This window comes from Rhodamnia argentea, chromosome 1 (genome assembly GCF_020921035.1).
Source record: "Rhodamnia argentea isolate NSW1041297 chromosome 1, ASM2092103v1, whole genome shotgun sequence".
NCBI lineage: Eukaryota > Viridiplantae > Streptophyta > Magnoliopsida > Myrtales > Myrtaceae > Rhodamnia > Rhodamnia argentea.
The window spans coordinates 27851301-28135758 of NC_063150.1; the positions used below are offsets into that span (position 1 = coordinate 27851301).

Sequence of the window (284458 nt, forward strand, 5' to 3'; positions counted from 1 at the left end):
GTCAATGGAAACATTTTCTTTTGCATTTGATTTGGATTTGTTAATAAGCTTTTATAACTGGTCCCAAGGTCGGTCTCAGCAATAGCAAGCAAGGAAAAGCTCAAACCACCACGAATCCAAAAACATAAAGAATTAGAAGAAGAAAACATCAAACAATCGTCATATCTCCGCTTCACCCCTAACCAATGACAAAGAGCATGGATCATCAAGGAGTCTAGAGCACAAATAGCACGTCACTTGGATTTCATGAATATTTTATGTTTGTCGCTCTCGAATGTGATTAGAGAGACGTAAAAAGAACCAATAGTAATGTCACTGACCAAGGATTATCGGACATTAAAAGGGTGAGCGGTTGCAAGATTAGTCTAGATTTCACCTGGAAATTAGAACCTAACTGTCAGATCCGATTCTCCAATTTTTCGAACCGGAAACCTATATTGTCACTGATTTTAATGTCTACCCAAGTTCCCCCTGTATTTTTAATTAGACGATGTAGTGAATCATCTCCTCTAATGACCACCATTTGCTGTTACAACCCATTGGCCACAACTCATATTTAGACACACGAATTATACGAAACATTAACAAAATAAAAGTCTTAATTATGATTATTTCCAGAAATGAAAGCTCGGACTAATAGTTATATATTTAGCACTCATCACCGGATGCAATAAAATACTTCAAAATCGCGCAAAGACATAGAATAAGAAAAATACAAAAAATAGTTCGAAATTCGAGGTTCCACCTATAACCTAAAACCTATTCTTCGAAACCGATCTTGGAACCGACCTTGCATGTCCTAAAACCTGGAATCGGATGAGTTCCCATTGATACGGCTCACCGATTTTCAATTTTATTATGGAACCATGCTCACCCCCTTGGACACACATCTCCCCTACATAATGTACCTTGGTCTCGCTTCAATATACCTAGCATTTTCTTGTTAGAGAGGCAAATGTTTCATCAACAGAGACTACTAGCCTATGGATATAGTCTTAAGTAACTCATCAACCACGAGCTTGGTCAAGAACATAAGATGATTACGAAGATAATACTGAATGAAATTAGGGTTTCTGGTGGGTCCATGAGTTTGACATTTCTTACTAGATATAGCACTAGTGTCTCCTTGTACGCTGCATAGTCAACTTACTTTTGTTTTATTTGGATACAAAGGGTGATGGTCTCCTCCCAACAGTCGGAAAACGTTAGTGGGGGAGCACCTCTGCCAATGCTCAAGATATTGTCCACATCGTCTGGTCTCATCACTTGCTATGCTAACATTGTATACGTCTACCTATTTGCTCATCCCAAATCAGTTAAAAAGAAAAACATGCCAAGTGATCATTTTTAAGAAAATATTTTTTAAATTATTAATTTTTTATGAAACAAACGGATCCTAATTAAGATTATAAATGATCCCAATTCCTCGTATTTGGCTTTTGCTAAAGAACTTGGAAATTTACTAAATAACCATATTAAGCTAACCATCAATTTGACTAAATTTTGGGAAAGCATGCAAACCGTCCTATTCACATGCATTGAGCAAGGGTACTCCACCACGGAATAGTGGGCATGCCTCGAGGTTACTCTGAATGGGAAGCGTCACGATTCCAACATGGATCAACCGTATTCAAATCAAGTACTGAATAACTCGACTAACATCTCAAGGTTGAACAGAAATTGGCCCCGAAGAATGGAAAAAAGAAGAGAAAAGGAAATGATAGGTAATATACAGGTAAATGCATCATTTCATAGACATGTTGAACACAAAGATTTTGTTCATGTTACTTTGTATTTTTGAGATTCAAAACACTTATTAGCGCAAGGCTGTTTAGCCATATCCATCAATTTTTTTTCCAGTTTAGACGCATAGAAAGCAACCCTCCAAGCCGATGGCATATTCTCAACTACGAATAGCTTAGCTAGAGATGATGCTTCCCAGATATGTCAAGTGTCAAAGGAAGGGCTATGTACCAAATCACATGCGAGGGCACGTGAGATTACCATGCCTTTAACCTAATCTAGTAACATACTCACTCCCCCTTTTCGATCCATTATTATATTTTAACGGCAGAAACGTATGAGCATCCAAAGTGTTTTCAGGAAGGATGTGAAGATGAAATGAATGTACAAATCGACGATTCGCACGTTTACAACGAGGAACGTGATGTCCGTATGTGATGTTGATGTGCTTTTCAATCAAGTTTGTCTTTGCATGAAGGTAGAACCACGTTCAGGGAAGCCCACTTCACCATAGATGGACGGCAAGATGGTGAAGAAAGATCACTATTAAGGTGATTAGGCGGATGACAGTCCGATGAAAATCGAATCATAGGTCTCGACTCATGGAATGATTGGCCGATCCGTAACGATCGTTGATTGTGTTTAAATATAGGGTATCTTGTTGCCACCCTTCTAGCATTTGGATCCAAACATCTCTCGTTCGCGGTAATCTTGAGGGCCAAGGCAATCATCTTGTGAGCAGAGCCTTACTCGATACGAACCGATATGGCGATTTTCCATGCATGCTCTTTCGGGGAATTCGGTGACTAAAAAGTCGGGATAAACTCGTGTTATCCAAAAATAAAACGATGCGGTGTTTCCTCCGGTCCGCTTCGCGGCAGGCTAATCAAGAAGTGCTCCATAGGAATGAGCATATTTCCCTCATGGGAGGCTCCTCCTTTATCTTTGGTTGGTAAACTACGTGAATCTCCATTGATTAATATGTTCGGTGTTCATGTACGTCTTCTGGGCCGGTTGACTTAACTCCGATTTGTTAGTGGGCTTCGTTGTGGCTCTGGAGGAGGTATGGCCCATGCCTTTGGGCATCGCTTTATGGGCCTCTATGGCCCTTAGTTGGGGTCACTACCGATCGTCGATAAGGGCTAGCCAGTGCTTAAAGCAATGAAATTTTTTTTTATCCTTCTCACGATCTTCGGAATATTTCATTATAGTTTTATGATTCAAAGTATCATTTTCTATTGGTCCTTGGTTCCTTCTATTGGAACTATGTTCCTATTTATTTTTGAGTTTGAGTAAGTGCTTAGGGATTCGACTAAGCCGATTTACTTGGGACCCTGTAGATCCACTCTTTTTCCCATTCAAATATTAGCCATTTATCTATGGGTTTTCTCATCGAGAATTCCCCACCATGCATCTTGTGGTTTCAAAGTGCCAAGTTAAGCACTGATGTAGCATGCTTTTTTTTTTTTTCCATATATAATTAAGACTTGACGCATAGATACCGATTTGGAATTACAGAAAAACAAAATAAATGCAAACATAAGATTTTCTCTCTCTTCCCCTCCTCTCCCAGATCTCAACCCTAGCAACTAAGGGAGACTCTCCATATCGATATTAAGGTGATTCGAGGGGAAGATTCCTTCCCATTAAAATGGCGGTCCTTGAGTTGTCATTTCCTCGCGACGGGATTTCCAGATCTGCAACCATGGCTCCAGCGACAATCGCTGGTTGAGCGACGATGGTCAACTTTTCAGATTTGCCACTCCGTCACTGCACTATGACTCCTAATCTGATATGTGGCAACAAAGTTAAAGGAAGGAACACTAACTTCAAAAGATGACAGAGAGGGTTGGACACTTGGCAGTGGTCGCCTGGGACGCGCAGCTCGTAACTCCGCCGGTGGCAACAGTGGAGGGAGACAGAAAGGTTGGGGCTCAACATCGGTATACACGTGTCAATTTCTAATTCGTTCAAGATGAAAAAAAATGCAAACCAACGTGGCATTTGCAAACCAGTGAATATTCTCTTCTATTTAAGGCAACCACCCTTATGGCGTTTCCCCGAGAGAGAGAGAGAGAGAGAGAGAGAGAGGCGACGATGACGAAGAAATCTTATGCCACCGCCACCATCGCACGGGTCACTTGAAAACGAGACCACTAGGTTTGTTAGCTGCCTTACTAAGCAACAACACAAGATCATTGAAAAAAAAAGTTGGCCCAAACACCACTTGACTATCAAAACAAAAAATAAAACGGGACATATTATGCGCCTATTCGAAGATTTGTCCTATCTAATCCAACTTGACACTTGGGTTATCGTAGTAGCCCTCCTAAGTAATGCTAAATTGATATGCACAAAAGAAGTGTTTTTTTCCTCTTCCAATTGTCCGATGCACACACATTAAGAGACGACCTTATTCAAGGGAATCTTGTAAGTATCAAAAAAGTTCTACACTTATTGTACGAATGCTAATTCGGTTCTTGACATTTTAATTTGATCAATTTAGCTGTAAATCTTTTAATAACTTGCTAATATAGTGGCCTGTTTTGACTAACAATCGTTCATGTGGATGTTGGCTGTCCGACATTGTATTGGAGGCATTGACGTGGATAAAATTAAAAAAAAAATTGAGTTTTTTCTTTCTTTTTCTTGTTCTTTTCTTTTTCTCTTTTCTCTTTCTTTTTTTCTTTTTGTCTCTTCTTTTTTCGTCGATCACTAACCTTCGCATGTGGCCGGTTGTTGAAGACCGGTGACTGTTGAAGGAAGAAGAAAAATAAAATGCAACATATTGTGCACGTTATGGTTGGCGACATCTGCGTCAATGATCGTAGACCAAAAATTGATAGGAAACCGTCAAAATAATTTGGACTAAATTGATCAATTGAAAGGTTTAAGAATAAATTGATATTCATACAATGGATCTAAATTTTTTTGGGGTAATTTTTTATTCTTAGTAAACTATGGAAAATTCTCGGATAAAAAAAAAACTATGGAAAATTTCAATTAAGGGCCTAAAGTGGGCATTTTCTCAAATAACAGTATAAAATGCCATCATTTTCTCAAATAAGAGCTTAGAGTGGCCATAATGAGTCTTAAAAAAGGTGTGACCTTATGTCCGGTTAAGGACATTTTCGTCATATACATATTTTAATTTTTTGAATTTTTTATTATTTCCTATTTTTCTTTTCTTTTTCTTTTTCTGTTTTTTCTTTCCTCTTCCCGGTCGGCTGGTGGCGACCGACGATCTTGAACAGGGCTGGGCAAGGGGCCACCCTCGCCGCTCACAGGTGAGGGTTGTGTCCCTCGCCTGCTGCAGTAGTGAAAAAAATAGAAATATGAAAAAAGAAAAGAAAATATGAAAAACTAAAATATAATTGATTTGTATTCGAACGAAAATGCCCATGATTGGTTGGAATATTTATGGTGCGTATGGTAACGTTTCCGTTTCCGGAACAACTTTTGGAACAGAAACACTTTTTTCTATTTCTGTTCCCGACTACGATTTTTGGGAACGTAAACGTGTTTGGTAACTACAAAAAAAAAAGTGTTTAAAAGCTTTGATAAAAAGTCGTCGTCTTTGAGAGTGTGAAGGAGTAGTCTAGGAACATGGGGTTGCAAAAAGTGTTCCTCTTACGTTATAAAATGTGTTCAAAAGTTTTGATAAAAAGTGTTCCGAGAACAAAGAAACAAATATTTTTTATTTCTCGTTTCTGCTCCAAAAGTGTTCCCGTTTCTGAAAAGTGTTCCCGGAACACTTTATGAACACTTTTTTACCAAACACGTTTCTGGAGCGTTACCATACGCACCCTTAGCGAACCGACGAGGTTAGGCCGTTATTTGAAATTGTTATGGCCATTTCAAACCCTTATTTGAAACCGACATAATCACTTCAAACTTTTATTTTGTAATACAATTCATTTTAGATTCTTATTAAAAAAATGATGGCACTTCGCATCCTTATCTGGATTTCTCACTAAAGCATCGAGATGAGCAAAATCCGCACGTTGTTATAATGTCGTAAGATTATCCAATGAATATGTAAGCGCTGATGACGTGGCAGATATAAACAGCCAGGTCATGCAAACGGCACACGCTTATCGAGCAACCATCCCATGTTCTGGTCTTCACTCTTCGCTGTCGTCGCTGTCTGCCAAATGTGCCATGTGCCATAAACTAATCTCTCATCTACCGCGAGGCCGAAACTGGGGTCTCCCGAGTCCAACCAAAGTCAGGAAAATCTGAAAATACATCATCACCCACTCGGTCCCCGATAAATCGGATTTCGGCCGGAATATCCCCATCGGCGACAGGGACGATGATCGGCCGGAGAGCTTGGCGCGAACTGCGGCGGAGTTACGGCCGGCGGTGGCCGATCCCGGCGGCCTGTCAAGTCCCGTGTCCTTCGCCGGGCTTCGCGGCGCCGGAGCTCGGAAGACCTCCCGCTCGGAGCGGCTGCGCGAAGTCGAGCCGCGCTCCCCTCGCGACTGCGGCGTTTCTCTCGAGCGATCTTCGATTCCGAGTGAGTATCTGTGGCGCGTCGCATGCGGTTTGCTCGAGTTTGTTAGTTTCTGTGAGTTCGATCGATGCGACATGAAAGGAATTTTTGTGTAGGCGACGGAAGAGTGTCGGTTAATCTGGTTTGAGTTGTGGGGATTACCGAAATTGATTGTTCGATGGTTTCGTGTTGTTTGTTTCTCCTTCGGTTGTGTAGTTCGAAGATTTGTGCAGAATGAAGGCGTGTGGCTTTTCGAGCGATGCGTTGAGGGATGCTCCTGTTGCTGGAATGGTCGATGTGCCATTGGCACAGACAGGTGAAGGCATCGCTGAGTGCGAGCTTCTCAAATGGTTTGTTCAAGAGGTGAGTCTGTTAAGCAAGCTTTGAATCTGTATTCTGAGAGATGAATACAAGCATAGCTGAAGCGTGGCCGTGGAATCATTAGTCTTGAAATGTTGTTGCTACATGCTGATAAAGTGAAGAATGTCTGTCTTATTGCTAGGTAGATGGATATAGACGAGTGATTTCTGCAATAAGGATGTTTAACTGAATTATGGAAGTACGCTGTATTAAAAAGCGTCTTACCTTTGTTCACCCACAGGCATACATGCATATGTAGATATAAAATGCGAAAAATGAGTTGCGATATTTAGGAATTGACATTTTATTCTGACAGGGGGATCTGATCGAGGAATTCCAACCACTTTGTGAAGTTCAGAGTGATAAAGCGACCATAGAAATAACAAGTCGGTACAAAGGAAAAGTTGCCCACATTAATTGCATTCCTGGTGATATAGTGAAGGTAAGAATTAGCCAATATGTTGTTTTCTTCTGATCTCATGATTTTCAGTCTGGAGTTGTTATCTGGTAAGCAATAAAAACACTCAGAGCAAATGGATAGCGAAATTGTTGCTACAGAACTTGGAAAGAATCGCATTTCGACTTTCATAATAACATTACATATTGCAAAGAATCACATGTCAAACCTACATGATCCGCGTCACACTTGTAGGGTGTTATTGAGGCCATACATCCTTGACAAGGATGTAGGCATCAGGAATATGAGTAATAGGCAAAGTGTAGATCTTAGCATTTAGTGGAGTTCTTTTAGATTATATTATTATTATAGGAATGCTTTTGTTATTAAAGATTTGTTCCTTCCTTTTTTGAGTTAGCTTTTATTTGTAAACTACGGAGAGACACTCTAGCTAGTTTTTATGCTTTCAAGTTTGCTTACTGTAGGTTGGAGAGACTCTTCTAAAGATGGCTGTTGAGGATCCACATCTTCTGATGGAGGATTGTGGTGGTTTAGAAAATGTCAATTCTCCAACTTCTGAGATGATAAAAAGCAAAAAATGTGGAGTCCTGTCAACACCAGCAGTTCGAGGTCTTGCCAAAGAATATGGCATAGACATAACTGATGTGCATGGTACTGGAAGGGATGGCAGAGTGCTAAAGGAAGATGTTCTTAGATATGCTGCTGACAAAAGAATTATGGAAGGTAGTTCTACCTCTCCGGGTACTGATCACGAGGAGCAGTTACCGGAAGGAGCACAGACTCACCATAATGTATCAGCTAAATCTGGATGGCATTATAATGATGAAACGATCCCCTTGAGGTGAGCTTTGATTTAGCATAACAATTATCTTTCGGGGCCTGCAAATGCGAGCAGTGAGCAGAGTAGATAGTATGGCTTATCCGTGATGGAAAACGTGGTAGTGATGATGTTTTCATTGTTTCAGTCTCTTTGAGGGGTATTGCCATGCCCTGGATTTTCTGAAAGTAAATTTGGGATCAATCGGGGTTTCTTTTTGTCTGGTTAGATTGTTATGCGTAAAGAGTACACATAAGCTTACAGAATTCTGATAAGATCTCATAGATAAGCCTCCATAACTTGGTCGTGGGATTTAATCATTGTCTTTCAGGTGCATGATATGGTTATTTCCATTGTCCAGGCGCCGCTTTCTTCATGACAATATTTTCATTGTAAAACAAGGATAAAGGATTCAACAATATTAATCGCTTGGCTGCCTAAGATACTAGACATCGATTTGTTAGATTCATCTGCTACTGCTTTTGTCTTCCCCTTTTTTGTTCAGCAGTCTCCAGGGAAAATTTCTGTGGCATGAGGTCTTTTTAGTAGCTCACTAAAATTTATTTAAACAGAGTAGCTCTCACGTGTTCTTTCAGGGGATTCCAGCGAGCAATGGTCAAATCAATGTCTCTGGCTGCAAAAGTACCACATTTTCATTATGTAGAGGAGATAAACTGTGATGCTCTGGTGGAGCTTAAAGCATCTTTCCAGGACAATAACACAGATCCAGATGTCAAGCACACTTTTCTACCGCTGTTGATAAAGTCACTTTCAATGGCTTTAAGCAAATATCCCATAATGAACAGTTGCTTCAATGAGGAATCACTTGAAGTCATCCTTAAAGGTTAGCTGCTTTGGCTTGGGGATTGCTAGTTTGACTTTACCCTGTGGATGCTAGAAATTAGTCATGATTGATACTATTTGATTTTTCTTTGGATTACTAGAAAAACTGGATGTTCTTTCCTGCAGGTTCGCACAATATAGGAATTGCGATGGCCACTCCAAACGGTCTTGTTGTACCGAATATTAAAAATGTTCAGTCTCTGTCTATCTTGGAGGTCAGTTTTACTATTTTCACATAAGCGACATTGAATGTCACCTCTCTTCATTCAATTATTAAATTATTTACTTTCAATTATCTGGAAGTCTGTCACTTCTTTACTGTGAGAGAATAATAGCAAGAAAATTTAGGAGACAACATGAGGAGTGAGTGACCTTTCTTTTTGAAATCCAGATTCCAATCTGTTTGATGTTGTTCATGCATAACACATAAAAGATGTCCTTGACAAATGCTTCTTGCCAGCATTTATGTCTTCCGTTATTCAAGCCCACATCCAGTTGCTAGAATTACTCATGCACTATAATTTTTAGGCGAAGTACTGCTGCTCAATTGAACTGCACCTCTCTCCCAGTAATGGATGAATCTTAATATGGTTTGCATGGGGGAGTTTTCTTTCTTATTACTAATACGAATCATACCAACAAGAAGCCACTGCTTTAAGGCTAACACCTGCTTATGATGTGATAAGATAACAAAGGAGCTGTCACGGTTGCAACAATTTGCTTTGAATAACAAGCTCAATCCAGAAGATGTATCTGGCGGAACGATAACGTTGAGCAACATTGGAGCAATCGGTGGGAAGTTTGGTTCCCCTCTTCTGAACTTGCCTGAAGTTGCCATCATTGCAGTCGGGCGGATCCAGAATGCTCCACAGTTTGCAGATGATGGAGACGTGTATCCAGTGTCTATCATGACTGTAAGTAGGAACAATTTACGGAAGGAAATAGAAAGAACATTTTGCATTGCCTGCAAAGAATAGCATCTCGATCTGGTTAGCTGCATTCAATAAGCCACGTTACATAAGTAACGGGACGGGATGAAATCTTATCATTCGATGAGTAAATCATTGCGTCTCACACAAGTCTTTGTTGCTTAAATTAGGTAAACGTGGGTGCGGATCACAGAGTCTTGGACGGAGCTACGGTGGCCAGATTTTGCAACGAGTGGAAGCAATATGTGGAAAAACCGGAGTTGCTGATGTTGCAAATGAGGTGATCCAGCAACAAATACAGGTCACCGTATCTCCTTTGTGTCTGTGTACATGGCAATAAAAAGAGCTGTTTTAGTTGTTTTGGCGACCAACAGAATGTACATGTCTGAAAAGACGAAACTTAGATTACCATGCAGTGCTGGGGTTGAAGTGATTCTAACCGAGAAAAAGCCATTTAGACTTTGCACATGACACGACAGGGTGAAGTATCTTAGGACCCTGTCGTGTCCCACATAGATTGCTGCTGAAGAGAGAGGAGGTAGAGAGAGAATAAGACTCAACCTCGCCTGGCGTTGCAACATACTTACCTGGACGGGGTCGATGGGCGATCAAGGAGGCCCATGGCCTAGGTTAGTGACCTCCATTGCACTTTACGGAGGGGTGCTAATCTAAGGTCAGCCCAAAGCGGCTGAGCCTACGTCATAATTTGTGGCAGTGGGGGCCTGCGTTCGCGCGGCCCCTGTCCAATTCCTAGTCCAATTATGTTGTTCGTGCTGGTATTACATTTGCTCAGTTGGCCATGGGCCTTGCATTTTGGAGGCCCAGTTGGTTTTGGGCCTGGGTCTTCGACAGGTCTAGAACGTAATACAGGAAGCTTAATCGCTGCTTGTCTGACGTTATGTCGATTGTCCTTATTCATAAGATAAGACTCTGATCTGAGTAAGATCTGCTGCATTTGTTGGCACAAATTAAGAATGATGAACTATTCAATTGACAATTTTCCATCTACACGGCAAATTCCGTTTAGTTGAAAATGGAATGGAGGACCGTTTAGTTGAAATTGAAATGGAGGGCCCGGACAAGAACAAGCACACGATCTGCATGTGCCGTCATGGCCGTCCTGTTCGTGCCATTTTGTAGCACACTAGTGGTGTCTATGTCTAAGATCTATAGTTTAGAATAATTGCTCCTTCCGAAATAGGATAATAGAAAACGACGTATCATGGAGAAAGATGACATAGGAACAACTTCCACCTATGATAAGAGAAGACACTGAAGGGGCTCTCCCTCCTTTTTGGTCACAATTTAGTAATGCATCAAATGGCTAAACTGCAAGATAAGAAAGAGATTGAAGGTGCTTTACCATCTTCAAGCCTCATATGTAATTGATGTCTTCATTTGAAAATGGATACTTTGGAAAGGCAAAAAGTGAGACCGACCACTCAAATTTTTTATCTTATATATATATAGATTGATATATACGTATATATAGATAAACACGATTCATGACTCACGCCACGTGTGCATGTTTGGTGGACCTAGTAAATCATATTAGTAATTGTGATATTAACTAAAAAAAAATAAAAGTTGAGAATCGGATGGATTTTAGAAAATGTTGCAGTGAAGGGAAAAATGGTGTCCATGTGTAGTATAGACCAATAAATTGACGCGTTAGCAGGAAATGAATTTCCAAGCATGTGGGCGATCGATGTACAAGACTTTTGCTATGATTTTAAGATCTTTTTACCTTAAAAGTAAGTTTTGAAAGCAATCGTTTGATGTTTATAATTACATCTATAAAGCGGAGTAGTTAGGAGATTTTAGAGTTAGCTTTAGAGGGTAGGTTATGCGCTGGGATCGAGCTTGGACCAATGTGTCACTTCGGGTTTTCTAGATGTTGATTCGTGACAAATTAGTTACTTCGGAAGAAAATTGGGGCTCTTCCCCTCCAACCCCGTGAATAAATTGTCATTCTCATATCTTCCATCCCAAGCTCAAAAAACCTCCTCAACTTCACTTTCTTGGATCGCACTGTCTGTATTTCTCTTGCAACAACCTAACAAAAAACATCATGGGCGTGTTCGCTTTCAAAGATGAATACATTTCCACTATCCCTCCGGCAAGATTATTCAAGGCCATAGCTGTGGACTCTCATAACCTGTTCCCCAAACTCATGCCTCAAGCTATCAAGAGTGTTGACATTATCGAAGGCGATGGAGGGGTTGGAACCATTAAGCAGATCAACGTCATTGAAGGTAATCATGCATTGTTGCTATATCCATGTGCCTTTTTTTTTTTTTGTTGCCTACCTGAAAGATATATTACGGCTTATACAACTATGCCATGATACGATCTCCTATTGGATATAGGCAGTCGGATTATCAGCATCAAGAGTCGCGTGGATGATCTGAACCAAGAGACACTCACTTACAGGTATACCATGATCGATCTGAAGGAGAAGTTTGAATCCATTGTTCATGAAGTCAAATTTGAGCCGACGCCGGAAGGTGGGAGCAAGAGCAAGATTACGGGCACATGCTCCGCCAAAAGTGATGTTGAGCTCAAAGAAGAGGACGTTAAGGTGGACAAAGAGAAAATCTTGGGAACGTTCAAGGCCGTCGAAGCATACCTCCTCCAAAACCCCAACGTCTATGCTTGAAGCTTCAAAGGCTCTCTTAAATACTCGAAGTATTCGAGTTCCTTCATTTCTATATGCTGGTACACGTCTCTTCCAAAAGAGTTATGTCATTTTATTTATCTTGCTAAATCGCAATAAGTATTTTTAGAATCGTTGTGTGAGATTGAACCGGATTATCAAATGCTAACGGGTTAAACCGGCTTGAACTGGAAAAAATATGATTGAACCGGCAAACACCGAATACGAGAAGCCGGGTTGCTATGCGGCACATGGTATCGACATTCACAAACAAATAGCTCCTTAAATTATATATATATATATATATAAACTCACTAGAGTAAAAAGTAATTCTTTTGAGAAGATGACACTAAAATCCCATGAATTTAGGACTCATTAAACAATGGATAATCATTCACTTATGGAAAAGCCCCGCCGAATTGGAAGAATTGCGTGCTATCATATCGTTAGTAGTTGGCCCCGAACTTTCAGTTGTTACACAATAGTTGTCTAATGTGAAATGCACATGACTTTTAATGAGCATAAGTATATTTTCATCTATTTTTTCTGAAAGAAATCTCTCTTTTACCTTTAATTTCCTTTAAAAATGAAAAAAATATAGAAAATGCGACAAAATTAAATTAACTGAATTATTAATAGAAGAAAGGTAAATATTAGTAGTAATGTTAAAAATAAAATTTTGATAAATATAGATCCAATTTAATAGAACTATATAAGATATTTAAAGAAAACTAATAAGCAAACTAATAATAAGTCCAAATTAAATATAAAGGGAAAATGCCTCAAGAACAATTTCAAATGAAAAAAAAAAAATCTGTTCTTGATTATATACATTTAAAGGTTTAAATAGCGAAAAAATGACTGATTAACTATAAAAGATCCTCAACTCACCGAAAGAAATGACTAATCGAAATTCAAAAACAAAGCACATAGAAAGATTAGTTCATAGCTTGCTTGGCTTATTTGGAGTTGTTTGTCACCAACTTGTACGTGATCAGTCTTCATAATCATTGTGCTAAGATACACGTGTGGATTGTGTTAAAGAAATCTCACATAAAAAAATTGACGTGGTATTGAGCGGTTAATATATACTAATTGGTCCATAACTAGTTGACTTAAGCTGTTGAGTGAAGGTGTGTCCAACTGAATATGTTCACAATCTCAGACTTCGGCTCTCTCTTGGCGGTCTCCCGAATGAAAAAATTGAACTTCTTGGATATGTTAAAGGGTTCGGACTTGGGCTCTCGGGCTCTTGGTGTTTGGTGAATATTTCGAGGAAAGAATTTGGTGTCCGAGTTTCGGGTAGATGGGCATTGTGGCGTAGCAGCGCGGGCTTATGTTTAGTCCAATTGTTGTGGATACTATTGATGGTCCGGTGAGACTGATCCTCTTCTCGGGCATATGTTTGTTCACGCATCTGTCTCGTGGCTTGGGCTTGTGCATGAGTCTGTGACGGTAACAAAAAGCCAGCCCTGTTGGTCCGTCCAAAGGACGCATTTGGGAATACCATATCATCGCTGGTCGGGTCGTGCCACTAGACTCGTACTATTTCACGACATCTTTACTCTATGCAAATAATTTGGTCGCAAACACATCAAACATCGGCTCCTTGAGTTGGAATGAATTCGGGTAATGTCATCATCATCGAGTTCACAGCTTCAATGGCAGGAAACTTCTCGTTACAGGTTCTAGGGTGAGGACAGAACCTCAACGATCCTCCACTTCCCTTCCAAGTGAATCCAGGCGAGTGCATTTTTCTGCATCTCTCAAAAGCAACAGCGGGGTTGCCAAAAACTTTGGCATTTGCAATGTCGAAAACGAATGTTAAAGTAGAGAAAGATTGCCTGACCGGTGTACGGACAGCTGAGATCCGGGAAACATGCTTGATTTATTTTGCCGCGATGTGAAAATTGTGTTGGATATGGGACCGCAGATCAGTCGTTTCACTGTTTCGCTTCCTTTTCTTCTTTATGATTATACGGTTCGCACTGAAACTTGTGACACTATCCATTCAGTGCTGAACTCGTGGCACAGGGATGGATTCCCTCCTAGTGGGTAGCTGAAATGTTTTCGACGTGAATTCAGAATAGAGTAAATTCAAAACAGCAAAGTAGCACAAGAAAGCATCAAGTTGATGTGATGAGCACACTCTTATCTCACGAGGACGTCCTTACGTCAAAACAGGATGACCAACGGCCGATCAACGAATCTTTACATTATTAGCAGTGATGAGCACACATCGTAATCTCCTACAATACTTACAACTAGTCCAATGGGCGGTGTATGCTTAGGTTCAGCGTCCTAAAACACTATCACCTAATGAAGACACCAAAAACAGGTTGAACACGCTCACAAATCTAGATCTAGATGGAGAGAGATTGAAGGAGCACAAAAACGCCTTGGAGGAACTCTCAAATCTATATTTGGATCGGAAGAGAAGAGCTCCTAGAGCTAAATCTAGATCGGAAGATGCGAGCTTTCTAAACTAAGAGAATTTGAATAACTGCTTTTAGTGCAATATGAACTTATCGTATTCCTCCTCAAACCTATCGACCTTCTTGGTTGGAGGATCTGAAGCAGCGGGTTGATTCCTAACAATGAAAACGGAAAATACACCCAACAAGCAGAAAAAGAGTATCGGCAATGAGGAAAGGAAAAAAAATAACTAGATAAAAACAATAAAATACTCTCAGATCATATCGCGAAAGAAAAAATCTCAATTTGAGTTGGGAAGATGAAGCCTCCCTCGAGTGAGAGGTATTTCCACTCAGTCTAGGGAGCTTGGAGTGGAAGAGGAAAAAAGGAACCGAAGAGGTGGGTGAAAAGAGAAAGCGAGTCCTTGGTTTATGTAGAAATAATCTTCGCAAGATGAAAGAAATTGATTGAGGATCGACTAAGGTCACTTGTTTGTTACGCTTCAAAATTAAACTTCCCCCTTTTGAGTCTTCTTCCTTAAAATCGAGGGCAATTCCAATGTCAAGAATCAAACGCCACCAAAAGAAAGAAAAAATGGTTCTTACCATTAAAAGAAAGAAATATGTTAGTATTTAAAAAGAAGGGTTAATGTCACGAAAAATTACAAACTGATACACATGTGACAAATGTACTTCAAACTATTTTTTTATCACGAAAAATCTCAAATTGGCACACGAGTGACAAATTTACTCTAAATTATTTTTTTTACCATCAAAAACCCCTAAAATTGATATATCTGTGACAAATTTACCCTTAACTAATTTTTTTTACCATGAAGAATCTCAAAGCGATACACATGTGATAAATTTACCCTCCATTAAATTGGGTTAATACCACGAAAAACTCCAAACCGATACATCTGTGACAAACGGAGGGTAAAAATGTCAAATTGGTACATCCGTCAACCGCCACGTGTCATCCAACTCATCAATTTGACAATTAAATTTAACAAAAACTAATGGAGGGTTATTTTATCATAGGCGTACCGGTTTGGACTAAATTTATCACGGATGTACCAGTTTGAGATTTTTTTTTTTTTTTATAGCTTAAACACATCGTATGAGTATCAAGTACAGGCCGTCCGCTTAAGAGTATCAAGAATGTACAAGCATAGCATAATCGATATCAAGATGAAGTTTGAATCTATTGTTCACGAAGTAAAATTTGAGCCAGCACCGAAAGGCGGGAGGCAAGATCGAGGTTACGGACACGTACAACACCAAGGGCGATGTTGAGCTCAAAGAAGAGGACGTTAAGGTAGGCAAGGAAAAAGTCTTGGGGACGTGGTCGAAGCATACCTCCTCCAAAACTCCGATGCTTATGCTTGAAGCTTCAGAGGCTCTCTTAAATAAATTTAAGAAGTCCGCTCAATAGTTACTCGTGATATTCTCTGTGTCCTGTTAAAAGTATCCGAGTTCCCTTCACTTGATTGCGACACTCGGGGCCTCATGATATGAATGCCATATGCTTTCACAATCCTTATCGAATGAGCATCTTTCTATTTGAAAGTTCACTTGGTTTGCTTTTGTGATTGTGTAAAGTCAATTCGTTGCTGAAATCTGCTGATATAAGTGAAGTGCCTAATGAACAAAGTTCGCCTGATCAAAACGACAAGCGCCTGTTGTACAATAGAGCCTTGGAAATGCATAAAGTTGCTGAAGACCTCCTCCGAAATCCCCATGCTTATGCCTAATACTTAACAAACTATCTTAATCAAATTTAAAGAAGTCCTCTCAATAAGTGATTAGGTTAAATATTGACAAAAATTGTTTACGTGTTATGTTGTTTCAATGTTTGATTGATGCGAAGAAAATGATTGATTAACTTTAAAAGGAAATGATATCCTCAATCCATAAAATGAAATGACTAATCAAAATCCAATGTGATATTTGTAGACATTTTTAATAATTCATCACTTTTTTTACATTAGTTAACCATCTAAAAAATACATAATGAGCATACGATCTTTTATAATTTGACCCTTTTTTTTTGTTGTTGCTGTTGCCTTTTCCATTTTACTTAAATTTCTAAGAATTAGTTTATCCGTATATTCATTCAAAGTTTAACGATTTTTCTTACTAAGTTCTATCATTGACACTATCCTTATTCTATCTCCACTTATAAAAAGGCAATTCGATCTTAAAACCGGCATTCTTAAGATCAAAGAATCGGGTGAAAAAGGGATTTCCTTGAAAAAAAAAAAAAACAAGATAATGTTGTAGTTTGAAACATTTTTAATTTTTCAAACTCGAGTGGAATGCACATGTTGGTCGAAAATATTACGGAAAGGTTGACGAAGGTGATAAATTGAGAGTTCTGGGTAAAGCGCAGTAAATGTGTAATTATCGTAAGGTTCAGGGGGGTTTTTGCAATTTTGCTATTTCTTTTTCACCCGTGTCTCTGTAAGGAAAAAGAGAAGGAAAGAAATGTTTTCCCACTTCCTTCTACGATGCTCAACCGTCGCTAACCGCCGAAAATCCAACGGCCACGATCACTCTCCATCTCTTCGCCTCTAAATACAATCCGTTCGATCAACAAACTTCTTCTCCACTGGCCCTAGCATTGATAGAAAAATTCAAACTCTCTCTCTCTCTCTCTCTTCTGTGGTAATCATGGCATTTCACTCAGAGGACTCATCCTTGCTTATGGTGGTAGTCATGGCTCTCTCTTCTCTTCCCACTGCCTTCTCGTCTCAAACCCAAGGTCACACTCGCTCGCGACAATGCATCAACCCCCCTTCAAAGTTTCCATCTTTTTTTGCTTTCCCTGCTTCATGAATGGAAGTTTAGATATGTCATGTCATCGCTGACTCCCTCCCCCTCTCTCTCTCTCTCTCTCTAGCAGAAAGAGGAGTGCCTAGTTTTGCATTTAGTTGGTCGTACGACAACAACACGTTCCGAGCCGGTGATGCGGCGGCCATCAACATCAAAGTTATGGACAACGTCGACAACTTCACCTCGCTTGAAGCGAGCGGTTTCAGGCCCAGTCTCGCCGTGAATGGCAAGACAGGGAATAGTTCCTATGTTTCGGGGGTGCTTTTGGAATTTGGGGGTGATCCTAGCAACTGGAGGATTGTCTTCACTCCCATCATGGCCGGTTTGTTCAATGTGATCATAAGCGAGAGCAGTTTCAAAGTGATGGATTCATCTCTCCATTTCCAAGTTGTCCCAGGTTCCTCCCCCCCCCCCTCTCTCTCTTAAGAAATGGTTCTTTTAGTTTTTCTGTGCATGGTTTCTGTGAAAATTTCTCTTTGAGTGCATTCTAATCATGGAAAAAAGATCGCGACTTTCTTTACATTATTTCATAGTACTAAGAGATTAGTTATAACTCGCTTGGCTTGTTTTCAGTTGTTGGTCGGTCATCAGCTTGTGCACAGTCGGGATCATTTCACAATTTCACCGTCCAGTTTAATTCTGTAATTCATTCGAGGTCATGGGAGAAATGGGACTATTCTAACAAACATGAACTGGAAATAAACTGTTGATGATCCTGTGGAATTGGTCCCCTTCCCCTTCTCTTGCGTGTCGGTCATGAATGTCTCATTTCCATGCAATTGCTCTCCTTTGGATTGCATGAAAACTAAATTCCATCTTAATCTTTCATGTTTCGTAAACTGTTCAATTGCTCTCCTATTCCAAAAGCTTCTATCTTTCTCAATCCTCTCTTGTTCAATTGAAGGTCCTGTCTACACATCTGTCTTCCCCGTCTCGTGGCTTGGGCTTGTGCATGAGTTTGTGGCGGGAACAAAGGCAGCCCTCTTGGTCCTTCCAAAGGACGCATTTGGCAATAATATATCATCATCGGACGTGCCACTAGACTCGTATAATTTCACGTTATCTTCACTCTATGCAAATAATTCGGTCGCAAGCACACCAAACATCAGTTCCTTGAGTTGGAATGAATTCGGGTACATCATCATTGAGTTCACAGCTTCCATGGCCGGAAATTTCTTGTTACAGGTTCTAGGGCGAGGACAAAACCTCAATGGCTCTCCCCTGCCCTTCCAAGTGAATCCAGGTCAGTGCAAGTCGCTGCATCTTTCGAAACCGATAGTGGGGCTGCCAAACTGTTTGGCATTTGAAATGTCAAAATGAATGTGTCTATATAGAATGATTACCAGAGCAGTGGACAGACAGCTGAGATCTGGGCAACATCTTTAGTAGATTATGCCGTGATGCGAAAACTCTGTTGACCTTGGACCTCACATCCATCATTTCACTGTTTCGCTTCTTGTACTCTTATGATTATATTGTTCGCACTGAGACACTAGGCTGGTTTGCGTCGAATTCCAGGACCTCTAGATGTTTCCAGCTGTTTAGCTAAGTGGAAGTCTGACACAACTGCTTGGCAAATATTTTCGAAGGTAGAAATCTTCATACACCAGCTGGATCACAGCGGAAACCTCATTCCAGGACTACATGTTTTCGATGTCGATGTTGTTGAAAAAGGCACAAATTTGTCCATTCCTATAGCGGATTTGCACTTGGAAGAAGTGGCACCGGGAATACAGTTGTTCTCCTTCAGCGCGGTAGAAGTAGGCAACTTCGTGCTCAGCATATTCGATGCGAAGCATGGCAAAAGCATAGCAAACATGCCATATGCTTTTACCGTCTTCTCAGGTGCTTGTCGCTTTTTTTACTTACATTGGATTGGCCTCGTATTATGCTCTTTCTGGGCTTTTGTCTGGCAATTCTTAACAAAACTTGCACTACTTTCTATTTATATGTGACGTAGTACACGTCAATTCATGATTAGGAAACGCCCACCGAACTTGTTGCACAGGGGGACGTTTTCTTCTTTCCTGTGTTGCAAGGATTTCATATTGACACTCCCTAGTAGATCCAAGGGCTCCTTGAGACCATTAAGAGGCTCAACCTTGAGACACTAGTTTATGATGACAAAATGTCTGCAAGATAAAAGAATTCCTTAAGGGTCGATTTGATCTGTTTATTATGCTTCCAATTGATTTTTTCCCCTTTCTGAGCTGTTATTGTGTTAAACTTTAATAGGTTATTGTGACGCATCAAAAAGCGTTGTAAATGGTTCTGGTTTAAACAGCTCCATGGCGGGGGGGACTGAGGAATTTTCAGTCTACTTGAATGACCTTTTCCAGTACCCATCTCCAGTCGAAGTCGACATGGTCCGAGTGCAAATCGTAAGGGAAATCGACTCTTACACTATATGGCCACACATATACCCTGTGCAGTTGATCAATGGTATGAACATTGTGCATCAGCTGCATCCATCTCCTCATTTTACTTTTGATAGTGCATGTGCACCTTTTATGAGAACATACAATTGTGCTAGGAAGCGCAGCGAGTAGAGTATCAAAGTTCGGTGCTATGAGCCAGATAGCAGCTGCTCCCGGGCCATCTGTTGACCTCACCAACCATGTAAGATGTCACTATGCTTGACTGAAGCAGTTAGTTTTCTTTTCATTTTCATGCGTTTGTGAATTATTTTTTGGTGTTGGAACCAGTCTGGCAGGAGCTTGAATGCGCGTGCCAGTGCTTTCAATGTTGTTTATGCACCTGACAAGAGTGGGATCTACGATGTTTATGTCTACTGTGGAAACGTATTACTGAATAATGGTCATCCAATCAAGAAGGAAGTGAGAGCAGGTACATAAAAGTTGTTAAGTTTTCCAGTTTTCAGAAAGAATTAGAGTTGTCAATGTGAATCTCTGTCCTTTTGTTTGCTGCCTACTAATCACAATCTTTCTATTGCTGGTTGCCAGCCAAATATAACCACAATTTGTATGAACATATTTGTAAATGAGATCCCAACTTTTTGTAGGTGAGGTTAACATGTCAGTTTCCGGAGTAGTGAAATATGACGCTAAGGTTCCGAAGCTGATTAAAAATGAAGTCGTAGTGAGGCTGATGGACACATTCTACAACCCTGTAGTCTCACAACATTCAAGGTTGAAATTGGAGATTGTTTCGACAAACAGTTCCGGATCTTCGAGTTGGGATTTCACAGACAACAACGACGGTTCATATACCGTTTACTATGTTGCACCAGACGTTGGAACTTACGAGATGAGTGCAGCACTTGATGGAAACGGCTTTGCACCGTCTCCCCTGAGGATCAATGTGTATGGCAGTAAGGAAAAAACAAATGCTGAAATCATGAGATAATTTTGCTTTATAAAGATTGTCATAAAAAGAAACGGAGAAGATGGAAAAATAAGCTTTCTGAGGCCTATGGCAAGACCCTAAGCACAAAGAACCATTTGGACCTTAGTAAAGGTTTGCTTTTGAAATATTCATGATCCATAGTTTCAATGTCTCCCAGGTGAGTATTTTCCGAAAGCTTATGAAGATGTGGTATCTGTTTGGGAGGACGAGTCAATCGCTGTCGAGGTCTTAGCAAATGATTACTTTGCAGGGGACAACGCAAGTATCATCTACTTTTCTCAGGTAGAGAACCTTATCTGTGATGCTTTTCTTTGTTCCCTTGCGTCCCTCTAGTTCTTAGTAGCCCAGTTACTCAGTTGAGTGTGACCCAAGTCTGTACTGTAAAATTTTCTGCTCTTCTGTGCTGTGAATACCAACAAAAATCGCGACATTGAGTCCATTTCTATGTTTGTCCTCTAGTCACTTTGCAATATGACGATGAAAGCATGATATTTGTAGGTGGATGTAGAGATTTTGTTGCAAATCTGACCTTCCAAGATGCTTCTTGTGCGAATCCTGTATGATACGAGTCTTACTTGTCAGCCAGGTCATGGTTCGCTACTTCAGTATGGACGGCTCCTTAGATACACTCCTTACAAAGATTACTACGGGAATGACACATTCATTTACACAATATCTGATGTTAATGGCAATAACGCAACAGCTAATGTAAGCATAGGAGTGCTTAAAATTCCGCCCCAGTTTCTCTCCTTTCCAACTCAACTGCAAGCTGTTGAAGATACAACCTGCCCCAAATTCGGGTGACGGTTTTTTTTAGCTTAAGCGCGCTCATCAGCTTTCTTCAAGGCTCTTTAGACCTGATGTTGTTCGTATCTGATCTGAACATCTGTTCTTTTTACAGGGGTTATTCTGGTCTGAGGATAACATATGCAGACTTCACAGCGAACATATCTGTCGGTCTTAGTGCACGGTTTGGGACTGTTTCTTTGTCTCCCATGCTGATGGAATTCTGGCAGGGAGGGATTTCTGTGAGTAGAGACAGCGGAGAAGCAAAGGAACTAATTTTACAGGGACGTGTTGAAGCAGTGAATTCAGCTCTAAAGTCATTCCAGTATCTCGGGTACTCCAAAGATTCCACTTGATGCTTTGTGTGAGAAGAACAGCATTGCGTGTTGACTTGCTTATGGGGTTCTTCTCACTTCACTACATTTTGTGTCCTATTCAAATTTTCATCATCAAGATAGATGTTATATTGTTAGTTTAATGACTAGGTCGAATCTTAAGAGTACTTACAGAATCCAGTTACTTATGGGGAATTTTTGTCCCCCCCTTTTTGCAGAAATCAGAACTTTAGTGGTGAGGATACAATCCGGGCCTCGGCTAGAAATGGAAACGGAAAGAACGACTTGGATATACCGGTGATCGTTGAACCTATTAATGATCCTCCGTTCTTTCAAGTCCCTGAATTTGTCATACTGAAGTTCAATGGTGATGAAGCTTTGATCTTTGATAGGGAAAGAGATAAATTCGACTTCTTTGCCGGTGATCCGGACCTTCTTCACTTTCCAGGTTTTGATCTTTAGCTTGCTTCTTTTATCTGTTTATTTATGATCAAGTTGGACCATAAGAATGGGATAATCAATATCTTCATATGGCTTTTGGTTGAAACTTGAAACTGTTCTTTGACAACTTGTGGAATTTGCTCAATCCTATTTCTGCAATTCTGTTCTAAAATCAAAAGACTAACGAGTGTGTTTTAATTTGGTCAATGAGGAAACTCTAAGATTTAAATCTCCGATTTGGGGTGCTAATTGTGCAAATAAGTACATAACATCGTCTGAATGACATAATATAAGCTATGATGGCAAAGTTATATAGTGCAGATATCTTGGCTTTCCTTTTCTTCTCTTCTTCTTCGGGATCCTATCCAGGGAATGCCAATTTATGTTGCAGATGGTTGACACGATGCTTTGTCGGCGGGTTATATTTCAGGTGGTGGGTCTCTTTTCCTAGTCGAATTTTCAGCGGAAGTAAGTGACGGCTTCTTGGTGACTAGCCTACCGGCAGAGCTCATCAACTCGACAGAGCTGAAGCTCAGGATCACTTATCAATGGCAACCTCTTCAGACTTATGTCGCGATCTCGAAACATTTTAAGGTCCAAGCTGCTGGAATCAGGTTCCGAGGAAGAGTTGAGGATTGCAACAATGTAATGCAGCAACTGGTTTATCACGTGAGTAGCCTTTTGATTTTCCTAGACAAATTTATGCGTTCCGTCATCCATGTCTACACATCCCTTATTGAATACACATTCGACCTGTCTGACGGTATTCATGCTCATTCCCTATCTCCGAAATAGACTATTTTCCAGGATTAACCCAGATGCCATGGCTGCAATCTGTTTTTTCAGCTTATATTTCGTAAAGGATCAATATTAACTTAAAAAGACTACCTAAGAGCAAGGTGGCCTTTAATTTTACAGGGTGGAGGACATGGCGCTGTGTTAACGTTGTCACTAAACGATTTAGGAAACTATGGTTGCTATCCAGATTGTGCCGACATGTCATCATTGCCCCTGTACACCGAAGCATCAGTCAATCTGATCAGAAGAAATCCAATGACTCCGCTGCTAGCTCACTGTAAGTAGCCACAATGCAGTTTTTATATCTTGAGTAGAAATGGCAACTAGTCACTGTTAACGAATACATTGTTGACTCAACTGTCATTTATGTTGTGTGGGCTGCAGCACTTGGATCAGCTATCATCATTGAATCCATTCTGATGTCCTATCTCGGTGTTGCGCTCTTATACTTCACTTGCAAATGTGCGGTTCTTCTGGTGAACGAAAGGAGACCCCGTGAGCACAGGAATCCGAGTCCAACTGATGCGCATGATGTCCAAAATCAAACTGTAAGCGATTCACTTACCTCGTAGTCATTTTTCTGATCGCAGTTTCTAGTAACTGGAGAAGATTCTGAAGCAAGAATTGGACATAATCCTGGCTTCATAGGTCGAAAGTCGACTAGCTTTTTTGAGCCGGCATATCAGGCTCTGCATACTTTGTTCGTTTTGGTGCTCAACAAAAAGGATTCTGCATCGTTTACCCACATTGTCCTTCTCTTTGCATCGACCTGATTAAGTGTATGCCCTTTTCATTTCCTGCCATTTTCAGTCAAGTTCGCATTCTTCAGAAAATGCAAATTGCTTCACCGGATGTTGCTCGAGCAGTTTGTTCCTCAGTGGCCAGCCTTCTAATTTCCGACAGCGGTAATTCTTTGTACTTTCAAACGTTCTGGGCAGTGTTATAACTATGCCAGTCTAGCCTAGGTATTGTTTCTCCTCGGCAGAGAGACAATTTCTGCAACATCTTCTTATAGAGACCACTTGAACGAAAATTTTGCTTTAACCTGGAAGAGTCTTCTAGCTTTTTCATTCAAAATACACTTCAATTCATCTTGTTCCCCTCCTAACAGGTATTATGATCTCTTCTCGCGTGCATGCCCTTGCTGCTTGTTTATTGTGATGGAAAGAAATTACTACGTGCTGAGACTTCTGGTGTTCGTTTCTTTTTTAACCGACTTGGGGGTTTGTTTTAATGTTTGTGTTAATGTTCAGGTCGCTCCGCATTTCCCTTGGTGAAGCATCCACCGGAGATGCACACTACTCGCGATCAGCAAGCAGCCCTTCTCGTGGAACTCCACAGCGCAGCTTCATTCCGCTTTCGATTGGCAAAGGATACAAAGATGCGGTTTGATCTTCTGAAGAGTCTTTGGAGTTCAACATCACGTAAAAGGCGATCAAAATCGATTCGATACCTGCTCCTGAGTTCGTATATTCAATTATTGCTCTTATGAGTTATAAACCAGTAGAGAGCGCATGCCCTCGGACCTCGGCAGGAGTTCTTTTCTTTTGATTTGGCACATACACATAGACGCATACAATGTGCTTCCTTTGTAGTGATTCCACTTTGCACTAGTCAAAACATATCCTCTTCCATGGACCGATTTTGAGTCACTAGGAAACATGAAAATATCTTTTTAGCAGAGAAAAGCAAACTGCTTCAGAGTCTCATGAACATAGTTAAAGAAATTTTCGGGATCGGGACTAAGCCACTGAACAATCCTTTTCACACCCACAACATTTAAATAGGTTTCGACGATGCGACACTCGATTGATAAGTAGACAAGCCTGGAAACTTCAGAACATTTGGAAGAAGTCGTGAATGTGTTGGGTGACTTCTTGAGGTCTTTCCTCATGGATGAAGTGAGCCACTCCTTCCATGACCACCACATTCTCAAGAAAAGGCACATACTTCTTGAGCCCCCCTTTGTGTACGAAGTCTTTAGTGCCAGGAGCATTGTAAGTGAGGTCCAATTCACCGACCATGAACTTGACCGGTACTCTGATCTGAGCCCCAGTCCATGGTGCTGTGAGCTCCCAGTTCCTGCAACAACATCACCACAATGAAATTAACATGAGATGTCATTACTGGATGGTAGTTGGAGAAAACTAGTTGGATATTTAGCTTCTGGATGAAATTCTCGTGTTGTGGTTAACTTAGGACACTATGTCGGTGTGATAACTGATTAGCATTGAATTGTTAGGTCTCTCGGACTATTTTATAAGGACACTTCATGAGATGAGTTGGTAATCAATACTCAATATTCTGAAATCCGCAATTTTTTACATAATATCACCATAACCAAGAAAGATGCACTTAGTTTTCTAAAATAAAATGACCCTAGCATGCAATAGATGCTTCGGATTCACAAGGCAAGAGTTGAAATGGGTTAAGCAACATACAGATCCAGAGCTCTGTAGTAGTTGAATGCACCAGTGAACCCTGTTTTCTCATACTTGGAGGCATAATAGTCAACGTCTTCCTTGGTCAGCCATGAGGGCAAGACGATCGGGTCGCCCGTTGGGTGCCCGAACCCTTTCCCTTTCGGCAAGAAAAGCGGGCTTGGGTTTCGGTACATCAAGAATTCCTCGAGGACTCTCCTTGTACCAATCTGAGCAAACTCAGCTTCCATCTCTCCAGGCTCCTATGTAGTATCAATCAACTAAGCTGGGCTTGACTCAAAGCTAATCATTAACAGGCGCAAGATAGATATAATTTTAGTTATTAAATGACATTTTCTGTGTTATGGAATAATTCGAACTGAGTCATGTAGTGTATTGTCCTGTCACATAAGTAAAATCCTGTCATTCAAATCAATAAGAGTACAAACATAAGATAAAATTCTGCAAGATGAATCGCGATGACATGACGTCATCAGCTCTATCACTGTAGTTAGAGAAAGAAAAAGAAAAGGTAAAGATGATGCATTGCGTGATCACATGAATGTCCTCGCTCTTCCACACAGCGATGGGCGATGTCATTGGGTCAAGAAACGGATCATGTATGTTATTTTAAGTTCCTAACACTGATTAACCAAATTAAGATAATCAGTTTAAATAGTAGGAAAGTAGACAAAGGTGGCCCCTTTAACCAAAGCCAAACATTAAACAATTTCAGCAAAGTCACGACACATTAAACTAAAGAGTCCACAATGAAACATCAGTTAAATATTCATTCTTCACGCAAACATGAGACCATCACGTACTTATGATTATCTCATGCAGTTATCATATTAGGCTTAGTCATATCAGCTAAGGACAGGGAGAACAGACCTGCATCACCATGAAGGCAAAAAACCTCTTAGTTTTGCCAGCAGCAGGAACAGCAATTGATAAAGTCGATTCAGTTTACCTTTTCTCTTTGGGGGTTCATTCCGATTTTGGGAGACCAAACGTTCGAATTTGCTTGTTTAGATCAAGTTCTTCGCACATTGATATCGCAGATTGGTAAGTAGGACAAGAAAAATTGATAACGAGCTCAAAATAATTTGAAGTCTGGTCAGCATTTCCCAGGAAAGAACAATTCAAATCAATCTGCAGAACAGAAAAAACAAAAGACTACGAAGCCAAATACTAAGAAAACCATCGAGATTACGTCGATCACTGAGCAGAAAGAACAACAACATAAGACCATCTCTCACCGTCTTCCCAGAAAACACAGCTCAAAGTCTATCATACTGCAACAACCATGCGCACACAAGCCTCGCAACTTCGAAAAGAATGATACTAGACATACGAAGATCGAATTTTTTTTCTGGTATTTTACATGATTTTTAGTGTCTCTCGGATCAAGTAATATGCCCATTTCCGCGGATGAATCTTAGCATGTGTGAACAGACCCGCAATAGACAAAATCTGAGGAAAAGAACCTGGAATCTGCAGATGTAGTAGCCTTCACCATAAGCGGCCTTGAGGCCCTCCAGGGGCTTCCGAGCCGGGTTGCGTGGGGTGAACGGGACGCTGAGGTTCACCAGCGCCTTCACTCGGTCCGGCCGGAACAGGGACAGGTGCCACGCCACCATCGCTCCCCAGTCGTGACCCACGACGAACACCTTCTCCTCTTCCTTAGCCACGGCGTCCAGGAGGGCCACCACGTCCCCTACCAAGCTCAGGCTCGTGTAGGCCGAGGCCGAGGCGGGGGCGTCCGTGTCGCCATAGCCGCGGAGATCCGGGGCCACGGCCCGGTACCCGAGGGCGGCGAGGCCCGCCATCTGGTGGCGCCAGGAGTACCAGAGCTCGGGGAAGCCGTGGAGGAGGAGGACGGTGGGGCCGCCGGGCGGGCCTTTGATCGCCACGTGCATGGCGATGCCGTTAACGGCGACGGTCCTGTGCTCTATGCCTTCCATCTCCATCTCTCTCTGTGTCTGAAGTGTGCTTTTGAGCTCTGCTTTTCAAAGTGGTTTTGAAGGAGGAACTAGAGTGAGGAGATAGTGGGGAAGAACCTTTTGGAGGAAGGTCAAGACTCCAGAGGAAAATGACCAAGCCCCACTTTAGACCGTCAGGATCACGACAAATTCAGAGTACATGTGACTTTGCCCACATGATAATATCTTATGCGCTCGAGTCAGCCATCGTCGATGATCGCTCACCCCACTAAAAAGGACCAAACGACCAGCAACCCGCAGTTTCATCTCTAATGCTAGATAGGTGCATCCTCCCTCATCGCGCACGATCATAAGCCACCATCGGGTCTTTGCCGCGACGGTCGCGGGCAGTTAGAAGGTTTCCGTTTGGAAACGAGAATGATCTAGGTTCGGTCACAGGGTGTTTGGATCGATGATGGTCGTGTGGGCACTCACCATTTGTCAAAGACTTGTGAGTTCTAGCGTTTGCTCGGGTTTTTGTCGAAAATGGGTCAAAAAACTTTACCAAATTAGGTCAATTTTTTTATTTACCGATTTGGGCCCTACGCAGCACTTTGACTGCAGCACGGAGCCGCACTTAGGCTGCCGCACGGCAGCTACACCGCCGAACGGGGCTCGGCGGGCCTTACATAGACGCCTGTGAGGGCAATTCGGCTTTGCTTTATAGCAAAGCCTATCCTCCCTCGCCTCGCCTCATTTTCTCCGGTTGAAGACGATCCTCCAACGAAGACATCCTCCCTCGCCTCATTTTATCCCTTGCCCGCATTCATTTTTCGTTACTCTCATTCATTTTCCATTGCCCTCGTTCTCCCTCTCTCGGTACTTTCTCTTTGTCATCCTCTCTCGCTCATTGAAAGAGATCCGCCTCGCCTCGGGCGCCTTTATCGGTATTAAATATTTTTTGTAACATTATAATATCACAATTATGCAATATTTATTAAGTTCCTATGTTCCATTTGTAGACATGGCATAGAGAAATTACATTTAGCCGGGACACGAGGATGATTCACTACTTACATGGCGGGCCCGACACGGATCACATGCCATATGGGATCTTGACGAAATTAAGAAATTGAGCAGTTGATTTGTCATTTTGTAACAACAGTATCGTAATAAAATTGCTATTAATGGTAAATGTAACATTTCACGGATAGATGAGAATCAAGTTCTTAGATGTCGGCGAGGTGGATCGATGCTATACGTACCTGAACTTGATGATCGCATAGTACCATATCTTCAAGTTTCGGGATTCTGCAAAGTTTATTTAATGAGATTTTGGCAACTTGATTGACATTTGATTACAGCTTTGATCGAGCGATGGAAGCCCGAGACTCACACATTTCATATGCCGAAAGGTGAATGCACGATCACATTATAGGATATCGCAGTTCTAATAAGGCTTCACATCGATGGAGATGCAGTTACTAGCTTCACTAATATAAATTGGGGCACTCTTTGTGACAATCTATTTGGTGAGCGCTCACCCCAATTACATGGTTACGTGGTAAAGTTAGGCCGAGCGAGAGAATGCTTTGGTGTAATTCCTAACAATACCGATGAGGTTACCATACTGCAGCATGCTAGGGTATTCATTCTCCGATTGCTTGGAAGATCCATCATTTCGGACAAATCAAGTGCCGGGGTTAGTTTGTTTTTCTTCTACTACTAGAACACCTCGAGCATCCTATGCAGTATAGTTGGAGTTCAAGAGCACTTACGTGGTTGTATCATGAGCTATGCAATGCGAATGATCCATCGCCGCACCAAATCAATGGTGCCCTACATGTATTTGCAGATTTGGGCTTGGGATCGCTTCGGATGTGTCTCTCCATCCATTAGAAATGGTGATCCTTTACCATATGCATATCTTGGTAGTACGTATGTGATATATTGCTTTTTCAATTCGTGAGTCATAAATTTTTTTTCAATGAGTATAATATATGTAATTGTTCTTGTTTTTTGTTTATGCAAGTGGAGTCAAGCCCGACAAACAATAAAGGAATCCCCCACATATTTTGCCATATCCGTGCTACCAATTTGATATAATGGCATTCACATATGTAAGTAATGATAGTAACCAACGAGTTCAATGTGATGTTAGCTTTTAAATTAATTCTTTATTTAATTTGATATATTTTAATACGATAATAGATTACATGGGAGCCCTACACCGATGACATTCTACGGACTCTACCATATTACTGCTTGTAGAGACAACACATATGGAGGGTTCGTGTCCTACTCATCTATTTTCACATTGTTGAGTAGCATTATCCGGATCGAGTATTTCGTCAGTTTGATATGCAGCAGACAATACCTATTCCTCTCTGTAATCACACAGCCTTTCATGATATTGAATTAAGGCTAGTTGTAAAGGATTTGGTCAATTTGCACAGCAATAGATTGATATATGGGACAATCGTCTTGACTATATAGTCCATAGTATTCCTGCAACGGAGCTACTTTACTATAATTCAGAATATTTGGAGTGGTACCATAGACACACACAGCATGGATTTCTTACAAGGGAGGTGTAATTGATGAAGCGGTTCGTGTAAACACTTTTAATTTACCTCATTAATTATTTTTTTAGAAACATAAGTTATTGGCATTTGATAACTTTTGTTGATTTTGGTTTCATGAACAAGGTGATGGGATGGAACAAATCATGTAATTAAGTTCCACGAGATCTTAGGAGAACATGCGGGCTATAGCGAGGGTAGCTAGGGCAATGTCATACGCCTACGATGAGAAGAGGCGTATGTCAATGATGTCACCACCCCAACCAACACTTATAGCAACATCTATTGGGCCACACAAGGATGACCCGTCCGAGACTGTTCAGTTGATCCGAATGACCACTTGAGCTCTTCTAGTTAATGATGTCGTCCCCTACCCCTTGGCCTATCATACGACAGACAGATTTCAATGCAAAGTTCAGCCGGTTTATCGAACCCATTTCACGAGGGATCGCTTTTGCCTTCCGTGACAATCGACAGTCCCAGACTCCAGCTAATTCTCCGAGTTCTTATGGATCCGATTTCTCTCCTCTTTTCTCATGCCCTTCTATAGCAAGATATGTACCGTCCGAGTGTGTGATATTTTCCCACTTTGATGATGCATCCACATCACGATCACACTTCCCATCACATGATATGCCTTCGTTATCTACACATCTTACTCATCCGGAATCTCGTTCTCGTTCTCGGTACAATATTAGACCCGCCGAACAACAGAGACAACTTGATTGCAGAACAAAAGGCCACGTAGGAGGACAACATCATCGGTGAATATAAATGGGGTTGAGGATTGTTATCTATTATTACAATTTTGATTTGCTGGATTTTTTTAACTCATGGATTGTTATCAACGTTCTTTTAACTTGGATATGTCATCTTCATATATCTTACAATTTTTTTTATGAATATTTTTATTAATTATATACATATTAAATTAATTAATTACATAAATACTAAATTCTTTTTCCATAAGGACCCTTGTCCCTCTTTTGGACCCACGACACTCTTGCACTCTTAATGACATTGACTAGTGTCATCACGAGTGCAAGACCCCTTTTTTTGTAGTGTCGGGCTCCCTTTGCTCTTCTATTTGCTCTTGTATGGCTGCGCCTTGGTTAAAGTGAATATATATCTTACCCTTACAAAAAAAATTATTTATTAATTATATATATCTTAATAAAATTTCCAATTAACTATTGATAATTATGTTATAAAAATAAGCTTCAAAAAGAAAAAAATTTATATTTACAAAGTTATATAAATATAAATTTTGTAAATATAAAATAACTAAAAAATGCAAAAAATAGAAATTAAAAAAAAAGGGCCCGTGCGGCACTTGGGCTACTGCACGGGGCCCAAATAGGTAAATAAAAAAAATTGACCTAATTTGGTAATTTTTTTTACCCATTTTCGAAAAAAGTCCCGTTTGCTCACCATTTAGATGGATGACCGATTGGGAAGTGCCATCTCTGAGATGGGACCTCGAAGACAAAAGCGACAAGAACGTGTAACAATTTTAAGGCCAAGCGAATAGCATAAAGCAAAGTTGGATTTCCATCTCTAGACAAGTATCTTTCCTGATCCCGTGCAACTAGGGCAATGAGCTCGGTATAGCCTGAGGGCTACGCTATTTTGATTGAAATAAAAAAGGTATGAGGCATCAACTCCTCCCTCCAAGAGGAGAGATTGGCATGATTGTCTAAACACTAGGGATAAGTATGGTTCTAGGATAGAAGCGGGAACCGATCCAGTTTCAAGTTTTGGTGAGACTCGTTCCGATTCCTAAGTTTCATCATTTCAAGATCCTGTGCTATACGATTTGGTTCTCAATTCCCAAAGGAACCCTATCGGGAACCGAACTAAAAACCTAGTTAGTTATGTTTATGTCATTTTATATTGTAATCCTTTTGTATATCTAATTAATGAATCTTTATTCAATCTTTTTTTTTTAGGTATGAATTGTGTTAATAAGGAAATTATCATCGAAAAATAAAGTTTAGGAGTTGAAGCTGAATAAATATGTGTCGTGAGGCTTTGTCAATTATTTTAATTTAATTAATAGTAAATATTATTAATTGATTAACCATGTTTATTGTTTCTTTTGATTTCTTTTTTTTTTATTAATTTAATTTCAAGTGGTTAGAATTTAGAGCAATTTTTCATGGATGATTGAAGACTGAAGTTCTATCATTTAGGTTTTATGTTACATATATTGAACTTTTTATTAATTATTTGATATTACGTGCTCATCTTTTGTGGATTGTTGCTATTGACAAAGGAATCTTCATTTTTTCTATTGCGTTTACTTTTATTTTGTTTAACTAAAAATGCAAAAAAAAAAAAAAAAGGAGAAAGAAATTGGCCAATTCCTAGGTAGACCTTGGAACTAATCTGGAACTTGTGACAGTATTGGTTCTAGGATCCAAAAAACGAAATACTTGTTCCGATAGGTAGGTTCTAGGTTCAAAGTACTTAGACAGAACCTAAAACTGCTACTTTTATGAACCAGTGGCACTATTTCCGTTCATATTCCTATCACATAGAGATCAAAAAGGCAAAAGGAAAATTTTCAATTGCTTGCTTTTATGAACGAGTGGCATTATTTCCGTTTCTATTTTGGTCAAACACTCCTTTTTTTTTTAATTAACTAACTGAAATACAATTCTCTCCCTCTCTTCAATTTATTGCTTTTTTTTTTTAATCAATCTAACAAACAAAACTGCATTTGCTTCTATTGTCTCTTTTATCTTATAAGTTTCACAATATAAATATCAAATTACATCCAACAAGATGTTATTTTATCTTGCATCTTTTTATCACTTTGCTTAGAGAATACTGTCAATTTTAATTTATGGTCTCATGTTTTTAATCACAATAGTTGCATAAAATTTAGTACACTTCTAGTTATGACAAGGAGGTCCTGTAGAAAAATAGCTCGACGCATATGAACACAAAATTAATTGCTCGTGTTTTTATCAAATAATTCAAGGGAGATTTTATTTCCAAGCTGAAAATTTAAATTCAGTTTAATTATATAGCCTATTTTGACATTGTGGGTGTTTTACCATAATAAGTTTGTAGATTTCTAAAGTAAAACATCACTGATTTGTGCTTTCTTTAGAACTTTTCACATTATAATAGGGATTGCAAAATAGGAATTCAAAAAGTTATTTGTACCTTTTTCACTTTTAAACTCATAATAGGATTTTTTTTTTTCACCCTTCTCTTAGGTTTCTCTCTTCCCCAGTTCCCAACCACTAGCCCCTTCGTGATTTCCCTTCCCAAGGGAGAGAGAGGGGGACTCTCCTCTCCCTCCCTCGCTCTAGTTCTTTCTCTCTCCCTCTCTATCTTTCTGCCTTTTCTTTTTCAAGACTTCGTCATTGATTTCGTGGTAGATGCTGTGGACTTCCACTACTGAAGTGGAAAGTTTTGCCCTTGTAAGCTTTGAAGATCGAAGCGTGAGCATTTCGAAAGAATTTGCTATCTCCGGTTCTACTTGCTCACTTTAGCTCTAGGTGCTTGCTTCCGAAAGGCAAGAGTTTCGCAAGTCTTCGAAGCTCCTCTCCCTCGGTATTCAATGGTGAATTTATATAAAGTGATTTTGCGATCAACTACTATATATTTTGCAGCTATTATCTTCCGATTTAGATTTAGCTTTACATTTGTGTGTTCTTTTATCCTGATCTAGATATAGATATAAGATTTACAAAGTGTTGTATAGATTTATAATTTACAAGGAGTTATTTGTACTGTGGCAAACTTTTGGTGTTGTTTTTATTGCTATACGGTGATGATGTTGGGATGCCGAATCTAGGTGTGCACCACCTTTTGGCAAAGCCATAGTTACTAGAGAGGAATATCGGCGTATAACCATCACTAATGTCAAAGCAAGTTTAGGTGATCGGGTGTAGATTGTGCTATGATGCTATGATAAATTGATTTTTGTGAAATGAGATAGTCTTTGCAAGATGTACCGGGTTCGTTCATTTTTTAGATTTGCACTGGATTGTAACTCTTTGGGATTGCTTTTGTCTTGAAGTTATTTATTTCTCTTTCACGTAAAAAGTAATTTTCCTTTCGACCCAAAAAAAAAAAAACCTCATAGTAGATTTTACGAGGGAAGTTTTAATTATAATTTAAAGCTTTGATTTACTTGCTATGCGAATGACTCTATAATCGAATTTACTTTCTTCATAGTAGGACTAGAACATCAAGAAGTTTCCTTTTTTTTTTTTTTCCTTATGTGCTTATATTTTGTTAATATTTAGTTGTGATCGTCATATAATTATTTTTCATATTTGACCTTGCTTCTAACAAATTAACCTATTCCATATTTTGATCAATTTTTATTTTTCCTTTTTTTTTAGTCAAGATCGGCCAGATAATTAATTGAAATATAATTTTCGAATTTGAAATATAGTTTCACTCACACTACATGATAAAAAAAATGGGCAATTAATTGTGGTTCATAAGCTGCTATAAATAAAAATTTCTCGTGATAGAAAGTACGAGACCGTAAATTAAAATTGACTACTCTCTCTAGGAAAAGTAATAGCAAGATGCTTAGTAAAATGACATTTTGTTGGATATAACAGAGCATTTGTACTGCGAAATTGACGAGAGAGATGATAGAAATAATGCAGAATCGTGGGTTAGCTTGATTTTGAAAAATTAAACAATAAATTGAAGAGAGGAGAGGAGGGTATCTCGATAAGTTAAATTGAAGAAAAAAAAAATCTAGCAAAATAGAGGTAGAGATAGTGTGGCATTTTATTAACCAAGCAACAAGTTTGCACTCCATTCATTGAGTTCAGCTTCATGAGGCAAATACATGGGAGGAAGGAAGGAATCAACATGCCCATCCTTTCCCTAGCAGGAGGAATATTCCGTCCTTTCTCGTTTCTCCCACCAAAGGAGGAGAAATTTTTCCTTCTTTTTGTCCGATTTCTTCTGTATTTTTTGCACTGAGGCCCAATTAGGTTAAAAGTAATGTCGTGGATTTGGTTTTGGCCCATGAGGCCCAATTAGGTCCTCAAATTTTTCCATAGTAGATGTCCAGACCAGGTTCAGTCCATTGTCCAGTCCAATACATAGTTTTGATATACGGCCATGTTTATCGCCTCAGGCTAGTTTGAGTGCGCTTGCCCGTGTGGGACAAATGTTTTGCTTTGATCTTTGAAGTTGCCTGCTTTTTTACTATTTAGAACAACTTAGGTTTTTTTTTGGACCGGTAAGTTGAAAGGATCTCATTGTCCTAGGCAGTCAAGTGTGGCCAGATCTTGCCATCGTGAGGGCGGGCCCCTTGCCCTCGGCCGCGAAGCCTCACCGGCCTTTGAAGCCAGAAAGACGAAAAAGGAAAATGATTAAAAGAAATTGGAATTTTTTCGAGAAATTATTAAAAGAATAATATGGCAAAGCGCCGGCGGTGCCACGTAGGACGGCCGATGTTCACGCTAGCGATTTCGGATCAATAGGACTTAATAAGCAAAATATGAAATAGGTTTATGACTGAATTAGTAAAAATGCGAAATGTTTAGAACTTTTTTGATAATTTTTCTTAATAATTGTTAAATATGTCTCGAGTTTTTTAAACCGTTTATGAAGCCGATCCAAATCTACTAAGGAATAAATCTGAGAATTCCAATTGGGATTATGATTCTTTTTGAAAGGATATATATTACATGTGGGGATTTGTTTCTGTTGAAAAAAAAAAGATTCACGTGGACCTTTGTTTTGGCTTATCTTGGATTGGTCGGTCAATAAAATAAGGAAGAAAAGAAATCTTTGACTCCTTGAGGCCTAGCGAACAGTGTATAGATAAAAAGGGTATTTTTCCCTTTGCTTTTCAGTCGAATAGAAGCCGCGTTCAGGGACTCCACAGAAAGACGACGCGAAGAAAGGGAAGAGAGAACACGGTGATTTCTTTTCTCTGGTCGCGTGCGGAGGAGTTCTAAATAGTAGATTTGCTTTGTGAGTTTTATTATATCCAATTAAGTTGTTTATTTGTGAACACTTTAGGTTTGAGTATAATCTAGGTGCGGGAAACACGAGCGTATTGAGCGATTGTAATTCCGATTCTCCGATTATAGTGGATTGTTCTTCTTGGCTCTCCCATGGATGTAGGTATCGATATTCGGACCGAATCACGTAATCTCTAGTGTCCTTTATTGTTCATCGTTATTTCTCTAGGGCTTTTCGCATTTATTTATTTGCAAGATCTGGGTTAGTTTCTGCACATTATATTACAACAATATAATTGAGTTGAGGTGCCCATTTATAGGAACCAATTAAAAAGTTTTTGGACTTGACTTCCAAACTCGATCGTGCACGTCAGGACAAATGAACGAACAGAGACGGGGAGGGGTAGCTATCAATCGGAGCCGAAGCCCATGTTCAGACCGACAGAGGAGAACGTTGGAGGGGATTGAATGAGAAAACGATGTAAGGGATGGCTGATCCAGCAAAAGCCAGTTGCCGGACCCTACTCTTCCAAACCTGCACATGGAGTCCGCCGCTCCTTGTTTTGGGGAAGCTTTCTCCTCAGATTATGTTGTTAACATGCATATGCTCGTTCTCTCTCTCTCTCTCTCCAAAAAAGAAACAAAAATGTGAGGTCTACCGAGTTCGAAGTCTTATCGGTCCCCTTGACGGGGTTTGACTACTGTGCACGAACCGAACGGAACCGAATCGAACCTGAAGACGGAGCTTGACCGTTGCGCACCCAATCAGAAGACTGACCCTCCAACGGGCTTCCTAGAATGAGCTAACAATTCACCTAAGTGGACATGACGATGAATCGCGACCGAGATCTGTCAATTGCCGTAAGCTCCGCACGAGATTCGTCAAATCACTAGACAAAGATCAGCACAGTCCCACCCTTGCACCGGAGTTCGCACGAGAATTTGCCCTCTTTCGCTCCCACTCCGCTTTGGTCTAGATCACATTGCGGATCCCCAATGTCATTTGGTCCCCAAGTGCCGTTGCGTCCACGGAGTAGCCCTTTGCGGCCCCCGCACTTGCATATTGCACCCCTTGCACTCGGCCTCCAGACCCGATCAAAATGCCACATGCTCACGGAGCAAACAAGTCTCTCCGATCTGCTCAATTTGCAATTCATTTCGCACTTATGGTCTAACCCAATTTTGCGAAACATAATCCGCTCAGCCATATGTAGCAAATGCTTTCGTACAAGTCAAACAGGGTTCGGATCGCCGAGCAGGCAGGGTGTCGCGAGGTAGAGAAGATGGACGATCCGTCCAGCGTGACGATCGTGTCGGTGTCATGGATGAACTATATACGGACGATGAGCGCGAATCTGCCAAATCTATTTCAAGCATTAAATGATCCTCTTAGCATATGTTTTGTGCATATGGTTCATAATCATGTCATCGCATTGATTTGGGCATTCTTATTCGCCAACACATGGATCAGAAAAAAAATAAAAAAAAGTTAAAGATTTTGAGCATTGAATCGAGATCGAGAGAGAGAGAGAGAGAGAAGGGTGGAGCAAGCTGACTGGGTCAACGCACGAGTTCGCCAATTTCACTGGAAAGTAAGAAGTGAAAAAGTAAGAAAGTTAGCAGCAAACACGAAAAGGAGGATCAAAGCCTTCCTCCCTCCATCCACCCACTTGGATCGCACGCCTTTTGAGGAACGAAACGAGTGAGCTCAAGTGACCAGGTAAATGGGGATGGCGGAGGAAGTAGAGATCCGCCGCGGGGGCTCCACGTTAAGATCCCTGAGGCTCACGTACGGCACCTCCTCGTCCCCCTTCCTCGCCGGCGTCACCGTCCCCGCCAGCGGCCCCGACGACGGCCTGCTCGCCGTCCTGTACGGCGTCCCCGGCGGCCCGCTCCTGCTCTCGGCCAGGTACACGGGCCCGGACACGGAGCCCCGGAAGGGGCGCGGGTCCTCGGTGCGGTCGCACCGCTGGTGGTGGTGGTGGTGATGGGCCCACCGCTTGAAGAAGAGGAGCGCGTTCCTCCACCACCGGGTCTTGCTTTTGAACTTGTGGTGGGAGGAGGAGGAGGAGGAGGAGGAGGAGAAAGACCTCTTGGATTTGTTGTGATGGTGGTCGTCCTTGGAGATGGGCTTCTGGAGCTTGAAGTGGACGGAGTCGATGGGCCTCGCGGCGGCCGCGTCGCGCTTGTGCCGTCTCGCTTCGCCCAAAACCTGCAACGAAATCGGGATTCGAGAAGCTGAGCATTCATTCATTCATTCACGAGAGAAAAACGAGAGAGACGCCACACGAAAAGAAAGAAGAGAAGGAAAAAGGCCGGGGGTGTGCGAGCGGGGCACCTGGAAAAAGTCGAGCTGAGGGTCGAAGCCGTAGTCGCTGAAGTGGTGGGGCTCTGGAATGGGGAAGATTGGAGACATTTTGGCCGACATTGTTGTGTTTCTGGGCCGGCGTTGCTCCGCTTGATGATGAGCAGAGGGATCAACAGTATATAGTATCGACGACGAAGAAGAAAGTGGTGGGGAAGACTTGCTTTTTGGTTGTTATATTTTGGGGTCTTAAGGGGCTCAAGGTGGGAAGTGCCGTTGATGTTGGGAAACCCTAGTAAATGCTTCCCATAATTCTTTTTTTTTTTTTTAGCATTTCTTTTTATTTATTTATTTATTTATTTATTTTTCTTGAATTATTTTTGTAAGTCTGTTGAAATTTCGATGCCGTGACTTCATTTATTGCATTTTCTCTTTTGCCGCACTCGCACGTGGGGGACGATGGGTACGCGGAACCTGCGCAAAAATGCTCGCGGATGGATGGGTCACATTATCAGGAGGAGGCTTAAACAGCCCTTTTAAGCTCTTCTTCTTGTTCAAAGAGGAGAAAGATTCAATGGAAAACGTAAAGCTTTGGGCAAATAGTTTGAGACTTGTGATGTAACGGGACTTTACTCCACTAATGCACGTTAGTGAGTTGGATTAGAAGACACGTGGACCTCCAAGTCAAAGGTACACTACGCTACGCCATGCCAACAGGTTGATTCTGGATTTTTGATCCGAGGTTGGTCTTTCGTCCTGTCGTCTTTTTGTTGGGTTTTCCATCTTTTGGGGTGACGAAACGTGCTTTTCTCCTCAGGCCAGGGACAGACCAAAAGGGAGGGAGAAGAAAGAAAAAAACAAAAACAAAAACAAAACTCTTTGACTTGGGATTACTGGCGAAAGTAAGAAGAGAGAGTTGAGGGTGCTAACATTCACGTGTTAGCCTTGGATGTCGTCTATTCGCACGTGACGAACCAACCCCGTAGAATTTTGAGTAAGCCATTTGGGCACGAGTGTTAGTTATAAATCACTTGACGTGAGCTTTGCATGTATTTGAGGAGACATACTCTACTCTGATACCATCTGTAACGACCCAATTTATTTTACGTAGGTCAAGCTTTCGAAAAGAGTACTCTTAAGTAACTAGACAAAGATGATGACCATTCAAGGATGAATGTTGACTTATGAATCTAGCAATATAAAAGCATCTCCGAGCGGATCGACAAGTCGGCTCAAGTAATATTTGTTGTAATATAACGCGCGTAAACTAATCGGGATCTTGCAAATAAGTCAAGGCGAAAAGCTTAGAGAAATAACGACGAACGATAAAGGACATAAGAGATTACGTGATTTGATTTGAATATCGATATCTATATTCACGGGAGAGTCATCACGAATAATTTACTATAATCGGAGAATCGGAATTATAATCGCTCATTATGTTCGTATTTTTCGCACTTAAATTATACCAAAACTCAAAGCATTTACTGATAAAACAACTCATAATTGATTATAATAAAACTCACAAAACACAAATTACTGTGTTCATGCGTCAAGCACAGTCGGTCAGACACGGCTAAACCAAGAACTTCTTCGTGTGACGACCATCACTGTGCGATGTCCTCTTTGCTCCTTTTTTGTCACTCTGTGCGGCTCCTGCAGGCTTTCTTTTTATTTGACGAAGAGCACATCTGGCGGCCACAATATAGCACATGGGACAACCTAGGGCTCCACTAAAAGTAAAAACCTATATTTTCTCTCTTTTCTTTTTGTTCTCCTTTTTGCCCTTTTATCTCTAATTGCCTTGGGCCCCACATTGCTTCTTTTTTTTCTTTTCCCACGTTCACTTCTTGGTCAGAGTAGTCAAACGTTGAACAAGGCGGAATAACTGGTGCATATCTCGTGCTTAGACTTGGATATTTAACAATCCAACTATATCGGGTTTCGTAAACGACTCAAATTCGAGATATAATAAGCAAAAAGTATAAGTAAGTCCTTAAACTTGTCAAATTTATACAATCGAGTCATTCCGTTAATTTTATATAATTTGACTAATGAAAAATAACGACACGAGTTATTTTATTATTTTTTCGGTCCTATGTGGCGCTAATGTGGCTAAAATAATGCTATTTTGGTGATAATTTGATTTTTCAATACAAATTTTATTTTAGTTATATTGAAAAATAAGCACAATTTTAAAAAGGAAACAAAAAAGGAGAAAGAAGCTCTCACTTGCTGCCTCTCCGTCACTGGAAAGTGTCGGCGGGGGTCGTTGAGCCCTCGCCTAAATCTGTACGAGGGATATCAATGGAGAAGGGCCCTCACAACTGGCGGCCTTCCCCTGGATTTGGTGTCCGGATTGCATAACTTCAAAAAGTTTTAGGATTTGATTGTATTTTTTGCAAGTTTTATGACCCAATTGAACTTTCGCGACAAGCTTTGGGACTTTCAGTAATTTTGGGAATAAAATTATATCCAAGCTCAAGTCTTAAATGATTTGATACAAGGAAAATTATATTCATTGCTAAAATATATATATGAGAAGTACATAGACTTCAAAGCAATGTCAATTGAAGCAATGCGCAGCCCAAAATCCATAAAACAACGAGGATTAACAGAGTACCATATGGGCTAAGCACATATTCATTCCACAAGAATGGATATGTCAGGCAGAAAAATCGATGTCCGAGGATCTCGTATTTTCATCAGTGATGCACCCGTCAAAAGTTCCATTTCCAATAACTATCCATTGATCATGTCTTCTGCAGCAGCGTACCCCAAATGTCTTCTGCAAAAGCGTACCCCAAACGGTGCACCAAAAGAATCAAACTTCATACCGTGCACATGCCCAGTTCCAGTTCTTTGACTACATCCAGATGAGATTATTCACGTGCATTGGCGTGCGCTTGTATCGGATCGGACGAAACTAAGCATCTTTCCTTGTCAAACCGGCCCTGACCTCGCCCATAAAGTTAGCTTACACTTCATCGGAAAAAGCACTTTTAGCTCGGAAAACCAACTTTTCTACGCTTCTAATCCGTTCTTGGCTTTGACCCATTGCTGAATTTTCGAGATTGTCGTTTAAAATACCTCGAAATTTCTAACCCCGTTTCGAGTTTTACTACGAATATGTACAAGGACTAAGGCTCGGGAAGGGCGCGATAGAAGTTAATTTGAAGCTGGAATTAGCAATAATTGAGATTATATTTTACTGAGATTTGAGAAGATGACAGAACAATCTCGGTTGCAAGCGTTATGAATGGTAAAAAATATATAGTAATTATGGCGAGACTTCTAGCATTCTACCGTCATATCATTATTATGCTAGGAAGACCCTATTCCATTTTTTGCAGGGCAAGCAACGGTGCTCGAGCGCCATGTGAATGCCATATGCTGGTTAATCTCATTGCTATTTGACGGGTCACGGGCAAAGTATTGCTCCCTTTTTTTTGCCCTTTTTTAAATCTCCTTTGGGTAAAGAAGGTCATGAATGCCACGAGGGAACTCTGAAATTCGCCCACATGCTCACGTGCATGGCGATGACGATATGATTGATTTTAGGTTAACTCAAATATGAGGCTTGTATTTCGAAACAGGTATTCCGATGATCAAGTGCTTGCTTTTACTGATTTCGGGGTCGAGTTTCGCCGAGTCCATGGTAATACAATAAGAATTCATGCTACGAAAATCATCGATGTAATAAGTTTCTAGCCATATGAAAATATTTCAAACACGAACCGTCCATCTATCCGTAAGATAAGATCCGTTAAAACCCGTCCATCGATTCTCCATCTGAAATAGGTCGCTGATTCGTCCCATCCTAGTTGATTCAATAGGTTTGAAGCTTCCCTAAAAGGGTTTGATCCTTTGAAATGGATGTATTCAAACTCGGCCGGTGGCTCCAAACTTTGTGGGGAATAGGAATGAATTTTTATGAACCAACAAGAGAGTAAACTTTAATGGTATATCCGTAGGTAGGGCATGTATTTTGACAGCTATATTACAAGAAGCGCAACTAATGACCTTCGTTAATCTGCTTATCTCTTCTCAACGTACAATAGAAAAAAACCATAGAATACTACTTAGTATCGGCAATAGGTCTGAAAAAGTATCTAAAAATATTTAATTTAGATATTTGTACCATATTGAGGTAAGAAACCATGACATATATGTTTGGAATAGATTCCATTTTGAGAGAGAGAGAGAGAGGATTAAGCATAGTTGCCCCTTGTGACCACTAGCAAGGTTCATTTGGCTTTAGTCACGCCCTATCTAGCAAATGTCGCGCAGCCCTCTCCAGCAAAAATCGAGGGTCTCACGACCGTCATGATGGCAATGGGGAGGGTTCTACGACCCTCTCCTTTTGGCTTGCAAATGGTCCATCGCACCTCGTCGATCCGTTATGTAACCCTAGCTTAGGCCAAGCGACCCTCGACGATGGCCGCATTTTGGCAGCGATGCCTCTTTCTCCTCCGGCGTCTCTCTACCCCCACCTCCTCTCCCCTTGAATTTTTCTTCTTGTTTTACCGATTCGGCTAAAAGGCACATGTCTATTCCTTACCAAACCAGCAACTCAGCCGTGCCGCTAACGGCGGCGACCGATCGATGGAAGAACTTCGTTACATAAACGGATAAAATAAAACAAAAATAAAAATCCAAGCGCCGTACTCATAAATTGGCGGACAAAATCGGCCCGATGATGGAAAGTAATCATCGTTCCAAATGTCTGTCGTTTGGTTTCTATCCTCTCAATTCTGTCAAACCAAACGGCACCTGTCTCAAGACAAATCTCCCCCCTGATGAGACACCGTCGGAATCATTAGTCAAAGTGGTCAAAAGTGACTGCGAAAATGGAGCTGGGCACTTCCTAGGGTAAGGGAAGAATCCTTTCCTCGCAAGTCACGAGTAAACCCCAACAGACACCCGCAAGCAAAGAAGATGGGTCTTCTTTGTGTGTCGAACTGGCCCGATAATTTGGTGCAGAACAGTTCGAAATTCTTGCAAATGGGGTGGAACGTGCATTCGCATGAATTCCAATGATATGGAGAAGAGACACATACAATCTCTAGTGAAATTGGATTTCAAATGTGCGGTCGATGATTAAACCTCGCTCTCTCTTCGTCGGGGTCGCATGATGCGGCCGGTAACCTCTATTCCATGTGTGTACCGTCTGTTTATTTTTATAAGCGATACAAACGATCGTTTTTTTATGAAAATACTTTTCCAAATCATTCATTTATGCCAAACAAACGGAGCGTAAGGCTCTTTCTCTCCCTTCTTCCTCCTTTCTTCGTCTTCTTCTTGTTTTCGCTCCCGTTTCTTCTTGTCGAGTGGACCATGGCCAAGCTTTCCGGCAAAACTTGCGCGGCTGTTACGTATATTTCGAGTTATGATCGTTGGAAACTCAATGATTTCAACGATTAAAGTCCACTCGAGGATGATTGATGGCCAATTAAAGTATCAAGATTGACTTCAAATCGAAAGCAAATGCTTTCTCATGTGTTGAAGAATCAAGGACTACATAAAATTTGAAATACCAAAGTAATGCGTAGACAAATAAAGAGATCGAATAAGAAAACCACAAGGAATCACACTGGAATAGAACATACGGCTTTCATTTTTCTATGCCATGCTTGCTCAATGACTGAAATTACACCTAAGCTTCTTAAAGAAAACTAATGAAGTTAGTAGGAAAAGTGAAAAGCTTTACAAGACATGGCTGGAAAGTTTTTATAGTCATAATAGATAAGCACTGGAATTAGGAAACCTAATCTACCTTGAATTTGAGATTCAGATTTAAGCAAAACCTAAAATTGAATTTTTGATACCTTGATTGATGCTGCGTGATTCTTGGTCATAGACTCATAGGGCATGGTTGGTACACTATGGATCATTCTCGAATAAAACTTCAACTTCCTTTTATGTTTCGAGTCAATCGAAGTGTTACGCATCTCACTTAAGCTATATCCATTGGAAGCTCATGATCGGTGTGCTCTTCGGACATTCCATCAATTTATTTTCGGGGCCGATCATATATTAATATGACCTTTCACATTTGATGAGCTGTCAGGCGTTGTATTGGATGAGTCTTATGAGTTAAGTGTAGCGACATTGCTTGAGTTAAGCGTAGCGTCATTGCCTATTTTCGATCGTTAACTTCTTTATGTTCGGTTCGATTTTTGAGATAAATAGGGGTTCTTTAATCATATATGGTACACATATCATATCATGAGATTGATAAACATGTAAGTACATATTTCCTATAACTTGCCAATTTCGGAGGATATAACAATGTTTTTTTTTATACAAAATAAATTACACCTCGCGAATGAAATAAACTAATTCCCAAGCCTTGAAAAAAACAAAGCTTAGATGAACCAAAAAAAAAAACTTCTAAATAACCCCCTTCTTTTGAAAGAGAAGGGGGGCCGGGGTCAACAAGGGCTGCGATGCGAGCAACTGACAATGCCCTGCAAGGCTGCCACGTGTCCGAAACTTGATCCCGACCGCGGGTCCACCTACACCTTCAAGCTTTTTTGACTCTCTGACACGCTAGACGCCGAATGTCTTTTCTTCCCTTCTTTCTTTCTTTCTTTCTTTCTTTCCCATACGGCAAAATGATCGCCACGTCAGCACCTTCACGACTCGACCTTACGCCACCGAGTTTTGGCGAGTCTCACCTCTCGCGACCGTCGACAATCCTCGCTCTACGTCCACCTCGGTCGCCGCAGCAGGAGGCCCACAATCAGCCACGTTCGTCACCGGCGCCGCCGCCGCAGCCGCCGCCGCCGACGGTGAGATGCTCCCCACCTCTCCCGATTCAAAATCCTCCTGAAAGACAGCATTCGGCTCACCGGCGACCTGAGCCGGCTCGCCGGCGTGTCGCACCTTGGCTCGTCCTCCGGGTCGGTCCACCGCGGCACCTCGATGGAAAATCCGCCCAACTCCGGCGGCTTCCTCCGTCCGGAAGGCGGCGGGGCCTCGGCCGACGAGGAAGAAGCCGCCGCCATCCCTGGCGCATCCCCGTGCCGGCACGACGAGCACAGGCCCGAGCTCGTGCCGGCCTCGGGCCGGTCAGCGACCGCGATGGCGACGAATTCTTCGCCCGCCGCCTCAACCGGAGAGCGGCAGATGGGGCAAGTGGAGTGAGAGTGGAACCACATGTCGATGCACTCGACGTGGAACGAGTGCTTGCACCTGGGGAGCAACCGCGCCGCCTCGCCGTCCTCGAACTCCGACAAGCACACGGCGCACTCGGACGGGGCCTCGCCGGCGCCGCCGATCCGGGAGGCGGAGGAGAAGGTGAAGACGGGGAGGGACTTGAGGACGGAGGAGTCGAGGCCGCGGGAGGCGGAGGGGGTGGGTAAGTCGGCGTAGAGGACGATGTGGGTGCGGCGGTTGAGGCGGTTGCGGCGGAGGCGTTGGCGGCTGCGGAGGAGGTACCAACGGGCGTAGAGGTGGAGGGAGACCATGACGACGACGACGAAGAAGAGGATGATGATGGCGCTGAGCATGATCCTGCCGCTGAGGGCGTAGGACCTGGGCGAGGGGTAGGAGTGGCCGTCCGCATCGCCGCCCAAGTAGTCGTCGCCCATGGTGTTGCAGTCACCAATCAGTCGGTTACTGGGGTGGTGTGTGTGTGTGTGCTGGTGTTGGGAGACACAGAGAGAGTGGAGGAGATTGGAATGTGCCTGAGGGTGCACTGGGGGCAGCTTTAGTAGAGAGAGAGAGAGAGAGAGAGAGAGAGAGATGGGGAAAGTTCGTGAAGGTTTCGGTGGTGCGCGGAAGGGAGAAGATGAAGCACCGAAGTATTTCAGTCCCTTTTAGACGCCATGGTTGACGCGGGATCCTTGGATGCCTCGAATTTACCATACTGCCACTCCCGCTCCTATCCATGTATGACAACGTCCCGCGCGTGGGGGGAAAGCTTTACTAAATTTCACATACGACCACACGACGTCGGATGACGAGCAAAGGAATGCGCAACTAGTGGAGGTGGAGGATGACCGATCGACGCGGCAACGACCGCAACGTCCCGCGCACGTCGGAACGGCGTCGGGTTGGAGTTGGAGTTGGAGTCATTTCGCTACACATTATTATTTTTTCTTTAATCACCTCAAATAATTAAACCGACATCATAATTGATGCACAGGAAAAAACACATATTAATTTAAGGAATGAGAAATGTGATGAATAAAATTTTAAAAAAAGAAGAAGAAAATTTCGAGTAATAACTCGAGGCACACCCCGATAATTAAAAAAAGAGGAAAAAAAAAAACTGAGTGCTTCGTAAGCATTGACTCGCCAATCCAAAACTCAGTGATCCACGTGTGAAATCGTGTTTTCTTGAGCAGGACGCCTTTGCATTGACCGGACAAGTCCCCGTCCCCAGGTCTGTCTTCGTCACATTCGCTCCGCCGACACGGAAACGGAAAAAAAGAAAAAAAACATCTTTGCTCGATTTAGTAATCAGGAGATCGATCTGTTGAGGGACTTATTGATTTCGGTTCGTCAGAATCGGGACATCGCAAAACATTTTCGGGTCCGAACGAGCGAGAAAGGCATCGAACTCAAAGCCGCTTACTTCCTTGTGATCGGAACACAACGCAATGGAACGAACACGCGGAGCAATGATCGGACCCGAGTCCGCCTGTAACCGGCACCGACAATGTTTCGATCGGTATCAAACACCGACCATATGACAACAGCTTTCGAGCTTAGACGAAATTAATGTCGGGTCATATGTCCGTCCCAACGTGGTTATAGCGTTAGAATAAAGTGTACAGGGAGAGACTATAATAGAGTCAGCGAAAGGACATAAAATTTCCCGGGACAAAAAAATCTTAGGAAAACAACAACAAGACGCGTAAAAATGGAATAAGATGGAGACCCGCCTAATCTCAATAATGCCACAGCAGGAAATATGTTAATTGACTCACGCTCCGTCTTCGTCACGGTCGTCGGACACGGTTTTTAGCCTTTTGGACTCTTTGGGGTCGCTGGTTTTTTTCTATGGGCTGTCGTTCCCACCTGCACCATTCTTTCGTTCACTCGACATGCGACAAGAAGTTTTGGAGTGAGTCAACCGAAACCGAAACCGAACCCGAACCCCCGTTTGTACCCACTCCTCGAAACAATCTGTCAATTGGCATTGACGTGGATGTTCTTGCAAATTTAAGGGCGAAATGGTCACCGCTCGAAGCAGGCCATGGGAACCGATGTCGTAGGTCCTGATTCCGACTCGAACCGGCAGGCCAGCTCTGAGTTCTTTAGGTGACCGGCGTTCGCGCAATTCACCATCTTACGATTGCACGATAAGTTTAAAAATGGGAAAGAGAAACTGAGCTGTGCAAGACCTCTGCCCAACATGTTAGAAAAAAGAATAGAAAGCTTTACAAAAAATAATGTGTTACATGGCCCCGATAAAGCTGTGATTCAGACAATCACATTTCTTTGGTGGGGAAGGAAAACAACACTAGTCACATTGCTATCTATGTTACAATGCTTGTCGTCGACCAATTACACTGGCTCAATAATAAATTACACGGTACCGTAAATTTCCCGATGCCTACGTTTCTGTTAAGATGATCGAACTGCAAAGGATGATGTCCCAATCTTATTTGCTCTCGAGCTGTACAGCCACTTGCCCCGATTGTCCAGGAGAAAAAAAAGGATACGTACCCGTGGCACAACATGAGGTTCATGTCAACTGGCAGGGTGTAAATCAACGGGCTCTACGAATCGTGATCTCCTTCTCCTTTTGCTGTCGGGAGTGCACCTCGCACTGCCTACTTTCACAACCTTATTAGGGAACTTAGAATGAGGTTGCGATGATAGTACCCTCGACCTAGGCTTTGAAAGAGAATTGGCAGGAGACTTCTCCCTCTCTACGATCGGCTTGTTCCCGCCGCCTTTTCGAGCTTGTTTTATGGGAGATCTCATCCTCTTCTTGATATGTATTTCCCTCACTCTTGTCTTATTGCCAATTAGTCGAACGTAGAAAGGATTCACCACAGTGTAACAGGCAGATTCACTGACGTCACTCCTCTCCAAATCAACATCTCCATTGTTTACCTGACGCAAATAAAAGCGTGTGAGGGAGCTTGAGATCTTAGCAATCTTGGAAAGTCATCTGAGTGAGTATGATTTTACATGAGTGATCGACTAACATATATCGGCTAGACAGACAAGTGCCAGCATAATAAAGAAATTACCAATTGAAGAAGCGAAGAGAAGGTTCGAGCGACATCATGCTTCTCTTGGCCCCGCACGATATCAGCAAAGGACATGGCATTTCGCTGATCTGCTTCTACAGAAAGTTTGACGAGGATTTTTTCACTGTATTCATGAATGTCGAACGGAGGGCGTGAATCCTGTCAGCAAATGAAATTTCTGAAAGTCAAAGAGCCAGGAAAACAGGACCACAGATGTGAGTAATAAGATTAAGCAAGAGTTGTCTTTTCCATCCAAGCGAAAAGAGCCAGAAATGTTTACTTGCTCTTCCAAGTTGTGCTCAATCTTTTGTTTCCATGTAGAAACTCGGGCAGCCAATGCAGTCTGTTTCTCACTTTCAGCTATACTTGTAAGGAGAGCATCCTACAAGCAGAAAATGGATTAACAACAATTTGTCAGATATGGCATAGAAAGCAGTCTCTTCTTTCATTTTCTCACATGACTATTATTGCATCACACAGGGCATAATCAGAGATTGGTGTAGTAGGAAGAACAAGAATCTTACATACAGCAAAAATTCACAATGGTAAGAAACGAGATAGAAGTATTCTCTTGAACCGGAAGGAAAATTTTTTAGGGTGTATATGTAGTGAAGATTTAGACCTAGTGAAATTTCAAACAATAACTAAAGAAAGAAATAACTGACAGACCACATTGTAACCACATGCTACAAGAATCAGATGGAATATTCACAAATACAAAATTTATCATATGCATAAAATTCCTCATGAAAATCTTACAGTAACTGCAAAGTGCAGCTGGTGGCTTAAAAGGGGATAGCTTAAGAGTAGTCAACTAGAAAGTACACAGGTCACCAACGCTAATGCAGATGGAGATGAAAAAGCTCCAATTACTTCCTACAAGTGCTAACTTGACGAACCATATGTGCCACAAGCACTATAGTTTCAGCAGAAATAATACTTGCTATGTGAAAGTGACAAATGTATACTTACTAGGTGAGAACGACAGAGGTCTTCTAAATTTGCATTGGACTCCGCAACTTCATCTCCAAAAGCCTCATCAGTCTCCAAATGAACATCATCATTATGCTAACCAGTAGCACAAAAGGTTTAAGACTTTGCACCCATAAAACTTCACAATATGGACAATCACTAGTCAACCTACCTTATCAGGGAAAGGTGCATCTTCATTCATTTCACCCATATGCACATTCTCTGGCATGTCTGCATCAACTTCATCAAAATCAGGAACTCCATCATCATGTCCCTGATCTTCGTTCATGTCCTCAAAACTACCAAAAACATTTGAAGTTCCACAAATTCCATCTATCAGCGACTGTCTTAGCTGCAATGAAAACACACATAACATTCAGTGATCCGACCAAAAACTATAAGATGAGGATAACCTTACTATACCTTTTCAAACAATGGTGGGGATTGGGTCCCCTGCTGTCTTTCATGGGTGTTTTGATTTTCCCACACATATGTGAATTCTGGACTAATAGTGCCATGTCTTTTTGCAAGAGGGAATTCATCAACTAGAGAAATTTTCCTTGTAGAACTAATGGAAGGATTTCTGCAGGCTTTTACTGTTTACAAAAAAGGAAAACAGAGCTGGAAAATTCAGCAACATGACACAATGAGAAAGTAATCAACCAAAAGATATATGTTTTCAGGACCTCTTTTGAAACGTTTCACTTTCAGACTCCCAGGTTCATGGGGATTTAGAGCCTTCCATGGGTCATCATCGTCATTGTTGTCATCGTTATCTTCATAACCGAAGTCTGCAGGTCCCGCATCATCGTTATTCATGCCAAACTCATTTTGGGAGTTTCTAAAGTCACTACTACTAACTCCGATTTTGCAACCAATAGGAGGAGATGGGTCCAAATTGTTCTGGCTCTTTCCAGCAGATGACCTATGTGCACCACCCCCAGAGCGGCCTGTTGGGGATTGAAAGCTCTTGCGAGTTGAGTTGACCCTGATTTTTTGCCTCTTCCCATTGCCAACTACATCTTCCTTTAAGAAGGTATTAACTGTGATGGCATCACATGGATCTAGGAGAATAAAGTCCCGGAAAAGTTCACTGCTGGCCAACTGCAAGATAAATGGCCATGAAAAGGTTTCAAAGCATTTAACTTTTTAAGGCATCAATGTAAATAGGAGATGTTGCCGACTTTTATACCAGATACGACTCCAATTCTCCAGCTGCATCAGAAGCATCTAACCAATCACCTTCCAGTACAACTAGACTGGCAGGAGGCTTCACAAGGTAATTTGGAGGAGTATCTTTCTCTAATGAACTATCCAGGGAATTCTTTGGGTCCACTGCAGCAGAGAATTTATCATGCGATGCAATATTGAATTCACCATATCATGAATAGGCAATGCAAAATAGGACCACCTGGCACATCATCTGAGATCCAAAAAGGGTCTTCATCTTCATCTAGAACCACACCTAAATCACTTTCTTCGGGTTGGACTAATGTGCTTTCATCCTGATTTGGCGGCCTGCTCCAAAAAAGAACATGAAATCTAAGCCTACAGCTTCATCTTAGGAACTCCACAAGAATAACTCTCAAAACACAAGCTTTGTAGGTGAGAAGGCTCTTGAACATTTAACAATGAACTCTAAGGTGCATTTCTTAATTAGGCCTGTCAATGGCTGAGTCGCAATTTTACGAATATAAAAGTAAGGCACATATGGAATATCATCATGTCCCCCTCCCCTCCTTTTCAGTTGCATGTCCAGATGAGTAATATGTTCATTCCCTTCTACACATTATCACTGAATTTCCTTCCAACAAGCAATTCTTCTTCGATACTACTCTTAAAAAAAAAAAAAAAAACTTTTCAATGTGGTCCTAGAAAAAGTTAACTGCACCTCCATTGCAGTATTACAAGACAAAAGACTACCGCTAAGCCCGACAGTCACTTCGCCCAGAAACATGGCTTGCCCATCAACTAGTCAATTCAACAAATAATGAAAAAAAAAAAAAGGGGATTCTTTCACACATCATCACTGAATTTCCTTCCAACAACCAATTCTTCCTCGACACTACTCAAAAAAAAAAAAAGGAACTTTTCAATGCCGTCCTAGAAGAAATGAACTGCACCTCCATTGCAGCTTTACATGACAAAGACTACCGCCAAGCCCGACAGCCACTTTGCGCAGGAAACATGTCTTGCCCATCAATTAGTCAATTCAACAAATAATGCAAAAAAGGGATTCGATGGTACAGGTCATATAGCCAAAAAAGGGGAAAACTTAATTTTGTCTAAGAAAAAGAAAGACAAACCGCTGTTGAGAAATGAACTCCAAAGCGTGCAAAACCAACGAATACAGATATTCCACCTTCCGGCTGTACACCTGGGCCGAACCCTGAAGCAGCAAAGCAGCTGCATTCCCACAAAATCCTCCCCAATTAGCATACGAAAAGCACAGAATTCGCAAGCTATCTAACTCCGGCGACAGGAAAGCAAAATGCAATCCAATATCTTAACCTTCAGCGAAATTCACGCGAATGCTACCGTCCTCGTCGTCAGGTATCTCGCCGGCACAGATCTTGGCCAAGTACTCTTCGAGCAACCGGTCGAGATCGACGGCCCAGTTGGATTCGGGGTCGCGCTCCGCGTGGACTCTGTGGAAGCCCTCGGGGGCACTGCTGGAGGCCGGCTCGTCGCGGAGGCTAGTCATGTCGCGACGACGAGTGAGGAGGGGGGTTCATTCCGGCGGTTGCTTGGCTCTGTAAAACCCTAGAGTTACTGCAAAATGGAAGGATAAACGGATCGATGGAAAGTGGGTTTGGGGAAAGTCGAGGTTTTTCAAAAGACAGAAGTTGAGACAGCTCGAGGGCAAGAGTTAGGTCGCCGACCGGCAACGGCGAACGTGTCGCCGGCGCACGGCAGTGTCTTACCCAAACAAGCACCGGGAAGGAGAGAGAGAGAGACAGGGAGACAGAGAGACAGGGAGAGTTCAAAATTGCTTTGGAGAAGAGAATTTCCCGCTTGAGCCTTTTGTTCGGTTTCTGATCCGATCAAATTAGGCTTTGCCAGGTTCGGCCCAAATTCCGACCAAAACAAAAAGGTTCGGCCCAAAAACTGGGCTTCGCAAAGAAATCAGATCTCTCTCTCTCTCTCTAAGATTTATGAAGAAGCCCACCTTAGGTATCCATGCTCAAAGTCGACAACCAATGCTCAAAATCATGTATTATGTGCATTTGTTGGTACTTAATTGCCGTCGTCATTTATAGTCTTACTTCTTATTAGGCTTGTCAAACGGGCAGGTCGGGTCAAAAGATGGGCCGACCCATACCGGCTCATTTTTATACAATATAAGTTTAGCTACCCATACCCGACTCAATTCGGACTTAATATGAACTTTAATTTCTAATATTTTTCACCTTCAACTTGTTGCCTTTTAAGAGTGGTTGATTCTATGGACCAGCTAGTCGAGTTAGTGTGGGAGCTCGGATCGGGTTGTGAGTTGACACATGAGCAATGTGAAGGCGTGGGTGAGCGAGAAACACAAAAACACCTACATGGATGGGTCAAGTAATGGACGAGAACATGAATGTGGTGATGACGACCCAGGGAAGAGAAGCAAAGCAGGCTGTGATGATGTCAGAATTTGCACCTATTTGTATCTATTTAGTGATTGGTCCGTTACTTTCTTTGATCCTACTCGGTGTTCTTTTTCCATTTGCTTCCAATAGTTCAACCTACCCAGAAAAATTGTCCGCCTACAAATGTGGTTTTGATCCTTCCGGCATTGTCGGAAGTCGTTTCGATATACCATTTTATCTTGTTTCAATTTCATTTATTATCCCCGATCCGAAAGTCTTCCTTCAGATATCCTTTTCAGAGATAGGGGAGCATGTAAATCGGTTCGCCGCTAGGCATTGACCTACCATGCTACGTAGCACGAACACGCCGTCCAAACTACATTTCGCGTGTGGTACATGTGTTAAAATCCGACACCGGCCCGACTCGTGCGGACACGATCAGACACCTCCGGACACGATCAGACTGGAACACGCTGAGACTCGCGCGTCCCAAGAATAATTTGAGACAATTTTAAATTTTAAAACTCGACTCAGCCCTACGCCCTTAGAACTTCTTTACGGCCCGTGGACCCGGGCAAGCATGGAATGAAGGCACTCAGCCGCCACTTTATGCAGTACTTTCCCTCCCTTTCTCTACTTATTGGCCGACGTGGGACACAGAACTAAAAGAAAAGCGAGGACGAAGAAGTAGAGACTGTGCTGATCATAAAAAAGTAAAAACGAGTCTGTTATTCACATCACTGATACAGACATGGATCCAAGTCTACGACGCATAGAAAATGATCCAAATCCGCTCTTGTAAGGGTAGAAGTCCTTTTGTGTTGATTCACTCAGCTCCCAAATTTAGAGAACCATCCTTCATCAACTTCAAGCTTAGGCTGTTGAATCTCCCTCTTGAATAGTGACGAGAAGCTTTTCTCCGGTCTGTTCCCTTTCTCGTCATTGCAACGAATTCTTCATAGCTGATTCTCCCGTTCTGCAGTAACAGAAGATCATATTAGTGCCAAGTGTTCAAGGCGAGAACCTGTCCATATGCAGTAGGTCCCAAGTCTCTAAACCTTGACCTTGTCCTTGTCCACTTCCTGGAAGATTTTGTTAGCTATGTCACTACAATCCTCTGCCCGGTCTTCCATTAGAGATTCGCTTGGCGAGTCAGGTTTGAGGAAAGAATTGCCATCCTTGTCAAAGTAGGAGAAGGCTTTCCGCAAATACACACCCTTGCCATCCTCTGAAGATGGAGTGAAACAGCGAGAAACCCCCATAGTCCAGGGACACTTTGCCATTTAACATCCACCTGTTTCCAGCAAGCTTGCTCGTTCAATACGTAATGACCGAACATTTTTTTTGTTTTTGGCGATACGCGGATGCTCTTGGCAATCAATGGGGAAGCAGATCAGAGTCAGCTTCAAAAGAGAAACAAAACGTTGTGAATCAGTCACCTCGTAAGCTATTGTGAACCAATTTGAGCTGGATGAGCAACCTCTTTAGTGTAAATTCATTCTAGGGCTCTTTTTTTATTTATTTATTTATTTGTGAAATCATAAAAATGATAATTTATTACGTATACATAAAAATATATATTTAATTTATAATGTGTCATGGCATGTCGAAATTCTCAATTTTTTTTAGAAATCACGTGTCATGACGTGTTGTGTCGTGTCCCGTATCCCATGTCATGTCGGTGTTATATAGACCACCATGATGCTTGATGGATATCAATTAAGACTTAAATTATAGAGTTTGTTGGGAATATAATTTAGCATCAAATTGATGCTGAATTATATTCCCAACAAACTCTATAATTTATGCTGAGTTATATTCCCAACAAACTCTATAATTTAAGTAGCTTGAAAGGACAATTGGTTCATATCACATTTTCATAATACCTTAAACCCACCTTCGGCTTGAAAAGATTGTCTAGGATTTTAATTGATGCTGAATTATATTCCCAACAAACTCTATAATTTAAGTAGCTTGAAGGGACAATCGGTTCCCATCACATTTTCATAATACCTTAAACCCCACCTTCGGCTTCGAAAAGAATGTCTAGGATTTATAAACAGGATCCTGTGGTTGGTCACCATAGATGTCCTCAGGTACTGCCTGTCCAGACATGTGCCCCATCTCAAGGAAAGGAGAGAAAAAGTGAAGAATGTTTTAGTTGTGTTTATGGCTTCATCTTTTGATGGGTGTCAACTCTTGGACTTTATATATGAATAGGAAATTCATAATGCTAATGAAACTTGAGCGACAAGAGATGAGGGCACAATCCATTTTACTTGATTGAATGTCCCCACATATCAGAAGTTAGGCTCCCCATATAAGAAAAGTACCCTTTTTTTCCCTCGAGTATCTATACCATTGTTGAAGAAATTACCAAAAAAATCCTAAACTTATTGTGTTGATGCCAAATCATTCTTAAATCTTTCAATTATGCCAATTTAATCCCAAACATTTTTACGTTTTGTCAATTGAGTCCATCTAACTAATTTTGGCTGGAAATCGTTAATGTGAAAGCCGAATGTCCTATGTGACACGACCTGTGTTGACGTAGACAATTTTTGTACTTTTTGAAATATTCTTTTTATATTTTTTGAACTATAATTTTTTTCATTTTCTTTTTCTCCTTTCTTTTTTTTTCCTACTACCTCTGCCGATCGTCGGGCCTCCTCGATGGCTATTGAGGGCCGACCTACCCACTAAGCATGGTTCACCCTCACAGATGATCGACCAAATTCACCCTCGACTTCACATAATCAATGAACATAATTTCATCTTTAAGCAATTGCTTTACCATATCATGTCTCAACCATATGTGTCTATCTTTACCATTGAAAGTTTTATTCTTATTAATGACTATTTTCGCTTTGCAATCAAATTGCATCATTCCCAAATGAATATTTGCTTAGAAGCTTCTTAACCACTTAACCTCATTTCCAGCCAATTCTAGAGTGACTCCATGGTGGATTTAGCAAATATTGTTTATTTGGCTGATTTCCAAGTTACAACACCTCCGTCAAGGGTTAACACATATCCATTAGTGGATTTTATCTCATATGAATCCGAGATCTAGTTAGCATTACTATATCATTCTAATACAACAAGAAATATACTATATAAAATGCCATAGTTTGTGATTCCTCTCAAGTATTTCATTACTCTAGTGAATGCAGGCCAACGATCAAACTTGAAATTTTGTGCATATTTGCTTAGTTTACACACAACATAAGCTATATTAGGTCGGGTGTAGTTCATTACATGCATTAGACACCCAATAGTCCAAGCTTACTCAGACCGAGTCACACTATCTCCTTTATATTTCACTGATTGGGTATTAGCATCATAAAGAGTACTCACAGGCGCAACTTCAAAATGTTCGTAATTTTAAGTAGCCTCTCCACATCTCTCGAGTAAACATTAAGCCACTATAACTCCTTATAAAACTCAAAATGATATCAGCTTCTCCCAAGTCCTTCATATTAAATTTCGAAGCAAAAAAACATTTTGTTTCATTCACAATATCAATGCTTGTATAAAAAACAAGCATATCATCAACATCTAAGCTAATAATTATAGACCCACTGTCAATAGTTTTTTACGTATACATATTTATTTACTCCAATAGAGGCAAATCCATTATTAAGTAGAACTTGATCAATTTTCTCATACCATTGTATTGGTGCCAGCTTGTTACCATATAAGAATTTAAGGAGTTTACAAACTTTGTTTTCTTGGCTAGGAAGAATACTTCCCTCAAATTGCTAATTTTTAGTGTGGGGATCCAATTTAACAGGACCAATTTATTCTTAACCTATCCTTAAATCTGTTGAATGAATAAAGCAGAGTTGGAAAGGTGATTCAGCTATTGCAAAAAACAATTCCGTTGATAACGTATTTCTAATAAGTACTCTGAGCCAACATTAAAAAGATTTCCTACGATATATATGTAGGAAATAGAACGAGTTCATGCATGTGTTTACATCAGGCAAAGCAGAAAAAGAAAGAAGAATATACTTTTTGGCCAGAAAGTTGTAGAATTCCTTGACTATACCATGCAATTATTATGGAAGGTTCTATCCTTAGCATAAAAAATCATGATGCTAATGAAACTTGAAGTTCAAGAAAAACGTGGGCATGATTCCAATCCACTTCATTAACGACCTTTACATTCTCAATTTGTCGCTAGTTTGGCTCCAATAATTATCGGGCGGCCGAAGTCTTCTTAATTTTCTTTCTAATTACCAACTCACGTCCAAAGAAGCGGCTTACTTCACAGAGACTCAATAAAGAGAATCGAACATGAGGAAGTGGAAGGTATTGAGCTTGTACAATAGTAGAATGAGTGGAATGCATAGACCAAAACAATGCCATCCTATTATTTGAGTCAATACAACTCAGTGCTCTCGTCTAGATCTAAGCAAGGCTATCTCGCTCATGGCCGGTAAGTGCCCGATGATCATCGTTGGCCACAGTAAGGAAAAAAAAAAAAAAAAAGGACTCAATTGGTAAAATTAAAAGATTTAGAATCGAATTGGCAGAAATGCATTAGGTTTAGGGCTTTTTAGATAATTTCCCCGATTTAGTGGGAATATGATCCAACACCATTCTACTCAAATATATCCGAACGATTTGTTTACCAAAAGAGGCCCACTTGGAAAGGAGATTCAGATTGGAAGGGACAAATGGTTCACAGCACATTTCCTAAATACTTTAAGCCCACTTACGGACTTAAAAAGTCTATCAATAGGATAGAAGGTTGTCCAACTCTAAGGAAAGGTGGTGATCGAGGAAGTAGTGCCTGCGGTTGTGTTCGTACATGCGTCTATATCAGGCAAACGAGAAAACGAAGAAGAATATAATCTATGGTTAAGCAGTTGTAGCTATCCTTGATATCTTGGATCATACCTGCAATTATTGGGGAAGGTACTGTTCTTAGCATTAAAAGATCATGATGCTAATGAAACTTGAACTAAAGGAAAATGGTGGGCACGATTCGAATCCTCTTCATTGTCCATTCACATTCGCAATTTCTTACAAGCTTGGCTCTGCATCGATTTTTTCGAAATCGTTTGTGGACGAAAAATGCCTTCTTAATCTCTCTCTAAGCACCTAGATGATGAAGTCTAATTGTCATTATAACTGATGGAGTAAACTCCATCAGACTTGCTACGATTCAACTGATGTTGCTGGAAATAGACCAAGTCAATGCCTTACTAGCTTGTGAAGTGAAAAAAGCCGAAGAATTCTAGAATTTTTTTCTCTGAATATTTAGGACCAAGGTATAATATCCTAGCATTCTTCTCTTCCAAGCAATGGATCTATCGTTGGGACCCTTAGGATATGGGTACCACCTAGGAGCCTTCCTTTATTCCTTCTACATTTGCATGGCACTTTCCATAAGCTCTATATAAACTGATCTTTGCCTTCAAACTCAAACCACAAGAGAGAAACCAATACAAAACCCTCGCATAAGTTTCTAGGTTATCTCACTCTCCTCCTTCTAACTCACCCTCAAATGGCACCTCATGCCGATCGCCTTGCCGATATTGGAAGGGAGGGTTTCGATCTAGTGGACAGATTTTATGGTGGAGGGACATCGGGTCATGCACCAAAGAAGCAAAACAATGTCCCACAGCAGCATGCTTCCGCTCCCAGCGACGAGAATGTGATCGACAGCAAGACGGCCGCCAAAAAATACAAAGGAATGGCGTTCACGCAGTACTACAAGAAGTTTGCGGGCCCGCGGTTCTAGGTTCTAGGCTTCTAGCGCTGTAAAAATGTAATGGTTTGAGTTACTCCCTAGAAGGTAGAGGTAAACTGGATGAACAAGCCCTTGTCGCGGTTTTCGTCATGTTAGTCATTTCGAACTCTAGTAGTGTGTTTATGTATACCGTTTGTTTTCCGGCTTTCTGAAGTTCAGTTGTGTACTTGGATGTGTCTAAGCTAGTAATTGAACCTGTTTTATACTAAACATTCCGCCTTTTCTTCCTCCTTTTGGTTAAATTTATGGCAATCTATGTTGTAACTGTTCGCTTGATTGGTGTAAAAGGAAGATTTTAATCGTTTTCAAAGTGAACAACCGCAACTGACTGCAATCGTTTTCAAAGTGAATGATCGCCACTTAAAGAAGCTGCCAAGGTTCTGGTCCAAATACTGTCCTAGAACCTGGCAATGGACACTGTGGCTCCAATCTTGAGTTGCTTCTGCAAGATTCAGGTTGTAATCTTGAGTGAGATAGGATAACTTGCTGAAGCCGAATCATCCAATTACGCAAGATTCAGTAGTAAATCCATCAAGCGCTTGCAGCATATAACTACACAGATGGACCATTCTTTGCTCTATTGGCACAATTGCATTCTTTTCTTGTCTAGGATGCCAACTACTCTTTTTAGGATCAAATGTCACGGTTATGGCAGTGGAAAAATATGCCCTCTAACTTCCAAGATATGTCACAGATTACTCACCTTCTATTCATAAATTACAAGCAAAAGCACGAACTTTACTTTTAGTGAATTTAAGTTGTTCATCTTAACTGAAATAACGAAAAAAATAAATGAAGGGGGACTCATGGCGCTTATATCAGGTTTACTCTAGGTGGGTCTGAACTCAAATATGCAAAGATCTAATTTCTAGGTTATCAAAACAGTGCGCATTATCTTTTAGCATGCTTTCCTGATCTACTTTTGACCAGAAAGTTGGATTATGAACTTTTTTACGGTACTTTGTTGAAGTTTCTCCGATCTGTCGGTACCTGCTGGTGGTGATGATCAACGTACGTCGCTACAAGCAGAATCATTAAATTCTCCGAGAGAGAATCATATGACTGGAAGGCCGTAAAAAAAGAATCTTGAAACACTCTGAAAAGTTTCCACCGAGAGACGATCAACTTGGTTAAGCAATATATTTGTTGCGGGCATGCCAAACACTGAAGATCTGAACCGAGAAGTATAAGTATCTAAACACGTTTCAGCTGTTGCTCGCTCCTCTACTTGCATAAAGACCGGAGGATTCTTTGGATGAATTAAGCTGCTAGACATGGCTTGACACGAACTTTGTAACGCCAATTTTGTTAAATTCAGATCGTGGCTATTACTGGACGTTTGGTTCATTAAAAAGCAGTTTTGACACTATACATGGAAGGGTTGCACCTCTTAATTCCTACAAGCAGATGCATTATAAACTTACTCTGCTAAGACAACTTACTGAGATCCCTCCAAGAAACTAAATCACTTGACGTTTATCGTTAATTAAGAGACTGGAGAGCCGCTTTAAAAAACTAGCAGAAGAATAATAAGGGTCGATCTGTCATACAATAAGGGCTTAGCTTGGAATCAAAGCCGACAAAGTATGTTCTATAGCACAATTACTTTTGTTAGCTCTATAAAAAAAGGCTTGGCTATCATGCAGGAATCATACTTTCCCATTTCTAATACTTAAGCCGATCTTGAAGACCGTTCTTCCGCGACTTAAGTATGGGACTGCATAGTGTTCACTTTTTTCTTCGGCTAAGTCTACTGTAATAGAAAGAAGTGTAACCTCCCAAAAAAAAAAAACGACATAATTGTGCACATTTCTGGTGAAAGGATCCTACTAATCTATACTCACTGGAACGGTTGTTTAATTTAATGAAACTCCAAGATGCCAATGAAACTTCAGCTGCAAGAAATGCAGGCATACCATTAGTTTCATTTCGTCGATAACCTACATTCCCGAAATATTTTAACTGTATGTTCTCCCATATCAGTCAAAATGATTTGAAATATCTTCACTTTTGCACTGGTCGAATCATCGACTACATTTGTGGTTACTTGCTTTTATTAGAATCACTTGTAGGAGAATGCATAGACCGAGTCCAGGTTGTCACTGAGAAAAGGTACAGATGGAAAAGTTTCTGGTTATGGTCCTAACATCTTTGGGATAGCATCTTCTCAGAAATTATCACTCCTTTTACAAATGTATGTAGAACTTTGGAATCAATAATGTGGGAACTCATGAGGCCTTGCTTTATTCTTTCTATGCTTTTATGACACTTTCCATGAGCTCTATATAAAGTGATCTTTGGCCTTCCAACTCAAACAGTAGACACAAACGAGAAGAAAAGCCAGTACCTCGCTTTCTTACTCACTCACTCACCACTCCCATCTGCGATAAATCTCAAATGGCATCTCCTGCCGACCGCCTTGACAAAGTTGGAAGAGAAGCGTTTGCAATAATAGACAGAATTTACAGCCGAAGGCCCATGGCTCAAGGAACGAAGAATCGACGTGTCCCACAACAATCCCACGATGCGGTTCGAGACCCAGCGGCTCCTGATCTTGATAAGGTTATTGACAGCAAGACGGCGGCTGAGAAGTACAGGGGAGTGGTTGTTATGGAGAATTACAAGAGCAAAGTTGCTGGCAGGATTTTCTAGATTCTGTTCTTGTACATGGTTCTAGTAACACCCTTGTATTCTTGCCAAAAAAGAGAGGAATACCCTAGTATTCTAACGTCTGAGCTCCGACAGGTTCTTTCTGAGCTGTGTCCTATAGATGAGTGCTGCTATGTACTTATTCCAAGTCTCCTATGTAATTTAGTTGTGGAGTAAATCCGTTCCGAACAGTAATATAAATAGTTGCCTCATTTGATCGCGGTACTAATTACCTAAAGCCAGGATCCACGATCAAGTAAGTGCAGACTTGATGTTCAACCAAATGAGGTGCTGTGAATATCTTCACCAAATTAAACAAAACATCATAAAGGCGAACCTTTCTCAAAAGAAAAACATGTGGATACCACACTCTAAACTTTCGCGGGAAAATTGTCCAAAAAATATTAAAACTATTGCACTTTTGGCAATTCAATTCTAAACCTTTTACTTTTGCTGATTGAGCTTTTCATATTTTGCCGATTGAGCCCATCCGGCCAATTTTGTCCAAAAGTTACTGACGTGAACGCCAGTCGTCCTACTTGACGCGGCCGTTACTAACGTGGACAAATTTAGTGGTATTTAAAAAAAAATTAGGTTTTTGTATTTCTTATCTTTATTTTCTTAGTTTCGTCTTATGATTGTGGCCGGAGAGGGCATCATTTCCCTCGCCCAGACCAATACGCCATCGCCCAACCTCGTTGGCCACAATTGTTAAAAAAACAAACAAAGGAAAAAAAAAAAAGTACTCAAAAAATATTGAAGTATTATTAAAAATTGATCACGTCGAGCTGGTAAATTTGAGGGTTGATAATAAGTAAAACATATAAAAGTTTGTCACATAATTAGAAAAATTGGTAAATCTAAAATAAAAATAAAAATGTGAAATGGTACTTGATAAGCCAAAACTAATGACTAACTTAATGGGGGAAAAATCAGTAAGCTACACCAAAAAATAAAGTTGACAAATTTACATGAGAGTCGGAAAATTAAGGGTGTTCCGTACGAGACACAAACAACAATTGGTAAAAAATAACAAAAGTTGACATATTAACCAAGATGCACACCGGTAAGTAGCTCAAATGAAAATTAAAGCTAAAAATTCGGAAAAAAGTAGGCGAGTCATTTAAATAAAAGTCGGTAAATTCATACAGGACTAGGAAAGTTAAAAGTATTAATAAGGAAAAAAATAAAAAAAAGATTTTAAAAAAAAAAGTCGAGCATTTGTAAACCAAGAACAAGCGTTGATGTGTTGCCAACAAGGTACCCAAAGATTCGGTTAACTGATAACTCTTTCATATTCAAAGATTGTCTGGGAACGGAACCGCAAGTGCTTGACTTTGACAGAGCAATCTAAACAGCGATGAGCGCGTAGGAGCGAATCATTTGACTGAGAATTGCTTCTTTTAAGGTTAAATATCCTGTCTGGACCTCATGAATTCGCACGAGCTGTTTGACTGCAAAAGTTGGAGATGCTGAGGAAGCTTGTCTGTCTAGAAACAGAATCAGTTCTCAAAAGAGAAGTTGAAGACCGACAGACAGGAAGCGGAGGAAAAAGAATCCGAAGACGGTGTGCTCGACCGGAAGTAAAAGCTTGAATTGATTCTTTCTTTGTCATTCTCGAATGCAGTTTTCCCATGGCGATGCTTGGTGATCGGTCGCGCTATGACGAAAGCATTGTTTGATCAGAATGCTTGATTGAGCCACTTCTCGTGCTGGATTGTTCAGTAAAAATCCAGTTTTAGTTCGTTCTCTTCTTTTCTATGGAGAGAATTGTCCTCATGAATTAAAGCATGAGATTAACTAAACTTTATGTGCACGGTACCATCGATATTCCATTCTTTAACGCTCAGTTTGGATGGAGGGATTGTATAGGAAAGAATAAATGGGATAATTGCCAAAAAATTTTCCTAAATCCATTACAATTCAATCCTGAAATATTCAATTGTGCAAATTTAGTCCTAAAACCTTTTAATATTTTGCCAATTGATTCCATCCGACCAATTTAGACCAATAATTGACGTGGACACTAACTGTCTTGCGGGGCACGATCGGGCCTCACGTGGACATTTTTCTTTTACTTTTTTTAGTTTTTTTCTTTTTTTCCTCTTTCCTTTTGAGGGCCAAGGTGCCATCATTGGCTGTGGTCGAGGGCTGCACACACTGGCGTCCTCGCTTTCTCCTCAATTTTAGGTCTAATTTAAATTGTGTCCCAAACTATTTTTTTGTCTAAAATATCCTCAACTTCCACTCTAGTCCTAAATCTGCCAATTGTACAAACATCTACATTAGTTTCTTTAAAATTATCAATATCGAGGCCGGTTATGTCACAACTCCTCTAGTCCCGCATTGCTTAGGAGGAGGTCTTGGGAAGCCTTTATAAGGCTTGGGTGCCCTTAGACTTGCAAGACGCGTTTTCTAGGCGTTGTATGGGCGACGCTCGGAGGAACAAAACCGTGAGGACTGTGTGTCCAAAGCGGACAATATCTTGCAGAGTGGCGCAACAGAAGCGCGTGGGGCCCAAAGCGGTTACAGTTGGTATCATAGCCGACCTTTGACCGCGTGTGCCCAGTGCTAGAGGGCACAGGGCCTGCCTTTGAGTTTGTCACAACTCCTCTAGTCCCACATTGCCTAGGAGGAGGTCTTGGGAAGCCTTTATAAGGCTTGGGTGCCCTTAGACTTGCAAGACGCGTTTTCTAGGCGTTGTATGGGCGACGCTCGGAGGAACAAAACCGTGAGGACTGTGTGTCCAAAGCGGACAATATCTTGCAGAGTGGCGCAGCAGAAGCGCGTGGGGCCCAATGCCGTTACAAGTTAGATATTCATTATAAGAACCCGTGTCTTCGCCATCACTTTTTTTTTTTGTATAGAACAATAGTAGCCTTATGATGTTGATAATCTTGAAGAAACCAGTGATGTTTTTGGGACACACGGGCATATTTGCAAGTAAAGTGAAAGTTGTGGATTGCTTTTAGACAAAAGGAAAGTTCAGGGTAGAATTGGGTTGGACCTAAATTTGGGGTATTTTTAGGAATCAACCCCTAAAAATGATCCCAACGGAGTGCTTTTTTTTTTTTTTTGGAGGGGGTATGTGAGCGAGGAAATTTAAAAGTTTGTTTCTAAATTGTCTCATCTTTTTGTTTGACTTGATGTTACATGTACTTTTTTTTTAAGTTTTGGTAGCTAGAAACTTACAGCACTGCCAAAAGGCTAAACCGTAGCAACGGTTGGAGATCTTGGTCTGTGCTATTCGGTAATCGGTAGTCGATTTTGATTTGAAGAATCCCAAATCTGCTCTTTGAGCATGTGAGCCATAACCATGTTTTGATGATTTATCATGGTATCTGGAGCTTATTTTATTTTATGTTAAAGTTGTTTGAGATTTATATCGTTATTTCTCTCATGTATTTCATGAAAATGAATGAAATGTTCCTTTGACCAAAAAAAAAGTATAATTGAGGATGATCAATAGTCAATTGAAGTATCAATTTTGACTTCAATTCCAACGCTAATTGATTTTAATATGCCTTCAAGTCTCAAGGACTTTGCAAAACTCGAGTTACTAAAACAACGCGAAGACAAATAATTGCAATCCAACAAGGAAATTGAAAGGAACTTTATTGGATAAGAATAGATTGCTTATGTTCTTCGGTGCCATACTAGCTCAATGACTGGAACTGAACATAAACTTCCTAAAGGAAATTAATGAAGTGTGTAGAAAAAGTAAAAAGCTTACAAAACACAATTGAAAAGATTTTATAATCAAAGACAAGTATTGGAATTAGGAACCTAATCTAATTCAAATTTAAGCGAACTCTTATTCGATCTTCAAAATCTGACGGGCTCCACGTGATCTCTGATGCCTTGGTTGACGTTGTGTGATTTTCGCTTGTAATGCATAGCGTAAAATGTTTGCTAAGTGAATTTTTTATTTTATTCCTTTTGTCTCTTCAATGAGCCATTCGTTATGCGTTATGTTTTCCTTCACAACAATTTCAAACTTCCTCTTAGTTTGCACATTGCTCTAGGGATGATTTAATTTGAACTACTCACGATCCTTTAGTTACAGTGATCCCTTTATCGTGGGATCATTCTTGGCCTAGTCTTCAACTTCCTTTCATATTTCAAGTCAATCAATCGGCCCCGCGTGCCATGAACTTCATTTAAACTCTTCCCATTGGAAACTCATGATCAATGAGCTTGTCAAACATTCCATCGATGAGCTTTGTTATCCAATCATGTTGTTGTAACCTTTATGAACGATGAGCTTATTAGACATTTTATTGAGCAGGCCTTATGGGTGAAGTGTATTTATCATGATCTGGTTTGGGCCACTTATTTATATTTGGACTCAAATTTTTTGCTCGGTGTCAGCACATGGCATTATAGTATAAATTAAGGGTTCAAGTCTGGGTACTTTATCTCAATCTTTTGTTCTATTGTATTCCGATTGTTGATTTTCATAGATAAAATAATGTTAAGAAAGGGGAAAGATATGTTGGAAATAAATTGAAGAAGATGAAAATAAGAGTAACTATCTGAGGTGCGTAAGTACTATAATATGCCTTGAAGTCTCAAGGACTTGCAAATTCGAGTTACTAAAACCATGCGAGATTTGAAATTTTATTTAAACTCAAAATGTTATTAGCTTCTGCCAAGTCCTTCATATCAAATTTAGAAGTCGAAAAGCATTTTGTTCCATTCATAATATCAATGCTTGTATTAAAAATAAGCATATCATCAACATCTAAGCTAATAATTTTAGATCCACTGCAATAGTTTTTGATGTATACACATTTATTTACTCCAATTGAGGAAAATCCATTATTAATAGAACTTGACCAATTTTCCCATGGCATTGTTTTGGTGCCTGCTTTAGACCAGCATAAGCATTTAAGGAGTTTACGAACTTTGATTTCTTGGCTAGGAAGAATGCTTCCCTTAAATTTCTAATGTTTAGCGTGGGAATCTAATTTAACGGGACCAATTTACTCTTAACATATCCTTAAATTTTTTGATTGAAAAAAGGGAAGTTGGAAAGGTGATTCAACTATTGCAAGACAATTCCGTTCGTGACATATTTTTAATATGTACTTTGAACCGGCCTTAAGAAGATTTCCTACAATTAGAGGGAATATGATTCAACACCAATCTCCTAAGATATGTCCGGACAATTTGTTAACCAAAAGAGGCCGACTTGGAAAGGAGATTCAGATTGGAAGGGACAATTGGTTCACAAAACAATTCCAAAGTACTTTAAGCCCACCTTCGGACTTAAAAAGTTTGTCTAGGATTCATCGACGGGATAGAATGTTGTCTAACTCAAAGGAAAGGTGGCGATCGAGGAAGTTGTGTTTGTGGCTGTGTTCGTACATGCGTCTATATTAGGCAAAGGAGAAAAGGAGAAGAATCTAATCCATGCGTCTATATCAGGCAAAGGGGAAAAGAAGAAGAATGTAATCTATGGTTAGGCGGTTGCGGCTATCCTTGATATCTTGGATTATAACTGCAAAGTCTGCAATTATTGGGGAAAGGAGATTCAGATTGGAAGTATTTACATTGATCTAATGGCGATTAAGGTTACTTTAAGAGGGAAGCATTGGATTGTGGGTACGAGACTTACGGCGCATCTGTGCCGCACTTAATCGCTCATCAGATCGGATCAATTTACTTTATTCAAGACATTGTAATCTACTTTTTTTCATGGAAAAAAAAAGTCAACAACGATTTTAAAAGCTACTAACCACTTTATGTAATTTCAATGTGAGAAAAAATTACTTTCGTAGTTTTAAAATTATTAACGTAAATGAAAAACTTGCCATGAATAACATATTACAATTTATTATCCTAAATGACTGCGCAACGAAATATAGCACTTCCAGTAAGCACGCATCTTATTATTACTATTGCAACCTCCCTAAAAATACTATTTTTTTTTTTATATATAAGTGGAATGTGCAACTCTAACAAAAAAATACTATTTTTTTTTTTTTTATATAAGCGGACTTTGAAACTCGCCCCGGTTACCGATTGGGGAGGTAACCACAGCCGACCTTCCCCTCCGCTCTATTTATTCAAGCCACTCCGCTTGCTTCTCCTCGTGCCGCTCGCATTCTCTCTCTCTCTCTCTCTCTCTCTCTCTCTGCGGTCTGCTATGGATCCGTCCGTGGATATTGATATCGAGATGATGTCTTCGAAGCCGGTCTTGAAGTATGGCAACGACATCCAGCAGGAGCGTCCTAGCACTTGGGAGCGGAAGCGGACATCGAAGGATAGTCCTAGGGCTTCGAAGAGGGAGCGGATCTTGAAGGCGCGCAATTATCTCCAGAAGGATCCTCCTACCTTTTGTGTATACCTCGGACACGGTAAGCCCTCCCTCATACCAGATCTCAGATTTGATGGCTCGGCCGGATTTATCGGTTAATCATTCGTTGTTGCGATTGGTGTGCTTTTTCTGGGCACCTCGTAGACCGGAGGGAGATCTGTGCTTGTCGATCTTCCGTCGAGGAAGGGGATCCTCCCACTCCTAGGGCTTCAGAGCAGCTCGCGATGGATGGCATGGAAGCGGGAGAGGTCTGGAAGGCGCACAAGCGAGCGGATCCTAGGGCTTTTTGTGGGTACCTCGAAGACGGTAGGAAGATCTATGCTTGTTTTCGATCGTCGGTCGAGGAAAAATTTTTGTGTGGAATTGCTTTTGGTCGCATGATTTCCCATTCCGTGTTTTTGGTTGAGATTCCGTTGTCTGATCTGATGAATAGGATCAATACGGGACTGTCTTTGCTTGGTCTCGATGGTTGAATCGTCTTTGCCTTTTAGGAGTGTGTGATTCTTTCTGCGTTATTACGGTGTTGCGTTGCCACGTTCTGTGATGCTCGGATGTATCTGGGTCTGAAAAAGAAAGAGGTAACTAGTGGGTGCTCCGCAGACGCATAGATGTCATCTTTCCAGTTAGACGGCTCATCATGACGAAACCTGCTTCCAGTGGTTACGTAACTGGCTTTATTTCTCCAGTTTTCTTTTTACTGTTGCTACAACACCCGCAAGCTCCTGCGGTTGGTTCACTGCTATACCTTTATTTTCCTCTAGGACTGCAAGATAATATCCGGCATTTGCTAATGTGCAGAAACAACCGTAAAGCTGGATTGCTGTTCCTGTTGTGAACCTTACCACGGGATGTGCTTGAGTTGTTGGGCTGCCCTTCCTGTGGAATATGGTGCCACACCTGATTTTCTGTCGCAGGTATGACAATCTTTTGAACCGTATGCTAATTAGAGATTTTGAGCGATGTTTTGCTTGTAGTAGTGCTTCCTTCCGTTCAAGGAAATGAATGATGATCAGCCCGTGCCTTAATTGAACCTCTTAAATGCATTGCGTCTCCCTTGTAAGTTTAGCTAAAGACATAGAGACAATAAGAGAAAAAAAAATGTTATTTGAGAAAAACGGCATCATTCTCGTGAAACGGCCTCCCAATAGATAAATGTGCATATACAGCAGCGTAATACTTCTTTTCGTGATTATTCTTTCTTAGTTTACATCACGTTGATGAAAGCATTATCGTTTATTCTGTTGCCCTAGCACTTCCTTGTCGCAATTTCATGTTTGTGCTTGTTATCTTATTGATTTCTCACATCCTTGAGTTACTTCTCATCCTTATATTTGCCTTCCAACTATTTGTTTGTATAAAGTTAATACGTGGTTAGCTTTAAAATGACATCGATGGGTGATATAGCTGTTCATTAACTTCATTGGCAGCTGGGGCCTCCCTTTTAGGCATCTAAGGCCTTTATTTGTGTTTTGTGCCCTTCTCCGTGTGTTCTTAGAGGAGTGCTTCTCAAACAAAAAAGTTTTGACTTTGCCTAAGCTTCTGCACTTGGCATGTGTCTAACTGAAGTTCTCCTTTCAGCTAATATCTCCAGCCGAACGTGACTGAGGAAATCTGTGTCTCGCCTCATCTCTCTGTCTGACTGAAGCTTCTACTGTTTTGAGGATTTTCCTTGTATACGGACTGATTAGGTGACTTGACAAATTGCATAGCTGGTTTGATTCGTTTGCTTGCTTGTTCCTTCTTTCCTTGGAAATGGATTTTACTCATTTGCACTTTGTTTGGAAATCCCACGATTCAGTGTGTGATGAATTTTAGTGAAAAGAGTGCAACTTTATCGATTGGAAGAGCCAATGAAAATGAGATACGACACCTTTTAGTCGGTTTGCAGATAATCATTTTCTTCATCAGATGCCCAGAGTTTTGCCAGCCACGGACATACTTGTCAATAGGCATGAACAGGAGAGAAATAAATAGCTCCAACTAGTTGTTTAAATGATTTTGATTTTGTATTTGTCATAGGAATGTAGTTCTTAGAATAAGAAAAAAATTTAAGTAAATGATTAGCTAAGAATACATATTGGCAAAGACCTGACAAGGCTAGTGCATGTTTTAATGAGTTCACGTCATGTAAATATAGTCTGACAAGAGATTAGGTTTCGCGCATTGTATCGAATCTTATGTAGTAAACAACTTTTAATTGGGTCAATTCAGGTGATAGGGATTTTTGGTTGGTTGATTCTCATGATTTTGAGAATCTATTTCACATTGGCATTAATTTGGTCGTTGACCGATATTATGATAGCCCGAGAATTAATTAGCTAAATTTTTCCAACCGAGTTGGATTTTGTAATTTCTTTTATCGAATAATTTTGTCGATGAGTGTCTTGAAAATGCTCATTAAATGCCTGAATGAAGAAAATATGTTGTATTTTTTTTGTCATCGTCAGAAATGAGTTCTTTTTACTCATAAAAAAAAAAAGAAGAGGCAAGACGTTTCCACCATATGGGACGAAGTAGGCTAGAAAAATTAATCTGGAAATAATAGGTAATATTGGTGTAATGAGCTTCAGGGAAAATGAAAGTTATCACTTCAGACCATGAACCTATGTAGAATGTTTAAAGATACCTTTTTAAGTTCCTCTTTCTGTTGGAAAAAGATGTGGTGGTGTTGGAAATTTCGTCCTTTTTGTCCTGGAAATTGGAATTAGGTTTCCTTCTCTAATGACTGTCGTGCTTTACAGATCATCTTTGCCAAAGCCATTCTTTTAGCCTCCTTGGGACAAATAATCTAATAGGGCTAGAATATTCTTCATTGCTTAAGACCCAACCGGCTCTATGTATGTACGCAATTTATAGTTTCTTAAAGAAATTTTGTTCAAATAGTGAAAAGAGACACCTCACTTTTGATCCACTTACCAAGTACGTACATACATAATATCTTTTTCACAAGGACCTCAATCATATCCTTAAGGTAAACCCGACGGCGATAATCATATTGCGGATCCTTGCGAACTCGTTCTAGCATGTTCGCCGCAAGCTTAGTTTCCCAAGTCGGTACGACACCAATTAACTCAACATGCTTGAAGTGAAGGTGTTCAATTTGATATGTAAGAGAATTTCTCATTTTCTAGGAACACAAAATTATACCTAGCATCGGGCACAAACCGTAAACAACAAACCCAATTTCACGAGGCCTCGTCAATCAACGATTTCGGCGATTATCGAGAGACGAAACCTTCAAAACTCCATCATTCAGATAGATTGAAGAGAAGGGGGAAAAAAAAAGAGCTAAAACGAATCACAAAAAAAAAAAAAAAGATGCGCGAAAAGCTTATACATCGGCCGAGTGGAAACTGTACAAACAACGGCGAGCTTAATTCTCCACCTTAAGCTCTTCCAGGGTCCATCATTCATTAGAAGAATTGCGATTGCATCACAGGAGCGCCATATCTCGACGAAATAGGGTTGAACCGATGAAGACTGGCTTGAATTCGACAATCACTACAAAGAGCGTGGGCGTGTGAGGGAAGATATTGAGTTCGAACTTATTCAATGAAAAAAGCAGAATTTTCCCGGTTTCTATCATGTAAAGGGGTTAGCATCAGCAAAGAACACCACAAGCAGGTCGAGGTTCGATGCTTCGGCGTCGTTTTAAGAGCCAACATTAGCTTAGCTTAACGAGCCAATCATAATGTAAATGATATATGAGGTCGATAGGTGTGATCTCCAATCAAAAACATTTAACCAGTTCCTGCACTTCAATTTATCCATTTATCATTCTTATTCACAATTCTTTATTCTTTTGGTTCCGTTAGAGTTGGTAATTCATTCCATACGCATTATTTCTCGTCTGAATCGCCACAAAACCTAGTTTACTCAAAAAAGAAATAAAAAAATTCAACCTTTGGTGAAAAGTATGAATTCATCGAGGATCATTTTTTGTGAAACATCTTTTCGGCACGTCCGGCAACACCGTTCGTGATGATAGCAAACTTGTTTCTGCAATGTCTCGGAGAGAGCCTTTCTTTCGCAAAGCGGCGCATCATGGGTCATTACTTTATGGACTTGAGCGAAGTGTTCTGGACAAGATGAATTGCAATCGGCGATGTGCTTCATTGCAGTTGGGACACTCAGCATGAGTGTCTTGTTTTGAAGGCGGTGTAAAGGGGGATCTAGTAAGCGATGATCATGGGTGTGCAGGCAATTTCCAGATCTGAAGGTTCGATACGGAACTTGTTGATGACGCTATTTCTTTCTCCTCCTTTTTCAAGTTTTTTTTTTTTTTTCCATCTTGAGTAGCTTCTTGCATGATGAAGTGCAAGTCAATGGGATGGATTTATTTCGTTCTTTTGGCTTCATTTTCCTCCTTTGTATTGGAGAATTTGAAGCTCGCACCATGTAAAACTTTAGCTGGACTATTTCATCCATCCTTTATTTGAGGGTTGGAAGGAGAATGGATTCCCTCAAATTAAGGGTTACTAACACACCTCGCGTGAAAAATAATTTTACTCCATCGGACTGTATTAAATTTATTAGTTAATTAATTCCTATGTTAAAGTTGATTGATTTGGTAGAACAGCGGAAGAAAACAATCACACCATGGATTGAGTCAAGAGGGAGCTTTCAAGGTGAGATGTTATAGGAAAATGTTAACGACCTATTTTAGGGAAAATTACTAAGTCTTATTGATTGTGCTTTGGAATCACCAACATTTCTATTTGAAATAGGTAACTTTTCTAAATGTTGAAAGGAAAATGCTTCAATGACGGTGCTTGTCGAGACGAAGCAACCTCACAATTTGAAGAAAGATTGAAATGCGAATTTCTACGCAGCAAAATTCGATATGAGAGCTCGGTTCAAGCTTTGCATTTGCATCCGAATCTCGAGGGATTGGAGAGTAGATGACGATGAGAATTCCGGGAAGTGGACTGATGCCTTTGGTTACACGACAAGGTTGTCGATCCCTTCTCCGGATCCCCCGACCCCGCGCTCTAATTTTTAATATAATTTTTAAATTAACATAAAAAATAAACTAATTTTAAGAAACAAACCGAAGAAGAAGAAGACACCTGCAGCTGCAATTGCCAGAAAGGGTTGATGATGTCGTTTTAATCACGTCGCTGTCACGTAGGAGAGAGAATATATAAAATATCCATATTAGTATTTTCCGTTAGCCAATTTGGTGAAGTTAACGGAAGGATTCAATTGTACTAATTCGACAAGTTTTAGGACTCTATTGCACTTTTTGCAAGTTTTAAGATTCAATTGCACATTCGCGACAAGTTATAGCACTTCATTCCCTTTCAAAGATCCTATCAGCTCATAGTTATTGTAGTGCCCAAAAACGCCACTTCTGACGAACGCTTTGACTGCTTAGAATCGAGGGTGAGGGAGAAAAAAGACGGAAACACCAGCTACAAATCTTTCCTCCCGCCCAGCCATTTTTCTGAAAAGCTTAAGCTATAAGAAATCAGGCCTTCATCAAGCATATCCTTTAGCACTACCTCCCAAGGGTAAGTCCGAGACTTACATATGAGAAAAATGATAAACGTCATTTTATGAAACAGATAACCAACACAGAAAGAATGAAAGGGGTTATAGGAAAATAGCAACAACGGCTAGCGTGTTAAAATTCGAATTCTCGACATGAGCTCAAATGTCAAAGTACACAACTATTTGCCCCAAAGGCTGAATCCAAATGTGTCACCACTCACCAGGTATGTCGCACATATCTCCTAACAGCTTTTGTGGTTTTTCGGTAGTTGATAGGTAGACATACCTTTCCCTCGGTTCTTTCCTTCCTAAGTCCTGCTATTTCATGAGCTTGAGCATGAAAGAGAAAGAAGTTATCTTCTCCAACCTCCTGTCTTATTTCAACATTGGCACCATCCAAGGTTCCAATAAGGACACAACCATTCATCGCAAACTTCATACTGCTGGAGGCACCGAAGAAGAGATAATCATGGATTATGAGTATATTTATGTCGAAGAAGGTGAATTCCAGGCGTAGCACAAATAAGAAACTGATCCAATGAATGTATTGAGACTATTCTGATCAAGTCAGCTATAATAGGATCAAGCTATACGGAAGGAAAGAACTAGATAATTTAATGGAGAATTTGTGCTCATGCAAAAGTTGCACTTTGATCCCTAGAGGCTAATTAATTTCATTTCGACTTGGCATTAGGATTACAAGAGTTTCTTAAGATGAATATTCAGTCAAGCCACTGAAGATACTATGTTCAGAGTGCAACTCCAGTCATGGTCCCGACTCAAACTGCAACTAATCCAAAATAAACAACAGATGCGTATCGTTAGGTATAGTTGCCTTAAATTTGCCTGTTTCACAGAGTGAATCGTCTGTTCCACTGAACAATGGTAGAATTTTCTATTCGTTGTTACGCAGCCAGTGGAACTTGTAAGCCCGACAATCCCATCCCAGGGACTAGGATGGAGGACAAAAAAACTCACTGGACTAAAACCTAAGGAGATAGTCCTCCCTCTCTTTTTCCTTCAGCAAACAAGACGTAAAGTACTTGAAGTGCTGTGGGAACTCACTTGCAGAAATCAGCAATTCAACAACATTGACGTTGTAATCAGGAACAAATACCACCTGCAATTAAACAAGTGTGGTGAACTGCATGAACAAAAGAAAAACTAAAAAGGATGAATGGTGGTCAAAATAAAGACATTGCTGACTATTAAGGTCACTCAAATATGCTGCACACAGAATCTCACACTATATAACCCCTTGGAATGTGGTCATCATGAACAGCAGTCCTATCCGTAATGTAGTAGTTAACACATGCCAAATAACATCAACTTTGGGCCATGCAGGAGCTGCTACGCACCCAAATTAATCACATAGGAGAATGTTGCACCTTGATTCGCATAATAAACTTAGAGGCTCCCATTTACACATGCCAAGAGCAAACAATCGAAGACCTCTGAACAAGTATACAAACAGTTAAGAAACAGTCGAATCTCCTACAAATAGGGACAGAGCCATACCTTAAGCAAATCACCAATCTCAGGATCATGATTAATTGTTGCAGCAACATCTGTGATAAATTTTACAATCCTTTTAGCTTGCACATATGTGGCAAATGCTTTTCCGCCAAAAATACAAACTCGAGGCACGAACTTGGCGGTCCTCTCAGCAGGATTCATAGCTTTCATTTTCTTGTAGCGATAAACAATTCCCAATATGTTCAAAAGTTGCCTCTTGTACTCATGGATGCGCTTCACCTGAAAATAGGAAACATGCCGGGTAGTGCTTAGCTAAGAAAGAGAACAATAAAATGAAGCTCATTTGTACTTTGTACCCTACCACTTGAAATAGTTACCCCCTCAAGTGACATGTATGCTCCGTCCAGAAGAAAAAATTGACATAAATGCATATTATTGAAAGTAAATCCTGCTAAGTGCCAACCCCGTCCAAACCCATTTTTTCGCATAGCAAATCCTGCTTTATCCTTTGTATATAAGTGGCACACTTGTAGCAATATAAGCACCATCACAGCAAATTAATCTTCCGCACTTGTGGCAACGTAAGCACCATAACCGCAAATGAGTTTTCCACTATATTGCGAGATACAGTGGCAGAAGACCCATGTTCCATTGCAAAAATTCCTTCCATTCTTTTCCTTTTAGTTTGAACCATATGTACTCTTGAACATTAAATCTCTAGTCTATATTGACCCTTCTATGTTTGTGCACCCTCAAATGCCACAAAAACTTACAGGAAGACAATAAGGCCAAAATGCCTTATAGCACGCAATGCTGGGAGGTTAAACACCAATATCTATACAAAATTAGCGACATTTATAAAAAAAAAAAATGAGTGTAGCAGATATGAAAATGCTTCTTTAAAAGTGCGGGCACTCAAGGGAAGACAATATATAGAGTTATTTCAGGTATGGTGTGGGTGATGCCAACCGAAGATGAGAAAATACTTGTTTGAGGTGGTTTGGACATGTGAAAGAAAGGCCTTTGGATGCCACAATTCCCTAAATCGAAAGACCATAATCTTTCCATTTCTTATTTCATTTGGTTCTCACAAATAATTGGATCAAATGACAAAGACATTATTCAGTAAAAGACATCTATTCAAATTCTACTCTACAGATTGAATATGGATGCCAATTGCTCTAGAATCAACAGTTGTTGAATCAGCAGTGAGGGGAGAACATAGAAGTTAAAAGTCATGTATATACATATATGTAAATAAAAATTCATGTATATACATATATGTATTTACAAATATATATATATGGATATATGTATATACATATAAATAACGTATTATAAGTATATCCATGTAAATTTATATGTGGATTTATATGTAGAAATAAGGAAAAAGCTACATATGTAGACAAGAACTAGACTTCGGGGGTTCACCACCACCTACTTCATTAAATTATCAAATCAGGGGCAGTAAGAGTTCTACTTTAGTAAAGAAAGAGTCGGGTGATATCAAATCCTTAGAGTCCCATAATACTTGCAGTACCTGGAAACAAGAAGAACAATACCTAAATTATCCTCTTATCAAGAAAGGAACTAGCCGATTGATGAAAGAAAAAGGCATAATATGCAGTTTTGCCATATTTGATATACCACTGGAACCACAGATGACTGTTAACTGTTCATATGGAAGAACTTGAGAAAATGTTTTCAAATTTAATATTCAATCTTATACTGGGATACTTTAGACTAGTATAAGCATTTAAGGAGTTTATGAACTTTGATTTCTTGGCTAGGAGGAATGCTTCTCTCAAATTGCTAATGTTTAGTGTGGGAATCTAATTTAACGGGACCAATTTACTCTTAACATATGCTTAAATTTGTTGATTGAAAAAAGCGGAGTTGGAAAGGTGATTCAGCTATTGCAAGACAATTCCACACATGACATTTTTTTAATATGTACTTTGCATCGGCCTTAAAAAGATTTCCTACAATTAGAGGGAATATGATTCAACACCAATCTACTAAGATATGGCCGGACAATTTGTTAACCAAAAGAGGCCGACTTGGAAAGGAGATTCAGATTGGAAGGGACAATTGGTTCACAAAACAATTCCAAAGTACTTTAAGCCCACCTTCGGACTTAAAAAGTTTGTCTAGGATACATCGACAGGATAGAAGGTTGTCTAACTCAAAGGAAAGGTGGCGATCGAGGAAGTTGTGTTTGTGGCTGTGTTCGTACATGCGTCTATATTAGGCAAAGGAGAAAAGGAGAAGAATCTAATCCATGCATCTATATCAGGCAAAGGAGAAAAGAAGAAGAATGTAATCTATGGTTAGGCGATTGCAGCTATCCTTGATATCTTGGATTATAACTGCAAAGTCTGCAATTATTGGGGAAAGGAGATTCAGATTGGAAGTATTTACATTGATCTAATGGCGATTAAGTTTGCTTTAAGAGGGAAGCATTGAATTGTGGCTATGAGACTTACGGCGCACCCGTGCCGCACTTAATCGTTCATCGGATCAATTTACTTTATTCATGACATTGTAATCTACTTTTTCATGGAAAAAAAAGAGTCAATAACGATTTTAAAAGCTACTAACCACTTTATGTAATTTCAATGTGAGAAAAAAATTACTTTTGTAGTTTTAAAATTACTGACGTAAGTGAAAAACTTGCTATGAATAACATATTACAATTTATTATCCTAAATGACTGCGCAACAAAATATAGCACTTCCAGTAAGCGCGCATCTTATTGTTACTATTGCAACCTCCCTAAAAATACTATTTTTTTTTTTATATAAGCAGAATGTGCAACTCTAACAAAAATAAACGGAATATTTAAAGAGCCTAGAGAAGCAGTCTTAATAAATGTAATTTGTCAAAGGAAAAATCATGTGTGGACTTTAGAATTTAGTCCAACACAAGTGAAATTAAGTCCAGCCAGACGAAACTCGGCCCGGTTACCGGTTGGGGAGGTAACCACAGCCGACCTTCCCTTCCGCTCTATTTATTCAAGCCACTCCGCTTGCTTCTCCTCATGCCGCTCGCATTCTCTCTCTCTCTCTCTCTCTCTCTCTCTCTGCGGTCTGCTATGGATCCGTCCGTCGATATTGATATCGAGATGATGTCTTCGAAGCCGGTCTTGAAGTATGGCAACGACATCCAGCAGCAGCGTCCTAGCACTTGGGAGCGGAAGCGGATATCGAAGGATAGTCCTAGGGTTTCGAAGAGGGAGCGGATCTTGAAGGCGCGCAATTATCTCCAGAAGGATCCTCCTACCTTTTGTGTATACCTCGGACACGGTAAGCCCTCCCTCATACCAGATCTCAGATTTGATGGCTCGGCCGGATTTATCGGTTAATCATTCCGGTTGTTGCGATTGGTGTGCTTTTTCTGGGCACATCGTAGACCGGAGGGAGATCTGTGCTTGTCGATCTTCGGTCGAGGAAGGGGATCTTCCCACTCCTAGGGCTTCGGAGCAGCTCGCGATGGATGGCATCGAAGCGGGAGGGGTCTCGAAGGCCCACAAGCACGTGGATCCTAGGGCTTTTTGTGGGTACCTCGTAGACGGTAGGGAGATCTATGCTTGTTTTCGATCGTCGGTCGTGGAAAAATTTTTGTGTGGAATTGCTTTTGGTCGCATGATTTCCTGTTCCGTGTTTTTGGTTGAGATTCCGTTGTCTGATGTGATGAATAGGATCAATACGGGACTGTCTTTGCTTGGTCTCGATGGTTGAATCGTCTTTGCCTTTTAGGAATGTGTGATTCTTTCTGCGTTATTACGGTGTTGCGTTGCCACGTTCTGTGATTCTCGGATGTTTCTGGGTCTGAAAAAGAAAGAGGTAACTAGTGGGTGCTCCGCAGACGCATAGATGTCATCTTTCCAGTTAGACGGCTCATCATGACGAAACCTGCTTCCAGTGGTTACGTAACTGGCTTTATTTCTCCTGTTTTCTTTTTACTGTTGCTACAACACCCGCAAGCTCCTGCGGTTGGTTCACTGCTATACCTTTATTTTCCTCTAGGACTGCAAGATAATATCCGGCATTTGCTAATGTGCAGAAACAACCGTAAAGCTGGATTGCTGTTCCTGTTGTGAACCTTACCACGGGATGTGCTTGAGTTGTTGGGCTGCCCTTCCTGTGGAATATGGTGCCACACCTGATTTTCTGTCGTAGGTATGACAATCTTTTGAACCGTATGCTAATTAGAGATTTTGAGCGATGTTTTGCTTGTAGTAGTGCTTCCTTCCGTTCAAGGAAATGAATGATGATCAGCCCGTCGCTTAATTGAACCTCTTAAATGCATTGCGTCTCCCTTGTAAGTTTAGCTAAAGACATAGAGAGAATAAGGGAAAAAAAATGTTATTTGAGAAAAACGGCATCATTCTCGTGAAACGGCCTCCCAATAGATAAATGTGCATATACAGCAGCGTAATACTTCTTTTCATGATTATTCTTTCTTAGTTTACATCACGTTGATGAAAGCATTATCGTTTATTCTGTTGCCCTAGCACTTCGTTGTCGCAATTTCATGTTTGTGCTTGTTATCTTATTGATTTCTCACATCCTTGAGTTACTTCTCATCCTTATATTTGCCTTCCAACTATTTGTTTGTATAAAGTTAATACGTGGTTAGCTTTAAAATGACATCGATGGGTGATATAGCTGTTCATTAACTTCATTGGCAGCTGGGGCCTCCCTTTTAGGCATCTAAGGCCTTTATTTGTGTTTTGTGCCCTTCTCCGTGTGTTCTTAGAGGAGTGCTTCTCAAACAAAAAAGTTTGACTTTGCCTAAGCTTCTGCACTTCGCATGTGTCTGACTGAAGTTCTCCTTTCAGGAAATATCTCCAACCGAATGTGACTGAGGAAATCTGGGTCTCGCCTTATCTCTCTGTCTGACTGAAGCTTCTACTGTTTTGAGGATTTTCCTTTTATACGGACTGATTAGGTGACTTGAGAAATTGCATAGCTGGTTTGATTCGTTTTCTTGCTTGTTCCTTCTTTCCTTGGAAATGGATTTTACTCATTTGCACTTTGTTTGGAAATCCCACGATTCAGTGTGTGATGAATTTTAGTGAAAAGAGTGCAACTTTATCGATTGGAAGAGCCAATGAAAATGAGATACGACACCTTTTAGTCGGTTTGCAGATGATCATTTTCTTCATCAGATGCCCAGAGTTTTGCCAACCACTGACATACTTGTCAATAGGCATGAACAGGAGAGAAATAAATAGCTCCAACTAGTTGTTTAAATGATTTTGATTTTCTGTTTGTCATAGGAATGTAGTTCTTAGAATATGAAAAACAATTTAAGTAAATGATTAGCTAAGAATACATATTGGCAAAGACCTGATAAGGCTACTGCATGTTTTAATGAGTTCACGTCATGTAAATATAGTCTGACAAGAGATTAGGTTTCGCGCATTGTATCGAATCTTATGTAGTAAACAACTTTTAATAGGGTCAATTCAGGTGATAGGGATTTTTGGTTGGTTGATTCTCATTATTTTGAGTATCTATTTCACATTGGCATTAATTCGGTCGTTGTCCGATATTTTGATAGCCCGAGAATTAATTAGCTAAATTTTTCCAACCGAGTTGGATTTTGTAATTTCTTTGTCGAATAATTTTGTTGATGAGTGTCTTGAAAATGCTCATTAAATGCCAAATAAGAAAATATGTTGTATTTTTTTTTTTTTGCCATCGTCAGAAATGAGTTCTTTTTACTCATTAAAAAAAAAAAAAAAAAGAGGCAAGACGTTTCCACCATATGGGACGAAGTAGGCTAGAAAAATTAATCTGGAAATAATAGGTAATATTGGTGTAATGAGCTTCAGGGAAAATGAAAGTTATCACTCCAGACCATGAACCTATATAGAATGTTTAAAGATACCTTTTTCAGTTCGGCCTCTTTCTGTTGGAAAAAGATGTGGTGATGTTGGAAATTTCGTCCTTCTTGTCCTGGAAATTGGAATTTGGTTTCCTTGTCTAATGACCATCGTGCTTTACAGATCATCTTTGCCAAAGCCATTCTTTTAGCCTCCTTGGGACAAATAATCTAATAGGGCTAGAATATTCTTCATTGTTTAAGACCCAACCGGCTCTATGTATGTGCGCAATTTATAGTTTCTTAAAGAAATTTTGTTCAAACAGTGAAAGGATACACCTCACTTTTGATCCACTTACCACATACGTACATACATAATATCTTTTTCACAAGGACGTCAATCATATCCTTAAGCAAAACCCGACGGAGATAATCATATCGCCGATCCTTACGAACTCATTCTAGCATGTTCACCGCAAGCTTGACTTAGTTTCCCAAGTTGGTACAACACCAATTAACTCAACATGCTTGAAGTGAAGCTGTTCAATTTGATATGTAAGAGAATTTCTCATTTTCTAGGAACACAAAATTATACCCACCATCCTGCACAAACCGTAAAAAACAAACCCAATTTCACGAGGCCTCGTCAATCAACGATTTCGGCAATTATCGGGAGATGAAACCTTCAGTAATTGAACCTGTTTTATACTAAACATTCAGCCTTTTCTTCCTCTTTTTGGTTAAATCTATGGCAATCTATGTTATAACTGTTCACGTGTTAACAGGCAAAAGCACGAACGTTATTTTTAGTGAATTTAAGTAGTTCATCTTAACTGAAAAAACTTAAAAAATAAATGAAGGGGGACTCATGATGCTTATCTCTGGTTAACTTTAGGTGGGTCTCAACTCAAATCTGCAAAGATCTAAATTTTAAGGCTCACGGTTTTCTCCATTGGCATGCTTTCTTGATCAAGTTTGACTAGAAAGTTGGATTCTGAACACTTTTTGCGGTATTTTGTCAAAGTTTCTCGAATCTGTTGGTACCTGCTGATCAAGGCAAGTACGTGGCTACAAGCAGAATCATCAAGTTCTCCGTAAAAAAAATAATCTTGAATTACTGAGAAATGTTTCCACGGAGAGACGATCAACTTGGTGAAGCAATTGAGTTGACGCAGGCATGCCTACACCTTTTAAGTCCCTCTAAAATCAAAGAAGATGTGAACCGAGGAATTATAAGTACCAGAACATGTTTCAGCTGGCGCTCGCTCCTCTCCTCGCATAGAGACCGGAGGATTCTTTGGATGAATTAAGCTGCTACACATGGCTTGACACAAACTTTGTTACATCAATTTTATTCAATTCAGTTTGTGGCTACAACTGTATGTTTGGTTCACTAAAAAGCGGTGTTGATTCTACATATGGAAGGATTGTACCCCTTAATTCCTACTAGCTGATGCATTATAAACTTACCCTGCTAAGACAACATGTTGAGATCCCACGAAGAAACAAAATCATGTTTTGTTTATTGTTAATTAATAGACTGGAGAGCCGCTTTAAAAAACTAGCAAAAGATTAATTAGGACCTATCTATCATACAATGAGGGCTTAACTTCGAATCCAAGTCAACAAGTATGTTTTATCGCATTATTACTTTCGTTAGTTTAGTAAAAAAGGGACTTGGCAATCACGCAGGAATTATACTTTCACATTTCTGATACTTAAAACCAACCCTAAGACTGTTTTTCCGAGACTTAAGTAAGGGCATGCATAGTGTACACTTTTTTCTTTGGCAATACTTCAATAGAAAGAAGTGTAACCATAATTGTGCACATTTTTGGTGAAAGGACCCTACTAATCCATACTCACTGGAACGGTTGGTTGATTTAATGAAACTCGACGATGCCAATGAAACTTCAGTTGCAAGAAATGCATGCATAGCATTACTTCCACTCTGTTGATAACCTATAACCCAGAAATATTTTAACTGTATGTTCTCCCTTATCGGTCAAAATAATCTGAAATATCTTCACTTTTGCACTGGTCGAATCATCGACCACATTTGTGGTAACCTGATTTTATCATAATCACTTGTGGGAGAATGCATAGACCAAGTCAAGGTTGTCAATGAGAAAAGGTACAAATGGAAAAGTTTCTGGATATGGTCCTAAAATCTCTGGGACCACAGGAGATAGCATCTTCTCAGAAATTATCACTCCGTTCACAAGTGTTCGTAGATCTCTGGATTCAATAATGGGGAACTCATGAGGCCTTGCTTTATTCTTTCTATGCTTTTATGACACGTCCCATGAGCTCTATATAAGGTGATCTTTGGCCTTCTAACTACATCACTAGACACAAACCAAAGAAAAGCTGATACATCGCCTTCTTATCCGGCTCACTTGTCACTGCCATCTGCAGCAAATCTTAAATGGCACGTCCTGCCGACCGCCTTGACAAAGTGGGAAGAGATGGGTTTGCAGTAATAGACAGAATTTACAGCCCAAGGCCCATGGCTCAAGGAACGAAGAATCGACGCATCCCACGACAATCCCCCGAGACGAAGCGGTTCGAGACCCAGTGTCTCCTCATCATGATAACGTTATTGATGGCAAGACGGCGGCTGAGAAGTACAAGGGAGTGGTTATTATGGAGAACTACAAGAGCAAAGTCTCTGGCAGGAGTTTCTAGATTCTGTTCTTGTACATGGTTCAACTAATACCCTTGTTTTTTAGCCAAAAAAGAGAGTAATACCCTAGTATTCTAACGTCCGAAGTTAAGGGAATGTCCGAGCTCCGACATGTCCTTTATTAATTTACCGATCTTTATTTGTATGAATGACCAACACCTCGATTTTACTAACTCTTATATTAATTTAGCAATCTAAATTAAAGTGATTTATAGATTTATTTTTTTTAAATTTTAGATTAGAATTTTAGGCTCCTAACTCTCATTTGAACTACACACCAGCGTATGATTATTTCCCTCAATTTACCAACTATTCTATCGAGTCACCAATTTTTATATGTTGTGGTTAGCAATTCCTTACATTTACTAACTTTTTTTAGAAATTACCAACCTAAAGTTGCACGACTCATCAGCTTTTCCCTCCTTAAATTATTAGAGATTACTCATTTTCATTTGAGTTAAGTAGACCGACACTCAATTTTTCTTTTCTAGCTTGCTAACTTGTCCTAGCAATACCTCACATATATCAACTTTTATTTGAGAAATTATTATCTTAATTAGAGTGACGTAACAACTTATTTTTGAGAAATTATTACCCTCATTCAAGTTCCTTAATTGCCAAGTTTATTTTCCCTTTAATTACCAATTCTCTTATATTTCATCAATTATTATTTAACTTTCCTAACTACACATCAAATTTACCGACTCGTATACGAAATTGCTAACTTAATTTAAGTGATTTGTCAACTTTTCGTCAACTAAGTAAGCAACTAGTTTTAGGCTATCAACCTTCATTTGAGCCGGTTAATTTACCGATGTAGTAATTGGTAGGCCGTTCGAGTAAAGATTGTAATCTCATATAATAATTTGCAAATCTAAGATGTTGATAAGAAAGTTAAATAAATTATTGTATATGATAAATGGACTTATTTTGTAAGAGGCAAGAGAAGTTGGTAATTTGCAAAAATGAATAAACACACTCAGATAAAAGTCGGTAATGAAAAACTTGTTGATAGTTTATTTGGATAAAGTTTGGTAATGAATCCAATTAAAGTTGGAAATTTCTGAAAAAAGTGTTGGCAAATTTGAGGGTTTATAATAAGTAAAACACATAAAAGATTGTCACATAGTAGAAAATTTGGTAAATCTAAAATAAAAATGAAACTACGAAATGCCGAGGAAGCTTTGTCTGTCTGGAAGCAGAATCAGTTCTCAAAAGAGAACCACAACGACTGAAGACTGGAAGACGGGAAGCGGAGGAAAAGAATCCGAATCCGACGCGTTCGACGGAAAGTAAAAGCTCGAATTGATTCTTTCTTCGTCACTCTCAAATGCAGTTTTATTTTCACATAGCGATGCTTGCGACCGCGGGCGATGACGAGGGCATTTTTAGATCAGCGTGCCGGATTGAGCCACCTTCTCATGCTGGATTGTTCAGTAAAAATCCAGTTTTTAAGTCGTCCTCTTCTTTTCTACAGAGAGAATTGTCCTGATGGACTTACAAGCTTGAGATTGATTAGCCCTTTACATACTTGTGCCGATTCAATGCTAAATCTTTTAATTATACTAATTTAGTCCTAAACATTTCGTGTTTTTGTGGCTCTGTGTGTGTGTGTGTGTGTGTAGGATTAGGACAATTGGATATAATTATCCAAGTGGGTGCAATATAAGAGGTGGGGGCTTAGTTTTGAATTAGTCTCAATTGCAATCACTTAACGAGTCGATATTGTCATTTTCCGATCCCAGTAGAAGCGTGTTGGAGAATGAAGTACCAAGGGTACAATCTCTTCCACGGCGAACAAGTCACAAAAGCATTCCCCTTCGATTCTTTGAGATTGAAGAATAAGCTTTCATGGTTGCTCCATGAAAGGAGGATGAGCCAAAAAATGTAAATGAGGCTCTATCTTGCCCCGACAAGGAAAAATATATAAAAGCAATGGAAGATGGGATGGAGTCGATGAGATCAAATCAAGTTTGCGAACTGGTTAATTTTTTGAAAGGACGCAGAACCATTGGAAACAAGTGTGTTCTCAAAATAAAGTGTAAAGCTGATAGCTCAACTGAAAGATATAAGGCTCGCCTTGTGGCAAAAGGGTATAATCAATATGAATGAATTGATTATGAAGATATTTTTTCTCCTGTCGTAAGTTTTGCCTCAATTCACCTTATTACGGCAATAGTGACAACATTGGATCTTGACTTACATTAGATAAATATAAAGATTGTTTTTCTCAACGGAGAATTAGAAAAAGAAATTTATATGGAACAACCCGTTGGGTTTTTTACTAAAGGCCAAAAATAAAAGATATATCGACTTGATATCGATGTATGGCTTCAAGCAGTCTTCAAGATAATGGTATATATGCTTTCATGTGGCATATGATTTTGAAATGATTAATGAAGATAATTGCACGCGCACGGCGTATTATATATCTAAAGATCCAAAGTTCAATTTGTGATATTGTCATTATATGTTGATGACATACTAATTACGTGGAAGAGTTTGTTAAGATAGTCAAATATTGGTTATCTTCCAACTTTGAGATAAAAGATATGGGTGAAGCTGTATATATTCTTGAAGTTAAGATTTCAAGAGATTGTTTGAAAATGTTGTTATCTCTTTCGCAAGAGACTTACATAAATAAAGTCTTTGAACGATTTTGAATGCAAGATTGTAAACCCATTAACACTTCTATTCAAAAAATGGAAGGTTTGATCGAAGAATGTGCCCTAAGACTCCACGGATGCAAGAACGAATGAAAAGTGTTCCTTATGTGAGTGTCATTGAAAGCTTAATGTATACTATGATGTGTATAACACCTGATATTTGTTATGCAGCTTGAATGGTGAATAGATACCAATTCAATTCAGGTCAAGCATATTGGGCTATTGTCAAGAGAATCTTAAGGTATTCGAAAGCTACCGCTGATTATGCCTAGAGTTATCAAGGAAGTAATCTGCACCTTGAGGGCTATAATCGATTGGGGAGAAAATTTAGATGAGAGAAAATCTGCCTCTAAGAATGTGTTCTTACTAAATAATGACGCCATATCATGGAGCAGCAAGAAGTAGAGGTGTATAGCTTTATCGACTATGGAAGCCGAGTTCGTGGCTTGTCAACGACAATGCGGGAGGGTGTATGGCTTAGGAGATTTTTTGATCATTTAGATATTAATGATGCTGCAAATTCAGTATTAGTGTATTGTGATAATCAAACAGCAATAGCTTACGCCAAGGATCTCAAGTTCCATTGTAATAGCAAACGCATAAACATTAAGTATAATTACATTAAGGATGTAGTTGCACGAAAGGATGTGAACATACAATGTATATCTACGCATAGAATGTAAGCTGATCCGATGCGAAGGCCGATTCCTAGAGTAATTTTCCATAGTCATGTAAAATCTATAGGAATATGGAGAATGTGATATACTAGATATTGTAATTTCCACGAATGTTCACTATTAATGAAGTTTGTTATTATTGCCTGTGAGTTGTTTGTAATATTTGTGGATGTTAAGACTTAGTGCTTTGTATGATGAAAGAATATCAGACAAATAAGATATTAGCCCACTCACACTGGTAATCACCTCTATTTACTACGTAATAGAGTTAATTTTTAGCTTATGAATTGACGGGATCAACTATAGGTGTAGCCCTTTATTGGCGTATGAATAGGGTGAGGACAAGGCCCTTAGAGATGCGGGAAGTACATACTTGAGTCCAATGATGGTAACGTGCTGGTGTTGGCTAGAGAAAGATCGGACTACTCCCTCTAGAGTAAGATAGGTGATGATTGAGAGCACAAGCTTAAAATACAAATGCCGTCTTAACAGAATGTTAAGATGAGGACTTACTATTTAATTGTGTTTGAAAGTGAAATAACCCACACATTTTACTTTTTCTGTCTTTATTGGTATATGTGAGTTCTGATAGATAGTTTTGAAAATAATAGATTAGTGAACTAGAGTTAGACATTTAATATGTTTTAACTATCATTTGTACAGTATTGAGTGAAAAGATATACACTCCATGGGGAATGAGAGAATAATTTAATACATACTTCATACTACATATGCATGAGACAACCAATAAGAGTTGGCAAAAGTTTTTAATCTCAACTTTTTAAGCCGTGTGAGATTCTCGAGGATGAGGATTCCTTAAAAAGTGCCATAATGACTCTTACTTATTCTCAAGATTTCTATTTAATATTTACTATCTTATGATGTTACCAAGGGTCATGATATTAATTCAATCTAATGGGATATTTTTAGAAAAGCGAATTGAATTGAAATTGAAAGGTTTAAGGGGATGAGGAAGATCGATTTAGAGTTTGAGTCACATTATAATTTTGTATTCACAGACATGTCAGTTATGATTATTTTGTGTGAGGATAATTGTGAATATAATGCATCATACTTAAAAGAGATCGAGAAAAAGATATATATGTGTCTGATCTATATAGGGTACATCATACGAAGATCTACTCTTGACTATGTTCAATTTTGAGTTGTCATAAACTATCAACCGTTATATGACAACGAGCTCTCGGTGTATGCTAATCGCACGGATTATTTGTTGATATGAACTTTGCAAGAAGATAGAATTATGTTTAGCCCTCTATGGGTGCGTGGGAGTCATAGGTCCTTCATTAGCAAGTAAGAGTTGTTTACCCTCCATGGGCTAGTGGTAGATGTTGAGGTACATAGGTTCTTATGGTGGTTTGCCCATGCGGGCAACCAAACCTTAACCACTACGGATAACTACAGTCATCTGTAGTTTTGAAAAACGTGAAGAAATCACATCTTTTGAAAGACATAAGTCCCCCTTTTTTCCTTCGATCGTTCATTCTACACAAAACGCAGAACACAGAAAATCAGAGAAAGAAAATCGTCACTTTGCTCTCACTTTTCAACGCTCAAGAAATCTATATAGTTTACAAGGAACATCTAATCGTGGCTTATACGGGTATGTCCCTCGTGTGATATATCGTTAATGATCGGTGAAACAAGTAGGTTTGGACATGTGTTTTCCGCACGTTTGTTGTTTAGTTAAAGGATTTTGATCCTTCAAGACCATCACCCTTGAGGTCGAGAGCTCCGACACCATCAACAACGTTAAGGCCAAGATCCAGGATAAGGAGGGCATCATGCCGGTAAGCAACTCGAGCACGGCCACACCCTTGCCAACCGCAACATTCGGAAGGAGTCGACCCGCCACTTTGTGCTCAAGCTCGGGGGAGGCATGCAAATGTTCATTAAGACCCTTATCGGCAAGACCATCACCCTCGAGGTGGAGAGCTTCGATACCATCGACAACATGAAGGCCAAATTCCGGGACAAGGAGGGGATCCCTCCAAACCAGCAATGTCTCATCTTCGTTGGCAAGTAACTCGAGGATGGCCGCCTTGTGTAACGGTCCGAGCCTACCACTCACAAGATATTATTCGCTTTGAACACACAGTCCTCACGGTTTTGTTTCTCACGGGACCGCCCATACAGCTCTCGAAAAATGCGTCTTGCAAGTCAATAGGGACCCATTACCATATAAACTAGCCTAGGACTCTCCTCCTAAGCGATATGGGACAAGGGATGTTACACCTTGGCTGGGCGAGGTCGCCCGCACCAGTCCCTAGCAAGGCCAACCTCACCAAACCGGGCGTCACCTTGGTCGGTTGCCGGTGACCAACTAGAGGAAGGAGATGGAAGGAAAAAAAATAAAAAATAAAAAAAAGGAAAAATAAAATAAAATAAAATATTCAAAAAATATTAGAATATTATGTTACTGGACTTTCGGTGCCGGCCGGCCAAAATTGGCCGGATGGACTGAATTGGCACAATTGAAAATGATTTAGGACCGAATTAGCAAAAAAAAAAAAAAGGTTAAGACTGAATTGACACAATTATAATAAGTTTAGGACTTTTTTACTCCATTATGCATGTTTTCTAAACCTAGGTTACCTCGTTGATGTGGTCTATATGACATGATCCGTTGCAAATTTTCTTACATAAAATCATGTTAGAACAGGTAACAATGTCGTTTAGCTATTAATAGAGGGAAGATTCTTGAAATAACAAATCAGTCAGGATTTTCTAAATGACATGGATAGGGTCTGGTGTGGGAATCCGGTTTAACACCACCAATCTCCTCTCAATATATCCCTAAATATGTTGGCTCTTAAAATCAGAGTTGGAATGTGCACCAACATGTGTCTAAATCAGGCCAAGGAGGAAAGAAGAAAATATTCTTCACTGAAAAAGTTGGAGGGGAGATAAAATTCTATATGCACATCAGATCAGAGTGAGTTGGATATCATCAGGAATCTCTTTGAAAGAAGAAATTGAGCTTGTGCAATAGTGGAATGCGTGGAATGGATAGACCAAGTCAAAGCTCTCCTTCCTGTCCTTTAAAAAAAAAAGAAGCTAAAATTTCTTGGAAAAATATAAGTTTTAAGAATTTTAGAATTTTGCCTCGATATCTTTTTTGGACCAAGGTAGCATTTCCTGGCAATTACCAATGGAACCCATCCAATGTTGGTACTAGGAGCCTTCCTTTATTCCTTCCACATTTGCATGGCACTTTCCATCAGCTCTATATAAACTGATCTTTGCCTTCAAACTCAAACCACAAGAAAGAAACCAATACAAAGCCCACGCCTAAGCTTCTAGTTTAGCTCACTCTCCTCCTGCTAACTCACCCTAAAATGGCACCTCATGCCGATCGCCTTGCTGATATTGGGGGAGGGTTTCGATCTAGTAGACAGATTTTATGGTGGAGGGACATCGGGTCATGCACCAAAGAAGCAATACAGTGCCCCGCAGCAGTATGCTCCCATTCCCAGCGACGAGAATGTGATCGATAGCAAGACGGCCGCCAAGAAATACAAAGGGGCGGTGATCGTGGAGTACTACAAGAAGAAGTTTGTCGGTTGGCGTTTTTAGGTTAATACTGCTGTAAACTTGTAATGATTTGAATAACTTCCTAGAAGGTAGAAAGCAGACCGGATGAACGAGTCCTGGTCGCGGTTTCCGTTGTGTTAGTCATTTCGGACTCTAGCACTGCGTTCATTTGTACCTTTGGTTTTTCGACTTTCTGAAGGTTACTGGTATACATGGATGTGTCTAAGCTAGTAATGGGACCTCTTTTTTTACGAAACCTTCCTCTTTTCACTCCTCTTTCTGGTAGAGGTTCTGCCTATCCATGGCTTGATTGTTCACTTGATTGGTGTGAAGAGAAGACATCAATCGTTTTCAAAGTGAATGACCACAACTTAGAGAACTTGCCGATGTTCGGTTCCAAAGACGGTCCTACAACAACGAGGCCATCGGACACTGCGGTTCCATAGACTCGCCAAGGATGGATGGTCCACTGGCCCATGATTCGGTTGTAAATCCGGCAGACACTTGCAATATAACTACACAGATTGGACCATTCTTTGACTTGTTAGAGCAATTGCACTCTTTCTCTTGTCTAGGACTAACTATTTTCTAGGATCAAATGGCACTGTCATTGTAAGCGGAAATGTATGTGCTCTGACTTCCCAGATATGTCGTGGAGCATGCGCCGCCCATTCAATTACCACAAGCAGCAAGCATGAATTGTCAGGGATCTGCACAGAATCATAAGACTGGAAGGCCGTGAAGAAAAGAATCTGAAAACACAGAAAAATTTCCACCGATAAACGATAAATTTGGAGACCCACGTTAATAAAATAAAACAAGCAGAAGATCGATTATGATCGACGTATTATTATTCAACAAGGGCTTAGCTTGGAATCTGAGTCGACAAGTATGTTCATTTATCCGAATCTTTTCTATTCCCTCTAAATAAAATCAATCCGAGCCGTTTGTAAACGAACAGCAAATTTTGGCTCTATCTTTCCTATCTGCCCCCTCGAATATCAGCCTGAACACCGACCCACATTCTCAAAAAACCAGCTGAAGTTTGGGATATCAGATAGCCGGGAACGTCTTTCCGAAATCTGGCCTCGAGGAAATACCTCGAGAGCGAAACGTCGCGCTTCCAATGGAATGTGACACCTCCTGGAGAGTTGGACTTAAACAGCTGAGAGAACTCATGGGTTAAAGGCTAAACAGAAGTTTCGTTTTTATTATCTTGCATCTGATGTGACCCAAATCAATGTCGTCTGCGAACAGTTTGGGATATTTCCACTAGGCTTGGAACTGCAAGAACAGAGATACATGTGTCAATAAAAAGGTCATTTAACAGCAATGAAGTAGAATTTATCACGAGAACAAGTTTCGAATGTGTTGAAAGTTTTTAATGGCAGAGCAGTTACAATGACCAGAGGGGAAACTCCACCGAGACATTTATTGCTGAATTTAGTGCAAATTGCTTTAGAAAGGACTTCTCAACATCAGTACAAAACTTGCATGAGCTTAACTCAGAGGAGTGATTTAAGAAAAGAGTTTTCAACATGGAGCTCCCATTGAGAATAGTTCCCATACTCGGAATTTGTCTAGTGATCGCCACACGTTTTACAGCCCCGGCCGATGCCTACGAACCCGCGCCTTCACCTCCGACCGATGATCCATTCACGTCTGCTCCGGTTCAAACGGGCGGAGACCCTCCAAAATCGCCACTGCCTTCACCTCTGGCGGACGGTCCATTCCCAACTGCTCCAGCTCAAATGGGTGGAGACCCTCCGATGACTCCAGCATCGCCCGTGCCTTCACCACTGGAGGATGAACCAATCGGGACTGCTCCGGCTCCAATGGGTGGAGACCCTTCATTGACTCCAGTGTCGCTGGTGGGAGTTTTCAATGTCGTGGATTACGGAGCGGTGGCCGACGGAAAGACGGATAGCAGCATGGTGCTTTCTCGAATTTTAAGACACTTATTTGAGATATCACAATCGTTAACTGTTATATATGTCCTAAAATTGAGTACATGTCCTGTTTTAGCCAATTGGAATTAGATAGCAATCAAGAACAGAGACAACATTTTTTTTACTCTAAGCAATACTTGCACAGGCATTCTTGTCCGCCTGGGAGGACGCATGCGCACACCCCGGAAATTCAACCGTCTATGTACCCGACAACACATTCTTGGTCGGTCCAGTTTCGTTCACCGGACCTTGCCGCAATCCCTACTCCCCGAAAGTGGAGGTCAGAGGGATTCTGAAGGCGCCGAAGTCCCCCAGTCAGTTCCCATCCAACAATTGGATCGTTTTCCGAGACTTGCGCGGACTAGTCCTCACGGGCGAGACCGGAAGGGCTTTGTTCGATGGCCGAGGATCAGAAGCCTGGAGCGACCCAAGTTGCCAGAAGAAAAGCAGATGCAACAAGCTGATAACTGTAGGTTCAACTTCAATTCGCATCCGAAGGTTCGGCAATTAACCTCCAATTGATGCCATAACAATCTCTTCGTGCTTCATCTTATGCAGTCACTGCGATTGAGCAACGTCTCGCACGCGATGATCTACCACATCAATCTGCTTAACGGCAAGAGCTTCCACATGAGCGTCTACAGGTCCAGTAACATCAGAGTGCACAACGTCAGCATGATGGCACCGGGAGACAGCCCGAACACTGATGGAATCCACGTTAGTCACTCGGCAAACATTTCCATTACTTCTTCGACTATTGGCGTTGGGGATGACTGCGTCTCGATCGGACCCGGCAACACCAATATATCAGTTTCCTACGTACATTGCGGTCCAGGACATGGAATCAGGTAGGCAGTTGCCCTTCCGATCAATGTACGGTCGATCACGCAGCATTGACTGTGCCCCCGTGCGAGCAGGATTCTAGTATTATAATCCTGAAATCAAATGCCAGCTTGACATGCCAATATCAAGTTCGAAGTCGAGTTTGTGCTTGATGCCAATTGCAATGTGAACTCTTGTCTCCGTCGTGGCAGTGTCGGGAGCCTAGGCAAAGGCAAGAATGAGGAGAAAGTGGAGCTGATCAGAGTGAGTAACTGCACAATCAACGGGACGCAGAATGGCGTCCGAGTGAAGACATGGCCTGGGGCTCCGCCGAGTGAGGCTTCCGACATGATATTCGAGAACATCGTCATGACCAACGTCACGAACCCCATCATCATAGATCAAGAGTACTGTCCATCAAAGCAATGCGATATCCAGAAGGTACCCAAGCATGATGCTGAGCAATTCATTCAAGAACGCGCTCTTCATTTCCCAATACATATACCTTAATCTTGATACCAAGTCCCTAATTAATCGATCTGAAAAGTTTCCTCTTGTTGGTTCAGGCCTCACTAGTGAAGCTCAATAACATGCTGTTCAAGAACATTACCGGCACGTACAACAGCAAGGAGGCAGTGACCATGCTGTGCAGCCCCAGCGTGCCATGTGAAAACGTACTGCTTGTCGGGGTTCATCTGAACTGGATGGAGCAGGAAGATCCACGGGCGGGCCGCGTGAGCTTGAAGGGTCTAATCCATGGTTTGGACATTATCAATTCGAGTTTCTAACGGAGAAAAAGAGGACCAATTTTTTTCGCTACTCCGCGGACGAGAGCTAAGACTGAGCCTTTCCTAGAGTTGGTGATGCATCCTTTGGCTAACTGTTGCTGCAATTAGGACTCAGTCATGTGGTTACAAGAATTGGAAGGACATAAATCTTGGATGCTGGAGTTTTTTCCAACTTTGTTTCGGGTTTTTGACATAGGATTGTTGTCTTTTCCTTAAGATTATGAAGTCCAATCTATGTTCTTGTCCATGAATTGAGTGGTCCTCTGCTAGTTTTTACCATGGAAGTTTTTGCATATATTATAATCTCGCATGCTTTTTATCTACAATTGTTGAATAACTGTCTAAGTGTCCTGAAAATTTAAGCTAACTCAAGACCTTATGCTCTAATATTAGCTCAGATTTTCGGGCATAATTAAAGTGCGATTATCCTTAAAAGTATACCCATTCGAAAACAAGAAATGTAGCGTGCTTATGAACGTCATCTTGATTTGAATTCGCAACTTCGGGTCCGCCACGGATTTCACGGTCGCCCTCGACGTTGTGTACCACCTCAATTACAAGTCCAACATGTATCCAGCCGCGATCCTTCATTTGCACGTCGGCCACAGCCGCGATCCTTCCAACTGCTTCACGCGAGGTCCGTCCCGGATTCACTCCTCGCCAACCCTAATTGCACCCTCGCCGGAGTTGGGGTGGAGGAAGATGCAGGAAGCTCTGGAAGGACTACAGGCTCGGCATTTCGCCCACCGCTGATATCCGAGGGACGGGCGGTCGGGCGGGCGGGTGGGAGAGTTTCGGGAATTGTTTGTGGGGCTACAAGGGTCTCAAGCAGTTGGGGGAAAGAGGTCCGCGGCGACAAAATATAGATATCATCCCAGAGACATTGTAAAGTTTCTAAAGTTCCGTTCGACAAATTTCGAATAGAAAGATAATGTCGTGTTTGGAATCTCGAATCCCTTTTTGTCAATCACATGTCACAAGCGTAGGATTGATTGCGTAAGGTTTTCCTTTCCTGATGTCTGGAAAGCGTCACAAACTTAAAATAAATAAAATAATAATCTCAACATTACCTAATTTTCTCTCTATTTTTTCTCCTTTTAAAATTTGAGAAGGCAACATTGAAATTTGACATCTTATACATATACACATTCAGAGAATAAAAATTGTGTTATAATTTACATCGGTGACACTTAGTTTAATGACATATGTTTCGTACGGATAATTAAGTATTCATCGATTATAATGATATATACATTTGGAGAATATAGAATGCGTGGATCTTTAAAAATCTTCTTTAAGTCCACGCATTAAAATTGGAAAATAGAAAACAAAATGAAGTTGTCAATTGTTTCTACTTCATTTGGTCTTTAATGCTAAGTATCAGAAAATGGGTGATTTGATTTGCTCCCTAGCCCTAATTTTCAGCACTAGAAGGCATAGGCAAACTCCAATATGTTGCAAAATTTCATTGACTTTAGTTAATTATCTATTCCTTCTTGTATATAAAACTAAAACTAAAAGTAAACTTTCGATGAAATAAGAAGACGTAACTCGACCCCCATATGAAATTCACTCGACTTAAGCTTCGATATAGATTTTTTATTATTATTTAGGATTAGGACGTTACGTATGATGGTGATGATTAATCATTTAAAATTTCTAATCTTACCAAATAATACACAGAAATTAGATATTTATTTTATTAATTTGATTCTTTGAGATGATGTTCGAAAAGATGTGCGGATTGGGCAATCCGGGTGGGCTCTAAACCGAATCCGGAGACAAATATTAGTGTCCTTGTCAATAATATATGAGGAGTGATCAATGGTCTGCCAAGGTGCTAAGATTAATGGCGAGGAAGTGAGAAAATATCGTGTCGCATAATGTTTACAATAGTCCATTCAGAATAAGACATATATCGCGTTCGCCCACCTGTCATTGCTCTCCTCTCTCTCTCTCTACGTATCTTTTTCCTCTCTCTACTATTAGCACTTGCTTTTCTTCTTCCTCTTGCATCCGCCATGGCTCGTGGCCGCTTTGGCCATAGAGCTCGACCTCAAACGAAGAGATAAGGGTAGCCTTGGCCACTTGAGCTTCGAGCTCGGGGCCACGGTGGCCCGAGCTTTGAACCTGCAACCATGGCTGCTAGATTGAGACACTCGCGGACACGACGCTTTGACATCTTGCCGCCATGGCGTCACTTGAGCTCAGGCTCGTGGAAGCCATGGCCATAGGATCTTCGGGCGTGGGGCTATGGATGTTCAATGCGAAAAAGCAACGGAGAAGACGAGGAAAAAAAATAACAGAGAGAGAGAGAGAGAGAAAGGGGTGACAGGCAGGCCCGGCGACACGCGTGTCCCGCTCTGAAGGGACTATTGTAAATATCAAGTGACGTCAATGTGGTACCCATTATTTTGTCCGAGGAAGTTGTCTCTTCGTGCAGTTCAATGGAAAAAGATCATGGGTCAAGACGTGTTTTGTAACTTATGGCAACTTGTGGCCCACACAACGTGGTTCGTGCAAGTCCTGCTGAGAAAGCTCCTTGGTTAAAGTTTTCATCAAATTGGGCGTGATAAAAATCCCTGGATGGACACCAACCAGTTGGGATTACGGGGAATTCCCAATTCATGAACTGGAGTCACTCGTTCAAGCTCAGATCTCACCACTTGCTTGAGCCATTTACACTTACGAGACATGCAAAAAACAAAAATCATGATAATAATTAGAGGTGCACAAAAAAATCAGGAACCACCTAGAATCATACCGTGAGCTATTTTCATGGGACCGGTCTGGTTATTGGAACTAATGAGTACTTATATGGTTCTCGATTTCAGGTGTGGAACTACCCACCCGAACATGACCGATATATATATATATATATATATATATATGTGTGTGTGTGTGTGTGTGTGTGTGTGTGTGTGTGTGTGTGTGTGTGTGTGTGTGTACAAGGGGTCTTCTGGTTTTGTCGGTGCTTGAAACAATTTTATCTTCTCCATATTACTATATATATATTGTGTTTTATTTTTATGTCAAAAACCCAAATTTGGCAATCTCATTCAGTGAGAGATGCTCACAAACACCTTATCTCGCTCTTTTCTCTTTCATGATTCCTCTCATGTCTCAACTCTATCGCTCTCGGTCACCTCTCACCTCTGGCCTCGGGCCCTCTATCAATCACTAGTACCTTGAAGCTGTGATGAAGGTGACCATTTTCATATTTTTATTAGGATTAGGCGCGCACACACAAAAAAATTGAGAGTAAAGACCGGAAAAAGAAATCTAAACATAAAATTTATCCCGATTCACCCTTAAACTAGGGCTATATCCACAGAGAGGAATCCATTATAATTAAAATCTCCCAGCTCTACGGCATAACTAGAAAGAGTCATCACAAGTCCAAACTTCTAATAAAATATTAGCTTAAACTATATATGTCATTTGGCGTTCCACAGTGCGCCGCCCCGAGACCCTTGCCGAGGTGGCTCCTTGGACCCTCGCTCACTAGCCAAGGACCAAGGCTGTCGTGTCTTCTTATTTATGGAGAGTATGAACCACACTCCAAATAATTTTTGAAAATAGACGTCAATCATATTTCCAAATTTGCTTATATCTTGCTAATCTTGCGGGTTTTGGGACGCATGCATATTGCCGGGTTTAATGCATATTTCCAACCAGGTTTAATGTATATTTCTAGGTTTTTAAAACATGCATATTTCCAGGTTTAAGGCACTTGCGGTGGGGATTGGCAAGTCTTGGAAGGCATGATCGGTTCCATAGACCCTCCCCGAAAAAGGACCCAATTGGTGGTCTGGTTCTCGAGTGAGTCCATGATCTAGTGAGTGGCTCCCGATTTCTAATTTGTAAAATTCAACCCTTTGTGGGTGGTTCTCGATTTTAAGGTGGGAGCCGATCTACCCCGAAAGCGATCACTCTAAATAACAACTATTAGTAAACCTGGCATTGCCCTAGCCGATAACAACGTTTGCTTTGCCTCCTCGTTCCGTCCCTAAACTTGTCGTATCGGACGCACACATGACTTCATTAAAATCGAGAGTACAAAAAAAGAAAAGGTTTTAGACGATGATTGAACGTCCAATAAAATTTTCAGGTACGTTGTAATGTAACGTGATTGCTTTAGAGGAAGAGGGGGAGGCAAAACTGAGAGAGATCAATGGCATCATGACTGGTCAATAACGTACCGTCCCTGGATTCGCTTGTCACGGTTTGATCCGCATACAAACAGACAAAAAGCAAAACCGGGGAGGGAAAAAGTGGGGCCCCCTCTCTTTTGTCCTGTTTTTTTTTCTAATCAGAGATTGGTCGTATTGTAACCGTCCCCCTATGCCTCCCTCCCTCCCTCACCCTCAAGTTGCGTTTATAAATCTCTCTCTATTCCACTCTAATTCCTTCGTTAACACTCCTCTCTGATGAACGTTCTCTCTCTTTGTGCGTGATGTGTGGAGGCGCGATCATTTCCGACTTCGTCGAGGAGCAGCTCGACCGCTGCCGTCCCAACCGTAAGCTGACCGCTCACGACCTCTGGTCCGAGCTCGACCCCATCTCTGACCTCCTCGGCTTCGGCGGTCCGGTTGCCCATGGCCATCCCAGCCCTTTCTCTCTCGTCCCAAACCAGCTCAACCAAGGTATGTCTCGTTTAGTCATTCACCATTTCTTTCTCTCTTTTTTCTCTTGCGTGATCTTCAAATTGTTGTGGACCTTTTGTTGTCCAAATAATAATCCTCGACTTGATGAACTAGTACTTGTGATTCGTACGGTAGACTAGCCTTGCTAGATCAATTCTGGCTAATTGTCTAAGATGACTACTGTCTTAAGTCTTCATTTAAATCGTGTTATTATCTAGTACCTACCATCTGTAGATCAATGTTAATCTAAACTTATTGTTTACTTAATGGCCAAAAAGTAGGATTGTTGTTTAGTTATCGAAGTTCCTCTTCTTCTTCTTTTTTTCCCTATGTTGTGCTCGTACAAGTGCCAGTGACGATGAGCGAAGAGATGAAGAGTGAGGAGGCGGGTCATGGACACGTGTCGGAAACCCAGAAGAGGAAGAGCAAGAGCCAGAGGGCTCGCAAGAACGTTTTCAGAGGGATCCGGCAGAGGCCCTGGGGCAAGTGGGCCGCCGAGATCAGAGACCCCCACAGGGGCGTCCGCGTCTGGCTCGGCACCTTCAACACCGCCGAGGAGGCGGCTCGAGCCTACGATGAAGCCGCCAAGCACATCCGTGGCGACAAGGCCAAGCTCAACTTCTCTGCCCCCCACAGGCCCGAGGCTCCGGCCCAGCCGCCGGCTAAGAAGAGGTGCGTGGCTCCCGACGAGCCGGCCCGATGGGCCGAGCCGAAGGATGAGGCCGGAGCTGCAGGATGTGAGCTGAAGGAGCAGATCGCCAGCTTGGAATCTTTCCTGGGGTTGGAGCCAACTGAGGAGCCGCTCAAGCTGGGCGCAGGCGCCGAGCCGTCTTCGGCTGATCTCTGGATGCTCGAAGACCTCGTCACTCATCACCAGCACCGTTTTGATAACCAGCTTGTTTATTAGATAATAACTGGGTTGATCACTGATGATGGTGCTTTAATCTTTGTGTTCTAGCTTGTGATGGTTAATTATGGCATGTTCCAGACATGTAAGAATCGCCGTGTTTCAGAGTGTTGCGAACACGGCACCTAGTATTGCGTCGTACTTATTATCGCACGCATCTTTCTGCCGTTGTCATCGCCCTTCTCTCTCTTCGCATTAGATCTTGAAAATCTGGTCCGATTTTCACGATGTCGGTGCATGTATGTGCCCGCGTTTCATCATTAATTATGAAGCAGCATTAGTATATGCTTTTGGTGTTATAATACTCAGTAATTGTCTATGTGGGGGGTGATTATTTAATGCTAATATAATGAGATAGGACCATTCTATTTTCTCTGTAACTTTCAAAAGGGAGACTTGCAGATTGGTGCCTTTGCGATCAGACGTGGAAAGTGAAGAAGGTCTAGGAAAAAGGCTTGAATAGAACGAACGAGGTTCAGACAAGTGCACGTACCTTTCCGCATTAAACAAATCATATTTGACAATTAGGAATCTTTTGGAAATTGGTGGTATTGCGATAATCCAGACAATAGTACTATATCATAACAAGCAAATTAATTCATAGATGGTGAAAATTACTTGAGCACTCGAAGTTGAAAACGATAACTAGTCAACAATTCAATCTCGTCTTCTTTTAAGAGAAGATTGAACTCGAGTGTCTTCCCCAACTTTAAGGAACATGAAGATCTGACGATGCTGCAGCTGCTTCCCGTGGGAAGATCCTCGCAAACGACGTTGTAGGATTCTGCACGAGGAAAGGGTTTTGGAGGCAACATCACGAAGAATTTTCTCGTGTTAATAAACCTATGCAGGTTGCTAACCCGCATTAGGACATGATCGAGGAGCGGTTTATGAGAATGGAGAAAGCGATTCCATAAGTTTGGTTGTGGCAACGGAAGGGGCAATAGGGCGGTATTAGCGCCGGTGTTGGGTGATGAAGCCGATGGTAGTGGCCGCTCGATAGTGGTGGCAAACGGCCATGGCAGACGGTGGTGGTAAGATAAATCATCTATATAATTCGTAAACTCGTATTTGTAACAGGAGTATGTGAACAATGCTTCGTTGTCACATATCGACCGAACCCCGGTGTCGTTAGGTGTAGTATTTGATCAAAAAGTCGGGTGAAGTAATCTATCAGTCCAAGGACCACGCTTTAACCTAAAGTACCCTAACATAGACCAGAAGATCAATAATGCTTAACATCAAGCCAAAACTAGTAGCACCAATCCGACAAGTGACCCAACACTTCTTGGCAAAAATTCAACAAAATCCACTTCGCTGAACATTAAACAGTCACAGTTCGAACTGAAATTAGATACGTGGGGTTGAGACCATGGTCCGTGACCAAAGAGGGATTTGGAAAATGATGTTCATCGAGTCTATTGCAGCCTAACTATAGGCAAAATTAATTCGAGAGAGAGAGATATTTGAATTTGGAAACCCACGTGAGTCGAGGAATACTTGAATGATCTCGGTTCATCTGAGCCTGGTTGATCCAAGCCATTGGATCACGCGGATTCCGGGTGTGGAGCCGACATGATCGGGCAAGTCGGATCAACTGGGATAGTGTGCACCTGGACCGGCTAATAATTTTCTTGCGGAGTCACTTTCATCTGCTACAGCTATTCAGTGCATTTTGCCTAATCGTTCCTGTCTCCATTCATTCAAAATTCTAATAATGGCGTGCGTCAACCGGTAATTACAAGCAATGCCCACATACAGATCTTTCTCATGGACGTTCTCTAGATTTTGGTTGATTATGGCTTGACTAAACCTCGATTCGGATGTCATCCTCGAGTAATCCTATTTGTATTGGCTTCTCCCAAGGGGGAAAAGAAAAAAGAGAGATGTTTTATTAGGAAATCCCGGGCCTGAGTATCCGCGACACGTGTCGACCACATGCGTTGAGAAAATATCCTCACGCAAACAATTAAGCCAAGGATTCAAAAGCAGGTGTGCAAGAGTCAAATTGGCATACCTGGTTGGTGGAGCAATGATATGACTTCGTTGAAATGGAAGCGCTGTTGCCCGTCAAGGAAGATGCATGAACCGAACCAAAGGATGCGTCACTCAAAATCCAAGTGGGGTCTTTGATTGAGGACATCAATCAAAGGAACAAAGTTTGAGTTTTATACTGCAGCATTGCAACTGGTGCAGATTTCTCTTTTCTCTTCGACATTCTCTGGGTCACTCTGGTGCAATCTTCACTCGTCACCATGTTCCCGCAGTGCAAATGCTGTAGCATGGAGAATATTAGAAAACGAAAAGAAAACAATTGGGTTCATGTCAGCTGAGTCAGTTCACATTCTCTTTAAGACAGAATCACCATGCTTTCAACTTGGAAATGAAAACTTGCTCAGAAATTAGTTGCATCCATAGGGACCATACCACTCGGAGAATTTCCCTTTTGTGAGCAACATCCAATTTCTTTTCATGATACATGACCAACAAGTTGGTGTTTTAAAATGATTATGCAGCCTTTAAGAAAAGACAAGTGCTTATTAGAATCCTTCGCCTCCTCTCCGACTTATTCAAGGCCTTTACTGCAGCTCTTAACAGAGCAAAGTACCGAAAAACCACCTCAGATAAATAACAATCTACAGGAGGAACATAGATCCTGTTTGAAAGTTTATCAAGTAATTGGCACTGATAAAAAATACATATGGACTATGTAAATCACAAAAAATGACTGACAGAGACTATGCCAACAAAGGTTAATTGGAAAACTAACAATCCTTGCCAAAAACAAAAGGCGACCACTCTCATTAGAGGGTGGTCAAACAGTCTTTTCAGGATAACTTTCTCGTGTAATCTGTGATGGGCTCAACAAAGGTAAATTAAAAAAACTAATGATCAATGCCAAAGCCACTGCTAACTTTTTATGCTTCAGCAACAATGATAAAACTTGCACTCTATCTAGTGACCAAGAAAAAGAAAGCCTTTGAGACTCAACACACTATTGGCAGCGGAGCTGCAGAAGAATAAGTTCCCTCCTCATAAATTTTCTATTGTTTAAGCAACGGAATATATCTCTGTTACTGAAGAAATGCCGTCAAAAGTGCAATATCAATTGGGATGCAAATAATGATCCAACAATAATACAGGGAAAGTGGTTGAAAAGAAGAAGCCCATAACTTTCACAATGAATCCTCTCTAAGCTAAATGACCAAAAGGGTAAATTGACTCAGCATTCAGAGACATTGAATGCTTCTGCTCGTTTTATAGAAGCACTCAAAACATAGAAAGAGAGAGAGAGAGAGATACAAAGAACACAGACACACTCTTCAGAATGGAGATAAAAAAGAGAATCACACTGCACATTCCACCGAAAAGGGCATGACCAGAAGCTCAACAATCATTCCCTGTATTGAATATATGGTTAAAAATGTTCATATCCTAGCATCCTGTTCTTGTCATTTACTCATCCTTCCTCCCTCTTTACAAGGTGGCTCTGGTGCAAGTATAAAAGTCATATTTGCTAATGAAATATGAAGACACAATCTTGATAGCACTTACATAATTAGAAATGAATTCAAGCATCATCATTACCATAAAAGAACTATAATGTAATCCACTTGTAATACTTCCCCAAGGGAAAAGGGTGGGAAAAAAGGAACCCTACTGTAGGCCAAGCCAACCCGTGATTGAAGAGAACTAACATACCGAGACCCAAATGAATTGTTACAAATCTCATGTTTAGGGATGAAGACCAATCTTGCTTCAAGTTAGGGCACCTCAGTCTCCAAAAGTTAGCTATCCTATGGAAAATAACGAGGAAGTCATTTTGTTCATGGTTGACAAGAAATAAATTTCCAATTGCAGTATTCAGATCCCCTAAGCTTTTCTTGAACAAAACAATCAGCTTTGACATGGACGCTTTTTACAAAGTTCAATACAGTCTCATCCATTATATCCTCAATCCTCTCCAAATTGATCTCAACAACTTCGGACTTAACCAACAGCTAGGAGATTCCATGCTCTTGTCACTTTTTGTGGGAGAGATCTGTTCTTCCCCATGCGCTTTACCTTCTATTTAAAAGAGCAAGCAAAATAATGTAATACATAAGGAGACCCTGAAAGGAAGATCGATCTAGTTTACAGCGGTCAGGGAGTCTATGGAAACGGCTTGCTATTGAGGGATCGACAGCTGATCGCAACAGCTCCTCAAGGTCCAAAGCATTAAAAAAGACATCACTTTTGAGACACCATACGAAATAAAATTTTCGAAGAGTGCACATGTTTAAAAAACCAGAGGGAAATATGAAGAGACTAGATAAAAAAATCGCAGTTGCATGAAGGAATTTCTTGAAAGGAACACATGAAACCCTTGATCAATCAATTCACCAATACAGAACGTTCCACCGAAACATTTACATTCTTTCTTTCTGACCAGTTCATTGTATATAAGCTTATAGCCATAAACACGTTATGTACACTAAATCATGAAATCTGATATTCACATTGTCCTGACGGCACAGACAACCCAATATCATCCACTGATTGAACCTTGACGAATGTAGCATTACCAAGTTAACACATTGTCGTCAATCTGATCGGAACCTTCTCCCTCGCGGCATCACCAATTCCATCCACTACTAAACTCCTCAGCATTTTCTTGAATGCGAAATGCACACAATTCGACAGCGCAATCCAACATATGACTTCATACACAAAGTCAAGTGCGAAACCTGAACCAGAACCAAACCGCGAAGACGAATCATCCTCCCAATTAGGTCCCCCGAAGTTCCATCCACTGCTGTCTCCGCCGCCGCTTCCGCCGCTGGGACCAAAACCCCCACCAAACGGGTCGCTGCCGTAAAATCCAGAGTCTCCGACATCGCCCCCTTCATCGGGGCAATCTCCAGACAATGATCTCCGCTTCGATCGCCGCTTTCTCCGGACGAGACGGCGAGGCAGGGTTCTGCAGGCCTGAGATCTCACGACGGCGGAGGAGATTTGAAGGACCGAGGCGGAAGGTGCCGATTGGTCGCCGGGCGAATCGGAGACAGCAATATGGTGATGGGATCGAGCGAGCGAGAGCTTCGCGAGCCCTAGGCCCGAGACGAGCGTGTCGATCGACAGAGCGACGTCCATGGTGGGGAGATTGAGGAGAAAGCAAACGATGGAGAGAATCGGCAGGGGAAGTTGGGGTTCGAGGGGGACGATTTTCCCGGGAAAATTGCGGAAATTGACGGGAAAACCCGAGCCAAAGCGTGCTGGAAAGAAAACCATGAAGAACGGAAAGAAACCAACTGTAGGGCTTGGGCTTGGGCTTGGGCTTGGGCTTGGGCTTAAGAGTTATAAGGAGGCCCACTTATTTATGGATATAAGATCTCGTTTGTTCTATGACCCATTTTGTCGGGTTGGGGCTTATCGGATCCAAGCTTGATCCGAGAGAGGTCAGCGTTGAAACAGACCAGATCCCACCTATCTACTTTATTCAAACACGACACACTTTGGAAAACACGTTTTGTTATTGAAATACATCATCAATTGACCAAGAAACATGCTATCCCTAAATTGCCCGTCGTTGGCCGATCACGAGATGTGGAACGTCTTCGACGATCGGCCTGTCCCCTGTCGTCATAGGTAATTTCCCCATCGCTAGTTAGTTGTTGGCATGTCGCGCGACGCCGCAAATCAGCTGCCGGTCATCGGCGGCCTGTCGCCAAATGCCGTGGCGGAGGAAGAAGACAATTAGGAGATTTCCTAAAAAAAGAAAAAGAAAAAATAAAGACATAGAAATTTATCACAAATAAGTTTTTTAAAATTGAATTAAATATGAAAGTGCTTTATTAATATGGATTGGACCGAGTATGAGTGGTTAAATTTGTATTGCATGAAAATGAGTTAAAGCGATTAAATGTGTCAGTATATATTGGACCATTTTCAAGCGACCTACATGTTTGAGTGGTGTAATAATAGAATATGAAAGTATTTGATTTTATTACTACGATTTACCAAACAATTAATAGAATATAACAAAAATAGTTGTATCTTAACTAAAAATCCAAACAACTTAACGTAGCTTTACGGAATATTATCTCCAAGCATTGTCAATCTTAAATGTGGATGCGCATGAGTGTGCCTTTTCACTTAAAAATAAAATAAAATCAACCAACAGCCAATTCTTCTTTATTAATTTTACTATCTCAACACTCAATCAAAATCCAGGATCGTTTTCCTCTCGACGATTTTGCCAATCAATTTCTCAATTTAGGCCGAGACTTTCCGTCAAAGACTTTCGCACTATGTGCAATTGATTCCTTCTCTTTGTTGATTATCTTGTTCATCGGTCACTTCTGTCTTTGACCGGACTTTGTTCTCACTTTGGTGTGACCACATTAATTTATTTTTCTCGCACATGATAAATATTAGTATCCCATTAGTATCATCGCTCGATTGCGATGTACCGCACGAAAAGTAATAACTGCGCCCACATTTTCCGTATAATAAATCAGATCATCATGTGGTTCCACCAACTTTTTCACATTAGTAGCTCATCGATTAGTCAAATCCGGTATGCCAAAAAATATATATATATACCAATTAATCACGTAATTACTTTAGTTTAATCTTTTGATTAACGAGGAAGACATCCTCCGATTCTAGAAGTCCGGACAAGTCCATGAGAAAATGAAAAATGAGAGAAATTTCCAGATTTTCGTGTCGTCGCTGTTTTCAGTTTCCGTGGAGCAGTTGTGTACAGCGAAATCAACTCAAAACTCTCCCTCTCTCTCTCTCTCTCTCTCTCTCTCTCTCTCTAGCGATCCAGAAAGCCAAATCGAAACCGCATTGTTCTTCGCGATCGTCTCGGAGATTCTTCATCGCCCGAGAGGTCTCTCTCTCGCTCGTGGACTCGAGTCCCAATCCAAATCCGTTCGGAACTGGAACTTCCCAAGTTGGCCAATCGATCGATCGCGAGGAGATTCTTTCTTGAGCTCCAATGGCGTCGGAGCAGTTGATGGGGACCGGTGGGCACCGGTACTTCCAGATGGAGTCGGAGCCTTCTCAGGCGACGGCGTCGTCCATCCATTCGTTCCGTCAGGGCTCCGCGGAGCTGACTCGGATCTTCGACGAGTTGCCGATGGCGACGATCGTGTCCGTCTCGAGGCCCGACGCCGGCGATATCAGCCCGGTGCTCTTGTCTTATACGATTGAGTTTCGGTACAAGCAGGTAGAGGTTCTATGCTTGCTCGCTGGCGCGCGCGATGCGGGCTTGAGATTGTACCTTTTTTGCTCTTTGCCGCGATCACTCGTTTGAGCTTTACGTTTGACTTGCGTCTCGAATTGTTAGAAGTATTTCGGCTTTTTGCTTGGGAGGCTAGTTCAGTTTACTTTGCTGCAGTGATACTTTTGAGATGTTGATGAATCGTTGGACATGGATGAGCATTTGAGCAATTGCGTTGTTTGCTTTGCTCTAACTGATAAGCGTCTCTTTACACCAGTGGACGTGATACCCAGTGATGTTTTACTCTGTTGATTGATGCTGCAATTATGTTTAGCTTGAGATGAGTCAATATGACGCGCCACAATTTTCTGTCGTTTTGGTGCTTTAATAAGTGTAAATTCTGTATTATTTGATTACCACAATCTGAAAGTGGTAAGTCAAGTAGCTGAAATTCCTGCTCTTTGAGTCTTTTGCTCAAACGTCAGTCTGCAAATGTACTCAAATGTCAGTCTGCAAATGTACATCCTTGATCAGAATTTATCGTATTACAAGCTGGTATCTTTCTTTAAGATTCATTTTTTCTGTATTTGCGGATAAAAGTTTAATGTTGTACCTCATCGCCATCGTGATTTTCTAAGTTTTATAAGATTGTGCATGTTATTGTCTCACTCTCTGCTTTAAAAGCTTGGTTGGTGAGTTTCTCTCTCTTTGTCGTGAATCCTCTAGTTCAAATGGCGTTTATTGAAGAAAGCATCCCAAGTCTTCATTTTGCACTTTGCATTGAAGAAACGTGCCTTCATCGAGGAAATTCATGAGAAGCAGGAGCAGGTGTGTCTTGGATTGTGATATTCTAAATTAATTAAGTTTACAGCTGTTCAATTCTCTTTTTATGCTCTATTACCTTAGTTGTTTAATGCTAATGTTTCAGAAGATGCGGGCTTTTGATGTACTTCTTATTGGAATATTAAGGTTAAAGAATGGCTTCAAAATCTAGGATTTGGAGATCATACACCAGCTGTGCAAGATGAAGATGAAGTTGATGATGAGGCGGATCCTTTTCATCACGATGAAAGTTTTAAAAATAGGTAATCCCAGCACTATATGGCGCATTAATTGGATGGTTATGATTCGAAGCATCCATAATTTTAATAATTCTTACAGGTGGGTTTTTTGTTCAGAGATGTTCCCTCAAGAGCTGCTCTTCCTGTCATTCGACCTGCTTTGGGAAGGCAGCAATCTATATCGGACCGTGCCAAGATTGCAATGCAAGAGTACTTGAATCACTTCCTTGGAAACATGGATATTGTCAATTCTCGAGAGGTATACCATGGTAATTATGCTTAACTATATGGTAGTTATTTTTCCTTATTTTGGATGTGCATTGGTCTCTGAAAGTTTTATTTTTTTGGCTAGATTGTTAGAAGTGTTGTGTCTAGTTGTAGCTAGCTGATATGGTCATATCTTTGTCTGTGAGAGCTGTATCTTTTATGAAGTCCAGCTTTTAGTGTTAAACAGTGTTATGGCACTGCATGTGGGCACCTTGGTACGACCACTGAAAGCAATTGCCATTTCGACATCACTATTTGTGGAAATAATTGTCAAAGGTCCTCCTTGGTAACCACTTCAAGTAAAACATGTTTCTCAATCAATTGTTTTGTCATCCAAAAAACTCTGTAGTTCTCATATGTTTCTGAGAGAAGCAAATGGTCGTGGTTTCTTTGCACTTGAATATTGGGAGATGGTAGCAGTACTAATATTGTCCCAGTTGTCCTAACATCAGCTCTTTCATGCTTGGTGAGCTACACCATAGGTATGCAAGTTTTTGGAGGTTTCCAAGTTATCTTTCTGCCCAGAGTATGGGCCCAAACTGAAGGAGGAGTATGTAATGGTGAAGCACCTGCCAAAGATTTCTAAAAGTGATGATTCCAGAAGATGCTGTGCATGTGGTTGGTTCAATTGCTGTAAGAATAACTGGCAAAAGGTAATATCATGCATCCATGCAGTTGAGGTTCATACTAGTCATATTAGTTGTGGCAATAGGCGTTCATGTAGCCTCTCTCTTTGAGAACCTTTCTTTCTCATTCCAATTGCAGCATGTATTTGTACATGTGCATTAACCTTTTTTTCCCTTCTTTGCAAAATGAAGTATTATTTGCTCATTAAATACTGGATGCCATACCGCTCCACACGAACAGATTGATGATTTTTGCTACTAGATCTTGGCACTGAATCAGTTTTAAAGAGTCCTATATTTATCATAATCATTTTTCCTTTTGTTTTCGTCATGATACGTCGTCAACCATTCCTCCTCTTTTTGTCTTTCTCCTTTTTCTCTGTATAAATCGATACACCTTTTGGCATTCAAACTTTCTGACTGGAATAGAAATTTTATCCAGTTTATTTCTATGGTGCACTTTCGGATATATTATCCTCGCGACAAACTCTTAAGCACACTGTACATTGCAGGTGTGGGCAGTGCTAAAACCTGGATTTTTAGCCTTGCTGGGGGATCCCTTTGATACAAAACCTTTGGATATAATTGTTTTTGACGTGTTACCAGCATCAGATGGAAATGGAGAAGGTAGAGTGTCGTTGGCTAAAGAAGTGAAGGAAAGTAATCCACTCCGCCATGCGTTCAGGGTAAGAACGCTCGCAGCATGCAACAGTTCCCTCAATGTGTGTGTTGGGGTGTGGGTGTAGAAAACTTATTGACTTGGTACATTCTAGTACTTTTGATGTCGGTATCATCATGGAGGAGTTTAAATGTACTTCATCTTCTCTACAATTGCCACAGAGTGGCTCCGCTCTGGGACCTGAGCCTGTATATGCGGAAAATTGGAATCTAGGCTAAGAGTGTTGCATGAGAAAAGTGATAGCAACTACTGTTCTGCTGACTCCCAGGCATTAGTGGTACTTTGAACTACTTTATTTGTATAGGTTTGTAACTTAACTATGTATTATTCACATAGGAGATTTACTCATTTTATTGATAAAATATCCAAAGATTATTTGGCTCATTGACAGAAAAATCTGACTGAAAGGAATTGGTAGAAGTTTACTACGTCATGTTGTTTGTGGCTATTGAGTGGTTGAGAAACATCGTAGATAGTTGTTTATGTGATAAAACCTTAATAAACAATATTTGGTGATTGTTAGAAAGGATGGGGAACACTTACTTTGACTCCCCATCAGATGCAGGATGATATGGGTGAAGGATATATGTCTCGAATGATCGGGACATCATAATACGTTTTCATTTTATCATGGCTAAAATCCGAATGACATGTTGCACTAAATGGAATAAATAGGAAACAGTTTAATAGCGAACTAACATCGCGTAATGTGGAAGGTGACTTGCGGTACCCGGAACATCAGATTAAGAGTCAAGAGCAATGCTAAAGTCAAAGATTGGGTGGCAGCTATCAATGACGCTGGTCTTAGGCCTCCGGAAGGTTGGTGCCATCCTCATCGTTTTGGCTCTTTTGCTCCTCCAAGGGGTTTGAATGATGACGGTAGCCGGGCTCAGTGGTTCATTGACGGCCAGGCAGCATTTGCAGCCATTGCTTCCTCTATTGAAAATGCGAAATCGGAGGTTTGCGTCTCCCAACCCTGACTCTTAGTTTTGTCAGAATGTAGTGCAATTCTTGAATCATAAATGATCACTTAGATCACATAAATGAAGTGAAAAGGGTCACATAATGCATGTCATAACTGGCCAATGGTTACTGCAGATTTTTATCTGTGGATGGTGGGTGTGCCCAGAACTATATTTAAGGCGTCCTTTTCATACAAATGTTTCTTCAAGGCTTGATGCTTTATTGGAAGCAAAAGCTAAGCAAGGAGTGCAGGTAAAATTTACTGTTGACGACAGATTGGGGTCATTATGTCTGCTTTTCCTTTTCTAGTGATACTGTTGAGAAGATGCAGTTTTCTAGAAATTGAGATTTACTATAATAGATAAATACACAAGTAGATGATCAGTTTTAGCTCAATTAACATTACTAAATTGGTTCTAGAACCAAATATTAACGTATGACTATGAACGTAGTCGAACTTTCTTTTTCGCCTAGGGTCGGTGAGGTTACCATAAATTTGAATCCTAAGCTCGAATTGTGGAATTGTAAGATTTTACAAACTTTGTAAAGTAGCTACAAGATTTTGCGAGTCTAATGCATATTGGATCTGAAAGCTCAAAACTACTAAATTAAGCAGTTACTAGCATTATCGATTAGAACTTCAGATTAAATCTTTGTTATACATTAACTAATATTTGTTCAATCCAAAAGATTAAAGGTGGTTCTTTGAAATAACTGGAGATCATTGTCTATAATACACAAACAATACCTAAATTAAATGCTTACCAAAAGGAATTACTAATTGTTCAAAGTTATTTGGTCAAAGAAAAAGTTAAAACTTTAAATATAATTTAGAATTAAACTTCTGAATAAATTTTTTGAAAAATGAGTATACTGATAAAGCTAAATAACCACTGATCTAGATTAAATTTCTAGGAGAATAAATCCAGAAATTTGCTTCTATCATTTAAAATTCAGGATACAAAAAGACATGTATGGGTCAGATGTGATTATGTTGTTGGAGTCGCTCCAAAGCAATGTTGCTGATAAGGAGCGATCATTATTTTTGAGATGTTGCTTGAGCAAGTCCCTTGGGGAGAAGCAGGATTTTTATTGATCTAAACGTTTTCAGTGACGAGTCAACTCGCGATTTTGACAACTCTGATGAAGATAGTGAAGTCCTTGCACCTTTTGCACTATTCTCCTCCTTTTCCTTTATTTTTCCTAAATGCACATCTAGTGAAAAACCCATTGTTCATCACTCTTTTTTCTAATATTTGGAGGCTGTCTTTGTTTGTTTTTTATTTTGTGATCGCAGATTTACATTCTTTTGTACAAAGAGGTGGCCCTTGCTTTGAAAATCAACAGCGTGTACAGCAAAAGAAAGCTTCTTAGCATTCATGAGAATGTGAGGGTACTTCGATATCCTGATCACTTTTCTAGTGGTGTCTACCTATGGTATGCGACTTTAGGAACGATTGATAGGTTTGTAAGGCTTTCTAGACATTGTTCTCGGGGGCTGGCAATTTCTGATATTAGCATCTGGCTGGATTCAGGTCCCACCACGAAAAGATCGTCATCGTGGATTACCAGATTTGTTTCATAGGTGGACTAGATTTGTGTTTCGGTCGTTACGACACCTCTGAACACAAGGTCGGTGACTTTCCCCCTTTGATCTGGCCTGGAAAGGATTATTACAACCCAAGGTAAGCTTCATCTGCATGTCAGCGATCCTATTCTACAATTTGCGGTGGAGATTTCAGATGCTCCATATGCTACTTACCTAATTGTTATACCATGTCTAGTTCTATCGTCCCTTGAAATAAGTTGATGTTAGCAGTCATTTATATTACTTGGAGGTGTAAGGGATTATTGCTGGATCAATAATTGAAAAGGCTTTTCGGAAATACTTCGTTCTGTTAGCGGTGATATGAAACTGTACCTATCCAATTACTTGTTTAGATACATGGAGGACTATTGCTTGGTCTTTTCCTTGACCTGCCAATTGATGAGCATTGCACTTTAAAATGTGATCTATCAGGGAATCTGAGCCAAATTCGTGGGAAGACACAGTGAAAGATGAATTGGACCGTGAAAAATATCCTCGCATGCCTTGGCATGACGTCCATTGTGCTCTATTGGGACCACCCTGCAGGGATGTAGCTAGACACTTCGTTCAACGGTGGAACTATGCAAAGGTCCATTTGGGTTTTGTTTTCTCAGAATTGGTACATCTTCTTAGAAGTCATGAACCCGTGACTTACTGTGCATAATATTTAATCTTCAGAGAAATAAAGCCCCGTATGAGGATGCAATTCCTCTGCTTATGCCTCAACATCATATGGTGATTCCACACTACATGGGTAGAAGGAAGGAGTTGGAGGTTGAGAACAAGAACGTTGAAGATGGTCATAATAAAAGCCTCAAAAGACAAGACTCTTTTTCCTCTAGATCATCTTCACAAGATATTCCACTGCTTCTTCCTCAAGAGCTTGATAGTGTCGATGCTCCTCCAGAAGGGAGTCCAAAATCCAGCGATCTTGATCATAATATTTGTCTCATTGATCAGCCAAGCAGACTAGGCAGGAATCATCACTTTTATTTACGTAAATCCAAATATGAAGATGTGGTTGATACGCCAATGAAGGGTTTTGTTGATGACCTTGACCTGGATTTTCATAAAAAACCCTGTCCGCCAGTTGGGTTGCCATTGAATCCAGAATGGTGGGAAACACAGGAGCGGGGTGATCAAATGGCACCTGCAGATGAAACTGGGCAAGTTGGTCCTTGCACTCCATGTCGTTGTCAGGTGGGTCATGTCTCCTGACTGCAGTGTTTCCTGTGTTACTCAAAATTTAATTGTTCTATGTGTTACTCTTTTAAGTGATATGTTCATTTCAGCATTTTGAATATTAAATCTCCGATATTCTGATTCTAGTTGGAAATTTAGTCTTCTCTGCAAATTCTGGACTTTTGAAGGATGATTTCTAGAAATATGTTGTATACTGATGCGTCAAAGTTTCTCACAATTATCAGATATTAGAAATACTGATCTTGAACTAAATGTTTCCTCACAGGCGACATATGATTAGGGGATTATGATGGTGATTGTTGATAAGGTCATTTGAAAACTAATGTACTTTGCCTTATCAAAATAATTATTAGAATATGGTAGTGGTACTTTTTTTTTTTACACAAATATGGTAGTGATACTTGAAACTGCCCTTCGTGCTTTAGTATTTATGAATCTTTGGCTGCTAGCCTACATCAAACTACATCCCGATATTTCTGCGAAGGAAGTCTGTAAACTGTGGCAACAGAAGGAACTTAGTCGGTCATGTGATGCCACACTTAAGATACAACATCTTATTCTTGTTTCATATGTGTTCTGCTCTAGTACCTGGTAGATTGTCATATGCCCAAACTCTGTTTTATTTTGAACAATGTCAGCACGTCATTATCCTTGTTTTAGCCATCATTACATGAAATGTTACAAGGGCTTGTAATCTATGTGATTATTTATTATATTATGGTGATTTCCTTTACATAATTCATTGTCATGATTTCCAGGTAATTAGGAGTGTCAGCCAGTGGTCCGCTGGAACAAGCCAGACTGAGGAAAGTATACACAACGCCTATTGTTCTCTTATTGAGAAAGCAGAACACTTTATTTATATTGAGGTATAAAGGCAAGCTCCATTTCCTGAAATTCTCCAGTTTTCAAGGCAAAGTTTGTGAAGCGAGTAGTTTTCGTTGGCGATAACACATTATTGGACAAAGAATTTTGTAGGACATACTCAACTGGGGGAAAGTATGTTGCGGTGGATATCCTGTATCAAATAAAACATAAATCTTCAGAACATTGTAGTTCATTCTCTTGATACAAGCCATATTTCTATCTTCTTTTGCATTTAAAGGATGTTTATGCAGTTGGCTATGCATCTTAATTCCCATACATTGGTGAATGCTAATTTTGATTATTTGGTCAAACTGTGCCTTTATATCTTATTGTACCTAGAGTTTTATCTTTATGTTGGGTTTCATTCTAATTATACTGATTGTTCACTCCTGACCTTGTCCAATTCTCGGGCAACAAAATTGCCAGAATCAATTTTTTATATCAGGTCTTTCAGGTGATGAAATTATCCGAAATCGTGTTTTGGAATCGCTATACCGCCGAATTTTGAAAGCTCATAATGATAAGAGATCTTTCAGAGTTATCATTGTTATACCTCTCCTACCCGGTTTCCAGGTTTATTTCTCTATTCCTTGAGATTGAACTTCGAGTTCATAACCGACAGCAGTTTTTTTTTTATTTTAAACTAAACGTTGGCATTCAACAGGGTGGGATTGATGATGGTGGCGCGGCGTCTGTTAGAGCCATAATGCACTGGCAATATCGAACTATTTGCAGAGGAAACAGTTCAATATTGCACAATCTTTATGATCTACTTGGTTCTAAAGCTAACGATTTCATCTCTTTCTACGGTCTCAGAGCTAGTGGGAAGCTCTTTGATGGAGGCCCCATTGCATCTAGCCAGGTAGGGTACCATGACTAAAGCAAATTAACCCTATAGATATTTACTTTAACATTCACTATCCTTATGCCTCATGTTGCTTTTTTCTATGTGATTCCATTTCTGATATTTATCGGGTCTTGCATGGAACCCAGGGAAGCACATTTACCATGCTGTTCTGAGTATTTGTGATCCTGTATTGCAGGTGTACGTGCATAGCAAAGTCCTGATAATAGACGACTGCATGTCGCTTATAGGATCAGCGAATATAAATGATAGAAGTTTGCTTGGTTCCAGAGATTCTGAGGTACTAGCTACTACTGGAGCTTCAGAGTCATGCAATTGCTTATTGGTACCTTAGAGATGATTGAAGTCTTTCGGACTTTTTTAAAGTAATCAACACCTATAAGCATGAGAATGAGATAGCTGATCTTCTTACTAGCTTTCCCTTCTGCAGCGTTCTTAAACTGGTAGAGTGGTGTGTCAGCTTTCAATTGATTGGTTTAGATCTATTATTTTCATTTCCACGTTATCTTCATTCCTTTGGTTTGCCGTTCCTTCTTTTCTTCATCCTGAGATAAAATGATTATCTCTTTTCTGTCCTTAAAAAGGAGAAGAAAGCTATATACGTTACCACTGTATATATGAAAGTGGATTTATCACCATATCAAATGGTGAAACCGTGAAAGATTTGATACACCAGGTTCTGTGGCTCTGCTTCAGTAATACATGGTCTAGCGTCACTGTCCTCCTGGTATTTCTGCATCTTCTTGACGTTTTTTCTTCATCTCATCCTTCTTTATTCCTGCTTTTAACATAGATTGCCGTGCTTATCGAAGACAAGGAATTAGTTGATTCAACTATGGGAGGCATTCCTTGGAAGGCTGGAAAATTTTCTCAGAGTCTTCGTCTTTCTCTGTGGTCTGAACACCTTGGTCTTCATGCTGGAGAGGTCAGTGAAAATGATCTTCTGTTTTTGGAATTTTGGATTGAGCTTGAGGGTTGTATACACATTAGCGTCTGGGTGCTGTATATGTGTGGATAAAAGTAGAGATTCATTAAGTTTTTATTTAATCACAGGCTATGAGTTTTACTCAGCTTGTTTCTATTTTACTCAGGTGAATCAAATAATTGATCCAGTGGTTGATTCTACTTACAAAGATATATGGATGGCAACTGCTAAGGTAAGAGGCTTCTCACCCTGGTTTCAAAGATTTTCAGTGTACCTAAGGAGTATTTTTGGCTTTTGAAAATGGGTGAACCCACTTTTAGTTGTTTCCATTGCATTTGGTAGAACCAGGTCCCTCATGCGAAGAAATCTGATGGGAGCCAGTGTGAGCGTGCGTGCATGCATGAGAGATTGTGTGTGGGTGTGGGTTTGGGGGTTTGTGTAATTTGGTCCAATGTGTACTATAGTCGTTCGATTGGGAATTGCCAGCATTTACTGATCATTTGTTTGTACATTTGGCAGACAAATACCGCAATTTATCAAGACGTCTTCTCTTGCATACCTAATGATCTTATACATTCCAGGTACAGCACACATCTGGTGTGGTCTGTTTTCTGCATCTCTTTTCTTCCTTTGGGTTGCTTATGACAATGCATATGTAATCAGATCTTCCTTTTGCATCTCTCATCTTTCTTGTGAGTTGACTGTGTTTTGTGATGATTGCCATGCAGAGTTGCCATCAGAGAAAACTCGGCCCACTGGAAGGAGAAAATTGGGCACACTACTATTGATTTAGGTATTGCCCCTGAGAAATTAGAGTCCTTCCACAATGGCGATATGAATAGGACCGATCCCATGCTGAGATTGGAGTCAGTGAGGGGTCATCTTGTTTCTTTTCCCTTAGATTTCATGTGCAGAGAAGATTTAAGACCGGTATTTAACGAGAGCGAATATTACGCATCTCCTCAAGTTTTCCACTGAGCATCGTTTTTGGGGGAGCTTAAAAGGGTTACGACCACGAAAGAAGCACGGACAGCCGCATCTGTATCATTACATGCATATATTATTACACTCTCCGGAAAAACGATTCTGACTCCATTTTTTTTTTCTAGCATTTCGGTGGGGTCATTTTGGGGTAGGAGCGAAGTTGTAATTTCGTCATGGATATAAAAGTACGACTTTAGGAATAATGTTATCCTTTGTCATTTGAACTTTTGCTTCATCTCATTATGAAGCTTCATTTCGTTAAATGCTTCTTGTTTTGAGTCAAAACGGAAGCTGATGCTCTTTACCCTCATGAACTCCTCCGGCCCCATCTCCGCATGCTCGCAAGAAGTTCGATCGGTGAAGATGAGGACCGACGGCATTGTTTATGGTCGATTTTACATGAGGAGAAAAAGAAAAGCCCGAATATAATTTATCCTTCTTGTGTTCTTTTTCTTTTGCGTTCTATAAAGAAAGAAGCATGGCTTTTAGAAGTTGGGGTGGGAACCTCATGCGAGCTCCGAAATTCAGCCTCACAAAACACTCTTCTATTGCGAATCGTGCCATGTCAACATCGAATGCGGGTGAACTTAATTAGTAGGTTTGGGGGGGACATCCCACTAACATTAGCAATGACCGAATCTATGGCTAAGTCTCCCACTAACAATCACCACATCGAGCCCTTTATCAGGCGCTCATTACACATATATCGGCTGCAGCCAACTAATCCCACCAAAGCCAAATCCATTAAAATTTTTCCATCTACATAAATCGCGGGGAAAAAAATATTGAAAACATCATAATTTTCGTACGACGTTCACTTCGGTGCAAAAAATTTTCACCGGATCATTTTAAGTGTTAAATTTGAGTAAAGACGATCACTTAAATGCCTTTAATAATAAATTTCGAGAATTCGGTCCACTTGACTTAGAAATTTTAATGATCCCTCTTGAACTTCGGCTTCTCTTTTTTTGCCCTTTTCTACGTGTTCTCTCGTTCACCGACCCACGATGAGAAAAAGTTCATGGTCCTCGAGTTCTCCCCTCCCCCCCCCCACCCCCGAAAAATATGGCCCCCTGGCCAAAAACCCGCCACGTGTCTCGGCATCTTCGTTGGGCCTTAAAAGTCCATCGATTCCATTATGTGATTTTCTTCTTTTTTTTCCTTGACCCGAAATTTCTCATCCACGGAACAAGCCAAAAAAAAAAAATAATAAAAAGGTCGAGGGTTGACCCTTTCATAGTCATCACCCGGGGCTGTTTCCCATTCGATTACCGTGGCCAACCATATGACATTAATTAAGCCAAAGCTCGATTTTACTAAGCGGTCACCAATGATTGATTATTAATACCATGATGGACAGGTGGGCGATGTGACAATCTCGAAACGGGTCCCCAAAGCCAAAGCCAATTCTCGTCCGCACGAATATCATAAACATGTGGGTCGCTGACGTAATTCCCCACCACCATTAAAACCAAACTGCCCCTTCGGACCGGCCCCCGCAATTCTCTACAATCGTGTGGCCAAATGCCGTGTCTTTCGCCACGTCATTATCGTTAACGTTCACGTCGACGTCGGCCACCGTATATTGGTCGCCCTCTATTGGTGGGCGACCCTAGTATGTTATCGCATCAGCGCACCGAGGTCGTATATATTAGACCCAATCACGAAAGAGAGCAGTAGGTTATGCGTATCATTACCAATGATTCACTTTGCCTTAACCCCCACTAACTTGTTCGCACCAAACACGCCTAAAAGGACCACGTCGATCCAACATGTTCTTATTAGAGGTACCAAGAGAAAAAGGCATTATAGGTCTTCCATTTGTCGAAAACTCGTAGTCGCGAAGCACGTCTTGATCCTCAAGATGATCGAAGACTATCGAAGGTGAAAGGTTCTCTTCACCCGAGAGAAGTGTTCAAGAGAGGAGATGGACTCTACAAATTACTGTATTCACCTTACTTTCACCTTATCGAAACGATTACAAGACTCGCCTATATATAGGCGTAAAACCAAGACTCCCGACATACCCAAGGTACATGAAAAGACCCGACTAGATACATAGCAATAATTGTACATCGGAATACTAAAAGACTCTCGAGACACACAACAAATAATGACCCTTAAAAAGCTACAAAGCAATAATGACACTAAACACGCGCGTCGATAGACGTCCATCGGAAACCGAAAAATCTATCGAAGAGTCACGCTATTGAATTCTAGAGTAGGCGGTGATATCTTCAATACTCCCCCTCACCGACTACTCTCTCTAAGGACGGATCTCGCGACCATACCAAGCCGAGTTCTAAACTCATCGAACTTTCTTTGCTCCAAGACCTTTGGTGAAGATATCAGCAACTTGATCGCTTGTCTTGGTGTATTCCATTTTGATCTCGCCCTGCAAGACCTTTTCTCGCAGAAAATGATGGTGTACTTCCACATGCTTTGTTCTAGCATGAAAAACTGGATTTTCTGCCAAGCTTATAGCAGATAGATTATCACAAAACAATGTTGTCGAGTAATCTATCGATTGATGAAGATCATCCAATAACCGCACTAGCCACGTACTCTCCTGAGCTGCCATTCTTTGCCGCTCTCGTATTCGCCTTCGTTGTCGACGAGAGACACGGTTGGCTGTCTTTTCCGCACCAGGATACCACTCGCCGATCCAAGATTAAACGAGTATCCAAGTAGTCGAGCGCCTTGTATATTGATCTCCGGCAAAGTCGGCATCGCAATAACCGACCAACTCACTCGATGAGACTTTCTTGTACAAAAGGCCAAAATCAAACGTCTTCTTTACATACCTCGGGATACGCTTGGCTGCATCCAAGTGAGGCTTCCGTGGCTTCTCCATAAATCGACTTACTACTCCCACTGCAAAAGCGATATCGGGCCGAGTTATGGTAAGGTAAATCGGACTACCTACCGGTTGACTGTACATGGTCGAATCTTCTAACTCTCGACCTTCATCAGCACACGACTTTGCATTCCCATCCAACGGAGTAGATATAGGCTTGCAATCGAGCATCCCGAACTTCTCCAAGAGATCTCGTGCATACTTTTGTTGACATAGGAATAATCCTTCCTTTGTCCAATCAATCTCGAGTCCCGGAAAGTGCTTGAGCTCTCCAAGCTCCTTCATCTGAAAACGGACCGAGAGATTGGCTCTAATTCGACATATCTCATCTTCATCATCTCCAGTAATGATGAGATCATCCACATAAACCAAGACAGTTGCGATCTTTCCATCTTCTGCCTTCACGAACAAGCTCGAATCTGCTGGGGCTACAGAATAACCACTTTTCAATAAGAACTCTGCAATCTTCCCATACCATGCTCTCGGGGCTTGCTTCAAGCCATACAATGCTTTCTTTAGCTTGCGGACATATTACGGATGATTTTTACTCCCGAAACCATCCGGTTGCTCCATGTATATTTCTCGATCAAGCTCTCCATGAAGAAAGGCATTCTTCACATCCATCTGCCATAGATTCCACGACTTGCTTGCCGCAAGTGCTAACGTAACTCGAACAGTAGTAACTTTGGCCACTGGGCTAAAGGTTTCTTCATAATCGACGCCATACTTTTGCGAGAAACCTCGAGCGACTAGACGTGCTTTATATCTTTCTATCGACCCATTTGGTCGAGTTTTCAATTTGTAAACCCATTTGCAAGATATAGGACGTACCTCTTCGAGTTTCGGCACCAAGTCCCACGTCTCATTCTTCTTTAGTGCGAGGATCTCTTCCTCCATGGCCTTCCTCCACTCTGCATCCTTCAATGCTTCCTCATATGTCGACGGCTCCACTGCGCCAACATCTTCGATTAACGCCGCATTGGCATACTTGGGGTTTGGCCTCCCCTGCCTCCGTGATCTCCGAAGTCGAGGCTCCTCTTCTTCGAGTTCCTCTACCCGACTTGGTCGAAATTCTTCTGTTTCTATTCGATGCTCACCGGAAGAACTTGTCGAACCTTGTGAATGTGCTTCGACATCCTTTTCGACATCTTTTTCGATAGGCTGATCCTCATCGAATTCTCTCGGCCTTTCTTGACACTCTTCTTCGATATGCTGTGAATCCGGCAATTCGACGGCCTGAGATGACCACCATGACGACAATTCGTCGAACACCACATTTCTCGAAATATAGCACCTCCCTGTTGTAGGATCACAGCACTTCCACCCTTTTCGTTGATCATCATAACCCACGAAAATACATCGAACCGCCTTCTTGTCGAATTTGCTGCGAAGGTGTTTCGGCACAAATGCATAACATACACATCCAAAGACTCTGAAATGACTTACCACATGCTTGCACTTCCATAACCTCTCGTATGGTGAAACGAAGCCGAGCCTTGCTTGTGGTAATCTGTTAATTACATGCGCCGATGTCTTCATACACTCAGCATAAAATTTAGGTGGAACATTCTTCGCATGTAGCATGCTCCTGCATGTCTCTGCTAGATGTCGATTCTTCCTTTCAGCAACTCCATTTTCTTGTGGCGTGTACGGACAAGTAAATTGTCGACGTATCTTGCACTCTCGCAAATACTTCGTGAATTCATTAGAAGTATATTCTCCCCCGTTATCGATGCGAAGACAAAGAATCTTCTTACCCACTTCACTTTCTACCTTCTCCTTAAACTCCTTAAATTTGATAAATACTTCAAATTTATCTTTCATAAAATCAACCCAAACATACCTGGAGAAGTCATCAATAAATGTGATCATATACTTTGATCCACCAATAGACGATTGCTTCACTGGACCAAACACATCCGAGTGAATGAGCTCGAGAGGCGTACGAGCTTTGAACGATGATTCCTCGTAAGGAAGCTGATGTGCCTTTCCATACCGACATCCAAAGCACAAACCACATCTTCTTGAACTTCCAACCGGGGAGGCCCTTCAGCATATTCTTCTGCATTATCACTTTCAACTTGTGATAACTTACATGCCCAAGCCGCGCATGCCACAAATCGGGTGTATCATTCCTTCGGGTTTTGTTTACGTATGCCGTTTGAGCGGACATCACGTAAACGGACTCCGGTCGACGTCCCTCCATGATTGGTCGACTAGTGGGCTTCACACTTTGGTACACCTTAACATCTCGTGGACCGAATATAACATAATTGCCCAAGTCTGTGAGCTGGGACACGGACAATAAATTTTTCTTCATCCCCGGCACGTGATACACATTTTTCAATTCAACCTGCTGTGAATTGAGACGAGGAGTTATCACCGTCTCACCAATATGGGAAATTGGCAACCTCGAGCCGTCGGCAGTAATAACTACACGTCCACCGGTATAATCAAGCGTATTCGACAGCTTGCCTTGATCTCCGGTCATGTGATTCGAACACCCCGAATCAACAATCCAATCAACATCATAATTAATCGACTTATCACTTACAGTGATTAAAGCCATCGAATGGTTCAACTCGGCAATGGACGAGACAAATAACTCATCTTGCACCTCCGTTGCAACAAACGCGTGAAAATCCCATTCTACGTCATCATCGAAATCACTCCTCTTCGATGATTCCGCGACATTCCCTTCAACTCTCTTTGCTCGACACTCTCTGGCGAAATGACCTTCTTTGCCGCAGATGTAACATCGTCCACTACGTCTTTTGTCATTGCCATAGCGGTTCCGCCAAGCTCCCCCTGATTGAAGGCTCGTCTCTCCCGGACGCTTTTTCCATTCTCCACGAAATGGTTGCTTTTGCCTTTCGACAAGACTTTTTCCCGGCTTGTCATCTCTATTGTCAGCACCGATTCTCCTCTGGCCCTTGAATCCTCTTTTATCACTGAAGAGGGCACTCTCATCTCCCTTCATCAAAACCTTAGACATTTGATTATCTAAAGTTTCTTGGTTGGCCAAAATATTCTCCAGTTCGATCAACGTTGGTTGTGTTGCCCATCCATGAGTAGCCGTAACAATACCATTATACTCCGGCTTTAACCCGTGAATAATAATCCTTCTCATTCTCGTTTCGGAGATGGCATTATTTGGATCTAGCTGCGAAATTTCGTCACAAATAGACTTAACTTTGAAGAAATACTGACTCACCGTCATATTTTGTTGTGACATCGACAGCAGCTCGTTCTCCAACCTTTGCAACTTGGCATCATTCGACCTCGCGAACAACGCCGCCAAGTTATCCCATGCCTCCTTGGGAGTCTGCGCACTCTTTATATGCTGCAACAAGTCATCTTCAACATGATCCAAACAAGAGCGTAAAGAGCCTTACTCGCTTTGATGTTCCATCTCCTCGGATCACCATCATTTGTGGGTGCCGTGGTGTTGCTGCCGCCAACAATATCCCACAAATCTTGACCCCGCAAATAAAACCGCATGCGGGTACTCCAATTATTATAATTGGAATTGTTCAGCTTCTCAATACCATTCATCGAACTTGATACGTCCGCCATCCGATTGGAGAAAAGTGCCCGGCTTGATCCCAATCAATTAATCACGATCCCCGATCGTACTCCGTGAGAACTTCGACGTACTCCGGTCCTTGACCGCTTGCACACGAACAATGGTCGCTAACCACCGTCTTCACGAATCACGCTCCGGAAGACTCGATTCACGGCCCCCGATAACCGTGCTCTGATACCAAATGTCGAAAACTCGTAGTCGCGAAGCACGTCTTGATCCTCAAGATGATCGAAGACTATCGAAGGTGAAAGGTTCTCTTCACCCGAGAGAAGTGTTCAAGAGAGGAGATGGACTCTACAAATTACTGTATTCACCTTACTTTCACCTTATCGAAACGATTACAAGACTCGCCTATATATAGGCGTAAAACCAAGACTCCCGACATACCCAAGGTACATGAAAAGACCCGACTAGATACATAGCAATAATTGTACATCGGAATACTAAAAGACTCTCGAGACACACAACAAATAATGACCCTTAAAAAGCTACAAAGCAATAATGACACTAAACACGCGCGTCGATAGACGTCCATCGGAAACCGAAAAATCTATCGAAGAGTCACGCTATTGAATTCTAGAGTAGGCGGTGATATCTTCAATACCCTTTCGTGTGGCTTTGCATCCATAAAACGGAAACATGGGGAACTTTGACCCGGATAGATCGGGCCCACGAAACATTATATAACGCTAAAACTCGGATATTATATATGTATCACGCAAATAATCTATTAATTTTGCTCTAATATGCAATTTCGTTTGTGAATTTTTAGTTTTTCATATTATGGTCATGAACTTTGATCCAAAGTGTAATATTATCCCTAGACTTTCAATTTGTTCAATTTGATCTATAAATTTTGGTCCAATATTTAATATGATCCATAAACTTTTAAACATATTTATATAATCTAGGGACTACGCCAAATATTTACCAATAGGTCAAGGACTACATTGAACAAAGTAAAAGGGTAGGAGCAATATTGGGTCAAAGTCTAAGGATCACATAGCATGAATAAATAATAGCATAACATTCATCATATAACTCGGGGAATAAATTGAGCACGTACCAAAAGTTCAATGGCCACATTGACTAAATTGAAAATTTAAGGATCACATTACACATTGAGATCTTGTTTAGAGACTGCATTGGATAAATTAAAAGTTCAGAGACGACATTACATATTGGACCATTGTAAAGGGACCATTTATGTCATTATCCGGTTCTAATCGGAAAGAGGAAAGGGGCACTCCGGTAATTTCCACCGCCCTCAAACTTGGTGATCATGTGAGAGCCACTATAAAGCTTTTTTCTATTGTCGTTGGCCTACGTACACATGAAAAGGAGTCGGCAATGGAGGAGTCTAACCGACACGTACTTATCTTCCCTCTTCTTCCTCTTGCTTCTCCAAGCAACGCAAACGCGAGCTTCTCCTCTCGCGATCCTCTGCATTCCGGAGCCTAATCGACACTCCTTCGGCCGGAGGTAGCGAGCGATCGAGAGATCCCGATCAGGTACTGGTGCTGACATCGATTTCTCTCTGTTCATCATCACCTTTGGAGTTAACTCTTAGCTCGTTTTGCACTTTCTAGAGAGAGAGAGAGAGAGAGAGAGAGTAAATGGAGGTTTTGGATGGTTGCGATCGTCAGGATTGAATGTGTAATCGGAGGACGAGACGATTACCGTCGCCATGATTGACGTGCTTTATTTCGTTTTCTTCTGTTTCGTTTCGCATGTTGTGGTTCCTTTTTGGAGACCGATGCGAGCTTTCTTGTCTTTTGTTTCGGATTCTTCTGGGAAACGACTGTCGTACGTGAGGTCCATTACAAAACCGTGCTGGATTCTGTTTGCTGAGAGTCCGTTTTCCCTGGAAACGAAAGAAGAAAAAGTGAAAGCATCCATCGTCGTGACGATACCAAAATGATTATACTAAGAATTTGGTAGATGAAGAGGTGGTTGCAGGGAAGCTCCAAGGTTATATATAAGTCGTACTTTATCATCATCATTATTATTATTATTTTCATCTATGGAGCAACTGCAGAAGAAGTAACAAAATTCTCTTGCTCAGCTGAGCCTAATACTGCCGTCTGCAGTTCTGGTCGAGAAGGCTTTAGTTGTTTCCTCGGGAGCATGGTCGGTCGCAGGAACTAGTTTTCTATTGGTTCTTCCGTGGTGTTTCGGCAATCGAACAAGTCGAGTGACGTTTTTTGGGGGGAAATTGGTAAGAATCAGTGGGCTCTATAGGTCTAGTTCTTGTGGTATTTTTGGATTTAAACATGCAGGGCCGCGGTTTCTTTCTTTCTTTTTCTTTTTTAATAATTGCATTTGTTCAATTTTATACTTTGCTATGAAGATGTTTCTTTGAACTATCAAATAGATCATCTTGTTGTATATGGTTTTGGTGTGCTTTATTGATCTATGTGAAGATGGATGCAAAGAAAGGGAAGCATTCTGTCTTCAGTTTTTGCTCTAGTATGTAAACAGTTGGAAAAAAATCCATCTTTATTATTATGTAGAATCCATTTGAATCCCTGAATGACTTAAACATGATTTTGAATCTATGTTCACTTTTTCATGTTTCTATCAGATTTCTGGCAAATTCACATCAACTTGGTCTTTTCCTACAAAATGTTAAAGGCTCATGATTTATGGCCTTTTTGTTGAGATACAGGGGCTATGGTGTTGTTACCAACTTTCCTTGATGGACTTGCGAAGACCATATCAACCAAGAAAGCAAAAAATTGTCCATCTGATGTTGGAAGGGAAGCTGCGAATACCCTGGTCAAGGAAGCACGGAGGAATGAGTCGATCTTGAGTTCTACAGCTGCTGTTAAGACTAGCAAGTCTACTAGACTTGCTTCAGCATGCTCCAAAAGAGGACGCAAAGGTATAAATCAGGATTGCTTCATACTCTGGGAGGTAGGTCATTCAACCATCTTCTGAATTTTTCTGAAGCCGACAAACTATACTGCAACAAAAGAAGAACATTCATGCAAATGGACCTTTCCTAAATTATCGTGCTTCTTTTGGCAGGAGTTTGGTTGTCAAGAGGACATGACCTTTTGTGGAGTTTTTGATGGTCATGGTCCTTGGGGCCATGTCGTTGCAAAGCGGGTCAGGGAATTGTTGCCTTCTTTTTTGCTGTGTAAATGGCAAGAAGCTCTTGGTTTAGGATCTCAAGATTGGAGTTTTGAAATGGAATTTGATGTAAATCTTCAGCACTTTGACATATGGAAGCAATCCTTCCTGAAAACATATGCTGCCGTTGACCAGGAGCTGAAGCTGCATAGGAGCATTGATACTTTCTGTAGCGGAACTACAGCTTCGACAATTGTTAAACAGGTACCCTGATTAGACTCACACTATTTTTTGGCCGCACTAGTGCAATGCATGCTTGACATGTCTGTCAAGAGAATTCTTAAGAATATACTACAATCTAATGTTGTCCGCTGAACTATTAAGTTCAACATTCAGCCCCAGTTTGGCTACATTTACATTAACTGTTCGTTCTCACTGCCTTTGAAAAGATATAGGTAAAATTTTAAGTGTATTTTTTGAACTAACCAAAGCTCATTTAATTGCAAGTTTATAACCATCTTATGGACCTCTCAGGCATAACCTGTCGTATTCTAGCCTGAAGATTTCCTTTTCCATTTTCTGTGATCAGGGTGAAAATCTTCTTATAGCAAATATTGGTGATTCTCGGGCTGTTCTGGCTACTTCTTCTGATGATGGCAGTTTGGTTCCTCTTCAGCTAACCATCGATTTTAAGCCCAACTTACCTCGTAAGCCTCTCTCTCTCTCTCTCTTCATGTTATGTACTTGCTTGTGTGTATGTAAGCATGTGACCCTAAGCATGGAGACACGTTTGGAAGACTTATATTGTGTTGTTGATGTTGGTCACAGAGGAAGCTGAGCGAATAAAGCAGTCAAAAGGAAGGGTACTTTGTTTGCATGATGAACCAGGGTTGTACAGGGTCTGGAGGCCCAATGATGAGGCACCGGGATTAGCAGTTTCAAGAGCCTTTGGTGACTACTGCTTGAAGGACTTTGGACTTATCTCGGTGCCATACGTGACACAACAAAAGATAACCAGCCGCGACCAATTTGTCATTTTGGCTAGTGATGGGGTACGCATTTTCATAATTCATCCTATCTTGCTTGCTGTTATATAAAGCGTCAGGACTTTCTAAATTGATGAAATAGGTAACTTTGATTACTAATTTGGGAGGTTAGCTCTGCGTTTCCAAGATAAGATGATATTAGGTGCAGCTCAATAGATTCTGCGGAAAACTGTGTAAAATGAAGCGATGTGAAAAGGATCTGCTTTTCTCTTGCATTCATGTACTTAAACTATAAGTACTCATTAATCTTTGATCTAATTGATTGAGAACACAGTATAAACTAGGACGAATCATCGTTAAGCTAGCATGGGGGCCTCAAAGGATTTAGATGGGACATGGTTTTGTGGCGGTGGCTCATGAAAATCGCCTAAACTTTCCATGTGTCTCATGTGATGATCTGAGGGTAGGCAACCCAAGCCATGGAATTGATGCGAATATCAGTGAGCTCGCATATTTTTGTGGATATTGCAAGCAGCATTAAAATGGGCACTTATCTTAGAACACAACCTTAAATTGAGATTAAAAGATTATAAATTTTTTATTAGATTATTTGATATATTTACCTCGATTTTCCTGTATAAAGGTTATTGTCTACTCTTATTGATGCCCAAGTAGAAGTACTGCAATGGCTATATGCTAGTTCAGATTCTGAATGTTTATGCATCTATATGCACAGGTGTGGGATGTGATAACCAACCATGAAGCCGTTCAAATCGTGTCGGCGGCACCGGATAGGGAGAGCTCGGCTAAGACGCTGGTGGAGTGCGCTGCTCGTGCATGGAAGCTCAAGAGGCGAGGCATCGCGATGGACGACATCTCGGCTATCTGCCTCTTCTTTCACACTATGGAGACCGATCCGTTCGATCCCCCTTTAAAGGCTCCAACAAGAGGAGTTGGTGTCAAAACTAGTTGAATCCAATCCATGTTTGCGGCCTTTTTAGGATTAGTCGCTGTACGTACAAACGAGAGTTCTTACGTTTGTACATCGCTAACCACATGTCCAATCAAAACAAAAAAAGGCGCTTTCTCCCAGCTCTGTGTATTTCGCCCTTGAAGATGGCAGAGAAAGCTCTACCATCCTCCTCTTCTCTCTTCCTCTTCCTCTTCAATTTCAATCGCTGAATCAACTCTCTTGCAATTCCGACAGATGAAAACAGCCTCAAATAACAAATGGCAGTCGTAAAAGCACCGTTTAATCTGGCAATCTGACTTTTGGGGAATATGTGTCAAAAAGGCGGAGAGGGAAAAAAAGGGGCCCTAGTGAAAAATCCCACATCGACCGTGTGGGAGTTTCGTACGGCCTTTTGGCTCCTTATAAGCTGCTCTACCTCGACAGGTCAAAGGTTAACTCGTCCTGTCAGGGGTGAAAGGCGACTCGTCAATGATCGTTTAGAGACGGCGGGTCGTGCCGACACCTACTACAAACGAACACACCCTCTTTACACGGCGAGCGAGTCCTGCCCTACTTAGGTGGGGTCTCGCCCGCCAATTTTTGGAAGCCTCTCCTCTCGGGGCGGGGCTCACACCTATACTGTACACACGATTCGTTACTGTACGCACAATTCGTTGACTTTTAACTCGTTGACTTTTAACTAGGATGTGGATCCAAATAACAATTCGTTGACTTTTAATTAGGATGTGGGTCTAAATTAAATTTTACTGGATAGAAATTTGAAACGGCTTTAATTAGAACGGTACTGATGTCATTACACGATGGCTAATTGGAAAAATTCTACCGTCATGATTTTGATAATTGGAGAGTTGCAATACTAACAATAAATATCACCGTCTACTTGATGTACGCCACCCACCCATTAATAATTTATCATCATTCATGATTATCTAAATTTAATTACTAACAGGTTCAATTATTAATACGCTAACCAATCATCATTACTTATTCCTTCTTTTATTATTAATTTCTCATGTTAAATTTTCGGAGTGAGGCAAAGATGACGCCCCCTTGACGGTGGGTTGGAAAATTGAATCAATTAGGGAGATATTCCATGTGGGAGTACTCAGCTACTAAACCCAAGGAACGGTTCTCTTTCCTCTATATTGGCCAATCCTCTTTAAAGGGAAGTATATAATGAAAGACTCGTTCGGTGCAATTTTCTTTACAAGGCGCATGACTCAAAGTCGCATAATTCGGAATCCCATTTGGACAAATACTAATTTTCAGCCTCAATCTAATCCCCTGACGTGCCTCAATGGCCTGAAATCGAAAAACAATCCAACTACGGTAATTCTCATATTTCACAATAGGCATCGTCATTTTCCAGCTCCCTAATTAACAATTCCATCATCCTTTTGTACATAGGCATATAATGGTCATTGATCATCGTCCTTGACAGTCGGATCTTACTGTACAATTCCCTCGGCGTCTCATAAATACCCGCACGTTCCTCATGAGAGCCGTCGTGATCCATGTTGGCATCATCCGATGTCGGCAGGGAGACCATGTGCATGATTCTCCCAGGAGGATAAAACCTGTGAGTCTCTAGGGAGTCGGGTGAAGAAGTTCCGGGCTTCGGGCTCTCCGAAGCATCAGCTATCTCATTTTCCTCCTCGGTAATTTCTTTTGCGGCAGCTGCTTCTTCCTTCTGGGCCTGAATGTCAGGCTCCTCCTCCTGCCTTTGAAGCTCCTTCTCCAATTCATACCACAACTCGCCTTCTGTTATGTTTTCTGCTTCTTCTGATGTAGCTCTCCCCCTTGGGATGAGCTCCTCCTCTTCATCTGAACTGTCGATTCCAGATCCCTCACTAGAATGAAGTTCCTTATGGCTTTGCACAGACTCTATCATCGTCTCTTCTGTCAGATGAGATTCACATGCTTTATCAAGTCTAAGAGGAGCTTCAGGCTGCTCCTCAACTTTCGAGTTTGATAAAGAACCCACATTGCGGCGACGAGCACCCATGCAGGACCACGAAGATAGAGACGAGCGAGTCCCAACTATAGCTTGAGCTACATTTTGTGCTCTCTTCATCACCCCCTAAAATAGGCCCATCACACATTAACAACTAATGCAATATGTCTCCTAGTGTCAAATAACCAAGTGCTCAGCACATTCAAACGTGCACAAGGCTGTGAAGAAGACAGCATCTGAAATTTTAATTGTAATAATGACATGTAGCATTACCTGTGTGCTGCTTGAGACTGGGCGTATAAGTGCACTGGCACCAACTACTCTGGCTTTTGCACTAGCCATAGAAGGCAGACGAGATCCTATGGCAGTTGCAGAGCGGTAAACAACATTTAGGACCCTCGTCCGTTCTACTTGATCCCTTAAATCATTCAACCAGGATGATGCTGTCACCTGATATTAGCGACAAGAATACTCCATTAGTTCGACCGTATGAGAGGAATAACAGCATTTTCCCTATTCCTACATATGAAAGGACACTATAACGGGAACAAAGGAATCAATAGTTATCTACCTCCGAACGAAGATCATCAACAGAAACAGCTGAAAATGTTGGCACCAAATCAGAGCCATTTATTACAGTAGTCACAAAATCCTTGCCTGATTCTGCCAACTCCCATGTCATACATGCAGCTGCAGTATGGTAGAATTACGATAAGCTTCGTGCTAAAATTGAATTCTTACCATTCTATCTATACAGTTTCCTTGGTAGGGTTACCAATCAAGTGCATATTTTACCAGAAGCAGCATAAGTATTTCTTTAAATTAAAGTCAAAGAGGAAAGAAGACAACTTTACTACGGTTTCACAAGTTCAGTCATTGCCAAGATAAGAAAGGAAACCATCGCACAAGTTTCAATGTGGCAGATCTAACATCACCAATCCCAGTCCTTCAGAAACAACTGAATCAATTTCCACTAGAAATTCAGCAAAGTCATGAACTGGCAGACGTCAAAATTAGTACCGTACATCCTTCAAACAGGACGATGAAGATTATCGTGTCTAGTCATATATCCTGCTTCAATTAGAGAAGCAATCTCATGATCATGCAGTGGAAACACTGTGATGCCTATGTCAAAGACTACTTTGCTCATTGGTCGGTTAATTTTCCTTCTGATGCTCAGATAAACCTCCTAGTCTCCACCACTAAGTTCGATATCAATCCAAAAAGCTGATAATCTCTAGATCCTGATACCCCACAAGCTTCTAGCAGTTTCATTTTCTTTTGTGGCCAAAAACAAACTACAACCAGTATAAACTAGCTGGAAACAATGTAAAAAAGTAGCATTTGTATTCCCATGTCTACCAACTTCCTTTTTTGCTGACAATTAAGAAAAGGCAACTGCCTACCCAATTGGGTAATATTTAAAGGTGAAAGTCACGTGTTACAGCTTACTCCATCTAAATTCCATCTCACAGGTAATAATCATGTATTAGCATGAGAAATAAATTGTATTTACCAGGGGCGAACGTGACACATGTGGTTGAGGAGAACTCTTTCTGCTCTCTGAGAATGTAGGTTAAGAGGGCAGCAGTACCGCCACCTAGAGAATGTCCAACCACCTGGAAACCGAAATTCAAACACAAGGTTTACAAATTTAAGTAAAACACCACGACTTCATACACATTTGACAGTTTAGAGTTAAAATTTATTTCTATCCCGTTTTTGTTAGTCAAGAAAAGAATTTCACTTAAGAACTTCCAGTGATCCTTCCCAATAGGAGACATAAAGTACCTTAATCTTGTAGTCAGGATGTTCATCAAGAGCCTTAAGCAGGTAAGGAGTACTGAGCTTAGCAATCCAACGAGCAGCAGCAACCATTCCACAGTGCGCGTATCCTAAAACTAAATTGCTAATTCCACCATCACATAAAACTGAATGGTGAAAAGGGACCACTGCACCAGTTGCTGCAGTTAGCGTATCTTTGATGCTATGTGTACCCCGAATCAATAAGAGAAAGCACTTTTCACTATTGTCACATATTATCGTAAAAGCAGGCTTCAAAAGCTGCAAATATCATAAACAAATATTACAGAGTGAGCTCTTGCTCCTTCAAAGATAAATTAGTAATTTACGAGCAATAGGGTTTGCCAAGAGTTCCACCCACAGTGTAATACTTGAAAAACATACTAAATTGTCAGTAAAATAGTCAACAGTGTTGATAATCCACTACTGTGCTGTATATGACTGTTTGAATCTGGCATATAGAATGAGAGTGCGAAATAAATAAAAATGGTGCAGAATGGATCGCCTCAAAAGTCGAAAGGTATCAAGCCATACTTCAAGGAAATAACTGCAAAAGTGATATTCTACAAAGTCGAAGCGTATCTTAAAATGTGGTAAGCTGGCATGCCCATCCGATGTTTGGCAGGGCAATCATTCAAGGTGTCAGATCACTGTGACTGCACTTATGAAGGTAACATACCGCGGCCTTAGGTTTTTGAAGGAGCACGTCTTCTTGAGAGTATCCAGATGACTCCAAAAACACTGGAAATGGCTTCTTAGAGAAAAGCATGCAAAGCGTCAGCAACCTCAAGAGATGATTCACCTTGGCCAGAATCTCAGGGCCCCCCAACCGTATACAGTTACTTCCAGCATATATACTTGCGACTGAGATATCCCCCTGCAAGAATACATCATGCTGATAAAAAGTTTGCAAGGAGAAGAATTTATGACATTATACAGAACCACCGTCCTCTTTCATTAATCTTTACACTTATAGATGTGCAAAATTAGACCTTAGTATGTCTATTACACATGACAAAGCATAAGTTGTTTCATTCCCGTTATTAAAAGCAACAGAAAACAACAATGATACCAACTCTATCATTTCCTGTCTGGATCTCGTACTGGTATTGCTTAAACGTTCTTTGCCAAAGCTGTTTGTGATCGAGACTATGTAAATGGCAGTTTTTCTAACAATCATATAAAATAGTTGACTCGCGAAAAGACATGTGGAATAACAAATTGTAGACAAATTACTTCCAAGGGCCATTCATAACTACAACCAAGGAATGGAACTGGTTCATGCGTTGAAACAGCCGTAATTAAATGAAATGACATACTTCATACTAGGGAATCTAATTACAGCTCGAGCACTCAAATGCTTCAAACATATACGAAACAGTGATCAATCTACTAAACCTATCTTTAGCAACTTCATACAAAACTTTGACACCCTTCACAGGAAAATGATTGCACTGCCATGGCGACATCGGTGAAGTTCACCATTTCAGGAATGAGCGATGACTATCAATAGCCAAGACACTGATAAAAGAGACTCGACTTGCCACGCTATAAGACCTAGTACAGCTCAGCTACACTAATCCAAGCCAAGCGACTGAGTTACCCCAAATTCGATAGAAATTCAAATCAAAACCCAGCCAAGACCCGGAAACAAGCCCATACCTGCCTTCTCATCAGATACTTGATCCCGAACGCCAAGTCCCCAATCGGCCACTTCCCCAGAGTCTCGGAGTACGTGAACCTGAGCGTCTCCGCCAACGTCGCGATCGCCTCGAACAACGTCGCGGGCGCCTGAGCCGGCCGCCGAGCGATCCTCCTCTTCAACGATCGGCTCGATCTCGAAAGATCCCCGCCCCGGTCCCCGGGCTCATCCTCGCCCTTCGGGGCCAGGGTCCTCCTCAGGACGTAGTACAGGATCACCGTTGCTCCGGCCGCGGTGGCCATCGTCCCCGTCGCCATCGATTACCGGCACCGGGGGGGGACAGAGGGTCGAACGTGAGGGGATGAGTCGGAGTTCCGAAATGTGGCTCTGGAGAGTGGAGAGCTTGAGGTCGATTTCGGAGGTGAAGGAAGGAATGTAGCTGTGAACCGGTGATGGCTGCGACCGAAAGAAGAAGCAAGGAAGGAAGCAAGGAAGGAAGGAAAGAGCGAGGGAGAGATTAGAGAGGCTCATCAGCAGTGAAGGAATTTACTGAAATGTCCCGCCTACACTCATTCAGCTAGGTGAGTTTCTACTAGATTCAGGGACAATATAGTCATTCGGCCAAGTTAATCGCAATTATAGAAGGCTTTTTATGGAGATGGGAATGGTGACGACGTGGAGTCCGCAAGCGCGTGTGGGACTAGACAGTGGCTGGATCCAACTTGGGCTTGTGGGCCCGGGCTCGTGGGCCAGCCACTGCTTATCCAATGGCCCCACTCTCTCTCTCCCTCCCACATCGGCTTTTAAAGAAAACAGTTACAACGCCGTCGGACCGGAGGGCCGACCCTCGGACACGACATGGAGAAACGTGACTCGAATCTGACAGACTCATCGAAAGAAATCCGGCCCGGTCTGGCTATATCTCGAAATCGACGCGAATAGACACAATTTTTTTTTTAACTAGATCGTAACGGAAAGATGCCCTGATTGCGTCGAAATATTCTCGAGACGACATGAAATGACGCGAACGTGTCGTGCAACCGCAAACACGAATCCTAAACCCGGCGTCGAGTGAGGTGAGAGGAGGGGAGAGGGGGTTTCGATTTTTCTCTTGAATCTCGTGCTGTATCTCGATAACGAAAATCGCTATTAAACCACTACTCACTCAAGAGTGTACCGAGAAAATTAATCCTTCAATGCCATCGAATGAACCACATGGTTTTCGGAGGAATAATTGAATGACCGTGCCCTTCTCGTGGGCCTTAAGAAGGGTAATTAAATTTATAAACTTCATAAAGTTCGATTCATTGGGTCAACTAGATTAATCCTCGTAGCACTTATTAAAAGCTAGGTCTGGCACCCCAATTGTCTTTAATAGTGATTTATCATTCTCTTTTTTTTTTTTTATTTGCTTGGTCTGTATTATAACCTTTTCTTTTTGGCTCTCAAAAACCACATTAAAATGGCCTTTTCGTGTCTTATGAACGTGCAGTGTCGTGAAAGCTATTCCATAATCTCAGAAAAAATAAGAGAAGGTGAGCAGAATAAGTAGGATTACCTTGGTCATCTTTGTTCACATCTTAGTACATATGTGTTGGGAAAAGTGTCAAAAAAGTCGTAAACCTAATGTATTAGTGCCTATTCAGTCCTAAACCTTTTTTTGGTGCCAATTCAGTTCTAAATATTTTATATTGGTGCCAATTAAGTCCTAAACCTTTTATTAGTGTCAATTCAGTCCTAAACCTTTTACAATAGTGCCAATTTAGTCCTAAAAATTTTGCATTTATGTCAATTGAGTCAATTCGGCCAATTTTGATTGGAAATCATTGGCATAGACGTCAATTATCCTACGTGGCACGGTTGGCGCTAATGTGGATTTTTTAAAATATTTTTTTGATATTTTAAATAGTTTTTAAAAATAAATTTGAAAAAAACCAAAAAAATGCTTAAAATATTATTTAAAATATTAAAATAATATTAAAAAATGTCTAAGTTAGCGCTAGCCATGCCATGTAGGACAATCGATGTGCACGTCAGCGATTTTCGATCAAAATTGGCCGGATTAACTCAATTGGTATAAATATAAAAAAATTTAGATTGAATTGGCAACAATACGTAATGTTTAGAACTAAATTAACACCAATAAAAGGTTTAGGACTTAATTGGCACCAATACAAAAGGTTTAGGACTGAATTAGCACCAATACAAAAGGTTTAGGACTGAATTGGTACTAATGCAATAGGTTTATGACTTTTTTGACACTTCTCCCCATATGTGTTACACATATTAACAACGCCCAAAACACTTTGCAAAATTATTATTATGAAGCTATGCGAAACCCTAGATCATACCAATCCAATTTACTGATAATTCTCTAGAGGCAACATATATAGATATGATATCCAAATAATCTTTCTCATTGAGGTGTGGTTCATACTCCCAATTGGCGAAAAAGTACGGGAGTCCCGCTTCCCGTTGAGCGGGTGGGAGTCTGGGGTAGCCGCAGCGGGGGTTGCAGGGGGTAGCGTCTACGAGACGCTATAGAACTTTTATAGTTTGGGTCCTTTATTTTATTGATACTTTGGGCGACTTGGGCCCATGAATAGCTACGTAATGGATTATATATAAATTGTTGCCGCCTTTCGCCACATATGACTCTTCAATCGATTGTTCTCTCCCGGCATGAAGTAGTAGGGAAGGAGATCCGTAGCCTATGCGAAGCAAGCCTACCTAGCTTGTCTAGTACTAGTAGAGTCGCTCTTTGGGTTGTACTTTCTCAATCCAAATCCTCAATCCAATGCTAGCACCACATCATATAAAAAAAGGATGACACATTGAATCAAATAGATAAGCAAGCGATCCTAGTCCAACAGTACAATTCAATAAATAGCTTTTCTGACAATCATGATAACAATCCGTGACGGCCGATCGAGACAGTCTCCGATAAGGCGGTTAGAATCAAATTATCCAACGTGAACTCCGATTACGGTGATCGGTACATCTTCTCTGTAGTCATTCATTCCATCGAACAGCCGGTGAGTTCATCCATCTCGAACTTCGGGTACACTCTGTGTATAGTCTATCGATTATCACCGTCTGAACTCTCTTCTCTCGGTCCGAGACACAATTAGTCATTCCCTTCAAATTAATTGGAAGATCATATATATATAATTGAGAGTTGTAATAGAGAGATGTGAGGTGCTCTACTTGCTCTACTACTAATTATAGTGAAATTCTCTGTTGGATGTACCCGTAGTTTAAGGATGAACCATGATAAATCTTGTGCGTCGGTTTCTTTTTCTCGCTTTTACTCTCTATTTCGTTATGTTTGTGCACTGAATCGTGTTATTCCCATCGATAGCCAAGTTTAGAAATGCTTATCAAGCAGTCAACAACGGTTTATTTTCCAAAGTAATGAATTCAGGGCGGTCTTTCACCGGCAGTCGGACGGCCCAGCGCATGATTTTTCTAAGGTCCAATGGCTAGCGTGGCACGGCCGCGCATAATTCCGGATTTCTCCACTTGTCTTTTCGCGTGTAGGTTCTGCCTAGAGTGACAGAAGAAGTGGTCATCATGTAGCAGAAATGGAAGTCCAAGGAAGTACGTGTGCCCACGGAACAAGATGAACTTTATCAGATTCTTTCTCTAGGAAAAAGGAAATGGTTATGGCTTTGGGGTTGGACTTTCAAGTTTCAATTTTCGACTTTCTCATCAGATGTTCGATTCTTCCTGCACTTACAAGCTAGGAATCTCATTCTTTTCCTCGAATGCTAATCCAACAAAACACTGCGGGCCACCCAGATTTTATTGTTCTACAAAATTATTCCTAGTTTGGATTAACCTCTTCTCTTTCGCCACACCCTCCTTGAGTCCAAGGCCAAGAACAGTCTGCGTTGCTTTGATCGTGCCAATCTCCCTCAAGACAATTCTCTCACATCACCCTGCAAGCATTCGGGTTCTCGTCGCTGAAGATCGAAGTGATGTTTCCGCTCCCAGCGGCACCGGCATAGCTGCTGTAGGACGCCTCCCCATAATGGTCTATGCTCCGGTATTGACTGTAGTTGTATTGTGGTGGCGGTGATCTCATGTACGCGTATTCGGTGACATAAGGTGACGGCTTGTATGTGTTGTAGCTGTGAGTCACGTAGACCGGCGGCGGCGGCGGCGGCGGCGGCGGCTCGTGTCGGAATGTTTGGTGGCTGCTGCTGCTCGGGTACCTGTAGTAGTGGCCGTTGTAGCCACAGTTGTAGCCGTAAGGTCTGTAACCGTAGTCTGGGGGGTGATGGTATAATACGTGAACCTCGCCCACGTCCTTAGGCATGGAGGGTTGCGGTGACTGGTCTTCTTGCTGAGGCGGTTGACCTTGTTGGGGGTTGGCGGCAGCAGCTGGAGGCGGGTTTGCATCCGGCTGCGGATTTTCCGCTTGCTGAGGTGGAGGCGGCGGGGGATTTTCCTGAGGCAGAGGTTCCTTTGGTGGTTCTGATGGTGGGGCCTCAGGTTGGGAAGGGTTTGTTGCCTCCGCAGGCGGTGGTGCGCCGCCGTTGGGGGCTTGTTCTGTGGGCTGAGAAGGTTCGTCTGATGATGGCTCTTTATGTGAACAGATGGTGGCATTTTTTCTGGTCTTCCTAATGGCCTTGACAATCCTTTCAGGATCAGCCCAACCAACAATTGTCAATTTCTGTTGTGGGAAATCAATGTAGAGATCATATATGCCTGAAATTTTCACAGCAAAGCATGCTCTTTCACCAGGAACAAAAGTCAGACAAAAGAAAAATGAATGAAGAAATCGATTCCACTTGCCATTAATGCCATGTAGCGCCTTCTTGATCTTCTGTACGCACCCATTACAGTCCATCCGGACATGTATCTCTGTGACCCGAGGCTTCTGTGCGGACACGAACGAAAAAGACTTTGCATCATTAGAGAGCTCAAACACAATGACTAACAAAACCAAAACTTTTCTTTTTTCCCAAATGGGGGACAGAAGAAAAAGATGAATCGAGGGAATGGAGTCCTGAAGCATCAATACCTCCAATTCTGCTGGAATCATCAGGCAAAGCTTGGAATGATGAACTAATGTGAAGAGATTGGAGAAGGAGGATGAGGAGAGAAGAGAATGAGCATGTCCAAAGAGAGAATCAGAATAGGTGGCATTTTATTCGTGCACTTAGAAGGGGAATATGTGAAAGGCAAAAGTGTGTGGGACATGTAAGGAATCTCTTTTCCAGGAGTGTGAGGGGAAATCAAATATTGCTTGTGTTCCTCTCTTTCTTTCATGTCCTTGTCAAATGTTAAAGAAGGGTCCGCTTTTGTTTGCTCCCAGAGATGTTGAGCTAAAGAGAATTTGCCTTTTAGAGATGGATGGCTATCTATAGTTGATGGGTGGGGGTGTGAGTGGACTTAGGATATCCAAAACCGACCGGCGATAAATAATAAGAAAAGCAAAAAGGAAAAAAAACAAGGAGTAAAGCGAGGGTGCGGATTGCAGAAGATAGACCAGTGGCATGCATATGGCTGCATCAGTCAAAGAGATGAAAGTTGCTTTTTTGCAAGCATGATTGGCATGCACTCTCAGGGAATCCTTGTGTCTCAAGAAAAGCTCATATCACGCCCCAAACTGATTGTGACAGAAAATGGAGCCCGTCTCTAATGCATTGTCAAGAGGGTTTGCGATGCGCAGAGCCATATTTCGTTCTTGCCATAAAGTTTGGAGCAGATTGGGAGATTAGATTCCCCAGCTGGGATCGAAAGCCCTAGTATTCGGCAAAAGAAGCATTGCCGGTCCATGAAATTTCTACACCACTTGAACGAGAAACTTCTGGACACTAGACCATCCGGTCTAGGCTAATCGCATCATGTTGTGAAACTCTTGATTTCACCTGATGTGTGAGAGGCATTGAGCTGTTTTGGCCTAGTTGGTGATACTATCAATTACTCGCATAAGCTGAAAGGAATAATAGCCCTTATAGACCAGAATTTACTTATGCATGGAGGGCCTGGTGCAGAGGGAGTCTCTGTATCAAATTTGGGTATCCTCCAATTAAAGGACAGTCATCATGCTCAACCCTTTTGCTGGGGACACCTTTGACTGAGAATGGGAAGGATATTTTCCCTGGTCTGCAGTGAATGGAAAAAAAATTCCCTTATGATTGCTTGAACCTGGGTGCTTTACTTAAAGAAAGGGCCAAATTGGAGGGTAGCCATCACTATTACCTGTGGGTTCTGTTCAGGAAATTTCGTGAAATATATCGGCAGGGGACAATTCGATCATGGATTTGTGGTCTCATGGAATCTTGCACAAGGAAAATGTTCCAAAGGGCAAAAGAAACCTCCGTGGTTCTATTCACCCACGGTGGTCTAATGGGATTGAACAGGAAAAGATGTTTTCCTCAGCTCATTGAGGAGCTTAATCTTGATGCAAGTTGCGAACATGGCTCACAGAGTAACTTTTTCGGCACAACATATACTCCATTAAACTTCTCACAGTCACTCCAGCAGTTCATATTCACATAGTTCTGAGATTACATATTAGCTTTTTGGTACGGACGCTGCGTCATGTGCAGAAACATCAAGACCGAGCAACAAGTTCATTTGGAACAGAGCGTTCTTTTATCAGTAGATTCACATGCAAGCAGTTTCCATGATCTATACAGACTTCTACATGTCATCAGCAGGTCTAAGTTTTCATTGTCATACATGCCTCAGACCAATCTCAGAGTCAAAGATCCAATCTTTCCCAGGGATCATCTCGCCGAACCATACTACTGGCGAATGCTGCATGACACCTACCCAAAGTAATCAACACGTCTTGAAGGCCAAACGATCCAAACTTTTTATCTCCATAATCACAACACAGAGGACTTTGGAGTGTTGACTGTCCTACAAGAACATGCCAAATTACCAATATGGTCTTGTCTGGAATGGATTAGAGTTGAAGCTGAAGCTGTAAGAAAGTATAGCTGATGCTGAAGTTAGGCAAAACCATCTATGAAATGTATTTGGTTGTTAACCCGCAAAAGAAGAACAGATACAGACTCAAATTCAACTCAAAGTCTGTAGTAAACTTGAAAACTAGTTGGCATAGTCTTTTTCCTTATTAATTTAAAGAAATGGGGTGTTGAGTCAAGAAAGGCAGGCCATCTCAGTCAAAACTGCCAATCACGCTAGAATAATAGCCTCAAAGGAGAGGAAAACACAGACTTCTCTTCAATTTAAGCTTTTGGGTTTTTTTTCTTTTTGCCTAACTCAAATTTTTCTGAAGCTGCTTGTGATTGGGAATCATTATAATCAAGAAAATACAGTCTCATTATGTCTATCAACATCTAATTCTTGAAGATGATCACATGATGTTTGTGTCAAAGGAACTTGCCAACTTTTAGTGACATGAAACTCCAACCACCAATAACTTAGCCGCCAGCACCTTCCCTTCCACGGCACTCTCTCTCTCTCTCTCTCTCTCTCTCAAATGCGCAGAAAAAATGCTTCTTTTGATAACTTGACAACTTGAGCTATTGCAGAGTAAATTCATAGTCAGATGACTCATAATACTGAACCCAGATTCATCAAACCTAAGTTCACATGACAGTTCCTCTTCAGCTCACCTCAGGAACAAGAACACCATTGAATGAACAAAAACAAACCCAGATCTGCTTAAAGAATTGTTCAAAAAGAGACCCTTTACTTTTACTTGCAGAATAAACGAAGGGCAAGAACAAAAATCTGTTTTTTTTTTTTTTCCTTCTCAAGTGTAGGCATGTGGGTGTGCCATGAGGTAGGCCTCCACAACTTCATACATCCCAATTGCTCTGTCCTTCCCATGCTCTATGTCCTCCTCCTTGATCTCTATGCCCTCTTTGGCTTTGTACTCGCTGGTCAGCTTGCAGATGCACCCGGTGAAGCCGAACGGCTCGAACTTGACCTCGTAGGTCACGTACTCGAGCTTCTCCAACGGCGGTTCGGTTTCGATCAGAGTATACTTGCAGCTGAGATTGTCCTTGTCGAGCGCGTCCATCCGGTGCTTCATGTACTTCAACGGACTAGCTGCGAAATTCGGAAGGAAACCCGGTTTCTTGTTACTCCTCAAGAATTCACACTTTGATATCTAACTTGAGAAAAGAACCAGACAAGAGAGATCGCGATGAATACCAATACGGATCAAGATATGTCTTGAGTTCTTACCTTCGGTGAAGTTGACCTGCTTGACGCTCCCGACCTCCCCATCGCCTTCGAGGAACTCGATGTTCTTGATGGACGCGAACATGAGCTTCGGGGAAAGGATATGCGAGTCGAGGATCAAGGCCTTGAACATCCTGGCCGGGGCCACCTGCGCCCGGAACGTGTGGTGGTATCGGGTCATGCCCATGTTAGCTAAGAATTCGAGAGATCAAGATCGAGAGAGAGAGATAGAGCGGTTTAATCGATCCCTCTGAACTTAGATGAAGGAATTCAGATCGGAGACGATAATGGGAAGAACGAAGAATGCTGGTTTATGTAGTAATATGGGATTGGATCGAACCTGTTGGTGGTCTCCAGTGCCTGAAAGGGGGGAATATAGATAGAATTGGACTTTTACGTCTCCGCAAATCGTTGACCAATTCAACGCGGGGTTCGATTGTTCTATTCTCCAACTCTTACTTATCTTTTCCACGGCTGCTCGATCGAGATGGAATGAAGCTTCCACGTTCAAGTGTGGGGCATATTGGAAGGGCACAAGGTTGCTTAGCAATGACATTTCTTTGACGACGGGGTATAGATTGCATCAAAGGTTGGCTTTCTCCTCTTTCGTGTTAATTGCTTGATGGTGACTATGGTACTGTAGGGTTACTCAAGAAAGGTGGTACTGTAGGTTTACTCAAGAAAGGAATGATCCAAAACCGATATCACATCTTTTGTCGCTTGGCATAACACTTGAACATAATCTTAATTAGTCACCAATTACTAGATTGGATTGACCGTCCACTTATGACTTATGTACTTTCTCCATTGTGATTGGAGTATGACGCGCTTGTCTAGAGAGAATTACCAAAAAAGTCATAAACATATTATAATTATGTTAATTCAGTACACTTTGCAAGTTGGCACTGGTGTGAACGATTGTTTATAATATTTTAATATTTTAATTTTATTTTGTCTGTTTCTTTTGTTTTCCCTCTACTGTTACTCTAGCGGACGAGGGCATCATGGCTCCCGATCGACCTCACCGGCCGAGGGTGAAGGCGGTCTCGCTTATGGCTGGCAAGACCATGGCCACCTTCAGCTGCGGCTGGCGAGGCTGGTGAAGGGCCCCAAAGCCTTCACTAGTGGCCGGCGAGGGCTTCACAGCCTTTGCGAGCTCCGCAACCCTCGCTGGAGTTCGCCGGGCACGGTAGTAGTAGATAAAAAAAAAAGAAATAGAAAAAAATAAGGAAAAAAAATTAAAAAATTAAAAATTATCCATGTCTGCACCGGCCGGCAATGTGCATTGAATTGACACAATTAGAAAAGATTTAGGACTCAACTGGTAAAAAAGAAGAAGAAAAACTTAGGATTAAATTGATACAATTGTAATAGATTTAGGTCTTTTTTGGTAATTTTCCCCCTTTGTCGACATTAAGACCATAGTATTGATGAAAAGGTACATATCAAAATTTTCTCTCCTTTGTCGACAAAGGTACATATCCCCTTTGTCGACATTTTTCCCCCTATCTTTTCACGATTATTATGGAAGTCTTTTCTGACATCCTCAAGACCAAGACAAGTGCTCCAGGGATCAAGTTCTTTTGGAGATGCAAACCCACTCGGTTGTCTCATCTCTTTTTTGCGGACGATGTCCTATTATTCGCTGAGGCAAACGTTGCTGCTACTACTCTACTCAAGGAGGGCCTTGATCTTTTCTCGAGATGATCTCGACTAAGGCCGAATGGAGACAAAAGTGAACTCTTCTTTTCGGGTGGCTCTTTAGATACTTAGCAACAAATTCGGGTCCTCTTCGGTTTCGAAGTATGTACCCTACCGTTCCATTACTTGGGTGTTCCTATCATTGCATCTAGGCTCAGAAGGGCGGATTGTGGTGCCTTTGTTAATTCCATTACTGCTAGAGCTAGATCATGGTCCCAGCGCTTCCTCTCTTTTGCTAGCCGGTTGCAACTCATTAAGTCCTTTTTACATGCTATCCATGTATACTGGGCTGCTGTCTTCACTCTCTCAAAATCTGTCTTATCTCGAATTGAGCTTATACCGAGACAATTTTTATGGAAAGGACCCAATTTGGGTAGGGGCGGTGCTAAGGTTTCATGGGCACGGGTATGTCTACCAAAAGAGGAAGGTGGCCTGGGTATCCACAAGCTCCTTGAGTGTAATAAAGCTTCCTCTTTCAAGCATATTTGGATTACGTTCACGGACAAAGAGTCCCCGTAATGTAAGTGGATACATCCCACATTCTTAAAGAATAAGAACTTTTGGGTAGCCCCCAAGCCCACGTTCTGTTCTTGGTCGTGGAAGAAACTACTTGATATCCGACCGGAAGTCTACTTGTATTTCAAATGAAGGATTGGGCATGGGGAAATGACATCCTTCTGGTTTGATTGGTGGCACTCGCGTGGTCCTCTCTATAAACTCTTCACAAACAGGGAGATCTTCTCCTCTGGTATATTAAGAAATGCTTCGGTTAAAGCCTTCTACACCGGGACTTGGCAGCCGTCCGCTATGCTTGCTGTGTTTCTTGGTTGGCCGGATACTGGCCCCACCTTTACGGATGATAGAGAGGATAAGCTGGTCCGGCAAGGCACTCCCTCTTGCGCCTTCACGATTTCTTCAGCCTGGAACTCCATTAGAGCAAGGGAACAAGCAGTACCTTGGCACTCCTTCATTTGGGACCAAGCATTTTCCCCGAGACATGCTTTTCTTCTATGGCTCGCAACACTCAATCGGTTACCAACTCAGGTCTTTTTGCTTACTTATCATAGAATTCTTGAAGGTGTTTGCGCCTTTTGTCGCCTAAGACCAGGCTCTATTGATCACCTTTTTTTTGGGTTTGCTGTTACGGGTTCCCTAGCACTTTTTTGGGCTTCTAAATGCAATTTCAACTGGCGGAACCATGCATGGCAGGACTTTCTAAGATGGGCCATTCCTCGGTTTGGTGGTCAATCTTTCGCTCATTGTGTCGCTCGTTTCTCACTTGGGGCTCTATGCCATATCATTTGGACGGAAAGAAACAACATTCTTTTTAGACACAAACCGCTTTTTATCCACGGTATCATCAAGCATCTACTCAAGGTTGTTAGGGACAAAGGACTTGCATTCGGTTACATTGAGGACAACCAGCGAAATAGGCGTATGCAGTCTAGTTGGGGCATCTCCACCGACATATTTCAAGCCCCATAAGTTGGCTCTTTTAGACTTGTATTTTCTGTTTTGACCCTTGTTTTGGCCTTTTTTATCGAGTTGTTGTTGGCCGTTCTCTTCTTCTAGGCCTTTGCTGTTATACCTTCCTTGGCCGCTGTCTTAGTTGGCCGTTGCGCCCTTACTCGAGTTGTTTTTCGCTTTGGCTGTACACCTTTGCACCCGTGGACCCATGTTGGTGTTTCCACGGGTACGAGGTTTTTGTGTTCGGCCATTTCTCTTGTGTATTGCGCTTTTGAAAATGCAATACATATCTTACTTTACCAAAAAAAAAAAAAAAATTTCTCTCTGTGGCAATGAACAAAAGTATGGGCCGGGGGAAGAAAAAGGCCTTCAGCATTTGGGGAGATCATAGTATATTTGAGCAATTAAGTGGGCGGACATTCTTGAACCTTACTATTAAAGAGCAGTAATCTTTTCGTGGTTCAAAGCGATTGAATCGAATCAGAGACCATCGATATATAATTGCAGCATCTACTCAACAACATGAGTACGTCATCCCGATTTTGTTATTTTCTAACGTTGCCTATGATTTTAGAGCCTAAGGCTAACATGCTTGTTTCAAAAAAGGTCAACCTCAGGAAACCCGACTTGTCGAAGGACGAAATCCGTCAAAGATGGGCGAAGTGTTTGAAGGGTTGAGGTGAATCGAAGTCGCATATCGACTACCCATGGATGAGTTGAATGGTCCGTAACACGATCCCGCGGTTCCCCTAAGGTTCTTCATTTTGGAAATGGAATGTCGAGTTCGTCGATCTCTTGGCCTATCTTACGTGCCCGAGTGGGCTTCCGCCAAGAAGTGCAATGTACATCTCTATCCTCTCTCGTCTTCGCTTTTTTTTTTTTTGGGGGTCGAATCGTCCTCGCTTAATTCACTTATATGTTTTCGGGTAATCTCCGACATGGCTAATTAGCCCCCTTAAGTAGGAGATACGGAGTTTCCGATCTCAGTCTTGCTTCTGCTGGGCTAGCTCTTTCCCGGGGAGCTGACTGATTAAAAAGAAATTAACAGCCCACAAGATTCGAAACAGGATGGAGTTCAATGGATGGTGCATATCAAATAAATAATCAGCAGCGTCTTGTACGTGACTCCATGGGCCACTTCGTGAAAGCACTTGTTATAGGGGACCCGTTAACGCTCAGCCCTCCACTGCGCCAACAGCTCAAGCCTTAATGTTGGCAGAGGCATATGTAGAAGTAAAGATACTCGGACACTTCTAATGGAAGACAGAAAATATCTCGAGCACTTGTTGACAGAACTTCTTAGATTTATCTAAGAGAGAATCTGAAGTTTCAAGCATGAACATCAGGGTTTGGGAGGATGCACGCTTCGGCGACCTTGTACATTCCCGGAGCCCTCCCTTTGCGCTCCTTAATGTCCTCTTCTTTAAGCTCGGCATCGCCCTTTGTATAATACGTGCTTGTCCCGTCATCCGGTGTCGGCTCAAATTTGACTTCATAAACAATGGATTCAAACTTCTCATTCAGATCGATCATGGTATACTTGTACGTGAATGTCTCCTAGTTCAGCTCCTCCAAGCGATTCTTCATGCTGCTAAGCTGACTTCCTGAAGACAACAGAAAGATCATATCATGGCATACTTCTATGTGACGCAATATATGTTTAAGCTATAAAAAAAAAGAACATTGATATAGCAAAAGTGTACAATTACCTTCAATGAAGTTGATCTGCTTAATGTTTCCAGCCCCTCCTTTGCCTTGGATGATGTCAATACTCTTGATAGCTTGAGGCATGGGCTTGGGGATTAGGTTATATGAGTCCAGAACAAGGGCCTTGAACAATCTCGCCGGAGGAATTATGGATGCGTATTGATTTTCGCAAGTGAACACACCCATGATAATTTCCTAAGTTAATAGCTAGAGAAATACGAACAATATGAGTGGAGTTGAAGGAGGTTTGTGAGCTTGAGATAGAAGAGATGAGAATGAGATATGTTTGTTAGTTTGGCGTGGACAAGTCCCCATTTTTAGCAAAGTGTGTCTCATTAGCTGATAAATTCTAGAAATTGCCGAACTCGAAAGCACCGGCCATCCTACTTTTTGTCATGTTTTGCATGAAAAATTCCATGAGTTCGTTAGTTGGATTAGGGTTCATTCTCTAGAACACTGATTAAGGGCGCGAATGATAACCATTTCGTCTCTCTAATTTTTTTTTTTTTTCTGTTTCGGGAACAGAAATTTTGTGTCGTTTTCAAAAGTATCTCTCTACTTCAAAACTCATTTAGGGAATAGAAATAGAAAAATCTATTTGTAATTAGAAATTGTTCGCAAAAACAGAATATTTATCATGCGCGCCTTAAGAGAGACCACTAGAGTCCAAAAGAGAATGTTTCCCATGTTCACAGCATTCATTTTTTCAAGTAATACAATGGCAACGAAACGAAATGACAAATCTTAATAATTAGAGGAGTTATTGTACCATGCTTAAGATTCTCAAAACTCACCATGACTTACCAGTCCACGCTTGATCCAATCCAAGCACATGAACTACATCCCTCTAATGCCGACTCCAATTTCTCCTATATACTCTATCTCGTACATGTATTTCTTAGTCTCCGGAAGATACTTTCAAACTTTTTTCTTTCGGCTAAATTATTTCATTGCTTTAATAAGATCATAGCAAAGTCCTATATTGAATTATGTTCTTGCCAAATTGCCAAAGTGGAATATAGACTTAATGCTAACTTGTAGTCTGTGTCATAAAAACTAGAAACATAAGGATAAGCTCAGTGGATTATATATGTTTCTCTTTTTGGGTTACTCAAGAAAAGAATATATGGCCATTAATCTTTGAATTCATTGTCCTAAAAAAAACTATAATTAGCGACATTGTCCTATATTGAATGATGTTCTTGTTAAGCCTTTATAGTGTTATCTCAAACTTAACTCTCAAATGCTAATTGGGGATGTTCTTGTTAAGCCCTTTTAAGTTTATGGTTCCTCAAATTCTTAACCTTGCGTAGAATCTTTTCCTCGAGGAATTTTTGATAATTTCTCTAAAGTCGTGGTTAATAATTGTGAAACCCAATTAGTCTTAGCACGGGTATAAATTCTAGCCATCAACTATTCGAAATTATCGAAAAGTACGCTTATCGAGCCAAGTTTTGGCGCGTCGAATAGCAATAATCTCATCTCATGTAAGCAGAGTTCAAGCTTCTGTTAAGCTTTGCTTAATCCGCTGGCCTTCGGAGCTAGATGGCCCTGTATAGTTGTCATCATCGGTCGTGAATTGGGTTTGACCGATTTGGGCCTGAGGGGTTGGGTTAGGGGCCTCAGATTAGGACGTAGGCTCAGCCACTTTGGACCGACGGTAGATAAACGTCACTCTCTGTGCAGACAACTATTCAGAATTACCATAGCTCTTCTAGCAAGGCATGTCGAAATCCCCTTATCGGACTTGATTAATCGCTCTTTGTTGTTCTAAATGAATTGTTCCGTTTTCGTAATTCTCTAGGTATTCCAAGGTCTTATAATTTATAAGTTGAATTACTCATATTCAGCTTTTCTTGTCCCATATCAAAGTATCTATACTTTTGAAATAGTTACGTTATTCCGTAAATAGATCTGCTTTTTCCAAGCATTCAAAATCGTTAAATGCGAGTAGATTCTACTTCCATTCATTTCAAAATTTCCATAATCCCTGTAAAATTCCCATATCGTTCTTTGAATGTAACGGGCCCATCTCTTTTCTTTGTTTATATTCCCTTTCAAAAGCATCCAAACTAATCATTAATTCAAGATTAGAATTATCTTTGCGGCACTGTTTCAAAAAAAAAAAAAAAACGAAATTGTCAGCAAATTTGTTTCTTTTGGGCAAGCTCCCCTCCCGAGATTCAACGGGGGTCTCTAACCTAGGCCGCGACCCATGCGACTTCCTCGTCGTCCATCAAACCTATCCAGGTAAGTTTGTCACACGGCCAACTCTTATTCTCCGTCTCTAGCTTAATGCTCAATGTGGGACTTAAAAATTACAGAATAATTATGTGGATGTTCTTAATTAATTGTAAGATTAACCGTTTATACTGGGTCACAAAAAATATACAATAAATAATTCAAAATTATCGTCGGATTCGTTCTTTCAAGAATTTGTGGCCCACAAAATATTGTTACTCTCGTAGTTACTCAAAAAATTTTATGTTATTAAAGAATAAAAGCTCCCCAATTGATATCTACAGCACATCCATACCCAATAATGGATATTGACCATTTATAGAAAGTACTGCCTCCACTATTGATTTCCAAGTTGAAGTGGCTTCTTTTTTTTTTTTTTTTTTTTATGTAATGTCAAATGAAACAGCCGCTGAAATATCATCGGGTGAAACAAAGTGAGTGACTCACGGAAAAAGCATTGAAGGATTTGACCCCCCAAAATTTTTTCCAACTGCAAAGTACATATCTTTATTAACCGTTCAAACTTGCAAAGGACGACAGGAAGTATCCCGAGTACTTGTTGGAGCAGGTTGCTCCGAACTTATTTAAGAGTTGTCCTTCTTAAGGATCAAGCATAAGCATTCGGGTTTTGAAGGAGGTATGCTTCGGCAACCTTATACATTCCCAACGCTCTCTCTTTTCCGGCCTTGATGTCCTCTTCTTTAAGCTCGGCATCGCCCTCGGTTTTGTAGGTGCTGGTCATCTTGTTCTTGCTCCCACCCTCCGGGGTTGGCTCGAACTTGACCTCGTATGCGATTGACTCGAATTTCTCCACCAAGTCGATCATGGTGTACTTGTATGTGAACGTCTCTTCGTTCATCTCATCCACTCGATTCTTCATGCTACTAAGTTGGCTACCTGCATCTCAAAACATTACAGATTAACACTACATCTAGTACAGTCAGCAAATGAGATTTGACAAAGGAACTTTCTTTACATCATAGCACAAGAACTGAATTTTTTTTTTTTTTTTGAATTGATTAGTTGGACCCATCAAGCAAAACAACAGAGGTGATAGTTATGCAAGAATTCCCAGATAAGAATTGCTTCACTGTCAAAGTCTAAGAACTTGTCATGACATTAATACACATGGGATTTTTCAGATAACTAGAAGTCAAATGATAGTGACTGAGTTTACATGGGAATCAAATAGAAAGGTGATTGTGCCTTGTAATGGTAGAAGCAATAGCAAAGTCTCACAATCATTACCTTCAACAAAATTGATTTGCTTAATACTTCCAGCCCCTCCATCGCCTTGGACGATGTCGATACTCTTGATGGATTGAGGCATGAGCTTAGGAATGAGATTATGAGAGTCCCCGATTAGGGCTTTGAACAATCTTTTCGGAGGAATCGTGGATGTGTATACATCTGTGAAAGTGAAGACACCCATGAATAACTTTGTTGCTAGCTAGAGAAAATTATGAAACTATGATGAAGGAGGCTAGAGTTTAAGGAAGATTTTTGAGCTTGGTTCAGAGAAGATATTGAGCAGATGTATTTATAAGCGTGAGTAGAGGAGTCCTCACTTTTCCAAAGAGTGTTTTGTTGGCTATTCAAAATTCTTCAAATTGTCTGAGTCCTAAAAGTTCCATAAATTGCCTTTTGTAAGCATTAACCATGAAAACTCAAGAGTTGATTGGACTCAAGGCGTCATTCTCAAGGGGGAAGAGAGAGAGAGAGGCTCTTAAAATCCAAAAACGAGCATTTTTTTATGTTCATCGTCATCATCGTCAGCTTAGACGCGAGAAAATTATTAAAAAATCGTAAATTTATTATAGTTATATAAATTCAGTCTTATACTTTTTGTTTGTGCCAATTATATCCTATACTTTTGTATTTGAGTAAATTTTGTTTATCTGATCAATTTTGGTTAGACATCACTCATGTGACACGATTGTCGATGGCATGAACAATTTTCAAAATTTTAACTTGTTTTTTTTTTTATTTATTTATTTCTTTTATTTTATTTTATTTTTTTTTCCAGCTTCCTCCGGCTAGTCACCGAGTTCAAGGATCGGCTAGAGGCGAGGCCGACCTCGCCGGCCTCTAGCGTAACACGCCCTTGCTGGCCACTAGCCAAGTGCGACCCTGCAATTGCTAGCGCAAAGTCGTGCCGCACTAGTGGTCGACAGGAGTGAGCTTCACTAGAGGTTGGCGAAGTTGACCTTGCCGGCCCTCCCCTCGGGCTGGTCACCGGACTCGCAGACAAGTTGGAGGAAGCAGGAAAAAATAGAAATAGAAAGAAAAAAAAAATTGAAAAAATATTAAAGTAATATTAAAATTTGTTCACGTCAACTCCGGTAGTGCTACGCATCGATTTCTAGTCAAAATTGGTCCGGTTGACTGAATTGACATAAATACAAAAGGTTTATAACTCAATTGACAAAAAAAAAGAAAAAAATTTAGAACTTAATTAACACAATTGTAGTAGATTTAGCACTTTTTTTGGTAATCCTTGCAATTACACGATAGAACAGAATAACAGATCTCAAGGGTTAAAAGAATTGTACTCTGAATGAAAATTCATCTCGAGGTTGACATGATTGTGAGCACCACCCATTGGTCCATTGTATCTGCACTATCATCTATCTATTAATACTATATATAAAGTCAATTTTTGAATTTGATGTCCGATCTCTTGTCAAATATTTCCTTGATTTTCCTATCATTATTTCGTTAAAACCTACTATTATAAATCAAACTCTTATCACATGTGAAAAAAAATTCAAAGCCTTTAAAGAAATACAAACCACTTATTCACTAACTTTTTTTTTGTCAATTACTTATACACTAATTCAAAAGTCTATAACCAGCCATAATTTTTGGCTCCACTTATCCACTGACTCAATAGTGTACGAAGGCAACCACACGTGTGTACTAAGTAGCACATAAACCGACATTGACACCGACACCGACTCACGGCATGACACATCGACATGTCATTTATAAAAAAAATGAAGTATTTTGATACGTTAAATATTAAATATATATTTTCATATATGCATGATAAATTACCATGTATATATAAAAATATCAGCGATAAATTTCTTTTTTTTTTCTTTTGTTAGGGATCTACATTGGATATATTAATTTTGGAGTGGCTAGGTATATGATTTCAATATATATATTTGATTTATTTACATTTTGACCTCTAATTTATTTAAAATGTTTAAAATCGATCATGTGCTTGTCGGAATGATGTGTTGGGATGCTATACTTGCGTGTCCGGAACGCAGCATGGAGACTGTCCGTGCTCTATCCTACAACAGTTTACCTAAAAAGTTTCCAATAAGTATTTTATGTTTTCACATATATTCACACAATCCTTTATATTGAGTATTTTTTATCGGTAAAAAACACCTTGGGAGAAAGTCAAGAGGGCGCCCAAGTCTGAGCCTTTTCAATATATCCAGTTGAACTCACCTTCACTTAAAACATTAAGCCAATGAACTATAGGCCAAATAGGATAGACTAACTATTCTGCACCACAACGATTCTCCAGTGTGAAATTTCTCTAACATAATTCACTCACACATGCATTCTAACATTGCATACATTCAATAGAGTGGCACTTTTGCTTGTTCTCGTATAAATATACATCAAACCCTCTTATTTTCTCTATTAGTTAAGTATGTATAGACGAAAGAGAATACCGCCATTAATTATATATTTCGAATTTCGGGGCTAATTGGATGGCAACATGTTTTGACTTCATAGACATATCGGTAATCATATTGGTTGGCAGTATTTGGTGTGTCTAGTTATCCGATTTCTGAAACATTATGCAAAATGAATGAATCCAAGCATAAATAGCCAAACGTAGTAAGAATCCTACATCTCTCTGAAACATTTGTGCGTAAAAACCTTATATTTTCCCCATACTCCAGAAAAGTTGAAGACTAAAATTATAGATCAAATCGATGAATTTATTTGTGTCACTATCATATCTATACTCACATGATTTAAGAGTCCGCACCTTCTTCGGCATGGTAAGGAAGATAAATCGGGACGTAAAGCAGCAGGGAAAAAAAATTCAAGAATTCTCTTTCTTTCTTCGGCATATCATAAGCTTAACAAAGTTTTTTTTAGAAGGAGTGTGAATCAAACCCATGTTTGAGTTGAAATTAAGATCTTGATAGAAGTTCTTCCCTTCTGAATCATATAAATTCATATATGAAAGAGGTTGATAATAAGTCCTTCCAAAATTGACTATTTGTTATTTGATTTCGGCTTATTTAGTATCTTGATCCGTTTTAGCTTTTCTTCCAATATTGAGAGAGGCCTTTGCTAGGAAGACACGTGTATTTTTTCAAAATAAAAAACTCTCTAATTGTATACTTTGATTAGAGACATAACACCAATTGGCAAAACTGTTTCCAAGCAAAATAGGAAAATAAGCATGTGGGCAGAAAAGTTAATTGATAATTTCTTATGGAATTAGTGGGACAGTGAAGTGTCATTCAGGAAAATGCTTGAATGGTCCCACAGGATGAATCACCATCGATCCACCATTCTGAACGAGGTACAAAGTATGTAATCCTTATTGCCATCCACACTCAAAAGGACGATCATGTCCATCACCAAAAAAACAAGCCAAACACTTAAAATATAAGACATAAAAGTATTACGAGTACTTCCAAATTTATTTGAGAGACGAACTTCCGGAATCAAGCATAACCATCGGGGTTTTGGAGGAGGTATGCTTCGACGATTTTGTACATTCCCAAGGCTCTCTCTTTGCCGGCTTTGATGTCTTCTTCTATGAGCTCGAAGTTGCCCTAGGTGGAGTTCGTGCTGGTCTTCTTGTTCTTGCTCCTGCCGTTCGGGGTCGGCTCAAACCGAACCTCGTAAGCGATCGATTCGAACCTTTCCATCAACGGACTGCGTTCGATCAACGCGTATTTATACATGAGCGTCTCCTTGTTCAGCTCATCTAATCGGTTCTTGATGTAGCTGAGTTGGCTACCTGCCTACGAAATGGGACCTTTTTTTATTTAATTATAAAAATGTCGAGGATCAGCAAACTGCAGCAACGACTGGAGATTGACGTTGGCGGCGGACTTGTGGTTTTAAAGGCAATTATTAAGTTACATTGAGCTTGTCTTTTCAAAATGACATTTTTTCTCCTTTGCTCCTGAGAACAATGAAGTTACTTTTTTTTACTTCTTGTTTCTGTTTCTAAGAACAGAAATTTGTTTTCAGAAGCAAAAAATCAATTTACATTCCAAATGAGTTTGTATTCTTTTTTTATTTTGGGGAACAAAAGAATAGAAAAAAATAGAATCTGAAACGTTACCAAACGTGCTTTAAGTATCAAATCGGAGAAATTCCAATCAAAATGATTATATGGTATTTATAGTTAAAAAATTAAGCTGAGTTGGCATATTTTTTTAAAAAATACAGTCCATGTGGACAGGGAAATCAGCGTCGCTTAGTCCAATGTGGCCGGAGGGGCCCAAACGATGCCACACCATCTCCATGCCAAAAAACGACGACGCAGCACACAATGAGGTAAAATAGGGCCCTGTCGTGTTCAACGATCGATCACCGTCACACCACTCTACCTGTCGCTGTTGCTCGCTCTCCATCGCTCTCTCAAATTAGTCAACTTTCCCTGCGTCAGCTCAATTTGAGGAAAAAATTAGGGATCCGAGGCCAAAATTACGGTTCGGAGGCAAAATTTGGGGTTGAGAGAGAAAAATGAGAGGAGGAATTGTGCAATAGTGAAATTGTCATCGTGTGGTCCTCAATTTATTTTATCAATTTGGTGGGGATAAGTACACCGAAAGTGCTATAACTTGTGCATGGCGCTTACTTGAAGCCATAACTTTTTTTTTTCGCTCATTTGAGTGTCACAACTTTTAAAATCGATCACTTAAGTACAAGCACCGATTTGTTTGGTTGGAAATCCTATGCGGTCCCCGAAAAATTTGACGTGGCATCACCGAAGCAATATTTTTAATTTTTTAATGCACACGTGGATTTTTTTGAATTTTTTTATTTTTATTTTCTATTTTTTTCTCTTTTTTCTTACTGTTTTCATCCCTTGACCGGCGACCCCAATAGCAAGGTCCGCTGGCCCTCGGCCGGTGGGGCCGTGACGACCCTGCGCAAGGGCCGTCGCGGCCACACCATCCGCGGGTGAGGGCACAAAGGCTCTCACTAGATTTGGGCGAGGGCCTTCGCGGCCTCGCCGGCCATGGGTGAGGTGGCCCTTGCCTGAACCCGGAGACGGCCCTCTTCCCCGGACGAGCCGGTTGGGGCCGGCGAGGGTCACCAGCAACCCTCGCCGGCTAAGGGGAAGAAGACAAAGAAAAAAATAAAAGAAAAATAAAAATTTCAAAATAAATACAAAATAAAAAATTCCAAAAAACATTAAAAAAAATAAAAAAAATGCATATGTCAATGAAAAATTAATAAAGAAATAACAAAAAGTATACATATGATGATTTGTCGGAAGTAGGGGTGTGCATGGTCCGGGCCGGTCCGGTCCCGGCATGGAACCGGGGGCCGGACCGTAGTCCCGGCATGGAACCGAGGATCGGACCGTAGTCCCGGTCCCGGCCCAGTAGGACCGCTAACTATTGAAAATCTAGTCAACTTAATAAACTATGCCATGGTAAAGACATAGCGACTCGCTATGACTTTTATGATCGGCGAATTTGACTAAAATGTTCGAATTCAATACCAAATCCAACCATTACATGATAAAAACATCATCAACCGTACTCAAAAAAGCCCACAGAGAGAAAAGATGACAAAAAAAAAAGATGGAAAATAAGACTAAAAAGAGAGTCTTGAGGAGGAGAGTGCGACCGTGCAAGGTTGGGAAAAAAATGGGCAGTGGACTTTTATTATTATGTTTTGTTTTCAAATTTTTTTTTGCAATTGTATATATTTATATATAAATAATTATATATTATTGGCTGTCCGGTCCGGGCCGGACCGGTCCGATCCCAATACAAGAAACCCGAGGACCGGAACATCCACCTCGAGGATCGGACCAACCCAGCACGTCCGGGCCGGTCCCGGGCCGGTCCGGTCTAGTTTGCACACCCCTAGTCAGAAGTGGCACTCAAGTAAATGATTTTTACTCAAGTGAGTGAAAAAAAAAATCATAACATTTAAGTGAACGTCGTACAAAAGTTATGACACTCATAGTAAACTTATCTCTAATTTGACTTTTTGTTTTTTTGTCTAAACGACAACCGCTAAGTCTTTGTTTAATCAATTAGGTGCGATTGTGGATACCTCCATATGAAGTTGTCGCCCTTTCTGCTATAGTCCCAAAACCTAATATTTTTTTTTTCTTTTCTTGGTGTAACATCGGCATGGGGTACAGTATTGTAGGCATCAATGTCTGCTATGATGGGAAATTTATTATTGGCATTGATTAGTGAAAATATGCTGGTCAAAATGACGGTACCATCATTGTCGTTGTAAGAATGCCATCATAGATTGATTTCGTGAGAGATGTAGTGCAATATTTATGATGCAAAATAGAAAAAAAATTGTACTATTGTGTTTTCGGGAAGAACTTGAACGATGGTTTGAGATACTTCCATGGTGATAATGGTATTAAAGATATTACTTATCATTATCATCATGGTCGGGAAGCTAAAGTGTGTTGAATATTATGGTGATGATGCATTTGATGAAGATGATGAGAGCACTCAAGTAGGAGAAGCAGAAGATGGTATTGAAACGAGCATTTAGGTTGGGGATGGACCTATTTTAGATGACAAAGTACATGAAAGGCAAGAGAGGCAGGACAGGGAGGAAATGGAGGCAAGATATATAGCAAATTTAATCTTAAACCTTTTGACGATTTACCAATTTAATCTTAAACCTTTTAATTGTGACAATTTAATCATAATTATTTTTGACAATTTATCAATTTAGTTCTAAATATTTTGACAATTTGTCAATGTAGTCATTTGAGACAATTATCCAAATAAGAGGTAAGGACTAAATTGGCAAACTTCAAAAGATTTAGGATTGAAGTGATTTAATTGAAATGTTTAAGGTTGAAGTGGTACAATTGAAAGACCTAGGACTGAATGGACTGCCATACAGTGGATTTAAAACTTTTTGGATAATTTTTCCCGAGAAGAGTTAGTAAAAGACCGATATAATGATATTCGGAGAAACGAACATAAGGATGGGTTGATCATTTTTCTTTTTAAGACGAAAAGGAATATCACCACTAATTCTATTTTTTTTTTAAAATTCAGGGTTAATAACTTAATTGGATGACAACATGTTTTGACTTCATAGACAAATCGATAATCATATTAGTCGGCCGTAGAGGTGTCTAACGGGTGGGTCGAGTCGGGTTTGGGTCGGATTTGAATTGGGTCGAATATGGTCCGACCTATATTGACTCATTTAACCTGTTTTGATCCATTTTTATATAGTGCAAATTTAATGACTTATACCCGACTCGACCCATACCCGACCCGTATTTCTTAAACATTTCTATATTTAACTAAATCAAATCATACTTATTCTAATAATTTTATACAAAAAATAATATTGCTAAAACACTTTTATGAAATATAAATTTAGTAAAAAAATTTAACTTTTTTAAAGATATTTTTATTTTTATTTTCTTTTTTATTTTCACGTTTTTCTTTTCTTTCTTTTGTTTCCTTTTCCTTTTTCTTTATTTTTCTTTTTTGCTCCTTCCTCCTCCCTCCTCCGTCCGTAACTCCTCTTACGTCCCCGGATTGCGGGGCTTCGGCGACGGCCGGCACCCCGGCAATCGGCCGTGTCTCGGCGTCTACGACTTGGCCGATCCAAGTGAACACGAGTTCACTTGAGGCCGGCGAGCTCGCAGTTCCCCAGATTCCGATGAGCTCGAGGCTCACCAAATCCCATTCCCTTGGCCAAATCCACCGAGCTTAGACTTGAAGTTGACGTCGAATTCGTCAAAGCATTTGCATGCCTTTTGATTCACATGCCGGTAAAGCACGGTGCCGACAAGCATCCCCCATGTACTGCGGGACGCTAAAGTTCCCAATTACGCACTTGTACATGCCCCTCATCGAGTTCGGGGTGCTCACCTTCAAGCTGTTCTTCCGCACCACGAAGCTCCCCCCGCAAGTGCCCACAGCAGCAGCCCGACGCTCGGTTTTTTAATCTGTTTGCCTTCGAACGGACGGTCCCAGTTTCGTTTCATGCCACAAAAACAATCTTTCTACCCACCTCTCGCTCTCTTCCTCTTTAGATCTTCACGTGATTCTGGGAGCTTCGGGATCGGAAATAGCAGAGACAAAGCCGACGACTCACGAGGTACGGTAAGAGTCTTACGGCAAAGGACTCGCCGGCTTGAAGGTGCCAATGTTTTCGGGCTCTCGATTGTCTTTAGGATCCATCTCTTTACACACGCATACGTACATATGCATATGAAACTAGCACCAGACCGTGTCCGTGTTGAAGTGACGAAGTTTGCCCGGAAAACAAGTTAAAGTGGCCTCCCCCTCATCGGTTATCGGGCCTTGCAGAGTTGAAAAATGGGTTAAAATATGGGTCAATGAAGTGACCCATATTTTAACCTGTTTTTTTAGCTTCAGATTTTTACAACCCATTTTAGCTCATTTTAGAAAGGGAAAAAGCCACCAAAAACTCTAAACTATGCTCGTTGTGACACATTTACCCCAAAATTTTCTTTGTGATACAAAAAGCTCTAAACTTGTACGCATGTGACACATTTACCCAAAACTTATGGTCGTGTGACACATTTACCCTAAACTTTTTATTGTGACACTAAAAACTCTAAACTTATAGGCATATGACACATTTATCCCAAATTTTGAGGTAAATGTGTCACATAGATATAAGTTTAAGATTTTTGATATCACAAAAAAATATTTTCGGGTAAATATGTCATACGGGTACAAGTTTAGGGTTTTCGATGTTATAAGAAAAAGTTTAGGGTAAATGTGTCGCATGAGTAAAAGTTTGGGATTTTTAGTGTCACAAAAAAAAGTTTAGGGTAAATGTATCACAGTTGACATAGTTCAAGGTTTTTGGTGGTTTTTTCCCTTTTAGAAAAAGTGAGTTACCTATGTAGAATGGGGCCACCTCAAACTGAGTTATAAAAAGGGTAGATGACCCATATTGCCGGCTCTAGTGGGCCGTATTAACCTTCTTAGGCACGGTAAGGAAGATTTTCCTGCTTTGCTCATTTCTGTTAAATGTAATATCATAGCATGTTACAGGGTCCTTAATATGTCCCATAGGGGAAAATAGTGTCTCGCACCTCTATGGAGAAATTATATTTTTCCATGTCGATAAGAATCAAGAAATGTTGATAAAAGAAGGGCTGGCCAACCTTAGGGTTTGGTACAATAGGTGTGGAAATCGGAGAATTTCCGGTTCAAGAATTGAAGGTCATTCGTTTAAATCCCGTAAAATGTGGGTGAACCACGTATTCTAGGTTATGGTTACCCATGTAATTATAAGTCAGGATCTAACTGGTCCATGAGATTTAAAATTTATTATTTTATCTTGATCCATTTTAGCTTTTTTTTTTCAATATTTCGAGAGGCCTTGTTAGGAAGACACGTGTATACATCTAATTGTTTTTTTTTTTTTTTTGGTAAGGAGTATACATCTAATTGTTCACTTTGATAAGAGACATAACACCATTTGGCAAAGCTGTTCAAATGAGATTTCCTAGGAAATTAGTGGGAGAGTGAAGTGGAATTCAGAAAAATGCTTGAATACTTCCATAGGATGAATCACTAACGATCCACCATTTTGAACGAGGTACAAAATATGTATCCTTATTTCCATACACACTCAAAAGGACGATCATGTCCATCACCAATAAAAAGACAAGCCAAACACTTAAAATATAGAAGACACAAAGCACCGCGAGTACTTCCAAATTTATTTGAGAGAACAACTTCCGGAATCAAGCATAAGCATCGGGGTTCTGGAGGAGGTACGCTTCGACGACTTTGTACATTCCCAAGGCTCTCTCTTTGCCGGCTTTGACGTCTTCTTCTTTTAGCTCGAAATCGCCCTTGGTGTAGTACATGCTGGTCATCTTGTTCTTGCTCCCGCCGTCCGGCGTCGGCTCAAACTTAACTTTGTAAGTGATAGATTCAAACTTTTCCATCAATGGACCGCCTTCGATCAACGCGTATTTATACGTGAGCGTCTCCTCGTTCAGCTCGTCTACTCGGTTCTTGATGCAGCTGATTTGGCTACCTGCGTATGAAATGGGATAGTACGTGCTATTTAGATTTGAATCAATCACATCAATAGTTTAAAACCCTCGAGAAAGATTCACCTTCGGTGAAATTGATTTGCCTAATGCTTCCGGCTCCTCCTTCGCCCGGGACGATGTCGATACTCTTGATAGTTTGAGGCATGAGCTTGGGGATGAGGTTGTGGGAGTCCACGATCAAGGCCCTAAACAATCTCGCCGCGGGGATGGGGGAACTGTACTCATCCATGAACGTGAACACACCCATGATCGATCTCTGCAAAACTCGCTAGCGGAAATTATACCAAACGATGGAAAATCAACTTTGGTTGAGCTTTGGTGTGAAAGAGACCGGCAAGGGAGGGCAGTATTTATAGGTCCAAGAGGAGGAGTCCTCGTTGAATCGGGCCTATGTCCTGTTGGCTCCTAAAGCACCCAAGATGTCTTTCGTCGTCGTGATTCGGAGGAAATTTGAAAAATTCACGACTTGATTGGGACAGGGCGTCGTTCTCAAAGCGGGGTTATGGATAATATAAGATGTTTTAGAGCATGGTTTAGTGAATGGAAGAACTTGCCGGCGTTCGATTCGCATCTGGTCTCACCGTCATGCAATTTTTTTTTTCCAGAAGTCCACTTAATCCGAGAGGATTCTTAATCTCGCCGAAGTAACTTAGTTATCGAATGGAAGGGCTTGACAAACAAAGAGAATGCACTCATCGAATAAGCCCGGAATGTTGCCACACACTTAAATAGACAAATTAGTTTGCTAAGATGGATTAACTGGTTCCTAAGGCTGAAAAATTAAATGGGCTATCGTAAAACTTTGCAAATATTTGATTTAATGCCGAAGTTCGATGAGAAATAAGAGGTCCCGAATCAAGTTATGATTAATAGACCACTTTGTCCTATGTCCTCAAGGATATTCTCTTGTGCCTTTCGATGGTGCTCTGATAAATTATGAGAAAAATTTCAAATAAGGGCTTGAATTGGACCTTATTTTAAATAAGGATTTGAAGTGCTCAAATTATCTCAAAAAGGACACCAACGAAGGGCATTTTCGTTTTTTTATGCACTTTTTTTTTCCTTTTTTCTGTTATGTTTTTCATTTTTGTTCTTTTTTCTTTTTATTTTTTTCTCCCCTCCCCTGGTCATCATCGGCCTTAGGCTCGGCAACCCTCGCCGGGCGTCGGATGAGGGTGGCCCTTGTTAGCCCAAGTGAGTGCGAGGGTTGCCCTCGCTAGCATGGCATCAGGCAAGGGTAGTCCTCGCTTGGTTTGGAGGCCCTCACCCAACACCGACGATGGCGGGGGAGGCGGTGAGAAAAAAAAAAGAGAGAAAAGAAATGGAATAGAAAAAAACAGAAGAAGGAAAAAAAATTTTAAAACAGAAAAATGACGAATACCCTTCAATCGGACACTTCTTTGAAATAATGATGGCACATTAGGTCTTTTTTAAAAATAATATCTACTTCATACTCTTATTTGATAAAATAAATACACTTTAGGTCTTTATTTGAAACTTCTCCCAAATTGTATTGTGTAAATCAATGTATCCAACCACTAATGTGCTTCTTGGGCAAACAAAAACAAACGAGCGAGTAGTAAAACAAGCACATAGCACTTGAGAGCGACAAGAAGCCTCTCTCTGGGCCAAAACTGGGTTGGCCAGCTCCCATAGTGTGACGGGCGGTGTGTGCAATTTCATAATCAGTTGGTGTATACGAACAATCAAATGAACTGCGATCCCAAGGGGCATCAGGTTGTTTTGTTCTGGCGGGTGAAAAATGCACATAACAGATAGAATCCTAAAATGAAATCTCCTATTAGAAATTCACGAATTAGAGATGCTGTAATATACTCTTTCCCATAACTTCTCATACTAGACCAACAAATGCGGAAGTGGCTAAAGAAGTCGGAGGAAGAAAGTAATGGTAGTTGGGCAACTTTCTAGACCTTCAGCCACTGGGCAGGCGTCAGCCCTCATACATGGTCTTACAACTTTGCGGCCCTAGAAGGAATTCCATGGGGGCCCTATGAAAATTTAGAAACCCGGTACGATAGTAGCTCGACCTTCGGAAGAAGTAAAGTGGGAAGCCTGATGATAGGAATCGATCTTTCTAGAGGTACTCGCTCCTCTCTGAATTCGTAACCTCCTCATTATAGTCATAGTCCTCCCGTGCTCCGCTAATAATCGAAGTGTTTGCCTGCGTGTCCTTGTCAGAGAGTTGAGATTACTTGCTCAAGAGGCTGCTTGAATGCTCATTTAATGCTGGCTCCGATTTGATGATGAATAGTTTGGCTTCATATGTCCATATATTGGCACTTCGGTGCTGGTGGGGCCACTTCAGACTTATTTAGCATAGTTGAAATATGACCCCAGATTTTAGTGCATGGGATTGTCAAGACTCTAGGGTTTCTAGGCCATTATATTTATGACATGAGACCCACTTCTCAAATATGACTGGGTAAAGTTCCTTGGAAATAAGCAGGCATGATGACTATGATCATTAATGATGGAGCTTATGTGCTCAATTACATGCTTATATGAACTGTCATAAACATCTTAACCTCTCATCTAATGTAATAATATAGCTACTTTGGGTCAGAATTACAAAGCAAATAATGGCCAAATCCAAATTGACCTTTCTTTCGAATGAACACAATATACATTACACATCAGCTTTAAATAGATGAAATTCTCTCAGACTTAACATCTTGAAGCATCGAATGCAATCGACGGAAGGAACAAGCTGACGGAAAGCTGGTGCCATTTAAGAAGCACACCCAAATTTCTTCAAATGCGTCAAACAATCTCGATCGCTAATTTTTGAGGTACACGCAATATATGCACCACCGTAACATCATTATACCTACACTGTGCTCCGAGATACTTTTTCACAAGCCAAAGTACGATAATAGAATTGGAGAATTTTTATTGTAATAGCAGCATCATTAGCACTCACTCTCAATCAAGGGTGTCCCAAGCATAGAGGACCCATTATAATTAGCAAAACTTAATCGGTCCAAGGAGAGAGATGCAGAATTTGCTTCAAACATAGACAAATGACATAAATAAAATTTTTTAGGCATAGGCCTCGGGGTTGGCCAAGAGATAAGCCTCCACAGCCTTGAAGACGGCCATGGCCTTCTCTTTCCCGGCCTTGATCTCCTCCTCATTGATCACGACCCCTGGTTTTGGGTGGTACTTGCTCACGTTCGTGCCCTTACAGCCCCCATCGGGAGACACCTCCATCTTGATTTCGTAAGAGATAGACACGATCTTGTCGGCCAATTCGCCTCCCTCCACCATCGTGTAGCCGTACGTCATCTTCTCCTTGTCCAGTGCATCGACTCTGTGCTTCAAGTACTTCAGATGACTGCCTGTGCTTAAAGGGCAATTGCGTAATTGCGAATGTTCATTATTGTTAGATGGGCCCACGTTTTACACTGATGAAATAAGGTGCATTAGATGCTGGAAAATAAGAAAAAAAAGGCTAAATGTGGTCTAATTGTCCAATAAGGTCCTTCGCGCATCAATTATCACACCTTATTTATTATTTTTTTTTACGAAGCATCGGACCTTAATTGACTCATCTAATATGTGATTTTTCCTCCCTTTACTTGCATAACAATCTTCCAATTACTAAAGAAGAGATGGTGCCAAAATGTGGTACGCAGGTAACTAGTCGCTAGAGTCACCTAACCTTCGGCGAAGTTCATCTGCTTGACGCTCCCGGGGCCTCCATCGCCGTGGACAAGCTCGACGCTCTTGATGGCCTGAGGCATGAGCTTGGGGATGAGACTGTCGCCGTCGACGATCAACGCCTTGAACATCCTATGCGCCGGGATGGGGCTGCTGAATTCTTCGGTGAATACAACCGGGGTGCTCATGATTGTTCTACTTCCTTTTTTTTTTCCCTCTCCCCTCAGGGATGTAATTGAAAGACGAGAATGAAATTGAGATGAAAATGTCAATATGGAATGGATGAGATTCGGAGACGTAGGATGAGATTGTGAGGGGTGGAGGTGATAGTTATAGGACTGGGATGGGCCCTTCCAATTAATGTCCGTCTCGTTAGCTGAACGTCACATCTTCTCCTGTCCGAGGTCGATGATTCTCCCTCAAAGGCCTTAACCCAAAAAATTATTCTACATTTTAGTGGCTACTATTCATGTATCTCCTTTTACATTTAGTTTTTTCTTTTCACAGCTCACTTGTACGATAGTATCGAGTCAGGTATGAGTAAAGTATGGACCGGGCGGAATATGGGTCAAGAATTTTACCCTGCGCATGAATAGGTCATAAACGGATTAATGGGTGAATTTTGATCAGATTATTTATGACTCAATCTAAACCTAATTCGATTCACCCGTTTGACAGATCTATCTGACACAAGGATTAACGGGGCACTAAGTAGCGCATTCTCCATAATTTTGGACACTAGCCCTTCATGAGAAATTGATGTGGGTTTGTATTTTCACTCGGCTCAAGCCTACTCTTGTATTTTTCATTTAGCTAATTATAAGCACTGTGATATTGCACCCTCTATTTTTTATTCTTTAAATTTCAGCGGACATGTTAAATAAGTGGGTTGGCCTTAACAAAAAACACTTTAGTCCTACGTCATTAATGCAATTGGGGCAACCTCTTATTTGCATGAAAAAGCTGCTGAAGCAATTGTAAGTAGAATTTTTTTTACTTCACAAGAAATTCCACGCACAGTTAATGATTCATCTATTGTGATACAGGAAAACACGAGTCAAGGAACGAAAAGAGAAAAGTAAAAAATAAAAGGCCAAAACAGAAGATGGGAGCGGTTCGGGAGTCATCTTGATCCCCTCCATGATGACGCCTGCTCTTCCCCATCTCCCAACAGTTAAGACTAATAAAAGCGGTCGGCGGAGCTCCTTATGGACGGTAGATGCATCCAAAATTCTGCCACATTAAATATAAAAAAAAAGTAATGCATGCCCTTTAAATGAGAGAAAATTAAAAAAAAAAAAAAAAAGCTCGAAGTCCTTTCATTTTCTCAAATAAAGGGATGGAGTTGATTTTATTTTAAGTAAAGACCTGAAGTGTCATCATTCTCTCAAATAAAGGCATGATGTGACCTTATCAATCTAAAAAAAGGGCCTGACTCACTGGTGGTAGGGGCATTTTGGTCATTTAATATTTTAAATATTTTTATGCATTTTTTCCTTTTTTCTCAGCTTTCCAAAAATTTTACAAAAATTTAAAAAAAAGAGAGATATACAGGTGGGAGTGGGATGCCCTCCTGCCTTTGGCCGTTGCCTCACCATTGGTGGGGCGGTGGCCATGGTCTACGAAGTTGTTGGCCCTCACCAAGGCGCCGATGACCCACCGGCCATGGCCACTGCCCCACTGATGGTTGGGCAGTGGTCAGTCCTTTCGCTTGTGTCTCATTTTTCCTTTTTACTTTTATTTTTTTTAGTTTTAATATAATTTAACTAAAAATTAGGTTAAAATTACGTTTTGATGAAAATGGTTTAATCGGCCAGAATATTTAGTCGATCGGCCAGGTGGCGAGGTTAGGCACTTATTTGAAAAAAAAAAATATGACTATTTCGGACCCTTATTTGAAACAAAAAGAGCACATCCGGCTTTTATTTAAAATCATGATTACTTTATGCCCTTATTTGAAAAAATGAAAGTATTTAGGGCCCTTATTTGGAATTTTCCCTTTAAATGAAGTGAGCCTATCATGAATTTCGACCCAATCTAGGTTTACGAAAACAAATTATAGGTGGAGAGAGATTAAAAAAATAAATAAATAAGGATATAATTTGACTTTAGTAGCTAACAAAATGTTAGTCAAAACCTCATGAAAATGTAGAAGACTCACAAAAGTCGTGACCCAATCGCCAAGGTGCAACAAGTTTTAATGGTTCATAGTAGCTTTTCAAGAAGCGTTGGTAGTTTTGCACATTAAATATTGTTGCCATTGGGCAAGGGAGTTTTGAATTGCTGGTAAAGATCATGGATTTGTGGGAACCAGCCCAAAGAAAGAAAAACTTGTCGCCATTCAATGGCGGTCGCCAGCGTACAGCCCATTGATTCAGCCTAGGCACCATGTCCCACAGCGAAGCTCCGAAAAGAAAAAGCACAGTAGCAATTCATGGAAATTGATTTTGAAAGGTTGGGGGTTAGAATAAGGTAGAGGTGTACATTGCGGTTGACTTCACTTCGGTCTAGAGCTTAACCCGTCTAACTTTGAGCTGAGGATTTGTGTAGTCCGACTTCGACCCGAGATGGATTGGTGACTACTTCGAGCAGAGTAAGGAAAGAGTACCTCGATCTGTTTGAATGAAGAGCGGGAACCATCGTAGAATTGAACCGGTTCACGGACGAAGGGAAGGTTATTGCATGATGGCAGGATTACCACAGAAGTGATCCATGTCCGGGACACGGAGGAAACCATGGAAGCATGGAGCAGCTAGGGAAAGGATTAGAGGTGGATTCCAAAAACCATTGAAGGAGATCTCAGGAATTACGGGGGAAGAAGACATGCTCTAGTCAATGCTTTTGATCACTTTGAGTGATAGAACAAGTTAAGTATTAAAACACGATTTTATTTAACAGCTTAAACTTTTGAAACAGTTGGTGGTGATCTCACAGAATCTCACATTTAGGCTGAGGGTTGAACCAAAGAATAAACTTTTGTTCATTTTTCCAATAGTCTCTTGGCACATTTGACTTAGATGGATTTAGATCCAATAGTAATGTTCGGTTCTTGCAATTAAAAATCCATTAATTATCCCATTTAGGCGAGATACTATATAGAGCAGGCCAACACCAACCATGTCAATACAACATGAGGACCCCCATTGGGTGTTTGAAAGCTCATGAATGCTTAAATTGTTCTTGATATTGAAAACTTTTTTCATCGATCAATTATTTCAAGCTATACACACGATCATTTTAATATATATATATATATATATATATTTCAAATAATTCATTTTTTCGCGAAATAAGCAAATCATAAATAATTATATATTTGGATTCGTTCAATGTTAGAAACAGGACTTGTATTAGAGAGTGAATGATTAAGAAATAATTTATCCGACACATGAAAGCGGTCAAGGGTGGGGAAGAAAAAGGCATTGCCTAAATGGTCAATGGGTTTTTATTTTACAAATTATGGACGAATTAGATTGTAAAATGTACAACACTACACCCCTATCATTTTCATATTGTCTATAATTGGATTGACTTCGTATGGCATACACTAATTTCATTTGATCCAAATGACAGAGTTGTTGGAAGAGTATGTGTTAATCATAATTAAGTAGGCAAATTGGGTTGATCACAAAATTGATATCGATTATTTAGTACATTGTAATTAAGAAGGTGCAATCGAATTGGAGTTTTATGTATCGAGCATAATATAGAAATCACTCCATTACGTATTATACAGGACCTCAAAAACCTAGCCAGTTCTTTATAAGCTAAGTACTTAACGATTTGTTTTTTTGTAGAATAAATTATTACCTAAGGTGTCATATAGTATGCACATAATTTTTGTACGGACACCAATTATTTTAGAAATGAAGAGCATGTTGCTTTCTGACGATTGACGTTTTCCCTACTTAGTTTTCACGTATCAAATTAAGGAATAATAAATTACGCGCATACTAAGAAAATAGAAAGAGGATTTCCTTTGTATTTATTTGCTGACATCACACCATTCTCAAAATACTCAAAACAAGAGAACGATCTCGGAGACTTGCTACGGGGCAAGCCCGAGGCTCCATAATCCGAACATAAACCCAAGATTAAAGATGAACAACCATGAAGAGACACACACCCTTTAGGAGAGACATCACCATAAGATCGACAATCTTGTGGTAATAGACGGTGATCACCCCGCACGTCTGACATTCTTAGCAAGCATTAGGGTTGGCCAAGAGATAACCCTCAAGAGCCTTGAACAAGCCCAAGACCTTCTCCTTGCCTTCCTTGATTTGCTCCTCGGTGAACTGGATGTCACCAGTGGCGTAGTACTTGCTCCTGTTCTTGCATATGGACCCTCCCTCGGGGCCGGCCTCGATCTTGATGTCGTATGAGATCTTCTCGAATATGTTCATCAGGGCGTCGCCCTCTATCCAACCGTAGCTGTATGTTAGCTTCTCCTGGTCCGGAGCGTCGACCCTGTGTTTCGCGTACTTGAAATGGCTAGCTGCAATTGTCATCGTTGAATCAAATATAAGAGAGCGTTACTTGCAAATATATTGATGATGAGTCAAAATTGTTTGTATGCAAATTGTGATACCAATTCACAAGAAGCACTGGACACAAAATGGTGCGGCGTAACTTGACCGTTGTAACTTTACGGCTAAGGATTTTTCCCCTTTGCTCTAGGGTTGTAAATTTTAACAGACAAAAGAATTCCGTGGTCACTCTCAAACATAATTAGTATATCTGTACACTCTCTATGCATTTTGTAAGTTACTTTGAACTATCATCTACCAGTGTCTATATGACTCATGATTTGTAGAATTTATGAAACCATTGTGAACTGATCCATAACTTAATCAATCTACCACACAAAGGCATAGTTTCAAATTGGAAGACTTTAGCATGAACTCCTTTTCTAATGACATATAAAAATAGCGGATTTTTGTTGTTAGGAAAGTCCAATTAGTCTATTGAGATTTTTGAAAGTTCTTAACCTTCTCCAAAGGTAATCTTCTTGATGGTTCCGGGCCCTCCATCACCTTCGATGACCTCGATGCTTTCGAAGGCATGGGGGAGGATCTTCGGGAATATCTTGTCGCTGTCGAAAACAAACGCCTTGAACATCCGGGTCGGCGGAATCGGGGTGACGACCTCCATGTCATAAGTGATGAGACCCATGTTCTAATGAGGGTTTTCGAAGGTGAAAACGGGAGAAAACTGGAGAGATAGATAGAGCCTTTTTTTTTTTCCCCTGGATTTGGATCGAGTACTGAGCTTCTTCGAAATGGTGCATTTTGAGTGAAGAAGATGAAGGTATTTATAGATTGGACGTGAAGGTGGTCGTGCTGGACAGTGTCCTCCATGGATATACAAGAGATTGAGAGTAGGTAAGTCTCTAATTTTTTTAAAGCGGTTTTGAATGGTTCTAACAAGATGGAGTAGACATTATATATATATTTTTAAGGGATCGATTGGTTTTTTTAATTTATTATTTTCATTGGTCAAAGCATTCATCCTATGAAGTTGCTGGAAAGATGCACGTTGAGCTCATATATGTGTCTGCACGATATGTTGTCTTTAGCTCTTTTTAAAATAATTATGAGAGAACGAACCGACCAGATTGATATTTTTTTTTTAAGGATAAATTGTATCAGGACATTTTATCAAAATTATCTCGAACATTAATTGGGAAACAAAATAGGAAGTTGACTTCGTCGGGGTAGTTGGATCGGTGATTTCATCTTGGATAGAAACATGTATAGAATCTTTTGAGGGTTGACCCAAAAAAAAAAAATATAATACTTTAAAGGAAAAACGGATTGATAATATCTTTGCAAAAATGAGAGTTCATTTCTTTTCCGTTGATCAAGTTAATTTGAAGCTAGTCATACGGTTGTTTCAAAAAAAAAAAAAAAAAGCAATCGAACACAATAATAAACAAACAAGAAAATATATCGGACATTGGATTTACGCGATCCGATTGGCGACACATACTCCATGAGGAGCAGCACATGATTCACCATTAATTAAGCGACAAAATGAAAATTACAACTACACTTGAGTCACTCAAATACTCTCACTTCTTTCTAGTCCCCACAATTCATTGCGAGACAATCTGATGAAAGAATTCACAAAATTTTCCACAAGATTTCTTGACTTGATCACCAAAAGCTCCTTTTGGATGAAATTCATGAAGAAGACCTATTCCTTATATAAAAAAGATTGAGATCCAAAAATAGCTAATTCCATTTTGAAAAACCTGCTAAAAAATTAGAAAACCTACGTAGATTGATGGTGCATTTGTTCATGGAAAACTCTACGCTAAAGAAAAATGCTTTCCGAGAAATCATTTTTGGAAAATGGTTTGTTTTCCTTTGTTTGGTGATATATTATTGAAAATATTTCTCGGTGTTTGTATCTTATTTAGAAAATAACTTCAATCTCATGATTTTATCTCAAAAAAAAAAATTCAAAATTTTAAATAATTTTTTATTTTTTATTTCTTTTTTCTTCTACCTCATCGGTCTTTGGGCCTTGGTAACGGCCGGTGGCTAGCCATAGGAGCATGCTTGCGAGGCTCGAACTCCCCTATTGTCGCCTAGGCTTGGCAACCGGCTGATGGAAAAATAAAAATAAAAAAAGAGAAAAAGAAAAAAGATAATATAATATAATATTACGTAACATTAAAAATTATTAATGTAGAAATTATTAACAAATTTTAGAGGAGTAATTCCGGAAAGTGTTTTCAGCTCTTCGGATCGATGAATTCACTTTTCTGATTTTATGTATGAAATATTTTCGTCGATCGGAAAGTGTTTTCGTTTGACTTGTCATTTCTAGTGAACCAAACAGGTGAATGTTTGAAAAATGAATTCCTGGAAATCACTTTTACTCAAACAGCACCCTGAGTTTCTTTTACGGGGTCAAACTCGAACCATATTCTCAACACACATATCTATAGAAGATGTAAGAAAAATTAGAGGAGTCAAGATTGTGCATGAATTAGATTTTAATTTGATGAAAACGGTCTAACCGCGTTGGTCATTACGACAAGCAAACAGCCTTTAATCCGTGCTCCAATTTGACACTCATCCTTAATTGCTAGTAGTTAATAGTACATTATCATCTTATTCCATACGTTACTTTCTTATGCAAGTTTATAAAATGTTTTCTAGCGTTAATGTCCCGTGGTTTCGACATTGACTTATGGATATTTGTTACTGTCATCTGATTCCGCAAGTAACCCTCGTATTTATTATTAGGGCCAGTTATAACTCCCTTTTTAGTGGACCTTCTTCATCATCAGTAGAATAATAAAGATTTTCTCTTGCTTCCGTCCCTGATACTCTAGTTCGTGCGTACCCTTCATTCAATTTTTCATCTTTGAAGAATCATTAAAAGGGCGATTTTAGTATCGAACGTAGTGTGGCTCGACGACGGTATCATGTTAGTAAAAGTATCGTCGACGAAGAGACCTCAAACCACACCACTTTATAAAAATTTAAAAGATCATCTGGCGGCGATTTCTCGAGTACATTATGTTAGTTCCTTAATTGATTGACTTTCTCAAAAACATTAATACTACAATTAGCTAGCGGCCGGCTGTGTATCAGGTTCTTCCTGAATGATTGTGAACCTAAAGATTAATATAATGGCCGGTCCATACGCATTATGGGATGACTTTTGACCTGTTCCGTGCATGCACTGAATCTGAAAGTTTCAAGCCATTCCAAAGGGAGATAACATGTGCTTCTGACAGAGCCAGGAATTTAGCATATTCCATTTGAAGATTAATTCTTAATTAATGTGATGGAAAAAAAGTTCTGCATGGTAACTTGATATAACATAAGAAGAACAGAATGTGTTTTGGTTTCTGATTGATACAGACTAAGAGTGTTATTGGATTTAATTAGCATTATTAACTAAAATCTGTAGCATTATTTACTTAAAATAAAAATTAACCTTTTTGGAAGTCTTGAGTTCTTACTTCATGTTATAAATGATGCCATGAAATAGATATATGTTTCCTGTCTAGCCCCTAGTCACACAAAGATATTTAAAGTAATGTTTGGTTGCTGTAACAATAAGAAGATAATCAAAATTGTTTATGATTTACTTGTATAAAAAGATGAAAAGGATGAAATGTTTTTTTTTTCTTTTTTGAAACAGTAATAGGGACAAATTACATAAATCATAGTCAACTTTGCTTTTCAAATCAATTACTCTCGTCAAGTTTCAAAACCCACATTTACTCTTCCCTCTTCCTGCGATCTCAATTTGCATTATAGATGCATACTTACCCCCAACTCAACAGTATCAAACTACAGGCCAAACATTGGTCTCCCTCTCTCCAACGTGCGCGCCACCATTAATCCTCCGTAGGCCATCATGAACGTCATGGACCTCAAATACGAGGCCGCCGACGATCGCAAAACTCGAGATCGGTGTTAGGATGTACGTGTGAGTTGTGTTAGAGAAGTTTCACATTGGAGAATTGATATGGTGCGGAGCAGTTAATATATCATAGTTAGTAGCATATAATTCATTGGCTTAAGTTTTTGAGTGAATATGGATCCAACTGGATATGTTGACGGGCTCGTACCTGAGCTCTCTTTTGGTGATGTCCTTGAGTGAAAGTAGATCTAATTGAATATATTGATGTGCTCCCGTGTGGTCAACCGCGGCTCTCGCAACCTCGTATGACAACAATGGAGACAGGGACAAGGTCGATGGTTTGGACGAGGTCGTCGGCCAGCTGAGTTCAGTTTCATGAGGCTGCCGCATTAGCCGACCCATTTGATTTTTATGGGCCAAGCCCCAACAACACTAAATTTCAGGCCATTTGGGTCTTTTATGGAATTAATGGCATGAGGCTTGAGACTCCCATCTACGCTGGCAATTTCCCTGAAAAAAAAACATGAACATTTGATAATTACAGAAAAGATAGATTTAGATAGAGATTGCCCGCGAAAAGATCGAGCCCGTCCATTGGTTTGGGTCGGTGGCAGAATTCGGGTCCTTGTCTGTGGCGGCCGACCCCATGTCGGAATTGTTCTTATTTTCATCCTCTCCATCAAGATAAGAGTCTTATGCATTGAGTCATGAGAAGTTCATTTGACTTCAAAAGCCCAACTGACTTGCGATACTAGAAAGCCTATTTTTGCTTATGGGTTCTGGTCCTAGAGAAGCAAATGCATTCGCAAACTCACCCGATACGTTGGGCCAAACCCTTGCTCGAAGAAATTGCAATAACCAACATAGCTAGGATATGAATTTCACAAATAAGCACTCGTAATAAGTTAGCATTTCGACGAGGAATCGAGGGCTATGAAAGCTGGATATACGCATGAGGGGACAGTCCGGGGTCAATTGTGTTGTCTTCTACTCATTCCAGAGCTCTCAATCTGCACAGACGGGCTTTTTTCTTCCAATCACAGCGGGAAGCGGCCTCGGATGCCGGAGAAGTTATTGGGTGCCGTGCGCCCGGTTCGGTTTGGTCCACAGCGCATCATCTATAGGATCATGTGAATCCCGTGTGGGATTTACGAGATCTTAAGAAATTTTAGATATGCCACTTGTCGTGTATATACCCAAAGTGTCTATTATACAATGAAAGCTTCTATGGTAACTCAATTCGGTATTGGACGGGTAGAAAGGAATCACGTAATAGTAATTATTCAAATATTTCAGACTTTCAACCAATGTTGACTTGTTCAATTCTTAAGCAATCAAGAGCAGTGATCGATCTATCGTGTTCGATCTGTCGTCGTTTTAGTTCTGGGACCTGTGATGGATCCATCCAGTAAATAAATCAGTGGATAATAACATCTTGAGCTGGATCAAATGTTGATTAGGATGATCGGGACATCAATTAAAGATCACATTTTCCCAAAAGGAAGTTGCTAACGAATATGCCGAGCACCATGTTAGTGCGAATTCTGAGATGGCCAGTGCCCAACTTGTTTTATGTTATTTCTTCACTATCGGAATCCTGCCAAGCTCAAGAAGACAAAGGATAAGGGAAAGAGATTATGGACAATATCTTGTGATTTTCCTTTTTTTTTTTTTTTTTTTTTTTACTAAAAGATCTCCCACCACTTCTCCAAACAAACCTTAAACTATTGCAAAATGATATCATATGGTCACATCATTTTCCTCATGAGATAGGAAACCCTGAAAAGGAGAACGTGAAGAGTCGGTCAATCATGAGAACTCTTCACTCCGACCCGATATTTGGTCAATTTAGTCACAGCACATCAACCACTCCCATGGGAATTTATTCAATCACACTTGGAATTACAACACAACACACTTTGCATATCCCTTATATTGACGGACTAGTGGGGGATTAGGGCAAATTGACGCACGACGGAAACGGCACAAGAAGTTGCGGTTTAAGCGCAGGCGTCGGGGTTCAGCAACAGGCACTCTTCGACAACTTTGTAGAGTCCCATGGCCTTTTCTTTGCCCTGCAAGCTCCACACCCTCCTTATGGGGAAATTGTGAAAAAAGTCCTAAACCTTTCACACTTTTTCCAATTCAGTCCTAAACCTTTTAAGTTTGCAAAATCAGTCTTAAACTATTTTACTTAGTGTCGATTAAGTCCTATTCGTCGGAAATAGCTGACGTGGACGCCGGCCGTTTTACATGGCCCCGCCGGCAACAATATTTAATGATTTTTTAAAAATTTTATTTAAAATAATAGATTTTTTCTTTTGGTTTGCTTACCTTAAGGCCGGCGACCCCCGTCGGATTAGGGCTAGCAAGGGTCGCTGCCCCCTGGGGAAGGACCGGCGGGCGTCATTGGCCCCCGGGCAAGAGCGGGCGGGGGTCGGTGACCCCTGCGAGTCCATAGGCGAGGGCCTAGAATCCCCTGCGGCCAAAGGCGAGGGATTGCGACCTCGCCCTCGCGGCCACGGCGAGGGCGTAGTGGCCCTCTCCCGCACTCGCCGTGGTCAAATCTGGGCAAGGGTCGCCATGGCTAGATCTGGCCATGGCAAGGGCATGCAAGGGCTGCGACACCCTCGCCGTGGCCCGGAGGGCGAGGGTCGCGACCCCTCGCCTTCGACAGCAAGGGATTCAAGACCCTCGCCCGGGGACATGCGGGAGTCACCGAGCCCCACAGGCTCTTGCCCGTGGGCTGGCGAACCTTGGCGCTCCTTGCCCGAGGGCTGGCGAACCCTAGGGCTCCTTGCCCGGGGGCTGGCGACCCTGTCGGCCCTAATCCGGCCGAGGTGGCCGGTCATGGAGCTAGCAAACCAAAAAAATGGAAAATAAAAAAAAAAATTAGATTTTTTAAATAAAAATATTTAAAAATTATCCACTTGGCCATTGGAGGTACCACGTAAGACGACCGGCATCCAGGTCGTTGATTTCCGGAGAATAGAACCGAATCGGCACAAAGTGAAAAGATCCGGGACTGAATTAACAAACTTAAAAAGTTTAGGATTGAATTGGCGAAAGTGTGAAAGGTTTAGCACTTTTTTTGACGATTTCCCCCTCGTTAGTATGGTATTCGCTGGTCATCTTGCAGACGCATCCACCGTCACCCGTAGCCAAGAATTTGACCCCGTAGACGACCGATTCGGTCTTGTCAAAGATCACGTCACCTTCGATCAGGGTGTACTTGCAAACTAGGTTGACAGTGTCGAGAGCGTTGATTCTGTGCTTCAAGAACTTCAAGTGACTACCTGTAATACCACGTAAAAACCAGACAACGTTATATAGGAGGCGCGCAAATAAATAGACATTCATATAAAAGTGAAAGGAATGGGACTTTTCCAGGATCATTATAAACTAACCTTCGGCAAAGTTGGTATCCTTGACCCTTCCGGGTCCTCCATCTCCTTCGACGAACTCGATGCTCTTGTTACCCTGAGGGGGCGATCTTGGAATTAGGTTGTGGGAATCAAGAATAAGACCCTTGAACATTCTTGATGGAGCAACAGGGGTCGTGAACTCTTGGTTATATGTGGTAACACCCATGTTTTTGTCTTGCCAGAGGAAAGAGAGAATTGAACTAGAGATTTGGAGATAATGTGAAGGAATGTGTGTGAGTGCTTCTTACTAGTGCAAGAACTTGAGTTTGATACAGAAGATGAAGAACCAGGGTGCTATGTATACTCTTTGAAAGGGGGGCTTGGCTTTTAAGGCCTTCACATTCACGACTAAGAGAGTAGAGAGCTCTCCATGGTGGACCGACCAACCAAACACTTTGCTTTTTCTTCTTTTTTCTAGGTTTAAAATTAATGTTTTGAAAGTCTCCGGTTCATGGACCCGCCATTTTTAAAGTCGCAAGGGTAGAGAAATAGCCCTTGCCTTGGACCCAATTGTCGACTTAACCAGTACGTTAATGCTGCCAAGTTCTTGGATTCCCATAAGCAAAGATGGTATTAATTTCGTTTTTGGACCGAGATATATTTATTTCGATGAATTAAGAAACTGCCCCGCTTAAAGGAGGAAAAAGAGAAACAAGATATTGGAAATAAAGTCAATCGGATAAGTCCGATGAAATTTCATGTATTTTATGAGAATAACGTAGATATAATACCAGTGGGTGATTAGTTGGGCTTAGGCAACCTCATGATCGATTAGAGCGGTATTTCAACGACGAATACATGAAACAGGATGAGCAAAGAGGGAAGAGGTATACCAAAAATAATAATAATAATAACGAAAAGAGAAGAGAAAAGAAAAATCGAAAAGCAAACGAGAACACATCTCGAACGTGATATGCTTATCTGTTCCACTTAATAGGACTAATTTAAAACATAAGGGTACCATTTGATTCGTTGCGGAAAAATTGTACTAAACCTCCATTAAGTAATCGACGTCTTGCTGAGAAAATGGAGACGGTAATTGGACAATGAGCCCTCGCCAATAAAAAGAGTTGATGTTAACCACTGCATTTATTCAAATAAAAGTTTAACTTTCCGACTATGAAGAGAACCTTGACATTTGAAATAAATTAACCTTATAGAAAAGTTGACCACAAGTCAATGTAAGTAAAAATCATGCATCTTCTCCATCCTTGACCTTTTAGCTACCACATACCACTGATTTAGATGACAATAAGTATGGTACCTGGGCCTTTCTTTAAGAGAATTCGCTATGTAACAATCTTTGATTGACCATTAGATTAACAACTTATTTTGGACCGTAAAAAATAAATAACAATTAATTAAAAACTGTTGTGAGGCTCACTCTTTCAAGAATTTTTGGCCGAAAATGTGATGTTGCTCTCATAGCCGTCCAAAGAATATTACCTTGGCAAAACCCTTCCTTTAAATCTTAATTAATTGGTTTGAATTATTTTATCTTAGATCATGCAAAAGCCTCCCGACGAGCTGCAAATGAAAATAGTTGATGCCTTAACTGAAGAATATTCTCTTCCCTCAGTTAAACAAATCATAAGGGTTTGTCCCGTTTTGTTGGGCCAGTTTATGGATTAAATATTATGAACAACAGTTGCTTAACATAAAAAAAATCAGTTTTAAACAGAGGGATTAGCGGAATTTTAGGAATTAAATTCTAATTGTTGCCAATTTGAGATATTAAATGACAGCTGTTAGGGAATAATGGCACAAATATTTTTGAACTTTGACTTAATGTGTAATGTGATCCGTTAACTTTTAATTTGTCTAATGTGATCTATGAATTTTAGCCCAATGTGCAATGTGATCTCTGAACTTTTAATTTGTTCAGTGTGGTACATGAATTAAACTATATGATCTTCAGTTTTGCGCTGAATTTGAATTAATTAAAAGACAATATTGGACATTCTCATTTAGTTAAGCTTATGAGTTAAATTAAACACGTGTGAAAAGTTTAGGGATCACATTGAACAAATTAAAAGTTGATGGACCACATTATATATTGTTTCTGAAACATCGAGGATAAGAGAAAGAGATGATTATTAATAATATCTGGTGATCTTTCTTTAAATGAAAACGACATTATACGGTCTCATCACATTCTCATTGGAAGGTTGAAACGTACATAACTAAAGCATGAGTATCAATGATTCCAATGCAAATTTATTCAATCACACTTAGACTTTCAATGGATCACACTTGGATATCACTTATAGTGACAGACATGGGAAATTAGGGCAAAATGGCATATTACGGGAACGGCACAAGAAGTTGCGATTTAAGCGTAGACAGCGGGGTTCGCCAACAGGCACTCTTCAACAACTTTGTAGAGTCCCATAGCCTTTTCTTTGCCTTGTTTGATATCTTCTTCCTTGAGCTCTACATCCCCATTGGTGTGATGTTCACTGGCCATCCTACAGACGCATCCACTATTGCTCGAAGCCAAGAATTGAACCTCGTAGACGACCGTTTTGATCTTGTCAAAGATCACCGTGCCTTCAATAAGAGTGTCCTTGCAGACCAGGTTTTCCGCTTCGAGAGTGTCGATTTTGTGCTTCAAGAATTTCAAGTGACCACCTATAATACTACGTAAAAATTGGATGGCATTGTTTAGGAGATGCTTTAACGAAGAGGAATTCGTATAGCGGTGACACAAATGGGACTTTTCAAGCATCATTTGATACATAAACTAACGTTCGGCGAAGTTGGTGACCTTGATTCTTCCAGCTCCTCCATCTCCTTCGACAAACTCGATGCTCTTAATACCCTGAGAGGAAATCTTGGGAATTAAGTTGTGGAATCAAGAATTAAAGCCTTGAACATTCTGGATGGAACGATGGGGTGGTGAATTCTTGGGTAAATGTGGTGGCACCCATGTTTTTGTCTTGGGAGAGGCAAGGGAATTGACCTAGAAATTTGGAGAAAATATGGACGAATGTGTTTGAGTGCTTCTTACTAGTGCAAGAACTGTGTTTGATGAGGAAGACGATGAACCAGGGTGCTAGTTATAGTCTTGAAAGGGTTATATAGAAGTATATATCTTCTTAGGCCTTCACTTTCACGTTAAGGGAGTTAGAGAACACTCCATGGTGGAATGACTTGCCAAGAATTTGTGTTTTCTTTTTCTTTTTTTTTTTTGGCAAGATAAGTATGTATATAACTTTCCAAAGCGCTAATTACAAAGAAAAGACCGAACACAAAAACCTTGTATCCATTAGTACACGTAGACGAGTCTCAATGGGTGGAAAGGTGTAGCAGCCTATCAAGATACACAAACTGAAAGCGCATCTACCAAACAAGCCGACCAGACGGCTAAACAAGTAAAAGAGAACGGCCAAAACAGCAGCCAATCTAAACAAAGATTACCTAACGGGCCAAACAAGTGGCGGCAAAAGAATTTGTGTTTTTTCGTCTCTTTTTAGTTTTAAAATTAATGTTTTGAAAGTCTCTAGTTCATACCATGGACCCATCATTTTCTAGAGTCAGAAGGGGACAGAAATAACTCTCGTCAGCGACTTGCACTGACTTGTCAACTTAACTAATACGTTTTTCATTTTGGTCGAAAAACTTAACTAATACGTTAAGGATGCAACATTCTTGGATTCCAATAGGCAAGATGGTATTCATTTCATTTTTGGACTGAGATATATTTATTTCGACGAATTAAGAAAATGCTCCACGTAAAAGAGAAAATATAGAAATAAGATATTGACAAGAAAGTCACTTGTATATGAATTTTTTCTAAGCGATACTAGAGATTATTTTTAGAAAAATGTTTTTTCAATCATTTATTTTCGGCAAAACAAATAATGAGAATGTATTGTGTCGCACCTCTATCCTCGGGTACGCAATATCCCTACCTAAATGCGTCAGGTCATAAGGGATAATGTCCCAGGCACGTTATTGACCCATTTCTTTTTATCTTCTTATTAAGCACATACGGAAACAATTTACTCCCAGACGACACATTAAAGTAGGAATAGTAAAGCGGGATACACAACAATCAACATCTATAAAAGTCTATTTCATTTAAGACTATTCGTTAACCCCGAGAAGTCTATTTATACATGTAGACCCCACTTCAGGGCTACTTCCTACAACCCACAAAGAATATCATGTTAAGGTTCACGTTACTTCCCAAACTACTCCAATAAAAAATAAGATTCACGTCCACTTCCAATTCGCCATAGCTAAGGGCCTAAAAAAGGGGTTAACAACAATGGGGTGAGATATAAATCTCGGTGAGTCAATGCCTAAGCTAGATTAGGGCGTTGATTCGCATAGGGCGGCCTAAACATATAGTGCGGATCAACGACAGATCAATAGCGTGCGATCTACGCCACGCTCTAGCTATCACAAAAATAGGCACAACCCAACAAAATATTACAACCACATGCAAGCTTACCGGACCTTGGATTACGCATAATGCAATGCTTGACTCGACTCAACAGTCATAACAATCAAGGCAAACAACCATAATACCACACAGCTAATATACATAGTACACCACACGTATTCCGATTATTAATAGTCATTTGGCCCGGCACACTAGATAGTTAGTGCCTGCACACTTGACGGTAGGTACATAGCACACTAGATAGTTGGTGCTCTATTGGCGGGACCAGGTAATGTTCCTTACTTCCGATGATGGCTTCCGATGGTCCGTGTGATTCCTATCGACATGGCATGGAACCGCTAGGAATTCCTGTATGGGATTCGATCCATCATGAGCTGCGATCGATATCCGATCAACCCAACGACACGGATTGTCATGCATCTAACAAGTCGTGTGATTCTGATCGACACGGCACGAGATTGTTAGGGAAACCATTGTGATCATTCAAGCACTTTCAACAACCAGCCACTTTTTATTTTGTGCATTTAGCCGAATGCTCATACAGACATGCTCAAAGACTCGGCCCACGGCTATTTTCATGCTCAAATATGCAATTTGATCACACATGGTCACGTGAATGCACAACTTATCCAACAAACCTTGCATCTTATACGGGGTGATCAACTCTCATAATATATATACCCAATTAGTGCACACAACAATCAACCAATAATCACCCAATCGAGTAATTAGTAGTAATGATTAACCAAATATAATTAATTACTCTAGTTACGGTCAATTAGCTCGATCGTAATTAATTAATACCAGGTTCATAAAGTTGAGCCGACATAAGCCAAACACATTTGACAATTGATCGCCCACTTAGCTCTAACCTATTGCTGACTCTCGATCAAACAACCGCAACCAACAAATCAATACAGTCTAACATCAACTAGCCATAGTGCAACTTAGCTAATTGTGGTCATTTAACCTAACTAGGCTTACTAATCTAAACCGATTACAATTACTAATTACTCCACAATCAATGATAACCGATCTATCCCTAAATGTAATTAATATATTAACCGAGGGTTAGGGGTTAAGTTACAACTTAATGACGTTTGGTGATGACTTAGGTGCATCGGTGACAACCATAATTACGCACGTCGGTGGCATAGGTTCGGACTACGGGTTTTGGTCACGGTGGCTGCGAGGTTTGGTTCAAGTTAAGCTCGGATCTAAGGGGTTCCCGACCCCGGTCGACTCACCGGTCGACAGATCTCGGGCAGCCAATAGATGCTTAGGCCGGTAGGTGGTTCACGATGACCACTCGGGTTGATTCAGGTTACGGCGACTCGGCAAGGATATGTATTGGGTCTCGAGTCACGGTAACTCCGGAGTTCGTGGGTCGGGTCGGCGGTAGAGATCGGGCTCAAGGGACTCTCGGGTCCAAGGGTGACATGGCGGAACACCGCTTAGCGAGATCCTCGGCTCGAGGCTCTCGGGTCATGGATTGGCGAATGTAGCATTGGGTCCAAAGGAGGCAGCAATCGGAGGTTTGTTAGGCGTCGAGGCTAGGGTCACGGGTCGGCGGGGTTCGGTGATGACGAGGCTAGGTGGCCGGGCTCGCGGGTAACGGACGATCGATGATGAAACGGGTTCGGATCCACGGCGGCCGATAGGCTAGGTTCAGCGAACTCGGGCAAAGGAGGAGGAGGGTAGTAGGCTCGAATGTCGGGCTAATCGTGGGTTGCGGCTAGACTGTCGCCGCGGCCGAGGGTGGCCGGACGAGCGTCAAAGGCGACGAGGGGGAGGACAACGGGGCTGTGGGTTCGTGCGGCCGAGCCGAGGGCTTTGTTGGGGTTACCATTGGCTCACAAACAACGACGGTCGTCGGGCGACGATTGGCTGCTAAACGAGGTGGTGTGGATGGCGGTGGTGCGGTAGCGCGCGGTAGAGCCGTTGCTGAAGAAACATCGAAGAAGAAGATGAAGAAAGAAGGAGAAGATGAGGAAGATGATGAACAGTGAGGGTAGGGGGTCGGCTCGCGCGCGCCCGAGAGAGAGAGAGAGAGAGAGAGAGAGAGCTGATGGGATGGGGGTAGCCAAAATGACATAAAGGGGAAGGTGGGTCCCATGGGTCAAAGTCAGATTTGAAATATTTTTGTCTTTAAGTGCATAATATCTAAGGGTACTCTGGTAACTCGGCTTGTGGGGTAAAACTAATCTACCGGTACTAAAAACTAAGGGCAAATTGGGATTTTCACTTCTAGGGCTCAACCAAGGTTAGGTTCAAGTGCGAAGGGCCTTGATACTACGATGTGATGGCTCGACTATCCTAGCTCGACTTTATCCGACCGACGTCTTAAAATAAATCAAATATTGTCTCTTAAATCCTCAAAAATTCAAATTTAATTACCAGGCTAGAATGCGGGACTCAAATTCATCGAATCCATTTTTCTTACGGACGTCGAAATTTCGAGGTGTAACAACTCTCCCCTTCTTAGGAAATTTCATTCTCGAAATTAGACCACTACGCGACCTCAAATAGATAAAGATATCGGCGTCTCACAATGTCCTCATTGCTTGTCATACAATACTCGTTTCGTATTAATTCTTAACTCAATTCAGCGTAGTAGAACCTCGGTGCGACCATCAATATACAAGTCGGGTTCAAGCCCATAATCCTAAATTACCAACCTGCCACAATTCCTTATTCACAATCCGTCTGGACAAGTTACATCATCTAACTCCAAAAGTCCAAACCTAAATTGTCACCATATGAACCACAGAAATCAGCCATCCCTACTCAACAATCAACAATCTCTTAACCAACAAACAGATAGAAGTTGTTACCATTTCCCATACTAAACGCAATCACATCCCACAACATATCACCTAGCGTCCGAATTATCCTTTCATACCGGCCATCGGTTTGCGGATGATAGACCGTACTAAACCGTAGCTTTGTTTCCAACTCGGTCTGTGGACTTTTTCGAAACATGACGGTGAACTTGGGATTGCAATCCGAAGTGATCATCCCTGGCATTCCATAAAGACGTACTACCTGTAATGCATATAGTTCAATATATTTGTCTAGAGCAAAATCCTTTCTCATTGCTATAAAACGAGTAGACTTCGTCAATCTGCCCACTATGACCCAAATTGATTCATGTCCCCTTTGACTTCTTGACAATTTCCATCACAAAGTTCATTGTGATATGCTCCCATTTTTACTCTGGAATCTCCAACGGCTATGGCAGTCCACTAGACTTACAATATTGCACCTTGACTTGCCGGTACGTCTAACACTTCATCACGTGCTTGGCTATACTAGCCTTCCCACCATTCCACTAGTAATATTGTCCCAAATTCTGGTACATTCTTGTGCTAACTGGACTAATACTATAGCAACTGTGATAGGTGTCCGTCAATATTTCTTCCTTGTCAAAAGTAATCCCCTTGTGATTAAAAGCTCACCTAACTATGTCACCCTGCTATGCTTCCGATACACACTCTGATCATTTGTCTTCCTAAATTGTAACATCTTGCAATCTTAACTTTATTCTGGATCATCACCACCTTAGTAACTTAAAGACTCAACTAGCAAATCCCACCATATTATCCACTCTCAACATGCCATTACGAACTTTCCTTGCTCGTGCCCATAGTCTTTGCTCCACATATTTGCCTGAAGTTTTAATGGTTACGGTCCTCGGATAGTATACACTCCACCACGACCTTATTGAAGTTTCAGAGAGAGATATATATATATATATATATATATATATATATATATCTCAAAATCAATCAAATTGAGCAGCATCAAGAATTTTTAGAATTCAAAAGAAAAATTTTGAAAAGAAAAGAAAATGAAAGCGAAGGCCCCGAGGATTCAAATCCTTCATCCTTTCTTCACTTACTCTCTCAAGTCACTTCAAGGAAATGGATAATTAATATTTCTATTAAAATTCAAGATTTTGTGTTAAACACTACAGCTCTTTTTGACACTAGTGCAGATCCGAACTGGATCCGTGAAGGATTAATCCCGAAAAAATATTTTGACAAAACCATTGAAGCCTTGAAAACTGCTTCAGGAGGCCATTTGAATATCGGATACAAACTCCCAGAGGTTTTGATAATTAAAGATAATATTTCTTTAAAAACATCTTTCTTATCGGCTAAAGATTTAAAACAAAGTGTTATTCTCGGAACTCATTTCATAACTTTAATCCAACCTTTTATGGTTACTCAGGAAGGAATTGAGACAAACATTTTGGGTAGTAAAATTACTTTCCATTTTATTTCAAAACCTCGGACGAGGAATTTAAATATTTTGCAAGAACGATCTATCAAGAAGATTAATTGTCTCATCCGAGATAAAGAATCTCATCTTTTATTTTTAAAAGAAGAACTGGAGTATAAAAGGATTGAACAATGGATAGTTCACCCTAATATACAAAAGAAAATTCTTCTTTTAGAAAATAAATTAAAATTGGAAGTCTGTTATTCTCTTCCTAACACTTTTTGGAATAGGAAAAAACATATTGTTGACTTACCTTACGAACCAGATTTTGATGAGAAAAATATTCCTACAAAGGCAAGACCATCACATATGAATTTTGAACTTTTGATTTTATGCAAAAAGGAAATTGAGGACCTTTTGCAAAAGGGTTTAATCCGCAAGAGCAAGTCTCCATGGAGTTGTTCTGCTTTTTACATCAATAAAAATGCAGAATTAGAATGTGGAGTCCCCGGACTTGTTGTGAATTATAAATCTTTAAATTTTGCCTTAAAATGGATTCGTTACCCAATCCCTAATAAAAAGGATCTCCTGAGCAGATTATGTCGTTCTAAGGTTTTTTCTAAATTCGATATGAAATTTGGATTTTGGGCAAATTCAAATTTCTGAAAAAGACCGTTATAAGACGGCTTTCACTGTTCCTTTTGACCAATTTGAATGGAACGTCATGCCTTTTGGACTAAAGAATGCACCTTCTGAATTTCAAAGAATTATGAATGATATTTTTAATCCTGATTTTGATTACATTATTGTTTACATCGATGATATTTTGATATTCTCTTCCAGCATTGATTCACATTTTAAACATGTTAATCAATTTTTTAAAATTACTAAATAGAATGGATTAGCTTCGTCCCCAACAAAGATTTTGATGTTCCAAACAAAAATCAGATTTCTTGGCCATTATATTGAGCATGGTACTATCGTACCTATTGAGAGATCTATTCAATTTGTAGAAAAATTTCCCGATGAATTGAAAGACAAGACCCAATTGCAAAGATTTCTTGGATCTTTGAATTATGTTATTGATTTTATTTCCAATATTAATATCATTTATAAACCTTTACACCAAAGGTTAAAGAAAAATCCAGTCCCTTGGACTAATATGCATTCTGACACGGTCCGCAAAATTAAAACACTTGTCAAAGAAATTCCTTGTTTACATCTTGCAGACCCTTCTGCTTTTAAAATTGTAGAAACCGACGCATTCGAAATAGGATACAGAGGTATTTTGAAACAAAAGAATGACCTTGGTAAAGAAAAAATTGTGCAATTTATTTCTAAACATTGGAATGATACACAAAAAAATTATTCTACTGTTAAAAAAGAAATTCTTGCCATCGTTCTTTCCATTTCTAAATTTCAAGGAGACCTTTTGAATAAAAAATTTCTACTAAGGATTGATTGTAAATCTGCAAAACATATCTTGCAGAAAGACATTTGAATATTGCATCAAAACAAATTTTTGCACGATGGCAAGCCATCTTATCTGTTTTCGATTTTGACATTGAATTTATAAATGGAGATTTAAATTCTTTACCGGACTTTCTCACACGAGAATTTCTACGGGGAAAAAATTCCTTCACCATGCCCCCCAAAAAGACAAAGGCAAAGGCAAAGCCTCTGCCCGGCCGGAAGCCCAAATAGTACCGGTAAAGTTGACCCCCATCCGAAGGCGGCTTGAGGCCACCCAATCTTCGGAAAAACTTTTGACCCAGCCTCAACCACGGGTACCCTCCGGTCCGGGACAATCGTCTTCGACCAAATTTTTAAAACATCCAGGCTCAAGAGAATCACCCTCAGCCCTCATACCTTTTGATAAACTTGCTATTGTTCCTCCGGAACTTTTGAGGCAAATGGGATGCAAATTGGTTGTCCCGGAAGAGGTAAAATCCCCTTCACCTTTAAAACCAAAAAATATTTTGAGTGAGGTGGTTCTTTCGGCACCGCCAACCCCTCATAAAACTGTTAAAAAGAAATCCAAGTTTTTTCAAAAACACTTGGAAAAAATCTTCTGAGTTGAAAAAAGTGTTTTATCATAATGACCCCTTTATTTTTGCAAAAAACATGTTTGGAGAAAATCAGTATTATACTCCACATGATAACATGAAAACAGTTGACTATTTTGAAAGGATTTTGACATAGACCGAGTCCGTGAAATTTAGACATTTTGCTGATAATAGAAATCCAGATATTATCAACTATTCCCCTGCAAAAATAACAAGGGTCATTCACCCTTTTGAGTGGGATATTGCCCCTAAAACATCAGTCAAATTCAATACAAAGTCGATCGAGATCCTTTCTTTTAGACCAACCTTTACTTATTTTGATTATCAACAAGCTCGCTGGAATTCTTTCTTCAAGCGGAACCCCAATAGAACCCATACTTCGTTGTTCTATTTTGAAGAAAATTTTAACATCACCACACTACCATACTGGTTTATACGGTGGTGGGACCACTTTGGCCCTCTTACCAATATACTTCCCCATACCATTCAAGAGTCCTATCGTATCTTTAAAACATCTTATACACCTACAACAATTGAAAAGGTGTATCCGGCCTTTCTGATGTTCTCGACCACTTTTCGTTTCTCCTGGCTAACAGCCTGGAATTTTGAATACCAAGTTGGAGCCCCGGGTTCCACTTTTGTGATACTATCCAGACGATTTAAAACTAAATGGTGCGATGGTTTCAATTTTTGGGATAAATGCTCTACTGCAGCTATCCAAACCTGGATCCAATCAAGACAGACCGGATCTAGGACAACCCCTACCAATACTTCTTCTTTACATGACCGGTCGATAGTAGTTTCAAAATTAGCGGGAGCTTCTACGTAAGGTGATTTCGAGCAGATGATGAAACAAGGCGTCGAAGACTATGAAAGCACCGGGAATTCCCAAGCAGCCTCACAACATAGTGGAAACACTAATGAGGATGATTGCTACGGTATTCTTCTCGGGATAATTTGGGTAGATGTTGCCGACGAAGCGAAAGAAGATGTTGAAGACTTAGCATTAGATTCCTAGAAATTTTGATGTATTTCTACATCGTATAACACCGTACACTGTAGACTTTCATTGTACACTGTATAATGTAGTGGCTTTAATTTATAAGCGTAGCACTATAGCAACAGTAAATTTTTGTCTTTAAAAAACCAGAAGAAGAATGTTACGGACAGAACGTTCTTCTCGCAGAAAACACTGAGCCTTGCCATTTCCAAACCCTCTCTCCATCCTTCTAACCCTTTTGATACCTTTTGATATCTTCTCTTCCATAGCACTTTACGAGCATCTATAAGAGAAGAACTAACCACTTTTGCCTTCAAGACCCCATTTTGAAGAAACCTTTGTGAGCTTCCTGGAAAGTTTTCCAGTAAGTAAACCCGGATCTTCCCCGATATTTCTATTTTCTTCTCGGATCTACTCCAGATTTTTCTGTTTTTGGAGTTTTTATGTGCGGATCTACGGATTTTTCTTGTAATCTTTCAATATTGTGAAATACATTGTGAAGTTTTCATATTTCCAAGCTTAATACCCACAAACTGCGGAAGGCTCTGCCTCCTACTTGTGGCGTTGTGAGCCGTGTACTTTTTATTTTGTACTTACTTTCTGTACCTTAAAATTTTGCAATTTTAAAGCCCCAAAATCGGAAGGCCGTGCCTCCTATTTGTGGTCTACATCACTATATCCCTTTGTGCATATTCTGTTTTAAACTGATTTAGCTATTAAGTGAACAAAGTGCGGAGTCCGCCGGGAGCCCTCCTCTCGTCTTGATTAACTTCGGCTTGTTCTTAATATCTCAACTAGCGAAAAAGTCAGATCTCCCGACTCCCTTGCATATGTTTGATCTTTTGATTTTGTTTATATTTACTATCTGTTTACATGTTGTTATCATTTTAACTTGTATAATTTTAATTTGGAACCTTGTAAATTTTATTTGTGAATTTGGAGAGTTCTTTGCTTTAGACACTCCCATAGACATAATTCACAGTATTCACTTCCGACGTTATTAATTTTATCTTGTTTTCTTCTACGTACTTTCAGCATTCTCCTCTTCAATATTTAGTTTCTTTTTTATGCAACGGTTTATCGATCTGCAGGTTCCCTTATGGTATCGAAATTTCAGAAACTTGATCATAATCTAGAACCGCAACTTCTTTGGGTGTGTGTGTGTGTGTGTGTCTATATATATATATATCGGAAGTGTCCGAGTGAGGTTAGAAAGAAAAGAGAAAAAAGATAGAGATAGAGATAGAGAATAAGATGCCAGGAGAAAAAAATAGGGTTTTTAGGCTTTATGAAACAGGTTTCAAATTCGGTTTGGTTCCCGGATGGTTCTTCACTCGGAATTGGGATCCGGCTAATTCCACCAGAACCCGGAAACAGACCAATTTTCAAGGCGGTTGATCTAGTTCTTGAGTAGAACTGGTCTAGTTGCACAACCCTACTTAACATGACACATCAATTTTGAAAACTGATTTCCTTCATAACAGTTCGTGTTTGAACTACACTATTAAGAAAGGCGCCCACATAAGAATATTAGGAATTATTCCTAAACCTATTGTGCAACCGCCAATTAAATCCAAAATTTTTCAATTTTGCCATTTTAATCCTAAACCTTTAGATGATTGCCAATGTAGTCATCCTGGTCACTTTTAAGCCGAAAGCGCTTACGTTGATACCTAGTTAGTGTCGGACAGCACTAACATGCATAATTTTTATAGGTATTTTTAATTTTTTTGAAATTTTCTTTCCTTTTGTTTTCCTTTTTTCGTTTTTTTTTTCTGCATTGAATTTTCGGCCGGTGGGGTCATCGGCTACAGGTGAAGGCCTCTGCCCTCGCCGCCTTTGGGGACAACAGGAAATTTGATAAAGGAAAAAAAGAAATGAAAAGAAAAGAAAGGAGAGAAAATAAAATAAAAATGGAAAAATTCAGAAAATTATTAAAAAATTCCAAAACATTATTCATGTCAACTTGTTGTACCATGTAAGATAGCCAACCTTGACTGGATATTCACATAAGGACTTTCCAGCCAATTATATTAGTAAATCTTCAAAATATTCAGAACTAAATTTACAAAAAGGGCAGGACTTTTTAGATAATATTTTGAATTATATGGCGGTATTGATACACTTAAAAACGTTACAAGAATAAATTATATGTCGTGAGGCCAACTAGATATAAATAGGGCAAAAAAAAAAAAAAAAGCACGCGATAAATACGCTACTTTTAAATAACACGAGATGCCGTTAATTAGTCTGCCAAATCGGACTCGATAAAAAAAAAAAAAGTGAGAATGCATGATTTTGGCATGTGAAGGATTTATGGAAGTCTCACAGAAAGATCGCATCCATTTCATGATGGGAAGACGACAAAGCTTTGTTAGACAACCCTCTTTAGGTATGGGATTCACGGAACATGGTCGAATGAATGGCGTGATGTTTGGCTTATTCGATGAGGGAATATCGGGACTCGTTCGAGGCCAATTTGCCACATGCATGACCTGTAATGGATTTGTATACTTGTGTCTACGACAAGATAAACATATGATAATGCAGAAATCTCTGTCTGAAAAATCAAGTTATGGGGACATTGTTACAACACTATTCTCATCGATTGTTTTTTTTAGAATTATTTCAGGAAAAAAGTATATATGAAATTTTTTAATCGAGAGTAGGAATATAGCGAGGAACAGAAATGTTGGGCCAAGTCACAAGCCTGAACACACACACACACATGTAATGCATATGTATATATAGAATTAAGGCCTTCACAAATTGAAGATGAGGCTTCTATTTTGTCGGTCATTTCCACTCATTTGGTTGAGGATACCATTTACAATGGGTTTTTGATAGTTTATTTGTAAAAAAACAAAAGTGCCTTATCCCTCATAGAAAAGATGTGAGTATGTAGGCCAATATACGAGTGTGGAAATCTTCTAGGCTTACAATTGAAAATCATGGGCTAAGTAGGCTAGATCATATAATATCCATGTGGGGTGTGCAATTAGTAGGCGTACCTAGCATTTTGAGTTGGCATTAACTAATATTTGTTTATATCTAATTTTGAGATTATAAAAAAAAGAAAACAAATTCACAGTTTTTGGACATGAGAAGTTGTATTCTTTTTTAAACATGTTTGTTCACATTTTCGCTATTTTATATTCAATGTTTTCGCTTCAATTTTTTTGTTTTTTGTTTTTTTGTAGACATACATCCATTGTTCTTTAATTGTCATTTTTTAGAGTTCTTATAAAAATACTAGAATTGCTATATGGTATTTTCATCTGACACTTTGATGTATCCTGGAAGAGCCCATTTATACAAAATGGGAAAGGGGCCCACTTTTGCAAGTAACCATTAACAAACTCGTGGGGCGAATAATTCATTATAGACAACAAATTACCACGAAAGTGCAATTGAGTCCTAAAAATTTCAAAAAATGCAATTAATGAAAGGACATTATTTCATCAATTTAACAAATTTTATGACTCGATTGCACTTTCTAAAAGTCTTAGGACTCATTTATATTTTCGTGACAAGTTTTAAGACTTCCAAAACATTTGCCATTTATTTCAAAATTATAGCACTGCGAAGTTGAGTAAAACAAATTTCTAAAAGTTACTATAAACTGTTGAAACTTTGAAGGTGTGCAGCAGCCGTAACGTGTTTGTCAAGGGAAAATAACACAAACAGTCCATAAACTTTGACCCAATAAGCAATGTAATCCCTGCATTTTTAATTTGATCAATATGATCCTTGAACTTTAACCCAATGTGCAATGTGGTTCATGAACTTTCAATTTGTTTAATGTGGTTCCCGAACTTTTGGAATATGTTCAATTTAGTCCTTAAACTATAAGAAAATATTCAAAGTCATCCCTGAATTTGAATAGTGGAAGGACTACCTTGGATATTTTCCTATAATTTAGGAACTAAGTTGAATATATTTCAAAAGTTTAAGAATCAATTTTAGTCAAATTAAAAGTTCGGAGACCACATTGCACATTGAGCTAAAGTTCAGGGACCATTTTGATCAAATTAAAAGCTTACGGACCACATTGCTTATTGGATCAAAGTTCATGGACCATTTGTGTCACGCCCCGCACCCATCGGCATGCCAACATTCCTTCTCGGTCATTAAGTTATGACGTCTTAGGAAGCATCACCGACCCATTTAGAATTTTCTGTTAATTAAACGAACACGAAAGTGATCCACTTCCCCAAACAAACATATCTATAGGGATAGAATAGTAGGACATCACATCAACATCAGCAAAAGATCACTTTTATTTATTTATGTCGTTAATCCTAGAGAGTACATATACTCATAAGCCCTACCTCAAGGCCACTTTCTACCACCACACAAAATATTCTAATTTAGGGTCGGGGTTAACTCTACTCTAAGCTACTCCACAAAGAGATCTATGTCCTTCCTAAAGCCAGAACTGCTTTCCTAAGTTAAGGGCCTGAAATTTGGTTAATAACAATGGGTGAGATATAAAATCTCAGCAAGTTAACGACCTAAGTTTCCGTTAGGAGGTCAACTCAGCTCGGATGTATTTAAAACCTACCTTGCAACACCGTATAAATATGCGAGTATGCTACCACATGATCATAGGTAACTTTACTTGCCTTGGCACGCGCCTTGCACGTTACAACTTACTGTAAGCAACACATTGCAATAAACAAATGCATAATCAGAACATATGCCACTTTCTCGTGCGCAATGTGTTCAAGCATACTCTTATCATTATGGCCACTCATGGCACGCCCGTTCTCACACGGGGATTTTTCGGTTCTGCCGGCATCTATTCGTTCAATCAATTACGATCGATCGAGGGCACGCCTATTTTTCTACGGGGGTCTTCTGTGGGTATTTATCTAGTCGATCAATTACGGCCAATCGAGGGCATGCCCGTCTTTCTACGGGAGTCTTCTGGCTTTTCTAGGAATATATCCTTTCGATCAATTACAGCCGTTCGAGGGCACGCTTGTCTTCCTATGGGGTCTTCCGGTTTTTCCGAGAATATATCCTTTTGATCAATTACGGCTGATCAAGGGCACACCCGTCTTTCTACGGGGGTCTTCCAACTCATTCAGGTATTCTCATACTAACTCAACTCTCATGTCATGTATGCAATAAATAAATTGTATGTGACCAAATACTTAGTAAATAAACTGCACGTGACCACGTACTTAGTAAATAAATTGCACGTAACTAAATACTTAGTAAATAAATTGCAAGTGATTGAATACTGAATGAATAAATTGCGCGTGACCAAATACATAGTAAATAAATTGCACGTGACTAAATGCATGGAATTCAATCATCGTCCTTGTACATTGCCAAATAATTTATTAGAAAAGTCAATTTATAAAGCTATTCCCATTAGCCGCTTCATAACATAATACTAAATATTTTACTAGAGCATATTAATAAATAGAATATCTAATTACTAAAAATTAATTTACTTAATTAGAAAATAATAATTAATTATCAAAATACCGATAGCCTATTGTAAAAATATGCGATAACCTATCGTAAAATAGATGATAACTTATCACATTTTTTATAACTTATCAAGTCCACTTATCACTTATCACTTATCAAGATAGTTTATCGACTATGGTTAATTAACCCAACCATGGTTAACAAAAGTAATATGGTTAATTAATCTAACCAAGGTTAACTAAATCAACCATGGTTAACTAACCCAAATATGGTTAATTGACCCAATCATAGTTAATTAGATTAGTTCTAAGCATATTTGGACTAATCTAAACATAACCTAATCAAGTTTAACATATTAATCAAGGGATTAGGGCGATAACTCACCCGAATGCAAAATCGAGAACGCTGGCGCGTCGACGTTGGTGAGGGCTACACGTGGCTTGGTCTAAAATCAACAAGGAACAACGTCGGATGGCTGAACGAACCGGGTCTCCACCAACCAGCCTCTGTCCAGCTCAGATCCATGAAAATCGAATGATTTCTTTGACAAATAGTTTTCATATCTAAATTGCCCTTGATCTTACGGTCGCGTAGGAGAAAATGGAGCTCAATTCGCCCTCCGGACGAGCTCAAACAAGCGATTTTTTCTCGGACGCGCGCAAAAAACAGAGAGAGAGAGAGAGAGAGAGAGAGAGAGAGAGAGAGAGAGAGAGAGAGAGAGAGAGAGAGTTATCACAAGAAGGCTTCTTGAACAAGCTTATCCAAGATAGAAAACCCTCATTATTGCCAAGCCTCAAAAGTCTTCACCATCATCAAAGTTTCTTGGTTTTTTGCTAATAACTCAAGGAGGGTAATTTGGTCATTTCACAAAGCAAGGGCAATTTGGAAATTTCACAAAGTATAGTGTGAAGTACTATGTGCGTATTGGAGCTAGTATTTTGTACGAACTCGTATAAATTGAAATTAGGCTCAAATGAATAGAGTTTGAGCTTTAGAATGGCCTAATGGGCTTTAGTATGCCCACTTAGCTTGCTCTTGGGCCTAGATGGCCGAAACCTACTTGGGCTTTAGGCCTAATGGGTCCTCGTCCGGCCCGCCTTCTCGTAGGCTCCAAATCTCGGCTCGTTGATCCTTAAAACGAAAGTCTCGAGAAAATCGATAAATTGACATCTCAATGAGGCGACGTCCAAAAGTTTAGCCATGAGATTCTCGAAGATTCGATATCCATATACGGATTTTAATCCATTGTCAAGATTGATCGATTGTAACTATAGTTCATCTCGAGCTAACAGGCGGTTTTGAGGAGTAACGTGTATTCGACCCGTAGTTGATTTGATATCAATCTACGTTTAAGCTATCTCAAACCATGGATGATCTCGGTTGTTATGTAATTGCGATGGGTCAATCACTAGTTCCAATTTACTCGATTACCAGGAATTGGTTTAAGATCGTTCACAATTCATACAATGGTTAGGTGGAATCACCCGCGATCCGATTGTATACTATTGTCGAAACATTATATAGCTGTTCCTTGATCGGTTCTTAATGGCTCAAAACTGTTCCTCGTCAATCCTTATGGTCAAATTGTCAATCCATAGTTGAGTTCTCCGGTCAAGCGTATCTATATCCTTTTATAGCATTTCCCTTTTGGTTTGCCTCTCGTGAGTGATCAATTTAGAGCGAGAATTACTAACAGTGTATCGATTAAAATAAATCATTTCATTACATCCCGAATAGGGTCGAATTTGAGGTCTTATCAAGATGCTAGAGATGGTAATTGGACCACGATCCCATGCCAACCAAAGTCGACGTTGATCGTTGCACAAGTGTTTTTCTATTCAAAGTCATCTTTCCAACAAAAAAAAAATTAAAAGATTAGCCTGTTATTCGGCATTAATTTACCTAGCAAAAGTTGCCCAAGTCAATGTGAGAATAATCGTACAACTGCCCTTTCCTTGTCCTGTTAGATACCAAGTACAATTGATCGGATAACATTCACTATGTTACATTGGCCTTCGCTAAAATCTTAATTAAGTAGTCTGGTCTTACTTTGTTCTTAGATCATGTAAAAGCCCACCAACAAATTGCACAAAAAAATTGATCTAGGTTTGATATTTCAATAAATTCATATCAAAACTGAAGAATTTCTCCTGCCTCGGTTAATCAAATTTTAAGCAATATAGTAAATTGCTTTGGAAATATTAGGAGATTCTCTAGAAGAAATAGCTTGCGACAGATTATCTATTTTTTCCTACGAGTTTGTAGATGGTATCTTATGAATAAACACTACGAGTGATAGATTTCGGGGTGGATAGGTTATAGACCTTAAACTTGAAGCCTACGTTATTAGAATCGGTTCTCGGTCTTTAAAATCTGGAACCTATCATGTTTGTCCTAAAACCTGTCATGTTTTTCTAGTTTGGTTTCATTGCTGACTGAATATTGACATAAGCATTTTTCACTAATTACATTAGCAAAACGTCTAAAGATATAGGACTAAATTAATAACAACTTTAAGACATTTTAGATAATTTTTTCAATTATATGACAGCATTTATTCATCCAAAAACGTTACGAGAATAAATTATATGTGGGAGGCCAACTATATATCAACGGGAAATAAATGCACCGTACACGATAAACATGCTACTTAAATAACATGAGATCGCCTTGATTAGTCTGCCATTTCGGACTAGATAAAAAGAAATAAGCTGAGAACGCATAATTTTGGCATGTGAATGGTTTATGGAAGTCTCACGGAAAGATGGCAACCACTTCATGATGGGAAGACGACAAAACTTTGTCAGAAAACTTTTTTAGCCGTACATTCACGGAACATGGTTGAATGAATGGTATGGTCTTCCGTTTATTCGATGAAGACAAACTTTGGAGGGAATATCGCCACTCATTCGAGGCCAAACTGCTACACGCATGACTTGGGGTGACAAAAAAAAATCGGGATATACTCAATCCAGATCGGACAATACCCAACTAGTTAGTTTTGGATGGTTTTCACCGGGTACTGGTCCTGTTTTTGGTTCCAATTTGTTGGAATCGACGGCTACCGGTTCGGTTCCTTGTTTCTTTTGGAACCACCCAACCATATCAATCGGACCGGACTTATTTATGCAATATATATTCCTTTAGTTCACACTTTCTCACGTGAGGGCTACTCCATAAATGCATTCCTTCCATATCATTTCTTTTTGTTTTTAGCTACATCTATTTTTGAATATCTAAAAGAATCCCTCTATGTCATTTTTGCAATAAGATTTGCAAGGATAAAGATGAAGCCGAGGTATGATTCAGTGACATGAAAGCATTAATTTCTCGATGCCTTCATAGGAAAGTTAGAACATAATCAAGAAGTAATGGAATTCCACCTGAAACGATTGGTTCCATGGATCTACTCGGGAACCGGACCGGACCGGTGGTTCGATTCTCGAGTGGATCAATGCAATGAGCGAAAATTTTCGTACTAAAGTGAGTATCCTACAATTCTTTTGGCACTTATGGTGTTCTTCCCCCATAAAATTGTAATTCACTGATGTTTGTATAAAATTTGCCAATTTGGAACGGTTTTCTATTATTTGGCGCATGGAAGGTAGAATCACGGTTATGTTTAGCAATTAAAAAGAAGCCCTTGCTGGGTTAGGGTCGTTTCCTCGGTTTAATTTCCTCGGTCTATAGTAAGAGCCTCTTTGTTAAAGCCGCAGCTGAATTACAGTTGACTCGTGCTATATGAACTGTGAAAACTTTGCATATTTGGTAATGCAATGTTTTAAAGTTGCAGCAGCTCAAAGGCGAGTAAAAACAGTTTTCCAAAAGTTGCTATAGACCATTAAAACTTTGGAGGTGGTTCAGATGTGACGTGTTTGTCAAACACGTCATAGAAGTTGCGGCACCTCTTTCACGGCCGAAGCTATCGGCGGGACCTCTACCAAATAGTATCTTGAACTCTCGAAAAATTCGACTTCGCTTCATTACTTCTTAAACCGGGTTGTGATCTCTGTAATGAACCTAGTTATTTAAGCGTGGTTTTATGAAGGTTTACTCATGGCTTTATCTAATCGCAAGACCCCACTCTTTGAAGCATTTTGTTCAGTTTTGGCGACATTAATTTGTAATGGTTGAACGTAACCCCTCATTTCAGTAAAAAACAAGAGTCCAAGAGGTTATTTCCAAGGCCCAAAAAGCTATGAGCACAGCTTTGTGTTCCATTAACTGAAATGCCCTCGTAACATTCCCCTTGTGGAGCAGTAAGTACCTCAACCGCTCCAAACCCGTGATCGTGAATGAGGAAATTAGACTCCCAAGGCCAGTAATTTTGTTCTTGTGTTACATCTTTTTTTACTGCGACTTTCCATCTATTGTTCTGGGATATGGTTGTAAGGGGGAAAAAGGTGCAGTTGGTCTCTATGCTGATCAATTGCATTCGTTCAACAGGTTGGGAATCTTCTGATAAATATGTGTGGGAGTTTGTCCTTAAGTTTCACGGATCACAAGCGGATTCAAAAGTAAAAATAGTCACGTATAACTTTAATATGACTTCTCAAAGCACTCCATTTATTTCAATGTGACAACTCTGGGGAGAGCTTAAGGTCCATCGACTTAGATCTCCCAAAGCAAATCCAACACAACATGGCCCAGAAGAAAAGATTTAAATGAAAAACCGCACACACAATTTCAATGAAAAAGAAAGGTCTACTTAAAAGGCGCATCGCATCAAGCATAAACATCGGGATTGGCTGAAAGATACTCCTCGACGACCTTGTACAGCCCCATAGCCTTCTCTTTGCCCTGTTTGATATCCTCTTCCTTAAGCTCCACACCAGCTTTTGTGTGGTACTCACTGGACATCTTGCAGACGCATCCACCATTGCTTGAAGCCTCAAATTTGACCTCGTAAACAACGGATTCAGTTTTATCAAAGATCACATCGTCTTCAATTAAGGTGTACTTGTAGACGAGGTTATCGGAGTCGAGAGCATCGATCTTATGTTTCAAATACTTCAAGTGACCACCTGGCATAACAAGTCATCAATTTGAAACTCTTGCTTAGAATCACCACAAGAGGCTACCAATAAGAAAGGCGGATTCGAACATGCACATCAATGATTAAGCACAAAAAGTACCTTCGGCAAAGTTGATCTGCTTGATGCTTCCAACTCCTCCATCTCCTTCGATGAACTCAATACTCTTGATGCCCTGAGGGGCAATTTTGGGGATGAGATTGTGGGAATCGAGAACCAAAGCCTTGAACATTCTTGATGGGGCAATTGGGGTTGTGAATTCTTGGGTAAAGGTAGTGATGGCCATGCTTGTTTTTTAGAGTAAAGATCTCGAACTGGAGAGACGTGAAAAAGATATTCTTGAAGGTAGAAGAAGACTGTTGAGTTTGCTGTGAAGATGTTGAGCAACAAGGATGTGTATTTATAGATTCTAGGAAATGAGTGTGTGATGGTTTCGTAGCACTCCACTTTCGACTAGCCCCACTTCTAGATGTAAAAGCATGTATATCCCCATTTTTTAGAGATTGGTTGAAGTCTAAAACGTAAATAAAATACACTTGAAATGAGCCATACTGGCCATTGACCGCCGCAGTATGGCAAATTCTGCATATTTTCATAGTTTCTATATGGTAAGGTGGACCCAACAGCAAGAAAAATTGATTCGTTTCTTTATTTTCTTTTCCCATGTGATCGTTTCATCTATAGATTCCTTCTATGACAAAAAAAAAAAAAAAAAGGAAAAAAAAAGCCGCACCTACATAAAATCTATCTTGAAGAATATGATAAACTGAAGGCCTCAAGATCTTTCTTGTGCCTACATCTTATTCAAATTTTAGTAATCAAATTTGTTTAGGAAGTTTTGCCATCATCAAGAAAAGGAGATTGTTGAGAAAACATCCTTAAGAACGTTTTGATTCTGACAAAAATGTTCTGTACCTCATAAAATGTTGTAAATAATCGAAGTGTTATATCTCGGGTGTAACACATTAATGGAGAAGCCTATATTTATCCTAATTGGTGTTCAGACTCAAGCCAAAGTTATTGCATATTTTCATTTTGAAGGAGTTGAATTATGTTATCTAGATTAAATGGTATATCACTTATGTAGATTCATTTATACTTTTGAAGAAGACTAATGTGCGAGCATTAACGAGTACTTTATCGAGCTTATATTCAAAATTCTAATATGTTCGGACTACGAAGACTATTTCTATTTTTGAAAGTTGTTTAGATTCTAAAATATAACATTTCCAAATTCTGAATACCCATGCCCGACGAATGTCCGTTATTGCTAAAGTATTTATGGAAGTTTATAATCTTTGATTGATAAGATTATTCTACAATATATTAGTAGAATATCCTTGATTGGAAATTACCTTCTAAGAGACAAGACAACTTCCATGTTGTAACAAATGTGAAAAGCAAACACAGAACACAAGGATTTACATGGTTTGATTAAGGTGATCTACGTCCACGGGTGAGGCAAAACAAGATTCCACTTTAATAAAAGAGAGTACAGATTACAAAAGTCGGTCTTATCGACCGAACAAAAGCACACGGCTCACAAGTCTCTCATATAAGGAAAATCCTCAATCTAAACAAAAAAAACCCTATACTAATAACCGAGTTGGGCCTATCGGCCCAACTTTTCGCCTCACGAACTAAATCTCAATTTTTTCTCCACTTTTGGGCCGTACAAATTAATATGTCGGGTCAAGTGATGAACCGAACCGAGTACATAAAATTCAAGACATATTTAACATTCCATATTTGAAGAACTCCATTTATAGAAACGGAAGATTGAGTTGTATGAGCGATCGAATCTGAAAGGTTCGGATTCAACACCACCAATCATCAAATCTCCCAAGATATAGTCTCGTTCAATCTAGTTTGATGACGTTCAATCAATCATTGAAGAGCGATCATTCGAAGACCCATCGAGTGGCTAGTTTGGGGGTGAAGGAGTATAAAAGGAGATCCATGGTGCCGCTAGGTGTGTGATCAAAATCGTCAATTCCAAAGTGTTAGAGTGCTTCAAATTCTATACTTGTTCTCGAGAGCTACATACTATAGTTTGTGAGAGGTTTTCTAAAAGTACGAGAGAGTAATCACTTGTAGACCTTCATTGATTCATCTAGTGGAATCGAGCCTATCGGCTATCGCCGTGGGAGAGTAGACGTAGATTTGATCAAAGTTGAACCGCTATAATCTTCGTTTGCAAAATTCTCTATCTCTAAACTCTTTCTCTTACATTTGATAGAGTACCACCTATTGTTATTCAAAATCATAACTGCACTTATTTAGATTTTGAAATGGTGCTTAATTTGATTTGTTTCGTTTAATTCTGCAATTTAGAGTCACATTTGTTCAGAATGACCTATTCACCACCATTAGGTGATATTGCTAGATATAACACCTCCATCTCCATCGACGCACTCGATGCTCTTAATACCCTGAGGGGCGATCTCGGGAATTAGGTGTTGGAAATCAAGAATCAAAGCCTTGACCATCCTCGATGGAGCAATGAGGGTAGTGAATTCTTAAGTAAGTGTGGTGACGCCCATGTTTTTGTCTTGGGAGAGGAAAGGGAATTGACCTAGAGATTTGGAGAAAGTATGAACGAATGTGTGTGAGTGCTTCTTACTGGTGCAAGAACTGTGTTTGATGTAGAAGATGAAGAACCACGGTGCAATTTATAGACTCTTGAAGGGCGTTTTATTTTTTTAACTAAAAAAGGGTGTTTTATCTTTATTTTTTATTTTATAATCTTTTAAGGCCTTCCCATTCGTATTAAGGTAGTTAGAGAGAACTCCATGGTGGAAAGACCGGCCAAGAATTTGTGTTTATTCGTCTTGTTTTTCTGTTAAAAAAAATCAATGTTTTCAAAGTCTCCACTTCATGCCACGGACCAGCCAAATTCTAGAGAGTCACAAGGAGAAAAGAAGAGCCCTTGCCAGCGACTTGGACCATGTTGTCAACTTAACTTAATACGTTATTCATGCAAAATTCTTGGATTGAAATCGGAAACATGGTATGAATTTCATTTTTGGAATGAGGTATGGTTTTTTCGATGAATTAAGACACTGCTCCACAGAAACAGAGGAAAGAGAAAAATAAGATGTTGGATAACTTCACTTCTAAAAAGTTGGATGAAATGCCATTCACTTAGGCAAGAAGTGGCGGTGATGATTAATTAGAGGGGTACTACGACTACTAGTACACGAAGGAGGAACACAAAAGAACGAGAAAAGAGAGAAAAACAAAAAGAGAAAATGGTTCAAGAAAAGAAGAAAATGAGAACACATCTCACTCAGTAAAAATTAATATGCTAATGTGTTCATTTTATTAATAGGGGAAATTTACGGCATAAATTTTCCCTCAGATGTGGGAGATGACAATCTTACACAAGTTGTAGTTGAAGCCACAGAAAATTTTCCAAAAAGTCCTAAACTTATTGTATGATGGCCAATTCAGTCCTAATCTTTTTAATTGTGTCAATATAATATTTGCCAATTATGCAAATAATAGATTTAGGACTAACTTGACAGGATTTTAAAAGGTTTAGAGCTAAATTGGCACAATTAAAAGATTTAAAACTACATTGGCACAATATAAATATTTAGGACTGAATTGGCTGCCACACAAAAAAATTATGACTTTTTAGATAATTATCCGAAGCCATTGCACCACTTTCAACAGTTGAAATTGTTGCGGAATATTATGCCAGACAATCACAGTTGTAATTGGACAACGATCCCATGCCAACAAAAAGTCGTTGTTGAACGTTGCACAAAGTGTTTTTCAATTAAAAGGCAATTTTCCGACAAAAAAAATTAGAAGATGAGCTTGTCGTTCGAAATAAATTAACCTAGTAAAAGTTGACCTAAGTCAATGTGAGAATAATCGCACATCTGCCCTTTCCTTGTCCTTTTAGATACCAAACATTTATTATATTACATTGGCCTTCGCTTAAATCTTAATTAAGTGGTCTGTTCTTACGTTATTCTTAGATTCTATAAATACCCACCGACAAACTGTACATAAAAATTAATCAAGGTTTAATATCTCAATAAATTCATATCAAAACTAAAGAAATTCTCTTGCCTCGTTTAATTTTACTTTAAGGAATATAGTAAGTTGCTCAGGAAAAATTCGGAGATTCTCTAGAAAATAGCTTGTAACAGATTATCTATTTTTGTGTGCCTGTTTGTAGATGTATCTTATGAATAAACACTACGTGTGATAGATTTCAGAGTGGATAGGTTCCAAACCTTAAACTTGAAGCCTACCTTCTTAGAATCAGTTCTTATTCTTTAAAATCTAGAACCTATCATGTTTGCCCTAAAACCTACCATGTTTTTCCAGTTTGGTTCCATCGTCTACTTGAGAATTTTTTTTTCATTTGTTCCATTTCTTGGTTTCATTTTTCACAACAATGTTATATGAGTAACGACGCGATTCAACGTAAAAGATGAACAAGTGCTTGATCTGATAAAGGATAAAATGAAAAAAGATAAGAAAAGATAAGAAAAGAGAGAAAATAAAAGAAAAAAGAAAAATACAGAAATTTTTTAAAAGTTTTAAAACATTGTCCATGTCAGTACGACCATACCATGGAGGACAGCCGATGTTGATTGAATATTGGTATAAGCATTTTTCACCAATTACATTAGCAAAATGCCAAAAGGATTAACAAAAATGTTAAGATTTTCTAGATAATATTTCCAATTATATGGTAGTGTTGATACGTCTAAAAACGTTACAAGAATAAATCAATTTTGTGAAAATATTTTTCAAATCATTCACTTTTTGCAAAACAAATAGGATGATAGCTTCAATAACTTCGATAAAAGTAGATTAGTTAGTCGAAAGATCTGTGGTAAAAGTCGGTTAGTTAATTAGAAAGAGTAGCCGAATCATTCACAAGACAAGCAATTTACGAGTCACATTTTGCTAAAAGTAGGTTTCTTTTTCAGTGACTTGAAAATGATGACAAATCTGGATAAACAAGTTACTAGACAAGCAACTTGCCAGTTAATTTTTGCAACCAACAAAATTGGGGAGAAGAACACTAGGAGTACTAAAAGTTGTAAACGACGCTCACTTTAAAGCCAGAAGGTTCCCTCATATCACTTAAGTACTAAACTTTTGGAAAAACAATCCCGTAAGTGCTACTCCTATATGCTTGGCTGAAAAACTGAAGTGGTGACTTTTTATTAATATTTAAAGCCAGTGTGGTTCCTTGGTCGTCCAGTTAGCAATAAAAAACCTAAAAATGGAAAAGACATAATAACAAATAACAAATACTAACTTAATTAGATAAAAAAAATAAAGAAGCTAAAAATTCAAAAAAATGGACATGTGTACTAGAGGTTCTAAAACTTTATAAGAAAGTGTAATTGAGTCCTAAAAACTTACAAAAAATGCATTTACATCCTAAAACTTGTCAAAGTGGTGTACTTGTGTCACTTCTTTAACTCTGTCAATTTGGACTAACAGAAAATATTTACGTTTTTTAATATTTTCTCTCACTTGCTTGGTAATGACATGGAAAAAAGGAAGTCTTTTTTTATTCTAATCCGATTTATAACACAAATTTTACTTAAAATAAATTTAGAGATAAGCTAAAAAAAAAAAATTTAAAAAGAGTTGCCCACCAATGGTGGAAACCAGGTGGCTACGTCATTTTTATTCAAATCCAATTTTTAATACATGCTCTTTGTGCAAGGTTTTGGCTGGAATCTCTTGCCCGAGGCACTAGATGATCGTTTTTTTTTTTTTTTCGATTTGGCACTTAAGTGATCCGGCAAAAAATTTTGACAATAAAGTAAGTACCGTACATAACTTTTGGCACTTCTGGTGTTTGTCTATCATGAAATTGTAATTCACTAACGTCTGTACAAAATTTGCCAATTTGGAACGGTTTTCTATTTTTTGGCGCATGGAACGAAGAATCACTGTCATGTTTAAGAACCCTTGCTCGGTTGGGGTCCTTTCTTGGGTTCCAGTTCCTCGGTCTATAGTAAGAGCCTATTTGTTAAAGCCGTAGCTGAATTACAGTTGACTTATGCTATATGAACCGTGAAACTTTGTATATTTGGCAATGCATGGTTTTAAAGTTGCAGCAGCTCAAAGGTGAGTAAAAACAGTTTTCGAAAGTTGCTATAAGCCATTAAAACTTTGGAGGTGGTGCAGGTGTGACGTGTTTGTCAAACACCTCATAGAAGTTAAAGTTGTGACACCTCTTTCACGGCCGAAGCTATCGGCTGGAAGTGTACCAAATAGTATCTAAAACTCTCGAAAAATTCAACTTCGCGTCATTACTTCTTAACCCGGGTTGTGATCTCTGTAATGAACCTAGTTATTTAAGCGTGGTTTTATGAAGGTTTACTCATGGCTTTATCTAATCGCAAGACCCCACTCTTTGAAGCAGTTTGTTCAGTTTTGGCGACATTGATTTGTAATGGTTGATCGTAACCCCTCGTTTCAGTAAAAAACAAGAGTCCAAGAGGTTATTTCCAAGGCCCAAAAAGCTATGAGCACAGCTTTGTGTTCCATTAACTGAAATGCCCTTGTAACATTCCCCTTGTGGAGCAGTAAGTACCTCAACCGCTCCAAACCCGTGATCGTGAATGAGGAAATCAGACTCCCAAGGCCAGTAATTTTGTTCTTGTATTACATCGTTTTTTACTGCGACTTTCCATTTATTGTTCTGGGATATGGTTGAAAAGGGGGAAAAGGTGCAGTTGGTCTCTATGCTGATCAATTGCATTCGTTCAACAGTTTGGGAATCTTCTGATAAACACGTGTGGGAGTTTGTCCTTAAGTTTCACGGATCACAAGTGGATTCAAAAGTAAAAATAGTCACATACAACTTTAATATGACTTCTCAAAGCACTCCATTTATTTCAATGTGACAACTCTGGGGAGAGCTTAAGGTCCATCGACTTAGATCTCCCAAAGCAAATCCAACACAACAACGCCCAGAAGAAAAGATTTAAATGAAAAACCGCACACACAATTTTCATTGAAAAAGAAAGGTCTACTTAAAAGGCGCAACGCATCAAGCATAAACATTGGGATTGGCCGAAAGATACTCCTCGACGACCTTGTACAGCCCCATGGCCTTCTCTTTGCCCTGTTTGATATCCTCTTCCTTAAGCTCCACACCAGCTTTTGTGTGGTACTCACTGGACATCTTGCAGACGCATCCACCATTGCTTGAAGCCTCAAATTTGACCTCGTAAACAACGGATTCAGTTTTATCAAAGACCACATCGTCTTCAATTAAGGTGTACTTGTAGACGAGGTTATCGGAGTCGAGAGCATCAATTTTATGTTTCAAATACTTCAAGTGACCACCTGACATGACAAGTCATTAATTTGAAACTCTTACTTAGAATCACCACAAGAGGTTACCAATAAAAAGGGCGGATTCGAGCATGCGCATCAATGATTAACACACTAAGTACCTTCGGCAAAGTTGATCTGCTTGATGCTTCCAACTCCTCCATCTCCTTCGATGAACTCAATACTCTTGATGCCCTGGGGGGCAATTTTGGGGATGAGATTGTGGGAATCGAGAACCAAAGCCTTGAACATTCTTGTTGGGGCAATTGGGGTTGTGAATTCTTGGGTAAAGGTAGTGATGCCCATGCTTGTTTTTGAGAGTAAAGATCTGAAACTGGAGAGACGTGAAAAAGATATTCTTGAAGGTAGAAAAGACTGTTGAGTTTGCTGTGAAGATGTTGAGCAACAAGGATGTGTATTTATAGATTCTAGGAAATGCGTGTGTTATGGTTTCGTAGCACTCCACTTTCGACTGGCCCCACTTCTAGATGTAAAACCATATATATCCCCATTTTTTTAGAAATCGGCTGAAGTCTAAAACGTAAATAAAATAAACTTGAAATGAGCCATACTGGCCATTGACCGCCGTAGTGGGGAAATTCTGCATATTCTCGTAGTTTTCTATATGGTAAGGTGGACCCAACACCAAGAAAAAGTGATTCTTTTCTTTATTTTCTTTTGCCCATGTGATCGTTTCGTCCATAGATTCCTTCCATGGAAAAAGAAAAATAAAAGGAAAAAAAATGCACCTATATAAAATCTATCTTGAAGAATATGATCTTTTGGGGGACGGGGGAGGGGGGAACATGTTCATCAGTTATTTTCTGATGGCTGATAAACTGAAGGTCTCAACATCTTTCTTGTGCCTACATCTTAGTCATATTTTAGTAATCGAATCTATTTAGAAATTTTTGTCATCAACAAAAAAGGAGATTGTTGAGAAAACATCATTCTAAATGTTTTGATTCTAACAAAAATGTCCCCGTACCTTATAGAATCTGGTAAATAATCGGAGTGTTTTATCTTAGGTATAACAAATTAGTAGAGAAGCTTATATTGATCCTTATTGGTGTTCATACTCAAGACAAAGTTATTGCATATTTTCATTCTGAAGGAGTTGAATTATGTTATCTAGATTAAGTGGGATATCACTCATGTAGATTCATCCACACTTTTGAAGAAGATTTATGTGCGAGCATCAACGAGTACTTTATCAAACTCATATTCAATGTTCTAATCTGTTCGGACTCTAAAGAATACTTCTATTTTTGAAAACTGTTCAAATTCTGCGTATATCATTTTTAGATTCTGAAGACACGTGCCCGATGAATGTCCATTATTGCTAAAGTATTTATGGAAATTTATAATATTTGATTGATAAGATTATTCTACAACATATTGGTAGAATATCCTTGATTGTAAATTGCCTTCTAAGAGACAAGACAACTTCCATATTTGAAGAACTTCATTTATAGAAACGGATGATTGAGTTGTAAAGGCAACTAAATCTGAGATGTTCGGATTCAACTCCAACGGTCATCAAATCTCCCAAGATACAATTGCGTTCAATAAAATTGATGGCGTTCAATCAGCGATTGAAGAATGATCCTTTGAAGACCCAACCAACGGCTAGTTTTGGAGTGAACGCGTATAAAAGGAGATTCATGGCGCGGCTACGGTGTGCGATCAAAATCATCAATTCCAAAGTGTTAGAGTGCTTTAGATTCTATACTTGTTCTCAAGAGCCACATACTATAATCTGCGAGAGGTTTTGTAAAAGTACGAAAGAGTAATCACTTGTAAACCTTCATTGATTCATCTAGTGGAATCCAACCTATCGGCTGTCACCCCGGGAGAGTAGACGCAGATTTGATCAAAGCTGAACCGCTATAATCTTCGTTTGCAAATTTCTCTATCTCTATACTCTTTCTCTTACATTTGATAGAGTACTGCATACCGTCATTCAAAATCACAGACCACACTTATTTAGATTCTGAATTGGTGCTTAATTTGATTTGTTTCATTTAATTCCACAATTTAGAGTCACATTTGTTTAGGATCACCTATTCACCTCCTTTAGTTGATATTGCTAGATATAGCACCTTCATCTCCATCAACAAACTCGATGCTCTTAATACCTTGAGGGGCAATCTTGGGGATTAGGTGTTGGGAATCAAGAATCAAAGCCTTGAACATTCTCGATGGAGCAATGAGGGTAGTGAATTCTTGGGTAAGTGTGGTGACACCCATGTTATTGCCTTGGGCGAGGAAAGGGAATTGACCTAGAGATTTGGAGAAATTATGAACAAATGTGTGTGAGTGCTTCTTACTAGTGCAAGAACTCTGTTTGATGTAGAAGATGAAGAACCACGGTACAATTTATAGACTGTTGAAGGGTGTTTTATTTTTTTAACCAAAAAAAGGGTGTTTTATCTTTATTTTTTATTTTATAATCTTTTAAGGCCTTCCCATTCATATTAAGGTAGTTAGAGAGAACTCCATGGTGGAATGACCGGCCAAGAATTTGTGTTTGTTCGTCTTGTTTTTCTGTTAAAAAAAAAAAAAACAATGTTTTCAAAGTCTCCACTTCATGCCACGGACAAGCCAAATTCTAGAGAGTCACAAGGAGAAAAAAAGAGCCCTTGCCAGCGACTTGGACCATGTTGTCAACTTAACTTAATACGTTAATCATGCAAAATTCTTTGATTGAAATAGGAAAGATGATATGAATTTCATTTTTGGAACGAGATATGATTGTTTCGATGAATTAAGACACTGCTCCACAAAAAAAGAGGAAAGAGAAAAATAAGATGTTGGATAAATTCACTTCTAAAAGGTTGGATGAAATGCCATTCACTTAGGCAAGTAATGGCGGTGATGATTAATTAGAGGGGTAATACGACTACGAGTACACGAAGGAGGAACACAAAAAAAACGAGAAAAGAGAGAAAAAGAAAAAGAGAAAATGGTTCAAGAAAAGAAGAAAATGAGAACACATCTCAATCAGTAAAAATTAATATGCTAATGTGTTCATTTTATTAATAGGGGAAATTTACGGCATAAATTTTCCCTCAGATGTGGGAGATGACAATCTTACAAAAGTTGTAGTTGAAGCCACGGAAAATTTTCCAAAAAGTCTTGAATCGATTGTAAGATGGCTAATTCAGTCATAACGCTTTTAATTGTGTCAATGTAGTATTTGCCAATTATGCAAATAATAGATTTGTAGGACTAAATTGGTAGAGTTTCAAAAGGTTCAGAGTTAAATTAGCACAATTAAAAGATTTAAGACTATATTGATACAAATTAAATATTTAGGACTGAATTGGCTGTCACACCAAAAATTTATGACTTTTTAGGTAATTATGCAAAGCCATTACACCACGTTGCGGAATATTATGCCAGAAAATCACGGTTGAGGTCTTATCAAGAAGATGGAGACGGCAATTGGACAACGATCCGATGCGAACAAAAAGTCGTTGATCGTTGCACAAAGTGTTTTTCAATTAAAAGTCAACTTTCTGACAAAAAAAATTAGAAGATGAGCTTGTTGTTCGAAATAAATTAACCTAGTAAAGTTGACCAAGTCAATGTGAGAATAATCGTACATCTGCCCTTTCCTTGTCCTTTTTTATACCAAGTGCAATTGATCAGGTAACACTTACTATGTTACATTGGCCTTCGCTAAAATCTTAATTAAGTGGTCTGATCTTACTTTATTCTTAGATCATGTAAAAACCCACCGACAAACTGCACGTAAAAATTAATCGAGTTTAATATCTCAATAAATTCATATCAAAACTGAAGAATTTCTTTTGCCTCGGTTAATTAAATTTTATGGAATGTAGTAAGTTATTCTGGAAAAAATTGGAGATTCTCTAGAAAATGGCTTGTAACAGATTATCTACTTTTGTCTGCTAGTTTGTAGATGTATCTTATTGAAAAACACTACACGTGATAGATTTCAGGGTGGATAGATTTCAAACCTTAAACTTGAAGCTTACCTTATTAGAATCAGTTCTCGGTCTTTAAAATCTGGAACCTATCATGTTTGCCCTAAAATTTACCATGTTTTTCCAGTTTGGTTCCATCGTCTACTCAAGAATCTGTTTTTCATTTGTTCAATTTCTTGGTTTCATTTTTTGCAGCAATTTTATATGAGTAACAAAGCGATTCAACGTAAAAGATGAATAGGGCTGGATCTGATAAAGGATAAAATGAAAAAGAAAAGAAAAGATAAGAAAAGAGAGAAAAGAAAAGAAAAAAGAAAAATACAGAAATTCTTTAAAAAATTTCAAAACATTGTCCACGTCAGCACGACCATACCACGTAGGATAGCTAACGTTGACTGAATATTGGTATAAGCATTTTTTACCAATTACAATAGCAAAATGCCAAAAGGTTTGGGATTAAATTAACAAAAATGTTAAGACTTTCTATATAATATTTCCAATTATATAATAGTGTTGATACATCTAAAACGTTACAAGAATAAATCAGTTTTATGAAAATATTTTTCAAATCATTCATTTTTCATAAAATAAATGGGAACATAGGTTCGATAACTTCGATAAAAGTAAATTAGTTAGTAGAAAGATATGTGGTAAAAGTCGGTTAGTTAATTAGAAAGAGTAGGCGAATCACTTACACGACAAGTAATTTATGAGTCACATTTTGCTAAAAGTAGGTTTCCTTTTCAGTGACTTGAAAACGATGACAAATCTGGATAAACAAGTTACTAGACAAGCAACCTACCAGTCAATTTTTGCAACCAACAAAATTAGGGAAAAAATTACTAGGAGTGCCAAAAGTTGTGAACGACGCTCACTTTAGAGCCAAAATGTTCCATCGGATCACTTAAGTGCCAAACTTTTTTAAAAACAGTCACGTAAGTGCTAACTCCGATATGCTTTGCCAAAAATCCAAAGTGGTAATGTTTTATTAATATTTAAAGTCGATGTGGCTCCTTGGTGGGCCAGTTAGAAATAAAAAAGCTAAAAGTTGAAAAAACATAATAACAAATAACAAATACACACTTAATTTGATTAAAAAAAAGCTAAAATTTTCAAAAAAAAAAAAAAGAACACATGTATTAGAGGTTCTAAAACTTGATACGAAAGTGCAATTGAGTCCTAAAAATTTACAAAAAATGCCTTCAAATCCTAAAACTTGTCAAAGTGGTATAATTAGGTCATTCCTTTAACTCCGTCAATTTGGACTAAAAGAAAATACTTATGTTTTTTAATATTTTCTCTCACTTTCTTGGTAATGACGTAGCTAAAAGGAAGTCTTTTTTTTTTTTTTATTCAAATCCAATTTATAATACAAATTTTACTTTAAAAAAATTTAGAGATAAGCTCAGAAATAAAAATAAAAAAAAGAGTTGCACGCCAATGGTGGAAACCAGGCGGCGACATCATTTTTATTCAAATCCGATTTTTAATACATGTTTTCTGTGCAAGGTTTTGGCCGGAATCTCTTGGCCGAGGGACTAAATGATCTTTTTTTTTTTTTTTCCGATTTGGCATTTAAGTGATCCGATGAAAATTTTTGGCACTAAGTTAAGCATCATATTCAACTATTGGCACTTCTGGTGTTTTGTTTGTTTTTTTTTTTTATATCCATGATCCACCGGCGCCACCGGGTTTCTCCCGGCGTTTGGCCCGAGGGCCAACCAGTGACTATACCTGGAGGGAGACGGCCCAAAGAACCCACCGCCAGCCAGGAGATTTGAACCCTCAACCTTTCATGAGAGGAAGAAGGGCTCAAGCTCAACCAACTACACCATGCGTGGGTGGGTTGGCACTTCCGGTGTTCGTCTGTCATAAAATTGTAATTCACTAACGTCTTTATAAAATTTGCCAATTTGGAACGGTTTTCTATTTTTTGGCGCATGGAATGTAGAATCACTGTTATTTTTAAGAGACCCTTGCTCGGTTGGGGTCCTTTCTTGGGTTCCATTTCCTCAGTCTATAGTAAGAGCCTATTTGTTACAGCCGTAGCTGAATTACAGTTGACTTGTGCCATTTGAACTGTGTGTATATTTGGTAATGAATTGTTTTAAAGTTGCAGCAGCTCAAAGGTGAGTAAAACCACTTTTCCAAAAGTTGCTATAAGCCGTTAAAACTTTGGAGGTGGTGCAGGTATGACGTGTTTGTCAAACACCTCATAGAAGTCAAGTTGTGGCACCTCTTTCACGGCCGAAGCTATCGGCGGGAACTGTACCAAATAGTATCTAGAATTCTCGAAAAATTCGACTTCGCTTCATTATTTCTTAAGTCGGGTTATGATCTCTGTAATGAACCTAGTTACTTAAGCGTGGTTTTATGAAGGTTTACTCATGACTTTATCTAATCACAATACCCCTCTCTTTGAAGCAATTTGTGTTGGAAATATGAGACAAATTGAAGGGTGGATGAATGAGAAATTGATGCTCAAAGAACACCCTTGAGTTGGAAGTGGGAAGTGGAAAAACACTAGTCCCACATTGAAAAGAAAGAAAGCTTTAGAGTGCTTTATAGATAGTTACCCTCCTTTTGAGTGGTAACTGTCACAACATAAGTACTATGCCTAGCGCACAGGCGTTAGGGGGTGCAAATCTTAGCCCCGACGGAGGCCCAACGAGCTGAAACTTGGCAGATTTAATCAGCCGTTATAATTCATTAGCAGGTTACCCTAGAAGTAGCCCCATCCATCAGCCGTTATAATTCATCGTTACTGAGCACAGCTTTGTGATCCATTGACTGAAATGCCCTCGTAATATTCCCCTTGTGGAGCAGTAAGTACCTCAACCGCTCCAAACTCAAGATCATGAACGTTTTTTACTGCGATTTTCGTTTTATTGTTCTGGGATATGGTTGTAAAGGAGCAAAAGGTGCAGTTGGTCTCTATGCTGATCAATTGCATTTCATTCAACAGTTGGGGAATCTTCTGATAAACACGTGTGGGAGTTTGTCCTTAACTTTCACGGATCATACGTGCATTCAAAAGTAAAAATAGTCACATACAATATCTCCCAAAGCAAATCCAACGCAACATGGCCCAAAGAGAAAAGCTTTAAATGAAAAACCGCGCGCACACAATTTTTTATGAAAAAGAAAGGTCTACTTAAAAGGCGCATCGCATCAAGCATAAACATCGGGATTGGCAGAAAGGTACTCTTCGACGACCTTGTAATTTGTATAGCCCTATAGCCTTCTCTCTTTGCCCTGTTTGATGTCCACTTCCTTAAGCTCCACACCAGCTTTTGTGTGGTACTCACAGTACATCTTGCTGACGCATCCACATTACTTGAAGCCTCAAATTTGACCTCGTAGAAAACGGATTCAGTTTTATCAAAGATCACATCGTCCTCGATTAAGGTGTACTTGTAGACGAGGTTATCGGAGCCGAGAGCATCAATTTTATGTTTCAAATACTTCAAGTGACCACCTGACATAACAAGTCATCAACTTGAAACTCTTGCTTAGAATCACCACAAGAGGTTATCAATAAGAAGGGCACATTCGAGCATGCACATCAATGATTTAGGACAATAAGCACCTTTGACAAAGTTGATCTACTTGATGCTTCCAACTCCTCTAGCTCCTTCGATGAACTCTATACTCTTGATGTCCTGGGGGGGCAATCTTGGGGATGAGATTGTGGGAATCGAGAACCAAAGCCTTGAACATTCTTGATGGGGCAACTGGGGTTGTGAATTCTTGGGTAAAGGTAGTGATGCCCATGCTTGTTTTTGAGAGTAAAGATCTGAAACTGGAGAGATGTGAAAAAGGTATTCTTGAAGGTAGAAGAAGACTGTTGAGTTTGCTGTGAAAATGTTGAGCAACGAGCATGGGTATTTATAGATTTGAGGAAATGTGTGGGTGATAGTTTCGTAGCTCTCCATTTTCGACTGGCCCCGCTTCTAGATGTGAAAATATATATATTCCCATTTTTAAGAGAGATTGGCTGAAGTCTAAAACCTAAATAAAATAAACTTGAAATGAGCCATCCTGGCCATTGACTGCCGTAGTAGGGCAAATTCTAGATATCTTCATAGTTTCTATATGGTAAGATGGACCCATCACCAAGAAAAAGTGATTCTTTTCTTTATTTTCTTTTTCCTTTTGCCCATGTGATCGTTCCGTACTTAGATTCCTTCTATGAACTGAATATCCTGTCGGCTTGTGTTCCGACGAGGATGATTTTGATATCCGCCAGTGTCCGGATGACACCCCATGAGAGCCGGAGGAAAATGGAGAAGCCCACGGCCTGTGTCTCATGAAAGCCTGAGGCCTATGTTCATCAAAACCCTGGAGTAAGGAAAAAACTTTGGCTAGTGTCTCATGGACAATAAGTTAAGGTGTTTATTCCTTAAACTCAATGCATGTGTCCCTCGAAGATTGACGCTTGTGTCCCTCAAGTAACCATGACCTGTGTCTCATGGACAAATGATTAAGAATTGGAAACTGGAAATTAACAACAAATCATGTTCATGCTCATGCACATGAAATTCATCAATTAGGTTGAGAACCTTATTCATGACATGTGAAATCATTGTCGAGTCTCATACTTGCATGTTTTTGGGATTGAGTTTTGCTTGATTTGGGTGATGAATTAACGGTTTAGTACGTGGAGTTAGTCGTTTCACTAGATGAGCTTTTAGCTCATTGTTGTTTATTGAATTGTTTTTAGACTAGCTAGATATGTCGATTCCTCCCGCTATTCCCATCTTATGTTGTGGTGCTCTAGTTGACTTTGTTCACACGTGGGAGGATTATCATGATCCTGACTTTCCCTCGGTGCAACTCCGGTTGTTGGTTTCAGTTCTTTGAGTGGATGTGGGGATGCCTGCTGTGAGGATTTTGTTACGGTTTGTGTCACTTTTTGTGAGGGACTCGTCTTGCCGGCTGATAGGGCCATTGCCTTATGTACGTCCTGATGACGACAACGGCCATGACAACGGTGAGGAGTAGCAGTGGTGCTCGTAGTTGGTGGACAGCTAGTGTACAGGCAGGATTTTGGGGTTGACGATACGGCTGTTACTTATTGGTCAGGGCCTTAGGTTGGACGTAAGGACGGATGGCTGTAGTAGTGGTGGAGGACAACGTGGTAATAGTCGGGTACACCTAAGGAAAACCTATAAAGGCCATGCCCGTTAGACGCGCGTACTTGTTCTCAGTTGTTCTTGTTATGGTCTCGTGAATGATTTTTATTACGTCTTCTGCATGCGCCGTACCTTACTTATGTATTAAAAGATCAAAAGAGCGCGTAATTAGGGCAGTGACAACCTGAGACGTTAACTGTCTATGTAGCAGGGTTGACTGTGTTACTGTCGCCACGGCTGGAATCGAGGTAAAATAGAGCAATTGCTCTGCTTCAGAACAGAGAAGAAACAACGCAGGCCGTGTCGTCGTCCCGGTGCATACCAGCTCAGGTCGTGGGATTAGGAACCTCGGTTGGAGCAGGGACAACGGCGAAGCAGAGCAAGTCACCTTATCAAATAGGTCAGCAACCTCAGTCGGAGCAGGGATGATGGCAGGGAGCCATGATAGGTCAGCAACCTCGATCGGAGCCAGAATAAAGCGAAACAGGGGAAGCAGCAACTCCATTCGGTAGGGCAGGGCAGCAGCAGTGTTGTGCAGGTGTTCGGCCAGGCTCGCAGTGGCTCAATCGACTGCTCCGTTGATGGGGAAGAGACAACAGTGAAGTGCGGCGGCAGGCAAGGCACCGTAGATGATCAATGGCGCGGGTAGTCAGGCTCAGCCGTGGGGGGTGGGGGCATATGCCGTCAATGGGGTCTCAATCGCGGATTGCGCTTGGCCAAGATTCTTCCCTCTCTTGCTCAATTCACTCGTGTTTATGCTCTATGTTATGAGTGTGAATTTTCCGACCTGGAATTGTTAGGCATAACATTATACTTATAACGTTGACCTAGGCTTTTAGGTTGATTCAGGGGCTCGGGCTTTTCTGATTAAGGGGTTTGGCTAATTTTGATTAACGGGCTTCGAAAGCTCATGGCCTTTTCTGATTACACATTGACGAACTGTTTAATTGAACGCCTTGTGTGAATTTCGGTCAGCCCATGCTCCCTAGGTGGCCGAAATTTTGCTTCATGTGGGATTAAGCCTTATTCGATTATTGGATCTTAATTATTTACGAAATTTGCCCAATTGGAATTTTTGGTGGGCTAAATTAATCTCCAATTAGGCCAATCAAGGCCCATTTCATTGAGGAATTCGGCAGTATTCCCCCCATGGGGTTGCCCAAAATTTTGCTTCAGTGCTGGTCCGATCCACTTGAAACGTCTTGATGGTTATCTAATGACGTTGACACTGCAGAGCGTTGCAAAATTGTTGACTTGCCTTCGGTTACTAAGTCATCATTGTTTGCGAAAAGCCATATTTCCATTTAAATTTTGTGTAAAAGCTTGCAATTCCGTGAAATCAAAAAGAGAGGGGGTGGTGGTGGGGGAAGGATCGCCATTATGGGTCAAGTCATAGTTTAGTTCCGATCAAGGAATCGCCATTATGGGTCAAGTCATAGTTTATTTCCGATCAAGGAAGAATACATCTCTTTGGTTCCGATATAATGGAAATCCGAACCGAACCGTTAACACCCCATTGAGGGATACCCCTCCCTCGGTCTCTTGGCTTTTCCATCACGTTCTCATCTTGCTTGTCCATAGGTACATGGGACTGAGAAAATGATTTTTAGGACGATATTGGATGAAAAGAAGAGTATTTATATCGAGTGTTAAAAAAACCCGAACATCGAGAAGCCGAACCGAAGTGATATGATTTTTGGCTCTAATTGTTTTTTGTATTGCTGTCGACCGGCAGTTTTTCTTGCTAGCGTATACCTATATTGATTGGTCCGTAACCAATCTAGAATGAGATTCTCCTTAATACAAGGATTATTAGCAAGACCCTGCGGTAACTGCGGGCATCATAAGATGTACATTATTCACATCACAAAAAGGATTCCACAAGAATTGCAGTAAGAGAGGATGTCGTCTTGTAAGAGGGTGAAGTTACATAGTTACTAAAAGCCAAAACAACAAGAATAGAGCCCTATTTTTACCTAAACTCATAAGCAAGAGCCGATGGAAAAAACTATGAGAAGCACCTCCTTTGTATACTTGGACGACGACCCATTCTACCTTCAACGGAGGAAAAAGCAAAGGAGCAAAAGTGAAGTTGAGAGAGCAAGATCATAAGTGCCTTACGCAACGCTGATCCTCGTAGGGCTACTTGATGCTTGCAATTGCAATGTCGCAAGATGGCGTCCCCGTGTATAGAATATGCAGCCGACATCTGTTTAATCAGGTCTTTACTAGATATCAAAGTTATATAGATGAGTTTATGAATGACTTGTGCCGCGGTACGCCGACTTACGGGCACAACTACTCCGCCAGATCTCACCACATCTAAAGACGCGAGGCAAGCAACGGGCATTGCCCTCTGCAGACAGTGAAGTGCATTCTGAAGGCTGGAGATGACCTCAGAGTTCTATGTGAGTAGAGTCTCGGTGCACGAATCCAATTTATAGATTATAGAGTTAGATAGGAGGATTACGAATTTACTGAATAGTTAAGCCTTATGCCGATGATGACGTTAGACCTCATCAACATATCATGAGTTTGCAGGTGCTACTATGTGTTCCGGCAGCAAAGCTGACTAATATAAGTCATGTCCATTTTCGACAATGCATAGAGAAAATCCATGTACTTATTGTAAGCGTCTTATAAATGGTCCATGTTCAATAAACTGTAAATTTCCTCATTCATGGGCTTTGAAAAATATCAAATTAGCATATTTTCTTTTTTTTCTTTTTTTTTTTGGTCCAAAAATTAGCATCTTTTCAGAAAGTGAGAAATTGTAAAATTCCAAAGTAAGGAGGGAAATAACATGATGAGCTCTTATTCCAAAGGTTTCTTGATATGGGTAGCCTTTTCTCTTTTCGCAATGTGAAATTCCATCTAAACTTCATTCTGGGAAGTATCTTGCTAGTCTCATTAATTAGGTATAAAGCAAACCATAAACCAATTAGATGGATCAGATTTTGAATTATTTGCACTTACTCGTGATGTAAGTAAATTATAGTACTCCGATTCATGTGTGTGCACAGGTACGAAATATAAATGTATGGGATTTTTTTAAAACACTATTATTGTTATTATTATTAAACCCCCTGGTTATATAGTCTATTCAAATCTCACTAATTGCACGCAAATTGCTATGGAATAGAGCTTTTTAGATAGGCAAAGGTCCTATACTTAATCATTTGATGGGGGCTTGCAGGATATTTCTCGGGTCTTTACAAAATCAGGCCTGTACATCCATAATTTGTGCTCAGGTTTGGAAGCAGTGGAGATCGGAGTGGTGAAACTTCAACTAACGACGAAAATGACCCATGGCAATTGAAAACAACACTAATGTGGCTTTTCACTTGAAAAAAATAAAAAACTCTACAAAGAGTGATAGATTTCTTCAATTCTCTAGAACAGGTTATTGATGAATCGAGATAAAAGTTAAGCGTCATTTACTTAAAATATTTCAACTATTTGAATATAATCAGTATCGTATTTGTTGAGAACGCACAGCAAAAGTCCGATACCTTCACTCAAAAGCTCAAGCTAATGAGTTATGGGCTAACTATGGTATATTAACTATTCACCACTATATTAATTCTCAGTGTGGGATTGCTTAACACAACTCACTCGCTTGCTCACGCATGCATCCTTAATAGTCTTCCCCTTATGTGTGAGCTCAAAGTTAGGCCTGCTCCCCCTTAATCTAGATATCCTTCTGCATCAAGATATCTCATATTGAATGAGTGTCATCCTTAATGGTCTCTCAATTGAAGACAAATATATCCGATGCACTAGGTAACTTTGCATCCATCATCTTCAAAAAACTGGTATTTGAAACTTGTGCCTTTGCGATACTCCTCATCAATTAACATGGAGTATTGCCAATATTAGTAGTATAGAAAGTATGATTCTCTCTATCTACTACCTTGGTAAACATGTTAGCTAGATTCTTTGAGCCATCAATCTTCTGTAACTTTAGCTCATTATCTTTCAATGCTTACTTAAGAAGTGATAACGTTTCTTAACATGTCTAGTCCTCGAGTGATAAGCTGCATTCTTTGCTATGTGCATTGCACCTTGACTATCACTCCACAATGTGCTCACTGGTTGCTTTTGATGTAGCTCCTCCATGTAATCTTGTAACCACATGATTTCCTTAGAGGCTTCCTTGATCGCCACATACTCTGCTTTTGTCATTGATAGAACCACCACTTTACGTAGTTGAGATACCCAACTCACTGTTGTGCCTAAAATTCTAAAGACATATCAAGTTATACTCTTACCACTTTCTTGATCACTTGAATTATCTGCATCCACATAACCCTACAACTCTAGAGATGTACTCCATAACAAAGAGAATAATTTGATGTACCTGGTAGTTATCTCAATATCCATTTTACTACATTCCAATGCTCTTTGCCGGGGTTCTACAAATATCGACTCACATCTCCCACTGCATGTGCAATGTTTAATCCCGTGCTCACCGGGGCATACATCAAACTTCCTACTGCTGACACATATGGTACTCCCGTCATCCGATCTTTCAAAGCCCGAGTACTCGGACATATATCCTTGGAAAGTCTGAAGTGACCTGCTAAAGGAGTTGCAATCGCTTTTGCTTATCCATGTTGAATCTCTTCAACACCTTATTCCCATAGTTTTCCTACGACAACCATAATCTGTTATTTTTCTTGTCTCTAATGATCTTCATGCCTAAAATCTTCTTGGCTTCTCCCAAGTCTTTCATAGCAAACTAAGATGCTAACATTTTCTTCACTTTTGCAATTCTCTTCATATTAGAGCTAGTCACCGGCGTATCATCACATATAAATAGAGATACACTATATCACCATTGTTATACTTGTTGAAATAAACACAATGGTCAGCCTCACAGTGTGCAAATGGTTTTTCTTCCATGAAACCATCGAACTTTAAATACCATTGGCATAGAGCTTGCTTTAAGCCATACGTGTTTTTCTTCAAGCGTCACATCATGTGTTCTTTACCTTTGACCTCAAAACTTATAGGTTGCACCATGTATAACTCTTCATATAGATCACCATGTAAAAATGCCGTTTTTACATCTAACCGCTTGAGATGAAGATCCTCCACTGCAACTATACTCAGCAAAATTCTTATTGATGTCATCTTCACTACTTGGTGAAAATATCTCGAGTAGTCAATTCCTTCCTTTTAAGAAAAACCCTTTACTACAAGTCTTGCCTTATATCTAATACGACCATCCGCTTCATTTCTAATTATGTACCCACTTATTTAACAATGCTTTTTTTTTTTCCAGTGGGCAACTTGGTTAACTCTTAGGTTTTGTTTTAAAATAATGAGGTCATCTCATCTTTCATAGCACAGTCCCACTTGCATGTGAGATGTGTATTTCTTTGCCTTATCATAAGTCTCCGACTCTCCTGAATTTGTATATGAGACATGGCTGCGAATAATATTAGCTGATGGATCAAAAGTTGCCTTTGGCTTTTACACACGTATAGGTCTCCTCAAAAGAGATATATCAAGGCCGTTAGTTTGTTCCGGATCGCTTCATTCCTCTTGAATTGCCTTCTCATTAATAATGTGTTCATCTTGAACCTCCCCTTTAGGTACACTCTGATATGCTGGAATCATCTTCACGGGAATTGTGTCCAGCTCAACATATTTCGATTTTACTACCATCTCATGCTATGTTTCACGATTCTTGTACATCTTTTTTTCATGGAACACCACATTCCAACTGCGAATGACTTTGTTATTCGCATAATCCCAAAGCATATATCCATATTCATCACCGCCATATCCGATGAAAACGCACTTTTGGGACTTAGCAGTAAGCTTCTTCCTATTCTCTCTGTCAATCAAAGCACATGCAATATAACCAAAAACTTATAGATGTGAATAGTTGACATTTTCACCTGACCACAGCTTTTGATGTATTTCTTCATCCAACACAATAGATGGACTCCTGTTAATAAAATAAAAAGCTACATCAATTGTAGCATCCCATAAGTGTAGCGGGAGACTCGCACGTAGTCTCATGCATCTTGCATGCTTCAAAATAGCCATGCTCATCCTCTCAGCTACACCATTCTCTTGATGAGTTCTAGCAATAGTTTTCAACTCGTGTATACCTTCCTGGCTTAAGTATTTTGTAAATTCTTTGCTCGTGTATTCACAATCATTATCAGATTTTAGAGCTTTAATATGATAACCTATCTCTTTTTCTACCATGGTTTTTTGTATTTTGAACATCCCGAATACTTCTTATTTTTCTTAGAGCATAGCCCCAAGTCTTTCTTGTCACATCAGCAATGAAAGTGATAAAATATCTCTTACCATTATAAGAGCCAGTCCCCACATATTAGTATGAACCAACTCTAGTTTTCACCCTTTATTCTGTCGCCCATTCAATTGAAAACTAATCGCTTTTTGTTTTCCATAGATGCAACTCGTACATAAATCTACCTCAAATTTCTGCACACCTGGAAGCAATTTTCTTCAGTGTAATTGCTTTACACCATTTTCACCAAGATGTCCCAAATGATAATGCCAAAGGGTAGGAAAATTACCTATAACTATTGTAATTACAACCATATCATTGATATTGTCTCCTTGAAGAAGGTAAAGTGTACCTGTACACTTTCCCTTTGCTACTACTCCAACCCTAGATGTTATCTTCTACTCTCCATATCCAAATGTTGTTACCATACTTTCTTAGTCAAGTTTACTAGCTGAGATAAGATTTGGTTTTCAACTAGGGAATATGTCTTGTTTCACGCAAAACTAGTTGTCCTATACCTCAGATGTTCACATTCATAGATCCCTTTCCTACAATCCAACACATGAAGTCGTTTCCCACAATCACTTACCCAAAATCTCCATTGGCATACTCAGCAAATATCTCTTTGCGAGGTGCAATGAAAAGAAGCACTCGAGTCAACAAACCACTTGTCTATTATCAAGTCAAACTATGTAGACAAACACAAGTTCTCTAGTAAAGGTTCCTCGCTAACCACATTAGCTTCTTGATTCATCCCGCTGTTTCTTTTTGTAAGCTTCACACTGAAATTTATGGTGTTTCGTATGATGACAAAATCAGCACTCATCATTTACAACCTCTTTCTTCCCCTTTGATTTTGACTTGTCATGCCAGCTGAATTTTGCCTTGTTTTTACTTCTCCCAAGGTTCTCCACTGCTAGTGCTATCGAAGATGTAGATGCCAAAAACTTATCTCAGCCTGAGACTTTCCTTTGCATCTTTTCATTGATGATGCTCTAGAGTCAAATCATCCTTCATGGTGCTTGAAATTCCCTGAACCGCAATATTGTGGCTTTCTGAAATGGAACATAAAAATAGTAAAACTTGAAGCTTCATATCCAAAATTAAACCTGCGGATTTCAACAAACATTTGACCCGCGTGAAATTGTTAATACACTTTGCAATAGAACCTCCGTAAAAAAACTTCATATTAATAAAAATTTTTAGCAAAAATATCTAGTTTGATGAGGAATGTTTCTCATTAATATTCATTAAAATATCCATAGCTTCTTTTGCAGTCTTTGCTTTCGCGATGTGGTACCTTGTCTTTTTCGTTAGTCCTAGATGAAGTGCACCTAAAGTCTTTCGATCAATAATTTTCCATTCCGATTCTACTATCGGATCCACTTTCGCAGTTTCAGGTTTTCAACCCTCAAGTGGTGCGTAGAGATCTTTTTGACAAAGATAATCCTTGATTTGAAATTTCTACTATTTGAAATCCTGCCCATCAAACATATTGATTCCGATTTACTCTTCTACCATACCATGTGTTTTCAATCAAATGCCACCGAAAAACCCTCGATACTCTCGATTAGCCAACCTAGGCTCTGATACCGGTGTTGGGTGGGCCTAGGCCTCTCTAATCCCAAAATCTAGTCCAAAAGATGAGGCTTTTCCTCACACTAATAAATCGACCACCAGCCTCTTCAACAACCGATGTGGGACAATACTAACATTTGTTGGGATCTCATAACAAAAGCTTGGTACATTCACTCGAGAAGATTGTTAAGAGGGAGCTCAAGCCTGAGCATGTCAATAAATCCATTTGGACATACCTTTACTCAAAAACTTAAGCCAATGAGTTATGGGCTAACTTTGACATATAATTGCTCAACACTACATCAATTCTCCAATGTGGCACTTCTCTAACACAACTTATATGTGCATCCTAACAATCTCCCCCTTACATGTAAGCTCTAATGTTAGGTTTGCTCCCCCTTAATTCAGGTATCCTTTTCACGAATCTATCTCAACTTGAATCTCCATCAATACCCATAGGGTTCGCATTGCTACACCACAATGCCCACCTTCTTGGAAACTGCGTTGGTCACCGGATTCACTCCTTGAAATATCACCAAATACTAATATATATTGAGAGTGGGCCACCAATTAATCATCGGCTCTGGTACCAATTGTTGAGAGTGCACAACAAAAGTTTGGTACCTTCACCTAGAGAGATTGCCAAGAGGAAACCTAAGTGCCTGTCAACATATCTAGTTGGACCCACCTCACTCAAAAGCTTAAGCCAATGAGTTATAGGCCAACTAAAATTGTTGGGCTGCTCCCCTTTAATCCGGATATCCTTTTGCATTAAGATATCTCATCTTGAATGAGTGCCTTTCTTAACAATCTCCTCCTCACATGTGAGCTCAATGTTAAGCATGCTCTTTCTTAATTTGGATATAATTCTACATCAAGATATCTCATCTTGAATGTGCGCCCAACCTCATAACCATGAGGTCTGCCATTGGGCGTGCGTTGCTACACCACAATGTCTACCCGCTCGAAAACCGCATTGATCACTAACCATCGACTCTAATACCACCATCAGCTCTAATACCATTCGTTGGGAGCGCGTAGCAAAAACCTAATACCTACACCTGGGGAGATTATCAAGAGAGAGCCCAAGTCCGAGTTCGTCAATATTTCCAATTAGACTCACCGTCACTTAAAAGCTTAAGTTTATGAGTTATAGGCCAATTTGGATATATTAAGCGCTCAACAGCACATAATTTTTTTGATGTGCGACTTCTCTAACACAACTCACATGTACATCTTAACAGTATTTTCATTCTCTTAACATGTCAAATTCCCAAAAAGGTTTCTCTTAGACGCTCCTTAGTCAATGATATGGTTTAGGGGAAAGTCATGATTCATGAAGTAAAATGTCTTTTGCTTCTTTGACGTTCTAAATCTCAAAGAAGAATTGGAACTTTTTACAAAGAATTGAGGGAAAATATGTCCAAAAAGTCCTAAATTTATTGCATTTTTGTTGTTCAGTGCTTAATCTTGTAATTTGGTCTATTGTGTCCTAAAATTTTAATATTTTGCTAATAATGTCCACTCAGCCAATTTTAGTCGAAAAATGCTGATGTAGACAAATTTTTATAACATTTTAATTTTTTTGAAATTTTTTATTAATTTATTCTTTTATTTTTTCCTTGTTTTTATTTTATTTTAGGTTTTTTTTTACATTTGTGGATGGGGAGGGCCACAATGCCTTCATCTAGACTAGACTAAAGTCGCTAGCCCACGCTTGTGGCCAACGAGATGTAATAAAAACAAAGAAAAGAAAAGAAAGGAAAGGAAAAAGAAAATATTAAGTATATAAAATTAATAACAACTAGAAAAAATGTTAAGATACTATTAAAAATGTTCCACGTTAGTGCCGAGCGCGTCATGTAGCACGGCCGGCTCCACGTCAATGATTTTGGCCAAAATTAACCAGATTGACATAATTGAAAAAACATAAAAATGTTTAGGACTCAATTAGTAAAATTATAAACTTTAGCACTAAATTTGTAAAAGTGTAAAAGGTTTAGGACTTTTTAGATAATTTTCTTGGAATTTGGTGTTAACCTTAGTTTGTAGAAGATTAAGTTGCCGTCATAAGTTTAGAATATTTTAGGTGACGCCTAGAAAGTATACATCAAATGGTCAATGTCATCGTATTTGATTAAGAACAAAACAAGAACAAAAGGAAGAAAATGTGGAAATCCATTTCTTGTAACAGTTGGGAGGGGTATTATTTATTATTATGAAGTTAACATCAGCGTATAAAATATGATAAAGAAGATGACCTCATCACACCATGCTTGAGATAAAGGGATTCATTCCATTTCAATTCTTTTTACAGAATTAACCAAAACAAATTTCTTGGTACAATGAGTACAAAAAAGAATTACATTAGTAAGAGATGATGTCAACATTGGCCAAAGCAATAAAGAAAGGACTTGCAAAATTCGTTTTACATAGGTTCATACCACTTTGGTATATTCGGGTTAAATTAAGAGAGGCATACAAGATGAAAGGGGGACATAGATATAATTATAATCTACTAATTGAGAGGATTAGAGTATGTTCAGTAAAAAGCCAAAAGGAGCCTTTCACACCTAACTTAAACAAAAATTAGAGGAGAAATCTATAAGAATAATCTCTTTCCTATTAACACGTGAATTCATTCATGGGTCCTATTAGAACAAATAAACTCCCTTCAACTATACACACATCATCCAAAAGCAGCAACACAATGCCAATGTGATATATATTTACACAATCCTTGCGATGTCCCGAAAAAACGGTGCATCAAAGAGGTAAGAGGCATCATCATAGGCAACAATGGTACTAGTACTACAGCTGATGTCGGTGCGACCATTCTTGTTATTGTTTAACATTTCAGGAGGAGTCAGTGCTTGCACCTACTATGGAAGAAATGTTCATGGCTAGTGTGGAACCGAAACTCCGGTCGCTAGTTATAGCCGCTCCAACATTACCCATCAATGAAGAAGGGCATTGATTGCTTAATAGCACTTGTGGTGGTAGCAACATGTGGATCAGTGGATGCACTAGGAATCCGGTGCAACCATTGGAAGCAGGACTGAAAGGAGGGATATTCAGTGTCTGACAATTGGGTATTGATGAAAGGATCCTTTGGCTTTGTAGAGAGTGGTTATTGATGAGAGGAGTTTGGGCTAAGTCAAGTGTAATTGTGGGGCAATTAGGGGATGAGGAAGAAAGACACGCCATGGTGGTGGAGTTATTGTGCAGGAGGTGATGTGGGAACAAGAAGTTGGAGCCTGCGAGGAAGTTAGGGTTGTTGCTGCCGTTGGGGGTGGTTGCAGTTGAGCCGGAGAGGAGCATTGCAGCAGCAGCGGAGGTGGTGTTGGCAAGGACGGCGGCCGCCGGAGGAAGCGGGTGGTTGTGCTTTCCTTCGTATGTTGTTATTAGGATGGTCTTGTCTTGCATGCATCTTTGGACCTGCGTTGATTACGATAATTTCACATGAAAAATGGAGAAACTCAGAAGAAAATTAGACTACTTTATCCGTCCGATATCATATCATAGTTAGTGTAAGTCCGGCTCATTTCACTTAATCAAATCAATCGCATATTAAAAATCTACGGAACTCATAGTGAATCTCATCAAAAGTACAAGTTCCTATACACTATGTAAACTGTGATTGGTTCTGTCTATCGCATTATATATAAAACGAGTCTTCACGACATATTTTTTATGCGTTTATTACCCTATAGCATTAGAAGATTCAGCTAGAAAGAGAAATTACAATCAAATTTGAAGGGAAGACACCTCACTGACAACCCAAACACCTCTGGAAGTCAATTTTCTTGGTCATTGAAGTGTAACTACACATGATATTATTTATATGATTGACGTACAACATGTGTGTATCTATCGGAATGCTCAGAGTTTAACAGAGAAAGTTACATGAAAATCCTTCAAATTTAATAATTAGCATGCCATTGGACTGGGATTATCTATCAAATGAAAGAGAGAGAAAGTTCAGCAGAACTTTCACAAAACTTTGATCTTCAAAAAATGTAAGTCATTTCTTTAGAGGTTTCATCTTTCTTTTCTTTTCATGTAAATGTCTTCATGATTATGACGTAGGGTGGAACTTCTTGGTCAGCTCATTCAAAGTCAACATGCAGAAGGTCACTTTTTTCCTTGGCGTGATATTAGGTTTTCATAAAATAGGTCAAAAAATATAAGAGCAAGAAATCCATTATGTTAATTTTGGTATATTCTTCCAAATTGTGGACGTTTAGATTTGAGATATACCTGCTTACGAACTGGGCATCCGATGGCCATCGTGCAACGATAGTAGGCTCGTGGACAAGGGTTTCCTTTCGCGAGTTTTTGACCGTACTTCCTCCACCGACACCCATCACTTATCTGCAAAAAAAAAAAAAAAATGACAAAGGTCATTGATCATCATTTTGATATAGTAGTTATGCTAAGGGAGTTCTCTCGAAAGTATGGATCTTCACATAGAGATGAAGCATTACTAAGTTAACTACCAGTTAAAGTACACTATAAGTACTAAAACTTATGTACGGTACTCACTTTAGTGCCAAAACTTTCAAAACGATTACTTAAGTGCCAATTTCTTTTTAAAACTACTTACTTCAGTGCCAATTCCGATTTGAGCTAATGTGGCTCGATGGAAATCCTACGTGGCCTATTTTTTTTTATTAATCTTTGAGTTGACGTAGCTAGCCGAAATTGGTACCGAAGTGAGCGTTTTTCAAAACATGTGGCACTTAAATGATCGTTTTGAAAGTTCTGACACTAAAGTGAACGTCGCACATAAGTTTTGGCACTTATAGTGTATTTAAACCATTAACTACCTGGACTGTCTAGAAGACCAATAGTTTAAACATACCCGAAACATCTGACTTTCCGTTAGATCCCTTGTTCAAAGATCATCATCTAAGATTTCTAAAGATATATATCTTGTGTACTAACATTGACCATCATATGTATGATTTGATTGATGGATGCAATCATGGTAGCTAGAAACAGGGGATCGATCATAAGGACCCAAAAAGAAAATGAAGGGGAAGAAGAAATCTAACCATAGGTGCATCAGATCGCGCTCTTATCGACACCCTCGCCTTTCTATAAGAACCCTGATGACCCGATACCTGGTGTTGATAATTGCCAGGATCCTCTTCTTCTTCTTCTTCTTCTTCTTCTCTTGCTGTGTTCTTGCCTCTTGTCATATTGGGACTTTCTTGGATTTTCACAGACTGATATGTTTGACCATCATCAGAACTGGTCTCGTTTACTGATGACACTGCTCTTTTCCTCCCTATGGGGTTCCCCATGTTCTGATCTTCACATTGTCGATATGTTATGCCAGCTTCCACAGATGGCTTCGATCTCTCTCTCCAAGTATCACCATAAGGTGACGCCCCGGCATTAGCAAGCGCCTCTTCTTTGAACTGATGGGGAAGCAATTGACAGAAAAACAAAAAAAATTGTTTGTGCTTTTACTTTTTTGAATCTATTGATTTCTGACGAAGAGAATTCAAGAATATAAAGGCAGCAATAGACCACAGCAATTCAAATAGAGCAAAACTAATAAACCATATATTCTGCTTATATATACAAGATTCCACCATTTGGAGAAATTTTTTTTATAGATGCTTATATAATCTCTTGCTTTCCCCCAGGATTTCAATTGAGAATTCCAAGCAAACATACAGTAATTGTGCTTCTAATTAAAGTTAAGATCATTATTACCTTGTGATTGATTGATTCCTTTCTTTGCATAACTAGAAGAAGCTGGGCTTGAACAGCAGCGTAACTTTTGGAGATCCACTCCAACATGCTCCTTAGCTTTTGATTCTCATGCTTTAATTCCTCAAGTTTGACTCTCAAAGATCTCAGCTATTGATCATAATCATGAACAAATCCACATAACCGGTTTCTTTAATTACAATATCAAAAGAAAAGTTTTGTAAAATCAACACCCATGTGTATCTATTGCCAAACCCTATGAAACATGCAACTTCATTTGGCACCCAAAAAAACCCTGAAGCTCTTCTCCATCTAGAGAGAGAGAGAGAGAGAGAGAGAGAGAGAGAGAGCGATTGTGACTCACTTGGCTAGTGGCTTTGGTCTCTTCTTGATGATTCTCTCTCCACAAAACACCAGTTCTCAGAGTGAGAAAATCCATTGCACCGCCCTGCACAAAAGCCCACACCTTGAGCAAAAACCAATCTATCTGTATGAAAATCCATCATAATCGTCGCACTAGATAACCTTCATCTCCAGCCTTCCCAGAGCACAAGATACCAGTCTATTGCAATCTAAACATACATAGCACTAGAGGACAAGAATGAGAACCGCAAATACATCATCGAAAGGATCGAGCTTCGCCGAATCTGGGATGCCAGCTCCATCGTGGTCAGCATCTCTTCGGAGTCGGTCGCCAGAGAAGAAGTTGAGCTCTGTGATGGCAGGTCTTCCGTCCAGGGAACTGGGTTGTTTATCTTGCTGCGGAAGTTGATGATCCATGAGGTTGCTTTGAGAGTGTGGAATCACACCATTGCACCAAATGCTTCATCAAGAGGACAAAAAGCTCGTTACATAAAAACAAAAGAAGTCTGTATGTCTTTGACGTGGGAGGGAGTGTGCATATGTGGACTCACCTCAAAAGTCTTGATGTCGAATAAACCCACGAATGCAAATCCAATACGGTAAGTTACCATCAGATCCACAACACCTAAACAATTTCAAAAGATTGAAATCTAAAACAAAAGATAGAAAGCGCGAGAAGAGCGGCTCTATATATAATGCAATGTAGGAGAGGGTGTAAAGATTCAATCAGCCTTTCGATAGAGTCTGACTTTTCTAGAATATGATATTGATCGCGCGAGATAATTTTCATGATATATGATTAATTTAAAATATTATATCGTAATTTAGATATATTTTTTTTGTTCCGATCGTAATTTAGATATGATCAAGTAGCTTTTTAAAATATTTTTTTTCTTGGGTGGAGACTAAACAGATTATGTGTCAGTTTTTCCAATTGCAGAAAACAGATGAGAAGGCTAAGCGTTGGTTGGCCGTATTTGGCGCGCATGAGCAAATGACGGCATGGTGATGCAACGTACAGCTCCTTTTGTGTGGTGCCTCGAAACTCCTGTCGTTTTGGGAAGAATTGACATGGTACTTGCCTCTGAGGATCGTTTTTCAAATTGGATGACACACCTGCACGTGTGCCTCTCTCTCTCTCTCTCTCTCTCTCTCTCTCTCTCTCTCTCTTTTAATTTCAACTCTCCTTCCCTCCCCTGTGATGAAAAAGTATTATATCATATTTCAATAACACAATTACACGTTGAAAAGAAAAACCGACCCACTATATTTGGGTGATATCACGGCAGTTCAATTCTATTCGGCAACACGCTACATAGCCATAAATATATAATATCTCCTGTCTTACTATATGGCCATGTCCAAGTTTTTTCTCGGTTGATACATAAACAAAACCCTAAGTAATGTCTTCACTCTCCATGCCGTATTTCAGTGGAACAAGTAAGGTGGACTAGGCTAGTCTACTTCCAAGTCTTTTATACGAAAAATTTTGATTGCTCAACACGTTCAGACTATTTGTCTAAGTATGACCATGCGAGGCAAACAAAATTTCAGCAAAAGAACAAAACATGTGATTCCTAGAAAGCGCCATTTAGCTTGAAAGGCATGTTTTAACCACTTCTTTTGCGGATATTGGAAGCTGGACGGAAAAAATGAAATATAGAAATGACTTGGGTAAACATATTAGTTTCTTTGTAAGTATACATATGTGTACAAGTCACCTATATATAATACATAGGAAGAGAAACGCAGATATTGACATAGTCGCATCTCGTATCTATTGCCAATTTGAGTATTGACTAGCTTCTTACACCTGTTCCATTCCCGTTTCGTGTACAATTGTCATGTTAATTCTCCCTGCATAAAGAGGACTAGGACATCTCGAGCGGAGCAGATAATTACTCAAGCGGTCCTAAATCTTGTGTGCCAATGCTAACTCAGTCCTAAGTTTTTTAATTTTATCAATTTATTCGTAAACCTTTGCACATAATTTAAATGTACTCCTTGCACTCAATTTTCGCAGAAATGGCTGATGTGATAATCCAATTATTAATCAGTAGTCCTACATGACCCACTACCACGTCAACGATTTTTGACAAAATTAGCCGGAATGATTATATTGGTTTCGCGTTGGTGGGATTTATGGGAAGGACCGTGGTCAACCTATGTAGGCGATAATAGCCCCTTATCCACTATTGATAACTACCAAAGGCAATTATCATTTTCGAACGTGAATAAGAATCACGTCTTCAGAACTTTGTTGGTGATTATTCCTTTAACAGAGAAGAACATCGTTCTTTCTTCAGAGAAAACAGACAATGACACTCCTGCTCCTTCCTTGAATGAGAAATCGAACGCTATTAACGAGATGAACTCTCTCGCTGCAAAGGAACATATGAAAACGAGGTATGTCCGTTACGTAATATACTTCTCCGATCGGTGATTCAAGATTATTCTTGAGCATGTTATTTCCATATTATTCCGTTACGCATGTATATGGGATTGATTATCTTCATTGGTATCAGAGGCCTCTTCCTTGTTTTATGATCGTATAAGATATATCTAAATGAATCATGCCATGAAATCGAAGAAAATTCCGAATTAATATGTTTTTTCTTTGATTTTTATATTCGACGCAATTGTGTTCGTCAGACTCTGTTAGAGGCAGAAAATCTAACTTTTCAGAGAGTCTTAGGACGTATGGTTTATACATAATGAAAGTAGACATGACAAGCTTTCCAACGGTACATCATATATATTTTTTGTCTTTATTAAGTGTAAAATCTGAAATTTTTTATTTGGGAAGATCTTTGGCCGATTCCAGCCAAATTCAGGCACATCACGGGCTGGCTTCGGACCGATAGGGTCGCCTCACTATGACAAACAAAAGCCCTAAAGTATCTCGGCATTTGGGTGTTCGTCAGAGGCTAATTTGGTGGTGGACCTTTCGTCCGAGCAGCTTTCGCTCGGTTCCAGACAATTTACTTCACCGTTTTTGTTGATTCTTGGATCTATGTGGTCGTGTCAACATGTTGTACAAAACCCACTATTTATTTTTCTTGAATGTGGGTTGTCATAGAAGAATCAGCTGCGAAATGAGCGGCGGACAAAGTTGCTGTTCTTACATGAAGGAAAATCAGAAAATTTTCTTCTGTTCGTGCGCAAGAAGGAGAAGACCACGTACAAGTCATGCGCGGGCAATTTCTTCGAAAAAAAAAAAAAGGGAACAAGCAAGTTGGCAAGGATGGGATTCGAACCCACGCGGTTCTGAGCAGTACAACTTAGACTAAATCGACTATCTTGACTTTATAATTTTATATCGTAAATTTTTTCCTTCAAGAAGGGGCAAGCGCCTGAGGGAGATATAAAATTCTAGTTTTGCACCCTTCCGTGCGGTGATGTGGCATTTTTTCCCGTGAACACGTGCATTAACCCTATTGGCCACTCATTTGCATTTATAGTTTTTCCCGGAGCCAATTAATTTACAATTTTACCCCTTCAATTAATTTATAATTCAGTCCATGCCCACGTAAATTTACTATTTTCCCATTTCATGCAATATTATGAAAATTCTGCATGAAATGAAATGTACTTGCCACTTATATCATGTATTTCGCAATGTTCACTATGATTTGATACGTGAATTATTTTTATATGTTTTTTAAATCATGCTATGCCATTGTATGATTTATGATATTTTACTCGAGTGAGGAGTTCTAGAAAGTTTTTGTAACTTTGATGAACTCAATTTTATATAAATAATTATATTAATGATAATTTCAAACGATGATTGGAAACATGGTGAACTTTCGAATATAAGACCTCGGAGGAAATTATTCAAGAATATAGTTAGTTAGTGTAAAATAGATGCATAAATGTTAGGTATTAATCATTTGTGAATACATGTATGGGCTTCAGCTTCTAAGAATATCATAGCTGAACTATACAAATGAGAGAAATTGAACGGCAATAACTATGAAATCTAGATTATAAAAATCCAGTTTGTGCTAGAATAGCAAGAAGCACTAGAAGCTCTTTACCTAATTATGAAAGAACTCGAAGATGAAAATACCGCGCAACATCGAAGGATTAGAGAGGCATTTGCTGCAAGGAAAAAGAAAAACTCTACTAATCGCATTACATTGATGAGTAGCATGTTAAATGATATCATGTAATAGTTCAATTTTTTTTAAATGCCAAAAGTCACGTGAGAAGCATTTAAAGCCATGTTTGGTCGGACATCGGTGACCAAATCAAGACAAATCACTATAAGATTTAACACTCATATGATGACTCATGGGCAAAATATGAAACAACGTTGAGGCGTATGTCAAATATGATAAATGAACTATAAGATGCAAGCCGTATTTTGACTGATAAGCAGCAAATGCAAGTAGTAATCCATTATTTGCCTCATAGCTAGGTACATATGAAAATCCACATTGAAAAGTAAAGACTTTTGTGGATTCTATGCGCCGTCTTGAACTAGCAGTGGACCCCCCTTCTCAAGGCTAAACAAGAAGTTGATATTTGTTATGCTGGTTCTAGCTCACATGGGGTTTTGGGCTCCAAGCGTAAGCGTCAAGGTGGGTTCAAGAAGTGAAATGGCAAGGGAACAGATTTTTCCGGATAGAAATCGGAGTTTTAACCAAGATAGGAAAGGAAAGCATCTTTTCAAGAAAAACATATCGAGAGTGAAATGTTTTAACTATGGCATGAAAGGTCACTTTGCTCACGACCATGGGAGTCAAAGAAGGTAGAAACCCTTCGTACACTTGAGAGTATTACTTATGTCTTCATCCTTTGTGGACTATGGATTGATGGGCCACAGACCATGTAGAGAAGGATAGAGATGTCTACGTAGAATTTTTGCAAATTTCACATGGAGCAAAGTTGGTGTGTGTGTGTGTGTGTGTGTGTGTGTGTGTGAGAGAGAGAGAGAGAGAGAGAGAGAGAGAGAGAGAGAGAGAGAGAGAGAGAATTCCTAAGTGGAAGTAAAGAAGATTGGCACCTGCCAATTGAATATGCTCGGTGATCATCTCTTGTTCCTATATGATGTGTTATATGCTCCAGATATTTGTTGAAATTTATTTTGATGTTGGTTTCGATTAAACTTAGTTTTTTTTTTTAATTTTCATAACCATTGTGTTGACTTCTCGTTGGAAACAAATTATTATGATTCTGGATATTTTCTAGAATGTGTTATTGTATTATATGTTGAGTACGGTATTGTCAACGTTTGTTATTCTCTATTCACATCATATGAACCTTATGATAATGATGTGAATATATGGCATGCTAAGCTAGGTCATATTCGCCAACAATGAATGATTAGATATGCCAAAGAAGGCTTATTGGGCAATATTGAAAAAGTCGATTTGTCTATCTATGAGTATTACCTAGCAAGTAACTCAAGGAGGAATTTTTGTTCTCTTTGGCGCTCCCTGAAAAGTTCTTGGATCTTTGGCAGGAATATTTTTCATTCGCACGCGTATTTATAGCTTGCTTTATCCATCCTTGATATTCTCTGCAACTTTGAACACATGGTGTTACCTATGCTACTTGGACAAATGGCATTGTTCTTTGTTGGTTTTGAGAGCTTGCTTAGTGTTTCCCATCAATTGACACCTACATGAATCTTCACGCGTTACGCACGTAGCTTCTCATATTCTGTCGAGGTGCTTTCTCCTAACACGTTTAACACGTGTGTCGATTTCTTCCGTGTTTAGCATATTGTTGTGCTTGCCCTAACCTCTCTCGAGGGCCCGATGGGTTTAGAGGTATTGCACATCAATATAGGGCGAACTCTCCCAAGTTCTACCCTGCGTGAAGTTGAATTTTCGTTTTCATGATGAGCAACCTAAAAGGTTACTAGGAGTCGCCCCTAGCTTCTTGGGGTCAATTAGAAACAAATTGAAATATGGGAGTGTGATCTCAATTTCTTCGCAATCGGAGCTTCTAGATTCGAGGACTTGTTTATACTAATTAATTAATCAGCGCTCTTTTGGTACCTAACTAGTTAATATTCCTTAAGGTGATCACAAATTTTGCATGTCATTTTAAGCTTACTAGGTATCTAACCAATGCTAGATGATTATGCATAATATTTTTTTACTATTTCATGCAATTACCCATTTAACCCTTTACCTAACTCCTAAGAATGTAGTTTAACGGGAGATTTATTAAAGGACATCGTTATCATAAACACTCAATAGGTAAAATATGCTAAACAAAGACTGGAATGAATACAATGCAAACCAAATCATTAATGACCATATTTAAAGACAACCAATTCTAACACGAAGGTCGGATTCATATGAAATCAAACTGGATTGGACATTGGTCTTCATCCTTGCCAAGCCCCAATAGGGCACCATCTCTGTCGACATCACCATCGCTCGTTACAACGGAATGTCGATCTCATGCATTGAAGCACTTAAAACATGCATTCACTCAAAACATATAATTAGCAATATTCAATCAATTAAATAATAAAAAACAAGTGACTTGAATTAAACTCTAACTGTGCTACTAATTTACCTACTGGGACATGCATAGCTAATCAAATGATTTACCAAAATATTCACATGCATAACCTAGTTAAGCTATGCGAATAAAATATAGCAAATATTTCAATAATCAAGCATGTAATAGCCTAATTGGACAAGATAGGAAAATTGAGACATTTCCTGCCTATTCCTTATTTTTTGGCATTTTCTAGGATTTTTCACATTTTTAATAATAAAAAAATCAGACCTGGGTTGGGCCTCTGAACTCAACCCGGGTGACCCAGGCAAGCCCGGACTGGATCGAACCTGGGCTCCCACACGGACTGGGCTCGTTAAAATGAGCCCAGTCCGAACTCAAAAACTCTTAAAAGGACCAAATAGGCCCAACATGGAAACCAAGTTCTAAAGCTACGCTCTGCCCAAACCAAATAAATGAAGAATAAAAGGCCCAACAGTACAAGGAAACCAAGTGAGGCCTGACACGACTCGACCTATTCATCTACTTCGCCCACCTTCTTCTCTTTCGTGCAACCACCTCCATGGTCGTCGCTCTGCACAAACACCATGAAGAGACCGGACCAGCATCCGCCTACTGAAGTTTCAGTCTCCAGCTGTCGGCGCTCATCGGTCTTCCCCGACTGCCAGACCGACGCCACTACCAAACATCACTGTCGGTCGCCCGCAACATCGCGTCGCCACCGGCGTCCTCTTCTCCCAACTCGCTGGTTCTCCTCGCCTCAGCGCGACTGCTGGGTTCAGGAAAGTCGAAGCCGGCCTGAAGGTCTACACCAGCAGTCACCTGGTACGGCTCAGCCTCCTTCGGACTGAGCCGCCCCCGAACAACACAAGTCAGCCTTCGTTGGTTAACATCGGGCACTGCCCTCAACCACCTCAGACCTCTCCGGCTAATACGAGGTCACCAACGACCGTGATCACTCGAGCGGTCAGAGCCAACCAACAAAGAAAAAGCCACCAGACATACCCGGAAACGAAAACCGGTAATAAACATAACTCAAGCCTTTCGGGCGGCGTGCGTTGGCTAAGAGGAACATAGATACGCTCGAGATACAAACAGTGTCAAGATCCTATCGAAAACAAAAACAGCTCCAGACAACCACAAATGGTGACTCAAACATGCTTGGTCTAGGTACGACCAGAACATAGCAGTTTCAATACCTGGCTTTGATTGAAATACGGGAACTGGGTGTCTGGCTTACCTGGTTCGGCGAGGATGTGGCGCCGGTGGTTGGAGGTCAGCAAACGGTGATGGTGGACAGCTGGTCGGGCGAGCTCTCAGCCCCTCGCCTTTGGTCCGTCTCGCGAGTCCCTGCATCTGGGTCCATTTTTTTTTTTTTCCACCGACAGTTTTACCTCGTACGAAGCTCTCTGAGCTAGTCCTCCCTAAAAAGGAATCGTCAGAATCTCGAGGACCACATTGTGGCCTACATAGGTGAATGCTGTTGAGTAATTAAATATTAAAATAACACATTTATCTAATAGTTTAAGTTAATGCTACCATGCTACTCATTGCGATACTCTCTTTTAAATGCGAGCATTGTCGATAAGTGAAATCGCCGTCAAATATCTAGGTAGCTATGAGCACCGGAGTTGAGCACACCATTATCGAGTAGCCAAATACGTGCGCCATGGGATGATGCAGTTTAGTTTGCCAAAATTCAAGTTAGGTTTCCTCACGGTTCTATGAAGATTGTATGATTAAAATATGACAACCTTATGATTATGTGTTTCTTCTCGGCGCTTGTAAGATTCGGTGACGATATGGATTCCAGTTAATTTGTTGTGTAAGGTCCAACTTACACAATTATCGTTATCTTGAATCCGGTTTGATGTGCCAACATCTCTTGTTTAGTGTATGGTTCGGCTTACACGGCCCTTGGTGACATACTTTGGATGAAAGTTGCACTTATCGGATGCAAGCTGGATGCTCTAGCATTAGGGGAAATGTTGAATAATATTTATGGTATTCATCTCCCTAATTAAATATTTTCGTGCTTAATACTTGACAAAAAGATTAGAATAAACATGAGGGGAAATGTTAGGATATATAAATATTAAATCGTGCATTCATCTAAAAGCCTAAACTTTTAGAATGGATGGCAATGGTCTAACAAGATCTCACATGGTATCGGAGCGGGAGGTCTTGAATTCAAATTTTTCTAGGACCCTATTTGTCTACTCAATTAAATATTCCTATACTCGGTACTAAGCAAAAAGTTCGGACTACGTATTAGGGGAGCGTTAGAATATATAAATATTAAATCACGCATTCATCTAATAACTTAACCTTTTAGAGCAGTTAATAGCAATCCTACAAAATCTCACATTAAATATTAAAATAACGCTTTTATCTAACAGCTTAAACTTTTAAAACAATTGCCAGTAGTCCTACAAAATCTCACATGGTATCGGAGCAGAAGACTTTGAGTTCAAATCTTTTGAACCCCTATTTATTTTCCCAATTAAATATTTTAACGTTTAGCACTAGGTAAAAAGACCGGACTAAGCATGAGGGGTAATGTTAGAATATATAAATATCAAACTACATCTTCATCTAATGGCTTAAGGTTTTAGGACAACTGGCGGTGTTCGCATAAAATCTCACGTGGTATTAGAGCAAAAGGTCATGATTTAGAACAATTAGCAGTATCTTACAAAATTTCACATGATATCAGAGCGGGAAGTCTTGAGTTCAAATTTTTTCAGCCATTTATTTGATTGTTGAGTAATTAAATATTAAACCATGTTTTCGAGCCCCTATTTGCCTCCCTAATAAAAATACTTTCACACTTAATACTAAGTAAAAAGACCAGACTAACCGTGAGGAGGAGTGTTGAATAATTAAATATTAAAATCACGTGTCCATATAATAGTTTAAACTTTTAGAACAGTTGACAGCGATTCTAAAAAATCTCACATAGTATGTTGAATAATTAAATATTAAAATCACACCTCCATATAATAGCTTAAACTTTTATAACAGTTGCAAAAGGTTATGAGAAATTATATCTGTATCCATCTAATAGCTTAAGTTTTTAGAACGTTCTCACGTAATCTCACAAGTGCTATATCACCCAAGGCGCTGAAGAAGTCGAAGACCTTCCCTGGCATGGTGGTAGACTTGTAATTGTACTTCACGTCCAGTTGCACGCCCTTGTCCACGGAGACTCTCCAAGCTCTGGTCGAGTAACACGGAGACATGACAGCTGCAGCTAGGTGACGCCGAGATAGAGTTGAAGTTGGTGAGCTAAGAGAGGACGAAATGGACAGAGGCGAAGATCATAACGAAGTAGGCGGTCTTGATCTTCTTGTAGTCCGAGCACACGGTGTGGTGGAACTTCTTCAGCGACTTCCCTCCGGTGACCAACTGAACCCTGAGTTCCCTGCCTTCCTCTTGGTGCTCAAGTGAGGCCTCAGCCCCCTATCTTCGGTTCCTCCCTAAAACTCCACTTCTTCTCGTCTGGTTTAACAACGAAGGATGGCAATGGGACTCCCGGCAAGCTTGGGATTCAGTGGGAACCTGGTTTGCGGTGGTTAGTGGCACAAGGTCGCCACCGCCTCGGGTCGCGACAATGGGGGCCAGGCTTTCTCGACCTTGAACTCTCACTCTCGTCTCCCGCTCTTCCCCGAGCCAAACTCTCTCTCTCTCTCTCTCGCCTCTGCCCTGAGAGCCCCCATGTTCTCTCACCAACTACCCCTTCATAAGAGAAACAAAACTCGCTGGGGAAGTTGGCTTCTATGGCCACAAATACGTATGGCTCTGTGTGGCTGAAAAGGAGTGTGAGAGCAAGAGTGACGTGAGGGACATGAGAGATTGGTGTGTGGGCCGAACGTGGGAAAGGGCAAAGAGTGGGTAACTGGGCCCGGTTCTGTGCAGGCCCAAATGTGAAAAAAGAAAAGGAAACTCGTGTCGATTACTCTTTTGGATATCTACACCATTGCTGGACTTCCCCTATATGGTATACCCATTAATGAGCTTTCTGTGATAAAACTAGAGAATTAGATTCAAGCCGCTCGTTATGAACGTAAGTGGTGCACATGAAATGTATGCGCTCTTTGAAATACCCGTTCCTTGTGTATCCAGAAACCGTGGACAGACTACCACCGAACTAGACTTCCACTGGCTAGTCTGGCGAATGAGATCTATTCCAAAATTCCTTCTAACTTAGGGGAAGTTCATGACCCATTTTCGTTCCTCTTCTGGTCCAACCAGGAATCATGAGCATGTGGCTTTCCTAAGTTGGTCTTCCAAATGTCTTCTTCAACCTGTCGCGACAAATTTTCAAAGAACTGTTGCGGATAGCTTCCAATCTTGCAATAGGTCGTTCAATTGCTTTTTGTCCCTTAGCACTTTCTACTTTGTATAGAGGCTTTTCTCACGTATCCTTGGCAGTGAGATCTAAATCTACAAAGCCAAACTCCAGGGAGGTGGAACTCTGTTCGGGCCGTTTTGGATTTTGCAAAACTCGATGAATCTTCATTTTCCTTCTATTTCTCTCGATGGCGTTCGTAGTTTTCCACATTGGGCTTCCCCAGAATTTCAGCCAAATTTCCCCCTTTCTTTCTGGTGTAGTTTATTGAATCGCCCTTCTATTGATACTCCTAATAATATCTCTTCATTCTCTCTCTTTTGTTTTTTTTTTTCAGCTGATCACTAATCTGGACCAGACTAGTATCAAATTCTTTAGGTACGATAGTGAAGAGTTCGACCCTCTTTTCAACTTCTCCTATGATCAAAGCCAACCTCTATTTTGGGTGCGCGTCCTTACTCCAGTTGACTTGCCAATCAGACTATGCATGGAGGGAAAAGTCATATCCGGGTTTTAAAATCTATTCTCCTCAGTCTTTTGCCAGGTAATTTAGCTTAGTTCAATCTATTCCGATGCCTATCCCTTATTATCTTGAATTTCCTCCTATGTCGCAAAGGAAACATAGCCTCCAAAACTCACCAGCTTTCGATTATTGCTCTGAAGTTACTACGGCAATGCGAGCACGGTTTCACGCTCGGCTTTGCGAATTTCCTCGCCTGCCGAGCTATACTCCAGAATGGACTTCATGTGGCTCTCCTTTACCCTTGAGAGTCCATACGAATCTGCCTTGAGGGCTGCCATCTCTAAAATCAAACTTTGTGGGTCGAAAGGGCCTTTAAAAGATGGCAGCAAGAAAGGAAAACAGCTTCCTGTTTTGATCGGCACCCAACAAACTGGGGAGAGCTCTGAGCAGCATCTTAAGAATATGCAAACCATCGCGCCCGCTAACAGCATGATCCAAAACTAACCCCGGTCATCCAACAGTCCATGAGTTATGTGGGGGCCTTCGCAGGTTCCAAGTTTCGTGCGAACCGACTTGACACGATCCAAAACTAACTCTGATCATCCAACAGCCCATCAATCACATAACCATCGTGCCCGCTAACAACATGATCATCTCGAACCTTAAATTCCCTACGAATCAACTCGAGACCAAAAGCAAGTTCCAAGCTATAATGCATTTCCGTTCGATCGGTATTGCGCCCATTATCATACTTAAGTCCAGAAATCCATCACACCAGAAATAAAATCCCATATCATAATCACCATTAGTTCACATTCATATTAACTATTCCGCCTAATAATCCAACTAGCGGAAATTTAGGTCTTTACAAGTATTTCTTGAAACTTCGTTTTGCTCCATAAACCGATTGAACTCAACCAGTGTAATAGGCTTGTTTTCACGGCCTTCAGCTATGAGGAGATTGATATTGGCGTTATTAGCTAGACATCGTCACAGGAGAAACCTACTCCGATACCAAATGACGCAGAGGAAGAGATAATTAGAAAAGGATTCCGAAGGATAAAATTTTATTATGAACGATAATCCTTTACAATGACTTAGGCGCCCATTTATAAAGAGGTCGTCATTTAGGAAATAATCAAATACTCAAAATCAAATAATAGAATCAAAGATAAAATATTCAAAAATAGGAAATGCTTCAAAACGCAATCGAAATCCTTGATCTCGCAATAATCAAGGGAAACCTGTGAATCTTCAAAACACATCTGAATTGTTCGATCTCGCAATAATAGCATGAATCTTCAAAACGCATCCAAAATATTTGATTACTCAATCATCTTTGATTCGATATGTTGCTCATTCTTACGACGCAGGTTTCCATATACGCATTTGCCAACTATTCTACATCACTTTTTCTGAAAAAAAAAAATTCAATTAGAACTATGTTGTAATAATATCCCCATAACTTGCTTTTTAAGGCAGAGATGTATGTATTATAAATGTTTTAAGAAGTTGTACAGACATATCCGTTACAGGTCATGCATGTGGGTTGTGGCAATTAGGCCTCGAACGGGTCACGATATTCCCTCAAAAATGTCTTCATCGAACAAACCAAACATCGTGCCATTCTTGTCCAACCATCATATAATACGAATCCATACCTAAAAAACTTGTCAGGATAAGCTTTCCATCTTCCCATCGTGAAGTGGTTGCGATCTTTCTGTCGGACTTCCATAAACCTTCACAGGCCAAAATTATGCATTCTCAGCTTTTTTTTTTTTGGTTTGTCAAGTCCGAAATGACAGACTAATTATTGTCATCTTATGTTATTTCAAATAGCATATTTGTCATCAATCTCGTTTTTTTTCTATTAATATTTATTTGGTATCAATTTGTTGAGATGTTAAAGCTAGACCAATTTTCATTTGCAGTTTGTCGGTGGGCTCTTACATAATTTGGTATCCCTATTAATCACGAGAATTGTTGCTTGAGAATGCAGAAGTTAGGATAATGAAATATCTTTAGATTCCTACATGGCAAATTGGGCATCTTAGGAATTAACAAGTTTATACGAAGACTATCACATAATAAGTTATAATACAAGGTTGATTTTCATTGAATCCTTTCAGTGTCTCTATATAAATAAGCTGAGAACATATATATGGATAAATTTTCTGTAGATCAAAAATTGTTTTTTGTTGACTAAGTCCTTTTTGGCGAACCAAACAGGTGAAAGTCCAGAAAATCAATTCCCATAAAATACTTTCCCTCAAGCAAACGCATCCTTACTTAGTTATAATTGTTCCGAGTTTGAAAAATAGAGTCTTCCTCCCTCGTTCTAGATGACCGGTGGCTCCGCCCAATAAGAAGGAAGAAACGATTAAAGCAAGGCCGAATGGTCCCATTCGGAGTGCTTAATTTGAACTTTGAATGATGAAGGACTGTTGAACTATCAACTTGCCTATAAATACCAAGAAATTCTCTTCACTATCTTCATCGGCTCATGCTTCTTCAATAACAATCGCACCAAATCCTTCCGTTTCATACTCGAGTTCATTTCTCTTTGCTTCTTACAAACATGGGTGTTGTCACTTACTCTCAAGAGTTCACATCTGTCGTCGCTCCATCGAGGATGTTCAAGGCTTTGGTCCTTGACTCACACAACATCCTTCCCAAGATTGTCCCTGAGGGCATTAAGAGTGTCAAGTTCATCGAGGGAGATGGCGGAGTTGGCAGCATTAAGCAAACTAACTTTGGTGAAAGTAAGTCTGCAATAGGTTTTTTTACATGGCGTGAAATTTATTTGTCGAATGTAAAACTCAGGATTAATCTTTTTACTCTTGGGAATTCATTCAATAGGTGCTCACATCAAGTACACGAAGCACAAGATTGACGCTCTTGATGTTGAGAACTTCTACTGCAAATATACGTTGATTGAAAGTGATATCAAGTTCGACAAAATTGACTTCATTGTCTATGAGGTGAAGTTCACATCAGCTGATGGTGGATGCGTCTGCAAAATGACAAGCGACTATCATGTTAAGGATGGTGCAGAGCTCAAGGAAGATGATATCAAGCAGGGCAAAGATAGGGCAATGGGATTGTTCAAGACAGTTGAAGAGTACCTCCTGGCAAACCCCGCTGTTTGTGCTTAAATTATCTTTTCAAAATCCTTCGGAGTGATAATTGCTGGAAGTCGAGTGATTTTCTTTTTGTATGTTCCTTTTGGCTCTAGCTTAGAGCTTTTGCGTGAGGAATGGTCTTTCTATTGTCCTTTAATTTTATAAAGGGTTTGTTCATTGTGTAAAAGGTCATGTCAGAGTAAAACATGAAAGAGCGATGAGCAAATCAATAAATTGGTCCATTACGTTGGGTTTTTCCCTCAGCTAGAAGTCCCTTGATTATCATTCATCCAATTGAATTCGTAGGCGAATTTAGTCTATGCATACATCGTCACGGCCCTCCCCAAACGAGATACGAAGGATCAGGCGTCCGCCTAGATGATGGCTTGCCAAGTGAGAGTGGCCAGAACCTCTTACAATGTTGAGCTAACGTTTGGTGCTGGTTCTTCTTGTTGAGATATTAACACGGAAACACTAACGGATCTTGCAAATAAATCAATACAAAATCATCAGAAAAATTACAAGGAACGATAAATGACACCAGAGATTACGTGGTTTGGTCCGAATGTCGGTACCTACGTCCACGGGGAGAGCTAACAATATAATTCACTATAATCGGAGAGTCAGATTTACAATCGCTCATGCACTCGAGTGTTTCCCGCACCTAAATTAAGCCCAAAACAAACCCACAAGTATTATCTTATAGTCTCTCACAGAGAAATTACTCAGAAAGCTCACAGAGAAAAATTCGATAATTATTTTGTTTGCTCTACGTACGGCTAAATCAAGAACGTCACCTTCGTCCTAGAGAGACCTTCACTGTTCGCCCTTCAAGTTGCGACCAAAAGATCTCAATCAAACAACCAACGAAGTCGTCGTTCTTCTTGTGCGGTTCAAGAACCCACGGTTCTCTCGCGTCCACTATTCGTGCAGCAGCTTTCTGCTAGAGGAGTCTCTTCTTCCTTTTGTTCCCTGTTCGTCCCCTTTTAAGGAGTCAAAGAAAACAACAACTTTGACTAGTTAACTGGGACCCACGAATTGCCTCAATATATCTGTGCCCTTATAACTTCTCTATATTCAACCTTTTGATAAGAAGAGTCCAACGTGCAGTACTTTGGCAAGGAAAGTCAATCTCAGTTGGGTTTTCCTTTATTTGGTCAAACTCCGCACATATCAAGTCCACGTCTTGATTTGCAAAAGATTTTCTTATCTTTTTCTTTAACAAACTGTTAAACATCCGTAAACGGTTTAAACTCGAGACATTATCTAACACTTCCAAATCCTACCAATGTGCGATTGTTGATTGACTCGGTTTATTGTCCTTTCATTTTGGAGCCACCACTAACCTATTTTAGGCCGGTTAGGGGTCAAGTGATATGCGGAAGGTTGCTTCACTTTCCACGGATAAGAGACTGGAGGTACGCTAATCATCTAGTTAGCATCCTTTCAGTACTTGAACTCGCTTTATTTATAAAAAATGTGATTCAAGCGGTCTTGCCAGTTTTAAGCTCTTAGGTACATTCTACTAAGTGATCATGCATGGTTGCTTTCAAAAATGGGTATCCATCAAGCATATAGAATAAATAACACACCGAATCGAGATAAACATGTAATAAAAAAAAGATGGAACGTAAAATGCGAGAAGTAAACCCCGGTATGGTGTCGGGCAAAGAATATATATGGCCTTGTCATCACGCTGCAAGACAAGATCCTGTGAGTGGTATCCTAAACTTCTCATCCTATATCCTAGACTAAATAACGCGGCACGACCATGAACTAGACAAAAAGAAGTGACTAGCTAGGTAACAGCAACGAAATCCTAAACTACAAACTAAACCTATCCCTAAATGCAATTCTACACTAAAATAGGCGTTTCCGACACCGATACTTACACTAAGCTAACAAAGGCTTGAGACCATTATTTAGGGGTGGCAATATTGATCCAAATCATACCGAAAATTTCTTGCATTTTGATTCATCTCGATTTTCGATTCAGGTAAATAGAAAAATAAACACTCTTCTTTTTCAATTCAGATTATTTCGATTTGGTTCGGTTCCGAACTGAAAATCTCCATTCTTCTTAATATTAACAATTTGGGAAAAAATAATCATTCTTTTTTATTGTTCCTTTTTCTTTCTTTTTATTTCCTTTTTTGGTTCAAAGGGCCGGCGACCCCCATTGTCCTGCATTGTGGACCACGGGCAAGGGGTCGTGGCCCTTCGTTGAGGTCGGTGAGGGCTTCGCGAGCCCTCGCCATGGGCGGTGAGGGGTTATGACCCTTCGCTCATGGCCCGCGAGGGTTTCACAGCCCTCGGCCGGTGGACGACGGCTTTGCTGGCCCTTTTGACGCGGCGTTCAGCAAGTATAACAAGCAAATCTTGCTTAGGGAGAAATCTCAAAGTCTAATAATCAATAATAATCATCAAAAACGTGATAACAACACCTTTTATAGGGTGTAAACCCTAAACCTAACCCTAGTAGGATTCTAAACATCAATATCCAAAATTACAAAACTGGCATTAATAGTAAAATAAATCCTGAAAATAATAAAGAAAATAGGAAAACCCATCTAGACATTCCCGAATCGCAGAAATCCATCGTTAGTCATGGCCAAAGGTAGTGAATATTGATCGGGACGCAGTTTCGCTTCAGCTGACCGAATTTGAGCACAATCCGATGTCGTCGGCCCGATCGGCCGGTTCTTCGTACATCACCGTTTCGTCTTCCGATTAGATTTCTGCCTGTCTAATTGATCCCGAAATGCATTACCAGTACATTCTGCATCACCTTTGAACCCAAAAAGGAATAAAAGAAAGAAAAACCAAAAAATTGAACCAAACCTAACCGGATTTTCAGTTCGGTTCGTATTCTGTTTAGCTCGTAATTCGGTTCGGTTCAATTGCTCTCCCTAAAGGTTCAGTTCAGTTTGGTTAGGGGTTCGATTTAGTTTTGACACTCCAAATCATTAGAGCCAAATGAGAACCCGAGGTGTTCCATCACCAACTCCAACAAGAGGAACTCGAGTTCTTATACCGTTCTCTTGCTCGTTCTTGCCAAGACATGAAAAGCAGTCGCTGAAAATGAAATAGGCAACTTGATAGTTCATTTTGTATAAACACTTTTCAAAATCAGTAGGTCAATTTTAGATGACCTGTACAATCTTCACATTGAATTTGTCATTTTCAATCAACGATTTGACAAAAATTGTCACCAGTGGAAAAGGAACACAATCGGAGGTGAAAGTCTATCCCCAAGTCATTGCGTAAATGATTGGTGTGAAAAAAAAAAAAAATTACAGAAGCCAATCCCATAGAGCTGGGGATCCATCCAAATTTAAAAAGCTGGTGACATTCTATGACTTCGGTCTAATATATTGGATAGCGAAATTATTAGGCAATTTACCAATTTGACTTCTACTTTTCAAATCGATTGCACATAATTTACGGGTCCTCTTTGATATGGCTAGCAGGATACCTAGAGGGGTGAATAGGTGAATTCAAAGAACTTGAGAAGTCATCGCACGATTTAAACAACCAAATTCAGAATATAAGTACATGAACAGTAGTATATTCAGAATCACAAACAAGCAAGAATCATTATAATGACCGGTGGTTTCATAAGTTTCTTTATGAGTACAATTTTTGAACCCCTTACTCTTCTTAGTTCTAAAACTAGAGGCATACAAGGCAAGGTGCCTTCTTTCTTTTTGTAGGGGAAAATTATCAAAAAAGTCCTGAACTTATTACAATTGTCCCAATTCAGTCATAAGCTTTTTTTTTCCAATTCAGTCCTAAACCTTTTGTAATTGTGTCAATTCAGTCTATCGGGCAAATTTTGGCTAGCCGGTGCTGACGTGGACCCCGGCCGACCAGCGATCTAATATTATAATAATTTTTTTATAGTTCTTTGCATTTTTTATATAATTTTTTATTATTTTATTTTATTTTTTAAAATTTTTTCTTCCACTTTCCCCTTCCCCTTCGCTTTCGCTTTCCTTGTTCTCCCATGCTCTAAGAGACCTTCCCCTTCGCCATAGCTTTTCTACCGCTAGCTTCGGTATTCTACTTCTTCTCCACCGTCGGACCTCGGGATCGGCCGAGGATGACCCAGTGAGGTTCTCGCCGGCCTCGCAATTGTCAAGTGAGGCTGACCTTGCCAACCTAGATCTAGCGAGCCGTCCTCACCGGATCCGAGTTGGTGAGGCTGAGCCTCACTTACCCAACCATGGTGAGGCCAATGAGAACCTCGCCGGTTGTTGGTGAGGCTTGGCCTCGCCTCACTCGGCCACCGCAAGGCTCGTCCTCGCGCGGTCACTACGAGGCTTGGCCTCGCCCGGCCATGATGAGGCCTGTGAGAGTCTCATCGATCGTCCTTTATGATCGTCGCCGATCGTCCTCTGTTAACCTCATCGGTCATCATGGTATTGGAAAGTCTCGTGGGGCATGGGATAATAGGGGAAGAGGATGGGGAAAGTGGAAGGAAAAAATAGTAACAAAATAAAAAATATATAAAAAAATTCAAAAAACTAAAAAAAATTATTATATTAGGTCACGGGTTGGCTGGCCAAAATTCGCCGGATGGATTAACTTGGCATAATTACAAAAGGTTTATGATTGAATTGGCAAAACAAAAAAAATTTAGGATTGAATTGACATAATTGCAATAGGTTTAGGACTTTTTGGTAATTTTCCCCTTTTTGTAGTTTCTCTTCCTCTGCCACAGCCCTAACCATCAAGTCATTAATTGACCATGTCTCACCTTAGGAGTTGTAATTAGTATTGATAATCTCAAAATTAGATAGAAGGGTGTTTAGGGCTTGTTGCACAATGCAAGTATTAGAAATAGCAATATTAAGAGCCCGATGTTTTATCTGAAGGTACATCCTAAGGACGTAATCCCTAACCCCACTAGAACCATCATACCTCATTGAAAAGTCCTTGCATATGTGTCTCAATCTCATCATTAGACGAGATACGGTTCATAGCCACCAAGGATGCCATTATTTGTCTAGCTGCAGTCAACTAGCAACCCACTCTTCAAGTGTTCCTGAATAGGTCACTTAATAAATAACAAACATATCTAATTGCTTTTTCCCCAAGCAGCAAATTGTGCTTTCTCCAGTTCCTTACTAGTAGTAGCGAGATTTGCAGGCTTATCCTCAGTAAAAGCAATATGAACATCCGCAAGCTCCATCTCATATAGAAACTCCTCTTTCCATATCTTAAAGTTTGAACTAGTAAGAACCTTAACTTTAATGAACTTGCTGTTTACAACTTAAGGTGAATGAATACCAAGTGATGTGTGCGATTAGCATAATGTGAGTATTGTGTAACTTCAAATCATATAAGTAGACATCCATGAGATTTATATGCATCAAAATCTAGTCACATTTGGGCAAAGTACATGATATACAATTATATACTCTCCACGTGACAGTGGTCATGAGAGTATGTTCCAGCCTTGGTGAATTCACCACCTTTGGGTGTACAAACTACTAGGATCAGTCACTCCTCAATCATATGTTGCACATGAGACCCTCCATGAACCACTACACAATCACCTTATTTGAGAGTATGACCACCCATTAGAACACAAGATATTTCACCACAATATGAGACCGACATTTCCCAAACCCAATCAAGTGTACCACTTTAGTGCTCCACACCCAATTAAAGCTTTAGAACTCTCCCATACCATAGATCTAAACTTTATGTTTCACATTTACCATATATATATATATATGTAATTTTAGACTTGAAGACATGGGCAATTTGATACTAAAATTTACATGATATGCTAGTTACATTATTTCATTCATCGATACATGTTAAATCTTATACATGCTATCAATGAGTCATGCTCTACACATTCTGTATGTGATCATATACATGTTAGCTAGTGTCTGTATTTCTGAAACCATAGAATAATATGGGAAAAAAGCAATAATAGCCTAAAAAGTATCAACCATGTAAACTAAATATGCAATGTTGAAGGGCATGATGATATGAGAATGTCGGTATCTACGATGCTCAAATCGGAGCTCCCATGTGCCCTCATGTGCCACTTGAGTGTGCAATGCGTGCAGCGCCCCGTGCAGGTACGTTATCCAGCCTGAATTGCTTGTCTGACCGATTTGACTAGTCAACTGGATCGGGTCAATCAAGTCACCAACGTCAGCACCACATGCTAGGCAATGCAGGCCGACCCTAGAGGAGTGCCACCTCCCAAAATTCTCGTCTACGAGATCTATCTGTCTATCTGATCAAACATAGTTTTCGCAAGACAAAAAATTTCAAAAAGGGGGAAAATTCGAAAGTTCAAGACCTAAACTATTGCCACTACGATACTACACGTAAGTCGCGAAAACGGTACCCTAAGATTACCATAGCTAGGATCTTGATCATAGCAATAGAGAAAAATAAATTTGCACACTCGATTTGGAGTCCATCATTCTTGATGCAACATAGAAATGATCTAGAGCTTAGGTGTATTTCCTGTGCTACCCTATGTATCATTGGTTTAATGAGACTATCCCTCACAAATCGCGTTCTATAACTCTTCCTTGTGTGAGGTTGTTTTTGCATCGGAGTTAGAGGAGAGACATAACTATTATTTATAGAGTTTTCACCCATAGACCCTCTCCCCATAGATCGGGCTTTTCTCGGCTTACACCAGCTAACCCCTTATTAGATTAATTAAAACTTTTATATTTTATTTTATTAGACCAACCCCGTACAATGACACATATCAATTTCAGTTAATGTAAACTCGTCGAAGTGTTAGGATACAGGTATGTGTTGTGTTAGAGAAGTACCACATCGGATAAGTGGTGTGATGTTAAGCGGTTAATATATCATAATTGACCCATAACTCATTGACTTAAGCTTTTGAGTGAATGTGGGTCCAACTAGATATGTTGACGGGCTTGGATTTAAGCTCTCTTTTGGTGATCTCCCCGCACGAAAGGTATTGGATTTCTGCTGCGCGCTCCCCAACACAGAGAAACTCTTGCATAATCTTGATCATTCACTGCATTCTGCACTGCAAAAGCACGAGAAACTCTTGGTTGATTGTTGGAATGCTTCCAATTTTTCTCCTTAACGGATTAATCAATTACAGTACGATAATTGAAAATCAATCTATCAAAAGTCCACGACACGAGCGATGGATAACGTAATCGATGGATCACCGCACAACCTATCATGGATCAATCTGTCGGAAATTGATTTGTTTAGTGAAAATTGTTATGATTATGTGTTAGTCGATGATTCAAATGAATAAAATTTATCGGCTTTCTATGTTAGTTTGATCTTCAACATAATGAGCCATGAGTTAATCCAAGATAAGGATAAAAAAGAAAGGAAAAGAAAAGAAGTGATGCCAGGTAACTCGTCAATTCGGATTTGCCAACTTTTTGTCATTACTACTGACATTATCGACTCTTTCATCAATTTTGCCAATATTAAGTATAGCCTCAACTGAATGAATCGAAATGACTGGCAAGACATACGCCTAATCTTCAATTTGTAAAGGCCTACATTCTATAACTTGTACATCTTTTTGTTCGTTGCTATGTTCTCTAGCCACATTAAAATTTCACATATCTTGTTTGGATTTGGTCCCATAAATAGTTACTGCTATATGCTATCTCTTTCTTTTATAATTGAGGCATGTAACGAGAGGTGTGATGTATTAATTATAGTGAAATTCTCTGTTAGATGTAACTTTAATTTAAGGATGAACTAGGATAAAAACCTTGTGTCGATATCTTTTTCTCGCTTTACGCTTTACTTCGTTTATGGTTTGGGCGCTGAATCCTAAAACATACTTTTATCTAAAGAAAAATAAAAAAAAGTAAAAATAAATGAGAACTGTATTGTAATAATGTCCCCATAACTTGCTTTTTAAGACAGAGATATATGCATTATAAGTTGTTATGGAGACATATCCGTTACAGGTCATGCATGTGGGTTGTGGCAATTTGGCCTCGAACGAGTCACGAGTCACGATATTCCCTCTAAAGTTTGTCCTCATCGAACAAACCAAACATCGTGCGATTCTTATCGAACCATCATATAACATGAAGCCACAACCTAAAAGGTGTCATGATAAGCTTGTCATCTTCCCATCATGAAGTGGTTGCGATCTTTCTTGGGGCTTCCATAAACCTTAACCAGCCAAAATTATGCATTCTCAGCTTCTTCTTTTCTTTTTCTTTTTCCTCCTTTTTTTTTGTAAAGTCCGAAATGGCATACTAGTCATTATCATCTTATGTTATTTAAATTAGCATTTTTGTCATCTATCTCGTTTTCTTTTTCCACTGATATATAAGGTATCGATTTATTGAGTTATTAAAGCTGGACCCATTTTCATTTGCAGTTTGTCGGTGGGTTCTTACATGATTGTCTGCCAATGAGGCGCACTTGGCAGCTGAAAGGAACAGGAAAAAGTAGACCACCTCCTAGTCTACTCTTAATTGGTGATTCTAAAAGAAGTGAGAATCGAGCATAAAATATGTAAGATTTTGTAAGATCACTGTCAACGGTTCTAAAAGTTTAAGCTGTTAGATGAAAGTTTAATTTAATAGTTTATACCTTAATAAAACATCCACCTGACTAGCTTTATCTAGGGTTTATTTCAGGAGGTTTTAATTGAAAAACATCTCATGCGGTGGTCAACATCGGCTTTTTATTGACGTGCAATTACTGTCCAATTACCGTCTCCATTGTCTTGACAAGACCTCAATATGTAGTTGTTTAGCAGGTGACCAATTTTCACAACAATTTAACAGTTGAAAGTGGTGTTGCGGCTTCAGGATTGCCATCTTCTGTATTTTTTAGGGTAAATTTATGGGGATTTTTTTAAAAAATATGGTAAAAAAAAGAAATTACCTATTTAAGTGTTTTTTTCAAAAAATTTACTGATTTAGGACATGTGCACCTCTATTACAGGCGCACATGCCTTGTGCGCCTCCCACAAAGATTTGGGTTACCTAACATTGGGATTTTTGTGACATGCTTACTATTATTCAAATTAGGCCATCTAAATGAAAATGGACGACCTAATTTGAAAGAGAGTTGGGATTCAAAATTTTTCAAACTCCAAAAAAATTCTCGCCCAATTTTTTTCCTTCACCCTCAAAAAATGACATGGCCCGTTCTTGGTCATCCATTTTCATTTGGACAGTCTGATTTGAGTAATGGTAAGTATGTTACAGAAATTTCAATGTCGGGTGATCCGGATCCCTCCCATAGAGACGCAGATGGTTTGTGCGCTTGTATGAAAGGCGCACAAGTTTTTTTTTTTTTTTTACTTTCTTTTTCTCTTTTAGCTACACATTTTATTTTATTTTATTTTTTATATTCTTCATGCCCTGCAAGACCGTGAGCCTCGTGCCGCCGCCTCGCCCTTAAGTTGCCGCCACGTTGTCGTTGTGATCTGAGTAAAAAAAATGTTATTATAAATATAAAAAAGAAAAAAATAATAAAAAAAGGACCCTCGTGTGCCACAAGCCCACAAGCCCCATGCCGTTGCCATGGCAGCAAGTTGCCGCCGTGTCGTCATCGTCATTTGAGTAAAAAAAAAGTTATTTTAAATATAAAAAAGTAAAATAGTAAAAAAAGGACCCCCGTGCGTTGCAAGCCCACGAGCCCTGTCTTGTCGCCATGCCCGCAAGTTGCCGACGTGTTGTCGTTGTCGCCTAGTGAAAAAAAATGTTATTATAAATATAAAAAACAAAAAAAAAGTAAAAAAAAATGTTTTTACTTTCTTTTTGTTTTTGTAGCCACACATTTTATTTTATTTTTTTACTTTTTATATTTTTATATTTATAATAACTTTACTTTTTTTTACTCGGATGATGATGAAGACAGGGGGCCAACTTGCGAGTGCTGCGGCGGCACGGGGTTTGCGGGCTTGCGACACACGAGGGTCCTTTTTTTACCTTTTTTTTATATTTATAATAACCTTTTTTTTTACTTGGATGACGACGACAACACGGCGGCAACTTGCCGGCACGGTGGTGGCACGGGGCTCGCGGGCTTGCGGTGCACAGGGGTCCTTCCTTTACTTTTTTTTCTTTCTTATATTTATAATACTTTTTTTTTACTGGGACGACGACAACACATCAGCAACTTGCGAGCGAGGCGGTGGCATGGGGCTTGCTGGCTTGCGGTGCAAGGGGTCCTCTTTTTTACTTTTTTTTCTTTTTTGTATTTATAATAGTATTTGTTTTTTACTCGGCCACGACTCAAACGACATTGAAGACATGGTGGCAACTCACGGGCGTGGCGATGGCACGGAGCTTGCGGGCTTGCGGTGCATGGGGGTCCTTTTTTTACTTTTTTTTCTTTTTTATATTTATAATAACATTTTTTTTTACTCGGCGACGACTTAGACAACGACGACGACATGTCGACAACTTGCAAGCGCATCGGTGGCACGGGACTCGTGGGCTTGTAGCACACAGAGAATATAAAAAATAAAAAAAAGTAAAAAAAAAACATAAAATGTGCTACTAAAAAAGAAAAAGAAAGTAAAAAAAAAAATTAAGATGGTGTGCGCCTCGTGTACCTCCCTTACAGGTGCACAAGCCATCTGCGCCTCATGTGCGCCTATAATAGAGGCGCGCATGCCCTAAATCAGTAATTTAAAAAAAAACAGTTAAATTGGTAATTTCTTTTTTTTTAACCATATTTTTGAGAAAAGTCCAAATTTATGCCTTAAATTAACCCCTATTAAGAGAAGAACAAATGACCATATTAAGTTTTAAATTTATGCAACCTTTTTTTAATGATTTTATCAAACGAACTTGAGTATCTACAAAAATTCTACAGTGGTCAAACCTATAGATATGTGTGCTAGTGTAAGACAAATCCACAAATTGTTGTACACAAAAATTTGCAATCTCATGCATAGTTGTAGTAGTATTTTTCTTTCAAAAGGCATTTCTGATCGATATCTTAATATTCGAACGGGATGATTTGGAAGTTGACCAATTTCATTGTTCTTCATGTACAGTCTTTAATAGGTTTATTATTCTAATAGTACCTCAATCAATTTTATTTAAGGACTTCTGTACTACAACAGTATGATATTGGTATTCCTATTTAATCACGGGATTTCTTGCTTGAGAATGCAGTAGTTAGGATGATGAATATCTTTAGATTCCAATATGGCAAACTGGGCATCTTATGAATTAACTAGTTTACAAGAAGATTATGACATAATAACTTATAATACAAGGCTGATTTTCATTGAATCCTTTCGATGCCTCTACATATGCAAGCTGGGAACACACATATCAGGAATGTTTGAAAAATGAAGTCTTCGTTCTTCATCTTCTAGATGACCGGTGGCTCCGGCCAATAAGAAATTAAGAAACGGTTAAAGAAAGGCCGAATGGTCCAATTCGGAGGGCTTTGAACTTTGAATGATGCTAGACTTCTAAACTATCAACTTGCCTATAAATACCAAGCAATTCTCTTCACTATCTTCACCAGCTCAAGCTTCTTCAGTAGCAATCACACCAAATCCTTCCATTTCCTACTCGAGTTCATTTCTCTTTGCTTCTTACAAACATGGGTGTTGTCACTTACTCTCAAGAGTTCACATCTGTAGTCGCTCCATCGAGGATGTTCAAGGCTTTGGTCCTTGACTCACACAACATCCTTCCCAAGATTGTCCCCGGGGGCATTAAGAGCGTTGAGTTCATTGAGGGAGATGGCGGAGTTGGTAGCATCAAGCAAACTAACTTTGGCGAAAGTAAGTCTATCATAGATGTTTTTCTACCACGTGAAGTTTATTGTCAAATGTAAAACTCAGAATTAATCTTTTTACTTTTGGGAATTCATTCCACAGGTGCTCACATCAAGTACACGAGGCACATGATTGACGCTATTGATGTTGAGAACTTTTATTGCAAATATACTTTGATTGAAAGTGATATTAAGTTCGACAAAATTGACTTCATTGTCTATGAGGTGAAGTTCACATCAGCTGATGGTGGATGCATCTGCAAAATGACGAGCAACTATCATGTTATGGAAGGTGCAGAGCTCAAGGAAGATGACATCAAGCAGGGCAAAGATAGGGCAACGGGATTGTTCCAGACAGTTGAAGAGTACCTCCTGGCAAATCCCGCTGTTTGTGCTTAAATTATCTTTTCAAGATCCTTCGGGGTGATAATTAATGGAAGTCGAGTGAATTTTTTTTTTCCAATGTTCTTTTTGGCTCTAGTTTAGAGCTTTTGCGTGAGGAATGGTTTTTCAATTGTCCTTCTATGTCCTAAAGGATTTGTTTGTTGTGTGTGAGATGATGTCAGAATAAAACTTGAAAGAGCGCTGAACAATTCAATAATTGGTGTACTACCTTGGGTTCTTCCCTCAAGTAGACCTCCCTTGATTATAATTCATCCAATTGAATTGGTAGGCAAATTTATTCTATATGTACATTGTCACGACCATCTTAATGGTTTGCCAATTGATAGCGGCTAGAATTTCTTATAGTTGTACTAACACTCAGTGCAAATTCTTCCAAACTCTACCAATCTGCGATAGATGGTTGACTCAGTTCATTATGATTAACATGTCCTTTCATTTCTTTCGACTATATTTCGATAGTTAGAACAATACGGAATTAAGCAAGGAATGTTACTGAAACTATAGATTAGCACTAAACCACTACCATATCCCTTGGAATGCCACACTTTGTGCTTTTCAATTCACATGCTTTTCATGCCACTTTTTCATCTTTACTAACGGAAACAAAATTTAACGCTGAGATAATACCTAGCACGATTAACCAAAAATAGACTGCAGTTACACTAATCTAAACATACCTACAGTAAAACGTGTGATTCCTACATCGATACTTAAACTAAGGTGAAAAGGGCGTCCCGAGACTACTTGAGACTATTGTTAGAGACAAATGAGAGCCCAAGGTGTTTTTGTCGTCAACTCCAACAAGAGGAACTCGAGTTCTTATACCGTTCTTTTCCTTGTTCTTGTCAAGACATGGAAAGGAGTCGATCAAAATGAAATAGGCAACTTTGATAGTTCATTTTTACAAAACATTTGCTTTCCAAAATCACTAGGTTATATTTTAGCTGACTTGTACAATCTTCACACTGAATTTGTGAAAAATCCACGCAACCAGAGGTCAAAGTCTATCCTCAGGTCTGCGCAAACGATTGATGTAAAAACAAAATTACAGAAGTCAATCCCGTAGAGATGGCGATCCATCCAAATTGAATAAGCATGTGCCGTTGTATGACTTGTTTTTTTCGGTCGGATCGTTGCATGAACTTAGTCAAATCTATTGGATAGCGAAACTGTTAGGCGTTGCTCCAGAAGGAGGAATGAAAAAAACTAAGCAATCTACGAATTTGACTTCTACTTTTCAAATCGATTGCACATGATTAATGTGACATCCTGTAATCCGGCAGGTCGGACCTTCGGGGGTTTAGAAAAAATAAAAATTTTGGACGTTTCCTCATCTTGGGTGCAATTCCTTCGCGGTTCGCCCCAAAGAGGTTCAGGAAAAATAGATTTGGACTGGATATGGGAAAGGACCCATTTACCCTCGAAAAATACCCCATTTTTAACTTGAAACGAAGGGTATTTTGATCATTTTACCCCTTGGCCGAATTTTGACTATTTTTGGTGGAGAAAATCACCAATTTGTCCCTCTTGACTTTCAAGACACCAAAATATCCCACCCAATAATTATTTTAACCTATATTAATTATTTTGGCTTTCTTCTTCTTCATTTTTCAAGAACCCTTTCTCTCTCTAGCTCACTCCCTCTCTTGGCCGAACTCACCCTTGCTCATTCTCTCCCTCATCGAAAATCCTTCAAACAACCGCCGGTGTCGCCTTGAACCGCCGGAGCTCGACTACCGCCGTGAGCTACTCGGAGTCGCCGGATTTCCGTGGGTTAAAGCCGGTCAAGAGGAGTTGCCGGAGCCGCCGGATTAGGGTCAAAATTTTTCTTGGTTTCTCGCCGGAAAACTTGCTAAAATAGTGGTAAGTTGGTCCCTAACCTTATATTAGGTATCTAGGATGCTAATGGACTTGAGATTTGGTAGATTTGGGTGAAAAATTGGTTATTTTTGGCCATTTTTATGCCTTGGCCGAGAATGAATATTTGGAGGAGAGAGAAAGCTTGTTCTTGCATGAATAGTAAAGTCAAGAAGATAATAGTGATCAAAGTTTAACTATGGTTACTTTATGCCCTAACTAGAGTTACTTTATGCTATTGTTTAACCAAGGTTAGGTTAGTATTTGACTCTAGTTAATTTTTGAACCATGGTTAGTTAATATATTAACTAGGGTTACTTTTATGTGATATAAAGTTGTTATGCCATGGTACTAAATAAATGTGGCATTAGTACTATAGTTTAGTACTATAGTAGAATTATTTTTATATGTTAGAAAATTATTATTGTTCGGCCGTGATAAATTTCCACGTTAGTATAATTTTAATGGTACGTGATTTATAAATTGCTACGTTAGCGTAATATGATCGCATGACGTGGATTGGATACTATGGTAGTGTTAATTGATCGGGTAGTATGAATTAATATTTGGTTTAGTGTGGATTAATCGGGTGATCCCGAATTATTAATTCTCTAACGTGAGTGAATCACGTGGTCCCGAACTATTCTAAGAAAATGATAAGGTCGTATTCAATCAAGTCGTCCGAGGCCAAAGTGAGCCGTATTCGTCTGATTGTCTGAGACCGAGGAAATGTGAGGGTCGTATTCAATCAAGTCGTCTCGAGGCCAAAGTGAGCCGTATTCGTCCGATTGTCTCGAGACCGAGGAAATGTGAGGGTCGTATTCAATCAAGTCGTCCGAGGCCAAAGTGAGCCGTATTCGTCCGATTGTCTGAGACCGAGAAAGTAAGAAAGTCGTGTTCAATTAAGTCGTCCGAGACCAAAGTGAGTCGTGTTCGACTAATTGTCCGAGACTTGATCCGGTCGTGTTCCTATGTGTCCGAGACCGAGATCTGTGGGTCGTATTCCTATGTGTCTGAGACCCTGGTATATATATAGAGCCGTGTTCCATAAAGGTCCGAGGCTCAATGTTATGAACTTATTTGATGGCGGTGGAGTAACGTGGAATATTTCTGGAGTAACGTGGAATATTCTGGTGTAACGTGGAATATTTCCGGAGTAACATGGAATATTCTGGAGCAATGTGAAATACTTCCGGAGTAACGTGGAATATTTTCGGAGTGCCGTGGAATATTTTTGGAGTAAGGTGGACATTTATATTATGGCCTGGTGTGCTAAAAACGGGCCCTGGGAGCACGTAGAATATTTTATTGTTAGACCGAGGCGTGGAACGCCGAAACGGGAGTAACGTAGAATATTGGAGAAGGTGTGAGAATTTTCGGAGAAAGAACGGAATTTTCTGGAATTAAATTGTGGAATTTTTGGGAAGAAAGAAGAATTATTGGAAATTGTTCACTGAAAAATGTGTCTGGAGGCACTAGAGCCCTAATCTAGGATTAGGGGCTAGCTTACTGAGATTTTATCTCACCCCGTCGTGGGTTCGTTGTTTTTCAGACCACCCGCCTTAGCCATGAGTGTTCTGCCCAGGAGATTCGGTATTCCCTAATGTCATGGTACCGGGAGAAGATGGGAGGTTGTAGAGCCATCGGATGCGGAACAGCCACCTGAGCTTGACGAGGATGAGCTGGTGGCGAGAGATGATATAGTACCGGATAGCGAGAACGAGGCTTAGGGTAGTTGGCCTCTTGACTTTTGCTGGCTGTTTTATTTGGGATGTATAGTAGGCTTCGACCACGTAATCTTTTTGTTTTAGTGGTCATAGGCTTGTACGGTGGCCTCCGAAGCCGTAGATTTGGAAAATTGTATAGAACGTGTGGATATGTATATAAGTTTGTTTTTACCGTCCCAAGTCATCGTGATGTTAATTGTTTCTGTACGGGGATTTGTTTTTGCTTCCGCATGAATTTGTTGGCCTTTGGATCCTGGAGAACTGTACATAAGTGTGGCCAGGTGGGATGTCGATGAGCTCGTAGGGTTCGGCTCGTGACATCCCCGTTTGGAGTGGTATCAGAGCAAGGTCTGCTCGATCAAATGAGATTGAGACTTGGAGTAATAAGGAGTGATGACTTGAGGACGATTAGATATTGGGACCCTTAGGATAAGACATTGATTTCTCAATCTTGAGGATTATAGGCTTGAACTTGTATTGTATTCGAATGATTCTAGTATCGTTTTATTTTATTAGTAAACTTGGGTGATGATATTATTGAGGTTTATAAGCGAGCAAGCAGGAAATTGAAGAGTCCTAAGTATGGATTTTGAGGTTGTACATGTGGTTGAGGTTAATAGATGATTGCTTTTGAATAAAGAGTCAGTTGGATTATATGACTATGATTATGGTTTGTCAGTAACTCAACTTGAAGAATATGCTAGAACGTAAGCAATGGATCTATGAGATGTGGCAGTCATTGGTGGAATTAGAGATTTTCTGTAGATAAGAATTGATCTAGAAACTACTATGGTACGTCGAGTAATGAGGACAATCGGGTGGTGCTTGTATTTGTGGCATTAAAATAAAAGTCGAGGGATGTGCACGCATGAGCTTATCACTATCGGACCTAATAAACTGTTGCTTGGTATGGGACAAGTTGACGGGATACCTATAAACCGTAATGAAGCATGGTATGGGACATGTGGAACGGGACTTCCTCCGTAGATGTATGACTTGGGACAACCTGCAACGACCGTGTCTGATGAGGGCGGGGAGTGATCGCCGGGACAGAGAGGTCCGGATAAGGAGCGGCTCCCGACAGGCTTCTAAGATATCAAGGAGGCAGGAATGACCCGGGCCATAAATTGAAAGGGAAAGTCTAGGTATCAAGTTAAGTCTGATCTTGATTAAGAGACGTATTGCACTAAGTTGATCCTCAAGGTGAAATTTCAAAATTTGCTTGGCATTTGTGATGGCGCTTGGGATTGGCATGATTAAAGGCTTCGTGCTGGGCAGTGGATGCCGTTATGTAGTTGGCATCATGTGATTGTTATGGTAAAGGTCTAAACGAGAGATTAGACGGCGTGTGAGGTTCATACCCCGTTGAACCGGTATCTTCCGAAAGTGTGACAGTCTATTGTGTTCGTATTAGAGGAACATGTGCCTTTATAGTTAAAGTATGAGCGATTGACTCATTGAAGTAATGTCTTGAATGATTGCTTGATGTTGGCCTAGTTGAGGCATGCCTAGTAATTGGTGGTTAATTGAGAAATTGCCTCGTTGAGGCTGACTTGATAGATAGTCACCGGTTAAGGGTGACTTGGAACCCTTGGATAATTGGCCGGTAGCTGAGAATTACCTAAGAACCATTGGGTGGTTGATTGCTGGTGACAAATAATGAGAGGAGCATCCTGGAATTGCTAGACTCGAGTAGATGACTTAAGTCTTTAATTCCTAGAGGGAATTGTAGTGGTTCAAGTGCCATAAGAACCTAATGAGGTCGAACGACCAGAGTATGGTCACTAGATGAGCATTTTGCTCGAGTATGAAAAATATGAGAAGATTCAAGAACTGAAAGGAATCATGATAAGTGAGCAAAGATGAACCACGAGAGTATGAGCGCTGGAAGAGCGTGTGGCTCGAGCTTGTAAGTTGTGCGAGACCCTAGAGTTGAAGGGGTCAAGAGAACCTTGAGAGGAATTTGAAATTCGATGGGTAGGCGACTCAAGAAGGAGCTGCCGTTGTTGCCCAAAGCAGATAAGACTGCTATCGTTGATTGTGTTGTTAGCAAAGTGAGCTCGTGGGAAAGACGATAGAGAATGGAAAAGAAAATTGTTTGAAAGAAAGCTGCGGAAGAGTGCATAAGAGTGAGATTGATTAAGTTTGATGGAGAGAGAGTGAATTGAAATTGCCTCCCTCTGGATTGAGGGTTTCGTGAGAAAACCTTAGAAGTTTTGGGTGCACTAAAGAAAGAAAGTGACCCTGGCGGTGATTAGCCTTAAGAGGCTATTGATGATTGGTGAAATGTCACCAAATGAAGAGTTTTCCTTGCAGGCATCGTACCTGTCTAGATCGCCTTTCTTGAGTTGTTTAATGGAAGTACCTTCCCGGGATTGCTTGAGAGCAAAGGTTGTGGGGATCCTAATAATCTTGCAAGGATCTGAGAACAATCGACCAATGTGAGACAGAGTTCTCAAAGTCGTTTAAGCATATGTTAAATGTGGTCAAGGATCCTTTGAATAAAACCTGAAGTCCCTAAGTAGATTTGAATTCGGAAGCCTTATGGCTAGTTGTTATTCCTGAGTCTGAGGAATTGTAATAGATTTTAATGAAGGGAGCGGATGATTGGAAGACATATGAATAAGAGAACCCTTGCTCATGGATTTCGAGCAAATAAATGTTCATTATGGAACATGGAGCGTGCCTGCGAGAAACGGCTATTGCCTTGGCGTAAGACTCGTAATGAGAGATTGATGTTTTGTTTCTTCCGTCGTGAGGAAAATTAAGGAAGAAGTTATGTCAATTGTTTGATCTTGTTGAATAAAATAGGATTAATTAAGGATGAATCGGGACCACTGGAAGTGACATTGTGTGTTATTACCCTAAAGAGTAGGGTGTCGTTCTTAAAGGGGTGATTGGACCATGAGATGGTCGTGGAGGGAAAGGAAAGTGAATGGACTTGATAGTCCTGGTTATTTGTAATTTTATTGATTGGTTGAGCAAGCGAAGAGAGCATCTAGAGTGTAATTACAAAGTGACTTGAGGAAGTCAAGTTGCATGTTCAAGTGTGGATTTATGGTGATTAAGGAGGAACCTCGATTCCTTGAAACCTTGTCACCCGAGGTGATTGAGTCTCCGGAAGAAGAATATCGAGTATGGTGGCATCTAAATCCTGAAGTACAAACTCTGTAGTTGACATAGACTCCAAGATTGACGTCCCGTGGAATGGGAAAGACGAGGGGGATTCGAAGTAAGAGAATGCCACTGAAGTGTATAGTTTCCTTCATGGGGAAAGAGCCCTAGTGTGGAAGGAAGAGAAAATACTAACTGTCTTAATATTAAGATTGAGTGTCAGAACCGAGAAAGAGGACACAAAACTTGGATGATTCCTAAAAGTGAAGTTCGAGAAACTGTCTTGTAGATGGCATTGAATCTTAGGACATGTCGATGTCCAGTTGAATGAATGAAATCAAGATAGGGTTGCATTAGTTGGTTGTGAAACCAAGAGGGCAAGGCAATAATGCTTCCTAAGGAAAGAATGACGAAAATGAACAAAATGTTGTATGGTCCAAGTGGAGACCCTTGACAATAGAGGGCCAAGGTTTGAGCTCTTAAGTAAGATGTATGAAGAGCAGTTTGAATGTTCTACGTCTAGTGATAAGAAACCGATGATAGTCAACTTGAGTATCCAAGGAATAATTGGATTGGTTGTTACTGTCTTGAGAGACGATGAAGGGACTCATTTAAGGAGTCATAAGAAACATGGATAGCTTTTAAGAGTATCTTATGGACTCTAAGGAGATGCTCGTTGTATGCTAAATGAGAAGAGAACAAATTGTAGACCTGATGTGGCAAGATTCCTCGGTTATGAAATTTGTGGGAAATGAAATCCCTGTAGAGCCTTTGAGGATTGGAATGAGTGATGAATCGACTAGGGTCGATTTGAGTTGCCGAAACTTAAAGTTTCCTGGGATTGATGGATTGTTATAGACAGATTGTGGAAGGATTCCCCATGGGAGCTGTCCCATTGATGAAATGGGCTAAGGACGAGATGTAACGTGTGAATGAACGTGAAAAGAGTCTTTGAGGACTTGAGTCAAGTTGATGACTAAGCTGTTAATGGCATTATTGTTTGAATCAAAGGGATCAAGAGAATCATAATGATGTGATGTGGAAGGGAGAAATTGAGGCGTAACAAGGCAATCTAAAGATGGTTGTGCGAATAGGCTGTGACAATAAGACCTTACGAGTTGGAATGCCCAGTGTATGACTGGAGTTGGTTTGCTAATGTCCTCCAGACAAAGTTTGGGAAACATGGTTTGGTTGGAAAAAGATTTTGAATCTATATCTACCACAAGAAAATAAGGTAGTAGTTTCCCGAGAGGAATTGAACGAGAGGCAACGCTAATGTATGAAATTACTTATGGATATGAGAGCGTTGCTTGTATAAAGAAAAACCTCAACGTTAAGTGAACTATAGGAGGTTGAGAGCACCGACTGCATAAAAGGGAATTGAAGGAAAGTCACGTGGAACAAAGAGATTATCCAAGTATTAATACTGCGATGCCCATATCGCTAAGGAGGGACGGATTAATTAGCGGATGCTTATAATTGAGAATTGAGCAATGTGTAATTGGTGATAGAGGGACAGATCTTCCCCGGAGAAATAAGAGATTAAACTTCTAAATTGGAAGTTTTCCAATTGGCTAGTTTGATGGCTACTTGAAGCATCAAGCCCCGAAGGTCGAAAGGAATTGAGATGTGGCGATGAATGGACTCGGACTTCTAAGGATCGTGGAAACGAATAGAATAAGGAGGAAATCCAGACTTCTGAGTACTTGGAAAAGAAACCTCGAAGTTGAGGATAAAAACCTTGAAGCTCAATAGACGAGTGTACGAGTTCAATAGTGGAGAGGAATCTAAAGATATGACCTCATCGAAATTTGAGGGGAGAATTATGGTGTCCAATGAAATGGACTGAATGTTGGATCGGTCTTACATGTGGTCAAGGATGAGACATGCCGGCTAAGAAGAGGCATGACCTTGAAAATCGAAAGATTACTATGATCGTTGAAGGTTTTCAAATGGAATTAAGAGCAGATTACTATGAAAGTAATCTTGAACTTGCTTAAGGAGTCGAGAAGGTTACGACTCGATTTGAATAATGGAGGGCAAGTTGATAAAGGCCATGAGTCTTATGCAATGCTTTGGAAAGACCTTCAGTCCGGAATTAGAAAAGCTGGATTGTAGTGAGGTATGCATGTTATTCTTGGACCAATAGACAATTGAAGAGGTGATTTGAATACTCAAGGGCATGCTACCAACAGATTTTGCGAATGTCAAAAGGGAAGAGGAAGGTGAACATAGTGGAGGACTAAAGAAAACGAGTTCAAAGGATGAAAACCATTGCTGTTGAGGACGTTATCGAAGTGTCAAATGACGACAATGACTACTTTGGAAAGCATGGTAGCGATGAGGCATCGGTACCCCCTAAAACGAGATGATTGGAGAATTGCAAATTTCGAGGACGAAATTTTTGTAAGGAGGGAAGAATTGTGACATCCTGTAATCCGGCAGGTCGGACCTTCAGGGGTTTAGAAAAAATAAAAATTTTGGACGTTTCCTCATCTTGGGTGCAATTCCTTCGCGGTTCGCCCCAAAGAGGTTCAGGAAAAATAGATTTGGACTGGATATGGGAAAGGACCCATTTACCCTCGAAAAATACCCCATTTTTAACTTGAAACGAAGGGTATTTTGATCATTTTACCCCTTGGCCGAATTTTGACTATTTTTGGTGGAGAAAATCACCAATTTGTCCCTCTTGACTTTCAAGACACCAAAATATCCCACCCAATAATTATTTTAACCTATATTAATTATTTTGGCTTTCTTCTTCTTCATTTTTCAAGAACCCTTTCTCTCTCTAGCTCACTCCCTCTCTTGGCCGAACTCACCCTTGCTCATTCTCTCCCTCATCGAAAATCCTTCAAACAACCGCCGGTGTCGCCTTGAACCGCCGGAGCTCGACTACCGCCGTGAGCTACTCGGAGTCGCCGGATTTCCGTGGGTTAAAGCCGGTCAAGAGGAGTTGCCGGAGCCGCCGGATTAGGGTCAAAATTTTTCTTGGTTTCTCGCCGGAAAACTTGCTAAAATAGTGGTAAGTTGGTCCCTAACCTTATATTAGGTATCTAGGATGCTAATGGACTTGAGATTTGGTAGATTTGGGTGAAAAATTGGTTATTTTTGGCCATTTTTATGCCTTGGCCGAGAATGAATATTTGGAGGAGAGAGAAAGCTTGTTCTTGCATGAATAGTAAAGTCAAGAAGATAATAGTGATCAAAGTTTAACTATGGTTACTTTATGCCCTAACTAGAGTTACTTTATGCTATTGTTTAACCAAGGTTAGGTTAGTATTTGACTCTAGTTAATTTTTGAACCATGGTTAGTTAATATATTAACTAGGGTTACTTTTATGTGATATAAAGTTGTTATGCCATGGTACTAAATAAATGTGGCATTAGTACTATAGTTTAGTACTATAGTAGAATTATTTTTATATGTTAGAAAATTATTATTGTTCGGCCGTGATAAATTTCCACGTTAGTATAATTTTAATGGTACGTGATTTATAAATTGCTACGTTAGCGTAATATGATCGCATGACGTGGATTGGATACTATGGTAGTGTTAATTGATCGGGTAGTATGAATTAATATTTGGTTTAGTGTGGATTAATCGGGTGATCCCGAATTATTAATTCTCTAACGTGAGTGAATCACGTGGTCCCGAACTATTCTAAGAAAATGATAAGGTCGTATTCAATCAAGTCGTCCCGAGGCCAAAGTGAGCCGTATTCGTCTGATTGTCCGAGACCGAGGAAATGTGAGGGTCGTATTCAATCAAGTCGTCTGAGGCCAAAGTGAGCCGTATTCGTCTGATTGTCCGAGACCGAGGAAATGTGAGGGTCGTATTCAATCAAGTCGTCTGAGGCCAAAGTGAGCCGTATTCGTCCGATTGTCTGAGACCGAGAAAGTAAGAAAGTCGTGTTCAATTAAGTCGTCCGAGACCAAAGTGAGTCGTGTTCGACTAATTGTCCGAGACTTGATCCGGTCGTGTTCCTATGTGTCCGAGACCGAGATCTGTGGGTCGTATTCCTATGTGTCCGAGACCCTGGTATATATATAGAGCCGTGTTCCATAAAGGTCCGAGGCTCAATGTTATGAACTTATTTGATGGCGGTGGAGTAACGTGGAATATTTCTGGAGTAACGTGGAATATTCTGGTGTAACGTGGAATATTTCCGGAGTAACATGGAATATTCTGGAGCAATGTGAAATACTTCCGGAGTAACGTGGAATATTTTCGGAGTGCCGTGGAATATTTTCGGGGTAACGTGGAAATTTTTGGAGTAAGGTGGACATTTATATTATGGCCTGGTGTGCTAAAAACGGGCCCTGGGAGCACGTAGAATATTTTATTGTTAGACTGAGGCGTGGAACGCCGAAACGGGAGTAACGTAGAATATTGGAGAAGGTGTGAGAATTTTCGGAGAAAGAACGGAATTTTCTGGAATTAAATTGTGGAATTTTTTGGGAAGAAAGAAGAATTATTGGAAATTGTTCACTGAAAAATGTGTCTGGAGGCACTAGAGCCCTAATCTAGGATTAGGGGCTAGCTTACTGAGATTTTATCTCACCCCGTCGTGGGTTCGTTGTTTTTCAGACCACCCGCCTTAGCCATGAGTGTTCTGCCCAGGAGATTCGGTATTCCCTAATGTCATGGTACCGGGAGAAGATGGGAGGTTGTAGAGCCATCGGATGCGGAACAGCCACCTGAGCTTGACGAGGATGAGCTGGTGGCGAGAGATGATATAGTACCGGATAGCGAGAACGAGGCTTAGGGTAGTTGGCCTCTTGACTTTTGCTGGCTGTTTTATTTGGGATGTATAGTAGGCTTCGACCACGTAATCTTTTTGTTTTAGTGGTCATAGGCTTGTACAGTGGCCTCCGAAGCCGTAGATTTGGAAAATTGTATAGAACGTGTGGATATGTATATAAGTTTGTTTTTACCGTCCCAAGTCATCGTGATGTTAATTGTTTCTGTACGAGGATTTGTTTTTGCTTCCGCATGAATTTGTTGGCCTTTGGATCCTGGAGAACTGTACATAAGTGTGGCCAGGTGGGATGTCGATGAGCTCGTAGGGTTCGGCTCGTGACAATTAATGGGTCCTCTTCCTATTTTAGAATTGTCAACCATTTCCATAAATTTACATTTGCATAACGGGGGGTCCATATACTATGTGGACAGAAAGATAGACAATCGGTGAATGGTGGCTAACGACCAACGACTCCGTTTTGGAGTGCTCTCAGTATGAATTCTTGAGGGTGTGAGATGAGTAGCTAAATCAATTACGCCATTCATCTATAAATACCCACCAAATCCTTCATGTATGTACCGCAAGGTCAGTGGGAGGAATTTTATTTTGCTTGTATTTTATGTAGACGATATGTTGCTTGCGAGCAATGATCTTGCATTATTGCATGAGACGAGGCAATGTTGTCAAAGCATTTTGACATGAAGGATATTGGTGAGGCATCTTTTGTTCTTAGCATTGAAATTCTTAGGGATCGTTCTCGCCGGGCATTGAGTTTATCTTAGAGGGCATATGTTGGTCGTATTTTGGAAAGATACAATACACAGCTTTGCAAGCCAGGAATTGCTCCCGTCATAGGGTGATAAACTGGATCCGTTACAATGTCCTATCCAGATATTGAGAGAGCCAAATGATGGATGTACCTTATGCTAGTACATTTGGAAGTATTATGAATACTCAAGTTTGCATGCGCTAGATCATACATTGCTTTTGCAATAGGATTTCTAACATGATCACCGGTTGTTTCCAAGAAGGTTTTGAGGTACTTAACAAGGACAAAAGACTATATGCCGATTTATAAGCATGTTCAGGACGAACAGTTAGTAGGGTAATCGGGTTTAGAGTTTGCTAGCTATTAGAATGACATGAAGTTGACAACATGATACATCTCTATGTTACCAGGAGGTACAGTGTCATGAAAAAGTGAGAAATAGAAGTCAATTCTACATTGCAAGCAGAGTTTGTAGCATGCTTTTCGGCCTTTACTCAGGCTATTTAGCTCCATAACCTCATTAGGGAGTTGACCATATTCAACTTTGTGGATAAGCTCATACAGTTGTATTGTGATAATAGTTGTGTAGTATTGTTTATTAACAACAATAGGGGTCTAAAGGGGCCTAATCATCTGGTGGTCAAGTTTTTGACCATAAAGGAAATAGTTGAGAATAGTGACATTATGATTGAGCATATTTTCACAGATGATATAGTTGCAAACCCATTAAATAAAGGTCTACACCCTTATGTATTTGAATGACATATCATTAGCACGCACATAGAAGCATCATGGGATGCAGTCGTTTGGTGGGAGCTATTTTGGTTTTGCTCTAATAACGTTTATATTTGTGTTTGTTACATTTCGCAACATATAGTCATCTATTAACTCTTTTGCATTCATTAAAGTGTTTATAAATGTAATGATGTTAAATACATGTATCTGATAAAAATCTCAAGGTATGTGTAAACCTTGAGTAAAGGCTAGGAGAGTTCATTTATTAACCTTAAGGATATGTCTTGTTACATAAAAAATAACATTAACTATAACGATAAGACATGTGGGTTCATTGAAATCATAAGGATAATTATCTTGTGACACATTAGATTTCGTGACACCTAAAGAGAGAATGTGACTAACAAAGGGAATGACACATAAAGTATCATTATTGTGGAAGGAGTAATCCATTTGCCACACTACATGATTAGATATCAGTAGAGTTAAAAGTACTCATGACCATGGATGGCTTTGTGTCAATTGATGCAGTTAGTGAGATGATTTGGTGTTTGAGACATTATGAATTGGATTGATTGTTAAGAATAATCTCTAGACCAACATAAAAGGTGTGTACATACAGTGCAATTTTAATTAATACAACCCAAGTAAGAGAAAGTAAGAGTTTTTTTTTTTTTTTTCTGATGTCAGCTACATTAATTAAGATTGTAATCACTGTTTTATAGGGATTAATCTAAAAAAGGAAAGATATACAAATTATTAATTAGTCTAATATGGGATTGGCTAGTGTAGGCGAGTTATGCCTGGTTCGTGATGAGAGTGTCTATTAAAACTCTACAAATATAGCTCAAGTCCCTCCTCTAACGCCGACACACAATTAGCCTCATATCAGAAGCAGTTATAGAAAGCTATTCATGAGGGGCAGTCTCATTGAGCCAGTGATTTATAGGGTAATAATGGAGAAATGCGTGAGCCTTAGATTGTCCCTATTATGCATCAAGAACGATGTACTCCAAATCAAGTGCGCAAACCATTTTCCTCCTCAATTATTATGTTCTAGATTCTAGCAATGTTGTGTTTTCCTAAGGTGCCATGTTTCTAGGGTGCCTTCTTAAGATTTTTCGCAGCTTAATTTGAAGCAAAGAATTGATGCCATGGACATTGAGAGCCTCATGTGCAAGTATATTGTGATTGAGGGTGATGTAGTTTTCAACCAGATTGAGTCTATTGCTTATGTGGTCAAGTTTGAATATGCAAATCATGGTGGATGTGTGTGCAAGATGATGAGCGAGTACCACATTAAGGCAGCTGTGGAGCTCAAAGGGACATCAAACAAGGCAAAGACAAGTCTAGGGGACTTTACAAAGTGGTCGAGGAATACCTTTTGGTTGAACCCTGGTGAAAAATCCATGCTTAAAACCGTTTCCTCTGAGTTTATATGAGTTTGTACTTTCACATTTTTCTGCTTTGGTGTTCGTCTTGTTCCAATGATGGACTTTCGATTTAAGTGTGACACCCCGACCTGACCCCAAATGCTACATCGAAGATGCAATGTCTTTCATGTGCGGTGACTCATTGTCATTTGGAGTCGAAGCTGGTCACGGCCACGAGGCCTAGGTGTCGGCGGGTGAGGTTTCATAGCGTCCCAGGCGCACCAACCTCAATTCGTCCCTTAAATTTGTATTTGATACTTCAATTCATACGGAAGTGATATTTTGAAAATCTAATACCCTACGATTATGGCAGGAAGGTAAACATACAAGACAAGCGCATACGTATTTATATATGCTATACAAGCCTATCACTTCTTATTATAGATCTAAATTACATTACCTATTTTAGTATATGCTTCTATATATAACTAACATTGGTACAGCCAAGGCTGTGTCTATCACCTCTAGTGGCATGGGTACTCAAAAATTGCCCATCAAAAAGTCTTTCTTTCATCCATCTCATCAAAAACTCACGTCCCTCTATTGCTTTCATACTTATCATGCGGCCACCCACTACCATTCAAACCCGGTGGTCCATCGAATTCTCTTACTGAGCCAATGAGATCTTCACCAAGTAACAAGTAACATGCCACATATCACGAGGGACCCAATGATCTAGTCCCTCTTCCACATATAGGGTTGTGAGGTAGCGGCGGAAGGTAGTATCGCCTCCTATGTCTACGACATCCATATGCGTAACTTCCATCAACATAATGATACCAAAGCGAGGAGGTGGGATAGTGGCTATACCTTCAAGTTTGAAGATTTAAGGGGTGAGAACAACTTCTCAATAAGCGAAAATCTAAACCAATGTTAAGAAGTTGGCTAATATAAAACCCATGAGACATGCAATTGAAAAATAAATCGGCAAGAACACTTCCCCATCATTTCGGTTCTATAAGCAATTGTAGGCAAGCATGCAATTCTCAACTTTTCATATTCATCCCACACTCTTTGCAGGCCCACCCATCTTTTCTCGACGAGGCATCTCGGCGTGTATCTTACAAATATACCGAGGCATCCCATAGGGCAATCCATTCATGACTTAAGAAGTTACTACCGTCATTCCACTTGATTTGTCCCATACCAAATCTCATGGTCAAGATGCACTTGCTTATCCATGAATGAGGCATATCATGTCATATACTATCGGCTCACCGCCATAAGCGCCAAGACTTGAAAAGAGCATGCAAGCTACAATAAGTTTCTCATGTAAGCACATAAGTCGACACTAGCCTTCGCCCTAACAAAAGTTTAGAAATTCACTTACTTTTGTTAGCACAATTAGCTAAAGACAAGAGAAAAGTAGTAGAGAGAGATGGAGGTGGCGTGGTGTGGTGGCAAGATCAGATAGCAAGAAAGTGAGAGATGGAGAGAGTAGAGAGGGAGGCGTGAGGTGAGAGGGGTTTGGGCCAAAAATGGAGTCTTGGTTGCTATTTATAGCCTTCTTTGTCTTCTTCCCCAATCTATTGTCCTCGAAAACTGTTCTTTGATTTATAAATATCTTTCTTGAAAATTGCGTTCAAAATATCTTTATCGTAAACTATGCAAAGATATAGAAATATCATTCTCGAAATTCATGCAAAGATTTAGAAATATCTTTTTTGAAATTCGTGCAAAGATTTAGAAATATCTTTCTCGAAAATTGTACAAATATCATTCTCGAAAATCGTGTAAAGATCTTTCTCGAAACTTATGCTTTGACTTTTCAAAGATCTGGAAATATCTTTATTGAAATCCACACAAAGATTTAAAAATATCTTTTTGCGAAATTCATGTAAAGATTTGAAATATCTTTCTCTAAAACTATGCAACTATCATTCTAAAAAATCGTGTAAAGATCTTTCTCGAAACTTGTGCTTTGACTTTTCAAAGATCTAGAAATATCTTTAAAGATTTTGTAATCTATTTAGAAAGTCATGTTTTGACTAGTCAAAGATTTGACACTCATTACGAAGGATTCTATAATCTACTTAAAAAGTCGTGTTTGACTTAGTCAAAGATATCAAAATCTTCACGTAAATACGTGTTTGACTTTTCAAAGATTACGTAATCATTATAGAAGATTACCTTTGACTAGTCAAAGATTTTCTAATTATTACGTAAGATTTTGATTTGACTATTCAAAGATTTTGTTTGACCCAGTCAAAGATTCTGTAATGATTACTGTTGACTAAGTCAAAGATTTTGTAATGATGATAGAAGATTTCATTGAACCAGGTCAAAAATTTTCTAATAATTATCTATCAAATTCTTTTTCGTGACTCGTACCTATGAAGTGTCGGAAAATCCCAGTGCTACTTGTCATTGAGAGAAAAATTTGTGCGGTTTCTATCAAAGTCGTAGGTGATAATTGGATTGAGGGCTAGATGGAGTTTCTTGATGTCTAGTTATGGCCAATTCACAATCGAGTCTTGATGGAGGCGCGGCCAGATTTGCTATATTACACGGCCAAATGTGCCACATGGCATGGCCAAGCGCGTAGCGTGGTGCTTCCCGGTCATGTCCTGTCGCTACTAGGGATAAGCACATTCATGTTTATCTCAATTTAGGATTGGAATCACCCAATTCAAAATCGAACGTAACTGAAGTAGCTTTTCATGACTAACTTATAATTGATGCAAGATTAGCTTACCCCAGTTCGTAATCCTTCCATGACATACTGCACAACCAAAGGTGATCAGTCCATGGCCGACATGTGTTGGATACGGTAGTTCACTTGAAAATCTGTTCTTAGATGAATTCATGTCGGCACCAAGCCCACCATCGATTTAGGAACCAATCCCTAGTCGATTACAAGCCAACTCAAGGTTGATTCATAGTCGGCGCACGCGTGAACAAGATCGACCATGTTATACTTGAATTCATCCCAAGCTCGATCGAGAGCTACCACATAAATGGCGCCTTAACCGGGTGCACCCTTAGATGATATCAAGACATGGCCGCTTGTAGGTGGTGAACATTGGAATTGACCATGACTTGCCCTTGAACAAACAAATCGCCAACTATTTCCATCCCCGATGGTCTCGTGGTTCGAACCGCAACTCGACCGTTGCTGATCCTTAGATGGACCCTAAAATTTGGGGTGTTACATTAAGAATTAGTTAAAATAAATCATGTAATTTTTCCTATTTTTATGATTTTATTAATTCATTCTACTTACTACTCAAACTCTTCGAAATCAAAATTTTAGGCCTCCGCGCAAAAGCAATTTTGAGGTGAACATTCTAAAGAAGATGTCACGAAACAAATCAAACTTTCAAGATCCAATTATCATGTAGATCTCTTATTGGATGATGATCATTACGGACGGATGTTTAGGGCACACATGGCAACACTTCTACTTCAGAGGTAGAAATTGATTTTTCTACTTTTGCTCTAGCGATTAATTTCTGATATGAGAAATTCATTTGGTAACGGTTGAAAATTTATATTTTTGAAACATTATTAACATTAAATCTTCTATGAAAAATTATTGTTGACAGTCGAAAAATTTCTACTTCATTTTTAAACTTTTTAAATTTCTTTCAAAAATAATTTTTATTATTATAAAATATTATTTACTTTTCAAAAATAAAAAATTATTATTTATTTTTTACTCTAGCAGCCGAAAATGGCAACTCGAAGGTGGTGGCCGGAGGAGGTCAGAGATAGACTACGACGACGGGCAGCATGGTAGTTGATATAAGGTCGCGGGCGGTGGTGGGTGGTGGCTGTGGTTGGCGGCCGGGGTCAGTAGCGGCGGATTGTGGTGGTCGAAGGTGGTGGCCGGTGGTCGATAGCAGCGGTGGTCGGTAGCGGCAGATGGTGGTGGTTGCGAGCGACGATAGACGATAGCTGCGAAGGTCGACAATGTGTGGTGGTTGGCCGTAGGGGTGGTCGACAAGTGGCGACGATAGCGGGCGGCAATGGGCAGCGATCGGCAAAGGTTTGCTGCGAGCAATGGTTAGCAATCGATGATGGTTGTGAGCAGCAATGGGTGGCGCCTGGTGGAGGCCAGCGGTGGTCGCGGGCGATAGTGAGCTATGGTCGGCGGCGGGCAACGGCAGAGGTCAGCAGAGACAGGCATAGTCAAAAAGAGGGTGAGGGCGTAATGAAAAGAGGATGAGGCGAGAAGTACTTCTTGATGGTTTTTTTTTTCTGGTACAAAAAGTACTTCTTGAATTGAAAAGCAATTTTTTTAACTTCTCAAATTGAGGGAAAAATAACGTCATAAGTGACAATGCACTTCTGAAGTATAAATTTCTTCAGAAGTAACAATTTTTCCCAAACAGATTTCTGCTTCAGAAGTTATATTTCTGAACAGATTTCTGCTTCAGCAAAAATCCACTTCCAAAAGTGTTACCGTGTGCACCCTTACTGTCTTTAGGACGACTTCTTCGACCAAATTATTTTTTGGTTGAAAACGGCAAACAAAGACGACTTCATTTGTCGCCTATTGGCATTAAATAGGAGTAATCAGATTTTGCACTTGGGAGGGATCTATATCTTCGAAGTATAAACCGAAACATTTCAAGTACTTCTCAAAAAAGACCAGCCTTCCCAAAAAAAGAGGTTTCCTCAATAATTATATACTTAAGTTTCATAGAAATTAATAAGATTGATTGTGTCTACCCGGTAACCAAATCAGCCGGTTCGGTTGGAGGTTGTAAGAAACTCACCGAACGGACAATGCTCAACCCCACCTCCTAGCAATGCGTTTCTAGTACGGGCATGTATTTCCTAACTTCAAATCTAACGGGAGCTGAACCATTTATGTGACATCCCTAGTCCCACATTGCCTAGGAGGAGGTCTTGGGAAGGCTTTATAAGGCTTGGGTGCCCTTAGACTTGCAAGACGCGTTTTCCGGACTTTGTATGGGCGACGCTCGGAGGAACAAAACCGTGAGGATTATGCGTCCAAAGCGGACAATATCTATCAGAGTGGCGCAGCGGAAGCGCGTGGGGCCCAAGGCCGTTACGGTTGGTATCAGAGCCGACCTCCGACAGCATGTGGGGCCGCAACGGGCGCTCGCTGGTGCCGCCGAGGGCACAGCGGGGATGCTTGTGCCGCTAAGGGGGATTATGTGACATCCCTAGTCCCACATTGCCTAGGAGGAGGTCTTGGGAAGGCTTTATAAGGCTTGGGTGCCCTTAGACTTGCAAGACGCGTTTTCCGGACTTTGTATGGGCGACGCTCGGAGGAACAAAACCGTGAGGACTGGTGCGTCCAAAGCGGACAATATCTTGCAGAGTGGCGCAGCGGAAGCGCGTGGGGCCCAAGGCCGTTACAATTTAACTTCTTCATACATTCACAAAAGTGGATAATTTCCGTTTAGGCTTTCTATTATTATAAAAAAAAAATGTTTTCTTGATTATTACATGTTATCTACAAAGTTTTGAAGATATGCGAGGATCAATTACTGATCATGTTTGATCAATCCAAGATTTCTAGGATTATAATTGATCAAATTAAATCAATCCAAGATTGAAGTTGATTCTATGTATCTTCGTTTATCGTTTCCTTAATTTACATTTCATTATATTATAAATAGGAGTTTGTACAATGTAAAGAAAACAAGCAAGAAGCATACAACTATACATTGTTCTCTCAAATTCTCCCTATTCTTCAATTTCTGTCACAAAGTGTAGCTACAATTATTTTAATGTTTACAACTATTTTAATCTTAGACTTGTACATTGATTTTGACAATCTTTTCCATGTAAATAAACCATTTAGGAGAAATGATGATGCTTGAGAGAAAATACATAAATAAAGTAAATGCAAATTTGACTGAAGTGAGTTTGTAGACTGAATATAATTTACGTTTTCCTAGTTAAAGTTGAGGATACTCCACAGCATGTAAACAATAACTTATCTTTCAGGTGGTCAAAAACAAATTTTTTTTTTTGGTTATCTAGTTGCTTTAAAAATCAACAGGTCAAATACAGATGACATGCACAATTTTGCCTTTGTGACTACGGCCAGGTTATAACTAACTAGTCATACCTATTGAAAATGTCATTTTCAATCAACGAAGAGACAGAAATTTTTGTCAGTGAAATATTAAACCCGCAGATCAAAGTCTATCCCCACGTCACTGCATAAACCATTACTGCGAAAAGGAAAATTACAGAAGTCAATACCCTAGATGTGGGTGGTCAACCCTAATTGAATAAGCATGTGCCATTGTATGACTTGGTCAATTTTATTGGTACAAAATTATCTTCTTTTTTTAATAAGCTTATTTGGCGTACAAAGTGTTTTAACATAGCGAAAGTGGAAGTGTAAAATGATACACAATTTAACGTCTGAATGAGTTGTAGAATGTATCATATGATTCATGGGTCCTCCCTCCTGTTTTATGTTGTCAATAGATTAATATACCGTGTGGAAAGGATGCTGCTAGCCTGACAGTCCGGCAATACTATTGGTTATTTTTTTACCATATGATCTTTTAGTCAATGAGTATTTTATGCAAAACACACGGTGATGATGTGTGGGTCTACGGTTAAGATTGTATCGTTCTTGACAGTACTATAAGGAAAGCATTTCCCATGTGGAAAAGGAAGAAAAGCATAGGACGGTCGCTAATGAATCCATTTTGGAGTGCTCTAATATGAATAAAAGGGAAAAATCGGCGGGTAAAGCAAGTTCTTCTATAAATACCCCTTAGATGGGTGCTCTCTAGGATCAACGAGCGCTCAACCTTCTACAACACTAATACTCCTTTCAAATCCTTCATACTGCGGTTTCTTCTGTTTTATCAGGCAAAGAAATCAGGAGTTCACAACTCCAATTGCTCTGTCCAGGATGTTCAAGGCTTTGATTCTTGATTCCTACAATCTTATGCCACAGATTGTTCCTCAGGGCATCAAGAGAATCGAGTTCATTGAAGGTGATGGCGGAGCCGGAAGCATTAAACAAACCAACTTTGCCGAGGGTTAGTCTTGACATGAACTCAATTTTGATACTCAACATAAACAAGTGCTTTTGTCGATTGAATGTAAATTATGTGTTAACTAATGCGGTTGATATTTCAAGTGGTCATTTGAAGTAGTTGAAGCACAGGATTGATGCTGTTGACGCTGAGAACCTTGTGTGCAAGTATACTTTGGTCGATGGTGGTGTAGTTTTCGACAAGATCGAGTCTGCTGCTTACGAGGTCAAGTTTTAAGCTTCGAGTGATGGTGAATGCATCTGCAAGATGACCAGCGCGTACAACACTAAGGCAAGTGCGGACCTGAAAGAAGTGGACATCAAACAAGGCAAAGTCATGGCAATGGGACTGTACAAAGTTGTCGAGGAATACCTTTTGGCAAATCCCCGATGTCTACGTTTAGGCCATATGCTTTCATGCCGAAATTCCACTGTTCTCTTTGGAGTTCCATTTGATTAAGAAAAGTGCCTGTCACCTTGACTTCTCCACGATTTTGTGTAAGATATTAATTTTTCCCATAAATAAATGAAGTGGTTGATTATTCTCCAATATGTCATATTCACTGCACTAATGTGCCCAAATTAGCATAGTTGGGCGATTGCATTTACTTTTATGTGCGTATGGATGCATTTTTACTAAAGAATAAGGACCATTAACTAATATTGGTCATTTCTAAAGTTCTAGGCATGTATTAAAGTGCTTGTGTTTTCCTTATGTGAAGCCACTCGGATTTGATCTTGCATTTTGCCCGCTGTTCAAGATTGACGAGATAGATGCTTACATTAATGTCGGTCATTATCCATCTAAGATGGAGTTAATTATACTTCTCTCTTATAGTGTATGAAGAGAAGCATAATTCATGCACTTTTTGTTGCTATTAGGAAAAGACAACCCTTGGAATGAATGCATTCAACAAGAGTGATTACTATTTGAGTTAATTAACACTTACTTTCAAGTGGTTTGAAATCTCCCTTAATCATAATTTTGAATCTCAAAATTGTTAGGTTGGACGTGTTAATTGTGTTAGAGAATTCCCCAATCGGAGAATTGATATGGTGTAAAAAAGTCGGGGCCTGTATGGTAATTATTCTAGTTCTCTGATTCTGTTTCCCGGAACAAAAAAAGATGAGAATCCTATTTGGTAAGGTAACTAATTCTAATTCTGATTTTAATTATATTGCCAAAAACAGTTTTGGAGTAAAAACAAGAACTCAAAAAAAGTTGGTTCTGGAAAAAAAAGAATCACTTTTGAGAATTGCAAAACAGAATGACGTCCCACATATCTCATTTTTCCCTTTTAGTTCTCTTGTTATTTTTCTCTCAACCTAAAATATTTTCAAAGAAAAATATACAAGATAATAAAATTAAAGTAAAAAATAAAAAATAAAAAATTCTAAAAAAAGGGGAAAAATTCTAAAAATAAAAAAATTTCTAAAAAATCCCTAAAAATAGAAGAAGCTTAGATTAGGCTACATTAACCTCATTTTCATAAATTTGGGCCTAGATTTCCTAGATTTCATAGACTCTGTCCTTTTTTAGGAAAGTCATAAACACCTTTGAAATTAAACCGAACCACATTTCTCTAAGCCCTTAGCGCTCCGTTAGTGTTTTATGATGCGATTTATCAATGCCATGATTCCTTGATTATGCACTTGATTTTATGGGTTGTGATTTGCCTAGGTTTATGTACTTTAGGCATAGTCTAGTTTTAGATAATCTTGGAAAAAGACAAAAATAACCAGGGTGAATACTTAGCAAGCTCTTGTTCTTAAGCTTTTGATGAATTAAGACTGAGATTTGATTTCCTAGAACCAAAAATGCACCCCAATACAGGACAGTGCAATGCATTTTCCTTGTAGAAACGAAGGTGTCACTCGTATCGGTTGTCCGCTCGCTCAAAAGAGTTGGATGAAACCCCACAATAAATGGCAAAATGGACTCGTGATGATTCTTGATATTTATTTTTATATTTCAATATGCAATATGTTATATAAGAGAATCAATATGAATTAATCTTCAGTTAATTCGAAATGCAAGATGAAATTTCACAGAGTAACTACGAAATTATTTGACTTAAATGATAAGAATTGGGAAGAACAATTGTTCTCGGGAACGGAAATTATATGTAGTTACCAAACGCGTTTTTTGTTTCAAGAACATAAATTTTATGCAGTTACCAAACACATTTTGATTCTCTAAAGCTCATTTAGGAAATTGAATCATGAAAAGTCATTTCAGTCAAAGTCACTTTTTAGGATCAAATAGTTGTCATACAAACCCTTAATATATTCTAGTTACTCCATAGCTCATTAGCTTAAACTTTTGAGTAAAAACGGGGCCAAATGGATATATTGACTAGCTCGGACTTGGACTTCCTCTGGGCAATCTCCCCGGATGAAGATATCGGGGCTTCTATTGCGAGCTACTAACAAAAAGTTTCAAAGCCGATGGTTGATTGGTAGCCCCCAATCTATTACAGTGTTTGGCGAATATGTTAAGGAAGGAATTTGATAACCAACCCAGTTTTCGGGCAGTAAGCATTGTAGTGTAGCAATGTGGGCTTGATGGCAGCCTTCATGATTCAGTCCGAAGAAAGAGATAGAGATTCAAGTTTAGATATGTTGGTGCAAAGGGATATTTGAATTAATGGGAGCATACCTAACACCGAGCTCACATATGAGGGTGAGATTGTTAGGTGCATATGTGAGTTGTGCTAGAGGATTCCCACATCGGAGAATTTGTGTGGTGTAGAGAAGTTAATATATCTAAGTTGGCCTATAACTCATCGGCTTAAGTTTTTTTTATTCAATGCGGCTCCAATTAGATGTATTGATGGGCACAGATTTGGACTTCCTCTTGCCAATCTCTTCAAGTGATGTTATCGGACTTATATTATGCGCTCTCAACAGAAATTGCATCAATTTTGTTTTAAAATGAATATTTCGGCTATCCTTGAGAAACTCCTATTACAATGTCCAAGAGAATCACCAATGTTGATTTCCCTTTGTCCACTTTTGTGCAAATCCTTCTCGCTTTTGTCCTCCATTTCCAGATCTTTACTCTCCAGAAAAATCATGGACATCACTACCTTTACCCAAGAATGCACAACACCAATTGCCCCATCGAGAATGTTCAAGGGTTTGGTTGGCAAGAGCATTGAGTTTATTGAAGGAGATGGAAGAGTTCGAAGCATCAAGCATTCTAACTTTGCTGATGGTAACTGTCATCCATAACCCATGGTGCGCATACTCAAATTTGGCCTTCTTGTTAATTCACGTTGTAGTAATTTTAAGCAAGAGCTCCAATTTATGTCAGGTGGTCATTTGAAGGGTTGGAAACATAAGATTGATGCTCTCAACTAAGATAACCGCGTCTGCAAGTACACCTTGATCGAAGGCGACGTGATCTTTGATAAAATTGAATCTGTTGTCTGTGAGGTCAAATTCGAGGCCTCGAGCAATGGTTGATGCGTCTACAAGATGTTAAGTGATTATCATACGAAAGATGGTGTGAAGCTTAAGGAAGAGGACATCAAGAAAGTCAAAGAGAAGGCTATGGGGTTGTACAAGGCTGTCAAGGAGTACACTTCTGCCAATCCCAATGTTTATGCTTGATGCCCCTAGACTTTTTTCTTTCCATCAAAAGTTGTTTGAGGATTTTTCATTGGTTTTCTCTTTTGCGCCATGTTGTATGAGATTTGCTTTGGAAGATCTAAGCCATGGGTCCTAAGCTCCTTCGGGATATGTCAACTATATAATAAATGGATTACTTTGAGTAATAATAATAAAGTATTATGTAAGTATTTTTACTTTTGAATTCACATGAAAAAAAAATTCATATGGTCCGTGAAGGTTAGGAACAATCTTCCGACCTACATTTTTCAAGAGATATCCAAATTATTGAATGGGAGGAATCGTTGATCAAAACAGAGATTGGGCATTTTGCTCCTCACAACCATTTTCCAGAACAATAGATAAGTGAGTCATAACAAGAATGATGTAACATGACAATCAATGGCTTAGCGAGTCAAATCCTTCATTCATGATCGATGGGTTCGGAAGAGCAAGAGTCTCTGAAGGCAGAATTTGGATCAATCATGGTATTTCACACTATAAAAGCGCGAGAAACTTTTGGTTGATTATTGGAACACTTCCAATTTTCTCTCCTTAATAGTAGAAGACCTGAAACTTGATCTATCACAATTCCACGGCACGAGTGATGGATGACTCCCCTTCGCCGTAATTGATGTATCACTGCACAACCCATCATAGACCAATCAGTTAGAAACTCCAAATTGGATAATGTCAAGAACAATTGACCCCATGCCAGGCTTAGAAGAGGGAAGAAACCGAAACTAAGGAAGGAGAGAGACGAGGTCTAGAGCAGTTGAGGTAATTAATGTTTCACAAGGGGAACCGAAATGCTGTTCTCCTAGCTTTTTATGCCGTGGAAATGGCATATCCCATTTGTATTGGAAATAGCCTATCCCATTTACGAGGCACAAAATGGCCTTTACTTAATATCAACAACTATAAATTGGAAAAAGGTATAAATGGTTCTGGAACTTTCGCCCAATATGTAATGTAGTTCCTAAACTTTCAATTTATTTAATATGGTTCTTGAATTTTAGCCCAATATGTAATGTCACCTCTAGACTTTATTGGGGCTAACAATACAACCTAGAATTGGGTGAATAGGTTGAGTGAAGACAATGATAAACTTTCACGGAATACCAAACCATCTTCACACTAGATGGTGTTAGATGCAAGTCAGCATGTGAGCTTGTGACAAGTAAATCAGAGTGAGAAGGATAGACCAAATCTGTAAACAACTTTCCAGAATATTACAAGTTAAAATTTTACAAATAGCATATATAGTTTAACATAACCTGGACTACTGCTAATGAACAAATACGTAATTGGGTGCAATGTTGATGACCAGATAATGACATCACGACTGTTGATAAAAAAAGAAGAAGATAGCACACTAAGATTTATAGTGGTTCGGCTTTATCCCCAAGCCTATATTGACTATCTAGACTAATAGCTACAATGAGACTGGGATCCACTAGTAATCATCATTGCAAATTACAACTGGTTAGTGTTATTTCCATTACACGATTAATCACATTATTGGGACACAATTACTTACACTCATGCTTATACATTTGACTACATTGCCATTACAGCTCAGTAGCACCACACAAAGATATAATCAGCATCGCAAATGCTAACAACATAAGCAAAACAGAAGAAGAAGACTAGCTTATTCTCTGCGAACCAGTCTCTCTACTACTGTTAGTGTATGTTTTTTTGTCAAAATTGCCATAATTGCTCTAACACATCTCTAGTGCTATTGATGTGAACTCTAAGCCTTTGTAGTGGCTACTTTTATCTTAATCAACATTTCCATCAGGTGAGTAGATGGCCAGCACCTTCTAGGGCTCGTTGTCTACACTGCCTCTTGCCCATACAATCTAGAGTGCGGATGATCAGTAGTTTGTTGATGCTTTCCACCGACAAACTCGTGTGGAATGACTTGCAATCAATCTTCCTATGATCTTTTTAGTTCCATTAGCTTCAAAATATTTGCAAGAACATCAAGGCACCTGCTGACTCTTCATTTCACCGAATGGCAAAGTCAACTTTCAAAGACCTTCAAGGATATTAGCTTGTCTTCACTGAACTCACTAGACCATCGACATTGCTGGTTGTCTTTCCACCTCATCTGAAAAGAATTGCTCCAGCCAACAATATACTATCCTAATGGCGATCCACTCTTCTATCCTGTAGTTCTTCCAAGCATATGGGTGGTCATGATTCTACCAAGCTATTTATCTTCACAAGTGTGGTCCTTCCAATCTTCAATGAATATTACCATTCTGGACTTGTTCACCATCACCATGATCCATCCAACTATTCACTTTATCTTGGTCATTCTAGCTTGTAGACATCTGCATGCCAGATATCTTGCTCAACTCAAATAATCTATAGTGATTCTTCCATATCGTTAAAGCATTCCCGATGATGATAGAGCAATCAACATCGCAACAGACGCTGATCAAGATACCATCTGCATTGAGACTTGTGTATATATCTCCTAGTAATACTAAACCAAAACACATATCAGTAGCCTTTGATTGTTTTGTCATTTTCAAAACTTCATAGGGGATTTTGCCAACAAAATTTTAATTTTTTCAATGTGGTCCTTAAACTTTTGATAGATGTTCAATCTAGTCCTTAAACTATATAAAAATATTCATTGTAGTCCATCTAGTAATTCAAGTTCAGGAACAACATTGAACATTTTCAAATAATTGAGAAATAGATTGAAAATATACCAAAATTTAAGGATCATATTGAACAAATTAAAAGTCCAGTGATGGCATTGTACATTGAGCTAAAATTCAAGAACCACATCGAACAAATTAAAAGTTCAGGGGTCACATTACATATTATGCAAAAGTTCATGGACCATCTATGTAATTATCTATTATAAATCAATGTCGGTAAACAGAACAATCTGCTTCAATAATTAACTAAACCTTCATATAAACACGCCCGGGTAACTCGGTTCCCCATAAAGATCACACACAGATTAGCGCAGAATGACCTTCCTCTATGTAACACATAAAATAGCATGGCAGAGGTGATACTCCGCTAATTTTTTTTTTTTTTTTGTTTATAGTCAAAATGGTTATGATGATATGTAAGTCGATGATTCAAATACGTAAAGTTTACGGGTTTTCTATGTTATTTTGTTCTCCAACATCGTGGGCCATGAGTTAATCCAATAAAAGAATAGAAAGAAAAGAAATGAACCGAAGCCAGAATTTTCAAGAGATTCAGAGACTATTACGGCAAGTACGTCACAGCTTCAACACCTCTAAAGTTACAACAGTTTATAACAACTTTCAGAAAATTACTTCACGCAACTTTGAGCAGCTGCTACAACTTTAAAATAAGTATCATGAAATATAAAAGTTTCTGAGGTCCGTAGCGTAATACAACTACAATTCGGCTACGGCTATAACAAACAGGCTGTTACTATAGAGTATAGACCGAGGAAATCAAACCGAAGAAACAACCCGAACCCGATAAGCATTTGAGCTAGATTCGTAGCTATCTTAAGGGTTTTTTGTTGTTGTTGATAATAGAGCAGAATTCCTGAGTTCCATGCGCTAAAAAAAAAAAAAACAAACAAAAAAACTGTCCCATATAGGATCTTATACATATGTCAGCGAGTTACAATTATGATTTGAAAGCAAAAAGTGACTGGTGAGTCGCTTGTCTGGTAACTTGTTAATTCGGATTTGCCAACTTCTTCTAATTGCTACTGAAATTTATCGACTCTTATATCAAATTGCCAAGATTGAGTGTAGCTTCCAACCGAATGGATCGAAATGACTGCCAAAACATAAGTCCGATCTTCAACTTGTAAAGGCATGCATTCTTTATCATATATATCTTTTTGGGCACATAACCGGGCCAAAACATTTCTGTTCGTTGCTGTATTTTTACTCTCGAATAAATTTCATACGTACCTTTTCCAAAAAAATAAAAAAAATTCATAAGAATAGTATTGTAATAATGTCCCCATAACTTGCTTTTTCAGATAGGGATATCTGTATTATCATATTCGTTCTTGTCGCAGACACAAGTATACGAATCCATTGCAGGTCATGCATGTGGCAATTTGGCCTCGAATGAGTCACAATATTCCCTCTAAAGTTTGTAATTATAGAACAAATATATTATCCTGCCATCCGTATCCAACCATATTCAATGAATCCATACCTGAAAAAGTTATCTGATAAAGCTTGTCATCTTCCCATCATGAAGTGGCTGCGATCTTTCTGTGAGACTTCCATAAACCATCACATGCCAAACTTACGCATTCTCAGCCTTTTTTTTTTTTTTTCATGGCAGATTAATCGACGGCATCTTATGTTATTTGAAGTAGAATAATCTATCTCGTTTTTTTTTTTCCTTATTGATATGTAATTGGTATGAATTATTGAGATATTAAAAATGGGGATGAGAGATTTTGGCACAATTAAGTAGACTCACAGAAAAGGAAAGGTTATACTGATCCTAGAAACTTTCTATTTACCATCAAATCCTTGGAAAAATACTGTGATCACATCCATCCGATCATAGTTTGTTCATGAGAAAGTGAATAACTCCTTCCACTTCAACTCCATGTCTATCTAACCAATGTTATTGAACTTATTCAGTCGGTGCAATGTGGCAATAACGTCGGTTACCAACCATATCACGTATTAATCTAGAAATGCACGTTTATTACGGCTAAGATATTAGCATCACATGGGCAAAAGGGCAAAAATAAGAATTAGAAAGTAATAACGTTTTCTAGAAAAGAGATCC

General features: G+C 39.9%; 25 protein-coding genes, 1 non-coding gene and 4 pseudogenes across 39 annotated transcripts; 11 read left to right on the forward strand and 19 right to left on the reverse strand.

The window, feature by feature from the left end:
* The first annotated feature begins 5890 nt into the window (after window positions 1–5890).
* LOC115751790 (lipoamide acyltransferase component of branched-chain alpha-keto acid dehydrogenase complex, mitochondrial) lies at window positions 5891–10348 on the forward strand. Its single transcript, XM_030689787.2, has 8 exons — window positions 5891–6262; window positions 6455–6601; window positions 6915–7040; window positions 7481–7857; window positions 8430–8677; window positions 8803–8891; window positions 9363–9590; window positions 9776–10348. The coding sequence occupies exons 1-8, from the start codon at window positions 6059–6061 to the stop codon at window positions 9887–9889; spliced, it is 1533 nt and encodes a 510-aa protein (XP_030545647.1). The 5' UTR covers window positions 5891–6058; the 3' UTR covers window positions 9890–10348.
* On the forward strand, window positions 10185–10348 carry LOC115751813. The gene has a single exon (XR_004016677.1). It is a non-coding gene; the product is annotated as a U1 spliceosomal RNA (small nuclear RNA).
* Window positions 10349–11621: 1273 nt separating this feature from the next.
* LOC115751769 (major allergen Pru ar 1-like) lies at window positions 11622–12264 on the forward strand. Its single transcript, XM_030689756.2, has 2 exons — window positions 11622–11860; window positions 11975–12264. The coding sequence occupies exons 1-2, from the start codon at window positions 11677–11679 to the stop codon at window positions 12262–12264; spliced, it is 474 nt and encodes a 157-aa protein (XP_030545616.1). The 5' UTR covers window positions 11622–11676.
* Window positions 12265–17328: 5064 nt separating this feature from the next.
* Window positions 17329–24628, forward strand: LOC115751763 (protein GAMETE EXPRESSED 2). The gene is made up of 17 exons (XM_030689746.2): window positions 17329–17439; window positions 17581–17907; window positions 18415–18753; window positions 19029–19355; window positions 19746–19952; window positions 20044–20129; window positions 20216–20357; window positions 20533–20841; window positions 21034–21158; window positions 21459–21676; window positions 21778–21996; window positions 22216–22445; window positions 22869–23107; window positions 23357–23513; window positions 23621–23784; window positions 24047–24141; window positions 24490–24628. Exons 1-17 carry the CDS (start codon window positions 17349–17351, stop codon window positions 24626–24628), a joined length of 3414 nt encoding a protein of 1137 aa, XP_030545606.2. The 5' UTR covers window positions 17329–17348.
* Window positions 24629–24755: 127 nt separating this feature from the next.
* LOC115751764 (epoxide hydrolase A-like) lies at window positions 24756–27729 on the reverse strand. 2 transcript variants are annotated; one of them, XM_048285340.1, is made up of 4 exons: window positions 27144–27729; window positions 25678–25919; window positions 25042–25318; window positions 24756–24888 (listed from the first exon to the last, which is right to left on the reverse strand). In XM_048285340.1, exons 1-3 carry the CDS (start codon window positions 27624–27626, stop codon window positions 25072–25074), a joined length of 972 nt encoding a protein of 323 aa, XP_048141297.1. In that variant the 5' UTR covers window positions 27627–27729; the 3' UTR covers window positions 24756–24888; window positions 25042–25071. The 2 variants fall into 2 exon arrangements, with proteins under 2 accessions (XP_048141297.1, XP_030545608.2); XM_030689748.2 differs by lacking the exon at window positions 24756–24888 and having other exon boundaries at window positions 24943–25318; window positions 27144–27728.
* A 9906-nt stretch (window positions 27730–37635) lies between these two features.
* On the reverse strand, window positions 37636–38621 carry LOC115751766. Its single transcript, XM_030689751.2, has 2 exons — window positions 38456–38621; window positions 37636–38329 (listed from the first exon to the last, which is right to left on the reverse strand). Exons 1-2 carry the CDS (start codon window positions 38543–38545, stop codon window positions 37826–37828), a joined length of 594 nt encoding a protein of 197 aa, XP_030545611.2. The 5' UTR covers window positions 38546–38621; the 3' UTR covers window positions 37636–37825.
* Window positions 38622–44855: 6234 nt separating this feature from the next.
* LOC115751765 (RING-H2 finger protein ATL2) lies at window positions 44856–46079 on the reverse strand. Its single transcript, XM_030689750.2, has one exon. It carries the CDS (start codon window positions 46015–46017, stop codon window positions 45181–45183), a length of 837 nt encoding a protein of 278 aa, XP_030545610.2. The 5' UTR covers window positions 46018–46079; the 3' UTR covers window positions 44856–45180.
* Window positions 46080–47792: 1713 nt separating this feature from the next.
* On the reverse strand, window positions 47793–52586 carry LOC115751794 (condensin-2 complex subunit H2). The gene is made up of 11 exons (XM_030689793.2): window positions 52120–52586; window positions 51915–52014; window positions 51020–51126; window positions 50801–50943; window positions 50295–50712; window positions 50032–50204; window positions 49781–49960; window positions 49609–49704; window positions 48917–49018; window positions 48637–48795; window positions 47793–48496 (listed from the first exon to the last, which is right to left on the reverse strand). The coding sequence occupies exons 1-11, from the start codon at window positions 52310–52312 to the stop codon at window positions 48128–48130; spliced, it is 2040 nt and encodes a 679-aa protein (XP_030545653.2). The 5' UTR covers window positions 52313–52586; the 3' UTR covers window positions 47793–48127.
* Window positions 52587–53994: 1408 nt separating this feature from the next.
* Window positions 53995–55304, reverse strand: LOC115751768 (annotated as a pseudogene).
* Window positions 55305–91835: 36531 nt separating this feature from the next.
* LOC125314794 (exopolygalacturonase clone GBGA483-like) lies at window positions 91836–92757 on the forward strand. The gene is made up of 2 exons (XM_048277968.1): window positions 91836–92231; window positions 92392–92757. Exons 1-2 carry the CDS (start codon window positions 91836–91838, stop codon window positions 92755–92757), a joined length of 762 nt encoding a protein of 253 aa, XP_048133925.1.
* On the forward strand, window positions 92376–93984 carry LOC115751736 (exopolygalacturonase-like). 2 transcript variants are annotated; one of them, XM_030689704.1, is made up of 4 exons: window positions 92376–92719; window positions 92805–93094; window positions 93281–93509; window positions 93635–93984. In XM_030689704.1, exons 2-4 carry the CDS (start codon window positions 92835–92837, stop codon window positions 93854–93856), a joined length of 711 nt encoding a protein of 236 aa, XP_030545564.1. In that variant the 5' UTR covers window positions 92376–92719; window positions 92805–92834; the 3' UTR covers window positions 93857–93984. The 2 variants fall into 2 exon arrangements, with proteins under 2 accessions (XP_030545564.1, XP_030545563.1); XM_030689703.1 differs by having other exon boundaries at window positions 92376–92715.
* Window positions 93985–98226: 4242 nt separating this feature from the next.
* On the forward strand, window positions 98227–99557 carry LOC115751758 (ethylene-responsive transcription factor RAP2-3). Of its 3 annotated transcripts, none has more exons than XM_030689740.2 (2): window positions 98227–98502; window positions 98841–99557. In XM_030689740.2, the coding sequence occupies exons 1-2, from the start codon at window positions 98313–98315 to the stop codon at window positions 99407–99409; spliced, it is 759 nt and encodes a 252-aa protein (XP_030545600.2). In that variant the 5' UTR covers window positions 98227–98312; the 3' UTR covers window positions 99410–99557. The 3 variants fall into 3 exon arrangements, with proteins under 3 accessions (XP_030545600.2, XP_048137163.1, XP_048137166.1); XM_048281206.1 differs by having other exon boundaries at window positions 98228–98502; window positions 98856–99557; XM_048281209.1 differs by having other exon boundaries at window positions 98232–98502; window positions 98871–99557.
* Window positions 99558–103978: 4421 nt separating this feature from the next.
* On the reverse strand, window positions 103979–104542 carry LOC115751759 (ATP-dependent RNA helicase A-like). The gene has a single exon (XM_030689743.2). The coding sequence runs from the start codon at window positions 104540–104542 to the stop codon at window positions 103979–103981; it is 564 nt and encodes a 187-aa protein (XP_030545603.2).
* A 1562-nt stretch (window positions 104543–106104) lies between these two features.
* LOC115751741 (phospholipase D zeta 1) lies at window positions 106105–116932 on the forward strand. 6 transcript variants are annotated; one of them, XM_030689708.2, is made up of 20 exons: window positions 106108–106625; window positions 107346–107447; window positions 107589–107704; window positions 107798–107939; window positions 108430–108600; window positions 109086–109259; window positions 109969–110211; window positions 110351–110467; window positions 111513–111652; window positions 111751–111900; window positions 112236–112392; window positions 112482–113003; window positions 113765–113875; window positions 114300–114446; window positions 114538–114735; window positions 114917–115018; window positions 115532–115663; window positions 115830–115895; window positions 116183–116244; window positions 116392–116932. In XM_030689708.2, the coding sequence occupies exons 1-20, from the start codon at window positions 106395–106397 to the stop codon at window positions 116639–116641; spliced, it is 3333 nt and encodes a 1110-aa protein (XP_030545568.1). In that variant the 5' UTR covers window positions 106108–106394; the 3' UTR covers window positions 116642–116932. The 6 variants fall into 6 exon arrangements, with proteins under 6 accessions (XP_048135336.1, XP_030545568.1, XP_048135350.1 ...); XM_048279393.1 differs by having other exon boundaries at window positions 106596–106625; window positions 107548–107704; window positions 107781–107939; window positions 108419–108600; XM_030689710.2 differs by having other exon boundaries at window positions 106596–106625; window positions 107548–107704; window positions 107781–107939.
* A 7461-nt stretch (window positions 116933–124393) lies between these two features.
* LOC115751742 (probable protein phosphatase 2C 41) lies at window positions 124394–128734 on the forward strand. Of its 3 annotated transcripts, none has more exons than XM_030689713.2 (6): window positions 124394–124601; window positions 125759–126006; window positions 126121–126429; window positions 126755–126872; window positions 126994–127217; window positions 127888–128734. In XM_030689713.2, the coding sequence occupies exons 2-6, from the start codon at window positions 125764–125766 to the stop codon at window positions 128122–128124; spliced, it is 1131 nt and encodes a 376-aa protein (XP_030545573.1). In that variant the 5' UTR covers window positions 124394–124601; window positions 125759–125763; the 3' UTR covers window positions 128125–128734. The 3 variants fall into 3 exon arrangements, with proteins under 3 accessions (XP_030545573.1, XP_048128459.1, XP_030545574.1); XM_048272502.1 differs by lacking the exon at window positions 124394–124601 and adding an exon at window positions 124656–125133; XM_030689714.2 differs by lacking the exon at window positions 124394–124601 and adding an exon at window positions 125140–125308.
* Window positions 128735–129332: 598 nt separating this feature from the next.
* LOC115751755 lies at window positions 129333–134042 on the reverse strand. The gene is made up of 8 exons (XM_030689738.2): window positions 133882–134042; window positions 133544–133848; window positions 132561–132758; window positions 131870–132142; window positions 131595–131697; window positions 130650–130768; window positions 130352–130528; window positions 129333–130204 (listed from the first exon to the last, which is right to left on the reverse strand). Exons 2-8 carry the CDS (start codon window positions 133838–133840, stop codon window positions 129461–129463), a joined length of 1911 nt encoding a protein of 636 aa, XP_030545598.1. The 5' UTR covers window positions 133841–133848; window positions 133882–134042; the 3' UTR covers window positions 129333–129460.
* A 3151-nt stretch (window positions 134043–137193) lies between these two features.
* Window positions 137194–138805, reverse strand: LOC115751735 (heavy metal-associated isoprenylated plant protein 35-like). Of its 2 annotated transcripts, XM_030689702.2 has the most exons (3): window positions 138553–138805; window positions 138324–138408; window positions 137194–138236 (listed from the first exon to the last, which is right to left on the reverse strand). In XM_030689702.2, the coding sequence occupies exons 1-3, from the start codon at window positions 138571–138573 to the stop codon at window positions 137455–137457; spliced, it is 888 nt and encodes a 295-aa protein (XP_030545562.1). In that variant the 5' UTR covers window positions 138574–138805; the 3' UTR covers window positions 137194–137454. The 2 variants fall into 2 exon arrangements, with proteins under 2 accessions (XP_030545562.1, XP_030545561.1); XM_030689701.2 differs by lacking the exon at window positions 138553–138805 and having other exon boundaries at window positions 138324–138546.
* A 2221-nt stretch (window positions 138806–141026) lies between these two features.
* Window positions 141027–142164, reverse strand: LOC115751792 (major allergen Pru ar 1-like). The gene is made up of 2 exons (XM_030689790.2): window positions 141702–142164; window positions 141027–141563 (listed from the first exon to the last, which is right to left on the reverse strand). Exons 1-2 carry the CDS (start codon window positions 141883–141885, stop codon window positions 141265–141267), a joined length of 483 nt encoding a protein of 160 aa, XP_030545650.1. The 5' UTR covers window positions 141886–142164; the 3' UTR covers window positions 141027–141264.
* Window positions 142165–146195: 4031 nt separating this feature from the next.
* On the reverse strand, window positions 146196–146762 carry LOC115751795 (annotated as a pseudogene).
* A 2659-nt stretch (window positions 146763–149421) lies between these two features.
* On the reverse strand, window positions 149422–150246 carry LOC115751791 (major allergen Pru ar 1-like). Its single transcript, XM_030689788.1, has 2 exons — window positions 150063–150246; window positions 149422–149711 (listed from the first exon to the last, which is right to left on the reverse strand). Exons 1-2 carry the CDS (start codon window positions 150244–150246, stop codon window positions 149422–149424), a joined length of 474 nt encoding a protein of 157 aa, XP_030545648.1.
* A 9375-nt stretch (window positions 150247–159621) lies between these two features.
* LOC115751751 (major allergen Pru ar 1-like) lies at window positions 159622–160457 on the reverse strand. The gene is made up of 2 exons (XM_030689732.2): window positions 160159–160457; window positions 159622–160076 (listed from the first exon to the last, which is right to left on the reverse strand). Exons 1-2 carry the CDS (start codon window positions 160340–160342, stop codon window positions 159778–159780), a joined length of 483 nt encoding a protein of 160 aa, XP_030545592.1. The 5' UTR covers window positions 160343–160457; the 3' UTR covers window positions 159622–159777.
* Window positions 160458–162981: 2524 nt separating this feature from the next.
* Window positions 162982–164079, reverse strand: LOC115751749 (major allergen Pru ar 1-like). The gene is made up of 2 exons (XM_030689729.2): window positions 163778–164079; window positions 162982–163454 (listed from the first exon to the last, which is right to left on the reverse strand). Exons 1-2 carry the CDS (start codon window positions 163962–163964, stop codon window positions 163156–163158), a joined length of 486 nt encoding a protein of 161 aa, XP_030545589.1. The 5' UTR covers window positions 163965–164079; the 3' UTR covers window positions 162982–163155.
* Window positions 164080–167745: 3666 nt separating this feature from the next.
* On the reverse strand, window positions 167746–169072 carry LOC115751753 (major allergen Pru ar 1-like). The gene is made up of 2 exons (XM_030689733.2): window positions 168768–169072; window positions 167746–168274 (listed from the first exon to the last, which is right to left on the reverse strand). The coding sequence occupies exons 1-2, from the start codon at window positions 168949–168951 to the stop codon at window positions 167979–167981; spliced, it is 480 nt and encodes a 159-aa protein (XP_030545593.2). The 5' UTR covers window positions 168952–169072; the 3' UTR covers window positions 167746–167978.
* Window positions 169073–173871: 4799 nt separating this feature from the next.
* Window positions 173872–200395, reverse strand: LOC115751750 (major allergen Pru ar 1-like). The gene is made up of 4 exons (XM_030689731.2): window positions 200300–200395; window positions 197874–198042; window positions 197543–197762; window positions 173872–174246 (listed from the first exon to the last, which is right to left on the reverse strand). The coding sequence occupies exons 1-4, from the start codon at window positions 200312–200314 to the stop codon at window positions 174168–174170; spliced, it is 483 nt and encodes a 160-aa protein (XP_030545591.2). The 5' UTR covers window positions 200315–200395; the 3' UTR covers window positions 173872–174167.
* On the reverse strand, window positions 177847–178537 carry LOC125312858 (annotated as a pseudogene).
* Window positions 200396–204659: 4264 nt separating the features above from the next.
* Window positions 204660–207437, reverse strand: LOC115751756 (pathogenesis-related protein STH-21-like). Of its 2 annotated transcripts, XM_048272521.1 has the most exons (3): window positions 207222–207437; window positions 205223–205277; window positions 204799–205112 (listed from the first exon to the last, which is right to left on the reverse strand). In XM_048272521.1, the coding sequence occupies exons 1-3, from the start codon at window positions 207348–207350 to the stop codon at window positions 204814–204816; spliced, it is 483 nt and encodes a 160-aa protein (XP_048128478.1). In that variant the 5' UTR covers window positions 207351–207437; the 3' UTR covers window positions 204799–204813. The 2 variants fall into 2 exon arrangements, with proteins under 2 accessions (XP_030545599.1, XP_048128478.1); XM_030689739.2 differs by lacking the exon at window positions 207222–207437 and having other exon boundaries at window positions 204660–205112; window positions 205223–205406.
* A 4787-nt stretch (window positions 207438–212224) lies between these two features.
* Window positions 212225–212892, reverse strand: LOC115751757 (annotated as a pseudogene).
* An 11966-nt stretch (window positions 212893–224858) lies between these two features.
* Window positions 224859–228772, reverse strand: LOC115751767 (probable WRKY transcription factor 47). The gene is made up of 7 exons (XM_030689754.2): window positions 228679–228772; window positions 228383–228587; window positions 228129–228212; window positions 227768–227914; window positions 227098–227466; window positions 226301–226414; window positions 224859–225478 (listed from the first exon to the last, which is right to left on the reverse strand). The coding sequence occupies exons 2-7, from the start codon at window positions 228542–228544 to the stop codon at window positions 224897–224899; spliced, it is 1458 nt and encodes a 485-aa protein (XP_030545614.2). The 5' UTR covers window positions 228545–228587; window positions 228679–228772; the 3' UTR covers window positions 224859–224896.
* A 13166-nt stretch (window positions 228773–241938) lies between these two features.
* LOC115751780 (major strawberry allergen Fra a 1-3-like) lies at window positions 241939–242731 on the forward strand. The gene is made up of 2 exons (XM_030689772.2): window positions 241939–242189; window positions 242287–242731. The coding sequence occupies exons 1-2, from the start codon at window positions 242006–242008 to the stop codon at window positions 242580–242582; spliced, it is 480 nt and encodes a 159-aa protein (XP_030545632.1). The 5' UTR covers window positions 241939–242005; the 3' UTR covers window positions 242583–242731.
* An 11298-nt stretch (window positions 242732–254029) lies between these two features.
* On the forward strand, window positions 254030–254907 carry LOC115751779 (major strawberry allergen Fra a 1-3-like). The gene is made up of 2 exons (XM_030689771.2): window positions 254030–254313; window positions 254410–254907. The coding sequence occupies exons 1-2, from the start codon at window positions 254130–254132 to the stop codon at window positions 254703–254705; spliced, it is 480 nt and encodes a 159-aa protein (XP_030545631.1). The 5' UTR covers window positions 254030–254129; the 3' UTR covers window positions 254706–254907.
* The last annotated feature ends 29551 nt before the right edge of the window (window positions 254908–284458 follow it).

Excerpts from the sequence above, each read along its gene's own strand:
- LOC115751790 (XM_030689787.2), top strand. The coding sequence starts at position 6,059 with ATGATCGGCCGGAGAGCTTGGCGCGAACTGCGGCGGAGTTACGGCCGG. Across the intron at positions 7,858-8,429 it reads GATGAAACGATCCCCTTGAG|GGGATTCCAGCGAGCAATGG; the intron begins GTGAGCTTTGAT and ends GTGTTCTTTCAG. Across the intron at positions 8,678-8,802 it reads ACTTGAAGTCATCCTTAAAG|GTTCGCACAATATAGGAATT; the intron begins GTTAGCTGCTTT and ends TCTTTCCTGCAG.
- LOC115751769 (XM_030689756.2), top strand. The coding sequence starts at position 11,677 with ATGGGCGTGTTCGCTTTCAAAGATGAATACATTTCCACTATCCCTCCG. Across the intron at positions 11,861-11,974 it reads GCAGATCAACGTCATTGAAG|GCAGTCGGATTATCAGCATC; the intron begins GTAATCATGCAT and ends TATTGGATATAG.
- LOC115751763 (XM_030689746.2), top strand. The coding sequence starts at position 17,349 with ATGGCATTTCACTCAGAGGACTCATCCTTGCTTATGGTGGTAGTCATG. Across the intron at positions 17,908-18,414 it reads CCATTTCCAAGTTGTCCCAG|GTCCTGTCTACACATCTGTC; the intron begins GTTCCTCCCCCC and ends GTTCAATTGAAG. Across the intron at positions 21,997-22,215 it reads AAGTCATTCCAGTATCTCGG|AAATCAGAACTTTAGTGGTG; the intron begins GTACTCCAAAGA and ends CCCTTTTTGCAG.
- LOC115751764 (XM_048285340.1), bottom strand. The coding sequence starts at position 27,626 with ATGGAGATGGAAGGCATAGAGCACAGGACCGTCGCCGTTAACGGCATC. Across the intron at positions 25,920-27,143 it reads ACTACATCTGCAGATTCCAG|GAGCCTGGAGAGATGGAAGC; the intron begins GTTCTTTTCCTC and ends GATACTACATAG. Across the intron at positions 25,319-25,677 it reads TACTACAGAGCTCTGGATCT|GAACTGGGAGCTCACAGCAC; the intron begins GTATGTTGCTTA and ends ATGTTGTTGCAG.
- LOC115751766 (XM_030689751.2), bottom strand. The coding sequence starts at position 38,545 with ATGTCGGCCAAAATGTCTCCAATCTTCCCCATTCCAGAGCCCCACCAC. Across the intron at positions 38,330-38,455 it reads CTCAGCTCGACTTTTTCCAG|GTTTTGGGCGAAGCGAGACG; the intron begins GTGCCCCGCTCG and ends ATTTCGTTGCAG.
- LOC115751765 (XM_030689750.2), bottom strand. The coding sequence starts at position 46,017 with ATGGGCGACGACTACTTGGGCGGCGATGCGGACGGCCACTCCTACCCC.
- LOC115751794 (XM_030689793.2), bottom strand. The coding sequence starts at position 52,312 with ATGACTAGCCTCCGCGACGAGCCGGCCTCCAGCAGTGCCCCCGAGGGC. Across the intron at positions 50,713-50,800 it reads GAGAATTGGAGTCGTATCTG|TTGGCCAGCAGTGAACTTTT; the intron begins GTATAAAAGTCG and ends TTTATCTTGCAG. Across the intron at positions 48,796-48,916 it reads AGCACAACTTGGAAGAGCAA|GATTCACGCCCTCCGTTCGA; the intron begins GTAAACATTTCT and ends ATTTGCTGACAG.
- LOC125314794 (XM_048277968.1), top strand. The coding sequence starts at position 91,836 with ATGGAGCTCCCATTGAGAATAGTTCCCATACTCGGAATTTGTCTAGTG. Across the intron at positions 92,232-92,391 it reads GAAAGACGGATAGCAGCATG|GCATTCTTGTCCGCCTGGGA; the intron begins GTGCTTTCTCGA and ends ATACTTGCACAG.
- LOC115751736 (XM_030689704.1), top strand. The coding sequence starts at position 92,835 with ATGATCTACCACATCAATCTGCTTAACGGCAAGAGCTTCCACATGAGC. Across the intron at positions 93,095-93,280 it reads GGTCCAGGACATGGAATCAG|TGTCGGGAGCCTAGGCAAAG; the intron begins GTAGGCAGTTGC and ends CCGTCGTGGCAG. Across the intron at positions 93,510-93,634 it reads AGCAATGCGATATCCAGAAG|GCCTCACTAGTGAAGCTCAA; the intron begins GTACCCAAGCAT and ends TTGTTGGTTCAG.
- LOC115751758 (XM_030689740.2), top strand. The coding sequence starts at position 98,313 with ATGTGTGGAGGCGCGATCATTTCCGACTTCGTCGAGGAGCAGCTCGAC. Across the intron at positions 98,503-98,840 it reads CCCAAACCAGCTCAACCAAG|TCGTACAAGTGCCAGTGACG; the intron begins GTATGTCTCGTT and ends CCTATGTTGTGC.
- LOC115751759 (XM_030689743.2), bottom strand. The coding sequence starts at position 104,542 with ATGGACGTCGCTCTGTCGATCGACACGCTCGTCTCGGGCCTAGGGCTC.
- LOC115751741 (XM_030689708.2), top strand. The coding sequence starts at position 106,395 with ATGGCGTCGGAGCAGTTGATGGGGACCGGTGGGCACCGGTACTTCCAG. Across the intron at positions 107,940-108,429 it reads ATATTGTCAATTCTCGAGAG|GTATGCAAGTTTTTGGAGGT; the intron begins GTATACCATGGT and ends GCTACACCATAG. Across the intron at positions 113,876-114,299 it reads AACACTTTATTTATATTGAG|AATCAATTTTTTATATCAGG; the intron begins GTATAAAGGCAA and ends CAAAATTGCCAG.
- LOC115751742 (XM_030689713.2), top strand. The coding sequence starts at position 125,764 with ATGGTGTTGTTACCAACTTTCCTTGATGGACTTGCGAAGACCATATCA. Across the intron at positions 126,007-126,120 it reads ATTGCTTCATACTCTGGGAG|GAGTTTGGTTGTCAAGAGGA; the intron begins GTAGGTCATTCA and ends TTCTTTTGGCAG. Across the intron at positions 126,430-126,754 it reads CTTCGACAATTGTTAAACAG|GGTGAAAATCTTCTTATAGC; the intron begins GTACCCTGATTA and ends TTCTGTGATCAG.
- LOC115751755 (XM_030689738.2), bottom strand. The coding sequence starts at position 133,840 with ATGGCGACGGGGACGATGGCCACCGCGGCCGGAGCAACGGTGATCCTG. Across the intron at positions 132,759-133,543 it reads AGTATCTGATGAGAAGGCAG|GGGGATATCTCAGTCGCAAG; the intron begins GTATGGGCTTGT and ends GTATTCTTGCAG. Across the intron at positions 130,769-131,594 it reads ATGTGTCACGTTCGCCCCTG|CTGCATGTATGACATGGGAG; the intron begins GTAAATACAATT and ends ACCATACTGCAG.
- LOC115751735 (XM_030689701.2), bottom strand. The coding sequence starts at position 138,546 with ATGCTTCAGGACTCCATTCCCTCGATTCATCTTTTTCTTCTGTCCCCC. Across the intron at positions 138,237-138,323 it reads GGCGCTACATGGCATTAATG|GCATATATGATCTCTACATT; the intron begins GCAAGTGGAATC and ends TGAAAATTTCAG.
- LOC115751792 (XM_030689790.2), bottom strand. The coding sequence starts at position 141,885 with ATGGGCATGACCCGATACCACCACACGTTCCGGGCGCAGGTGGCCCCG. Across the intron at positions 141,564-141,701 it reads GCAGGTCAACTTCACCGAAG|CTAGTCCGTTGAAGTACATG; the intron begins GTAAGAACTCAA and ends CGAATTTCGCAG.
- LOC115751791 (XM_030689788.1), bottom strand. The coding sequence starts at position 150,246 with ATGGGTGTCTTCACTTTCACAGATGTATACACATCCACGATTCCTCCG. Across the intron at positions 149,712-150,062 it reads GCAAATCAATTTTGTTGAAG|GTAGCCAACTTAGTAGCATG; the intron begins GTAATGATTGTG and ends TTTGAGATGCAG.
- LOC115751751 (XM_030689732.2), bottom strand. The coding sequence starts at position 160,342 with ATGGGTGTGTTCACGTTCATGGATGAGTACAGTTCCCCCATCCCCGCG. Across the intron at positions 160,077-160,158 it reads GCAAATCAATTTCACCGAAG|GTAGCCAAATCAGCTGCATC; the intron begins GTGAATCTTTCT and ends TTTCATACGCAG.
- LOC115751749 (XM_030689729.2), bottom strand. The coding sequence starts at position 163,964 with ATGAGCACCCCGGTTGTATTCACCGAAGAATTCAGCAGCCCCATCCCG. Across the intron at positions 163,455-163,777 it reads GCAGATGAACTTCGCCGAAG|GCAGTCATCTGAAGTACTTG; the intron begins GTTAGGTGACTC and ends CTTTAAGCACAG.
- LOC115751753 (XM_030689733.2), bottom strand. The coding sequence starts at position 168,951 with ATGGGTCTCATCACTTATGACATGGAGGTCGTCACCCCGATTCCGCCG. Across the intron at positions 168,275-168,767 it reads GAAGATTACCTTTGGAGAAG|CTAGCCATTTCAAGTACGCG; the intron begins GTTAAGAACTTT and ends TGACAATTGCAG.
- LOC115751750 (XM_030689731.2), bottom strand. Across the intron at positions 197,763-197,873 it reads GCAGATCAACTTTGCCGAAG|GTGGTCACTTGAAGTATTTG; the intron begins GTACTTTTTGTG and ends TTGTTATGCCAG. Across the intron at positions 174,247-197,542 it reads CTTAAGGAAGAGGATATCAA|GCAGGGCAAAGAAAAGGCCA; the intron begins ACAGGGCAAAGA and ends GGTGTGGAGCTT.
- LOC115751756 (XM_030689739.2), bottom strand. The coding sequence starts at position 205,406 with ATGGGCATCACTACCTTTACCCAAGAATTCACAACCCCAATTGCCCCA. Across the intron at positions 205,113-205,222 it reads GCAGATCAACTTTGCCGAAG|GTGGTCACTTGAAGTATTTG; the intron begins GTACTTAGTGTG and ends TTGTCATGTCAG.
- LOC115751767 (XM_030689754.2), bottom strand. The coding sequence starts at position 228,544 with ATGGATCATCAACTTCCGCAGCAAGATAAACAACCCAGTTCCCTGGAC. Across the intron at positions 228,213-228,382 it reads AGCTCGATCCTTTCGATGAT|GGCGGTGCAATGGATTTTCT; the intron begins GTATTTGCGGTT and ends GCTTTTGTGCAG. Across the intron at positions 227,915-228,128 it reads AGACCAAAGCCACTAGCCAA|CTGAGATCTTTGAGAGTCAA; the intron begins GTGAGTCACAAT and ends TATGATCAATAG.
- LOC115751780 (XM_030689772.2), top strand. The coding sequence starts at position 242,006 with ATGGGTGTTGTCACTTACTCTCAAGAGTTCACATCTGTCGTCGCTCCA. Across the intron at positions 242,190-242,286 it reads GCAAACTAACTTTGGTGAAA|GTGCTCACATCAAGTACACG; the intron begins GTAAGTCTGCAA and ends TTCATTCAATAG.
- LOC115751779 (XM_030689771.2), top strand. The coding sequence starts at position 254,130 with ATGGGTGTTGTCACTTACTCTCAAGAGTTCACATCTGTAGTCGCTCCA. Across the intron at positions 254,314-254,409 it reads GCAAACTAACTTTGGCGAAA|GTGCTCACATCAAGTACACG; the intron begins GTAAGTCTATCA and ends TTCATTCCACAG.